General features: G+C 42.6%; 4 protein-coding genes and 2 long non-coding RNA genes across 7 annotated transcripts in view; 5 read left to right on the top strand and 1 right to left on the bottom strand.

Annotated features, from left to right (window-relative positions):
* The first annotated feature begins 37,675 nt into the window (after nucleotides 1-37,675).
* Nucleotides 37,676-166,502, top strand: nrxn3a (neurexin 3a). Its single transcript, XM_080293469.1, is given in 22 exon segments — nucleotides 37,676-38,051; nucleotides 40,995-41,156; nucleotides 64,979-65,272; nucleotides 71,490-71,637; nucleotides 71,870-72,253; nucleotides 83,662-83,865; nucleotides 85,599-85,625; nucleotides 88,944-89,063; nucleotides 89,346-89,466; nucleotides 89,552-89,812; nucleotides 90,069-90,259; nucleotides 92,187-92,360; nucleotides 98,233-98,352; nucleotides 137,063-137,244; nucleotides 138,064-138,235; nucleotides 145,224-145,313; nucleotides 146,034-146,341; nucleotides 152,853-152,931; nucleotides 164,197-164,304; nucleotides 164,307-164,449; nucleotides 164,451-164,666; nucleotides 164,668-166,502. Coding segments are annotated over 22 exon segments (4,317 nt in total). The 5' UTR covers nucleotides 37,676-37,694; the 3' UTR covers nucleotides 165,124-166,502.
* Nucleotides 166,503-172,195: 5,693 nt separating this feature from the next.
* On the bottom strand, nucleotides 172,196-179,985 carry dio2 (iodothyronine deiodinase 2). The gene is made up of 2 exons (XM_026152578.2): nucleotides 179,526-179,985; nucleotides 172,196-174,835 (listed from the first exon to the last, which is right to left on the bottom strand). Exons 1-2 carry the CDS (start codon nucleotides 179,745-179,747, stop codon nucleotides 174,275-174,277), a joined length of 783 nt encoding a protein of 260 aa, XP_026008363.1. The 5' UTR covers nucleotides 179,748-179,985; the 3' UTR covers nucleotides 172,196-174,274.
* Nucleotides 179,986-180,336: 351 nt separating this feature from the next.
* LOC145422296 (uncharacterized) lies at nucleotides 180,337-189,383 on the top strand. 2 transcript variants are annotated; one of them, XR_013903584.1, is made up of 3 exons: nucleotides 188,290-188,873; nucleotides 188,948-189,118; nucleotides 189,198-189,383. It is a non-coding gene; the product is annotated as an uncharacterized LOC145422296 (long non-coding RNA). The 2 variants fall into 2 exon arrangements; XR_013903583.1 differs by having other exon boundaries at nucleotides 180,337-188,873; nucleotides 188,948-189,383.
* Nucleotides 189,384-191,069: 1,686 nt separating this feature from the next.
* LOC145422283 (uncharacterized) lies at nucleotides 191,070-199,383 on the top strand. Its single transcript, XR_013903556.1, has 3 exons — nucleotides 191,070-191,200; nucleotides 198,530-198,654; nucleotides 198,800-199,383. It is a non-coding gene; the product is annotated as an uncharacterized LOC145422283 (long non-coding RNA).
* Nucleotides 199,384-205,615: 6,232 nt separating this feature from the next.
* setd3 (SET domain containing 3, actin histidine methyltransferase) lies at nucleotides 205,616-227,937 on the top strand. The gene is made up of 13 exons (XM_026151984.2): nucleotides 205,616-205,756; nucleotides 208,796-208,919; nucleotides 209,515-209,607; nucleotides 209,714-209,862; nucleotides 211,400-211,472; nucleotides 212,438-212,694; nucleotides 218,444-218,502; nucleotides 219,963-220,077; nucleotides 223,327-223,401; nucleotides 224,658-224,824; nucleotides 226,887-226,972; nucleotides 227,092-227,252; nucleotides 227,364-227,937. Exons 2-13 carry the CDS (start codon nucleotides 208,817-208,819, stop codon nucleotides 227,826-227,828), a joined length of 1,803 nt encoding a protein of 600 aa, XP_026007769.1. The 5' UTR covers nucleotides 205,616-205,756; nucleotides 208,796-208,816; the 3' UTR covers nucleotides 227,829-227,937.
* A 22,419-nt stretch (nucleotides 227,938-250,356) lies between these two features.
* LOC145422519 (uncharacterized) overlaps nucleotides 250,357-251,839 on the top strand; it is a 2,055-nt gene continuing 572 nt past the window's right edge. The window contains exon 1 of the mRNA XM_080293992.1: nucleotides 250,357-251,630. Within this exon, the coding sequence (XP_080150118.1) occupies nucleotides 250,404-251,363 (960 nt within the window). The 5' untranslated portion in view covers nucleotides 250,357-250,403 and the 3' untranslated portion in view covers nucleotides 251,364-251,630. The remainder of the gene's footprint in view (nucleotides 251,631-251,839) is intronic.

Below are 251,839 nucleotides of genomic sequence, written 5' to 3'. Positions count from 1 at the left end.
GGGTGACTGGAGTCCTTGATGATCCTCCCCGCTTTCCTCAGGCAGCGCTTCCTGTAGATGTCTTGGAGGGAGGGAAGCTCACCTCCAATTATCCGTTCAGAGCACCGCACTACTCGCTGGAGAGCTTTGCAGTTGTAGGCGGTGCTGTTGCCGTACCAGGTGGTGATGCATCCAGTGAGGATGCTCTCAATGGCACAGTGATAGAAGGTCCTGAGGATGCGGGGGCTCATGCCGAATCTTTTCAGTCTCCTGAGAAAGAAGAGGCGCTGCTGCGCCTTCTTCACTGTTTTGTTTGTGTGTACTGACCACGTAAGATCCTCAGCCAGATGTACACCAAGGAACCGGAAGCTGCTCACTCTCTCCACAGCAGCGCCGTTGATGGTGACGGGGGTGTGTACTTCTCTGCACCTCCGGAAGTCCACTATCAACTCCTTTGTCTTTGCGACGTTGAGGGTGAGATGGTTGTCTTGACACCAGTGGGTCAGGGCGCTGACCTCCTCCCTGTAAGCCGTCTCATCACCGTTGGTGATAAGACCCACCACTGTAGTGTCGTCCGCAAACTTCACAATGATGTTGGAGTTGTTAGTGGCTGTGCAGTCGTAGGTGTAGAGTGAGTACAGGAGAGGGCTCAGTACACACCCCTGTGGAGCACCAGTGTTCAGTGTGATGGGGGATGAGGTGATGCTGCCCAGTCTGACCACTTGGCGTCTGTCAGACAGGAAGCTAAGGATCCAGCTGCAGAGGGAGCTGCTCAGTCCTAGATCCTGCAGTTTCCTGTCCAGCTTCGAGGGAACGATGGTATTGAATGCTGAGCTGTAATCTACAAACAGCATTCTCACATACGTGTCTCTCTTCTCCAGGTGTGACAGGGCAGTGTGTAGTGTCAGGGCTATGGCATCATCAGTGGACCTGTTGTGGCGGTATGCAAACTGTAGAGGGTCCAGTGAGTCGGGTAGTGCAGAGCAGATGAAGTCCCTGACCAGCTTCTCGAAGCATTTGCTTACGATGGGGGTCAGGGCTACAGGTCGCCAGTCGTTCAATGAGAAGATGGTGGAGGATTTGGGTACAGGGACGATGGTGGCCATTTTGAAGCAGGCTGGGACTACAGACAGAGAGAGGGAAAGGTTGAAGATGTGTGTGAACACTCCAGCCAGCTGAGCCGCGCATGACTTGAGGACGCGGCCGGGAATCCCGTCCGGACCAGTAGCTTTGCGTGCGTTCACCTTCCTGAAGCACCTCCGCACATCCTCCTCAGACACAGTGTGCGCACTGACGTCATCCGCGGTGCGCACACTGTCCGGTCTCATGGTGTTCGCTGTGTCGAATCTAGCGTAGAATACGTTTAGATCCTCACACAGAGAGGCCGTGGTCTGCGGTGTGCTGAGATGAAAAAGCGCATCTCATCTTATTACCCTGTGATCTTATATGTTACCACATTTTGAAAAGTCACACGCACCATACAATGAATAATACGTTTTCTAGGAACTACACGACTTGCCATGTGATTCATACTGGCGAGCTACTCACAGCCAAGCTGTTCATGCAGGGCCATACTGTGCCATGTACCTTACTGGCACAGGTCACGTGTCAACAAACAGCAGTGGCAACAAAAATAGAGGCAAAACACACACTGAGAGAGAGAGAACACAAACACTGACAAAGCTTAATTCTCTTGGGTTCTCTGGTACCAGCCCACACAATTTACCTGCAAAACTAAGGCAAAATGCAGAAGCAGCGTATGAAAGTGCACCCCATCATTCAACAGTTTAACTTTAGTGCTCTCTTGTTGTGCAGTTTTGGTCATATAATTGTTACAGTGTTGCTTCAGTGTTCCATTGAGGTTTGTGGACATTTGTTTATGAGCAGTTCTTTCATTTCCTGTCAGAACGGCTGATATCTTCACTGTTATCACTGTGAAATTGCAACACTTGTTGTTCTTGTTTTGTTGTAAATTTGCTGATGTGCTTGGGATTATTGTCCTGTTGCATTTCCCTGTTTGGAGCACACTTTAGCGTTTAGACAGATAGCCTTACATATTAATCTAAAATACTTTGGCATGCAGAAGAGATCATGGATTCAATGACTGCAGCACGCCTGGGCCTGTGGCTGCAAAACAAAGCCAAACATTATCCTTCCACCACTGACAGTCGGTATGAGGTATTTATGCTGACATGCTGTCGTTGTGTGGCGCTGTGCATCGTTGCCAAACATCTCCACTTTGTTTGTTAAGTCATTTCAGATGCGATGAACTATGCATAACTTTGTATTAAGATGTGCTAAGTGTTGGGGTGTGTATTAAGATATTTATTGAGACCCTAACGGCCTGACCTTTTGGTGAATGTGATGGGACATGCGTTCCTGGGAATAATGGTAATTGTCTTAAATGTTTTCCACTTTGAATAATTATTCTCACTGTAGACTTCAGATTGTTTACAAATGACCTCGTAAACATTCACAGACTGAAGGGCAGCTTGCTGATGTCATCCTTTCTTGGCACTGATTAGCTGATCATCAGTTAATCAGGTGCATTTTGGCTTATTTTGGCTAAATAAACAATGACACAGTGCAATATGTCAAGGCTGACTAAAACCTTATTTTTACCGTGTCAAATGTGTGTGTGTGTGTGTGTGTGTGTGTGTGTGTGTGTGTGTGTGTGTGTGTGTGTGTGTGTGTGTGTGTGTGTGAGAGAGAGAGAGAGAGAGAGAAATATTTGAAACATTGGTTCACGAAGGCTTCATTTAATAAACATATTACCCTTCGTGGTTTTGTGCCTGCCGCCCTCTGGAAGGTGCTACTGAGCAATAAGCACCTAGAACAGCTTTTAACTAAACACCATTAAATCTGTCTCATAACTTTGTGCCCTGCTGGGACACTGCCTTGTAATCCCTGTGTGCTTATATAGTAACTAATACTCGTTCTCTCTTACTTTATCCAACTAAAAAATATATAAATGTAAGAATATAAAAATACAAAGGGTCTTTAGCCTTTAATAAAGCAGCTTGTAATGACTGTTGTGAATGGGAACTATACAGGTAAAGTTGAACTGAAGTTTTTTTTTCATTGGTGAAGAAAAGGTAAGATTATTTTTCAAATCAAAATCACTTTCAGTTGATGAAGGTGTTCTCTGAAAGCTCTTCAAGGCTCTGCACTGACTGCAAACTGCAAACACTTGAAGCTGGTGTCAACCATACAACATCAAGGTCTCTTTTGTTTTTGCATATGATGAATTTGAAATAATGCAAACAAATGCAGATGTTTTTTTAAATTGAATATTTCAACCTAATTGTTTCAGTGTATTTGAGACAAGACGCTGCCATATGAGTTCTAAAGCAGTCTATAACTTACAGCTTGCTATTGTTCTGATAACACTATTAAGAGTAGAGTATGAAAATCAGGAATTGTCTAACAGTTTTTTATTTAGCTGCAGAATGCATCTGCAAACAGTGAAGCAGAACACTGACACTGTCCCACAGACCACACAGTGGATTGCAACCCATTAAGATTTCAGTCCCAGTAGTCCATTTGCCGTAAAGCAAACATTTTTCTGCTGCAGAGCACAACCTAGACAACATTTCAAAGAGGAGGTTATGGGGGTGGGTGAATGAAACATGCTTCAGGGGAAGAAAAACATAGTGTCGATCTGGGAAACGATTAAATCCAGATTCCTACCAACAACATTTCTCACCCCCCAGAGGGGACTGACACGAGCAGCAGCTCAGGAAGAGAAATTGAGTGAGAGAAAGATGGAGGAGGAAAGAGAGAGATTATGAACGAGAATGTGCTAGTTATCGTAATTAAATGCAAGTGGATTTTATGCTCCTCCTATTGATTTCTGCCAGGGGCTTTGTGTGTATTTCAAAGGGAAAGTCTGCTCTGTAATGCTGGTTCAGAAGCATTTTCCTTTTTTTTGCTTTTTGCTCATGGCTGATGAGACTATTGCACTCAACAAACTAGCGAGACATTAATTAAAAAGTGCAACCAAGCTAAGCTCTAAGAAACAATGTGCAGATGTCAGACTCAATTTGGCTTATACTTTAGGTACAGAGTTTGATAGAACAAAAAAACATGTGATATGCATGGAAAGATAGAATAGTGCACATTTGGAAAGATATCTGTTTGCATGGATGCTTTTTATTGTGTGTGTGCACCCACCGCAGTTTGCCAGTAGAGATACCACCCCAGTTTCAGGAGTCAGGCCGCAGGTTGCAGATAAAAGCTGATATATTCTTCCCGGCTTCCCTTTCCTTCCATGTGTCATCCCTCCAGTTTTGATTTTGGAAGGTTAATGTTAACATATTTGTCAAGCTCACTGTGCCCCAGGCAGCACTGCTTAAGTACTTCTTTTGCAGTTTAAGTGACCTGCTTTCTGGCATCGCCTTTTTCCCATTACTGGGAATAGCATTTCATTTAGATGGCATCAATCATCTTTCTCACCCCCCCGGTCCCCCTTTCTTTGCCTTTTTTTTTTCATCTGTTTTAAAAAAATATATTTACTGCACTCTCTTTTTGCTTTCATAACCTGGCAATTATGGTTTATGCCTCTTATTTTAATATATAGGGGGGGAAATAACACTTGAATTCACTAGGCGCTATTAACATGAAGTTCTAGCCAGACGTTGGTAAAAACCCGTTCAATCCACACATGTGAAGAAATTAAACCCTAGATGTTAATAAACTAAGTTTTGTGTAATAATAATGTAGTAATAAATTACAGGGAAAACTTATTGAACACACTTACTGAAATTTATTTAATGCTTCATATAAAAGCCTTTGATGATTATGACGCCTCCTCCACAGAAACAGTTTCAGCTGGATTCAGGTCAGGTGATTGGTTGGGCCATTCTAGGAGTTTATTTTCTTGTTTCCTTGGCCGTGTGTTTAGGACGATTTACTTGTGACCTGTAGGGTGTCCTGGTGCCACGTGCACCTTTATGTTTGAAGTTGGTGTTTGTTAGGGATGGACTGTGGTTGACACTGAAGTCCAATCACACTGGGACACCACTGGGTTCAGATTGTGCAGGCTTTTCCTCTGAGTCACACATTTCTAGGTTTAATGAGCATTGACTGGGTCCTGCCCACCGAGCTTGGGTAGGGTGAAGTGGTTCCTCGTCTTTCCTTACTTCATAGGGTCACCTGACTCATTCTTCCTTATCCAGGATCAATTTTCCTTGAGGGACCAAACCAGCATACCTCCTTAGATCACTGGGAGACACAAATCCCTCCTTTGCAATAAGTTGGTGATATATATATATATATATATATATATATAAAACACCCAGCACGCCCCTGCGGGCGGTTTATCCTTCAAGCTCGGGTCCTCTACCAGAGGCCTGGGAGCTTGAGGGTCCTGTGCAGTATCTTAGCTGTTCCCAGGACTGCGCTCTTCTGGACAGAGATCTCCGATGTTGTTCCCGGGATCTGCTGGAGCCACTCGCCTAGCTTGGGAGTCACCGCACCTAGTGCTCCGATTACCACGGGGACCACCGTTACCTTCACCCTCCACATCCTCTCGAGCTCTTCTCTGAGCCCTTGGTATTTCTCCAGCTTCTCGTGTTCCTTCTTCCTGATATTGCTGTCATTCGGAACCGCTACATCGATCACTACGGCCGTCTTCTTCTGTTTGTCTACCACCACTATGTCCGGTTGGTTAGCCACCACCATTTTGTTATATATATATATATGTATATATATATATATATATATATATATATATATATATATATATATATATATATATATATATATATATATATATATATATATATATAGACCCAGTGTAGACCCTCTAAACTAAGTTTGGGGGATGTGATCTTTCAAGAAATGCAGACCAAACTGTTGTTGTTTGTTTACTTACACAGCATGTCTTGTAGAATTAACTGGAGTCACCAGCAACAGCATAGTGCAGTCATATCTCAAGTCTAATAACAGAAGACAGGAAATGATCAGTAAAGAAACAACTTCCCCAAACCAAAGCACAAATAAAACAATAAGTAAAACAGGCTGGTCTAAAGAATGATTAAAGTTCAGCCTGATTAATATAAATGTCACTGACAGTTGTTAATATATTGGAAAACCAAAATACTTACCACTGAGTTGATGTCTTTCTGTCCAACAGCAGGAGTGCTGGTCCCGAGCCTCCCGAGCAGAGGGAGAAAAAACAGAACATTTTTCAGAAACTGATTTGATCCTTAATGGCTGTGCAATCATTGTAACATAGAGTTTGCTTATGTTGTTAAATAAAGGCTAGATTTGACATTAATAGATGCCACAGATGTTCAAAAGCTGCCACAAAGCATGAAAAAAATGGACGTCTCCGAAAACGTCGGAGCATTTTTGCAAATATGTGATGTCTTGATAAATCGAGCAGATATTTGAACTTTACACAGCTACATTCTCGCCTGAAAATATCTTAAAAGTTTATTTTGTGACCCAGAAAAAGTAATACGTTTTTTAGCCGCGCTCCTCCGCCATTGCCGCGCTTACAAGTACGCACAGGCTCCGACAACCGGTGACAAATGCGATCCTCCTTTTCCCCAGACTACCCTTTCTGGGTCACAAAATAACCTTTTAAGATATTTTCAGGCGAGAATAGCTGTGTAATGCTCTAATATCTACTTAATTTATCAAAATATCACATATTTGCAAAAGTGCTTCCACGTTTTCGGAGAGCTCTGTTATCCACCAGCGCGATAGCTGACCGGGAGGTCAAGGCTTGATAGAGTCCAGGAGCACAGCTAACTCCTGGCTTATTGTATTCAACCCCCCTGCACTCTTTTGCTACTCAGGTCAAACACGATATATATAATTAGTTAGTTAGTTAGTTATGGCTATGGATTGAAAATACCCCCCACACCCCACCACACCCCTAATGGCTGCACCTCCCGAAGAATTTTGTCTGGGCTCTTATCTCACTTTTTTATTTCAAACAATCAACAGAAAATTTCACAGACATAGTTTTATGTAAGGTTTAAATCTAACTATGAAACAAATGACACTCCAAAAGACCCCGGGCTTCTGACAAAATGACCCGGGCTTAAGCCCAGTAAGCCACCCCCCCCCCCCCCCCCCCCGCTCTGCCGATGGTTGACTCCAAATCTCCCGAACACTATGTCGATCTGAGAAAGCAAGACCGAGACAGCGAGACCAAGACGAGACCGAGGGATCCGAGACCAAGACCAAGTATAAGTGGTCTCGAGACATCCAACTCTACTAAGTCCCCTACTGTACACTGTGTACACACATGACTGTGTTAGTACCCACCCAGACAACGTAGTCAGATAAGTCAAACTTTACTCTTTTAAGTAAAGTTTGACTTTACTTTGAGGTGGTTTGGGCATCAGATTAGAATAAGCTAATTATATGAGATGATGCTCATAATATGTTAACTGTTGTTGTATTTATATAGAGCTTCTAATACTTCTAATACTTTTTCAGTACAAGCCACATTCATATAGATTCTGTGCACTTTTATGCATTTATTTATGCATTGAGGTAATTTGGGGTTCAGTGATTTGCCAAGCAACCCTGTGACATGCAGACAACAGCAACTAAGCCAGCAAGCAGCAGTGTTCTGATTTTACAGCCCATTTTACATCTTTAGGTGCACCACTCGAAGAATCACTCTAATCTGCTCACGTGACATTAACAGCAAAAATCTTAAAAGTCATCACTCTTGTGGTCAGCCTCAGTAAGAGCTCTGGTCATGAGGTCATGAGTTTTTAAAATATACCAAGAAAAATAATATGAAAGTTTCAGATTTTAACAAGGCTCAGTAGTGAAAGTTGAACACTGAACTGGTGCAGCTCAGGAAGTAGTGCTGCTCAGCTACCACTGGAAGTCTGTCAGTCGGTACCTACTCTACTTTACACGTTGAACTATTCTTGGGCAAGAAATGGAACACCAAATTTATGTGTCCACACACTAAGTGCATATATGTGAGGTATACAGCTGTGTTTTAAACATAATGTAATGTTCTCTGTTTTCTGAAAAATTACCACTGAGTCACACTGGCCATTTGTTCTATTCTATTCTATTTTGGATCTTTTTATTTAATCCTACAATGGCCCAATGTTTAAATGCAACTTAAGAAAACACCAGTAAATAGAAAAAGACTGCAGAAAGAAACAAAACATAATGTAAGGTGAATAAAACACAAGGGGAGTAAAAATTTCTTAAAACAGCTGTAAAAGTGACAGAAACCAAAACAGTCAAAGTATTTCGAGGTGCAAAGTCACATGTGTTTTGATTGCATGATTCATGTAACGCTGCCGATGTTTGCTTTTAGCCATTTACCATTAGCTTGTCACTTCCACACTGTTCTGTCACATTATTGAAAATACTCTGTTTTTTGTGAGGTTTTTGTGAACGTTTGCTGTGTTTTTTTCTGTTTCCTGTTCAACTTCTGTCGTTGTTGGTTTTTGTTTGTTTGTCTAATACCCATTGTCTTTATTCAGCTTCCATTGTGTTTTGTGTGTTTTTGGAGCATTTTTCTATTTGCTGGTGTTTTCCTAAGTTGCAGTGCATTTGAACTCTCTGGGCCGCTGTGTGATCCAGACTACTACATGACATCCTATTTGGGAAAACCAAGCAGATGTAGTTTTACTATCTCAATTTCTTTACACTGACATTTCCACTGTTTTGTTGAGTGTCTGTGAAGGTTCTCAGTCATCCAGGTCATCGTAGTCAAAGGAGCTTGCAAATAAAAGCGTCTGGACTTCTTTAAGTTGCTTGAAGACGTTTCACCTCTCATCCGAGAAGCTTCTTCAGTTCTAAGGTCAAATGGTGGGGAGTCCCAGATGCCCATAGTGGACCTCATCACAGCCACAGAATCCGCCATACGGATTAATAAATGATCACAGACAGAAGCAGAGCAAATCAGGATGAAAGTCTCAGCCACCCTCTCCAGTGCCAAAGTCCCTCCGTCCAACCTCACAATACAAGAAAAGAAGGCCGTCGCTTCCCTGAGCAAAGACCACAACATCACTGTTTTACCAGCTGATAAGGGTAGATGCACCGTGGTCCTAAACACTACAGATAACCATACAAAGATCACTACTCTCCTCAGTGACAACAATACCTACGAAGCCCTAAAGCGAGACCCCACAAGCAGCTACAAAAAGAAAGTTATAGCTTGCCTTCAAGACTTTGAAAAGGACAAAATCACTGACCGCCTTACATATCACCGCCTTTACCCAGGGGATGCCATACCCTGCATCTATGGACTTCCTAAAATCCACAAGGAAGCTGTCCCACTCAGACCCATAGTCAGCAGCATAAACTCAGCTACTTATAACATTGCAAAACACCTTGCTACCATCCTTGCTCCTCTCGTGGGGAGCACCCCACACCACATCAAGAACTCCACCGACTTCACTGACAAGGTCCAGAAACTTCCCCTGGATCCAGATGAAACCATGGTGTCCTTTGATGTAGTCTCTCTCTTCACTTGCATACCCACCACGGAGGCCGTGGAGACGGTCAGAAAACGACTACAAGAAGACAGCTCCTTGGAGGACAGGACCAACTTCACACCCGATCAGATCTGCACACTGTTAGACCTCTGCCTCACCACTACATACTTCAAATACAACAAAGGCTTCTACAGACAAAAACATGGCTGTGCCATGGGCTCCCCCGTGTCACCTATTGTAGCCAACCTTTACATGGAGGAAGTGGAAAGGAAGGCTCTTGGCTCTTTCAAAGTAAGAGTACCCAGCCACTGGTACAGATATGTAGACGACACCTGGGTCAAAATCAAGACACAAGAAGTGGAATCCTTCACTGCGCACATTAACGCTGTGGATAAAAACATCAAGTTCACCAGGGAAGACACAAAGGACAACTGTTTGCCTTTCCTGGACTGCGCTGTGCACATCGAAGAGAACGGCAAACTCAACATCGAAGTTTATCGGAAGCCCACACACACGGACCAGTACCTCCTCTTTGACTCCCATCACCCTTTGGAACACAAACTTGGAGTAATTAGGACCCTACACCACCGGGCAGAACATGTTCCCTCTAAGCCTGAAGGGAAAAAGAAGGAACACACACATGTAAAGGAAGCACTCAAAACTAAATGGGCGTTCTTAAAGTCAGCAAAGAGGCACAGAAAAGAAGACCAGACACCAGCGAGGGAGGATAAGAAGGACAGACGCAACAACATTGTCATCCCCTATGTAGCCGGTGTATCAGAGAAACTCAGGAGCGTTTTCTCCAAGCAAGACATCCCAGTGTATTTCAGACCCACCAACACGCTCAGACAGAAACTGGTTCACCTGAAAGACAAAACGCCAAAACACAAACTTAACAATGTGGTGTATGCTGTACAGTGCAGCGAGGAATGCTCAGACCTCTACATTGGAGAGACCAAACAGCCACTTCACAAGCGCATGGCACAACACAGAAGAGCCACCTCCACAGGACAAGACTCAGCAGTCCATCTGCATCTTAAGGATAAAGGACACTCTTTCGAGGATGCCAATGTTCACATTTTGGACAGAGAGGACAGATGGTTTGAAAGAGGAGTGAAAGAAGCATCTATGTCCACTGTGAGCGACCATCTTTGAACAAAGGCGGGGGTTTACGACACCAACTCTCTGCCATCTATAATCCAGTTTTGAGATCCCTCCCCAGACGCCTTAACGCCCACTCACATCCTGGGCCATCTGACCTCAGGAAATCACATGATAAGGTGGGGCCAGGTTTCACAATGAACACACCCGAAACTCTGGCTGATTGGGACCCACACCCAGTTTCACACCTTGGCTCAGGCGATTAGAGGATCATCAGGGGTCCTTTTGTCCCTCTGTGGGGGGTCACTCCCACTAGGTTTATATCTGGGACTCTCCACCATTTGACCTTAGAACTGAAGAAGCTTCTCGGATGAGAGGTGAAACGTCTTCAAGCAACTTAAAGAAGTCCAGACGCTTTTCTTTGCAAGCTCCTTTGACTGTTTTATTGAGTGTACTACACTTGAAGTGTGTGTTTGTGTGTGTTTACTCTGACACACGTCATATTATGTATGCTGACGGTATGCCCTCAGGCTGCATGTAGCTGTCCAACCTGATTCTTTGATTCCAGTCAAATCTAAAAAAATGTTGGTCTGATAGTACAGTTTACCAAGAAATAAACATCCAGTAGTTTCTGAATGTGGACATTATTATTTATTTATCTTAAATGTAATTGTTTAAACTGAATGTTTATTTTTTTAAGTGTATTTATTGTGTGTTCTACAGAAATGTTAACCGTTGGGAGATTTGGACTTTGGTTTAACCATCAGATATAGGTCATGGATCTCAGAGACAAAAGCTGAGCATATTTTTGTCAGGACCGCATTAAAAAGACTTTAAATTTGGTGGTATTGTTTGTTTACACATAGATTTGCCATCCATTTTTGTTTAACCAATTCAGAATGAAAATATTGCTGTTAACTTTAAAGTTGTTGAGTCATTCAGTGCAATGTCACCCAAGCTAATCCAAGGGTTGGCAGCTGACAGTCATGGTAGATTTTGGACCTAATGCCAAGACTGCCCTGACAACCGAAGACGCAAGTATCCAGTATCTGTTTTACCTGCAATATTATTTCTCTTACTTCCCCCCCCAACAAAAGCCATGAAAAAGGTCTGGCCTGGTCTTCATGTTCCATTTAATACAAGATACTTTACAGGTTTTAGTGAAGTTGTGTTGCCTTTTTTAAGACAGAGAGATAAATAGGCAGATGGAGACCGAGAAAGATAAGATAAGATAAGATAAGATAAGATAACCTTTATTAGTCCCACACGTGGGAAATTTGTTTTGTCACAGCAGGAAGTGGACAGTGCAAAAGTTATGAGGCAAAAATTAGAATACAATAAGAATAAATACAGTACACAACTGTACAGAATAGAATAAAATAATATACTATATACAGTAGAATAAAATAGAATAAAAATATACAATAAGATAAAAATAGAATACGAATGCTATATACAACTGAGTAAAAATACAACGATGCCACAAAGGATTATTGCACTTAGTGTTATTGCACATGTGTGGATGTGTGTGTTTGTTCAGTTAAAGTCTTTATTATGGAGTCTGACAGCAGTGGGGAGGAAAGACCTGTGAAATCTCTCCGTCCCACACCGTGGGTGCCGCAGTCTCCCACTGAAGGAGCTGCTCAGTGCTGTCACAGTCTGCTGCATGGGGTGGGAGATGTTGTCCATCAGGGATGACAGCTTAGCCGCCGTTCTCCTGTCACTCACCACCTCCACTGGGTCCAGAGGGCATCCTAGAACAGAGCTGGCCCTTCGGATCAGCCTGTTCAGTCTCTTCCTGTCCCCAGCAGAGATGCTGCCGCCCCAGCAGACCACACCATAAAAGATAGCAGAAGCCACCACAGAGTCATAGAAGGTCTTCAGGAGTGGGCCCTCCACTCCAAACGACCTGAGTCTCCGCAGCAGGTACAGCCTGCTCTGCCCTTTCCTGTAGAGGGCGTCTGAGTTATGAGTCCAGTCCAGTCTATTGTTCAGATGAACACCAAGGTACCTGTAGCTGTCCACAGCCTCAATGTCCATACCCTGGATGTTCAGTGGTTGCAGTGGAGAATGCTTGTGCCTGCGGAAGTCTACCACCAGCTCCTTGGTTTTACTGGCGTTGATCTGGAGGTAGTTCAGCTGGCACCAGTCCACAAAGTCTTGGGTCAGACCTCTGTACTCCTTGTCGTCCCCATCAGTGATGAGGCCGACTATTGCAGAGTCATCAGAGAACTTCTGCAGGAAGCACTGGGTGGCATTGTGGGAGAAGTCTGCAGTGTAGAGGAAAGAGGAAACTTTACATATTACATATGAGTACATAAATCTAGGCAGGTTGATACACTGAATATTCGTTTTTTCATCATTGCCCCATCATTGATGCATTCAAGGTTCAAGGTTCAGATGTGAAGCTGTCTTTGTGCTACAGAGGAGGAAGAAATATTAAAGATAAACCGAGTTTAATCTTCTGGCTGTTAGTTTAAATACAACTTTTCAACACGCAAACACTTTCTGTAAAGTTTGGCAGTCAGTCTTTCTGCTACAGGTCCAATGACAGTCATTTACAGGAAAGTAAAAAGTGTGTAACAATTTTACTCTGGAGATAAAAAGTGTAAGAAAGAGAGGACAGAAGAGGAACATGAGAGCTTCTTTTCTAAAGTTGCATTACGTAATCTAGAAATTTAACGCTTACGTGTAAATCCTTACTCATTTTATATTTTTTATATGATGTTGGATTTGATGTGATAATTCATAATAATCCCGTAATACATTAATAATAATCCCATCATAATAATGTTATAAGTTTATACTGGACTGGGTGGGTTTAAACGGGAGTAAACTGGGTAGCTTACAATGATTCATTTAACAGTGATAAACTACCGTATATTCCACACTATAAGGCGCACTTAAAATTCTGAAGTTTTCTCAGAAATCGACAGTGCGCCTTATGTATGAATTCCGGTTGTGCTTACTGACCTGGAACCGATTTTACGTGCTACACGGCGCGCAGAAATCTGTCAAAAATGTTGTAGTACGACTTTGGTAAGCTATGAAGTCGCACCGCTTGATGGATTGTTGGAGCATTACGGCTACCGTAGTCAGGAGCCTCATGCTGTCCACACAGACAATATTAACTTGTAAATGATTCACTAACAATGTTGTCAACACAAAGTTCTTTATTTAGAGCACATTTCTAAGGAAAGATAAGTTACTGAAAAAGTGCTTGTGCTTAAAGTGCGTTGGCACTCTTTGGCAGTATTGTAGACAATGTTAAACTTAATCATCACATCGGCTCCTCTGACGACCTGCTTGCCGCTGAAAGGCAGTGTTAGAGGGGACACTTGGGCAGTTATCGCAGCATATAATGTGTTTCCTGGATACACTGTGCTTTTTCAGCATTCAGAGGTTGATGGCTCCGTGTCAGAGCTGGCTATGAATTTCAGACAGTTCAGGCCTTAACTTAACAAAAAATGTATCAATAGTTCTTTTCATCTTTTCTTATTACCCACAGCTACATCCCCTCTGTCAGGCCTAGGCTGCTCATGAGGGCTGGGCATCATCACTGATTTCTATATTCAATTCTGATTCACAAGGTCCTGATTCGATTCAGTTTTTCCTGAGACAGTCAGAAATATTATAATTCTGATCATTTATCAGAACTGATACATGTGGGACTTTGACAGAGGTGTGAGCATCACAGTAGAGGCCTTTGTGTCAAAGTAACTGAGGATAAAACAGAAAAACATGAAGGAGATTTTCCTGGCCTGGATTTTTATAGCAGAGAAACTTAAAAATATTCTGCAATATTGCATAATTTGAAAAAGTTTACATTTCTTCAGTATTGAACAGCAGAAATAAGTCTTTCTTGTCTGAGGTCATTTAAGTAAAGTTAAAAAAAAGACAGCGGTCGACAGCGCTGTAAACAACGGTAGACTGATGGGTAATGGTCAGAGGGCCCGGTGGCGCCTGTGTCCGGCAGCCTCGCCTCTGTCAGTGCGCCCCAGGGCAGCTGTGGCTACAATGTAGCTTGCCATCGCCAGTGTGTGAATGTGTGTGTGGATGGGTGAATGACTGAATGTAGTGTAAAGCGCTTTGGGGTCCTATGGACTAGAAAAGCGCTATACAAATGCAGGCCATTTAATAAGTGAATGAGTAATGCAGAAAACAGAGATTTGAGATGGGAAGCTGAGAGACAGCTGTGCATGAAGTGTGATTTTATTGTGGTGGAAGCAAAACAGCAAAAGTAAGAGTGAATTAATGACGACATTTAACAAATGTGAATCGTAGTTTGGATCTTCTTTTGCTGCTGGTTCAGGCAATTTTGGTTGGAGAGAGATAAAACCTGCAGCTCAGAATCTAGCATAAAAAAGACACAAACGCAAAGCGCGGACCCGCCGTCGCATCAGAATCAGTGAGCTGTCGGCTTTCAGCCCCAACGGTGTGTCCGTGTACGGGCCGTCGGGTGAGAAAGCAGAGACAGAGAAATTTGAGACCAAATTGGTCTCTCTCTAGAGCCCTGTACTAATAAGTATACACTAATATATAATATTTATTAGTGTTGTCAAACAATTCAAATGTTTAATCAGATTCACCACAGGGTTACTGTAGATTAATTTTGATTAATCACGATTAAATATTCATTTTTATTCTATATTAATCGCATTATATTGCATGAGTAAACAGACTTGAGAAAACAGTTAAAATATGTGTATTGAACATCTTGCACATTCATGTTAACAAAAAAACTCTGTAAACATTTATCCACTCTGTCTGTCACTCTGGGGAGGCACTTCAAGTCCTTGAAACGAGGAACCAAAGCTGTGTAAAGTGCATGTTTTCAACAATATTAACAGGTCTGCAGTTTGTTGCAATCCCTTTGGCAACTGTGTCAGTCAATATGTCCAAGCTAGACTTACTGTGTCCCCGATGCTCCGTGAGTGGTTTGTCCAAGCTGTGTGAGACGTTAGCCAAAGTGCTAGCAGCCTAACGTGTGCTTCACGTCAATGTGATATTTTTAGCTGGTTGTGCTTCAGTGAAAAGGAAATTCCTTGTTGCACAATGTGCATAATACTTTTATTTGTTTGTTTATTTGTTATTTTTTAATACTCAAATTTCCCATCGAGAGAGCCAAAGTGCGTTTATCATTTTCCATATTGAGTTGATTGATTCAGCCATTAGCACACGTGCGAAGGTAACTCTACTTGGACAAACTGCCCGAAATGTGTTGACAGAAACATTTCGGGGATTTTGAATCATTCTGCACTCCAGATGCGTTAATTGCATTAAAGATTTTAATCACGTGACCGTGATGGCGGATTCATTTGCGTTAACGTGTTAATTTTGACAGCACTAATGAAAACAGACCTTATGGTCCAAAAAATACAGTGTATTGCAGTAGTCCTATTAGGCTGTAGTATTTAGTGTTTTTTCTTAGTTTAGGTAATAGATAACAGTACAGACGATAAAAGAGAGAGGGTTCCCCCACCCGTCAATTCCTACTTTAACTAATTGTCAGCCTTGTGATAGAGGAGGATGCTGGGGAAACTGGAGACCAACTTTGGCAACTTTCTGTAAAAGGTTAATGATATGCTGGTGTATCTCTGAAGATACAATAAAGTAAAAGTGTATCAATTTGGCCAAAAAGCCAAGCAACAATATTACAAACCTGAATGTGGCCATTCTGCTCTGTGCAAGAACTATATGGTCTCACAGCGGATGTCCAAATTATGATGTTAAAACAAGTCATCTGAGAACCAGTTTTAGGTTGTGTAAAAAGATAAGAAAACACTGTCTGTGTGTGTTTCTTTCACACACTGTTTCTTTCTCTTCTTTCAATGTAATTGCTTTCTAATGTTTCCATGTGTCCCATTAAAGTCCAATTAGTATATTTTGTTCAACTTCATATTTATTGTAGACGCTACACAACTTACCAAGATGCAACGAAACTCGTCTCCTCATTACCATCGTCCCACTGTGCATGACGGTGTCAGCCATTGTCACTACCACACAACCCCACTTTATTGTCCTGTCATTATTCAGTCCTCAGTGAGCCTCTGTGGACTCTATCAGTGGCTTCATCTTGTGTTAAAGGCTGCAGTGAGGGAGCAGTGACAGGATCCAGTGTTCTATAGATATTATCTTCATGTCACGATGCTTGCAAGCATAACTTGACATTTGTGTGTTTGCGTGTGGCAAAAGTGTCAGGGGTTTGCTTCCTGTGTTGACTTTGTTGTTCCAAGTGTGTACATACACAAAAATATTATGAAACAGAGTGTTAACTGATTGGAGCAAGCTTTGACTAAGTTTGTACGTGTTGAGCTATTCCCACATGTACAGCAGTGTTAGTGTCATGTTTAAAAAAGTCCATTGATTCTAGTCTGAGTTCATTATTGTTGTATCTCACTGTAGTTAACCACAAAACAACAGCTGTCTGCTGTCAATACTGCTGCCTGTTATTTCCACTTCAGTAGCACACCATCCAACAGTGATTGAAGAGGTTGAGATCATTTACAGTTATGACTCTATACACTGAACTACTATTGATTCTCAAACCTATTAAAATCCTTATTCTATTTTTGAAAACACTATCATATGTATGACAGCATAGTAACACACATGATAGTAGAGTAATAATTTGATGCATACAAGGTCTTGAATAATCAGGCCCCATCTTATCTTAATGACCTTATAGTACCATATCACCCCACTGAATCATACCTGTTATTAACCTCTATCCCACAGCATGTCTTTATCCTGTCTTCCTTCTCTCACCCCAACCAATCACAGCAGATGGCCCCGCCCCTCCCTGAGCCCGGTTCTGCTGGAGGTTTCTTCCTGTTAAAAGGGAGTTTTTCCTTCCCACTGTCACCAAAGTGCTGCTCATAAGGGCTCATCTGATTGTTGGGTTTTTCTCTGTATGTAATATTGTAGGATCTACCTTACAATATAAAGCACCTATAAATGATAATAACAATAATAATAATATAAATAGGTAATAATCACATAGTAAATTAATATAACCAATGGTATAGATGAGTAATAATAGCAAGGAATTTATTTTGCACGGTTACAAGAAAAGTGACTGAATATAAATATTTTGAGAGCATTTTACAAATAAGTAAATGCAGTTAATAGAAAAAGCAGTGCTTGTATGCTCAGGTATAGTTGAATATATAATAAAGTACATAAGAACCAATCCATTTACCACATTATTACTCTGTTGCCTCACACTTCCTGGTCCCAACTCATTCTGTAGAAAATGATGTCTCATTGGTTTTTCCGTCATATTACCCAAAAGTTTATTTTGGTTGTTGGTCTTTCCTGCAGGCGTCGTCATTATGTGAAGAAGCGACAACAACAAAACAAACAAATACTGTTGGAAAGAATCATTGATGGTGATTTGTTGTGGTAATGGTGTACGTTTACTGAGTGTACAGGTTTTGATGAACACTTTACCGGACAACATTTAATCATGATAAAGTGTGTTTTCATGGATTCGCGTGCGATGTGTGCAGAGTAGATTACTGCAGTGGACCCTGCTATCTTTATCAACCAGATGCTCGCTGTGACACACTATTCACATGACAATTCAAAGAGAGAGAGCGCTGTTATCTCTTTCTGTCCAGATCCTACACTCTCACCTCCCCCACCCCGCTCCCTCCACTCCTGGTGCCCCTTCACATTTATTCCTTTCTGTCCCCACCCCCCACCCTCGTTAATGCATGATTGCTTTCCTATTCATCTTTAGGCTTGAAACCCTTTGCCTGTTAAAACTGCTCCTTTTATTTAATTTTAAACAAGTTAAAAAAAAGGCCACTGAGACAAGTGTAAAGTATTTATAACAAAGGTAACCGTTAGTCCAGCAAGTTTTAAAAATGGCAAAACTAATACTAGATTTCTTTCTTTGAAATATTATCTATTTTATCCTGTTAAAGCTAAACAAACCCCACTCTGAACTGTAAGCTTGCAGATAGCAGGACAATGATGGAAACGAGAGTAAAACAAAGTCAAAAAATGATCAAACAATGATGTGAAAGGACCACATGGAGCACAGGTAATGAAACTGTCAGATGAGTGACATTAAGCTCAGCAGTCAAAGAACTGAGGAAGCAGAAGAACAGATCGGCGAGGTGGAAAACGGTGTGCAAACAACTTGGTTCACATTTAAAAAATGCTTAATGGTCCAAATGCAGCACACGCTGACCAAAGAGGAAGGTCAAAGAGAGATTTTCTTCTTTTTTCTATTAGAATATACAACATGCTGTAAAACGAGGAGGGAGACTTAGTGAACACGCTGAGAGAGAGTATGTTTAATTCTGATTGGCTCACAGAGCAAATATCATACTGACCAAAGTTACGCACCAACACAGACAGGATGATAAGAGAAATGTCAAAAGCCGAGTTTTCTTTTGGGGAGCCTGTCTTCTGGAAAGATTTGTGGTTTGGATCAGGTGAGACATGAAGTGACTGACAGACAGGATCAGACAGACAGGAGGACCACTGAGGAGGAGGAGGCCTGTTCCAAGGCCAGCAGTCTGGGACTTTACCTGGTCTTAGAAAACAACAGATACGTCATGTCTTCTTTTTTATTTGTCCTTGTGATGAACAGAAAATAGAAAATTGTTTTACAAAATAGATATTGTATAATCCTATACATACAGCACAAACAAACAGTTAAAAATAGATCATGTGATCTTTTGTGTGCTCACTGGCCTGCTTATTCTACTCTGGGGATTTGGACATGATGTTTTCTTGGATATCTTGATAATGTTCATCCATTTCTTTGTTTATCCAGTTCAAGGTTGTGATCTGAGACTTTTCAGCTGTCACAGGGTGAGAGAGAGGGCACACTCAGGTTCCCAGTCTATCACAGGGACACATAGGAGCAGACAACAGTTCACACTTACATTCACACATTTGGCCAATTTAGAATCACCCATTAAACTATATTGCACGGACTATGGTAGTAAGAGAGAATATCTGGACTAAACCCATGCAGGCACAGGGAGAACATACTGCACAGTGCTGTGGTGGTTAGCACTGCTGCCTCACAGCAAGCAAGTTATGGGTTTGAACCAACTGGTTGGGTGTGGCCTTTCAGGCTTTATTTTCTTGCATTTTTAAAGATCCTGTGTTTCTGTGCTCATTACCCACAAGCTGAAAATTGCTTCCAAGCTACTTATGTGTGCTTTCTTTTTCATGGTTCTTTGGCCAATGAATCCCATAATCACTTCCCTTTGCAGTAAGAGCAGGTGTTGGCATACCCTGCAATAATGTCCTTTTGGACACAAAGTGAAATGCACTTACAGAAACTCAGCTGTTTGCCCAGCTTTTCTGCATTCAGATGATTTACCTCCTGCTGGCTATTAAAAAGAATGAAGGCTTAAGGCAGAAATGCCGCATCACTGTGGATGCTGCCCCAGTCCATCTGTCAGTCTCATGCAGAATCTCCCCTCACTTCTGTACGGGACACCGAGATAGTTAAACTCCTCCACTTGTGGCAATAACTACTCCAAGACTTGGAGTGAGCACTTCATCATTGTCTCAGACTCATACTGCTTCACACGTGGGTGTGATCTGGGCCAGACCAAGCTGAAGGTGAAGCCAACAGAACCAAATTATCTACAAAAAGGTAACCACCTGGCTATGCCTACAAGTTCTGTTCATAGAATTGGTGACGAAGGGCAGTCCTGGCAGAGTCCAGCACCCACCAGAAACAAGTCTAACTTAGCTAACATAGCCTAACTTCTACCCAGGGGCCAAATGACCCATAACATCGGTTAACCTTCCACAGGGTACCCTGAGGGTTGAATGCCTTTTTCAAGTCCACAAAATACATGTACACTGGTTTGGCTACCTCCTATGCACCCTCAAATATCCTGGTGAGGATAAAGGGCTGGTTTGGTGTTCTGCGGAGAGTCACATTGTTCCTCCAGTATCTGAGGGTTTTCTCTGTGTTCTCTGTATTGTTGTAGGCTCTTTACCTTACAATATAAAGCACCTTGAGGAAACTGTGATTTGACCCTATATAAATCAAATTGAATTAATTATCATTTAATTATAAATGTATGATAGTAACACACTGACATTTTTTTCAAACCAGTATTTAACAAAACTGCTTGGTTTTGTTCTGCATTTCAGTTTTGTGTTGAAATTTCCTTTTCGGTGGCGTGAAGCTCCGACGTGAGGCGAGCTGTTGTGTTCTAGGGGGAGGAGGAGGGGCAGATAGCGATGTGATTATTAGCCCTCCTTGGGGGCTTTTGTCTGGGCCCCACGAGAGAAAGAGGTTAATGCCACTTAGCCTCAGGAAGGCTTGCAGAGGCCCATTGTGGGTGTTTGTGTGAGTGCACATGAGTGTGTGTGTGTGTGTGTGTGTGTGTGTGTGTGTGTGTGTGTGTGTGTGTGTGTGTGTGTGTGTGTGTGTGTGTATGGCTCTGAGAGTGATAATGCGATATGCTTCTCTGTGGCGAGCCAAAATCACTTACTGTTTTTGTCAAGTCGCACACACACACACACACACACACACACACACACACACACACACACACACACACACACACACACACACACACAGGCCTGCATGTGTGTTTTAAATAACAGCGTAAAATAGAGAAGGTTTGTGTTTATCAAACATCCTTGAAAGAGTAGTTGTCAAACAGCTAACAGATCATCTGCAGAGGTTTATTTGAAGAGTTTCAGTCAGGTTTCAGAGCTCATCACAGCACAGAAACAGCTTTAGTGAAGGTTACAAATGATCTTCTTATGGCCTCTGACAGTGGACTTCAGTGCAGCGCAATATCTCATTATCTATATCATTCTTCTTCTTCTTCTTCTTATTATTATTATTTAATCATATGTAATGATGAGAGGGCCTAAGTCAACAGTGAGGTGCACTATATAGTATAGAAACAGCTATTTTATTTGTACATTTAAAGTTACCAAAATGTGTTTTTCTCAGTGTGGTCTTTTTGTTCTGGGTGTTGCCGTGTATGGAAGAGATTAGACATAAGCCTTTAGACAACTCGGGTTTGGGTTAATAGATACAGATAGTATAGCATATCTATTAAATCTGTTACTGAAACTCCATAATTCCCAGAAGTTCCACATGCCTGAGGATCTTTTTATTGAATTCAACACCGCAGTCCAGTCTGCAGTCTGCTCATCCAACTCTGCATGGTGTGAACCACCAAAGAAGAGCAGACTCGAAAGGACAGCGAGCTCTACAGAAAAACAAACATTGGTGCCCACTTGCCCATGATTCAGGATTTGTAAAAACTGAGCGTCAGGAATCGAGCAGGCAACATCGCTGCGGACCCATCACAGACGTCACGGCGATGAACACTTCAGATCTTCACATGCAGACATTCACAGAGTGTCTGTAGTGCTGTATCAGAGCATATATACATGAACTTATATTACTAAAAGGTGAACCAGCGTTTATTTATTATAAATCAATAAATTTGTCACACAATCTAAAACATTCAGTTAAAAATTGCAAGTATTGACATATTGCTGTAGTGAGATGATACAATATTTCTAATTATTTATTCTTTTAATTCAGAATAATCGTGACATTAGTTTACAAATTACTTTATTTAAAAGTCTGATTCATCCATCACGACCCAGACAGGCTGCCTGTTGCTGTTCACAGAGGCTGCAGTCCTCAGCTGAAGCTCGCAGGCATCTCATAATCCTGACTGGACTGTCTTTTCATTAGGTCAGAGTGAGCATGGAGTATTAGACCTGCCACATCTCATTGTTGCAGATTGCCTGGAGACAGTGTGTGGAATTGCCACCTTACAAGTGTCCTTCAGGAATGAGTTTAGGTTTTTGATTAATCTGGCCCTTGTGTCATCCGTCCCTCTCAAAATGCAATTATGTCTTTTAGTTAAAGGACAAACTGTCCATCAGCCGAGCATGATAACAAATATGAGAAAAATGATGAGTGGCAGTGGAAGAGGAGCGAGTGTATTGGGAAGATATGTTCGTTGTATTTAGGAGACAGAAAGGAATTCAGAAACAAGACTAAAGAAGAAGCGACCCAAAAAAGAAAACGAGGAGGCCGAATAAACTGTTTCAGTTTCAGTGTTCAGGGTTTTCAAATCTAAACCAGTGTTGCTACTGTAATGTTCACATCACCCAGCATCGAGAGAATTCCAGAACATGTGTGTTTTTAGAATATATACATCGGCTTCCTTCTGCCTTGCACCTCTGATCATTTGTCAATTTGAAATCTGACACAATTGGAAATAAAAGCTAGTGCTCAATGCTGTTTTAAGCACCTTGGACAGATCGGCTGACACAGGGTGACATCTCGAATCACCAGTTAACCTGACCGCACTAACTGCACTGGGGTCAGGAAAAGAAAGGGCTTTTCAGTAAATATGAAACATGTTCAACAATGACTTTTGTTCTTTCTGGTGTGGACGAAAATGGTTTGTTTGTGTTCCAGAACAATGACCGAAAACAACTAAATCAAATCTGATTCTGCATTGAACTAGCTCTTGTTCTCGTCCTTTATTCCTTACTCCCTGTAATAATCCCCCAACAAAACCACCCTCACCAGTGCCCCCTTTCCCCCCAACACTCCTGTTACCTTGGTGACCATCAGCTGAAAAATGGCAACCGTGGCCCTTCATTAGGTATCAACACAGGCTCCGACAGCCCAGATAATAGCCAATAAGAAGCTGTGCGTGATTGTGTGTTTGGGCGGGGGTGGGGGTGGGTAGGGATGCGGCATTATGCTGGGCAGTAAATGAAAAGCCTGCAGGGACGAAGTCAACCTTGTTGTCATGCTTCAGTAAATTGTGTGTGTGTGTCTGCGTGTGTGTGTTTGTAAGCGTGGCTGGAGTCATCCTTCACTTCACTTATGTGGGAAGATATGCACATGCAGTTTTACACACGTGTATGCCTCATCTACACACCGACACTGTGAGGAAGGACTCACAGAGACAAAGGCCCATGAAGACTAGTCACAAGTCAAAGCTTTGTTTGTCAAACATGCTCAACCTCGCTGTCAGCAGTTGTTAACATCACCAGTTACTACAATAATATATTAAAAAAAATACAGAAAGAAAGGTTAAAATTTGGCAAAATAAATATAAAAAGAGCAAAATCAAAATGTAGACTAATGATAAAAGAAATAAAATGAGAGAAGTTGAAAATATGAAAATCTGTTTTAGTGTCGTTTTAGTTATAATGAATATATAGCAATGCTATTATAAATTTACTGTGGAATTAATAGATCACTGCACTTTAATAAATAGTTACTTTAAACCATAATAAAGTCATCATTAATAATATTTAATCCCACATATTAATATTTTAGCCTACAGAAAGTAGATGGCGAATAAAGTCGAATGGCATAACCTGCCACTTCAGTGTTGTTTCTGCTGATCTCTGGAGTTCTGTAATCTTACACTGGTTCACTTTTTTAAACTTGGTACTGTTAAACTAAGGCACCAGCGCCTGCCCTTGGAACCTTCAACCATCATGCATGCACATTTTAGTTTATTTTATTTTATTTTACTCAATTGAATTCTCTTAAAATCTTAAAGAGCCCACTATAATCACTCTTTAGATCTTGAAATACATGATGGAAACTAAACAGTCATTAGCATTCCTTCTTTTTCTAATCACTTTATAATAACATTGAAATCTGCAGGAATGAAATACACAGCAGTGAGAGTACATTTCATTACAGTAGATGTCTTTTGTTATGTGCTGTAACTACATTTAAAGACATAATTCCTCCACTGTTGCTCTCTTCATTACCACGTACCAACACAGTGCAGAGCAGCTACCTAAACTCTTGTGAGTTGATCATCTCAGTAATAGTGTTACATCCTCACTGAAACAATCTTGGATACTGTGGCTCCTCCTCCTCTGAAGAAAGCCTCAAACTGAAGTACTTGAATCCTTGGTATAACTTTTAAACACTCACCTTAAAGCAGATCATCTGTAGGCTTGAAAGAAAATTGCATCTCACTAATTTATTTAGGAAAAAGAGTTTGCTTTATAAAAAACCTAAAAGGCTGTACAGACATGACTCAGTGTTCTGCTTAGATAAATAGGCTTTTTTTTAAAATTTTGTGCAAGGTTGATGAGCTATGTGCAAGTCATTTTCCACATTTTAATATTTTTAATAATAATGTTATGACGTTTGTTCCCTTTACATTAACCTGAAACTAAATACAAATAAAACAAATGTTAACTTTTGGAAATAAATTTAAACTTGCATTTTTTTTTACTGCTTAAACATTTTTATTTTTAATATTAATTATTGGCAGTGTTGGCAAATATAACTTAGACTTAGTCATTATTCAAACAAAGTGTAGCCGACTGAAATACGTCTCTATGCTGAGAGTACTGAAATCTGTCAGCACCTGCAACAGTCATAGGGACTGTGCAAAATGCATGCAGAGGAACATGTTTCTGTTTATGTGGGTTATACTGAGCGTGTATTATTATTACAAAATAAATAGTGTGTAGAAAAACAAATACATTTCCCAGGGAGCCTCTTGCACATTTTTTCGACATAAAAGACTCATCAGTGGCGCTGGTTCAGTGTCAGGAGTGTGGCTACAGGGAGATGGGAGTGAGACGGTAAGCTGGAGGTTTGGTCTGTTTGGATTGGCACCAGGTCGGCAGATACATACACTACCTGTCAAAGGTTTGGACTCAGCTTCTCATTTAATGGTTTTTCTTTATTTTTACTACTTTCAACACTGTAGATACTTATGACATCAAATATATGAAGCAAGATATATGGAACTATGTAGCAAAGAAAAAAATGATAAATAACTCTAAATACGTTTTATATTTTAGATTCCCTCCTTGCTTTGTGGACACTGCTGCAAACCCTTGGCCTTCTCTCAGTGTGCTTCATGATATGGTCACCTGACATGGTTCCCAGAGTATTTAAAAGTAGAATGGGAGGCAGAGCCTTCAGTTTTCAGGCCCCTCTTCTGTGGAACCAGCTTCCAGTTTGGATTCACTATCTCTACTTTCAAGATTAGGCTTCAAACTTTCCTTTTTGCTAAAGCATATAGTTAGGGCTGGACCAGGTGACCCTGAATCCTCCCTTAGTTATGCTGCAATAGTCTGCTACCTTATGGCACTGAGTATTTCTTCTTCACTATATGGTGTTTATATATAATCAGTTATTATCAATCCCTTTTATCCTGTGTTCCTTCCATCAGCCTCCAACCAGTCGCAGCAGATGGCCCCGCCCCTCCCTAAGCCTGGTTCTGCTGAAGGCTTCTTCCTTTTCAAAATGAATTTTCTTTCCCACTGTCACCAAGTGCTTGCTCGTAGGGACTCATTTGATTTGGTTTGAATTTAGTTTTCCTTCCCCCCCAAAAAATTGTTATAACTGTTATAATATTTGTCATTAAGGTTTGTTTGTTTTTATTATCACGTTTCCTTCTAGATAGAAAAACAAAATTAACAAAGCTTTGAGTCTGGTGGAAGCTCCCTTTTTCCCATTACATATCATTCCGTCCCCAAAAAGCATCCCTTTAAAGGTTGGAGTTTGTACTGTGGACTTCTTAGAATAAGTATGCCATAGTAATTTTGGATATAAGCAAAAACAATTGAGGATATTAAAAAGCAAAAAACTAGTTTTTTTTTTTTATTATTATTATTTTTATTTTAAAACAGCTTTTGGAGAAAGGTGATTTCTGAGACTTGGCTGATTTATATGTGAAAGGACCCAAAGGTGAATTGCTCCTTGGGACTAAAAAACAAGAAAAAAGTCCAAAACTTAAAGGAGCAGACTGACGCAGGAGGAACAGTCAGAGGGCAGGCTGAAGAGGGAAAGCAGAAGAAGAGAAGAAGACAAACCTTGACCCTGCAGAGGCTTCGCTGGAGGCTGGCGACCATGACAGGACATCTTGGGATGAACTTCATACATGGCATTTTGATGCCATGTATGAATTAAGTTTGCCCTTAATCTCACAGTATATAGAGAAACCATCCAACCAGTGTAAAGCCAACACAGATGTGCTTCTGGGTACGATGGCAATTTTGTAACAAGGGCACTTATCCGGTCTTTAAGTCTGACCGAGAGAAGCAGACAGTGATCACTGCCTGTTTTTAGGGGCTTGTTGAGATTAAATAGAACAAGATACAAAGCATTAAAACATGCTAAAAACACATCAGCCTTATTAAATGCAGAGTAGTTTGGGCCCGGAAGCAGGTTTCATCACGTCATCACTTAAAGACCGGATAGTAAATAAACTGATTCTTATATAGAGCATTCAAAGTGCTTTATACAATATATGTCATTGACATATTCACACCCACTCACACTTTTGTTTTCTACCTAACATTCACACATAACTTGGAGTTTCTTGCCTAAAAATATTAGGCATGCAGGCTGGAGGAGCCAGGGAACCAGGAAACGTCCGATTCCCTTCAGCCCATCTGAGCCAGCACCACCCCTCTGCGTTTATGAAGGAGTCCCAGGGGAGTGCCAGGAGCTTTGATGTACTACAATATGGTTATTATTAGGGCTGAATGAGTGGGAAATATGCTCCACAATTAGTGGTCTATTTCCAGTAGGCTGCTTGCCCTTCCGGGTCATTCTGCATATTATTTTATAGAATATTATCACCATTTCCTGTTGTCGCATAATGCAGGCCATATGTTTGCCACTCAGCTTCTTATTATAATATTAATCTCTTCGATTTTTGCCATACAGTCGCTCTAATTTTCTCTCTTTTTTAAGTGAACATCAGTTACAAAGTGATGTTTAATCTTTAGCCACATGTGTTTTCTGTGTGTGTAAATACTGAAGACCCTATTGTCTGAGCAGCTCAGCCTCCACTCTCTGGACACCACCAAAATGGCAGTACTGACTTCTTTTTGTTGTTGAGCTAATGCCTGACAGGCTCCATCCCCCCTTCCTGTCGCTTCGGTGTTTCAGTCCCACAATGCTGTTTGGTTCAGACATCCCAACGCACCACTGGTCAAGCTAACAAACAAATGGAAACCCACCAGCATGCTGAAATTACTGATGGTTATCTCCAAACCCTTCCCCCTTCATCGTCACAAACTCCCCTTCAGCCTATTCTGTTTTGCCTCCTTCAGCCATCCTGCACCAATCAGCCTCCCCTCAGATAAGCTTTTTCAGCTCAGAGGGATGAGGATTTTCTCGCCTATTTTTTTTTTATTTATTTATTCCCACCCCTATTGCTATTATTCTGTCATTCACATCCACTGTTGGTGATCCTGCTCCAGTTAGTGAAGAAGTCAGCAGTAAAAGTCATATAGCAGTTATTGTATAATATGTTGTGATATAATTAATGCCTATCTGGTGTGTTTTTAGCTTGTTTGTCAAAGAAAATGCACAAACAACTAAAAATCTAAAATTAGACTTATAACACTTTCCTTTCTGTCTAACCAAGTGTCTTCTATGCTCTTTGGCCTTACTGTTATTCTGCCATTCCACTTGGGTTACCAAATATGTGAAATTTTCTTTGTGTGAAAGTTGACAGCACAGATACACACAACATAAAACATACAGAGAGGATTTAGCCACCTACTGGCTTTGGACTCCATGTCAGACTGCATTATAAAGTCTCAACATCTGGGTCACCACAAGTCAGAGATCACAGTGCTGACTTTTCCAATTAGTAGGCAACCCTTTGGAGATACATTTGCTATGAAATGCGATACTATCCATACAATCCAAACACTTTTTTTAAACTATGCTTTAAACACATCTCCAATTGCAAAAAAAGCTGCAACACTGGGTAAAAACTAAATAAAAACAGAATGCAATGATTGGCAAATCTCTAAACTGTCATGTATGGTGCTATGTGGCAGGCAGGACGAGGACCCAAATGCAGGACTCATAAACAATAGAGGAAGCAGCCTTAATGTGCTAGAGCCAAACTCAAATACAGGATATAAGAACACAACACCTAAAAACTAGGAACCAAGAAACTATGAACTAATAAACTAGAAAACTAGAAGCTAGGAGTTGTGATGGACACGAGGTACAGTGAAAAATCAAACAGCAAATGGGACAACACAACAACAGACAGAGGGAAACACAGCTGGGACTAATCAGACACAATGAGTCAGGGAGCAAAACCAAAGCAAACAAGGAGAGAAAGGCTGACTAAATATAGAAGATAAACACTGAGGGAGGGAGAACCAAGATCACTATGAACCAAATCACAATAGTTATTCAAAAACAAGCAAACGCATTCAAAAACTGAGGTCTAGCAGGACAAGCACAGAGATGAGTCCACTGTCAGAGGCCATAAGAAGATCATGTGTAACCTTCACTAAAGCTGTTTCTGTGCTGTGCTGAGCTCTGAAACCTGACTGAAACTCCTCAAATAAGCCTCTGCAGATATTTATCCTTAGCCAGCAGCTTTAAATTTGCCTCAGTGTTACCTGCTCTTGCCGTTAGACGACAATTGACTATGGTTGCTGGTGTCTCTAGCTTCACATGTCTCAGAACAGAATTGCCAGTTACCAGAGTTTGATCCACAGTGGGTGTGTCACCGCGTGGGGCGAGACAGTTAGGCACTTGGTGGTGAACTGGAGGCATCTTTTTAGGCCTGCGCTTACTCCTCACTGTCAAGTATCATTACTGCTAAAGGAGGCAGAGGAATAACTAAACACCTGACACAAAGAGCAGGAAAATGCAGGGTGGACAGGTGAAGAGGCCATGCTGCTAGTTTTGATCACATTAGTCCGGAGAGAATGTCTGCCTCTTTATAAAACCAACTGGATGAATTTGTCTCTCTCTGGTCCCCATTGATCAATTCCATTACTTAGTGAGAGGAGTCAGCTGTAGTCTTGTTTCCCTATTTGCCTTACAGGTGGGTGGGGATGGTCTCTGGGACTACTGGTATATGGCGGCCCCCTGGGGGCTGGAGAGCTGTGGTTGCTGTTTTGGAGTGTCTGTATATCTGCCTTGGTTGGTCACCGTGGAGGATGTGGGGTCTGGGGTTTTTGTGGTGGCAGGTGGCCTCATCCTGGTGGAGGCAGGTGCTGGGCCTGGTCTCTGACTGAGTCCCTCCTTGTGCGAGGGTGGTCTGGACCCCCCTGACCACCTTGGCATGTCGGGTGGGTCGACCCATGTTAGGATGTCTGTGCCTCCAGGGCTTGTTGGGTGGGGTGGGGCATTCAGGTGAGCGAGCAACCATTTTTTGGTGCAGCTTGTCTGACACACAAAACAGTTTATATCATCCCTTTACTGTATGTGTCTGTTATAGCTGAGTGGTGTTGTGACGCAGTGTGCAGATCAGGCCCCTCTTCTGTGGAACCAGCTTCCAGTTTGGATTCGGGAGACAGACACTATCTCTACTTTCAAGATTAGGCTTCAAACTTTCCTTTTTGCTAAAGCATATAGTTAGGGCTGGACCAGGTGACCCTGAATCCTCCCTTAGTTATGCTGCAATAGACGTAGGCTGCCGGGGATTCCCATGATGCATTGGGTTTTTCCTTTCCAGTCGCCTTTCTCACTCACTATGTGTTAACAGACCTCTCTGCATTGAATCATATCTGTTATTAATCTCTGTCTCTCTTCCACAGCATGTCTTTATCCTGTCTTCCTTCTCTCACCCCAACCAATCACAGCAGATGGCCCCGCCCCTCCCTGAGCCTGGTTCTGCTGGAGGTTTCTTCCTGTTAAAAGGGAGTTTTTCCTTCCCACTGTCGCCAAAGTGCTTGCTCATAGGGGGTCATATGATTGTTGGGGTTTTCTCTGCATGATTTATTGTAGGGTCTACCTAAATTGAATTGAATTGCAGATGAGTCTTTGGACTCATTTGCACACTCCAGTATCCTCTATGTGGTGGGGGTGGTGGGTGCTGCTGCAGACTTGGTGGCATTCCAGGGCATTGCCATTGTAGGCCCTAGACTTCCTATCCTGGTTCAGGTTCAAGGTTCAAGGTTCTTTATTTGTCACATGCATAGTTATACAAGTATAACACACAGTGAAATGTAGCCTGACACGCTCCTCGACATGTGCAAAAATTGGGGGGGGGGGGGGGGGGTGTAGAGGAAGAACATTATATATATATATATATATATATATATATATATATATATATATATATATATATATATATACATATAGTATATACACTGGGTGAATGTGCAGTAGTAGCAGCAAGCAGGTGAATTCTGTACATTAATATGAATAGATACCTGACTATTTTACAGGATAGACAATATCAACATATTTAAAATTAAAGGAATTGAAATGTGCCTTGGTTTAGAGTGTCTGGAAGAGTCCTGTCTCAGTCAATTATAGATGATGTGAGAGGGCGGGTGTGTGTGTTTAGGGCACGGATGGCTTGGGGATAGAAGCTCCTCTTGAGTCTCTCTGTCCTTGCCCGGAAGATGCGGAACCTTCTACCAGATTGCAGAAGTTGGAACAGTTTGTTGCCAGGATGGGACGGGTCCTTCAGTATCTGCGCTGCTCTAGTCCGGCATCTCCTGGTGTAGGTGTCCTGAAGCGGGGGGAGAGCAATCCTGCAGCAGCGTTCTGCTGTACGGATCACTCTCTGGAGAGCTTTTTAGTCCTTCACACAGCTGTTCCCAAACCACGATGTCATGTTCTGTGTGAGGATGCTCTCCACAGCGCCTGTATAGAAAATCCTGAGGATCTTTGGAGAGACCCTGAACTTCCTCAGTTGTCGTAGGTGATACAGGCGCTGCCTAGCCTTTTTGGTCTGGACCTGAATGTGGGCAGCCCATGTCAGGTCTGAGGAGATGTGGACACCAAGATACTTGAAGGACTGCACCCTCTCCACTGGAGCTCCATTGATGATAATGGGCTTGTAGTCTCTGTGCTGACCCCTTCTGAAGTCCACCACCAGCTCCTTGGTCTTGCTGACGTTCAGCTGGAGGTGGTTGTCCTGGCACCACGATGCCAGATTCTTCACTTCATCCATGTAGGCCGCCTCATCGTTGTTGGAGATGGCACCCAACACCACTGTGTCGTCAGCAAACTTCACAATGGTGTTGGAGCCATGGGTGGCCACACAGTCTGAAGTGTAGAGGGAGTAGAGCAGTGGCGAGAGGACACATCCCTGAGGTGCTCCTGTGTTGATGGTGATGCTGTTGGAGAAGCACCTGCCCACCCTCACCACCTGAGTTCTGCCAGTGAGGAAGTCCAACACCCATGCACACAGACGGCTGTTAAGTCCCAGTTCCCTCAGCTTTGTGAACAGTCTGCAGGGCACTATTGTGTTAAACGCTGAACTGTAATCAACAAACAGCATTCGCACATAGTTACCCTGTTTCTTGTCCACATGGCTGAGAGTGGTGTGTAGGACGTGGGCGATGGCATCCTCTGTGGATCTGTTGGATCTGTAGGCAAACTGCAGCAGATCTGTGGTGTCTGGGATGGAGGAGGAGATGATGTTCTTCAGCAGCCTCTCAAACACCTTCATTACTACCGAGGTCAGTGCAACTGGCCGGTAATCGTTCAGGGATGAGGGTTTGCTGTTCTTGGGCACAGGAATGATGGTGGATCTTTTGAAGCATGTGGGGACCACAGACTTCGCCAGGGACTCGTTGAAGATGTAAGTGAACACACCTGCTAGCTGGTCAGCACAGCAGCGCAGCAGATGGCCGGTGATGCCATCTGGCCCCGCCGCTTTCCTTGTGTTCACTCTCCTCAGTGCCGCTCGGACGTCATGCTCCGCGATGCTGGTCACCGGTCTCTCGCTGATGACGTCACTGTCCTCGGTAGTCAGGCGGTAGATAGCATTAGCCGCCTGGCTAACCTCGAAACGGGCGTAGAACCGATTCAGCTCATTGGTGAATGCAGAGTCGGCGTTGATCGGCGCAGTGTCCCTGGCTTTGTAGTCCGTAATGGTGCGTAGTCCTGTGGCCTGGTGTAGGGAATGGGGGTGCCTACTGAGCCAGTTGTTTGCTAGCTCGCTCCTTCCGGAAGTAGACCTGTACGTCCCGGTCTTACACGTTATATTGTGTAAGGCCATTCGTGTGCCGGGTGGTTCTTGGGCCCCTGGGACCCTGTTCTTGACTTGTACCAGTTTTTAGATGTGTCCTTGATCCAACACAGCTGATTCAAATGGCTAAATTACCTAACAACATGTTTTATAGTTCTCCAGAGGCCTGGGAATGAACTAATCATGTGATTCAGGTGTGTAGACCCAGGGTGAGATCTAAAACCTGCAGGACACCGGCCCTCGAGGCCTGGAGTTGGAGACCCCTGATTTACAGCTTTGTGGTAACTGACTTCTTTAACTGATCTTAATGGAGAACTTTATTGTCATGTATGTGCTCAGTGTTTGAAGGGAGAGTCCATGAACAGTCTGAATGCCTTTTTAGTTATCGAGATTGTGCCTTTGGCTCACCATGTGAGGCAGTTTGCAGGCTAAGCTGGTAGCCAATTTGGCAGTAAAAAAATCTGAGTGATGAGGTCTATCTTCTAAATGTAAATGTTAGTGAAAGTCACCACTATGAGATCTCTCACCTCTGACAGAGCTTCAACAGCATTCAGAGGAAGACTGGGGACACTGGGTCTGAATGGACCATGTTCAGCTGCAACTAAAGATTATTTTTGTAGTAGAATAATCTTCTTGTTTTTAATTAGTCGATTAGTCAACAGTTACTTTAATAACTCTTATCTCCACCATCTGTGTGCAAACCTGCTGTTCTAGGGTCCAGTACCCAACCGGCTCTAAGTTCTAATAGTATTTAAACAAAAAAAACTACCTAAACTAAAAATGCCTTCTGTCCAGAAGTTTAAATAAAGCTTGAAACTAAAATAAAAGTTTTTATATTTCCAGTCAGTTTACATATGATTTAGTTCATGAATTTATGTAGTGGACATGCTCCGGAGTGAGAGGTTTACTGTTCAGAATAAACAGTAATATTAATGTGAGAAACAAAACTAGGAGACAGTGTAGCCCCTCCTGTTCACTGGTTTACTATGTATTTCACTCATTAGCTAACAAAGATGAAAGTGTTAGCTTAGCAAGCATCATCCATGAGAAGTTTCTGACAGCTAAGCTAACATAAACATTACCGTACAAACATTGACATAAACGAGGTACCAACACGACACACTAACTTAAATTAAAACCTACCCATTCAGCGTTGATATCACAGCATCCACACTAGTGGCAGGTGGGCAGCATTTACACATGAATGTGATAACTTGAGAATGAGGCAATGTGGGATTTTGAAATCAATACCATAGGGGGATCTACTAAAAGTCTTGTAAGAGTTGAAGGGCTCATTGGAGGTGGTCATCAGGGGTGGTCATCAGGAGTGTCTCGTTGCCCTCGCCCTCACCACCTAAGGGGTACCTTCCTCTGCCACTCCGCCTCCAGCCATGCCACCTGAGTGTCTTCACTGCCATCTTTGACCTCCTGTCAAAAGTGTCTTCCTCTCTATTAACGTTGACCCTCGCAGTTGCCACCTGAGTTGCACCATTGTCTCTGTCAACATTTGCCTTGGCTCCATGGTTGACCCCGAGAACTGTTTTTCCCCGTCAGTCCCCTTAATCGCTACGTGGCCTCAATTTTGCCCCTTGGCCAGGCCAAGCCTCTGGACTGGTTTTCTGTTCTATTTGGACTCTGTTTCTTTGGTTCTGTTGATGTTAATCTGAAAATGTTGGTTGAGCTTATACCTCTGTATGAAACTGGAGATCCTGTCACAGATCGCTGTGTGACAGGCAGAGGCAGGAGTTGGACTCAAATGGAGGACTCACACACAAGGGGAGTAAACTGAAAGAGGCAGCTTTATTGGCAGTTCAAAACTCAAGTACTAGATACAAAAAAACATAACCTAAAATGGGAAAACTACAAGCTAGAAGCTGGGAGTTATGAGGAAACTGAGGAGCACAGTGAAACTACATAGCAACGAGGGACGACGTGACAACAAGCAGAGGAAGACAGAGGACTAAACACACAGAGGATAACCAGAGAATGGGAAACGGAGGAAACACAGCTGGAACTAATCAGACTAACGGGACAGGAAAATAACTGAACATAATGCACACAGGATATGAGACTATCAAAATAAAACAGGAAACAAACAGAAACACACTAAGACATGGACTGAATGAATGCAGGGAACAGACAGAAGGAGAGATACGTGTGGGAAACAGATGAATAAACATAGAGACAGAACCTGGTAACTACATGGTAACTACACAGGGAGGCATGAATGACTAAAATGAACAATAACCTAAGAACTAGAAACTAAACTCAAGCTAAATGCCACATGAGAGCACAAGAAACAGAAACACTGGGTCATAGACTCAGTACCACAACAGTATCATCAATACTTTCCTTGTGCTGAATTAGTTATTAAAAGAAAAAACTTTAAAAAAACGTATCGGTTAAGACGATAAATCACAGAGTAAATTGCTTGTACTGTGTACTGCATGTTTACAATAAATGTAAGTGATATCAAAGCAGTGGAAGCAGAGCTATTGGCAACGTTTCTAGCACGCCGATCTCCTGTCAGTCTCCCATTGAAAACTAGAAGACTGTCCACAATGCACTTAAGCAAGCATTCTGAAAAAGCTGCTCTCCTCCGCGCCAAAGTTTGTTAATGGTTCATGGACACGCTCATGAAACTGACTGAGCACATCCTGGACATTGAGTGCATCAGCACTGAAGCCCCTCAGCACTGTGCACGTTCTCCTCTCCTCTGTATTCAAGCATTGTTTTCAATGAACTGCATGCTTAGAAAAATGCTTTGTCTCACTCCCATTTCTTCTTGTTGCATGTTGAAGCTCAACTTGGAACCTTAAGGTCCAACGATGCAAAATATGATGTTTTGCCATTTTTTCAAGTGTTCTTAAACTTTTGATCGGGACTGTATCACCAGTATTTTTTTGTTTTACACCAAGCCAATTTTGTGGTGACACAACACATTAGTAAATCTATCCCAAAATGCTTTTAAAAAAATTCCTTATTAACATGATTACAGGTGGCTCATACTTCCTTTGTCATGTTTGCATGTTTCACTGTCTAACCTATTATTATTATTGTTGTTGTTGTTATTTTGATGATGATGATGATGATGAAATCAGTGTGCATATGGTTTCTAAACAACACCCCCAATGAAATAGATGAAACCTGTACTCGTGCAGCTCCTTGCATTGGAGTCCTGTGGTTATATTGTTTGATCAAAGTGTCCAGCATTCTTGCTTTAGAGACAGAAAGTTAATTGCAGATAACACCTTACATGTGTTATCCCTCAGCTGTCCAGTTCCTTTTCTTCGGTTCCTCTCAGCACCTGGTTTTGCAGGTTTTGCTTTTTGCTCTGTCATGTCCGATATTTTTGAAGGGTCATATTTATACAGTTATCACATTGATATTCCTTTTATTCACCTAAGAGTATCTCTTGGTTTAACTGACCTATCTTAATTTATTCAACCTGTTTTTTTCTTTCTTTTCTTTTATATTCACCCAATTGCTCAGTAAGCAAAAAAGAAAGAAAGAAAAAAAATCCTGTAAATACAAATATGATATGATAAAGTGTAAAGATATTATTATATTATATCTTTATTATATAATACAGTGGGGCAAAAAAGTATTTAGTCAGCCACCGATTGTGCAAGTTCCCCCACTTAAAATGATGACAGAGGTCAGTAATTTGCACCAGAGGTACACTTCAACTGTGAGAGACAGAATGTGAAAAAAAAATCCATGAATCCACATGGTAGGATTTGTAAAGAATTTATTCGTAAATCAGGGTGGAAAATAAGTATTTGGTCAATAACAAAAATACAACTCAATACTTTGTAACATAACCTTTGTTGGCAATAACAGAGGTCAAACGTTTACTATAGGTCTTTACCAGGTTTGCACACACAGTAGCTGGTATTTTGGCCCATTCCTCCATGCAGATCTTCTCGAGAGCAGTGATGTTTTGGGGCTGTCGCCGAGCAACACGGACTTTCAACTCCCGCCACAGATTTTCTATGGGGTTGAGGTCTGGAGACTGGCTAGGCCACTCCAGGACTTTCAAATGCTTCTTACGGAGCCACTCCTTTGTTGCCCGGGCGGTGTGTTTTGGATCATTGTCATGTTGGAAGACCCAGCCTCGTTTCATCTTCAAAGTTCTCACTGATGGAAGGAGGTTTTGGCTCAAAATCTCACGATACATGGCCCCATTCATTCTGTCCTTAACACGGATCAGTCGTCCTGTCCCCTTGGCAGAAAAACAGCCCCATAGCATGATGTTTCCACCCCCATGCTTCACAGTAGGTATGGTGTTCTTGGGATGCAACTCAGTATTCTTCTTCCTCCAAACACGACGAGTTGAGTTTATACCAAAAAGTTCTACTTTGGTTTCATCTGACCACATGACATTCTCCCAATCCTCTGCTGTATCATCCATGTGCTCTCTGGCAAACTTCAGACGGGCCTGGACATGCACTGGCTTCAGCAGCGGAACACGTCTGGCACTGCGGGATTTGATTCCCTGCCGTTGTAGTGTGTTACTGATGGTGACCTTTGTTACTTTGGTCCCAGCTCTCTGCAGGTCATTCACCAGGTCCCCCCATGTGGTTCTGGGATCTTTGCTCACCGTTCTCATGATCATTTTGACCCCACGGGATGAGATCTTGCGTGGAGCCCCAGATCGAGGGAGATTATCAGTGGTCTTGTATGTCTTCCATTTTCTGATGATTGCTCCCACAGTTGATTTTCTCATACCAAGCTGCTTGCCTATTGTAGATTCACTCTTCCCAGTCTGGTGCAGGTCTACAATACTTTTCCTGGTGTCCTTCGAAAGCTCTTTGGTCTTGGCCATGGCGGAGTTTGGAGTCTGACTGTTTGAGGCTGTGGACAGGTGTCTTTGATACAGATGATGAGTTCAAACAGGTGCCATTCATACAGGTAACGAGTAGGGGACAGAAAAGCTTCTTACAGAAGACGTTACAGGTCTGTGAGAGCCACAGATTTTCCTTGTTTGAGGTGACCAAATACTTATTTTCCACCCTGATTTACCAATAAATTCTTTACAAATCCTACCATGTGGATTCATGGATTTTTTTTTTCACATTCTGTCTCTCACAGTTGAAGTGTACCTCTGGTGCAAATTACTGACCTCTGTCATCATTTTAGGTGGGGGAACTTGCACAATCGGTGGCTGACTAAATACTTTTTTGCCCCACTGTATATATATTCATTATATTATATGTTATATAATGTAAAAAAGATTAAGATGTTAACCTTTATTGAAACATATTCTTCACTACAATCTTTTTTTCTTACTATAGCAAGAGAAGAGAATGTGGCGACTTTCCGTGGCTCAGAGTACTTCTGCTACGATCTCTCCCAGAACCCAATCCAGAGCAGTAGCGATGAAATTACACTCTCCTTTAAGACGTGGCAGCGGAACGGCCTTATTCTTCACACCGGCAAGTCAGCTGACTATGTCAATCTGGCGCTAAAGGACGGAGCTGTCTCCCTCGTTATCAACTTGGGCTCTGGAGCCTTTGAAGCCATTGTGGAGCCGGTCAATGGGAAGTTTAATGACAACTCGTGGCACGATGTCAAAGTGACCCGCAACCTCCGGCAGGTAAGGCATACAGGTGTACTTTAAGATATGAACATGTCAGTGTTTTGGTCAGGATTATTCAACAGCAGCTGAATATACCTTGTAGAACATAAGGACGACAGCACACTGACAGCTGCAAACGGGCTGTTAGTTATCCTGCTGACTGCCACTAGGAAGCAACAAAGCTACTTATGAGTTTAAGTCATGAATGCATCTGTGGGTAGTTTTTACACTCATCCCTGATTCTGTCCTTTGCCACTTTTATCAACGGATATACTTTGTATGAACAAAGCCTCTGTTCAGTCATATAAACTTGTCTTACCCACCCCATCTTTCTGCAAAGCAAACAGGCATTGGATATGGTGTGATAAACAAACTCCATTGTATGGTAGATATCATTCTTATTATTGTCTTTTTGGTTTGCTGTGTACTTCGATCTTTCCTCTTTTCTGCCTTTTGTACCCTTAGATAGCACTCCTCTAAAAACAAGGGAGCAGGTTCATTTTGCTCTTCTGATCTAGGCTTTCTTTGGCTCCTTTGCTCACTTCTTCATTTTCCTTTTAGTCTCTTCTTCCTTTTGTTTTAAATTAACTTGTTTTTCATTTTTGAATTTCTTGTTAACCTCTTAACATCAACCTGATTAAGACTAGGCTGACATCGACCCGTTTATGTTGAATGTTCACCTATGTGGTATAATAACCAAATGGCAAATCTTGTAACAGAAAAACTGTAAGGAAAGATATAAGCTGAAACAGAGACTAATCCACATTACAACTCAGATAATAGTTTACTGTATACTGTTTATATCCCGTAAAATTATATGGAAAATATGAAATAGAGCAGGATGCAGGAGCATAATAGATAAGTACCCGTTGCAGTAAGAGTACTGGCTTTGAGGTAATTACACACTGATTGTACAGACTTGTAAATACGAGAAAAGGAGTCTTCAAAGAAAATGTATCTCTCTGGAAACAACACTACCTGAGCTGGACGTGAGCTTTAGCATGCTAAAGAAGCAGCTGGAGGCTTGCCTAATCTAATACTATTTTCTTCAACTTCGGCACAAATGTTCTCCTTTGATGGTCGAAGATCAACGTGACCTTTGAAAACACATTTTTGATCATATCTTAAGAATTCTTCTGCTAATTATGAAATAAGCTCAAAAAGAATCACAGATGATGATGATGATATTTTGGATTTACAAAGTCAAACTCCAGGTTCATTGGTTTTCCTTTCATATATTACATGCTTTGGCAGTTGAGTTATTGGCATGCAAGACATGCAGCTGGAAGATTTAAGTGTAGAGTTCTCTGGTAACATCTTTTTAAACCATAAATCTTACCAGTAGAACCAGAGGTCCTCACAGCAATATTACTTTATTCCTTATTATTACAATATTACTACATTTTCCCATGTCCTGCGATGTGGCCTGCACTCTTTGATTCTGTGCGCTCAGCATTTCTTTCCTGTTGGTTGGTTGGTTTCATCTGCTCTTGGTTGCCACAATATCCTCATTATTTTCTTTTCTATATTTATTATATATATTTACATGCAACAGAAAATCAAATCATCTGCTTGCTTGATTACTAGTTACATATGAATATTAATGCATGTTTTTGTTGCTTGAAGCTAAATCCAGTCAGTTAACATATTGTTTTACTATTTTACACAGACAGCAAACTTAGCACAAAAAGTGATTGATCAATTATTTCTTTGTTGTAACAGTGCTTCTTGGCAAACCTTAAACTGTTGATAAGCCTGTTTAAATGGTGCCACATTTGTAGGGAAATTTGATTTGTGGGTTGAGCAGCAGAGTTGAGTATCTGAGCTGCACCCGAGAAAATCTTCTCTGCCAATGCCAAGCAGCTTTGTGCTATTGACTCTTGGTTGGTGTCATCGGATGATTGAAGTCTGAAGAAACAAGACATGTTGGGAATTTAACAGTCGATCCATTTGACAAACAGGGCCGCAGTATCATGTGGAAGAACCATACATAGCCACTGGTTACAGATGTTATCTCGCTATCTCCCTGCATTGAAGTTGCCTCCCCTCCAATGATGACAAGCCTTTATTATCAGTGAGGGAGATGACGTCCGACACATCACACTGCCTCCGCTAAAAGCAGTTATCTATTATCAGTGCAACAATCACCATATGATCCAACTGCTGTAGACAGAATCTGGACTCATTGCTGCACATAATGTTCCTCCACATGTGCAGGTTCCATAGTACATCCATATGTACATAGTACACAGTAAAGGACAGTCATGGCTGCTCTAGAGTCTGGAGATTGACTGTTCAGTCTCTCACAAATTTTAATGGGTAGAGAGCCACCAGCCATATCATCCTGCAAACCTCGGCTCAAACCACTTTCTTCCTGTGTTATCATTTTGGCACACCTCTGACATCCTCTGCTATATGAATCTTGGCTTTCGATACACTAGCTTGATGATGCCCTGTGGCACTGGCCCTCAGTCAGATGTGAGCAGATATCAGCTGATCACTAGGTCCATGATCATAGGTGCTCCTAATCGAGTGCCCATCAGGCATTGGATTGTCAGCTCTGCACCTGGGGTAACAGAAGCTCAGCACAAGAGTCAGTCACAGAATAAGCTGTTTGGCCTTGGCAGAGAAGATTTGGCAAGTTTGTCTTGTGCTAATCCACATTCTCAACTCTGATGCTCAATCCACAAATGAATCCACAAATCTAGTGATATAAGAAACATCGTTTCAAAAAAGAAATATTCAATCAAACAGAAATTTACTAACTGAAAAAAAGAGAGAAATCAAATGGTCTGGCACAATTTTCTCATCATCTGTCTCATGTCATCAGTAACACAGATAAACCAGGTCTGGCATTTATAATTAAACACCTGAGTGTGCTCTCAAATAGCAGCAACCGCTCTATCTTACACTCAAAACAAAACAATTCTGCCTCACCTTGCTTTTACTCCTTTTTGCCAGGTGACAATATCAGTGGATGGGATTCTGACAACTACAGGCTACACCCAGGAAGATTACACCATGCTGGGCTCCGATGACTTCTTCTATGTGGGTGGGAGCCCCAGCACAGCTGACCTGCCTGGTTCTCCAGTTAGCAACAACTTCATGGGCTGTCTCAAGGAGGTAAATACCTCGCTTACAGTTCAGTTTGATTACTATGCAAATACATTATTTAAAGCTGGACATCAGAAGAATGCAATTTTTAAAGACCTTAAACCTCAGTTTTGGCTTTTTGGACTGTTTATTGGATTCCATGTTCACATAATAATTAATTTCTATTTTGTTTTTTAGACTAAAGATTAGATTTCAGGGATCATTGAGTTTCATGACAAAAGAGACCAACAACATGTAGTCGTAGTTCTTAAATCTGAATGCTGTTGGAAGAAGCAGACGTAGTTTTGAAGCTTTACTTTCATGTTATTTACATTTAGTTAAAGTCAGTTAGTTACAGATTGGATATATTTGACCTACAGAGAGCAGAGCACTGAAGTTCTGTCACTAAATGAAATAGCAGTAGCACTTTTAAGGAGCACACTTAATTGACTGCTATATTAGCCATAATTCTGATGACATCATTTCCTGCTTTTAATTAAGTCCAGTCTTCTTAAATGTGTTTGCATTGCAAGACCAGTGTGTACAAAATGCACTTTAACACATATTTCTTTTTAATTTTTTTTACATTTAGGAATTTTTGTATTAAGAGTCTTTTTAAAGGTTGTAATAAATCAAAATCTTGCTTCCAGTTTGCTTTCATTTCACCAGGGGGACGAACATCTACATCTACTCCTGTTTCCCTCTGTGTAAGCAACAAATCTTGTTTATAAACAGGATAACTGCTTTTATTTCAAATATAAAGTTCAAGACAGAGAGAGCATCACCGCTACTTTTAGAAGGTGTTTTCTTGCATTTGCACAACATCTCTAAGTGAGAAATATCCTGCCTGAGAGTGATGCTGAAAAACTAGTTTATGCAAGTGTTACTCCTTGGCTGGAGTATCGTCATTCATTATTATCAGCTTAACTAAAAGCTCCCCCCAACCCCCTTTTTCGTTTAACAGTTAGTTTCGCAGACCTTCAGCTGGTTCCTCGGCTTTTAAAAGTAGAATGGGAGGCAGAGCCTTCAGCTTTCAGGTCCTTCTTCTATCTCTACTTTTAAGATTAAATTTGAAACTTTCCTTTTTGGTAAAGCATAGTTAGGGCTGGATCAGTTCTGGTAAGCCGAGGCTGCCTGGAGTTCCCGTGATGCACTGAGTGTTTTTTTTTCTTCAGTCATCTCAATTCACATTCTCTCACTTCCACAGCGTGTCTTTTGTACTGTCTCCCTCCCTCACCCTGCAGCCCCTGCCTGAGTCTGACTGTGCTGTGGTAAAAAGGAGTTTTTCCTTCTCACTGTTGCCAAATTCTTGCACAAAGGCAGTTGTCTGATTGTTGCCGTGTTCTCTGTGTTACTGTGGGGTCTTCACCTTACAACAAGGTTTCTCGAGGGAAACGTTGTTGTGATTTGGTACTATATAAAAAATGATTAAATTGTAGATTACTGGTACATTTTGCAGAATAGACAGAAAAACTGACACACACACACACACACACACACACACACACACAGACACACACACACACACACACACACACACACACACACACACACACACACACACACACACACACGTATTTGTCACATACACTTGCAAATATTGTTTGCTTAAGGTGATGTCATACCACAGCACTAACTGGAGGAAGAGTAATATGGCAGTGGGGGCTTGGCTTTCTCTGTCAGTGTTCACCAACTACACACACACACACACACACACACACACACACACAGAATACACATATGTCTGCAAGGAGAAGGGGGTGGGGGATGGGGGGGCACAGTAGTTATTTAATCCCCTTCTGGCCTACTTCCTGCTCTGTGTCACGCTGGTCATGTTTGCAGTTCTCTGTACTAACCACTCTCGACAAGTACACACAGGGACAGACAGACACACAAATTCACAAATAAACCAAATCATCAAAACCTTTATTCTCCATCAGAAAACACAGGATCAAAGCATAAGGTAACAACAGCAGAACACAGCCCGCAGTATTACAGTGTAAAGGACGTCCTCAGGTCGTCACATCAAACTGCCTCAGACATCGGGTCACAGACACAAAGATGATGCTTCAGTGGCCATCACTGTAATGGTTTGGCTCACTGGCCACTAACATGGAACAGGATGCACTCGATATGTAGGTATGAAGCCTCATGTTACACTAATAATAATAATAAATACCTTGGAAAGTCATAATTCAGCTCTACCTCCTTGAGCAGTCTGTCTGTGCTGACTGTTGGTGTGATACCAACTGATTATACAGTAATGGAAATATAATTATGAATGATTAATTAATGATTATGAAATTAATTATGAATACTACAGTAAATTTCTGCTATTATGTCTACTTATATTTTGCATACTAGTTCTTTTAAATTATTTTGAAGCCTTATGTTGTCTGCTGTGATTGTGATTGCAGCCCAACTCTCTGTGAATGGTTCTCATGGCCACTGATCAGTGGTCTTACTAGCTTTACAAGGCTTTACTAGCAATATAGATCAGTGCTTTTTGTGTGTGTTTGAAGTCAGTGCTGAGACATGTACACAGATGTGTCAGTGCTTTTTTATTGAGTGGCAGGAGAGCTTAAACATTTAACCACTGTTTATGTTCACTGTTGCCATCTTGAATTGTTAACTCAGTGTGGCTGCATATAGCTTTATAAATCAAGTTTTACATGTAAACGATGTGGGATGCACAAGGACCAAATAGTTTTAACTACAGTACGTTTCTGTATTAGGGATGTAGGCAATTTCTGTTAACTCACTTAACTGCGAGTTAACAGAAATTGGATGCACACACAATATAAGGTATATATGTTGCAGCCATAAGTGCATTTTGTGTGTGTATTTTATAGGGTTAGTCAGAAAGAAAAATAACATTACATACCTTAGACAATAATATGGCTTTTCAGTGTAACCATACGTCGACCACAGTGTACAGACATCAGTATAAGAGTGGAGTGGATAAGCATCAGTTATGTCTTCAGTGCAAACTAAAGCAACCTCTTTATTAGGATATATGGTCGACTCTTAAGTCATAAAGTGCTCATGATACTAAGCACACAATACTCTGAACACAAAGCTGAAGCTGTTTTTAACATGATTTGAAGAATTTTATGAAACAGGCAGATCAGCAGTTTAACCAAAAGCAGTTAGCACTGTGTGGTTGATTTATCTTTGAGCATCTCTGCCTGAGGTTTGCTACTATTTCCCTTTTCTGTACATCCACAGGACGTGCAGGAACATTAACTACTTCCAGTTTTGATTTAGGGTGGGAAACACTGGTACGGTCCACAATCATTTGGTGGAGTTTCTTTGCTAATGTGAGCGTTGTATTGGTCAACAGCAAGTTTCTTTTGTAAGCTGTAGTCAGGGGCCATGTTTTGCAAAGGCTTTAGCTGAAGGACCAGATTTGCGCACCACTTGAACCGACTCTAAACATGAACACTATGGCTTTTGAGAAGAATAGCTGTTAAAGGTGATCAGAACAAATGGAATGGTCAACAAATAGTGTAACTCCTGCAGTAACGGATCAAGAGCTGTAACTGGCACAACTAAAATATACTCCAAGCTATGTTTTGCTCTATAACCTTTGCTGGTAGAATCATTTTACATTGTCTCTTCATATATTTCTTTACATTTCCGTGTGTACTCCCACATGGAAATGCAAGGTCCCACAGACCCATAGGTCCATTCACTACCTAGAGAGACAAGAAAACGTTGTTCCTGTGATATTATACATGAGAGTAACGGACAAATATCACAGTCTTAGTTTCCAAGAACATAAGAAGTGTCCAGTTGCAGACAGGGATATGTACCTGCATGTGCACAAAAGAAACATCTGAGCACATGCAACTACCTTTTTACCTCATCTTTCCCTTATATTTAAAATATTTAAATATTACTTGAAAGCAGCCACTCTGCACATTGTTCAGCTTTCCCACTGTACGAAGAACCGAAAACTTAGAAGTGGAGCCTGAGGAGTCGGTGCTGGCCGTTTAAGCTGATGGTGCCAAAAAGTGATCATCTGCCTAAAAATGATTTCTGGTTTTTGCCAAAAAGTTTTTGCCTTTATTTTATTAGTGATGTGTCGGTCGCGAAACGAAATGGCTTTTAGAGCCGACTCTTTGACTCTTTGAAGTGAACGACGTGAGCCGGATCCTTATTGGGAGCCGTGTTTTTTTTTTCTTCTTTCTCTCACCCTCTCTCACTTTTTTCCTACTTCACTCCACACGCAAGCCTTGTGCTTTGCGCTACACTCGCAGTAGTACAGGAACAGACCGGGGGGGAGAGAGAGAAAGAGAGCCAGGGATTAGAAAGGTATAGTAATCATCCACAAGTATTTTTAGTTGCAGATGATAAAGGATTCAGAAAGTTTATTCATGCAGGTCCATATGACAGAGAATGTGCATCTTCTGTTTGTTTTCATATTTTTTCATATTCATATTTAATTGTGTTGTGGTTTGCAGCGTTTTGTGTTGTTTCACTTTAAATTTGTGTAAAAGGAAAGAAACTGAAAATTTAAATAGTTAAAAGTTGAAATGTAAACAGTTGTTTTTTGTATTATATGATTTATTTATTACATTTTATGTGGAGTGAATAAATAAAAGTATATTTACGGTGGCCCCTAGAGACAAAGCACGTACAAGCTCCGAAGAAGTGCTCCAGGGTGCTAGGGGGCAGTGTTGAGCTTTTGTTACCTAGTGGCTACACAAGCCAGCAAGTACCAACGACCGGATTTGGTGTGTGGTAGTAACAGGTAAATGAACATTTTTTTTTTAATTATTTCAATATATGTGAGTGTTTGTGTATAAATACACGAACAATACACATATGCTTTCAATTGTGTAATTTAAGTGATCTAGGTAGCTCTGTTTTGAAAGTTCAATCAATCAATCAATCAATCAATCAAAGCTTTATTTGTCACATGCAGGTTGGGACCCCCCACCCGACCTTACACACATAACACAGACATCACATGGGATTACAAGTCGGAGATCGGTAGCGTTGCAGAAAAACACTGAAAGGTACATAACAACGGGAAGGTACAAGAGGAAAAAAAAAGAGACCTCCACTCATGCTGTGCTTCCATGGCAGGACAGCACGAGAACAGGAAACAAAAAAACTCCTCTGCACAAAAAAAGCACACACCATAGCACAATAAACACAGACAAGCAACAAGGGAAAGTGTTCCAGTGTGTACATCTGATCTGGGACCGCTGCAATCTTTTGACTGCGCATCCAACTGACCCGATGTCCACATCAGAGGGGAGGTAAGCGTTGGAGGTGGCGTTGGATCCAGGGTAGGGAGGGTGATGCGTCAGTGAGTGCTTATCAGTATATGTATATGTATGTGTGTGCGTGTCCATAGTTCAGCTGAGACAGTGTCCTTCGCCCTGCCAGGCTAAGTAAACAGTCTTCCAGCCAACCCAGGTGGCCTTGCATGGAATGGGAAGAACAAACTCAACACAGTCGTTATCAGTTCAGTTCATGCTAGAAATGTGTTTTGGAGTTTGTACGTGTTTTGTCTCTAGGGGCCATCGCATATATTTATATATAAACATATATAAATAAAAACACTTTTTTTTTACATTAGTAATTCATTTTGTGCATAATTTTATATTGTTGTTAGTAATAAATTAATTAAAGCAACAAAACAACCTTTAGAGCTGGTTGGGGGCCAAAAGAGCCGGCTCTCTAAAATGAGCTGGAAATCCCATCACTATATTTTATTTAAATGACTTGTTGTCTTACAACCTGTGAAACACTTGTCAAACATATCTTTCGTGAAAGCCTCTGTAGCATTTTAAGTTATTTTAAGCCAGAAACATCATTCCTGCTATAATGCAGAAGCTGTAAATACTTTGTTGGCGAAAAGGCTTTTATATAGCTTTTATTTATATGGGTAACAAAGTGTAATTAAAAATGTCTTTTCCAAGAGAGATCTGGCCAAGAGGGCAGCAGAAATTACAACAAACAACGCATTACATTTCTATAAAAATACTTTAAGTAGCTAAAAAGAACTGGATTGAGTGTAATGTAGGTAAAACAACAAAAACACTTTCAAAACAGGTCATTTCTTTATTATATATATATATAATCATTTCATACATCCTGTTGACTACAGTTTATCAGAATCAGAATGCTTAGTTAATCCCAGAAGAAATGATGTGGTCACAGTTGCTCCCAGACAGCAACAACAGACCCTAAACTAAATTGAATATTACAATATATAAAAATGTTACAAATGATAACAAAATAGCTCTAATAAATCCAAATGGCTCTAATTATAAATATCCCAGTATATTACACAAAATTAAATAGATAAGATTGACAATGAGGTGTCCTTTTTATCACATTAACTGTAATTTTCTCTGAAGAGGATGTGCAGATATTAATAGTGTAACTATTGTAGCGTGTACTTGTACTTTAACTGGATGAATTGTACAGAGAGAAGGTCACAGGCAGGAATCATTTCCTGTGTCGTTCAGTGGTACATTCCTCAATGAATGTGCCCTGTACCAACACAGAGCAGAGCAGCTATCTGAACGCTGCTCCAACAGAGGTCGATCATCTTGTTAATAATTTCTCCTCCTCACTACGTACGACTCTGGATACTGTAGCTCCTGTGAAAACTAAGGTCTCTAATCAGAAGTACCTGACTCCGTGGTATAATTCTCAAACACGTAGCCTAAAGCAGACGACTCGTAATCTGGAGAGGAAATGGTGTGTCACAAATTTAGAGGATCATCATTTAGCCTGGAGAAATAGTTTGCTGCTTTATAAGAAAGCCCTCCGCAAAGCCAGAACATCTTACTATTCATCACTGATTGAAGAAAATAAGAACAACCCCAGGTTTCTCTTCAGCTCTGTAGCCAGGCTGACAAAAAGTCAGAGCTCTTTTGAGCCAACCATCCCTTTAACGTTAACTAGTAATGACTTCATGAACTTCTTCACAAATAACATTTTTATCATTAGAGAAAAAATTACCAGTAATCATCCCACAGATGTAATATTATCTACAGCTACTCTTAGTACCATTGATGTTAAGTTAGACTCTTTTTCTCCAATTGATCTTTCTGAGTTAACTTCAATAATTACTTCCTCCAAACCATCAACCTGTCTTTTAGACCCCATTCCTACAAAACTGCTCAAAGAAGTCCTGCCATTAATTAATGCTTCGATCTTAAATATGATCAACCTATCTCTAATGATCGGCTATGTACCACAGGCCTTCAAGCTGGCTGTAGTTAAACCTTTACTCAAAAAGCATCTCTAGACCCAGCAGTCTTAGCTAATTATAGGCCAATCTCCAACCTTCCTTTATATCAAACATCCTTGAAAGAGTAGTTGTCACACAGCTAACAGATCATCTGCAGAGGTTTATTTGAAGAGTTTCAGTCAGGTTTCAGAGCTCATCACAGCACAGAAACAGCTTTAGTGAAGGTTACAAATGATCTTCTTATGGCCTCTGACAGTGGACTCATCTCTGTGCTTGTCCTGCTAGACCTCAGTGCAGCGTTCAATACTGTCGACCATAATATCCTATTAGAGCGATTAGAACATGCTGTAGGTATTACAGGTACTGTGCTGCAGTGGTTTGTATCATATCTATCTAATAGACTCCAGTTTGTGCATGTAAATGGAGAGTCCTCTTCACACACTGAGGTTAATTATGGAGTTCCACAGGGTTCAGTGCTAGGACCAATTCTGTTTACATTATACATGCTTCCCTTAGGCAGCATCATTAGAAGACATAGCATACATTTACACTGCTATGCAGATGACACCCAGCTCTATCTGTCCATGAAGCCAGATAACACACACCAATGAGTTAAACTGCAGGAATGTCTTACAGACATAAAGACCTGGATGGCCGCTAACTTTCTGCTTCTTAATTCAGATCAAACTGAGGTTATTGTACTCGGCCCTGAAAATCTTAGAAATATGGTATCTAACCAGATTCTTACTCTGGATGGCATTACCTTGGCCTCCAGTAACGCGGTGAGGAACCTTGGAGTCATGTTTGACCAGGACATGTCCTTCAACGCACATATTAAACAAATATGTAAGACTGCTTTCTTCCATTTGTGCAACATCTCTAAAGTTAGAAATATCCTGTCTCAGAGTGACGATGAAAAACTAGTTCATGCATTTATTACTTCCAGGCTGGACGACTGTAATTCATTATTATCAGGAAGTCCAAAAAACTCCCTGAAAAGCCTTCAGCTAATCCAAAATGCTGCAGCAAGAGTCCTGACAGGGACTAGAAAGAGAGAGCAGATTTCTCCTGTTTTGGCTTCCCTTCATTGGCTTCCTGTTAAATCCAGAATTGAATTCAAAATCCTGCTCCTCACATACAAGGTCTTAAATAATCAGGCCCCATCTTATCTTAATGACCTTGTAGTACCATATCACCCTATTAGAGCACTTCGCTCTCGCTCTGCAGGCCTACTTGTTGTTCCTAGAGTATTTAAAAGTAGAATGGGAGGCAGAGCCTTCAGTTTTCAGGCCCCTCTTCTGTGGAACCAGCTTCCAGTTTGGATTCAGGAGACAGACACTATCTCTACTTTCAAGATTAGGCTTCAAACTTTCCTTTTTGCTAAAGCATATAGTTAGGGCTGGACCAGGTGACCCTGAATCCTCCCTTAGTTATGCTGCAATAGACGTAGGCTGCGGGGGATTCCCATGATGCATTGAGTTTTTCCTTTCCAGTCACCTTTCTCACTCACTATGTATTAACAGACCTCTCTGCATTGAATCATAACTGTTATTAACCTCTGTCTCTCTTCCACAGCATGTCTTTATCCTGTCTTCCTTCTCTCACCCCAACCAATCACAGCAGATGGCCCCGCCCCTCCCTGAGCCTGGTTCTGCTGGAGGTTTCTTCCTGTTAAAAGGGAGTTTTTCCTTCTCACTGTCGCCAAAGTGCTGCTCATAGGGGGTCATATGATTGTTGGGTTTTTCTCTGTATCTATGAAGCGCCTTGAGGCGACTTTTGTTGTGATTTGGCGCTATATAAATAAAATTGAATTGAATTGAACTACAGGAAAGACATAAAGTCACATGCATTCTGTATTCTGCCCACCTCTTAATCACAGACCCACCCACATATCTGTAGTACCCACCAGCTCTCCCTCTGTCTGCTGTCCAGCACCTTCTTGTCCTCCACTCCTTGCCATTAATGCTAATTTGCCTGTTCCCGATGCTCTTGTCCTCGCCATCCACTGAGCAGCATTATGGATAAATGCTTTGTTACCATGGCACCAGGTACTGGTTGCCTGTGGTAGCTCCTGCAACTGGGGGGACTATTATTTTTATGCCTTTTATAAGCCAGCAATTACAAAGAAAGCCTACATCTCAAAACCTACAAAATACATAATGGCCTACAATAACACATAATTGCTATAATTGTCGTTGTCATTACACCTCCTCAACCACTCACACGGAGGCTTCTGGCTTTCCCGTGTACTGTAGCCAAGAAAGAAACACAAAGGATGAGCTCACAGACTGAGCACTGAATGGGATCAGCAATGACAGTATTTTCCAGTGGAAATATGTCTTTGTTACTCTAATTAATCACGTTATAACAGCTATATTACACATTGATATTATATTTATTATATTCTTTCTGAACTTAAGTTTTTTTCCCCAATTTTATGTAGTTTAAAAAAATAATTTTGTCTTTAATAATTGTAGACAATTCTCTACTGTGAGTGAGAGCAAGCCAGATAATGCAGTAAATTAATCTGGTGTTGTCATCGAGTGTGGATGGAGCGGACTTGAACGCAGATCTCCTTTGCAATGAGACAGTAAATTTATTTACAGTGCAAAAACAATGACAGTTCAGTGTGAAATCCTTAGGCCGTGGCTCCCCGTGGTCATTTCTCCCGACTCCCGATAGTGCTGTATGGCGATGTGAAAAAAGGCGACACTCTGCACTTGTGCATTAATTCCCCGCTCGTGGTTCAGCTCCTGTGTTTTCCTCTCCACCTCCAGGTGCAAAAGACAACAAAGGAGAGAGAAGGTAACCAAAAGGGCATCTGAAAGAGCACACGATCTTCTTACCTGTACTAACGAGCTTAGTCTAATGATCCAGCGCTGACTGAAGCCTGGTCACGGCGTTAAATACATAGATGTCAAAGGTTCCAAAGCTAACCAGAGATGGATAACACTGGTTGCAACTTTTTGAACAATTCGTGGGTCGTCTTTGGTCGAATTCATTGCAGATTATTTCAGGAGGAAATATTGGATATCAGAATCAAAAATACTTTATCAATCCTGAAGGAAATTGTGGGTTACAGCAGGCAGCATGCTGGTTGGTGCATGTGCAGTAACAAAGGAAAAGGATATCTTAATCATATGAACTGCAGTGGTAGAATTTATAAAAGGGAAGTTATTACAAACTTTTCAGGATGTACTACAGTTGGTGATGTGCATGATTCATGGATCCAAATCGCCCTTATTTACCTTCTTGGTGCAGCCCTTCAGTTCATCCTCTGCCTGGAGGATGCCACTTTGATTTGCTGCCCCTCACAAATGTTAGAATATCAGGGGTTTCGAGTTTCAAGGGAAGTTTAAATTCACCTCTCCCTGAATTCTTACAGAAAAAAGTCTAATCTTTTGGAGACGATACCCAAAAAGCAGCCCAATCGCCGATCTAGCACTTTTTTAGCAGCACTTGGAATACCATGAGGGATGTCCTGTGGTGTGTGCCATCTGTTGGCATCTTGGGTCATGTGGGTTGCAGAGCGAGGCCTCCATACACTGATATTGTTCCAGTGTACCCCACTGATGCTCTATTAAATTGAGTCCTGGGTGATTTGTACTATTTTTGATTTTTTCTCAGCTCTTCTGGCTTTTGTATCGGCATTGTAGTTCTTAGGGATATGGGAGGATGTTCTTGGTTTGGAACCAAGGTTAGTTATACACACCAAGAACATGTTTACTTAAATCCACCGTACTTTCTTATATTTACGTGCTGTGATGCAGTGGGACTCCTTCTCTCCCTCCTGTTTAGGATTTCTGTGACTGCAGTAAAAATGATCCCAGCTGAACTGGACTGAAATAAAACTTTTTTTTTCATTAATTCACCAAGTAGTGCATACAAAACAAAACAAAACAAAACAAAACAAAACAAAAGCAGTACAGACAGGCAGAGCTGCTGATTTACTAAATAACCAGCAAAAGCAAAAAACATATGGGTTACACATGTGGCTTATATGTTAGGTTACATTGTTTTCAACTCTTGGCAGTTATTTCCTGGTTTGTTTGTTTGTTTGTTTGTCTGTTTGTTTGGGGGGGGGGGGTTTAGGCCGGGGTGGGGTGGGGGGTCCCAATATTCCTTGTTTTAGTTAAACCCTGTTTCCCTAATGCTGTGGCATCAGCTCAGTTGTAGAGTTGTAGAATATATTTGAATGAAATGTTCAAATTGTTTTCTTATGTATTGATGATTGTTGTGTGAGGTCTAGCCATTGTGATGTGCTGATCTTTGTCCTGTTTTTCCAGTTGGGCAGTATTGTTCTTGGTGATAGTCAGGGACACAAGCAGGGCTGTTTTGATCTGCATTATGTTTAGTTCTTCCAGATTGCGAGGTAAACAGACAGAGGGGTATATCAGGTCTTTTTCCCATTTGTTGATTGGCGTGTGAGGTGCATTATCATTAGAGAATATTAGTTTATTTAGCTTCGAGAGTGTGTTTGTGTCTGCGCTGTTTTGTTGATGCTGTCCAGTAGTGGTAGTTGTCTTAGCTGAGTGTCATTGATACTCATTTTTGCTTTGATGGAGTGTTTTAGTAGGTTATACTGAAGAAACTGTTTCCTGTCAATGAGCTGTTGAAGTGTTAAGAAATGATTCTAATCACAAATGTGGCAGAGGTGTGTGATGCCTTTTTCTTTCCATTTAATGCCTGCCAGGGGTCATTTGCACTGAAGGGTTGTTCCATATGGGTGTTTGAGTTCTTTTTGATTTTGCTCGTCTTCCACCAGGCTGTCAGAGTTGTTGCTATTGGCGGGCTTTTAAAGCAGTTGTAATGTCTAATTGTATTGTTGATGAATGGTAGATTTTGGATTAATATGTCTTTACAATCAGATTGTTCGATGTCCAGCCATGGATGAAGGTGATGGGTTGAATGCATCCATTTGATGAGGTGTTGTAGTTGGTTGACTAAGTAGTGGTGGAGATTTGGTGCATCTAGGGCTCCTTAGAGTTTTGACTGGTGTAATGTTAGTTTTATTATTTATTATTTATTTATTTTAGTTTTTTTGTTTTTTGTTTTTTCTTTCTTTTTTTTTTTGCCTGTCCCGTTTGGCTCTTTTGCATCAGAATTATTGTCTAAAGGTGATGAAAGATGCCCAACGGATTTACTTTACCAAATGGACCATCCCAGCCTTGCCGTAATGGTCTATTTGATTCACCTTTTATTGTTTATTTTATTTTCACTTGCTAAATACGGGTAAAGACTTGACTGGGGAAAAGAAAGGGGAGAAAGAAAGAGGGAAAGAGAAACAGCGGGGAAGAGGGACGGGGATAAAGGGCAAAAAACAAAAAAACAAACAAAACAAACAGACAAAAAATACATCTATCAATCACCTGGATCACGTGTTGAGAAAGAAAAAGCAAGCCCCAGGCTCCAGGCCCCGATAAGCAGCCACCAAGGAGTGAGCCGGTGTGTACCTGGACGCCCATCCCCGGACACAAAGAACCACCAACGCACCGATGTCTGAGGGAGTCCGCCACTGGCAGGGGAAGTGGTGGTGGGGGGAGATAGGCCTCCAAACCTTGGAGGGCCTGAGATGTCCCCAGAGAGGTGGCGTCTGACACCCAACCTGACATATAGACACAGACATACAGGCACACACAGACACAAACATCCATTCCCACCCTCATGCTCTCATATGCACTTACTCCACACTCAACCAACGTGGAGACAGACATAAAGAGACGCTGTACACACGATCACACTCCCCAAGCGTACTCTACAAACCGGGTCTAGGTACCCTTGCCCCTGGAGGGGGGAACTGCACCCAGACCCAGGTGGTGTTACCCTTTTCCCTGCGGTGGGGACTCCGACTCCGCAGCAGCAGGGAGGCCCCACACTCCAGACCGCAGTCGGACGGCCAACTCCTCCTAGCCCCCCCGCTCCAGCAGGCCGCAGAGAATGGGGGTGTGTGAAGACTCCAAACCTCCCTCCACCCGCTCATTGTAGTGTTGATGCATGTGTGTTCTAAGGTGCATTTAAAACCCAGGAGGGCATGGAGCTACCTGCCAGAGAGCAGCAGGTAAGCGCATAGTCCCTCCTGCTAGCCCTCAATGTCTACGTGTATTTAAAATTGAGAGGTGGGCAACGACGCCAGGGGTGAGGTGTACACCCTGATGGTACTTTGGACTCCGTGTATCGTGCCCACCCCCAAGATCCTATATGTATGTGTAATGAGAGTGTGAGTAATGTGAATGTCTAAGTTGTGGGATAAAATTGAGGCAGAAGCAGCCAGAAGGGGACCGGGGGGGGGGGGGGGGGGGTAGCCTCCCCTGCACCCTGGTGAACCACCTTTACCCCAAGGCCCTGCATGTGTGGGTGGTTGTGGTGGAGCGGGAAGAGGGAGGCAGCTGGAGATGGGGAGGGAAGGAAGGGAGGGGCAAGTGACCGCTGACCCCCGCTGACCCCAGTAGGCACCCCCATACTCTGCAACCCGCCAGGGAAAGGGGGCCCAGGCCCATCCGGACCGGGGCCCAGTTCAGCAGAGAGCCCAGGACAGCCCACCCGACCCCACCACAGAGAACTGCACCCACCCCGTCATCCACTCATCTTCCAGACTACACAAGTCAATAGACGCCCAGGCTGAGAGCTTCCTCCACCTCTCCTGTATCTCCCCCTCCTGCAGAGTGAGTTCCTGGAGAGAGGAGAGCTCCTGCAAGGTGTAACAACCTCCCCCACCAGTTGAAGAGCCCCCATGGTGGCTCGATGCACTGGTGGCATCCTGCGCCAGGGCTGGGCCCCCATACACCCACCCGCCCACAACCCCGGCAACACACCAACCAGGACCCAAGCCCCAAGGCCCGGCCAGGGCCCCAGCCCAGAGACGGAGCGCCCCAGAACCTCACACCTCTCCCAGACCCACCCAGGGACAGCCAGGCTACCAGGTCAGTAACCCATGTCCGTCAGCACAGACCCTCCCCTAGCCCCGCTGCACGCAGCCACGAGGAAACCATCACCTAAGAGCCAACAGAGCCCTTAATAGGCCATGACCGCAACCCCGGGTCGAACCCTCCAAGGAAGATGCTCCTGGGGAGTTTTTTTGTTTTTTCAGTCGAATGATGTTATTACTGTGTCCAGAGTGGTGAAAAAAAGCTGTTGTGGGTTGAATAAGGATCATTGTGAACAAGTAATTGATCTTGTATATGATTTGGGAGTATGTTTTAATGATTTGGATTAGTTCTTCAACTGATTTGTTGGGAACAGGAGTGCATCATCTGCATATAAACTTAGTTCATGTGTTACATTATTGGTGTGAATGCCTGTGATGTTAACGTTCTGATGGATTGCTGCTGCTAATGGTTCAATGTTTAATTGTAGAGTGTTTTGATCCATTGGATAAATGAGTGTTTCCATAAGAAATGTGCCGTTTACTTTGTCAAATGCTTCTTCTGCATTCTGAGAAGATCGTTGTTTTATGGTTACTTTGGTGAGAGAGATGTACGAGGTTGAAAAGTCTACGTGTATTATTTAAAGAATGTCTGTTCGGTCTGGGTGAATGGGAGAGGAGATAACTGATTCAATGCGGGTTGTTAGAGCTTTGCTGATTATTGTGACGTCCGTGTTAATTAAGGAAATAGCTCTGTAACTGGAGCAGTGAATAGGGTCTGAAATTAGTGCTGTATTCACATGATATGGAATGAACTGGTTATTTTTAATTTCATCTGGCATTTTAACAAAAAGCGGAGACAGAAATTTCAGGGGGACATCCATCAGGAGCTTTATTGTTTGACAATTTTTGCTCTCTCATCTTCTGTGGATGTCAGTGGGGAGTCTCAGATGTCTGCCTCTTCCTTTGACAGTGACAGTAATGTGATGTTATTGATAAACTTGTCTGTTTATTTGAAATCATATATATCATCATATCTTTATATATTTCATAATGAAATTGTCTGAAGGTGTTATTTATGATGTAAGAGTCGTTGGTGATGTTTCCTGTCCAGTCTTTAATTGCTGTAATGAGAAATGAGAAACTTGTACTGTTTAAGACTCGTCATTGTGTTTAGATTGCAGTCTCTGTAAGATAAATTGTGTATTTTTTTTTTATTAATGATGCTGTCGAGTTGAAGTTCTGTAATTTCTTTCAGTGTTTGTTTTGTGGGATTTGTGGCATATAAATTGTGTAGTTTTTTCTTCTTCTGTGGCACAAATATAACGGTGTAGAGAAAGAGTTGAGCGCGCACGGGCAGAAATGTTGAGAGCGCGAGCAACACATTGCGAGCGAGCGCAAATGCAAAAACTGAGCAAGAGGGGCTGCTGTTGTGTGTGTGTGTGTGTGTGTGTGTGTGTGTGTGTGTGTGTGTGTGGATAATAGCAAACACTGAAATACATTTTTTGCACGCAGCAACGAGTTTTTAGTTTTTTTATTTCAAATTTAGCTTTTCTTCGCTCAAAATAAATTTCTCCTCAAAATGCAACACTTGCACCTGCAAATTGTTTTTACATGCGCTCAGAATAGTGGCACAAAAATAACGCCATAGGTATCTCACTTTTTCTTTGAGTACTGTCCTGTACTTCATCACTATTCCACAGAGTCTCCTTGTGGAAATGCCAAACATCTGTTTCATCCTAGATGCAATCTAGTGAGGCAGTTACCCTCACCAGATTATATCAAGTACAAATTAAGATGTCATGTCACACACAATTGTGAATTTATTGGATGTAACCCTAAAAAAAGTTTAGATGATTCAGTTTGTTTGAAGGTGTACTTACAGTCTATTTGACAGGAGTTTCATGTATTTAAAAAATAGTGTAAAACTTACTGTAAGATTACAGGGTTTTATTTACAGTGAGTCTGTCATTATTGCAGCGGTCACTTCCCAGGGTTAGCACAAAGCTTGTGCTCCTACCAAAAAGATTTAAGCAGCTGGGCCTTTCCAACCTTTCCAGTATACCTTTGCATCATTGCTGCTTTGTTGTAAGCTTCTGAAAGCATACATAATGTTTTACTGTGAATTGTTTTCTTTTTTCTTGGAGAAAATTGTGTTACTTCCAATCTTGTGGTATTTCTTAGTGAATAATACCAGAAAATTGTGGTAGCTATATTAGCGGGCAATCTAAAAGGTAAATTAAATATTGTGTTATGTTGTTTTTTCTCAGACACTGATAAGTGCGTGTGTGCATGCATGTGTAATGATGTGCACGGTGGAAGTCTGGTGGAGGGGATACTGCATTGATGGTTTCCTTTCATCTAACCATTGTCTAACATTTTTCATTATTTTCTCTCTGTCAAACTAAAACATACTCAAGCATTTTTATATATGCTTGTGTGTATATTATGTATTTATCACATGTCTGATATGATTAGGTATTCCTCGGTCTGCTATCAGTGTCTGCTTATGCTTCATTCTCGCGTTAACCTGCAGCCTGCATCTGCAGTGTGTTGATAAAGCTCTCTTTATATTTTCAAATGCCTTTTTGGTATTATTGTTCAGAGGTGGCAGGACCTGAAAGTAATTTGTCAAATCCTCAGCTACGCCTTCCATCCTTATCCCCTTCTCCCCGTTACACCCCGCTTCTCCTCTACCTACATGATCACATTTTTCACCAGCAAGGGTGCAACAGGAGAGGAAACATTAACCACATTAAGAACTTGTTCACATATATGTGTGTGCAAGATACCTTTTTGGATGCGCTGAGAGGCATCATCAGTGATGTAACCTGGGCTCAATGGGGTGTGTCGGGTCTTTCAACATAAGACAGTCTCGCCCAGACAACCCAGCTAAGGTTGATCAGACCCCAGCCTGCGTCCCAGCAGCAGCCACCCATGGACCAGCCCTCTTTATCCACAATCACCTTGTGGCTTTCTCTGCGCCTTCACATACAGACCAGATGGCCCTCTTCCTAGCCACTCCTGTTAGGTCCAGTTGGTTTAGGACTTTGCAGAGTGAGCATCATGCAAAGGCTCTGCAGCCCACCTGTATTCGCTCATATTACGCCTTCCAGCCCCTTCCCAGAACTTCTCTACCAGCTCCTGGTACTTGGCGCATTTCCTTTCATTTAACTCTTCCATATGCTCCTTCCAGGACATGGTGAGTTTGAGGACAATAAGCTGTTTTGTTGCCTCTGAGACAATAATTATGTCTGGCCAAAGTGATGTTTCAGTGATGTGCTGAGGGAACTTCAACTGCTTCCTTAGGTCAGCTTGCAGCTGGCAGTCTGAGGCTGTATAGAGCAGACCTGACCGTATTCTTTGCTGCTGACAGGTCTCCTCTCCAGCTTTAACAAATGCAATTCTTGTCTTTTGGCCAATATGGTGTTTGCCAGGAGTGATGGTGTTGCTTATGCTTTCTGAAACCGCCTTCAGCACCTGGTCACGGTGCCAGCGGTAGCGACTTTCTGCAGGGACTTTGTACTTTCAGCTACTCGTGTTGCAAGGATCCCGTTCCAGAGCATGGCTGACATGCTGGTGTTTCACTATTGACACAGACATGGAGGTTGACTGGGATTGGTAAGGCATCATATGCAGCCTGAACAAGGAAATGGACAGAGGTCTGCCTCAGTGATGTTTGTCCAGGTTACCTTTTGCTGTAAGATGTTCTCCCACTTTGCCTCAGCCCCACTGTCTTACTTAATCGGACCTCTTCCTGAATTAGCTGGTGTCTCTCCTTCCCTCGGGCCTTCCCCATTTGGGTCTTTGGGAAAATACCCAAGCCAGCTGTCCCGGTGGCCAGCGTCCCCACCAGCTCCTTCTGCCTGAGGTATGACTCTGCCACCTCCACTCCTCTCTCTCCTCTCCACTTCCTCTCTGTTCTCACCTCAATACCCGCTGCTGACACTTTCTGGTCCCTGGAGTCCCAATACTGAAGGACTTCTCTAGTGCATGCCACCTTAAATTCTTCTGTGAGACTACTAAATGGGAGCTGCAAGGTGTTACTGGTTCCATAAAGCGCTGCACTGCAGTGGGGGAAGCCCAACCATTTGTGCAGAAAGCTATTAATTCTCCTCCCGAGGGACTCCACAGTTGACACTGGAACTGAGTAAACAAGCAGAGGCCACAGGACATGCGGTAGGATAGAGTGCTGGTAAAGCCAGGCCTTGAATCTACTGGCAGGCCTGACTTGTCAACCTTAGTGAGCCAGCTATCCAGTTCTTTGGTGGACTTCTGGATGGTGGTGGAGTTGTTCAGAGATGTGTCGAAAAGCTTCCCCAAACTCTTCACTGGAAGACATGATTGTGAGGTGCAACCAGTTATTCTCCCTTTTTCCAGCCGATGGCAGTTGGATGTTACTTCCCCAGAAGTGACCCTCAGTCTGAAATTGTCACAATAATCCAGGACGAGGTCTTGATTTTACCAGGGACATGGTGGCGGTGTAGTGCAAGATCAACCAACCTGTGTGGAATTGATCCATATGCGTTGGCCAAATCCAGCCACAGTCATCCCTGTTCTCCCGGGTTTCTCTAATGAGCTGTGTGCTCTAAGCAGCCAGGTACTCCAGGAATGTCACCTGTCTGCACTGAGGGATCGATGTAATTGCTCTTGTGGAGAAACTCCGTGAGCCTCCGGGAAACGATGCTAAAAAAAACTCCAATATGTGCTCAAAACATGTGGCATATACTGGTTCTCTTACCAATACTGAACAAACACTTTTTTAAAGGTTTGTTCATCTTTAAACTCAGTGATCATGAATACAGACGTATATATTAATTCAATTCAATTCAATTTTATTTATACAGCACCAAATCACAACAACAGTCTCCTTAAGGTGCTTTACATTGTACAGTAGATCCTACAATAATAGATACAGAGAAAAACCCAACAATCATATGACCCCCTATGAGCAGCACTTTGGCGACAGTGGGAAGGAAAAACTCCCTTTTAACAGGAAGAAACCTCCAGCAGAACCAGGCTCAGGGAGGGGCGGGGCCATCTGCTGCGGCCATATTATACCTGCTAACTAGAGCTAAGTAATTAGTTTGTGAAATGCAATCAGTTTCACTCACCAAAACTGGTCTTAAATAGATAACTATCATATCTGATATCATATCTCACAGTACAATAATATTGAATGGGTTGCATTGTTGTATTTTGTCATGTTTCTCAGGTCTTTGTCTGAATTTCTACGAACATTATTGCTAAGGATTGTCTTATTGCATTGGAGTCACACTGGGTTAAATATGTACACTTGGGTTTTAAGGGGTATTTATTATTTTCTTCTTTTTTTGGGTTGTATGGAAGCCCCAAACGCAATTTCATTGTTCTTGACAATGACAATAAATAAATAAATACTAAAATACTAAATACTAAATACATAGATGTCCTGGATGGGCTGCAAAATATTTGTGAGAATATTTGTATTTATTTTGTTTAAAGGTGTCTATTTAGGTATTCAAGATGAACGAAAATGTAATGTCAAGGGAAGAAGGCCTAACTGTGAATTTAACCTTAGACAAGTAATCTGGTGGATGGAAAAACAGTCCTATAAATAACAGTAACTTTGCTGTCTTTCTTTTCATTAGAAAATGATGCACAGTTTTGATACATTTTCAGGTTTCATAAACAATGTAACACAATTTAAATGCTTTGTATTGGTTTAAAAAAAACAAACAGTCTCTTTTCTGTTAGTGGGCTACAATAATAAAGTGCTTCAAAGCTTTTTTCGTAATAATAAAAAGAGTAAAGATGAAACACCATCACAACAGTAAGGCACTGACGCAGCAATGCAGGTTTTGTTCGTATTTATGTGAAAATGCTGCAAGTTTTCTTAGTCTCAGGGGACAAATTTTCACTTGGCCTTTTCTTTCATGTTGTCAGTGAGCTTGAAGGGACTACTATTTTTATTGAAGCTTTTATTTTGGAGTGAATGATCGACCTGTTCAGCGGCTCTAGGTATTTATGCTCAGTCTGAGTGGGAGAAGAAATGGCTGCTTCTTGCTGAGAGATGGGGGGATGAGGTAGCTCGGGTGAGTAAGGGGAGGATAGATATAACAAAAAGAGGAGGAAAGGCAACAAATGAAAAGAGAGACAGACTGTTTTCTATCTAGTCTCTCTGCACCTTAAGGGACAACTTGATATACTCTAATGTCTGTTTATGGATTAATGATAATCTCAGCCAGTCCCCCCAATCCACCCACTCCAACTCCATTTCCACAATCCAACAGAAGCCGAACAACCAGCAAGAGCAGAAGCATTAATATAGGAGAATGAAATGGAGGAGAGGGTGTGTTTGTTTAGTGTATGTATGTGGCCAAAATATAGACAGACAGAGGGTGTTTTTTTCTGCCCAGAGAATTAGAAGGAGAAAAAAGGCCTTCAATTTTCCACTTGAGCAGATTTCAATTTACTCACACACACCCCTCCGTGACGCCGTCCTCCCATTGTTATTGACAGCATTTAGACTGGCCCATGGCAGAAACAGTGTATGTCGCACACACGCCTTATGGAGAAAGATGTACACTGTATATCTGTGGGTTGTTTTATTTTCTGTCTGTGGGACTGATAAAGTGAACTGCAGCTGTGGACCATACATCATTAAATGATGTGGGTCCAACACATCACTTCTTTTTTGTTTTTTAAACAAAATGCACAGAGAAATAGTACCATTACATGTTTAAACAACAGAATTTCAGTACTTTGACAACAAACTCAACAGATACTAAATATCCTGTACTGCTGTTAAACTTGTTAATACAAACTTCATTCACTGATTTAGTCTATCAGCAGAGGAAAATCATATATATCCTTCCATCACATATATCAAACATTCATGAGTTCCATCGTTTAAAATGTGATGATTTTGTGCATTTTTCTATTTCAGGACATTTTCAATTACGTGCAGCAAACTCTCAGTCTATTTTCTGATGCATTTCAAAGGTTAAAATCTCTGTTAGCATTTGTGTTTTTACCTTTTTGTTGATTTTTTGCTCTATTTGCACTGTTATGCAAACAAATAGAGATCGGAAGATGAGTAGCAAAAGCAAAGGTTGGATTTGTGCTTGTAAATGATCGATTGTGTCACGTCAGACATGTTACAGTGAACGATGTGATCTGCAGTCAGGATATTGAACTGCTGTTGTTCTTAGACTGCACTATGCACCAAGGGAATTTTCACACATCATCACCAGAGGCCAACAAGTCTTTCAGGGTTTGTTTTGAGTGCACAGACTGGACTGTGCTGGTTGTGACACCTTCACAACCTACATCAGCTTCTGTAGGGACACTTTGATTCTAGTAAGGACTGTTTGCTGTTTTCCCAAGAATAAGCCCTGGACATTAAAGAAATCCTTCACCAGAAACGCAGACATTCAAGTCAGCGATAAAGAAGGTATTTTCAACACCAACTGAAAGGGCGATAGATGCGGCCAAAGGTGGAGTATAAAAGAGAAGCAGAGAGTAAATCGGGAGCATCAAGGGTCACTCACAGAAGAGCAGCCATCAATGAGTGCAAATCCAGTCAATTCAACCTGTTTTATAGCTGGTTTGATGGGTTGCCACGCAGGAATGCCTGCTGTGCTTTAATATCTGTCCTCCCTCGGACTACTTCAACTGATGCTCCTGTTTCAATGACACCTCTATGCCTCCACCTCTTGAGAGGCTGCTCCAGCACCACTATCTTCTGTCTCCTGCACACAACAACCCCAACACCACTGCAACTGCAACATCCACTACATCTGACCATCTGCCCCCATCCTTCTCAGCTAACAAAGCAAGGGCACAGCTCAGAGACTGCGTCCAGGGAAAGGAGCAGGCCCAGATGGTGAGTGACAAGACTCCTGAAGGATTGTGCAGCCCATCCAGCTGAAACCATTCAATGGGTTTTCGGCTTGAATCGATGATAAGGCAACGTCCATGTGCAGTGTGCAGTGTACAGCTCAAAATCCTGTACATGCAAATATAGTTCTCCACCTCAACACTGCTAAAATAAAGGGGATTTCAGAAGATCTAGGCCATCCCACTTCTATGCTCATGATACAGTTATTTACAGCTGTGGTTCAACTCTTGTCCAAGCCACTGACTCCTTGCAGAAAGCCTCTTTTGCTGTCCAGCACTCATTACTTCAGCTTAAACTTGTTCTCAACGCAGACAAAACAAAGCTCATGTTGTTTTCTAAATCAAGGAGACGAGCCCAAACAATCCCATCAGTAACCACTCTTGAAGAGTTGGTTCACACCTATAAATATCTGGGAATCTTAATTGATGACTCGCTTACCTTCAAACCACATGTAGAGAATCTTGTGAAAAACCTGAAGTTAAAACTGAGATTTTATTTTCAAAACAAGTTGTGTTTCTCTTTTAATACAAAGAAGCGGCTTGTTGCTGCAACATTCTTGCCTGTGCTGGATTATGGTGATATTCTATATATGAATGCTTCTGCTCAATGTCTTCGAATGGTTGATTCTGTGTATCGTGCTTCTCTGAGGTTCATCACTAACTGTAAATTTCAGACTCACCACTGTGAGTTATACTCTCAGGTAGGACGGCCTGCTTTGGTAAGTCGGAGGAACTCTCATTTATACAGTTTTATATATAAGGCGATACTTGGGTTGCTGCCTGTTTGTAATGAAACGTGCTGGTCGGTATTCTCTTCGTCCGCATGGTTACTTGTTGCTTTCTGTTCCATTTGCCCGAACTGAACTTGGTAAAAGAGCTTTTGTCCATTTAGCACCCTCGGCCTGGAACAAACTGCAGAAGGAATGGAAAATGACTGAATTCATTTCATTAAGTGCTTTTAAATCTAAACTACGAATCCTTGAGGCCAAGTCCATAACATGCAACTGTTTCAATTAGATTGATTGTCATTTTAACTGACTTTTTTTTTTTTTTTGAATTTTATTTTTTATTTTATTTGTATTCTTTCACTTAGGATTTCTCTAGCCTGCCAATCAAACAGAGGTCTCTCCAAAATGTATGTTAAATGAAGGTGGGAAAAAGAAGGTTAAATATGTGAAAAACACAGTTCATCACCATAGCTCTGTTTTTGAGAGAATTCTCCTGGAAAAACACTTTTTTAATAACTTTGCAGTTCTAGTGTAAAATACCTGAATCTATGGTGTATCCTTACTGGTTGGATGTGGTAACAGAGATAAATAATCATTCCACAGATTTAGATTTTAGTGTTGTTTATTTTGAGAATTCATTAATTGAAATTAAAAGAAAAATACAACTTGTTGAATAAAGAATTGCCAGCAAACTATGAGTGGATAAAAATCGTTAAGGAAATCCGTTAAATGGAACAGTTGACCTGGTCTCTGAGACTTGAGAGTGTAAAGTATGAAACGCACTGGGAACATGGAGATGATCTCAGTCTGTGAAACGAAATATCTGACAAACTGAATGATCAGTATTTTTGGTTCCTGTATTTTATGTGAACTCAATAACATTTTCCTTTATACTTTGTTTTTAAATAACAACATGCCAAATAGGAATGTGTGTATGGTATATAGTAACTCTGTATTCTGCAATTTATCACACTAAGCTTTACTGAGATATGTAAAGCCAATAATGTCCTTCCTGACACAACATTGATGATTTTCTTATTTTACAGTCTTTATTTTACTGAATTAATTTTATTAATTTAGTAATTGTTGGAAGTTATTAAATGTGTATCTCATGTTAATCCTAAATAAAAGAGTCATTAATCCTGCTCTTGCCTTATTGCAGGTAGTGTATAAGAATAATGACATCCGTCTTGAGTTGTCCCGTCTGGCTCGAATTGTGGACCCCAAGATGAAAATCCAGGGTGAGGTATCCTACAAGTGTGAAAATGTGGCCACCCTTGACCCAATTTCTTTTGAAACCCCTGAGGCCTATATCAGTCTCCCTAAGTGGAACACCAAGCGGATGGGATCCATCTCTTTCGATTTCCGTACGACTGAGCCCAATGGACTCATCCTCTTTACCCATGGCAAACCCCAAGAGCGCAAAGATGCTGCACGGAGCCAAAAGAACACCAAGGTCAGTTCATAATCTCCTCAGTCACTTGATAATTTCTGTTTTAAAAAATGCTTGACTGAAAACAGTTTGAAAGGACTGATGTGTCTTGACATCAAGGTCACCACCTGGTGAGAATGGCAAACCAACAAATTCACCTGTGTTTGCGAGGCTGTTGTAGACAAGTCGTTCCCAAAGTGTGTTTGCTAGGGCCCTCTTTGTTTTACAAGAAAAATCCCCACTTCGGGAACCACTGTTGTAGACAATAAAATTTTCTAGCTTTGTGACCATTTGTTTAAGAGGAGTAGTTCATTTAAAATTAGATTTGCTGTTTATCTTAATAACACATTGCATATTAGATTATCACAGATCACTTTAACCATAGAAGGGTTCACTGGAGACAAAATGCCTCTTTTGTCAAAGGCTTCTCCTCCTTTGAAACATAGAAGTTGAAGTTCTCTTTCTCCAAATTCCAAATTAGACCTAGATTCCTCTGAAGAGGTAGTGATTGCATTCCTAAATATAGATCTTTCAAATCCTTTCAGTCCTACAAGTCTTTGGGTGGGAATGCTTGCATAACACTGTTGCTGTTCAGTGCAATCTCGTGTAGCTTAATGTTTGATTTAGCTAGCATTGCTTGGGAAGTGCGCAGGACACCAATGGCCTTCGCTTCATTAGGAAAAGATGCAAGTCCATCGTGCACATAAAAATTGCATGTGATGAACTTCCTTGCACTGGTAGTGGAGTCATCTGCTTCCTGAGCAGCTGGTCTGAGGCAGTAAATGGCAACTGCTGGTAAAGGACTGTTGCCAAATGCATGTACTGTCATTTGAAACTCTTTCACTGTTTTTGCAGATCATTGTTTTCATACCATAAGAACCTCAGAAAGTTTAGATGCTTGTTGCACACTTTGAGGCAGTAGAACATCTGCTGCTTATCTGCTGTAGCTGCTATTGGTTCCCCACAGAAGCAGATCAGAACTCCAGTGAGAGTGTTGTTCAAGACAGGTCCACTCAGGAGTAGGGATGGGTATCGTTTAGGTTTTATCCGATACCGGTGCCAAGTCGGTACTTTTGAAACGGTGCCGGTGCTCAAACGGTGCTCAAACCGGTGCTTAAAGAATGGAGAACACAAAATTGGTCCAAAAACCTCTCATGTTCAGCTGTTTTTTGTAAAAAGATATCAATGTTAGCCTTTTCTGCAGCTATGGGGCATATATGGTATCACTCTTGGCTGGAAGCAGTGCTTAAACAATGGAAAAAACACAAACTTTGTCCAAAAACCTCTCATGTTTAACTGTTTTCCACTTTTTCTTTGGTCATTTTAGCCTTTTTGGCCAGGGTGAAGGGAGTATCTGCCATCAAACAAGAAGACAGCCGCATGTAGCTATGATGATGTTTGCTAGTTCACCTTACATGCATTAATGTAATAATGTGGTTAGCCTGCTCAACGTAAATTACACACGAACAACATTAAGCTACTCACGCAGAGAAGAACGGCTGCTGCTGCATCATCATCCGTCATCACTTCTGCTACACTGGCAGGGCTAGGGGCCAGGACTCTCCTCTTCGTGTTTTTGGGGGATGTTGCATAACAGCCAACCCACCCGCAGTAGATGCGCTCGGTGTGAGGTCTCGCAGCAAGCTTTCAAATACGGCGCATTTCTGGGCTTTTAAAAAAAACCCACTATGTGTCGCCAGGTGTTTCATCGGATTTGAGGTGTTACCTCCTTTGACAGTATCACAGTATCAGCTTAAAGCACTTGTTGCTGCTGAGTTTGCATATTTTGCTGTGAAGTACAGCCAGACTTTTGACCGCTTCGCCTTGGACATTTTTAATCTGTAGCTCTGCTCTAAAAGAACGTACGTACCTGGACCCGCCTACTATTCTCGGAAACGTAAAATGATTGGCTAGAAGTGTATCACAGCTCAGGAAAAAAAAGCACCGAAATAAAGCACCGAAATGTGCGCTGCTTTTCGGTCTGGTTACTACCGTTTATGTCAGAACCGGTGCCATCATGGCACCGGACACCGGTACCCATCCCTACTCAGGAGTATATCATCTAGAGAAAATCCTTCATGTTTGGGACTTGAATTGAACACAAATATTTCCTTTCCTCACCTTCTTGTAGTCTGCAAATGAGCTCTTCAGTTAAAGGCTTCCAGGCAACAAAAATCCTCCAGAAGGTCACAGCACCAGCGGCTTAATGGATGGGTGAGGCAAACAAATTTTACCATCAACATGCTAAAATCTCAAGAGGAGCTGATCCAACAGAGACTTACGATTAGATGAGAGTACTCTTAAAAAGGTGTTTGACATCACTGAGAAGGCTCATCTAGCACAGCACAAAAAGTCTAAGACCAGGCAACAAAGGAAGTTTGACCTACTTGTTGTATGTCGGAAACCACAGCAAAATACGGAGAGTGTCCTCAGTGGCCAGAAAAGAGAAGGATGTGACACCGAGGATGTGGACAAGTGGACAAGAATTTGTCTGACAGACAGCTCACCCAAACAGAGAAAAACATCCTTGCTAAAGGGTTGAATTTTGCTGTCACGCCAAGACAAATCCCGCTAGTGGAGCTAATCACAGCCACAGAAACAGCAATTTGAAACAACAATATTGCAGACATGGAAGCAGAGCAACTACGGACGAAAGTTTTGGCCTGTCTCCAGCAATGCAAAGCCCCCAGCATCCAACATCACCATGGAGGAGAGGAAGGCACTCACATCACTTAGTGATGACAACAACATTATCATCCTTCCGGCAGACAAGGGTAGGTGCACAGTATTGCTAAACCAGAAAAACTGTCATGAGAAGATTTTGTCACTGCTCAGTGACAGAAATACTTATGAGCCCCTGAAACGAGACCCAGGAAGTGGTTACGGGAAGTGGGTGATAGACTGTCTGAAGTGGTTAGAACAAGACAAGGCTATTGACCGGACCTCATACCACAGGCTGTACCCAGGGGAGTTTACACCAAGTCTGTATGGTTTACTGAAGATACATAATCAGGGTGCACCTTTAAGACCAATTGTCTGTATGATCAACTTGGTCACCTATAACAGCGGTCCCCAACCTTTTTTGCGCCACGGACCGGTTTATGCCCAACAATATTTTCATAGTATCGGAGCAGTTGAGAAGCATTTTTTTCTAAACACCAGGTCTCTGTGGCTTTTAAACCCCAAAACACACTGCGCCAAAAACTGGTCCACCCCAAGGATCGGGTCCCCCGACACAAACAGAGTAACATAGTTGTTAAGTGCCAGGAGGATTGCCAGGATTCATACATCGGGGAAACCAAACAACCTCTGGCTAAGAGGATGGCACAACACAGAAGAGCCACCTCGTCAGGCCAGGACTCTGCAGTCTATTCACACCTACAGGCCAGTGGACACTCTTTCAATGATGAGGATGTAACATCCTGGACAGGGAGGAACACTGGTTTGAGGGCGGAGTCAAGGAGGCCATTTACGTGAAAAGGGAAAGACCATCTCTGAATCGAGGAGGGGGCCTAAGGGTACATCTGTCACCAACTTACAATGCTGTGATTGCAGCCATTCCCCAACTCTCTGTGATTGGGACTCATGGCCATTGATCTTTGATCAGTGGTTGTTGATCAATGGTCATGAGAATTTGTATAATCATGATGATGGAAGTGACCTCCCAGCCCATTGTTCCTTCAGTGGGCTGGTTTCAGTCATTATGCAAATGTACTGTTTATAAGATTTGGGGAAACCTGCAGTCAGCTGAGACTGAAGAAGTCACCTGGATGAGTGATGAAACGTTTCTCCCACTGAAAACGCTACGTCCAGATGAACATAAATCAACTTTTGGAGACCTGACTGCCAAGATCGCTTCTCTTACTTTCCAGGTGTTGTGCAGAGCTTTGAAGACTTAGGTTTGAGGTGTGAAAACCTTTGACTTGCATATTGTTTGGACATGCACTCAAGAGTGAAGCTCATCCATTTGGTAGAATGTTGGTTTTGCATACACTAGTGTTGGCTGCCTTGTGCACCTCTCCCAGACACACTTCTCCCACGATCACCCAACCAAGGTTGAGTCGCTGATGATGTGGCTCATTATGGACACAATTATGCTGTTCTCTGACTTTGTACGCATGCAGAATGTCTCTGCCAATGAGAAGGAGGAAATTGGCCTCTGAATCAATTTCTGGGATTTTGTCAGGTATCATGTCACACTCAGTAAGAGTAGGCAGGGGAAGCTGAGTGGTACCATCAAAGGACTATAAAATGAAATAGATGGGCTCGCCTCCCTGCTATCTCCACAGCACCTGAGGATGTTTTCAGTGAACACGGTTCAAGCTGTCCTTCAGTGTTGAAAATGTCAAAAAAGTATGGTTTTGCCAAGGAGCGGTTGCTTTGTTCATCTAGAACAGCAGACATCTCGACTCCTTTCTCTGGTTGTACAGCAGGATACAGCAGTCGGGTTAAGGACCATGAACTTGAACTGATCGAGTCTCCTCATATTTCTGTGCATTTTGGTGAAACATCAGCCACACTTGACTCTCTTTCCTCCCCGACATGCCCTTCACTAGCCCATGGCTCTCTGCTTTTTGAGGATGAGGATTGGGGTTTAGTGCTGTGGCATCTTTCACTACCACACTCTGGAAAGCAGATCTAGCTCTTCTTGTGACGTTACATCCAGTCTCTTGTTCTTAAATGATTGTGAAGCACTTTGGTTAACTCTGTTGTTTTTAAATGTGCTATACAAATACATTTTGAATTGAATTGAATGACTACCACTTACAGGTGTGGGTGTCCATACCTTGGACTGAGAATGGTGAAATTGATCATTATTTGCTGGCTGTCCTCCGTAACTCCAGTTGCAAGACTCTTTCTTTGGGCTCAAAGCACAGAAGACTGGCAAAGGTGTGGCAGCGCAGTTGGATGCTCAGCGCAGACGCTTCCCAAGCTTGAGCCTCAGCTACTGCTGCTGCAGCTGCTTTATGCTTTTGCTCATGCTCTGTCGACAGCAGTAGATGATGATGTAAGCTGGCTGGAGCATAAAGAACTGGACATTTCCAGTGTTTCGTCCATCTTTTCTTTTACAGAACTCACTACGATTCATGAGAATGAAGCGTTTTACTATTCTGCCCTTCCTGTACGTCGATGCCCAGTTTGACAGATAGATAAAGAGTTCTTCAAAAGGAGAGGCAAAAGTTTCCAGTTGTCATTGCAGGGTTTATTTGTCTCCCTAATGAAGGCGCTGTAAGACTACAAACATAACAAAAAAGTATATTATAACATATATTTCGAACATAATACATTTCTCATCTTACACAGTATAGACTGACGCTAGTAACTGAAATTACAGCTGGTATAACCAAGAGAAATAAGTGAAAAAAGATTTAGCGTTCATCCCGCTAGCATAATGCTAACATATAATGGAATTTCCCTTTGACCTGCTAACATAATTAGTACTGACAGAGCAATTACATACTAGTTTCAAATATGAGTGTCTACAGAAGCGTTTGGTATCACTTTTTTGACATAAACTCAGAATATACTCATACTTAGAGGCATAATATCTCATGCTCCAGTATAACCAACTTTGAGACTACAATGTGTGCGCTGATAGATGCTCCAAGTGGTTTAGATAAGTTGGGTTCAAACATTTGCACTAGGTATACCAAATACCCAACTAAATTTTCAGGATACTTTAGACAAGTCAAGAGGGATGCTTTGTTTCCAAAGGAAGATGTCAATATATCAGGACTCTTGCTGCATCATTTTGGCGTTTTTAAGGACAGGATGACAGGACACAGAATTGGCCTTAGCGTGGAACATTGTGTAACTCCATGATTAACCTTAGCTTCAATTTTCTGCTTGGAAGTTTTAAGTTAATTTCACCTGTCACTAAACATAACCTGGGTGTGGTAGAGTGTGGTTTAAAATGTACTGACCAAACTAAACAGTGATGCCACATTGTACTGACTGCAACAGGGTAAGAAAGAAAAACTACTGTAGGAAATCTGATTTACGTAACGTTGCTTCTTGGTATCACAAACTGAATTATGGTTTAATTATAGGTCAAACTTGGGAAGTTGCTTCATGTTTTATCCATGCTTACCTGAGTGTACCAAAACTGAGTGTTTTGTGTATTTGTCAGATTATTTGACACACAGATTTTAGATTTTAGGAAAATGAAAAAGAAGCACCCAAAGAAAAAAGTAACTGTCTTAATTTTTTCAGATAAGGAGCTTCTTTTTCTCTTGCTCAGGTGGATTTCTTTGCTGTGGAGCTGTTGGATGGCAGCCTGTACCTGCTGCTGGATATGGGCTCTGGGACTATCAAGGTTAAGGCCACCCAAACAAAGGTGAATGATGGGGTCTGGTATCATGTCGACATCCAGAGGGATGGACGCTCAGGTCAGTGAGGCTAGATGTATGGGGTATACAGTCTACTGGACTACAAATACAAAAAATCTTTTTTGAAGTAATGTAAAATTCAAATATCAGAATCGGAAAGAATTTGTTACTCCAGTAGTATGTCAGTGAGGGAACCTTTATAATGAAAGGCAAAATCAATAAAAATTGGTGGCACATCTCATAAGATCAAAGAGTAGGAGCACTATGATGAAATTTGCAAATTTCTCTTCAGGCACCATCTCTGTAAACAGCAGAAGGACTCCGTTCACAGCCAGTGGTGAGAGTGAGATTCTGGACCTGGAGGGTGACATGTATTTGGGGGGGCTTCCAACTGACCGCACCAACCTCATCCTGCCCACGGAGCTCTGGACAGCAATGCTCAACTATGGCTATGTGGGCTGTATTCGTGACCTTTTCATTGATGGTCGAAGCAAGGACATCCGTCAGATTGCTGAGGCACAAAATGGGGCTGGCATTAAACCATCATGCAATAAACAACCTGGCAAGCAGTGCGAGAGCTACCCATGCAAGAACCGAGGAGTCTGCAAAGAAGGCTGGAATCGATTCATCTGTGACTGCACTGGTACTGGCTACTGGTCACGCACCTGTGAGAGAGGTAAGTGTGGATGTGTAGATGTGCACACGGTCGGTCCTCTTCCAAAAGCCTTACATACTCATACTATCTGTAACACTGCGATCTGAACAGATGGAGCTAGCTGGAGCAGGACAATCGTTGTGACAGCTATAAAGGAAGTTCTGATTGCAAGATTTGCAAGCTGGTAGATTCACACCATTCCATTTGATAAATCAGTTACGTTAATAGATGTCTTACTAGGCTGGACCTGAACCAAGGCATAGCTTCACTTTCAACAACATAAGCAGGACTGAGTCCAGCTGAGTTTGACTTGAGTATTTCCATCTTTTGTCTCATCTGTACTGTATGACACATGTTTTAGTATCTTATATTAAATAGATGAGAAAATAAACTGACAGTCAGTGTAGAGTAGATCACATAAAACCAGAAAGAGCAAACAAGAGAGATTTATTTTAATATTTCCAGCAGAATTAGCCTTATTGATATACCATCAACAAAAATGTTGTTGATTTTACCCGTAAAGAGGACAACAGTCAGATGAACTTTGTTACATCTAAACTGAATATAGCCCAAAGATATTTGCAGCATTAGCAGGATTCCTGCATTTAGTAGCTTTGAGCCTAGCATAAAAGAACAACATGCTCACTGAATTCCAAGAGGAACCTTTAATATCCATAATTACTGTATGTTTAATTATTTAAACCGAATTAGTTACCATTTGATGCAGGGTGTTCAACTAACTTGGGGCTTTCCCCTTCTCCTTATCTCCTGTCTTGCTTCTTTTTGTGTGTGACAGACTGTCAAAATTCTTGTGACAGAAAAATCAATTAACAATATTCAACTTTTATTCAGACAATATTAAAACTATTGCCCTTCTGACCAGTTTCCATCATGGTGTTCAGACAGGTTAATAAAGACTAATTGGAGATGAAAACTAATTTCCACATCCCTAGCCAAACTGCTAGCTTGAACTGATTTTTAGCATATCAGTGAACAGTGTTCTGATTATATCTTTAGTTATAGAAGTGCTTGCAGGACATCAGTGTGGAGTGTATATGCACTGAGTTATGATTCAAATGCTGTGAAATTTTAGCTTCATATATTAAATACTTTTCTAGATATTTTCAAGGGCCACTCAAATATAACATACACAAAGTTTTTCAGCTCTTCAGCTCGTTTTATTTATATAACACCAAATCAAAAGATCATTTTATATGCTTCATCAAAAACTGAAGTATTAAGCCTAATGTTGAAAGTAAAGAGGGTGTCTGTCTCACAAATACAAACTAGAAGCTGGTTCTATAGAAGAGGGGCCTCAAAGCTTAAAGCTCTGCATCCCATTTTACTTTTAAATCTCACAGGAACCACCAGTTAGCCAGAAGTCTGAGAGCAACCTACTCTATTGGGGTGATATGGTACTGTGACATCTTTAACATAAGTTGGGCATGGCTCTCCCAAAGCTTGCCACCTTTGCCACAAAACTCAAAGTTGAACTCAGGTTCATCCTGATCACTGATCATCTGTCACATGTTTTTAAAACTCGATTGGAGTCCATCTGTGGAAAATTCAGTTGAATGGACATGGTTATGAAAATTTCACACCTGTCTATAAGGCCCCATAGCTGCATAGTTGCAACAAACCAAGCCATGAAGCCCAAGGAATTGTGTGTAAACATCTGAGAAGGGCAGAGATCTTGGAAAGTGTACAGAAAACTTTCTGCAGCATTGAAGTCTCAGTGAGTCCCCATCGTCTGTACATAAAAGACATTTAAAACCATTAGTGGTATTCCTAGTGTCATCGGGGTGCTGTGTGGCAGACAGGATAAGAACCCAAACACAGGAGTCAAAACACAACAGGATAAACTCAAAGAGGCAGCTTTATTGCTGTGAAAGAAACATACAACGGAAACAAAAGCCTAAAAGCCTAAAACAAACTTAAACAGGAAACATGAGACACACACTAAGTGACAGAGGGAGAGACACGACTGGGAGACAGAACTTAACATACATCATAGATATGTCAGACTAACAGGGACCCACAAAAGGAAACAAACCAAAACGAACAAGAACCTAAGAACTAGAAAGTAAAATGAAACTAAGGAGAAGGCCTACAGCAGCGAGCAGCGAGGACTGGGCCCCGTACAAGCAGGCCAGAAACAAACAGAGCAAGAAGATCAGGGTAGGAAAAAGGAGCTACAGCGAAGAGCTAAAAAACTGCTTTTCAACAAATGACCCTGAGTGATGACCTAAGCACTTTTTACTGCAGATTTGAAAGACAACCATTCACACCTCCCATCTGCTTGCCCTCACCTCACCAGTGGCATGTCTTGAAATTTTTTGTTGGGGGGCGGCAGATGTAATTGGCAGATAATGTTAAAAAAAAATCTACCAACCGTTAACCATAATTCAATAACCCCATAAACCGAATGTGCTTTTAACTCTTATTAGAATGAGATTTTAACCACTACGGTGCAAAGTTTTTAGATACTGCGTTGATAAAGTACAAGAGATACAATCAGTGCTTTGTCAGTGTTTACTCAGCATTCAAGGACAGCAATATTTGCATAGTATTTTTACTGACATGTAGTGCACCTACGTTTTGGGCAAAAACATTTTTGAATATTAAAATACGAACATCTTTAACGAACAATTGACAAATTAGCCAATGCAAAACTTTATCTGCCTAATAAAAAAAGAAGATAATCTTCTCACAAACTGGTGTTTGATTTTGAAACAGGAAAAAAGTGGAGAAACAACTGAAAAGACTAACATTTGAATGAAAGTGGGCGACAAACAAACAAGAGAGAAAAGCTGATCAGCTGATCATTGATCAGTTTCATGATAAGTAGCAACAGGAGAGGGATGGGGAGAGAATGAGAGAAGAAGAGGCAGCTGTGCAGCATAAAGACAGAATAACTCCAGCTTTGTCTTTTTCATTATAGCGAAAGTCCGGGACAAACTGCGTCTCTTCTCAGCTCAATATGAAACGTGTAATATTTTCTCTGAATGAGGGACCATTCCATTTTTTTAAGGAGCCGTTGGCAACTCTACTAACTAACCTTATGAATAAAATAAAGTTCACTATCAGTAACATCATAGCACCCACCCAGCTGTATATAAACTCCGTCAAGCTGGCTAGAACGCAGTACGAGTTATTGCAACTGACAGTAAAAAGTCAGCATAACGAAAATAAACTCCACCTAAACTTGGTTCATATCTGACCCAGATAGACTGCAGCTCATAACTTCTTACCTGAAGTTCAGTTCACCTGACACTCGGACTGGCGGCTGCCTCGGGTCTCTGCTCCTCCTGCCTCCCCTTTCCCTCATCCACCTGCTGGCCTCTGTGGAAGCTCCGCCATAGACACCACCAAACAACCGAGTTATTTTTACATTTTACACATCTGCCAGCATCTGGCCAATCCACCACCTCTCATTGTTCATGCCGTTACAAAAAAATAAATAAAAAAGTCATCAGCCCACCGGGCAAATGTCCGGTATGCCCGATGGCCAGTCCAGCTATGTTAACCTGCAACCAAATCTGCAGCTCCATACAGCAATGTTACGACTTGGATTATATCTTATAACTCATAACTCTTATGCTAGTTCCCCCCAGCAGCCTACTGTCGGAAATATTCGACGGTTGCAATAATTCTTTAAGTGTTATTTTTTCCTTGGTATTCTAATTTAAAGTTTACTAAACTCAACAAACTTAATATTACTTACCGGGACATTTATTCTCTCCTCATTTTCTTTCGCAGAAAAATTGTTTTCTGCCTCTTTCGTGCTTGGCTCTCCTACCTTTGCTAACGTGATGCTCATAGCGCAGAAGCCGATGCTGCATTCACTTACACTTGGATATCTGAGCTTCACCGTGAAAACAAAATCGTACATTTGATATTTGATTGAATTTTATTGTTTTAGCTTCGGGGTGGCACCTGGGGTGGCCAGTCTGGTCCAGGCCACCCCCGCTGGTCACGCCACTGCACCTCACTCTTAGGCAAAAATACCTGCAGCCTTCACCTCCTTCTCCTCTGACCCCATGCCTACACTAAAGATTTGTGAGGAAGATGTGTGCAAGCTCTTCCAAAGACAGAAGACCAGGAAAGCTCTGGGATCTGACAGTATGTCCCCTTCCTGTCTGAAAGGCTGGAGCTGTTTGAAGTGCCCTCCTGCTTCAAATGCACCATCATCCTGCTCCCAAAAAAGTCCGCCATCACAGGATTAAATGACTACAGACCTGTCACCCTGACGTCTGTGGTCATAAAGTGAAAGACTGGTGTTAAGCTACTTGTAGAACATCGCAGACCCCCGCAGAACCCCCTGCAATTTGCATTCTGGGCCTACAGACCATCCAAGGATGCAGCCAATATCGAATTGCACTACCTCCAGCATCAATTTATCAATCTGGGACATACACAAGGATACTCGTGGACTTCAGCTTGGCCTTCAACACCATAATCCCAGACATCCTCCACCAGAAGCTCACACAACGTACTGTGCCCGGCTCCACCTATCAGTGGATCACCAGGTTCCTGATGGACAGGAAGAAGCAGGCAAGGCTGAGGAGCATCACATCCCACACACGGACAATCTGCACTGGCATCCCTCTCTCCCCACTGCTGTATGTAATGATACGATTACAATTACATCAAAATGTCATTCTGACTAGAGAAGTGTACTCTGATATTAACAAAGAGAAGATAATCAGAACTGAGAGGACTGTGGTACATGGAGCCAATATTGCAGACACTGAGGACAGCTACAATTGCCTTGGAATCGCAAATTGCAAATGGAAATCATGAGGCCACTAGAAAGTTGCAACCACCAAATACTAGCAGAGAATAAGGCAGGTTCTTAGGAGTCAGCTGAATTGGAAGAACAACATCCAGGCAATCAACACCTACGCCCTGTCTGTCATCAGTTACCCTGGTGGGGTAATAAGCTAGCCAAAGGAGGAGAGAGAAGCCACTGACATAAAGACAAGAAAGTGCCTTACCCTGTATAGAGGGATTCAACCCAAATCCTGAAACTGTATGTCAAATGTAGGGAAGGAGGCAGAGGACGAGTGAGTGTCAGAACCACTATCCAAGATGAAACAGCAAAGATCCATGAGTAAATCATCAAGCTGGCAGCAACTGATAGTGTGCTTAGTGAATATCTCAGGCAGCAAAAACCTGAGAAAGAAGAGGAACCATTATAGAAGGACGGGTCCCTGCACAGGATGAACCAACGGCAGATAGAAGCGGCTAATATAGAGAAATCCTACCAGTTGCTGTACAATGCTGGACTAAAAGATAGCACAGAGCCACTTATCATGGCAGCACCGGAACAAGCTCTAAGCACAAGAGCCACAAAGGCTAAGGTCTACCACACCATCCAAGACCCAGGTGCAGGCTGTACAACAATGCGTCTGAGACAGTCCAGCATATAACAGCAAGATCCTAGCAAGCAGGGCATACACGGAAGGCCATCAACAAGCAGCAGGCAAAGTATACAGGAACATCCCAAAAAGTCTGTTTATCTGGACGTTTTCAGTGGGAGAAACGTTTCGTTACTCATCCAAGTGACTTCTTCAGTCTCAGCTGACTGCAGGTTTCCCCACTCTTATAAACACACCTTTGCACAATGACTGAACCAGCCCACTGAATGAACTGTGGCTGTGAGGTCAGATCCTTGATCATTAATCTTCAAATTGTCACGCAATGGCCATTGATGACTGGTCATGAGTACCATTCAAATGATCATAAGTCTGAATGATCAACTCGGTTACCTATAACATCTCACAGTGTCTGGCTTCAATCATCAGCCAGTAGGTAGGTTACTCTGAACACCACATCCCATTTTTTTCCACTTTATCCGGGGCCGGGTCGCAGGGGCAGCAGCCCAAGCAGAGAGGCCCAGACCTCCCTCTCCCCAGCCTTCTCCTCCAGCTTATCCAGGTGAACACCAAGGCGTTCCCAGGCCAGCCGAGAGATATAATCTCTCCAGTGTGTCCTGGGTCTGCCCCGGGGCCTCCTCCTGGTGGGACATGCCCGGAACACCACACCCAGGAGGCGCTCAGCGGAACCACCTCAACTGGCTCCTTTCGAAAGGAACATCCCAAAAACCTTCCACCTATTTCACATATAAGGGTCAGTACTACAGGCAGAAACATGGGTGTGCCATGGGCTCCCCAGTTTCATCCATTGTGGCCAATTTGTACATGGAAGAAGTGGAAAAGAGGGCTTTGCTACCCTATCCAGGTATCAGGATGACACCTGGGTGAAAATCAAATCTCAGGACGTACCAAATTTCACTGATCACATTAACTTGGTGGACCAAGACATCAAAGGGAGGATATGAAAAGTGGCAGGTTAGCCTTCTTAGACTGTGAGATTTCCATCAGTAATGGGGGACATCTAAAGCTGGCGTGTACCGTAAACCTACACATACAGATCAGTATTTAAGGTTTGACTCTCATCATCCACTGGAGCACAAACTGGGAGTCATCAGGACGCTACAACACAGAGCGAACACCATCCCCACAGACACAGCGGCCAGGGAGGCAGAAGAACATCAAGAAGGCCCTGAGTAAATGTGGTTATCTCAGCTGGACTTTTGTCAAAGCTGGGAAGGCTCCTAAAGAAAGCTCCAGCCGATCCAGGAGAGAAGGACAACCGCTGCCCAAGAGAAAACCTGTAGTGATCCCGTACGTGTCAGGAGTAACAGTTGAGACACATTTTCTATAAACACTGCATCTCTTTGGCTTTTAAACCCCAAAACACACTGCGCCAAAAATTGGTTGCCCCGACACAAACAGAGTTTTGTAGTGTATGCTGTTAAGTGCCAGGAGGATTGCCATGATTTATACATCGGGGAAACACAACGCAGAAGAGCTACTTGTAGGCCAGTGGACACTGTTTCATTACGTGAAAAGGGAAAGGATGCAAAACTGAACATAACTCATAAACACAGATGGAGAGTAAAACACACAAACATGGAGAAATAAAGAACTATATACAGGGGAGCTTGAAAGGACACTATATAAACAGTGCTAAGAACAAGAACAAGGCCAAAAAGGGAACCACCTAAGAAAAGAGTCTAAGAACTAGAAACATGAATTACTAAACTAGGAAATACTGGAAACTACACAAGGACCAAGAAAGAAATCATAATAAGAACTCAGATAATAAGAACTGGATAAAGAACACAGAAACTCAGAATATAGGACAAAACCTAGGAACAAAAAATATGATGCTGGAATTAATCCAGCATCATTGTCTGACCTTACAAATGTGCTTCTGAAAGAGGAACCTATAAACACACTCCTAAACCTCGTGGAAAGCCTTCCCAGAAGAGTTCAAGCTGTTATATCTGCATAGGGTTGGTTGACCTCATATGTAACCCTATGAATTAATAAGGATGTCACTCAAGTTCACGTGAAGGTTGACGAGCAAATACTTCCGGCAATAAAATGTATAAATGTGGGCTAGCATATCAGAAGAAAACTGGCTTCAGAGAAGGCACGAGTTAAAACAACTCATTTCACATAACTGATGAACTTGTGGGTGTGCTCGGCAAGACATTTTTAAAACTGTGAATAATGTAAAGCAACTCATCTAGAGTCCAGTGTCAAAAAGAAAAAGGAAAAGAGGATGATTTCAGTTCTTCTTCTGGGTCTGCACTAGTATGTCTATCACTCCTTTATTATGCATATTTTTTCTTCCCACTCACGCCACTGTGCTTGCTCATAGGGGGTCATGTGATTGTTGGGATTTTCTCTGTTTTCTTTGTATTATTGTAGGGCTTTACTGTACACTTTAAAGCGCCTTGAGGCAACTTTTGTTCTGATTTGGTGCCATAGAAATAAACTTAAATTGAACTTTATGTGGAACAACACAGGAAATGTTTTAGGCTTTAGAGACTCAACATTCTAACACAAACATAAAATAAGCATATGGGGGAATGTAGCTGTTATTTCACTTGGTTACCCTGACCTATCTGCAAAAAGTAAGGTGGTGCATGAGACTATTGGAGATGAGAAAGTAATTGATTTTATCAGATCTTAGTAAGTGATATGCAGATTTATTCAGACTCCATCAGTGTGGACGCACATGCCTTTTACCTACTCAAGCTTTACTTTTCCTCAGCTTAGCTTTATCCAATCATTATCCATATTTTAATTTACACATTTGTTTCTCAGTGAGCCACACCCACCCTAATTTACCTACAGGACTTTCCAACAGATAGATGGACTGTGTCTCCACCTTGTGGCCATGTGATAGAACTACAGCATCCCAGTCACGCAGATAAACTGAACAAAGGGCATTTAGAGGACATGAAATGCTTCAGCATATTATCAGATCATTTATCAAATTAAGCTACTGTGACAGGACAAATAATCACCGTAATCTGATTGATGCAATGAGAATGCAAGAAAATGGCAATCAGCCTTAGAGGGTTTAGGAAAGAGAGATTTGACTACAGAAAGCAAGAGTGTAAAGTGAGCTCAATGAAATTGATTTTTCTTTAGGTAGAGTAATAAAGAATGATATCACTGGTGGCCCATTTAGATTAGGTTTAGAGTTGTGTGAAACTAGGCAATTTAAATTCTTTTTTTTTAGCTTTACAGTTTTTCTATTTGGTTGTTTCAAACACTTTGACTCTGAAGTTAAATGTAATCTGACTGTGCAGTGACAAATTACTACAAATATTCAGTAATATTACTAATAAAGCAATCAAAGGGAATGCATGTACACAAAATGTTAGATATTTCAGTTGATTTTTGTAAAAAGGATATATCTGTTATCTATACGTAGAGGCAAACCATAAAGTACAACACTGGACTTTGATAAACAACTGTGGCCTACAGCTTGATATCATCCATGAAGAGGAGGTGGCCAACTATTGCTCCATTCCATAATTGGTATCCATATCCAGTCTTGTTAATGATCTCACTGAGGGAGTTCAGGCCTGTGCAAGACAACAGTGGGGACAGAGTATCTCCTTTTGCGTCCTGCAGTTGATGGTGACTTGTGTTATTGGTTTGGAGCTGGCTTGTCAACACATCCCCATCAAATTCCTCATTTCTTGTAAAGTTACTGGTATTCCTAGAACTTTTTTGTATCAATCCAGGTGGTGCACAGGTTGGTCAGTCTGGTCTCACAGTTTTGAGTCACCAGTATATCTGCCAGTAGCTGTGTTTTGCCCCTCTAGTGTCTTGAATGAATGAATGAATTGAACCATGTGCCTGTTCGTCTTAGCCTCGATGATGCCTGCTAGGAGCTTCCATATGGTACTGAGGCAGGTTACTGGCCAATAGGTCAATGGGACCATTCCCTTCTGGGGATGCATCGGTTAGCCTTCAGTTAGCCTTCGGTTAGCCTTTGGTTAGCCTTTGGTTAGCCATTTCAGGTGTGTCTCGTCCATTAGGAACTGGTTTATTTGTGCTGCTAGATGCTCATGGAGTGGAATTAGCTTCTTTAGCCAGTAGGTGTGAATCATGTCAGGGCCTGGTGCAGTCCAGCTCTGGACATGTCTACCAATGTGATAGTTGCTGGACCTTGTGTGCTCTTAGCTCCACAAGCATGGTTGTCATGGGTTGCATTTGTCCCATATGGTCTTCCAGTATTGTTCCGTCTCCAGCCTTGGTGGGATTGTTCTCATATTGGTCCCCTGCCACTGAGAATACGCCTTGGACGATTCGGTGGAGTACAGCTGGTGTATACTGGTGGTCTCTATCTGTCTGGTACAAATCTTCAAGCGGCTGGTCAACACTGAATCCCCCCCACTACATTAGGCAGCTCTCTCTCACTCATCAGTAATGTATATATAATTTTAATTACCTATGGCCTTCCTTCACTTTGCATGCCAACCATTTGATTCAGTCTTTTAGAAAGTATTTTTATTTTATTTCCAGTCTGTATGTGAATGTGTCAATAACCAGGATCTCCTCAACCTCAGTTACCTATTCTCTATAGCTCTGTGTTTCATAGTTTCATAGTTTCTTAATTAGTTTTCTTTGCCGCTACCAGGAGAATCTTAAACAGGTATTCGTCCTTTGGATGCACATTTCCTTTAAGATGACCCAAGTATAGGATCTGAAATGACCGTGGAAATTGTATATTCAAATATGTTAACAAGAGCTGAATGAATACCAATTTGGAGATGAGTTCATCCCATTTTTGTAATTTAATTTTTGGTGCTTCTATTGGCACTGATGAAAATAGGTTTAGTAATTGTGGCAGTATATTCATCTTTATCACCCTTATTCTATCATTTAATCTGAATTGGTAGGAAAACCATCTGTCAATGTCAAAGTTACCATCATTATAGTCATAGTTGGTTTGATATAGTTTTGTCTGGTTTTCGTTTATAGCTACACCCAAATATTTAAGTTATTTAGCTCCCCAATTTACTTTATATTAAAGTTCCTGATCTGGTAAGCGGTTGAACATGAAAATGTGGGTTTTCTGAATATTTATCTTACAGCCAGAGTACTCGCTAAATATATCTAATACTTGGACCAACCGAGTAAAGGAGTTTGTTGGGTTTGACAGATAAATCATAACATCATCTGAAAATAGGCTTATGGTATTTATCTGATTGGTCATTTCTTTTTCCTGTAATCAAGTCACTTTGCCTGATCATTTGGGCCAGTGGTTCAATATACAGAGTGAAAAGCATAGGAGTCAGGTGACATCCCTGTCTGGTTCCCCTGTGCAGCTCAAATTCCTGTTAAAGCCAGGAGAGGGACTAACCTGTGCTCCCAAAGTTGTGCACCACTCACTCCAAACACGAGTGGTGAATTGAGGCGCACAATCCAAAACAATGTCGAAGGGGATTCCATGAAGCCAGAGGATGTGGTCAGTAAGCAGCGAGGCAATTTCTAGAGCTAAAGGAAGCTTGGGGAGAGCAACAAAATGGACAGCTTTGGAGAAGCGATTGATGATGGTTAAGATGACAGTGTTACCAGATGGGCTCAGTGTGTTACCTGGGGATAAACCTTAAAGGGATGTGGAGACAGCTGGGTGGCCCATTTCTGGTGTCAGGCTTATCCAGCTGAGCATCCCAGAGCAGGGACTCAATCTCCCAACTCAGGGAACCAATGATGCAGTCCAGTGAAAGGGGACCAGACTTTCTGGGACAGCACATCAGGTTTGATGTTACAGGACCTTGGTCGATAGCTAATGTTGAGGTTAAATCTGGTAGAGGTGGATAATATCCACCTGGCCCGATGAGCATTGTAATACTTTGCAGTCCGGGGATATGCAAGGTTTTGGGATCTGTCTGTACTACAAAGGCATGCTCCTTCCAGCCAGTGCCTTTCTCTTGTAGGACCAGTTTGATGGCGAGGACTTATCATACTTCCTTTCTGTGGGAGAACAATAGTAAGAGAAAAAAAAACACATAAATGTATTTTACTTCTGTTCCTGACTTTCTCTTCCAGAGGCTTCAATCCTCTCCTATGATGGCAGCATGTATATGAAGGTTGTGATGCCGACCATCATGCATACTGAAGCTGAGGATGTGTCTTTGCGGTTTCGCTCCCAGCGGGCTTATGGTCTCCTCATGGCCACTACCTCCCGAGACTCAGCCGACACGCTACGGCTGGAGTTGGACGGGAGTCGCGTCAAACTCACGGTCAATCTAGGTATCGTATGCCCCACCCAGCCATCTGCCACTACACCTCCACCTTCACTGTGAGATGGTTTACCGTCGAGCGGTAACTTCTCCTTTTCTATTCTCTTTTTTTTCGTCTTTTCATTGGTTACTCATCACAGTGATCCCTCAAAGATTTCAACCATCTTTAGAACAGCAATCAGTTCTCTTTTGCATGGCTGTTAATGTGTGCATAAATCACCAGACAGCAATTACTGGAAACATTTAAAAATACATACATTTTACTTCACTATTAAATATGTTTGGAAACCTTTGAACCAGAAACGTGTACTCACTTTTGTTTATAGAACCTTTGAGACAGTAAAAGCAAAATAAGTAGAATACACATCATAAACAGGTTCTATATCTGGTTTCATTTTGTTGTTTTTATTTTATCTATTTTTTTAAAGAACAGACTGTGCTGAGATTTTCTCAGATGTAATCCGTAGTAAGAATAACCACTGATCCATCATTCAGCAGGATAGGATATAAAAGGAACAAGTTTTCTTTCTACGACCTTCATTTTTGTGTCTGACATCAGGTAATTTCTGTGTCACCCTGCTGTTGTTCTGGGTGTCTTTTTGTTTTTTGTTGCTCATGATAGTTTCTTTTTGTTATTAAATTTTGTGGTTTTTCAGCGTCTTCCTTTTGCTTGTTTTCCCATCAACTCCATTTCCCATCATGCTTTGTCAAAAGATGGTATTCACACCTTCAAAGGCCTTAAGCCTGCGGCCCGTCAGGCGAACAGCCCGAGAACAGAGCCCAGCAAAACCTACAGGTAGCTGCAACCCCAATGTTAAAAAGAAAAGACAAGAAGAAGAAATGGCAAAGAAACACGAGTCACAAACTGCATTTTGTCTGTTCTATATCGTACATACAGTTTGTCTTGTTTGATTAACGGTGGAAGTTGTATACCATTTAGATGAATTTTATGAGGCATACTCTTGTTTTTAATTTCAAAAATGAAGCACCAATTGGTCAGTACTTTATATGACTTTCTATCCCATATTAATCCATGTAGTTTTGTACTAAGTGTTAATGTTAGTAGCCTGACCCTTTGATGGAGCGTAGCGACATGCAGGAACAGTATAGCAGGAGTTTTGATGCTTGGGGTTCCTGTGCTTCTGCACGGTGCTGGTGCTGACTGGATCGTGGCTGTTTGCTCCCACTTTTCTGTTGCGGTTGACGACACATGAAACCACCAGCCACATGGTGACCAACCCTCGCTGTCGCAGTGTGCGGCAGTTATTCTGGCCTTAGTTCAGATAATGAACTTGCTTTTTCTCAGTTACAAACGTTTATTTAAAAAAAAATCTGTTTGAATATCAGATCCATTTATAATTATTGTTTGTTTTTATTAAGTAACTGAGGCAATTTCACTGGTGCGGAGGCTTTGATTTAAATGCAAAGTCAAATAGTGTTGGGTCGGAAAACCCATGTAGCTGGTATTACAAGTGGCCATTTTTATGTAAATATAGCACAATTATTAATTACAGCACTGTTGATTAACAAAAGAGCAGAAATTAATGTATTGAGTAATGACATGTTATATTTATTACATGATTGTTTGACTTAGAGATCATTCTAAAGATAGACCAATGGGATGAAATGGCTGCCTTACTGCATGTGTACGTCCCCGGAAGGGTGGATTTTTTGTTTTTGGATGTCTGCAGCAGTAACCTTGAAGGATGCAATTTCATCTGTCATTTATTCTTCCCCATCTAGACTGTATCAGGATAAACTGTAACTCCAGTAAGTTAACACTCAAGTTTCATTTTGTTTTGTTTGTTAATGATATCGATGTTTTTTGTTTTTTAAAGAAGAAAGAAATGTAATTTTTCAAAATCCAACATCTTCTTATTTGAAGGGTGAGTTTGAGCAACATAAAGCAGTAGAAACAGACTCAGTGAAATTAAATGGTGATGACATAATTCCTCATTTTATATATGCCAGAGGATCACAGATAAAATCAGTCTTCTGTTTCCTCTATACTCTACATAACCAATATTTAAAGAATCTTTTATGAGATTAAATTACTCTTACCTTCCTTAGGAGAAAAAACGTGAATATACAGTAAATACAGTATATTTCACTATATTTGCCACCTTCTTTGGTACAGAGTGGGAAATAATAATTGAGAGCCAATACTAGCAGAGTACTACTGACATTTGTCGTCCAGTTTGGCGCTATGGCACCATATTGCCTCAGTAATGGAGACACTGGTACGGTAGATGAACAACCTTTTGGTGTTACCTCACAAGATGGAAATTAAAATTAGATGAAGATAAATATGAAATTTGGTAAGAATGTATGAAAAGGATGAGTAACTGTTATGTTCTGTGGTAGCAAACCAATAGAAATTGCTGGTGTAGAGCTTGTGCTTTAGCTGTAAGTTAGTACATATTGTTCTCTAAAGAGTGCAGTAATAGCCTGAAGTTAACACTGATGTAGGTAAATGACACTGAACAAGGTAAGTTATTATTAAACGATTATTATTAATCTGTCATTATTGGTTAGCACCAAAATGATGAACTTGACTAAATCATACAAGCCTCTGTCTTCAGTGGAACACGACTGAAAGCACTCAGATTTAAACTAAAGGGACTAAAGTAATTAGGTGTGTAAGCGTTCATGCCCAGCACATGAGTGCTCATGAACTACCTTTGATTTTATGTGAGGAATTTATAAACACCAAATATTAAAGCCTTATTTCAGGGGAAAACTTGACAAGCTAAACGATGTAACCATAAAAATTGAATTTTTTGAATCTGAGTGTTTGTTAAAACATTGATAATATCCATAATAATGCTATGATAAAACCCATGTAGAACTAGGAGCTATCACTCCTTATTTTTCAAAGCACACTAATAGAGAAATATAAATCCAAGGAAAAATTCACATGTTGTTTCATCAGGTGGACATTTTCAGTCCATTACTTTTTCTGTACAACGAGACAGTTTTTTAAACTGAAATTTGTGTTTCCATAAGTAATATGCATGCTAATGACAACTAGCTGAGTACTGACTGACAACGGGTGTACTTTACACTCCTAACACAAACCCAGATTCAAAAGACTGAAAAATCAAACAGTCTTTTAATTAAATGTAATATTTGACTATTTATTGAAGAAAGCGTGTTTTTCAGAGGAAACTAGTTCGCAGGATAGTTTGTCATGTTAGGGAACTTTCTAAGCATTTTTCAGGCTAGCTGTGATGAATCATTAAGCTCTTTCTACTTATAGTGTGTCTGTTGCTGTTTTACAGTCATTTCCAAGATCACTACGATTGCTTTTACTCATAATGGGGTAATGGAGATTCGATCAGCTTAAAGATGTAATCAAAATGATTTAACCCAATTTAGATTTTAATTTAAATACTCAAAGAATGTACATATTAAAAACTAATATTAATATTGATAATATTACACGTTATTGAGAATATGCATTATCCTTTGAGCTTTTTGATATGAATAATTATAAATGAGAAAAACTTTTAAAATTGTTTCCCACGTTTCAGACAGCTTCTTGAAAATTGATGATGATCAATCTCATCAACTTCTCGCCAACTTGCCTACATAATCTGTCTTTATAGGTTCACAGTGTTGGCATCTGTATTACTTGTGTATTTACTTGGTATTGGATCGATACCAAAAGTTGTAGCACCATGCATTAAACACATTGATGGGATGTTAGCTATCCACTTCCAGTCACTCAAATAAACAATTAAATATATGAGGTCCACCAAATTCTTGGAGCTGCTTGAGCAAAGGATAGGTTGGTCAAAGCAACCATGGAAAAATATAATTACGTTTCTCGTCTACGGTTGTGAAAGATTAAGACTGAAGACTCAAACTAAGTTAAACTTTTCTTTAATTTTCTTTTTTACATTTCAGTGCACCGCCTCGACTGCCACAAAATACTGCAAATAGTTCTATAATTACAGACTTTGACATATGCTGGTGACATAAATGCCACCATGTCTCACATGCATACAAAATATTAATTTTAGTTTTGGATTGTTATGATGCAACACATCTTTTTATAAAATCTGCCTGTGATTGCTAAAATACAGGTGGTGCATCAATTGACCCTTACCCCACTTTCCTCTGCATTTCCATGTGTGGCATCGCTGATGTGAATGATGTAAATGTAAAGAAGAAAATGCTTAAATTAATTTAAAGATAAATGAATAAAACTGTATGACCAACCTGTTTTCCACATCAGTGCTAATTTCTTTTAAATCTCATGACTGTTTTCTAACCTGAAGTAGTTTCATACTTTTCTAAAAGGAAAGAATAGTTCTCCTCCTGCCCTGAGATCAGGTGTGGCTGAAGAAATGGTTTCCAATAATATAAAGCAGCCGTCCTCATCCTTTTTTGTGCCAGGGATCGGTTTATGCCCGACAATATTTTCACGGACCGGCCTTTAAGGTTTTGCGTATAAATACAACAAAATAAAACCAGTACTGTTACCAAAAAAAAAAAAATTGATTCACACGGGAAAAAACCCCGTTAACACTGAAAACGATAAAAAACGATAAAAACCCTGAAAAGCATGAATTTCGCACCTGAGCCTCGACTCTGGCAGCCCGGTACCAAACGACTCCGGTCCGTGGCCCGGGGCTTGGGCACCACTGATATAAAGCCCTAATGTTTGCTGAACACAAACATATAACACTGGTCATGTTAATAGCATTTTGTTATTGGAGCAGGAGATTAAGAAATGAAGATAAAAAAGCAGTGCAGAACATGGAAGGAATGACAGGAAGATTTCTTTAACTCTATGATGAGTAAAAGCAATTATTTCTACTGCTTAGCAGTCAGGTAAATGATATGAGCACAGATGTTTGACATCTGTGCTCATATCATTTACCCTGTGTAAATAAATGAATGACTATATCAAACCTTTGTTTCCCATCAGATCTAATTTCAATCCAATTTTTCCCTCATTTTTAAACCACTAACCACGTTGTGGAAGACCTGTAAATGTTCCTATTGTCACTGGTGGGAAGCAAAGGTTTGGTTTTAGGCTGTCAGGATGTCCTTAACTTTGTGACTGACCATTGTTCTCAGGCAAGGGACCGGAGACCCTGTATGCTGGGCAAAAGCTCAATGATAATGAATGGCATACAGTGCGTGTGGTGCGTCGTGGCAAAACCTACAAGCTAACGGTTGACGATGATGTAGCAGAAGGTACTTGCCTCCATCAACTGGAAATATTCTTAGTATGTCTTTGTCAGTGTTATTCCACCATGCTACAGCATCTCGCCATAAACACTAAAGTCAGTGTGTAATTCTGCTCCAAAAAAGCAAGTACACATGTACCCATTAGTGTCAGTTTGCATTCATCTAATACTGTGTAATGTAATTTTCTCCTTAAATCAGCCCTTTTGTGTTAGTGTCAGACGGTGTTCTCTTTTCTTTTCGTTTTTTGTCTTTCTTTCAACCCTTCCCCTCCACCCTCCCCGTCTCCAGGCCAAATGGTGGGTGACCACACTCGTCTGGAGTTCCATAACATCGAAACAGGCATAATGACAGAGCGCCGATTTGTTTCTAGCATCCCATCCAGCTTTATTGGTCACCTCCAGAGCCTAAGGTATTTCTACTTCTAAGATGAATATTCTGTAGATTTTTAAAAATGTTTCCTTATTTTTGCCCACATGTTCTTTTCTTTTTCTCAGATTTAACGGCATGCTATACATTGACTTATGCAAGAATGGTGACATTGATTACTGTGAGCTCAATGCCCGCTTTGGGATTCGCTCCATTATCGCTGACCCTGTCACCTTCAAATCCAAGAGCAGCTATCTCAGCCTGGCCACGTTACAGGCCTACACGTCCATGCACCTCTTCTTTCAGTTCAAGACCACTTCACCAGATGGCTTCATACTCTTCAACTCTGGAGACGGCAATGATTTCATTGCTGTGGAACTAGTTAAAGGGTAAACTTTCCTTTAGAGGATACCTGTTAAACTTTTGTTAATGGTTGGTTGATTTTATTGTGTTCCAATAAGAATAACGAACAAACACATTTTTGTCAAAAGTCTGATATCCTGATCATGGCCGAACCTTCATTATAGGATAAAATTCATCTTTCTGTTATATTTTTACTAATTTGCAAATAGCAGATGTTTGTATTGCTATTTCACACTTGTTTTTGTTGTTAAACCCATATAACTAGTGATTTTTCTCTTGTAGGTACATACACTATGTTTTTGACCTTGGAAATGGGCCCAACCTCATCAAGGGAAAAAGTGAAAGGGCACTAAATGACAATCAGTGGCACAATGTGGCTATTACCCGAGACAACAGCAACACCCATACGCTGAAAGTAGATGCTACAGCCACTAGTCAGAGTATCAATGGTGCCAAGAATCTGGACCTTAAAGGTACACTCAAGATATGACTCAGTTTTTCATTTAGATATAGTGGTTGTTTGCTGCACTGATAAGAAACGAGTGTTTCGCTCTGTGGTATAGTGGTTAAGACATTTTACCTGACATGCAAAAGCTTCCTGGTTTCATTTTGGCAGGAGACACACAAACCATACCTCAAGCCCTTTGAGGGTTTTAAAAGATGCCTATAAATAAATGTATTATTATTATCATTATTATGAATAAACTTTATTACGATCTACTCAAGCTGCTTCAATTTCAGGACTATAGATGCACAATCCTCTTAGCTGTGTGTGCAGCGCGCCTTCAAGCCCAGTTTTTGACACTTTGTGGAGCATGCTGTAACCTTGGGGATATAAATCCAATAATTTCACAATTCAGAACGATGACGATGATCACTGTTGACTTAGTTAAATTTGAAGTTAAAGTTTAGGACTGCCAAATATTAATGACTAATTGTGTGGAGGATGGGCTCATGGCGTACATCCTTTGATGCCAACTGGTCAGCCAGCTTACTACTTACTTCTAACTTACCTTTAATCTTTTCATGGATGCTAGGCGTGACGTTGTCAGCAGGAAGTGTGGGTCAATATACTGACACTGAAATACTTCAGGACTATTCCCCAGTCGTGCCTTGATGCCGGTTTGCATTTGTGAAATGAAGGAGTTGGTTTTTGAAGAGAACAACTACCACGGCTGGGTATCGATTTTGATTTCTATAACTGACTCGACGGTCCCGATTCGATTCGATTCAGTTTTGACTCAGACAGTCAGAAATATTAGAATTCTGATGATTTATCAGCACATGTCCATATTTTTATATCTATGTATAAAAACAAAGCTGAGACTTCATCAGAGGTGTGAGCATCACAGCAGAGGCCTTTGTGTCAAAGTAACTGAGGATAAAACAGAAAAACAAGCAGATTTTTCTGGCCTATAACCTTAAAAATATTCTGCAGTAGAACAAAACCTAAAGAAAAGTATGATACAACATGTGAACATTACCTGAGGCTATTTTTGAGGAAAAAAAAAACAGCGGCCGGCAGCACTGTACACACTAGCAGACTGGTGCGTAATAAGCAAGCGAATGATGGAGACAACAGAGACGTTTGATGGTAAACTGGTCTGTGAGTACACTGAAAGAAAGCTGAAGTGCAATTTTATCGTGGTGGAAGCAAAACAGCAAAAGTACGAGGAAATGCATGAAGCGTAGTTTTGATCATTTTGTTTTGCTGATGGTTCAGCGAGTTTTGGTCAGAGAGTGACGAAACCTGCAGCTTCAGAATCTGTGAGATGTCGGTGTACGTGGCGTCGGGTGAACGATCCACGCTTTGTGTTTTACGTCTTTGTGTGGAATCCGTTTACCTGCTCTCATTTACTGTTTAGCTGTTTGGTGGTTGTTGAAATAGTTTTGTGAGCTTTAACCTGAGATTCTGACAAAATACTTTTATATTGAAATATTGATTCAGGATTTAGTGAATCGATCTCACTTTATTTAAACTAAAATCGATTTGGATAGAGGAAATTTATTTTTTAAAACCTCCCCCAATAACTGCATCAGACTTAACAAGACAGTGCAGACGGATCTTTCTGGTGTTCCCAGTAATGCAACAATAAAATAGTTTGTGTGCTCAAGCAATAAGAAGGTGAATAATTAGCATACATTTGCAAACCAGCCAGCGTTGTATTCAGACAACAACAACAATAAAAATCCACGTACGTGTACAGCTGTCAAGAGGAAAAGCCTGTGTGATATGTGCGCTCTCTTTAGTTCGGTTTCGTGATTAATTAAAAGTTCTGTTTTGTTTGTCCTGATGTCGTTTAGATCTGAAAAGATTTCAACACAAATCTTTCTATAAATATCCATAATATTTTTAAAGATAATGTTCTCCTGCACTTTTACATTTTTTCTGTGCCCCAGGTGATCTGTTCATTGCTGGACTGGGTCCAGGCATGTATGGCAACCTGCCTAAACTGGTGGCTTCCAGAGACGGCTTCCAGGGCTGTTTGGCGTCAGTGGACCTCAATGGTCGTCTTCCGGATCTCCTCAACGATGCATTGTTTCGCAGCGGGCAGATTGAACGTGGATGTGAAGGTACACCGTCCCTCAAATCTCAGCCTGATTTAGACTACTACAACACAAACTTCAACTCCAACTCCAGCAGCCCTTTCTTCCTGCTCAATGCAAACAGTAGCTCTGCATCCATGAGACCGTATGGAAGGCGCTTCGTCTTATTAACTGTATTTGTTGCCTCACTTATTCACTGTTAGAATTCTGATCAAATCAGCTCCTCGTACAAAACCAAGTTATCGGCCACATCGGTCGCCTCCTTACAGAGCCTTCATCATCACTATTTATGCAGCCTTTGCTAATGCAAAGATTACCTCTCTTATTTTTTTTAATCTATGATGCTTTTGTAAAGTTTTTTTTCTGAATGATATGAATATTAAGTTTTATAACTGATTCAAAACAAAAACAGATTCTAATGGGTGCTGGCTCAGGTATGTCAGTAAAAGGACAAAAGACAGAGAGAGTCACTACATTTACATTTCCTTCAACATACTCACGTTATTCTTCACTTACACTAACTCTGAGAGTTGGCTACAATGCTTCTGACTACATATGCTGAACACTGTCCTGTGTCACGATGCCAATGATGTGTCAGTCCTGAGTGGATCATTGTTTACATCCATTTCAACCTTTAAAGCCCACAGAGTAATGGATTCAGATGAGACAATGCTACACAGTAAATAAAGTTCTCTCTGGTCTCAGAGCACTGTCATAAATGGTGACAAAATGACAACTATTTCTTTGTGTACATCATTGTTGAGGTCATTAACTATCATCATTTCTATTACTTTATTCATTTTTTGTACTCTCTATAGATGATTCATTACAGTAACCATAACTATCATTACTTTTGTGTTTGCCCTGGTTATTGTTACATCTGCAAAAATCTTTATCCTCACTGGGGCCACCAAACAAGATAGGACAACAGAAAGTAATGTATCCCATTACTGCACTGAAATGAGTATGTTACAAGGAAATGTTATATTTGGAATAGCATTAGGCGAAACATTGGACATGGACCCAAGTAGATTTTTTTATATGACAGTCGACATGCCTTTGAAACTTAAGCAACAAGAAAACATATTTTATGTCTGCACTGTGTATGTTCTGCCATGAACATGTAAATAGACCATATGAAGAAAAGTACAGGGGCGGCTACACATTACAAGTACAGGAGGTACTTGGTCATGGAAACCTATGCCATGAAGCGCCTTTGTTTCTGTGCCGATGTTGATGGGCAAGGCTGAAACTGTTAGTCAGTCAGCAGAGACTCTTACACACTTACGACGCAGCAATGCATGGCACCTTTACATGATCTGCCACTCTGTGGCTGACTTGTTAGGATTCCTAAATGATTCCACTTTGGAATAATACCATCACAACACCACAGTTCATTATGGAATATCCAGGAGGGAAGAAATTTCACAAACTGACTTCAAATGCTCGTATCCGATTGCATTTCCATGCTTGAACTCGGTGAGCTGTCAGAATGACCCATTCTTTCACTGCCGTTTGTAAATACAGATCTGATGGTTGGTGCTTGATTAGATACACCTGTGGCAACTGGACTGAAAATATCTTGGCTGTGGTTGCGTAGTAACAATGTCCTGATTTTGGTTAAAACATTCTCATTAAGTTGTTTTTTCATGACTCTCACACTTTACCAAGAGATCAAGCTGTTATATATCTATTATAAAAATCAAAGCTCAAAATTTATGTGACTCTTTTGAATAATATTTGGCACTTTCGATGGGAATCACTGTTTTTATTACATTTATTTTGTTAGACTACTGCTGTTTGAGGTAGCCGGGGTTTACAAATGGTCAGCTGCAGAAGTACAAAGCAAATAACAATGTAACTACTTCAAAAAATAGTTTATATCTTTATTTGTAGGATGTGCAGTTTTACATCTTGCCATTATTTCTGCATCAGGCTATATTTGGTATTCAGTTCACACAGACCTTTGTTCACAAAGACAAACTTGCCAAAGGTTTTAACATGTTCTGTGTAGCTACACCAAAATGGGCCGTTGAAACATTTTGCACAAGAAAACAAATGTCATTGTGGACAAAATGTTTCCATCTTCCTGTAAAAGTTGTGCATTTTTATTATTCACTTATTTATTTGTTGCTGTTTTATGGGCCATCTTCCACAATCTGTTTGCATGGACATCATTTTCTATACAGCAGTTTTTCTTATGCCTGCCATATCATTGAGTTGGAAATGTATGTATTGTACTTTTTGTTTTTCATGGAACATTTATTTAAAGAGCCCCATGTTAAACCAATAAATGTGCTAGCTGACATTTCATTTTAGTAGAAAAGAAACGGTATATGTCCTTGGTATAACAATCTGAATCAGAATGAAAACAATGTTATTTCATTGTACTGTATGCAGCGCAAGAAAGTATCGGTTGATTAATTTATTTTTCCAAATAAAATTTCATCAATCGCAGTTTGTTGGTCTTGTCCATGGCATTTTTGTGTGTTTGTATGATTTTTGTATGGTTTTCTTTTTCTTTTGCAATACACCACGATCAGCTCAACAGTCTTTTAAACTGTTTGAAATTTCATTGTTTGTAATTTCATTACAAGCTTTCATCACATTAAAAGTTTTTCTTGTTTGTTTGTTTGTAAGTTTGTTGCCTATATCGAAGCCCATCTGTAATTAGGGAGTTCAGACTGCAGCAATACATTTTGCCGTCACTAGAGGGCGATGCTGCACTGCTAACAAACAGCAAATAAGCATCAAAACTGAGCTTTAGGATTTTCTTATAAGCTAACGTTTAAAACAATCCCCCCTCGACGGTCAACATGACTTTGTCCCGAATACCTCCTTTAACTGAGCATCTTTGACGAGGTAAGTCTCCGGACCATCACATGATTTGAGGTCGAATAACAATAAGTTTTTGTTCAGTATCATTGCAAACCAACCATTCAAGTTATAAAAAATAAACAATAATTTCCCAAACAAATGAATGTGTGTGAGTAACCAAAGTATACAAACAACAGCACACAAAGCAGTTTAACAAAACGTCTCGTTGCTCTTTATTTGTCATTATCATCCTAACATTCACAGAGTTATCGATGACACATTGTTATAGTGGCACAGTCGCGTTCTGACAGCACAAAGGTCTGGCTGGGCCTCTCCTCCTGCTCTGTATACTCCACCTTCCTCTCAGTCCAAAGACATGCATGCCTGTTTAATTAATGATTCTAAATTGGCTGTCAGTGTGAATGTGAGCATGAATGATTGTTTGTCTCTCCACGTTAGTCCAGTAGACTAATGGCCTGTCCACACGCGTCTACCATGGCAGCTGGAATGGGCTTCAGCTCTCCTGTAAACATGAACTAGCTCAGCCGTTAAAACTGATGCATAGAGAACAGCCAAACAGAAAGTCTGAACAGAAATAACTGAAATGTACTATGCTTCATTTCAAATATAAAATAGTGTAGTTTATTTAAAGAATAACTACATTTTGCCACATTCCAATGAGAAAAAGATTTTTAGGGATAACTGTAGCAGTTGAATGATCTTTTACCAATTCAGTCCAATCAAAATTCAGTATTGAGTTTTATTCAATTTTATTTATATAATGCCAAATACAACAACAGTCACCACATGGACTTTAACAGCCATAAGACATTACATTATGATGACTGACAGGTAACGTGAATAACACTGATGATCACGTTATTCTGGCACCTATTATTGAGTGAGAGATATATAGATAATATTTTAAGGAGCAAGTGCAAGGACCAGATTGTGATGGTTAGATGATATGGTCAGAGCATCTCCTAAACTGCAGCTCTTGTAGTTTGTTCTCACTCTGCAGTGGTATCTATCAAAAGTTTTTCCAAGGAAGGAACAGCAGTGACAGACAGGTTGTTCATGGGCAGCCAAGACTTCAGTGATGCGCATTCAATTTCCATTCAATTTTATTTATACAGCACCAAATCACAACAACAGTCGCCTCAAGGCGCTTTACATTGTAAGGTAGACCCTAATACATACAGAGAAAACCCCAACAATCATATGACCCCCTATGAGCAGCACTTTGGCAACAGTGGGAAGGAAAAACTCCCTTTTAACAGGAAGAAACCTCCGACAGAACCAGGCTCAGGGAGGGGCGGGGCCATCTGCTGTGATTGGTTGGGGTGAGAGAAGGAAGACAGGATAAAGACATGCTGTGGAAGAGAGACAGAGGTTAATAACAGATATGATTCAGTGCAGAGGTCTGTTAACACATAGTGAGTGAAGAAGAAACACCCAGTGCATCATGGGAATCCCCCAGGAGCCTAATGCAGCATAACTAAGGGGTCATTCAGGGTCACCTGGTCCAGCCCTAACTATATGCTTTAGCAAAAAGGAAAGTTTGAAGCCTAATCTTGAAAGTAGAGATAGTGTCTGTCTCCTGAATCCAAACTGGAAGCTGGTTCCACAGAAGAGGGGCCTGAAAACTGAAGGCTCTGCCTCCCATTCTACTTTTAAATACTCTAGGAACAACAAGTAGGCCTGCAGAGCGAGAGCGAAGTGCTCTAATAGGGTGATATGGTACTACAAGGTCATTAAGATAAGATGGGGCCTGATTATTTAAGACCTTGTATGTGAGGAGCAGCATTTAGATCTGGGGCCAATGAATGGAAGCCAATACAGGATAAATTACATTAGTCCAGCCAAGAAGTAATAAATGCATGAACTAGTTTTTCAGCGTAACTCTGAGACAGGATATTTCTAAAGTGCATGAAAAATGAAGGGTGGCCTATGTTTTCCAGTCCAACCGATCAACTACTGTAGCTCAAATTGCTGAAAAATGACACTGATTATTATAGAAAGGTGTCAGAATACACAGTCCATTGCAGTTTGCTGTGTTTGGGGCTGCATAGTTGCAGACCCATGCCCATGCTGACCCCTGTCCACTAACAATGTTCACACGAGCATCAGAACTGTACCCCTAACTAATGGAAGAAGGTAGCCTGGTGTGATTAATCATGTTTCCTTTTACATTGCATGGATGGCCGGGTGCGTGTGTTGCTTACCTGGGGAACACCTGACAGCTGAAGAAGACAAGCCAGCAGTGGCAGTGTGATACTCTGGGCAATGTTTGGGGAGACCTTGGGTCCTGCTAAGCATTGTTGCAGACCATGCACACCATTTCATTGGACTGGGACCTAGACAATATTAGGCAGGTGATCATAATGGTATGCCTGATCACTGTATATTTTAAGATAAAGACCCAGCAATAATAGAGTGAAACCTAATGCCAAGTATGTATCTGTTTAAAAACCACATTTCTAAGATTTGTAGGGATTTTTAGGAAGGCTTATGAACTAGATAAGTATGGAGAGAGAACAGGGAGAGACCAGAGAGACATGGGGACACAAATCACTTCCACAGGAGACACCGGTGATGAGACAAAGACAAGAATGGGACAGACTGGGCACGGAAGAGAATCAAGAACTTAAAATATAAATGAAAAAACTATGGACTACTAAACTCAAAACTAACTGATACATAGCTTTAATGTAAGTATTTCTTAAATTACCCAGGACCAAAACACTGAGTAGCTCCGTAATTACCCTGAGTGTGTGAAGACTTCCCATTTACATGTACAAAATGTAAACTATTCAATAGATTTGCTTCAAATCTCTGTACTAAAGTATTGTGGTCAGTGGTAATGAATGCTGCATTGAGGCAGCACACGCACAGAGGTGAGTCCTCTGTCAGTGGCCATAAGAAGATGAGTCCTCTTCAGTACCACTGTTTCTGTACCCTGATCATAAACCGTTCCTCTCATTCTTTAGTATAGGAGAATCATATACATATTTTGAGCTGCAACACTGAACTGAAGCCAGTTTTGCCAGTTTTGTGTTTGCTTCTTTTGTCTGATCCCCAGGACCCAGCACTACCTGCCAAGAGGATTCCTGTGCCAACATGGGCATTTGCATTCAACAGTGGGAGAACTACACCTGCGACTGCTCCATGACTTCATACACCGGCACACAATGCAATGACCGTGAGTAATATCTAATGTCACATTCATACAATATCACTTTTTTGTGACCAGTGAGTGACAAATGTGAGATTCAAGAAAAAAATTAAAATGGAGAACATTCAATGTGTTGACTGCATATTAATACACATGTTGCAAGTCAGCTTTATATTCTTAGAAATATGTAGCCTATACACTAAATATTAATTTAGCTGAACCTTAGTGGTGGTGAGTGGCACTGATGTATGCTTAGTATTAAGTCTTCCTAGCTATGGATTCCAATTACAAAGAAAAATCATGGACAAAAATGAAGGATTTAACATTGTGTGGACATGTTTCTTTGTTTACCGGCTTGCGTGTGTGCTTGATGTGCAGCAAGATATTAAGCAAAATTATTTGGGAAGACATTTCCACAACAAGCTCTGTGAAATTGCTGAACAGTATCTGTGTGGATGTGAGACACAAAGAACAATTTCCAAGCTGCTGAGAAAAGCTGAGTAGAGCAAACTCCTAGTCTTGTAGTTGTGTTCACAAGTGGTGAATAGATGAAAGAGTCGGTTGTAAAAAAAAAACTCATTCAGTCTCTGAAGAGGATGTTCTTTCCCAATACATTCATCCGTGGTGCTAAACCAAAATAATGTAACTCCAGTGCTGCTAGGGTACAGAACAAAACTGTCAAACACACTAGTGCATCTGACCGTGCCAGCAAACACGCTAACATATCAGTATGAAACCAAATAGTCTGCTGCTAATTCTCTTATTAATCTTAAAACAGATTAGTGGGGGGGTCACGTGACGTCAATGGCGGAGTAGCTGTGTTTCTCGCCCGCTCCCGCAGCTTGGCATTTGTTTAGGCCTTTATATGTCTTATTTGGTTAAAGTCTCTGTTTATTTCGACTTTTAAACTTCGTACGATGCCAAGCACCCAGAAGAAGCTCAACCTTGGGTCGAAACCGGGCAAATCCGGAGGAAATCACCCTCCGCTCAGCGATCATGCTGTAGCGGTTATGGCGGAGGCCCAGTCGCTCCCACTTCTCGACCGAATGGACGTCGACAAATTGGTGGAGAGGATATCGGCGGAGGTGCTGAGGGCGGTGGAGGCCTCCTTTGAGAAGAAGATTGATCCAGTTCTGAAAAGACTGGAAACATGCGCAGCTAACATTTCTGCATTGGATGTTAAAATGAAGGAGGCAGAGGCACGTATATCAACGCAGGAAGATGTTACAGCGGGATATGGCGCCAAGATTTCTGAAGTGGAGCTTAAGCTGGAGGCCGCTTTGGATAAGATTGATGACTTGGAGAACAGGAGCCGACGGTGTAACATACGTGTTATTGGGCTACCCGAAGGCAGTGAAGGTACCAACCCTGTGTCTTTTTTCAAAACGTGGTTACCGGAGTTGGTGGCTGTGAGTTTCAAGGGCGGCGCTGTTAAAATCGATCGCTGCCACCGGGTGCTTGCACGCCTCCCTTCCAGTGCCCAGCGACCCCGCGCGGTCATCATAAAGCTCCACAACTTCCAGGATAAAGCACGGATCATGCAAGCGGCTAGGAGGAAGCAGTCCTTATTTCATAATGGCATTCCTATTATGATATTCGAGGATTTCTCCGCCGCTGTTCTGAAGAAACGCCAGGGATTCTACCACGTCAAACAACGCCTTAGGGAGATGGGTGTCCCCTTCGCTATGATGTACCCGGCTGTCCTTAGGATCAAGATCGATGGCCAGGAGAAATCTTTTAGATCTCCAGAAGCAGTCTCAGCTTACCTGGATAACGTACCTCAAGGGGCGGGGCCGCGCTCATCCTCGGTGGCTCCAGTGGACTGTTGATCTGTGCTCCTGTCCCATACGTGAGGCATTCGCCAATCCCTCGTCTCCTCCTCCTCCTTTTTTTTTTTTTCTTCCTTCCCTGTTTATTATTATTGTTATTTTTTCTGTTTGGTTTCTTTTTTTCTTTTCGGGTCTGTGCGGAGATAATAACCCCATACACATAGACTATTTTATTTAGCCATTTATAATCCGAATCCTTGTTTTAGCTGCGGGCGGGCAGCTGTTTCACGTTACTGATTAAGAAAAGACTCGTACTCTGGTCCAGCATCGTTCTATGTCCAAGTTGGAAAGTTTGCTTGCGCCCCCTGCTGGGCGTTGGAGACCTTTGTCTGACCTCCATACTCACTGGTTTCTTGACGGTTCTGTTTCTTGTAAATAGTTTTCTGTTAATTGTTAGCAGAGCAGGACGTTTGTTTTTCTATGTGTATTTTACTTGCCACTGGTGTTGTAGAGCAGTGTTTGGGAGCCCTACATATCAGCTATGCTTTGGTCACCTGAGCGTGGTTCCATGCTTATTTAAAATGTTGTATGATAAGTGATAATTCAGTGTTAAATGTTTGTTCCTGGAATGTAGGAGGTATACATAACCCTATTAAACGGGAAAAAAATATTGAGCTTTCTTAAGAGGGAGAATGTACATGTTGCCTTGTTGCAAGAAACTCACCTGTCTCCTCAGGTGTCACGGCCGGGCGGATCGCACACAGTAATTCGGCGTGCCCGTGTGGCGTGCTGGCTAGACCCAAGCGCGGCGAAGGCTAGCGGTGGGTTTGGAGCAGACACGCAGTTATTCTAGTAATGACCTGAGCACGAAGCGTGGCTTCGGAACGGTCGTTACAGACAGAGAGCGAGCGGAGCCGGGAAGAGAAAAAGGATTGAAAGGGATTGTAACTCACAGTTGCTGAATCAGGCGGAGACTGACGTCGGCAGAGTTTCGGAGCTCCTGACACGAAGATACTGATGTCTGAGCGGCGAACAGGTGGGTGGCGTCTCTCTTTTAACCCCGGCCCCGTGATCAGCTGATCACAGCCGATCACCGGCTGACAGGACCCCCCCCCCGAGGACCGGCACCCGACGGGCCAGGACGGCGGCGACGGAAATCCGAGATGAGGGAAGGATCCAAGATGAAGCGGGACGGCACCCAGGAGCGCTCATCAGGGCCGTAGCCAGCCCAGTCCACCAAATACTGGACCCCCCGGCCCCGGGGACGGGAGTCCAAGATCCGACAGACAGCGTAGACAGGACCCCCATCGACGATCCTGGGCGGGGGCGGGGCCCGGGAGGGGGGCGCCAGTGGGGAAGCGACGTGCCGCTTAAGCTGCGAGACGTGGAAAACCGGATGGACCTTCATGGCGGGCGGAAGCCGGAGACGGTAAGCCACGGGGTTGAGCCGGGCGGTGACTTCGTACGGACCGACGAACCGGGGAGCGAGCTTCTTGGACTCGCCGCGCAGCCGTAGGTGCTTAGTGGAGAGCCAGACGCGGTCCCCCGGCCGGAAGGGGTGACCCGGGCGGTGGCGGCGACGATGCTGCCGGGTGTACAGAGCGTTGGCCCGGGAAATGGCAGCCCGCGCCTTGATCCAGGCCTGGCGACAGCGGCGGACCATCCGTTCAGCAGCCGGCACGTCGACCTCCGCTTCCTGATGGCTGAAGATAGGAGGTTGAAATCCATGACAGACCTCAAAGGGCGAGAGACCGGTGGCGGAAGAGATGTGAAGGTTATGAGACAACTCAGCCCACACCAGGTAACGAGGCCATAGCGACGGTTGGGCGGAGACGAAGCACCGTAAGAAGCGCCCCAACTGTTGATTGGTCCGTTCAACCTGCCCATTGGTCTGAGGGTGATAGCCGGACGAGAGGCTGGGAGATGCTCCTATCAGGCGGCAGAAGGCCTTCCAGAACCTGGCGGTGAACTGTGGCCCCCGATCGGAGACTATGTCCTTGGGGAATCCGTGAAGCCGGACGACATGGTCCAGGAGGAGCTCGGCCGTCCGTTTGGCGGAGGGGAGGCCGGCCAGGGCGACCAGGTGCACCGCCTTAGAAAACCGGTCCACAAAGGTGAGGATGGTGTCAAGACCGTCCACAGATGGAAGGCCGGTAACAAAGTCAAGGCCGACATGGGACCAGGGACGTCTCGGCACCGGGAGAGGGTGAAGGTCGCCAGCGGGCGGCTGGGTGGAGGACTTGGCCCGAGCACAGGTGTCACAGGCGGAAACGAAGTCACGGACGTCCCGAGTCATGGAGGGCCACCAGAAGGCACGACGGAGGAGCTGGAGGGTTCTGTCGGGCCCTGGGTGACCAGAGAGCGGGGAGGAGTGAGCCCAGAGCAAGGCCTCCTGACGGCACCGGGATGGCACATAGAGCCGCCCAGCTGGGGTCTCCGGCGGAGGCGGTTCGGCGGTCAGGGCGTCCCGGATAGAGTCCTCCAAGGGCCACCGAAGGGGGGCAGCGAAACAACGAGACGGTAGGATAGGTCCAGGGTCTGACGTGACGACGTCCTGGGCGAACTGCCTGGAGAGGGCGTCTGCCTTGGTGTTCTTGGAGCCAGGGCGGTAGGCGAGGTGGAAGTTGTACGGTTCGAAGAATAAGGCCCAACGGGCCTGCCTTGGGTTGAGCTGCTTGGCAGAACGAATATGGATCAGGTTCTGGTGATCAGTCCAGATCAGAAATGGTTCTTTCGCTCCCAGGAGCCAATGCCGCCATTCTTCCAAGGCCCACTTGATGGCCAGGAGTTCCCGGTCGCCGACACCATACCGTCGCTGCGTGTCAGAGAACTTCCTTGAAAAATAGCAGCACGGGTGAAGTTTTCCATCCGGGCCATGTTGAGAGAGGACGGCGCCAGCGCCAACATCGGAGGCATCCACCTCCACCACAAAATCTCCGGCAGGATCAGGGTGGAGCAGGACGGGAGCTGTAGCAAACCGACGGATAAGGTCTCGGAAGGCCAGTTTCGCACCAGGGGGGAGGCAGAAGGGCCTGGGCAGGTTAGCTGGTTTAGTGAGGGATGTCAGTGGCGCGACAATGGTGCTGAAATTGCGGATAAAGCGCCGATAAAAATTGGCAAAGCCCAGGAAGCTCTGTAGCTGCTTAAGGCTGGAAGGCTGAGGCCACTGGGTCACGGCTTGGAGCTTTTGCGGGTCCATGGTCAGGCCATTGGAGGAGATGGTGAAGCCCAGGAAGGTAGTGGACCGTTGATGGAAGGCACACTTTTCCAGTTTGCAGAACAGCTGGTACTCGAGCAGCCTGCTTAGCACGGCCCGCACATGGCGAATATGGTCCACTTCGGTGCGGGAGTAGATCAGGATGTCATCCAGATAGGCAAACACCCATCGGCCCAGCATGTCCCGCAAGACATCGTTGATCAGGTGTTGGAAGACAGCAGGGCTGTTGCAGAGGCCGAAGGGCATCACCAGATACTCCCAGTGCCCGTTAGGGGTGATGAAGGCCGTCTTCCATTCGTCCCCTTCTCTAATCCGCACCAAATTGTAAGCGCTGCGTAGGTCTAGTTTGGTGAAGATGCAGGCCTGGGAGAGGGAATCGAGCGCGGTGGATAGCAGAGGAAGAGGATGGCGGTTCTTAACGGTGATTTTATTCAAGCCTCGGTAGTCTATACAGGGGCGAAGCCCGCCGTCTTTCTTCTTTACAAAGAAGAACCCCGCAGCTGCAGGGGAGGTAGAAGGGCGAATGAAGCCCTGTTGGAGAGCCTCAGTGACGTACTCCTCCATGGCTTTGTTCTCTGCGGTTGACAGCGAGAACAGGCGACCACGAGGAGGGACTGCTCCCGGGAGGAGCTCGATGGCCATGTCGTAGGAGCGATGAGGAGGGAGAGCGGAGGCTCGCCTCTTACTGAAGACCTCGGACAGGTCATGGTAAGCCGGAGGGATCCTATCCAGATCGACGGGCTCCGGGGGTGACGCCTCTTCTGGCTTTGAGTCCTGTCCAGTCCGGAGGAGAAGGCAGCGGCGTGAACACCGGGGACCCCAGTCCAGGATCTGGCAGGAAGACCAGGAGACGTGGGGGTCATGTCGACGGAACCAGGGGTATCCGAGGATGAGAGGAGAGGAAGAGGCCGAGACTACTAGAAACCGGATCTCCTCCTGATGATCCCCGACAGACATGCGGACTGGCTGGGTCTGGAACTGGACCGGGTAGGGTTGGAGTGGTCGCCCGTCTACTGAGGTCACCGGGAGAAATCGGTCGACGGAAGTCAATGGGATGCGGAGCCGAGAGGCTAGTTTTTGGTCGATGAAGTTCTCGGCGGCTCCGGTGTCCAGGAGGGCTTCGGATGAGAGCTGTTGGTGTTTCAGGTGAAATGTGACCGGTAACAGAAAACGAGAGGGATCGGAGGAGTGGGAAGGGCCAGGTGGGACACCCCCGCAGTCTACCTGGCGTCGTCGTTTCCCGGCCGTAGCGGGCACTGGGGACGACGGTGTCGAGCTGATCCACAGTAGGCGCAGAGGCCCTCACGCCAGCGTCTCTCTTTCTCCTCTTTGGGGAGTCCACCCAGCTGCATGGGCTCCTCGCTGGATGTGCTGCTTGGGCTAGCCGTGGCTCCATCAGAGGGGGGAGGAGGTCGCGACGACGTGGTCCGCTGAGGCTGGAAGGGTTTTAAGGCCCGAGGGGCATGGCGAGGCCGCGACATCACACGTTGGTCGATCTTCAGGGCAAGGTCCACGGCCTCATCCAAGGTCTTTGGGGCCTCACGGCCGGCCATCTCGTCTCTGATGTAATCAGCCAGCCCCTCTAGAAAGATGGAGCGCAGAGAAGCATCTCCCCATTGAAGCTTAGCAGCCAGGGTGCGGAATTGGGAGGCGAAGTAACAGACTGGTCGGCTGCCCTGGCGTAGATGAAGCAGCTGAGACTCCACTTCCACTTCACTGCTGGGGGGAACGAAAGTCTTTTTTAACTCCTCCACAAACAGAGCATAGTCATTACACGCTGCAGACTTATTGTTGTAGAGAGCCGCGGCCCATTCCTGAGCCTGGCCAGACAAGAGAGAGGTGAGCATCGCCACTTTTGCACGGGCAGTGGCGTATTTAGTGGGTTGACATTCAAACATCATGTCTAAGGTGGCGAGCAATCCATCAGGCCGGCCGTCTACTCCGTTCCACTTGTCGGGTAGTCCGATCCGGGGTTCAGCGCTCACCGGCGCTGGCTGACGTTGCAGCGAGGTGACGGAAGAGGAAAGCTGGAGGACAGTTTCGGTGAGAGACTCCATCTTTGTGCTCATCCGATCCACCACACCGCGAAGATATAACACTTCGGCTTTCAGCCGTTCGAATTCCGCTGGGTCTACATGTGGCTCAGACATCCTGTCACGGCCGGGCGGATCGCACACAGTAATTCGGCGTGCCCGTGTGGCGTGCTGGCTAGACCCAAGCGCGGCGAAGGCTAGCGGTGGGTTTGGAGCAGACACGCAGTTATTCTAGTAATGACCTGAGCACGAAGCGTGGCTTCGGAACGGTCGTTACAGACAGAGAGCGAGCGGAGCCGGGAAGAGAAAAAGGATTGAAAGGGATTGTAACTCACAGTTGCTGAATCAGGCGGAGACTGACGTCGGCAGAGTTTCGGAGCTCCTGACACGAAGATACTGATGTCTGAGCGGCGAACAGGTGGGTGGCGTCTCTCTTTTAACCCCGGCCCCGTGATCAGCTGATCACAGCCGATCACCGGCTGACATCAGGAGCATCTAAAACTGAAACGTGATTGGGTCGGTCAAGTTTTTAGTTCCTCCTTTACGAGTAAGAGCCAAAGCACTTTTAGATACTTGTAACGAACTTGATCTGGTTGATACCTGGCGGACTCTTCATCCTAACGATAAAGAATTTACTTTTTTTTCCGGTGTTCATAGAACAAGTAGTAGGATCGATCTCGTTTTCACCCCCAAACGATCACTGGGAAACATTTTGAGATGTACAATAGGCGATATTATTATATCAGATCATGCGCCGGTTTTTGTTCAGCTAAGCGATCTAAATCCTGTCCCTCGGTCTCATACCTGGAGATTTGACAATTTTTTGATTCACGACCCAAGGTTCGAAACATTTTTAAATGATCAGCTTGAACATTTTTTAAAGGTCAATGCAACCCCTGAAGTTTCTCCAGGCCTGCTTTGGGACACCCTGAAGGCTTACACTCGTGGACTGATTATATCATATTCAGCAGGCCTGAAGCGGAAAAATCAGATGGAACAACGGAAATTAGAACTGGAATTGCACGAACTGCAAGCTAAACATAATGAATCACCTTCAGAGCAATTATGGAATGAAATTCAGGTGGTTAAAACAGCTTTGGAGGCACTATTAACAAGAAAGGCTGAGAAATCTTTTTTCTTCATGAGGCAGAGGTTGTATGAGTTTGCTAATAAACCTAACCGCTATCTGGCCAATCTTCTTCATAATAAGGGTGCTGGTTGTAATATCCCATGTGTTAGAGACTCATCTGGTTTACCTAAATATGACAATTTAATTATTAATGATACTTTTAAAACTTTTTAGAAGCAGTTATATACCTCCCAGTTTAACCCTTTACAGCCGATCGGAGCGGGCACGCTCTGTTTTGCATAACTATTTTTAAATCCCGGTAGCTCTGCAACCACTTAAGCTAGCACAATAATTTTTTTTGCATATGAAACTGGAGGAGTTGTACTTACATCTTATGCCATCAGCTTGTCCTAGGTCACAGTTTCCTTCCACATATAGCTTTGCAAAAACTGCATAAAAAGCACTTGCAGGAACAAAAACATGATATTCCAGAAACACGCTTCGCCGATCCATCAGCTGTTTGTAACACTTCCTACGTCCATCAGCGCGAACTATCACATGATCGCATGACCTGCCCGAAACCGGAAGTGACGTCATTTTGCGGAAATGTAGTTTTTTACGATCGGGCCCTTATGAGCTTGTGTTTTACTTGTTATGTGTTTTAAAAAGTTATGTTTGAGTTTATGACTTTCTGTGTCGTTTCTGGGATGCTTAGGACTCATATTGCACTGCTGGAAATAGTTTATTTTGATGCATATGCTGTTATTTTGCAAATTTGCACTATAATATTTATTTTCGTTTTTCCTGCAGTATATAAAAATTGGTGTATTTCAAAAATAAAACTATGAAGACACTCAAAATAAATTTCCTGTGGTGGGAAACTAGTTTGTGTAACTTTTTTGTATTTACAGTTTTGAGGGATAAGCCTCTTAAATTTCTCTAACTAGAAATATATGTTAAAAAAACAAAAACGATTTTCAATTTTTTTGTAGTTTATTGCACTTTTTTGCAATTTATGTAATTACTATGCACCTAATGCAGACATATTATTAAAGTTTGGGCTATAATGGTTGTATTGATGTATAGCAACTTGAAATGCTCCCAAAAATGGCTCCACAGCATGTAAAAATATAATATAAGCTCTGGCGAACTTGGTTCTATGGTAGGTCTTAAAGGGTTAAATCAACATTGGAACAAGGTATGCATCACTTCTTCTTAGGACTAAATTTACCTAAAGTTACTGAAATCCAAAGGGATGATTTATGTAAACCTATAACGCAAAGTGAAATTTTGAAAGTTATTCAGATGCTTCCAAATAACAAAGCCCCGGGTCCAGACGGGTTCACGGGGGGATTCTTTAAGAAATTTAGTAAGATTCTGACTTCCCCACTGCATAAGATGCTTCTGTCCTCTTTTGAGGCAGGCACTCTCCCCCCCCTCCTTAATGGAGGCTAATATTTCGCTAATTCTGAAGAAGGGGAAACCTCCTGAAGAATGCGCCTCCTATAGGCCTATATCTGTTTTAAATCTTGATTTGAAGATACTTGCTAAAGTCCTGGCTGTACGTCTTGAGCCAATACTACCTTCGATCGTTGAGAATGATCAAACTGGTTTTATACGGGGGCGGTATTCCACACATAGCGTGAGGCGCCTACTTAACATTATTCAGCACTCATCTTTGTTTAACCCTGAGGCTCTAGTCATCTCACTTGATGCTGAAAAGGCCTTTGACCGTCTGGAATGGCCGTTTCTTCTTTTCACACTTCAAGAATTTGGTTTAGGTGACAACTTCGTTAAATGGATCCAGATCCTTTATACTTCCCCTCTTTCGGCAGTGATTACCAATGGTTATAGGTCGGACAATTTCAGTACTGAACGTGGCAGTCGACAGGGCTGTCCGCTGAGCCCTTTGTTATTCGCCCTGGCTATGGAGCCCCTTGCCACAGCCATTAGGAAGGATGCTGCTATTGAAGGACTCTGTTTGAACAATTCTCAACATAAGATTTCACTTTATGCAGATGACGTCTTAATTTTTCTAAATTCTCCTGCTCACTCAATTCCTAGATTAGTTGCGTTAATTTCCCAATACAGCTCCTTCTCAGGCTACAAGATCAATTTTTCTAAAAGTGAGGCTATGCCCCTCTCTGTTCTAAATGAGGTTGATCCAAACATTTCTCAGCCTTTTCGTTGGTCTCCCTCCGGTTTCACTTATTTAGGGGTAAAGATTTCACCGAATCTAAAAGAAATGTATAGTCTGAACTACACCCCTTTAATTCAGACCATCAATCGCGATTTGGGTAGGTGGTGCAGCCTCCCTCTGTCTCTCTTAGGTCGTATTCATCTGGTCAAGATGAATATCCTCCCTCGCCTCTTGTATTTATTCCAGATGTTACCGCTTGCTCTGTCCAAAAAGGTTTTGTCAAAATTAAATGGTTCAATTATTTCTTTTATATGGCGTAAGAAAAGACCTAGGCTGAGATACAGTTTTCTGTGTTTGCCTGTTCAGAAAGGCGGTCTTGCCGCTCCCTCCTTCCCACAATACCTCTTGGCTGCACAGTTTAAATTTCTTACAGAATGGTTTATGGACGATCCGGATTCCATTTACCTCAGCGCTGAGTCCACTTCTTTAAAGGGTATCCGTTGCGGAACCTGCTATATATTTCCTCAGGTAAAGCCACAGTTCTAACACAAGATAATATGGTGCTAAAGAATATGCTCGTTATTTGGCGCAAAGTCAGGCGCCTGGAAGGATATTTTAATTGTTTCTCCCTTCTTACTCCTATTCATGAAAACCCTGACTTCTTACCTGGTCTTCGGGCTGGTTTTGCGGACTGGTCTCAAAAAGGGATTAATACAGTGGGTGATCTTGTTCATGAGAACTCTCTTCTTACTTTTAATCAACTGAAAAGCAAGTTTGGTCTGACCAATAAGGATTTTTTGAAGTGCTTTCAGGTAAAGCACTATATTACTTCTAAATTGAAGGATTTTAATGGAGGGTTTGGTCTTTCTCCTATAGAATCACTCATGGTAAAAACTACCCAACTAAAATGTATCACTAAAAAGATTCTGATCTTAGAATGGATGACTCTAACAAAATCAAGGGCCAATGGGAATCAGACGTAGGCGCTATAGATGCTGAAGCTTGGGATGAGTTGTGTTGTCGTCCTTTTAAAGCCTTGGCATCTAATTCTATTTGGGAAAGGCAGTTTAAACTTATAAATAGGCTTTATATTACACCCGAGAAGAGACACATGATGTTTCCAGCTTTGCCTAATCTCTGTAACAAATGTCAGTCTGCTGTTGGTTCCTTTTTTCATTGTCTGTGGAGCTGCCCTGTTATTCTACAGTTTTGGAGATCACTCATAGACAAGCTATGTACTATATTTAATTGCCGACTGCATCTGGGTCCAAGGACTTGCCTGTTAGGACTGAACGATGAGCTACCTGCCGGCTTTCGCAGCAAAGATCTCCTTCACATACTGCTACACTACGCTCGAAAGTGCATTATGGTACTGTGGATTTCTGATAAGGCCCCATCTGTCAACCAGTGGCTACAGTCTGTGATATGTATCATGCCAATGGAAGCCTTCTCTACAGCACTTAAGGACAAACCTTTCCTTTTCTATCGCATATGGGACCCTTTTTTGGCCCACTTGAACACTCCTTCTGCTCAGAGGTTGAAATCGGGCTTACGGGATTTAGCCTGGCAACAAAGGGACGATTGTTAACCTTTTTCATTGTTTATGAATATTGCTGTTGGCTTTCTCTTTCTGCCTTCCACGTCCTGCTATACATGTAGATGCATCTTTGTCCTGTGTGTGTATATGCTGGTGACTGCTGTTTCCCTGCTTTGCAATTAAAAGTTCAAAAAAAAACAAACAAACAAAAAAACAGATTAGTGTGTTTACAATTGAAGTGTTCTCTCAAGTTTTATCATAAACATTTTGTATTTTTGTATGTCTCATATAAGCTTGTTCACAAAAATGCATTTTACAAGAAAAACCTCACTCAGGCCAGCAGGAGTCACTGTATGGAGCACTGAAATCCAAAGCATCTCTCCATGAGAGATCAAATTAGATGAACTGAGTTGCATTGAGTTAAAAAACAATAAAATTCAGAGTGGCAAAAGAACCATAGTTAGCTTCACGATAGTGTTTGGCTGTCACATACACTGTTTTGTCTTCTCAAAGAGGTTGTTTAGGTGCTCTCTTTATTTGTCCAATATAACCTTGAGCACAGGGGCATTTGAGCTTGTCGACTGTGATGTTGTGCTGCAGTTTATGAACTGTCTAACAGGAAACTTCTTACCACTGTGTGGAAAAGTAAAAAAACACATAGTAATAGTAGTAAATATACAGTTTTGTTATGTGCATGCATTTGTCACATCTGTAGTTTTGCTTCAGATGATTCAGCCATTAGAATCTGCCATTGTCTTTTAACTATATCCTTAAGTTGCTGATCATTATGGTTAAATTCAGTGATGAAGGTTATTCTTTTTGTTTTTTGAATTGAGTTTCTTTTTTCAGTACTTCAGCTCTTGATTATATTAAAGTGTAGTTGTAAGTTTTGTCAGTTGTGTAAGAGTGGCACTTTCCTTTTTAAATCTTGAATATCCTTAACCTGGTTTTAAATTCCTCTTCCAGAAGTTTGAGCAATTTCTCCTAAGGTGGAAGAACTTCCCCATCTTGGATGCTTGCTTGTCAGGAAAAGTATTGCATAGTTTTTTTATAGGTTTGTGCTAAGTTAAAGTAGTGCTGAGTCATTACTACTATTCTATGCCTTTTCAAGGTGGTAACATTGTATAAAATCCCACGATTTTATCATTTCATCTGAAACAGGGCTCGTTGAACTATTCAAAAATGTACTGGTTAAGGGAGGGCAATGAGTATACAATAACTTTGTTTTATAATTTTTTTACTACAACATTCTGATGTCAGCTTTTGCTTTTATTACAATATGTTCTCATAATCAGTTTTTAAAGATCATTTATGCTCTTCTCTGAGCCCTTGGTACTTCTCCAGCTTCTCGTGTTGCTTCTTCCTGATGTTGCTGTCATTCGGAACCGCTACATTGATCACTACGGCCGTCTTCTTCTGTTTGTCTACCACCACTATGTCCGGTTGGTTAGCCACCACCATTTTGTCCGTCTGTATCTGGAAGTCCCACAGGATCTTAGCTCGGTCATTCTCCACCACCCTTGGGGGCATCTCCCATTTTGACCTCGGGACTTCCAGGTTATACTCGGCACAGATGTTCCTGTACACTATGCCGGCCACTTGGTTATGGCGTTCCATGTATGCCTTGCCTGCTAGCATCTTGCACCCTGCTGTTATGTGCTGGATTGTCTCTGGGGCATCTTTACACAGCCTGCACCTGGGGTCTTGCCTGGTGTGATAGACCTCAGCCTCTATGGATCTTGTGCTCAGAGCTTGTTCTTGTGCTGCCATGATTAGTGCCTCTGTGCTGTCTTTCAGTCCAGCTTTGTCCAGCCACTGGTAGGATTTCTGGATATCAGCCACCTCCTCTATCTGCCAGTGGTACATACTGTGCAGGGGCCTGTCCTTCCATGATGGTTCCTTGCCTTCCTCCTCTTTCTTGGGTTTCTGCTGCCTGAGGTATTCACTGAGCACTCGGTCAGTTGGGGCCATCTTCCCAATGTATTCTTGGATGTTCGTTGTCTCATCCTGGACTGTGGTGCTGACACTCACCAGTCCCCGGCCCCCTTCCTTCCGCTTAGCGTACAGCCTCAGGGTGCTGGATTTGGGGTGAAACCCTCCATGCATGGTCAGGAGCTTTCTTGTCTTTATGTCAGTGGCTTCTATCTCCTCCTTTGGCCAGCCTATTACCCCAGCAGGGTACCTGATCACAGGCAGGGCGTACGTGTTGATGGCCCGGATCTTGTTCTTACCATTCAGCTGACTCCTCAGGACTTGCCTGACCCTCTGCAGGTACTTGGTGGCTGCAGCTTTTCTAGCGGCCTCTTCATGGTTCCCATTCGCCTGCGGGATCCCCAGGTACTTGTAACTGTCCTCTATGTCTGCAATGTTGCCTTCTGGTAGTTCAATCCCCTCAGTTCTGACTACCTTCCCTCTCTTTGATACCATCCGGCTACACTTCTCCAGTCCGAACAACATTTTGATGTCATTGTTGTATATCCTGGTGGTGTGGATCAGTGAATCGATGTCTTGTTCACTCTTGGCATACAGCTTGAGGTGGCTGACAATAATTTCATTCCTCAGTCAGTTTCCGTAGCCAGTCTTGTCAATGATCTCACTGAGAGGATTCAGGCCAGTGCAGGCCTATGCAGAACAGCAGTGGCGACCAGTGTTCCCTCTAATGTTTCATGTGTCTGAGCAAACACACAAACTCCCTGAGCGTCCCTTGGACCACTGTGAGCGACAGCAGACGTGTGCACTGTGGTCACGCCAGCATCAAATCCAATCCAAGTTACATGTTTATTAAAATAATCAAATTACAGCATTTACATTTCTGTTAGACTACTTTTAATTAACTGCTTTAGCCCACTTACAATGAAAATTAAAAACAATCTTGTTCATGACCTGTGCAGCATGTTAACACTATTGGAAGTAAAAATAACTTGAACTCCAATTTTGAAAACACAACTTTCTTTTTTCTTTTCATAAAGCTCTGACTTGTATTATGAGTCTGTGGTCTGGGAGAGAGTCTGTAACTCTGTCTGCAAAATACAGTAAATAATGACCAATGTTGGGCAGTTAATGATATAGTTACTTCTTCAAAAAAGTAACTGAGTTATGCAAACAAAGTGTTTTGCAGCTGTTTACCTAAAAATGCAGCCAAGGCGTTTTTTAAATAAACAAACTATTTACAGAACAATCAGCTGTTCTGCATCAAATCTGATGCCACACAAATTATTTGTTCACTCCAAAAAATAATTTCTGTCCACTATGAGATGAAGGAGAACAACAGCCTGATACCTGCAGGCCTGACAGCAGCAGATGTATCACTGCTGTAACACCTGTAACACTCAGCAGGCGCCTCAACAGTCGACACACACAACAAAACTGTTGACTAGACTACACACTAACTACACACTGACTACACACTAACTACACACTGACTACACACTAACTACACACTAACTACACACTAACTACACACTAACTACACACTAACTACACACTAACTACACACTGACTACACACTAACTACACACTAACTACACACTAACTACACACTGACTACACACTAACTACACACTGACTACACACTAACTACACACTAACTACACACTAACTACACACTAACTACACACTGACTACACACTAACTACACACTAACTACACACTAACTACACACTAACTACACACTAACTACACACTAACTACACAAGATTTGTGCGAAACGTCTGAAATCTCTCACAATATCTCAAAACACCGCCGTCACTCCTAAAACTTCCCCCTCCCTTAACAACTAAATGCCATGTTGCCATATCATGTTTTGATTGGTCGACATGGTACATTTTCCCACCAATAGGAAAGGCTGAGGGAGGGGGGCTGTTTTTGTTCACAGGCTTTCGAGCTATTTTCTTATAAAACGGCGTTTTTACCGTTTCTTCCTGCAGTAACTATAAACAACGACAGTATTCAGGAAGAAAAACAAACATTGCAGATATTTTATCATAACTCTGGTTTTACGTGGTCGATCAACACAATTTAAAAACTGGTATAAAGTCCACACTTTGTCCGTCAGTTGTTCCGTCTGTCCTGCTCACATCTCCAATGGTTGTACACGTTGTCATTAACGTGGCTTCACTCCACATCAGCACCGGTGTCGGCACATATTTACTTTAATTTCAATTCAGGTTAGAATTTTTTTGTGTGCAGATTTTCTCTGCGCAGAGACCGTGCCATCAGGGCGCAATTGTGCACGTGCGCAGCTTAGACGGAACATTGGTGGGGACAGAGCATCTCTTTGGTAGATCCCGCACTTGATGGTCACTTGTGCTATTGGCTTGAAGTTGGCCTCTAGTGTTGTCTAGTCACCCCCACCCGAGATTGGGTACCTATCCCCAAGTGCAATAGAAGAAGGATCATTGAATGCGGGAGGAACTGACCTGAAAGACAGAATCATGGCAAAGCTTGAAACCTGGATCCTCCGCTGCCTCCTTATCCTCCAGTTACCATGACTACGTGAAGTACCCTCAGAAGATCTACTAGATGATGTGAATGCAGCACTACGGACGCCGCCACCATTACCGAGATTAACAAGCTGATCTACACCACGGCAGCAGTGATCAGATCAAGGTCAGGGATCAGAGCTGCAGAAAGGTGCAACAAAGAAGGTGCCTAAGAACTACAGCAAACTGTCCATACCTGAGGCCTTGAGAACTGCCAAGCAAAGACTCACAGCCTTGGCCAGCTGCTTGAAGAGGTACACGAGAGCGATAAAAGGCAGGAGAATAAACTAGCTGTTCTCCACAGAACCGGCCAAAATGTACTCTCAGTGGCAGGGGAACAATGTGAGAACGGCACCGCCAAGGCTGGAGATGGTGCAATACTGGAAGACCATAACAGCAATTCTCAGTGGGGAAGGTAACAGTGGTCCCAGTGGTAATTGGAGCACTACGTGCAGAGACTCCCAAGCTAGGCGAGTGGCTCCAGCAGATCCCAGGAACAACGTCAGAGATCTCTGTCCAGAACAGCGCAGAACTAGGAACAGCTAAGATACTGTGCAGGACCCTCAAGCTCTATATGAACCGGACCATTTAAGCATAGAATCCCAGACCTCCCCTGCTATCTCCTCCAGCTTATCCGAGGCTTAGGGTCAGGGTTAACGACCCAGAGACCCTCTACTCACCCATCAGGTACTTTTTTTTTGCAATTTATATAATTACTATGCACTTAGTACTCTAAGTTGTTTTATTATGTATGTTGTATTCTTGTACAGCACTTTGGTCAACGCTCCTGTTGTAATTAAATGTGCTATATAAATAATTTAACTATTAAACTATTAAACTTAATGCAGACATATTATTAAAATCTGGGCTATAATGGTTGGATTGATGTATAGCAACTTGAAATGCTCCCAAAAACGGCACTACAGCATGTAAAAATATAAAGTAAGCTCTGGCGGACTTGGTTCTATGGTAGGTCTTAAAGGGTTAAGCCAAGAAATCTGAGGTGTCCTGTCATCTCCACCACCTCCAGAGGAGTCTGCTGATGTGTGCCTTCAGGAGAATCTTATCTCTAAGAGAGGAGAGGTCAGGAGAATTAACCAGCTGTTCTCCACTGAACTGTCCAAGGTGTACTCTCAGTGGCAGGGGAACAATATGAGAACAGCATCACCAAGGCTGGAGACGGTGCAATACTGGAAGAGCATATGGAAGAAGGATGCAACCCATAACAGCCATGCTCAGTGGCTAGTGGATCTAAGAGCAGACCAACTTCATTGGACAGGCTCCAGTAACCATCAAAGTGACAGACAGCCAAGAAAGAGTCTCAAGCATGAGAAATTGAACAGCACCAGGCCCTGACATGATTCATGTACTCTATGAGCAGCTCAAATGAACCAGCTGCTAATGGATGAGACACACCCAGAATGGATTATGGAAGGATCCAGAGGGGGGGGCCTGTCCCAACCAACTGCTGGCCAGCAACCTGCCTCATACCACAACATGGAAGCTGCTTTCAGGAATCATAGTGGCTAAGGTGAACAGAAAAAGGGCTCAGCACATGAGTGGGGGACATAAAGGAATGGGCAGGAACACCAGAGGGGCAAAATACAACCACTTCTTTGCATGCTTTGAGGTGAAGGGGCCAGAGGCAGCCGTGGCTAAGCTTCAAGGTGCAGGAATATGAGGTGAGGCGCACACTGAGGGGATGGAACCCCAGGAAGGCTGCCAGTCCAGATGGGGTGAAGGGAAGGGTCCTAAAAAATGTGCAGACCAGCTGGCTGGGGTCTTCACTAAGATGCTTCACTGTCCCAGTCCTGCATCCCGCCGTGCCTAAAGCCGGCCACAATCGTCCCACTGCCTAAGCAGACAAACATTAGCAGCCTCAACGACCAGCTGCTCTAAGACCCGTTATAATGAAGCGTTTCGAGAAACTGGTCCGGCGTCACATCATGTCCTGCCTGCCACCAACACTCGACCCGCTCAAGTTCGCATACAGAGCTAACAGATCCGCTGACGATGCCATTGTTACAACGCTCCACACCACCATCTCTCACCTGGAACAACAGGGGTGTTACGCCAAGCTGCTCTTTGCTGACTTTGCTGACTGCCTTCAATACGATGCTCCTGGACAGACTAATAGTAAAACCGCTGGATATCGGACTTCCTTCTACCACCTGCAGCTGGAGCAGAGACTTCCTGTCAGATCGTGTACAGAGAGTTAGAGTGGGCCCTCATCTTTCCTCAGTGTTTCCTTAACACTGGCTCTCCACAAGGCTGTGTAGTGAGTCCCCTACTGTACACTCTGTACACACATGACTGTGTCAGTACCCACTGGTGGGGCTCATCTCTGGGGGAGATGAGACGCCATACAGAGCTGAGGTTAAAAGGCTGACAGATTGGTGTGCAGTCAACAAGCTGGACCTCAATACCAACAAGACAAAAGAGCTGGTAGTCGACTTCAGAAGGAGGAAGTCTGAGCTGCAGCCCGTCAGCATTAACAGGGAGTGTGCGGAAAGGGTGTCCAGTTCCAGGTTCCTTGGTGTGCACATAGACACAGACCTCCAATGGAGCTCAAACACCTCGGCTGTTTTAAAGAAGGCCCAGCAGAGTCTCCATGTTGTATTCTCTCTCAAGGTATCCTACAAATTACTTTCTCTGGGACTGCTTGACACCGCTTTTAGTCTGTATTTTTTCTGCAATGCGTCGGAATGATTCAGAGTCTACAGTGGAAATCGGCAACATTTCCTTGGTGATATAGCCAGCAAAGAGCTTCCTCAGTTCAGCAACACTAAGACCTGTTGCTCTTTAGTCTGTTTTCACCTGTTTAGCATGTTTGTCCAGTATAAGTGGATGTGGTAGCCGCAGTGGTTATGTCAGTGGGTTTCTCTGTGAATTTCACATTCCCGTGGCAGTGTGCTCAGATTTGAAGTGGAATTTTTCACTGTAGAAAGAACTTTTCTTCCCACAAGGAGTGAACAGCGGACGCTAATGTTTTTGTCACTTTTTCCACAATGAAACACAAATTAATGTCAGCACTTCCCAGCTTTAAATGCTGCATGGCCGTACTCTCTACCACACTCCATATTATCAGTTGTTGATATTACACACGTGTCTGTTGCTACCACAGATGTCACATGCTGCTACGTCATTGTCATGAGACACTCTCACAAACAAAATCATGGTTTAATAATGCAGTAACAGCGTGCTTATGGGAAAGTAGTAATCTAATTACAGTAATCTAATTACTTTTTTGCAATAGTAATCCCTTGCTTTACTCGTTACTTGAAAAAAGTAATCAGATTACAGTAACATGTTACTTAACACGTTACTGCCCATCTCTGGTGCCAAGTATGGCCTGGAAGTCTTGAGGTCAAAATGGGAGACGCCCCTAGGGTGGTCGAGACTGACAGAGCTAAGACCCTGTGGGACTTTCAGATACAGACGGACAAATTCGTGACGGCTACCCAACCAGACTTAGTAGTGAATGTGGCACTACAGTAGAATAATTTATTACTTTGCATAGAGAAATGGAGCAGAATAAAGTCAAAATTTCAAGAATAAACTTGAAATACTATTTTGAGGAAAATTCAAGACTAAAGTTGAAATAATATTTTAAGAATAAAGTTGAACGGTGGAGATTAAAGCTGTTGTTTCACATTAAACAATAGTGTAGATAAGTTGTTGAAGACATGGTGCCTCTGCTCAGAAGTAAAAACCACGCAAACTTGGAAGAGTTGTGCAAAATGAAATAGTTATCAATGGATTCAAGGATATTGATGGTTACACGCTTAAAGAGGGTATATGCTGCATCACAAGACACAATAAGGCAGCTGATCAAGTTGTTTCACTAACTCATCAACACCAAGCATTCTGTAAAGTTGGTATGAGGCAGTTGGTTGACTTAAAACCAAAACTGTAATCTTGACATTTATTCTCAAAATTGTTTTTGTTTTTTTTTTACTTTTTTTCTCAGAATAGTATAGTTTAATCTTGAAGTTTCAACTTTATTCTCAACATGATCAAAACTTATTTTTCTTGATGTGACCCTATATTCCATCATAACTTTCAGATTAGCATCTACGGTATGAAAATATCTGAATGTAAAATGTTTAATCAGCTGTTTTGCCAAGTCTCTGCATTCATTTTTCATATTTTAATCCTGCCGTAGATATCGACAGCTAACCATGTAATACAGTTCAAACCTTTAATTCAACTGTTTTTTTTTAAATTTTATTTTAATATCATTTTTGAAAAATCATGTGTGTGGCTTGAACCGTAGATGTGTGGTTCTCTGCTGGTGCAAACATATGCTTTATTGAATGCTGGACAATGCAGGACATTAAACCGTATTCAATGCATTTAAAATGAGCTCAGTCTTAAACATATGCAGCAGTTATATTAATCCATTTGAAACTCATGGGGAACGTTTTTCTAATGAATACCTGTTTTTATTTTAATATGTTTTTTGCAGTACTTTTGCGATTTTCCAATAATGCAGTTTCATGTGTAGTGAGGTACATTCATTGTGTTTTGGTTTTGAGACATTCCTCCACCATTTGTCATTTTGGGCTAATAGTAAATAATTTTTGGTGACACCCTGGTTTGTAATATATAGCATATAGAAGTACAATGCCTCTGTAATTTTTTAACCTATGTTACTTTTTATGGTAGGTTGTAAGTATTTCTGACATTATTTGCAGAATTAATCAATACAATGTAACTTCCATTTCATAATCATTCTTTTCCTTATGGAACTTTTTTTTGTGTAGGGGAGCAGGGCGTCAGGAGATGTGTTGAGGATGAAAGTAAATAAGTCAATTAACTGTATTACAAGTACAACTGGAAAATCAAATACTAATGGGAAATCTTAGAATAGGGCCCTTTCAGGTGGGCTGTAACCTCGGCTAATTATCATGGATGTTTTGTAGTCTTTGCTTTTTAGTTATTTAGTATTAAGTCAGCAAATATAATCAGGTAGATATAAACAAACGTTAAAGAATGATGGCATGAATGATACTGATACTGAGTATCCACTCAGTATGCCATCAAACTGAAAATAGTGTTACTTCAAGTTTCAATGTGTACACAGTTGCTCTGCAATCCATCCATGCTTTTTTTGCCCCCCTCTGCTCTTTCTGGTCTTTAGCTTCCCGTATATGCACATGGAAGGGCGGGGAGGTCCCAAGACATAGTGCTATTGAACCAAATATGAATTATTGCAGATGGAATATATATATATTTTTTTTCTTAACTAACATGACTCAGAAATCCAGCTTTTGGAGAAATTCTGTCCACCCAAAGCTGTAATTTGGCAGGACAAAGATTTGGAATATATTGGTCAATGAATGAGAAACATAGCCTGTATATCTTTGGGGCAGATCCACTGGGGAAGGTTTCACAGGTGATCACTCTGCATGTATTTGCCAGCTGGTCACAACTGAGCAATCTGGCAGCAAATCAGAGAGGTTGAGAGAGACTCTATTTTTCCCTTCAGTGATCTTTATATCTATCTTGCTATGTGCTAGATCATTCCCATTGATCCCCTAATAATCAGGTCCATGTGCATGCCATAAAGTTGCCCAGTAGCCCCAGCCTACATCCTGGAACAGCTCTTCATCCATTCCTGCTGTTTCTGATAGGATGGGTTTCAGAGTGTCAGTAGTTTGAAAAACTGCAGAAAATAAGAGTTAATGTCATTATATTGGTGTCAGCTTTTTGCTTCCTCCCTTGCTGGTGCTGATAGGTGAGGCTGGCCTAGTTTGTTTCAGTATAATGCAGTAGGGGGAAAGCTGTGTTATTAGACCCTTGATAAGCGGAGGATGTGTTTGTTGACCTTCATCTTACTGGTCTTGTATGAGTGTTGTTTGTGTCATCTATGTCCTTCACTGCTCTCCCTTGCATGTGTTCTGTGCAAGAAGAGTGAGACAGAAATAAAGAATGTGGAGACGTGTGTGGTGGTGGAGCTGGCGTGGAAAAAAACAACCGTGCATCACAGTGGACAGGTCGTTTGAACAGTGCAATGCTGTGTCTGAGTGTTCCTGAAATTAGGGAGGCTTATAATTTCTCAGGACCATGCTTTATGTTAATGGGACAGGGTATGCTGTATAGTCCTGCTGAGGCATGATCTTTGTGGCTCTTCATTTTTCTTTAATGGAACTTTCCTGTTTGTATCAACAGCCACCTCTGATATTTTAACCACGCTGAATTAGAAGTACAGGACGTCCTTGGATTTTTTTTTGATCACAGACATAATCATGGACATCCCTATCACACAGACTTCCCCAAAAACAAACACTATAATTTCATGACATTGTTCCATTATCAGGTGTAATTAGCAACATGGACTTCTGATTCTTAGTTCATAATCTTTGTCACTCATTTTAGGTGTAATGGAATAAAAAAATGAAAAATGCAAGCAACATCTACAAATTATGCCAGGTGACAGTAATAGTGAAGAGACGAAGCACGTTTTATAAGGCGCACTATCGATTTTTGAGAAAATTAAAGGATTTTAAGTGCGCCTTATAGTGCGGAAAATACAGTATACCAAAGAAAAGACTATATCGCGATATATAACATTACCGCACATGCTTCAAATTATACAGCGATATGGATTTTAGGCCATTTCGCCCAGCCCTACCTCCAAGCTATACAAAATGCAGCAGCCAAGCAAGTTTACATTACTCCTATTTTATATTCTTTACATTGGCTCCCAATAGATTTTAGAATTAATTTTAAAATTCTTGTTTTAACATACAAAGTTTTACCATACTAAAACTTTATTTATCCAATTTTCTTTTTATTTATCTTAAACTTTTATTTACATTTAACCTTTTGTATTGTTTATATTGTCTGTTTATTTTAGCCTTCGTGTACGGCACTTTGTGACTGCCTGTCTATGAAAAGCGCTTAATAAATAAATGTTACTTACTTAACAACTTGTGACCGAAAAGTGAAATGCTGAACATAACATTGTTGGACTCTGATGCTTACTGAATAAACTCTTATATTTTGTGAGAATATGATCTACCAGCCACATAGCAGACAGGTCTGACCCAGATCTGGTGTCAAGCCGGCACTGCTGGCTGACTTCTGGCATGGTAAGTGGTATGTCTTCCAGATATGGGCCAGGCCTGGCATAGATGGCACTGTCTATGTGATGGCATGCCACATCTGGCCTGATTGTGGTTTGGTTTATGTGGCCCAGGCCCATAGAAAACAGGTCTGGCCCTGGTCTGGCATCAAGCTGGCACTTCTGACTGACTGGTGTCATTGCAGGGTGTATGCCAATGATGGCACTATTTGTGTTCCTATTGTATTCCTATTAGTTAGAAGACCCAAATGCCATGTTGCAATACTATACTGCTATGGTAGCCAACGTTTCAAATGCAGGTTTGACAGGGTTGTGAGTATATGCTTTATCCAAAATCTAGTGAAGTTTCCCACCCAGTTTTGCACTATTATGTTGCGGCACATGTTGTTACTACATGGCTTGATTAAGGTACACATTAGGCTGACATCTGGGGCCAGAACTTAAACTGTTCTGGGCCAGCAGCGTGTCTGCAACTGGCCCGTGGCTGCGCACAACTTACACATGGCCCACATACTGCAAAGAATGATGGCCCTTTGGTGGCCCAGATCAGGTTTGCCAGAGGTGGCCCACACATGGGCCAGCACATGGCCAGTTGCAGACACACTGGTGGTCCTATGCTGGCCCATGTGTTACACCCCGGCCTAGGCAACCGGAGTGCAACACGAAAAAAGTAAAAATAAAGAAAAAAAAAACACACAAAAAAACCCCCCACTAAAGCTCACCACCAAAATCCCAAAACGAAAGTATCGACAAATCTATTTACAGCTATTTACAACAAACTATTTATTTACAACAAAACACCAAACTATTTACAACACGGGGGAGATCGCGACCATGACCAACTGACACACAGGGCTTAAATACATAGAAGGAGCAATCAGGGAATGGACCACAGGAGGGAAACACAGCTGGGGCAAATTAGACCTGACGAGACAAGGAAACGTAAACTGAACACACTAAGATAACAACAGACCTTCAAAGTAAAACAGGAAACACATGACAGTCACGCAAAAACAAAACACTGACAACACCGAAACGTAACACATGTGTGATCCTCTCTGGAAAACCAGATCTGGGCCACCAAAGGGCTATCATTCTTTGCGGTATGTGGGCCATATGTACCGTATTTTCACGACCATAAGGCGCACTTAAAAGTCTTAGATTTTCTTCAAAAAGTGCGGCGCGCCCTATAGCGCAGTGCGCCCTATGTGTTGTAAGGAGGACGTAGTAGAGAACACCATGAGAACGTTAAAGGGTGAAGTGTGGGCGTTGATCGTATATACCGGGACAATCGCACATACCTGTATAAAAGAACAGGTATGTGCATTATGCAGGACATCGTTGTTTTAACAACCCTGAAAATGGCAAAGAGACACGCTTACGAAGCACAGTTTAAACTGAAGGCCATCAGCTACGCGGAGGAACATGGAAATCGAGCAGCGGCGAGAGAATTTAAGATAAACGAATCGATGGTTCGCAAATGGAGGAAGCTGGAAAACAAGCTCCGGCAGGTCAAGAAAACGCAGCTGAGTTTCCGCGGACATAAGGCGAGGTGGCCCGAGTTGGAGGAAAGACTCGAGCGGTGGATCATCGAGCAAAGAGCGAGCGGGAGAAGCGTTTCGACGGTCACCATTCGGCTAAAAGCGGTTTCACTAGCTGAAGAGATGAACATTGAACATTTCCAAGGAGGTCCGTCTTGGTGCTTTCGTTTTATGAAACGGTGCCATTTTTCCATCCGGACCAGGACTACGATAGCGCAGCAACTTCCAGCGGATTATAAGGAAAAGCTGGCCATCTTCCGCTCCTACTGCAGCAAACACATCGGCGACAAAAACATCCAGCCCAGCCACATCACAAACATGGACGAGGTCCCGCTCACTTTTGACATCCCGGTGAGTCACACTGTGGAGAAGAAGGGGACCAGCACGGTAGCGATACGCACAACGGGGTATGAAAAGTCTTCTTTTACTGTTGTGCTTGGCTGCCATGCTAATGGACAGAAACTGCCGCCTATGGTGATTTTTAAGAGAAAAACTTTGCCTAAAGAGAAGTTTCCAGCAGAAATCATCATTAAGGCAAATGAAAAGGGCTGGATGGATGAGGAAATGATGAAAGAGTGGCTGAGGGAGGTGTATGTAAGGAGACCAGGTGGTTTTTTCCACGCATCACCATCGCTGTTGATCTGTGACTCTATGCGTGCCCATCTCACAGCCGATGTGAAAAAACTTGTGAAGCAAATGAACTGTGAGCTTGCTGTCATTCCGGGAGGCCTGACAAAGGAACTCCAACCGCTGGACATCGGTGTGAACCGCCCGTTCAAAGTAAGGCTGCGAGCGGCCTGGGAGCGATGGATGACCGGTGGAGACCACAGTTTCACTAAGAGTGGAAGGCAGCGCCGGGCGAGTTACGCCACAATTTGCCAATGGATTGTAGATGCTTGGGCTAACATGTCTGCTGGCACTGTTGTTCGAGCTTTCGCAAAAGCCGGCATCGTTTCCGAGGAGCCGCACGGCACGGAAAGTGACTCTGACGGTGAAGACAGTGAACCTGGCATGTTTGATGGAGATTTAGCGCAGCTGTTCAATTCAGACACAGAGGATGAGGACTTCGATGGGTTTAATTGATGATAAAAATGTGAGTACCAAACTTTGTTTTGCTCCTGCTTTATTTTTAAATACGCACACTTGTATGCTTGTGTGTTGTTGATGATGACGATTATTGGTAATAAAAATGTGAGTACCAAACTCAGTTTTGCTCCTGCTTTATTTTTAAATATGCACACTTGTATGCTTGTGTGTTGTTGATGATGACGATTACCGGCAATAGAAATGTGAGTAAGGTACCGAATTCACGTTTGCTCCCGCTTTATTTTTAAATACGCATACGGTACTTGTATGCGCCCTATGGTCCAGTGCGCCTTATGTGTGTGTTAAATACAGTAAGGGCACACATAACTGAGACTGCGCCTTTTAGCACAGTGCGCCTTATGGTCGTGAAAATACGGTAAGCACATTAGGTGGGCCAGATCTGGGCCATACCAATTTTGCTATGTAGACACATAGAATGCTGGGCAAAAATGCCACTGATACAGTCAGGGATACACACCAAGGGCAGAGACACGCCTGGTGGTGGTCAGGTGCTTAGCTGGCTTAAGGTAAGTGAGGTTCTTATGATCGGTGACTATGGTGAATGGATGTTCAGCCCTGTCTTCGAGATGACACCTCTCCTCTTAGGCTAGTTTTATAGCTATCAGTCCTCTGTCTCCTACATCATAATTATTTTCCGCAGCAGACAGACGGCGTGAAAAGAGTGCACAGGGTTGTAGCGCAGCACGGGGTCCAGAGTATTGTGAAAGCACCGCTCCAACCCCAACATCAGGCACATCAGCCTCCACAATAAACGGTTTAGTGGTATCAGGATAAACCAAAACAGGAGCTGAGGTGAACATATTGAAAGCTGACTCAGGTTCAGGTGTCCAGTGAGAGTGTCTCTTGGTGGAGGTGAGTGTGGTGAGTGGAACAGCTACCTGGCTGTAGTTTCGTATGAAATGGTGATTAAAATTGGTGAAGCCAAGGAAGAGTTGGAGCTGTTTGCAGGATGAGGGTATTGGCCATTCCTTGACAGCTAGAACCTTACCTGGGTAGGTCTTCACCTGCCCACCTAAAGTTACAGAAGCAGAGTGGAACTCACATTTTTCAGCCTATACATAAAGCCGGTATTCCATGAGACATTTCAGGTTATATGTCAAGGTTGGCTGAAGGAGAACCCAAATGCTGGACTTTTAGAATGGAGAAAGTGTGTTTATTTACAGAGAAAACTGTGCCAACAGTCCACAGTTTGTGCTTTCCCAATTCCCCGTGCCGTGATTCCTTTCCATGATGCGTGCTAGTGTTTCGTCGTCCTCGGTGCCTGTGTTCAACAGTGTACTGCTCCCTCCACATGTTTCCGTAATCACCATGGAAACAAGGGATGCCTCAATGTGTACCGTCCCATCCACCGGCCGACAAAACACATTAACCATTCCAACAAGAGAGTAATTGAAAACACGACCATACGAGCTGAGCACTAACTCTATTTCTAGTTTAACAATCCCGCGCCAACTGCTGCTCCACTGCTCTCTTAAGTAGAGCTCCTTGATTAGACAGATCGGAAACAGGTGAGTGATTATCACAGGTGTGGCTGGCTCAAAGGCAGGGACTCTCCAGGCCTGGTGGGGCAGCAAAACTGACACAACAACACACACAGGGAAATGAGGAACCCGGAGGAGATCTGTTTTCCATTCACCCCTCTCCCTTATGTCGACCAGGTGATAGGCATTATGGAGGTCGAGCTTCGTCAAAACGGTGGTGCCATGGAGGGGTTTTAAAGCGGAGTTGATTAATTGAAGTGGGTACTTGTTTTTAACTGTTATTTAATTTAGTCCCCTGTAGTCCAGGGTTTTGTCTTTCTTAGCCACATAAAAAAAATCTAGCACCCACGGGGGAGAGGGACGGCCGGATGATTCCAGCGGCCAGTGATTCTGATATATTTTTCCATAGCCTCTGTTACAGGCTTAGAGATGTTGAACAGCAGACAAGAACAAAGGGGCACCAGGGAGGAAATCAATAGCACAGTCATAAGGAATATGGGGTGGAAGTGATAGTGCTATGTGCTTACTAAATACTTCTTGCAGGTTGTGATATTCTTGAGGAACAGTCGTGAGATCAGGAAGAACTGGTTCGGTGATCTTAGTTTCAATGGGTTCAGATGGAAGAGCTGAGTTGAAGTAGTTAGCTAGGCAAAATAGACTCCAACTGGCAACCAGAGAATCATTATGGGGGGTATGTTTCTTTAGCCAGGGGAAACCTAGAATTAGGGGTGAGTCTAGAGATGTGAGGGAGATGATTTCATGGTGGTTACCTGACGTGACGAGAGTTATGGGGCCAGTTTGGTAAGAAATAAGTGAAGACACTTGGTTATTTCATGTGGTGACAGGGATGGGAGGATTGAGTGGTTCTAAAATGGTCCGGAAAACGTCAGAGAATGGGCGAACATGAGTGAACATTTTAATATAAAGGTCCCCCACTGACCCTGCGCACCGGAATACGGTTCAGGATCCAGGAACGCAGCGTCATGAAACACCGACCCTACCGGAACAGACAGAACCTGGAACGACGGCAGGGAAACTGTCGCAGTTGTCGGGGTCACATATTTGGAGTATGAAGGGAGCGTACATGCGTGGGAGGTAAGCTAGCCTGAATAGCCTGAATGGACAAGAAGATGTCAGACTGGGTGTCACTGATGGCTTTGCACTGAACGCCTAAAGCCTGCAACTCCTATTCGTGACTCCCCAGGACTGCTACCTGCTTGGCGATTGCCGCCCGCACAGAATCCGCTGAGTCCATCTTGCACTTGGCCTGTACCAAAACATGGCTCAAGTGCTGGAAAAGGTGCGGAGACAGTTAACTTTACGCAATCTTTGTGCCAAAGCACAAAGTATCAACTTGGCACGGGAACGTGACACAATGTTTAGGATGACACAAAATACAATTTTGCTCAGCATGAGATTCATGCCTAGGGACTCTAGCATGGAGGTCTAAGGGCAAGCACAAAGCATGGCTGGATACAAGAGTGGTTGCGCTGAGGAGAGAGGACAAACAAGGGGTTGGCGTATTCCAGAACTCCTCCAGGTGTACATGGATTTAACAGAGGGGTATGGCTTATGTTGCAGGTGGAGTCAGAGGGTGCATTGAGAGGAGAAGGTGAAGGTCCGAGTGTAGATGAGTAGAGATATGACCTGAGTTCCAAGGCAGGGTGGCACCACTGTGTGCAGTGGTGGCAAGAGGGCAGGCAGGTGTATGGTTGGAATCCTTCCCAGGAGATGGAGCATGAACAGTAGTGAGTGTAGTCAGTAGTGAGTATAGCTCAGTGTCCGAGGGGCGAGCTGACCAGAGAACTGTAACACGAGAAAACGAGGTAAATACAAAGGTTTGGGATAATAACATGAAGCATGAAAGCCTGTTACTAACGTGGGTAAGTTGATGAACTGGTGGTGAAGAGACTGCAGCGGTGGTCTGAAATAAATATATATATATATATATTAGGGGTGCAACGATATTCGTATCGATATTGAACCGTTCGATACAGTGCTTTCGGTTCGGTACGCATATGTATCGAACAATACAAAATTTTTATTTTATCAACTTTCCTTCTGACGATGCTGTCTGTGTTGAGCGCTCAGTGGATCTGCGTTCGACTACTCCACCTAGGCTGCACTGTCGAGCGCAGATCCACTGAGCGCTCAACACAGACAGCATCGTCAGAAGGAAGAGTGCAGGGCAAGCTAGCGAGACGGAAGTTAAGCTCTCCTTGCAACATGGACCTCCCCCACCCTCATTCAGATCTGGCGTTTGGAATTATTTTGGTTTTCATGTGACGTATGACCCTGAAGGTAAGCGCGTCATGGACTAAAGTAAAACAGTATGTTGGATGTGCCACGCAATGCTCAATTACATGGGTGGGAACTAGTGTGTTAGCGCAGTTAGCTCGTTAACGTGTTGGCCGTCTAGCCCCATGCACGGGGCGATCAGGGGTAGCTCGTTAACGGAGATTTGCCGTGTTAAGGTCATTTCTAAACTTCCTACAATAGCCCGAAGGAAAAATATATGTCAATGCTTTTGCATTCTTTCAGAAATGTAGCTGGGTAATTATGTCATTGGCATCGGTGAGCCACTGTCATTATGTGACATATTGAAATCGCGTTTGAATTTGCGCTTTTTTGCTTTCACTTTGCAATCGCGCGAACTGTGTATAGAGAGCGACAGCACTGATTGGTGAGTGATGATAATTTGTGCACCAATTCCTCTGACATCGTCTTATCAATCGTTAGCTTACTACGCAAAACATAACAAGTGAAATCTCCGGCAGCAAGCTTAAACATGTGAGAGGTTGATCGCGCAGAGAATCGCTGATTCTCTGCTTACCACAGAGCTTACCACAAAACGGAAAAGTTATGACAAATCAGACAAAAAGAAAGTGCAGCTTTATGGTTTCATGGTAAATGGCCTGTATTTATATAGCGCTTTACTAGTCCCTAAGGACCCCAAAGCGCTTTACATATCCAGTCATCCACCCATTCACACACACATTCACACACTGGTGATGGCAGCTACATTGTAGCCACAGCCACCCTGTGGCGCACTGACAGAGGTGAGGCTGCCGGACACTGGCGCCACCGGGCCCTCTGACCACCACCAGTAGGCAACGGGTAAAGTGTCTTGCCCAAGGACACAACGACCGTGACTGTCCAAGCCGGGGCTCGAACCGGCAACCTTCCGATTACAAGGAGAACTCCCAACTCTTGAGCCACGATCGCCACGACATTATTTTGTTTCATGGACTGCAATATGACGAGCTAAATAACCAGGGCTGCACATAAGTGGTCCGCAGGTGCGCATTCGCTGTCAAAATAAAAAACACGCACAAGGGTTAGGGTTAAATTTAAAAACTGTACTTTTGAGTTAAAATATATATTTATAATTTTAATAAATGACAAATTAAAAAGGCATGAATATTTTTTTTGTATCGAAAAAATATCGAACCATGACACCAAAGTATCGAACCGAACCGTGAATTTTGTGTATCGTTGCACCCCTAATATCTATATGTCAGTACTTGCTAATGGTGGTAAAAGTGACTCATAAATTTAAAGGTGAATGGGTTTCTTAGAATCTCGACAGTCTCTCTTATTTTACCCTGTCTATGTTTCTTCTGCCACGTCTGTCTTTCTTGCCTTCCTGCCATTCTTTTATTTACATTCTGCCTCACTATAAACACTCCCTGCCTTTTGCTGTTGTGTTTTTACCATTCCAACTCAACCCTCTATCTCTTTTTACGGCCTTTGTCAATATTTACAACAGGCTGTTCACTTCTATATTTGCATTTGCTTCCACATGCTCTTGTCCTGACATCACTCTTTTACCTCTCTTTTAATTTTGCTATCTCTCTCAGCACCTCTAAAACACCCACCCCTCCAACACCTCCACCCCATTTCCTCTTTATCTCTTTCACTCACTCTCTCGCTCTCTCACTCTGGGATGCTCTGGCACCTAGATTACAGATCATTGCTGCCGCCTTCACTGAAAGGCAAATATCAATGAAGGGTCCACACTAAGATGGACAATGGTAAACAGCAGAAAGGATTTTCTTCTTTAAATTGTAATTTATTGGACACAAAATCTTTGAGGAAAGGAAACTGAAACAAAATCAAGAGGACCACACATGACCAAATCTCTCTGCAAACTGGAGAAGATCAAGAGGCAGGGAACAGTTCTCTTTCTCTCTGTGACTTTGAAATTCCTTTCCGAGAGAAAAAGCAGAGATGAAGGGATAGTCAGAGAGATGGGCAGTGACTAAAGTGTAGCACATGAGGAGCAGGTGCTGAGTTGGAAAAGGGCTGCACAAGCTAATCTGCAAGTTGCATTCAGAAGAGGCTGCAAAAGATATTCATTTGCATTTCGTCACTCACTTGGATGAGTAACGAAACATTTCTCCCACTGAAAACGCTACGTCCAGATCAGCAGAATCAACTTATCTGCATTCGTTTGAGTCCTTATTTGCTGCATTTGAGGATTAAAACTGTTTCTCTGTGACTGTTTTTCTCAGGTCAACCAATTGCATCTCTCAGATGTCTTTTGAAAGATCTGAGAGTGAGGTATCGTCTTTTAGTTTTTTAAATTTTCTCAGTCATGACAGTTTTGCTGTCTAGAGCCGTGTTTCAGTTTATGTCTACGTGAACTGTTTGGAATCATGTGCCCCACTGACCTGTTACCTTCGCGGGGTCCCATTAAAAGGTTTCCATCCCAAGCCTCTGGACTAATTGCTCTCTATAAGAGTGCCTGGATAGGATGGCTCATTCTGGGATGTATTGCTGGACCTTCCAAACACAGTTCATCCCCATCAGGGAGGTTAGAGAACTCCAGGAGCGCCACCAGACCTCGGGTGGAAAAAGGCTTGATTGCTTACCCCGAGGAGCTACACTTAGAGGTGGCAAGGCACCACTCCACTTCACCCGTCTCCATATATAGATCTCCACTATTGCTAAAGGGTGGTCACAGTGAGTATCAAAAAACAGCACAATAACATTCAAAGAACAGGGAATTCAATTTCAAATGTATTAGTAAAAATGTGAAACTCTAGTATGAACGGCTGCCATCAGTTAGCAGTATAGTGAATAGTTCTTGTTCTCCTTCCTGTTATCATGGACACTCAGGTTTCCAGCCTACATGAAAAAAACTTCCTCAAGCCTCACAATTAAAAATGTGTAAATACAATTCAAAGATCTATAACAAGCTGCACATTAGGTTGTTGCTTAGCTACTTTTTTGCACAAATGTTATAAATAAATCTCTATCCACAAATACATACCAAGGTCATGTACATCATACAGAATATACTGTTAGGTCCAAGACTTCAGCATCCCCTGTCACAGAAGTCAGACATCACAGAAAACACGGCCAAATGCAAAACGAAGAAAGAGATAGACAAAGGTGTTTCCACTTTATCGTCATCGCTATTTTTCTGAGCAATATGTGATTTAGGAATTTGTCTTCAATAAGTAAAAGTACTTGTTTTCTTCCTGTAGAATACCATGGTCAAATCACATTGTATAATTAACATCAGCATGAGCAGTGTGTTTTTGTGCAGAGGCATTTTTCTGTACTGTCATCAAACTGGTCTCCCAGTCAGGAGTCGAAAAGAGTTCTTTTTTCTCCTCTTGTCCCTGACGTGTCTCCCTGTTCTTTTTGGCGCACATGCAGCCTGACAGGAGCTTCCATGTGGTACTGAGGCAGGTTACTGACTGGTATTTGTTGGGACTGGTCCCTTCTGGGGGTCTTTGGGAATCAGAATTATCCAGCCTTCAGTTAGCCATTCTGGGTGTCTCTCATTGACTAGCAGCTGGTTCATGTGTACTGCCAGACAGTCATGGAGTGCAGTCAACTTCTTCAGCCAGTAGACGTGAACCATGTCAGGGCCTGGTGCTGTCCAATTCTTGGACAATTGGATGTCTGCCACTGAGCATTGCCTTCGCTACTCTGTTTAATGATCACAGCAAGTCTGAATCAGACCACACTGTCTTAGATTTAATCTGGTATGACTGAAGCACAACAGATGGACAAGCAAATACTGTACTTTCAAATAGACTATGAAATTCAAGCCAAGATGATGAAATTGTGGTTCACTAAGCCAAAGCGCAAGTTCAGTACACGCTACACAATTAAACTACCAGCCTGACATGACAGTGTTTTTATGTGCATTTGTGTCATGGCCCTGGGTCTTTTGATCCAGCGTTTTAAGTTTGAGTTTATTTTGTTCATTAGGTTATCTAAGTTCATTTGGTTATTAGACTCCTTGTGTTTTCTTCCCCTGTATTTAAGCTTCCCCTCACCCTTCGTGTTTCATGCTGCGTGTCTTATGTTATCAAGTTTGTATTATCATGCCTAAGTGTTTCTAGTTCTTATTATTTCCCCCTCCGTTTCCAACCATGTTAAATCTCCCCTGCTCTTCATGCATTTCATGTCTGTGTCTTACGTTGTAGAGTTCTGGTTGTCGTGTCTAAGTCTGCATGTTTCCTGTTTTATTTTGAAGAGGGGTCTTGTGTTCTGTGCTCATGCGGTTAGTTTTACTCTTGCCTGTGGATCATTATGTTTATCCTAGTCAGCTGTTTCCTCATGTGTCTCCACTTCCCCTAATCACCTCCTGTGTATTTAAGTCCTCTGTTTTCAGTGTGTGATTGTTCAGGTCGTCTGTTGTCCACGCCATGTTTCCTATGCCATGCTTCCAAGTTTCTTGTCTAGGTTTTTCTTATTGTTTGTTTAGATTCCCCAGTTTAGGTTTGTGTTAATTTTGCTTCAGTTTGCCTTGCCCTTTGTTTGTACCTTTTCTACCAGCCATATTAAACGGCTCGCCTTTTGTTAACATTTCAAGTTCTGTTCCCTGTTCCTTGGAGTCTGCGTTTTGGGTCCTTTTCTCAATTCATACAGTCTGCTCTCGCCAGACTGTGACAGAACGACCTGACAATCACACACTGAAAACAGAGGACTTAAATACACAGGAGGTGATTAGGGGAAGTGGAGACACATGAGGAAACTGCTGACTAGGATAAACATAATGATGCACAGGCAAGAGTAAAACTAACCGCATGAGCACAGAACACAAGACCCCTTTTCAAAATAAAACAGGAAACATGCAGACTTAGACACGACAACCAGAACTTGACAACGTAAGACACAGACATGAAACGCATGAAGAGCAGGGGAGATTTAACATGGTTGGAAACGGAGGGGGAAATAATAAGAACTAGAAACACTTAGGCATGATAATACAAACTTGATAACATAAGACACGCAGCATGAAACACGAAGGGTGAGGGGAAGCTTAAATACAGGGGAAGAAAACACAAGGAGTCTAATAACCAAATGAACTTAGATAACCTAATGAACAAAATAAACTCAAACTTAAAACGCTGGGTCAAAAGACCCAGGACCATGACACAAATGCACATAAAGCAAGCATATAGCAATGCAGCTCATCTTCACCACCTTCTATAACTTAATCAATGCTCTAAATGTTTTCTTCAGTCTGTTTGAACCCCAAAATATCATGTCAGTAAAACCACTCTCTGCTGGGATTAAGACAAAGGGCTCTGTGTCCAGTTAAACCAGGGAAAGATGCAGTTTCTGACACCATCCCAGATTGTGTATTTAGGATATCTGTAGACACATGGAGATGTCTGTGAAGGTTCTCAGTCATCCAGGTCATCGTAGTCAAAGGAGCTTGAAAGAAAAGCGTCTGGACTTCTTTAAGTTGCTTGAAGACATTTCACCTCTCATCCGAGAAGCTTCTTCTGTTCTAGGTGGAGAGTCCCAGATTTGAGTTTCCCCCCAAGAGGGTCAATGGACCCCCTGATGATCCTCTACCTAATCACACGAGCCAAGGTGTGAAAGTGGGTGTGGGTCACAATCAGCCAGGGTTTCAGGTGAGCTCATTGTGAAACCTGGCCCCACCCTATCATGTGATGTCCTGAGGTCAGATGGCCCAGGATGTGAGTGGGCGTTAAGGCGTCTGGGAAGGGATCTGAAAACTGGATTATAGATGGCAGAGAGTTGGTGTCGTAAACCCCGCCTCTGTTCAAAGATGGTCGCTCACAGTGGACATAGATGCTTCTTTCACTCCTCTTTCAAACCAGCCACATAGAGATCTATAACATTTCCCATGTTTACATAGCATTAGCATTTTAATATGTACAAAGGTTCACATATACTTCATACCAGAACCAAGAAAAGTCAACACAGAACTTGAACATGTTGCAGTTCAGCCATTTGATTCATGTTACAGCAGCTCATGAGTGAATGAACACGGTGTGGTAAAAGTACTTTTAGAAGTACATTTTCCCAAACACTTACATTTAGTTACATCTGTTTAAATTTACTTGAAGGGTTAGGGGTTGCCACCTCAGCATTCAGTCAACTTCCACAGAGTCTTGCTGATGACCTGCTTGTCTTCAGCATCTAGCTAGCTCCACAAAAGAGGAGCAAGCATAAAGTGAGTAACGTTTTTTAAGTGTCAGGTCATTTTAAATGCAGCATTTCTATCAGCTTAACAAACATCAGCAAACACACAAACTGAGTTTGTTGCACAGTGTGTTGCAGCTAAAGCTCAGATTGTGGTCATAAATATTTTGTACTTGTAAATCAAATGCGTATTTGTGTACTGAGTTTTGTAACCTTGTAAACCAAAATATATGAAAATTTATGTTTGTGCATTTACAGATGAATATTTGTGTTTGTAAAAAAATATTTACACAAGTTACAAATTTTTTTTAAGGTCTGCTTACAGGTACAAAGCAAAAAACTCCATGTAAAACTCAGGTTCCCTGGCTGCATGTGGATTTACACTTACACATACAAATTTTGACCTGATTTTTCTTCCTTTCAGCTGATTGGTCAATGTCATGTCTCAATGCAAGCTCTTTGCAAGCTCCTTTGACTCAATGTCATGTCAATCACAAATTTAACAATCCAATCAGAGAACAGATGGGTTTGGCTGTTGGAGGGGGGCGTTACTGAGAGCACAGTAGGTTAACTGTGTTATTTAAAGGTTGCATGAAAGTAACCTGCAGGTTAGTGCAGGATAAACCGGTTAGTTTGCTGTGCTGTACGATCTACTGTACAATATAAAGCGCCTTCAGGCGACTGCTGTTGTGATTTGGCACTATATAAACAAAATTGAATTGAATTGAATTGCTGTGATGGATTTAAAATAAAGTGCTGTGTTGGGCTGGTGCACAGTAGCTGTGGAGCTCATGGTCAGAGTTCAGTTACGTCAAGTATACCAGATCCTTCATTCCAACTCCATACTGTCTAGTATAAAGACAGCAGTCTCTACAAGCATACTGACAGTATCCTGTCAATGCAGAGTATGGAAACCTTCCAGGGCAGTTCATGAAACCTCAGAGCCCAGATCACAGCCTGTACATTAAAAAAATCTACTGGAGCTCTCGATAGAAATTATTGTGACTTGTGATCCTTTTCCACACGCTGAGCCACTGCAACCACTTTTAGGATTCCACCATGTGCTGAATCTTATTGTAATCCCATTCCCTACTGTGTTGGGAAGGTTACTTTTAAAATGTACAGATTACAGATTACAGATTACATGCCCCAAAATTTTGTAATGTATTCCGTTACGTTACTTAATAAGAGTAATGTATTCTGGATACTTTGGATTACTTAATATATTATCATGATTTTTACAACTACATGAATGTACTATTGCTGTGATTTATTACTATTACTGAAGGTTACTCTCCACACCAACACCAACTAGATGTTTAAATCTTAATATAAATGAGTAACAGTAGGTGGACATTAGGTAAGGCTGCACTTTTTGCAGCGATCTCGTATAGAAAACTATTCCACGCGTATATAAAACAGGTCCGCGGCTCCGAACCGTAGTAAAGGGACCTCTGACTAATACGTCGGGTTCGTGTCGGCTCGTAGCTGAAAAATAGCTTTACTTTGTTGTCTGGGTCGACTTTGCTAGCGAGAGACAGAGAGAGGCGTTGAAAGGCTGCTCCAACAGAACTTATTGTTTTCGGAGGAAAACAGGAACACGGTGTACAGTCGAGTCTTAATAGCTTACTTACAACTGGGCTCGTCAGGCACTCTTCTTGGCTGCAGTGGTTATTATTATATTTACATGCTTCCAGCTCCTGTTTCTGCTCGATGACAGCTCGTACTTTTCCTTTTCCTCCCTCGCTCACAGACACATAACGGGTACAGCAGTCCATCCTCCCTGCAGCACGGACTACACTGCCCATCAGGCTGCATGCTTTAGGGCGATGCCTGTAACACTCTGCTATTGCCTTCATATTAAATCAGTTTTGTGAATAATTTTTAAAAATATTTCTTCAAGTCATTATGCGAACCGCAAGTAGAGACATGGGCCGCGAGATTGAGACACAGACATCAGAGCCTCTTAATGCGTTTTCTATTTGGGTTTCCAGCGGCGTGGAATTACCAAAAACAGAGAGGGCATAGCTGAACATATGAAACAGGAAAAGACCACCGTGTAATCCATTTATTTATACCATTATACCACCTTTTTAACCGGTAACTGTAACGGAATACAGTTACTCATATTTTGTATTTTAAATACGTAACGGCGGTACATGTACTCCGTTACTGCCCAACACTGCTGATCATGTTGTACTTAACTGATCCAAGCTCAGTACATTTGTCAGAATTAAATTTTATGCTGAAAAAAATGTGGTTTTCCATCTCCTAATACTACAAGGTTTAGTTAACGTTTCACAAAAATAGCTGGTAGAAATGTCCTCCAAAGAGCTACTTACTTACGTTCAGTACATTTAAAATATTTCACTTTTACTTGAGTAAAGAAGTTGAATCAGTACTTAAACTTTTACTGGAGTATTTTTAACAGTAGTACTTGTACTTCTACTTGAGTACAGAATGTCTGTACCACCTCTGCTATTTTTCGCCAGTACGTGTGTCAAGTTCACGTATCTAAGTCTGGTCTCATGTGTACAACTTCCTCTTTTATTTTGATAGTCCTCTGTCTGTTGCTTGAGTCTTCCTGACCCCAATGGAATTAGCATAAACGATGATCCTTTAAAAAAACTGGTGGTAAAAGCAGCCCAAGCACAGAACCTGTGGGCACTCTTTGTACATTAGTAAGCACGTTGAAGCTGAGCTTCTATTTAGTGTAAACATGTCATTAAGTTACCTCAACTTCTTGTTCAAAGCTACCACGATACAATTTACAACACTTAGTGAAAAGATGCAGATCTACAGTTAGCAGGTCTTTATTTTCTAATTCATGATTTCTCCTTGTTTTGCTCAGCGGGGACAACATACATCTTTGGCAAAGGTGGGGGCCTCATTACATTCAATTGGCCAGCCAATGAGAGACCAAGCACCAGGACGGACAGGTTGACTGTCGGCTTCAGCACCTCCCTGAAAGATGGCATCTTAGTCAGAATTGACAGTGCACCTGGTCTAGGGGACTATCTCATGCTGCATATAGTAAGTTCAACTCAAAATATTGTCCTTGAATAATTTGTGATTTTTTTGTCCTTTTATTGAGTTTTTGGTTCCTTTTTTTACAGTAAAGTAGATTCATAGTTTTATCCCCCAGCATGTTCCACAGGCTTCAGCTGTCACAATATGTGGATTTTAGAGAGAAGGACACAGGACTATGTATACAAGAACTCATTACTTGTGAAAAAGAGAGGGACACAGAGGACAATGAAACACTAAATATTTAAACTGATAGAAATTAACATCACTGAGCCCTGCTCTCAAAAACTGACATAGATGTAAGACTGTCTGTGAAGCTGGACCGGGAATCCCATCAGCAGTATGTCAGCAGGGAAAATAGGTCAATGTGTGCAATGGCCCAAAAACACAAGCCAAAAAAAAGAGAAGGCTCAAAGGAAGAGATGCCGCACTTTCCTCCCTCACGTCATCTCACTGACTGGATTACTTCTCATTACAATTTAAGAAATCCGAAGCCCGACTGTAACAAGGAGACTTTTTCCCCTGCAGACATGTTGATGGAATGTTAGGATTTCCAGTCGTCTTTGGTAAGACGCAGCTTTGGTGTGATATGCATGTAGTAACCTGTTATGTAGTACTGTTTGGCTCAAACAGGCTCTCCTCCACACAGTCCTCATTCATAAAGTGCTTTACAAACCCAAACATTATGGCTAACAGGCGGATTTTACCGTTGGAGTGCAGCTAGCCAAACAGTCAGATTTTGAGAGCAGGGGTCCGTGATGTAAATTAGCCTTTATATGTGTAGTGTTTCACGTCCTGTTTAATAACTCTTTACTCTCATTTCAGCAACAAGGCAAAATTGGAGTGACCTTCAACATCGGCACAGTGGATATCAGCGTGCAGGAAAGCAGCACCCCAGTGAATGATGGGAAGTATCACGTTGTCCGTTTCACCAGAAATGGTGGCAATGCTACACTGCAGGTGGATAACTGGTCTATCAATGAACATTTCCCACCAGGTACAGTATTAATAAATCTGTCAGCTGTTAAAGAAAAACAACTGGTATTAACTGGTAATAATGATGCAGTGGGGTTGTGTCATTATGATACGAGATCACTGGGCAGCATGTGCTTCAGTAACATCAGATTTTAATTTCTAGCATAAAACGGTGTCTAACATAGTGGGCTTTATCTGTGAGGAGCGAAACACATTACGTACTACCATACTGCATTAGGGATGTAACTCTGTAGACTTTGGATGGACATGTTAGACGCGTTGTCCTAAAAGTAAAGACAAAAAGAATGATGTTCCAAGCCTCCATCAGGATTTCTGAGGATTGCTGTATTAGTGCTAAAGTTCAGGGCCCCTGCTGCTGTGATGGTTTACAAAAATCTCCTTTCATTTGTAACCCTTTTACATGAGTGAAGAGCAGAACTCTGTTAGCAGTAGTGTTTTTTATTCCTGTGTTTGCTCCAACTGTCTGAGATAATTTGATATCCCAGATCGCACTTTGAAAAAGCACAGATTGGCAAATGATGATTGCTGTGATTCGTGCAGCCTGTCGAAACCCAGTACACACCCACATACCATGGGGTGGTATAATGGAACTATGGTGACTTTATCATACTGACACAATGAGGATCAAGTGTTTGTGGAAATACTGAGAGGAAGGAGAAAGCTGTAAGAGTCAACATAAAGTCTTCTGACCAGTGACCTGTTATGGATAGATTGAGGATAGCATGTTCTAGTTTCTGAAACTGTGCTTGTTTAGGATGTGGCAGAAATGCAACCTAACATTAATTGTACACCTATGTGGCTCACTAGTGACCTGGTGGAAGTTAAGGGGTTAAGTCTGTCAGCTGAAGTATTTTCAGTGTCTCTTCTATCCTGTAGTCAAAGTAGTTTGAACAGTAAGGAAGGTATATTATCAGTTGTGTTTTGAAAATCTGATACATATTGAATCAATAAATAGTCTTTGCATGAACCACATCCACACCTCATATGCCAGAGATATGAGGTAAATTCCATCTATGTCCATACAGAATCTCACAGCTGAAAAGACTTGGGAGAAATTTAAATAATGACAAAAATAATTGCCCTCATCCCCTGGGTGTTGGTATTTGTTCCTCTAGCTTGGGTCCTCTGAGAGTTTGAGGGCTCTGCTGTATCTTAGCTGTTCCTCTGATGTGCCTGGAATCTGCTGGAGCCATTCTTCCAGTTACGGGGTCACAACTCCTACTGGTCCTATTACCACTTGGCCACTTTAGACTTTACCTTCCATATTTGCTCCAGTTATTCCTTCGGGCCCTGGTACTTGTGTATTTTTTGTACTCCTTCTTCCTGAAGTTACTATCCACTGGGATTTCCACATCACAGCTGTGGTATACCTTCTGTAGTTGAGGTCAGTCTGTAACTTCCTGTCAACTGTGGCAGACTTCAGCTGGAGTCTCAGTACCTGGCCTACCTTCTGGAGATATGTCCGGTATATCTGCCTGTCTGACACACATGATTAGGTTAGGGCTATCAGTGATGAGAACTTAGACATCACAGGGTTAACCTAAACGAAATGAAAGCACACAGCTAGAAAAGCCAGAAAGTTCTGGGTTTGAATCTTAGTGGTGCCTGGCTCATTGCTCTGGTTTCCTCCCATAGTCAGAAGGTTAGGTTAACCCTGGAGCACAGTTTCACGTGGGAACTAAATGAACACATGTAAAAGCATACAGTTATGTTTAGGGTCATCATTGACGATGACTTTGACTTCACAGGGTTAACTGGTGATAAGTGGTGGTAAGGTGGAAACAGATATAGATATAATACAGAGCTTTCATGTGGAGCTTTGAACATCACGTTTAAAACGTGTTATAGAAATGCCCATTAATTGTGTGTAACCATGTTTGGACCTTGTTCTGTGAGGTCTAAGTCACATAGGGCTAGGTTTGTCAGCTGGGGTTGTCACTGGATGATGACTGTTTTTGTGTGACATTATATTAACATACAAAATTGTCACTATTACCCCAGAAACTACAGACAAATTAAATCCAGACTCTAGAGAGCGTCTGGCTGCAGGGCCTTGTGCAGACTGCAGAACAATTTCCATCACGTTCATGTCCAAGACAAAATCCCTTAAGTCAAATAGAATCCACTCTGGCACCCTCCTCTACTAGCCTGCGCCATCATTTGCTTCAGTGCTTTCGATCATTGATTCAGTTTCCCATGGGTAACCAGCACCCTGGAGTCTTGGTAACAGTGTGTTTGAGGCAAGTGTAACGGACAAATTGTTCTGCTGTTCTGGCCAACAACATTTCTGCCTCCAGGAAGGGTCTTTGAGTATAATGTTTTGTGATTCAGTGTGGCACTCTTTGTTAGACAAGCTTTCAAGTACTGAACTATTTGGCAGCGCTTCCTGGCACTTGCCCTGGATGGATACATGATGTACACAAGCCTTCCACAGTCTTTTCACAAGGCTGCAGTAGTGGAGCAGTGAGGTGTTCAAAGAATGGTGCAGTGCTGAGGGATGGGCCTTCAGTTTGTCCTGTAAACCTGTGCCTGTTCCTATAAACTCATCTCTTCAAATTGTAATATTTTAAACTGTTACATTTTTTTATTCTATTAGATATAAGAATAAGATTTATGTAAGACAGTTTATATGAAGGGTAATATCTTATAATCTATAAACTCTGCTGGAGGGTAATCTATGTGTAACCAGTGGCTGCAGTGTTTCTCTGAGCTTATCAGGAGACCTATTCGGTCATTTGTCCTCACACACATATGAACTTGAGGAACATTCCATGCTTAATCCATAGGGCCCACTATTTGAAGCTATAACAGTTTCAGCTCTTCTGGAAAGGCTCTTCGCAAAATTTAGAAGTGTGTTAATGGGAATTCTTCACCCTAGAAACACATTTGTGGGATCAGATACTGATGTTGGAGGAGAAGCCCTGCTTTGCAGTCTCTGCTGTTTGTGATGATGCTCTTATCACAAGGGTGTTGTATTGAGTTGATGCCAAGACTCTGTGCAGGCAGATTCTTCCACACCAGACTTCAGACACCAGCTCTTCCATGTCTTTATGCTTTGAGCACTAGTGTCTGACAGTACAGTCTTTTCCCGTGTGTTTTGAATAAACCGCGACATCTTAAAGGCCGGTCCATAAAAATATTGTCTTGAATTGAATACTTCTGGCAATATAATGCATGTCAAAGGGAAAGCCAGGCATCCTCACCAGTAAACCTATTGTTGCTGGTTGTGTCTTCTTTCTCTTTCTTTCAGTCTCAAGACAGAGTCCATGGCCATAAGTGAAAGTAGACACAGAGCAATAGCTTTGCTTAACAGAAGCTGTACCCATCCATCTGTCCATGATCCACGTTGATCTTCCCCCGATCATGGATAAGACCCATGATTTGATGTCCTCATCCAGAATCTAATTCCCACCCCACAGTGGCCAATTCACCCTTCACTTTTGAGAATGATAGCTTGTTTGTAAATGAACAAGATAGATTTGACATACTGCAAATCTCTCGTTAAGAGTCCTCATTTTAAACCGTCATTTACATAATCCTGTGTAGTTTTAAAATATGATGTCCATAATTACACATGCTGCCCAGTCGTGGTGCAACGGATCAAAAATCTCACGGTTCGGATCAGCAAAAAAAGAAAAAAGACAAAAATGTAACATTTACTTATTTACTTATTTACTTATTGAAGTTTTTTTGCCTGTTAAAAACATTCAACTCAAGACTCATTCCATACAATTATTAAAAACATATAATAGGGCAGTACAGTCTTTGTATCTACCACTCAACTCAATTCAATTTTATTTATAAAGCGTCAAATCACAACAACAGTCGCCTCAAGGCGCTTTATATTGTAAGGTAGACCCTACAATAATACACACCGCTCATTACATCGCGGTGTATATAACGAGCGGTCACGGTCACGTAGCTTTCCGTTGCCCTGGAGCTCCGCCCGTTTGTAGCAGTTAGGGCAACAGAAGATGCCTGGGACAGTTCAGCCATAACTTAAATCTTTTCCTGCTCATACATGCTTGGAACGATCTTGCCACTGAAGTGGACGCGAACGGGATATCATAGCGTGGCTCAAGCACGTTCATCATAGTTTAAACCTCTTGTTTTGCACAACGTCTGCAGCTAAACACCCCAGTAGCTTCTGTAATAGCTTTAGCCCGGTCGGACTGGGCAGCAAAGGGCTGCTTAAATACCGAAAACTCCTCCGCTCCTCCACTTGGACCGCTAGCGCTGACCATAACTATCGCTTGACAGACTGACCGCGCGCACCGAACCGTGGAGTGGGATCGGATTACGGATCAACCGTGATCCGCTGCACCTCTACTGCCCAGTGAACTACACATTGTGTTTGGATCGGCCCTTTTTTGTGGTTTATGCTGTTTTACTTTGTTGTTTTACATTAATGACAGCCCAGAAGTCTTTTGAAAAATTTTCATTTTACTCGGGCTCATCCTCTTTGGTATTGGCTGAAATATATGTTACCTTATACGGTGAAGATATATCTAATCATTTTGATTGTCACTAAAATTTAATTTTAGCATGATTGAATGAAAGCACTGTTCATATCAGTTAAATAAGCTTGGTCTAGCCACAGAGAGTGTGCATTTGATGAATCATACAATTTAGGGGTTAAAATTGAGTCAAGTCAAACTGAGATGTTGAAGATTTGTAACAGACAGGTGAAGGTGAAAAAATAGAAGCAATATTATTAAAGATAATTTCCAAAAGTCTGTTAAGTTTATTTTTTCAGAAAGATCCAACTTCACAATTGTAATATGGCACCACCTTTTGTGCTTTGGGTGCTGGGTTACTTTTAGATAACAGGACTATTTATACCTGTACAAGAGGAAAACGTTTACAAATCCTAGTGAAAATGTATAGAAAGTGATGAAAAGATCGAAACATTTTATTTTAAAAAGTCTTCTGGTATCACAGCAACAAATACATGTGGAGAAAGTTGGAATAAACACAAACATGCACATCAGCTACTGAAGTGGGAAGGCAGTTTGAGGATTTCTCTGTGTAAACATCATATGTGCTGTATATTTAATGAAGATTTGGGGCAAGCTAATATTGTCAGAGAAGAGCGTGATCATTTTAAGAACTTTGAATGAGCTCTGCATAACCTAAGGGAACTCGTTTTCAATGATGACACACGGCTGCTGAGTGACGTAGTTTTTCAAAGCACAGAAATCAGTCCAACTCGTCTATGGTCATTCAATAAATGTAGCCTTTTTAACCTTGGATCGTACACTTGACTGAGTCAAAGCCTGAAAATGTCAGTCAAGATAAACACAATCTGTTAGCAATCTGCCAGGTATGCCATCAGGCTCACTGGCTTTCTGAACACTGACTCTTGATTGTTTAAGATGAGACACTGCTTGCTGTCACCTGCAAGAAGCAGTGGAAGAGAAAGGCCAGCAGCACTAAGTCTTGTTCACATTTCCACACAGCTTGTTGTAATCTTAAATGTGCCTGAGTTTGCATGGGCCTAAATAGTGTTGAGACTTTCATAAAATCCCACTTTACTGTATATCTGAGTATCAGTCATGACAACAGAGCAAACAGATACTGTACATGCTGTGTAACTAAATGGCTAGCTATTACATAACAGCTATCAGGTTCATCTCAACTTGCTTGCTTAACAACATTTTGACTTGCAAAATAAGCAGTTTTTCCCCATTTAGTCTTTCATGTCTACAGATGATCATTTGTTGAATTTTAGTGATTGATTATTATCAATTTCTAATGTAATGTTTGGTAGTGTTACTTACTGTTGATGTTGTAAGTGTAAAAGGAGTAAGGCAAGTTGCTCTGGAGCAAGCATCTATTACATCCTTTGTAGGAAATTTTTACCTGAGTTTTTCACGTCACAGGCTGTTAAAAGAAATCTAGCGAGTCTTGAAAGATCTTATTTTTTAAGGTATGTGAAGATACATCCAGTGACAAAAAGTGATAATGAATGAATTTCATTGCATGAAAAAGTTACCCCTAAGACATTACCTACCAGGTAGGCAAACCTGACTGGTAGGAGGGATTGTACAGTTTCATTAGAATATAACTTGGTATTCGGAACACATAGGATTAGGCAAGTTTTTAAAGTGTTTGTGATGATTTCCATAGTAAGAAAACTAATCTTGCATTAAATGTGACATCAGTGCATACGCTACACCAGGAGTCTCCAACTCCAGTCCTCAAGAGCTACTGTCCTGCAGCTTTTAGATGCATCCCTACTCCAACGCAGCTGGATCAAATGGTTGGATGACCTCTTTTTTTTTCTTTTTTTTTTTTTAAACATTATGTTTATTGACTTTCTAAATTAATTCCCTTCATAATGTCTCAGAAACTCAGTTAAAGGTAACCATATTTCTTCAAAATCTACTCCCTTTCCTCTGACAATATAAGTAAGTCGTTCCAATACAATACATGATGCCATCTCCTTCACCCACATATGACTTGAGAGTACATCCACTTTCTTCCAATACAAAGATATTAAGCGCCTAGCTTGCAGGAGGCCAAAGTCAATTAATTTTAGCTGTCTGGTCTAAAGTCACAGTTCTTTGGATATATACCAGACACACACATTTTTGCTTCAACAGGTATATTTAGATGACCTCTTTAGCATCCCATCAAGTTGGGCAAAGGCCTGATAACAAGCCAATCATTTGATTCAGGTGTGTTGGAACAAGGATGCATCTAAAAGCTGCAGGACAGCAGTTCTGAAGGACTGGAGTCGGAGACACTGCTCTACACAATGTGAAGAAGAAAAAAGTCAGGATTGTAAACAAAATGTTTGGTAACAGCCAAAGAGCCAAAGATGATGAGCCCTGTGCATCCTCTAACCAACAACCGTTTCAACCAAAATGAATGTTTCTGCTAAATTCAGATTTATTTTGTAAATGTAGCTAGAAATTGATATTTCCTTCATGATGTGACTCCGGTCATCGATCTGTGTTTAATACATGTGTTTTTAAACTTTAAAGGGAACAGCGACATTGAACGCTATCAGATGGCCAATAAGAAAATTCCTTTTAAATTTGCCAGACCAGTAGAAGAATGGCTACAAGAGAAAGGTAATTTCAAATCAACCTGATGTATCTGATTGTGCTAATGTAAAGTTAACTGTAACCTCTAGAATAGCATGAAAACCTCTGAACATGAATGTGAACCCACACACCGCTTAAAAATGAGAACTCACCAAAGAACTAGATAAGTGAATGAATTTGTACAAAAGCAATGTCACTGAAAGTTATAGAAACAGAGCAGCAATAACTGTGAAGGTTGTGTTTTTAATTTAGCGAGTGTGTACACAAACTTCGTCCACAGAGGAGATGTCATCTCCCTACAACCGCTGCACTTATGCAGCTCACATCTGCCTTTCAGCGTCTCCACTACGCAGTAGTGAGATCAAGCACATCTGATTCATTCCTTACTAATTTATTTTCACCAAATGATGTGCTGTTAATGGTTCTTTTTATGTTCTGTTGGTAAAATTCATCATGCAGTTTTATGCCACTGTGTGAGAAATCTATGTTTCAGTTTAGTACATATAATATCATTCAGTTTTAATAAAGGAATACATTATGTATTGTAAATGAATTACTTTTGTCATTGTAAGGTGGAATCAACAGCTAAATATGTGTAGTGTAATGTTTGAGGTTGGCTACTGTGCGCACTGTTGCAGTTTGCTTAGTATTGGGTTTTAGTGGCACTGCACCTGGGTGTTTGCATTTTTGTTTTATTCAAAGGTCCTTTCTTTGTTGACAATATCTTACTCTGGATGTCTTCTCTAGGGCGGCAGTTAACAATTTTCAACACACAAGCAACAGTGGCAATTGGTGGTAGTGATCGTGGCCGGCCCTTTCAAGGTCAGCTCTCGGGCCTTTATTACAATGGCCTAAAGGTGTTGAACATGGCAGCTGAAGGCAACCCAAACATCAAGATTAATGGCAGTGTAAGGCTGGTAGGCGATGTACCTAGTGTGCCAGGTTCAGCCAGGACCACAGCCATGTCTCCAGAGATGACAACATCCTTCATTGAGACTACTACCATGATGTCCACTACGACCACACGGAAACACAGATCTTCCTCAACTGTACAGGTATGTATGTTCTTATGACTATACATACAGGAAGCAAGAGTCATATTTGTTGTTCTTCAACCTTCATGATTTGATGCATTAACATTTGGTTGCACTTTCTATCACGGCTCGGTAATAAAGTGGTAATAGTAGGGTAACAAAGCGGAAACAAGAACGTAATAATGTGGTAATTTCTAAGTTTTTACCATGCAATTGCCAAAGTAATAACCACTTAGTATCCAAGTAATATTAGTCTGGTAGCAACAGTGTTCACACTGAGTAATATTACATGCAAATTTATGTAATTGGATGATAAGAGCCCAAAAGCTGAGGGTAATAATGTGGAAATACAGCTCGGTAATAAAGTGGTAATAGTAAGGTATCAGGGAAGAAACAAGAATGCAATTGTGTGGTTATTAACACTCAATTACCCATGGTCGTTTCTGTGTAATATGCACGAAACAGCTGCAAAATGCAAATTACCTGTTTCCAATTAATTACATATGAATAACCCATTAAGGCTAACTTAAAGAAGTGTGATTATTACCTGGAAATATTGCTATTAGTTTCTGTGTAATAAGCAGGAAACAGCGCTGCAAAATGCATAACTGCCTGTTTCCATTTAATAATATATTAATAACCATGTAATAACCTTTTAAAGCAAACTTAAAGAATAGTAATAACTACCAGGAAACACCTGTGGAAGCTTTTGTGTAACAAGCAGGAGTTTAATACCATGGTCATGATCGTAAATTAAAACAAGCATCAGGAAATAAGTAATGAACCGGAAACACTTGTGCAAAATGCAAATAATTCAGTTTAAAAGAATAACACATATGATTACATTAGACTCGTATTGGAGTTTAGATAACGCTCTTTCACATGGATGACAACACATAATACGGTCAATCTATTTCAGGAAAGAAGGAAAGAAAGTGGAGCACATTTTTAAAATGTCCTGTATACAAAAATAAGATGCCATCCATCTTCCCCTGCTTGTACAATTCAGGGTGGGGGGGGCGCAACACCATCGCCCTGCACTGCCATCCATAGATCTAGCTGGGGGTGGATAGCTATATTCTGAGTACACTAAACCTCCACCCTAAACTGTTGAAAACTGGAGTGCTTTATTTTTTGGTGACTATGTCTTATTTGAAAGTATAACTAACCACATCTAGTTGTCTGTCCATATTTACAATATTAATGATCAGCTTATTTGATGACAGCATCACTTTTATGCAACCTTAGTTTTTAGAACTACTCTAAGTATTATTAGCTAAGCTAACATTAGCTACTAACTTGCTGTTAGCTACTCTGTTAGTGGTGTAAGTTGACAGTATGTAACATAGATTAATAACTACAAGTCACATGGTGCTAAATATAACTTAAGGAATAAAAAAGGTTTTACATACCTTGCAGTCCTGCAGCAGTTGCTGTAATATGGGTTTGACTCCAAATGTATTGGTATAATCCGTTGGTTTATGCAAGCATGGCTCTATGAGGCCAAAAAGGATGCAAATGGTGGCTAAAGTTAGCAGTTAGAGTAGAATGTAGGCAGCAGTCTGCCACGTACCGCCAGCCAACTCTTTGCAAGCTGCTTCTATTTATGCTTATTAAAAAAAATCAAATGCTTATTGACGAGCGACTATAGCAGTGTAGTCGTGTCTAACTCCAATAATGACCATAATTTTTAAAAAGGTAGATTCAATATAACTATGAAACAGGCAGGTGAACACATGATCCACTGTGGCAACCACTAAAAGGTGCAGCTGGAAGAAGAAAACTTAACATAAGGAAAATATTAACTGAGGCCACAGAGCAAAAAAGTCAAAAGCCCACCTCCCATAGATATCATACAACTATTAATGTTTTTGAAACCAGAAGAGTCAGCGCCTACTGGTCATTAAAAAGAATGTAGGTTTATTGCATTTCCACCGGCTTTACTTTACAGACTCGAATCTATATTCATGCTTTATGTGCAGCTTATAGTCTGGATACAATTTCAAAGGTTTTACACGTTATCTGAACCTAATACAAAGTAGTAGCAGCTGAAAGTGAATGTCTCATTGCTGTGTTGTAGTATCAGATTATCTCGCTTGTGTATCTGCTGTTCCCGTTTTAGGGAGAGAAGGGAAAGACCGACTGGAGTATCTTGACAGATTTTAGAATATGAAATATTTTTAAATATTGAATATTTTTAAAGGATTTTTCTTCTGATGAAAAAGAATTAATGATTTAATATGATTCAGAGCAACTGCTGTGAAGATTACTTGTGATGATTTAGCACTATAGAAATAAAAGTAAAAACTGCATTAATGCAAAGAGCTCATCTGTCAGTTAACCTATGTTAAAAGTATCTGTTTACCGTTACACAATATTAAAGACGTGGGCATTCACAGCTTGGCATGGTTTGGTAGATTCCAGAGTCTTTTGTGCCAAATTTAGGTGTAAAAGATTAAAAAGAAACTGGGGCAAGGATAACAGCCGAACTACTCTTTGCTTGTTGCTCTTACTGCCCTGCTTGGGTTTATGTCAGCTGATGCAAATGGAATAGCTGCTCTTTGATATTAAATGTAAAACCATCTGAATGTATTTAATGTTAGGAACCCTTAGATAATATTGGTAGAACTACTATTTTTCAAATGTTTATATGAGTTTTGTTTATTAGTAAAAAAACAAACAAAAACAAACCAAAAAAAACTCAACTCAAGGTTCTATTGCAGAGCCTTTCAGTTGAACTCAGATCATCTGTACATTACAACATCTATTCAATTCAATTCAATTCAATTTTATTTATATAGCGCCAAATCACAACAAGAGTCGCCTCAAGGCGCTTCATAGATACAGAGAAAAACCCAACAATCATATGACCCCCTATGAGCAGCACTTTGGCGACAGTGGGAAGGAAAAACTCCCTTTTAACAGGAAGAAACCTCCAGCAGAACCAGGCTCAGGGAGGGGCGGGGCCATCTGCTGTGACCGGTTGGGGTGAGAGAAGGAAGACAGGATAAAGACATGCTGTGGAAGAGAGACAGAGGTTAATAACAGATATGATTCAATGCAGAGAGGTCTGTTAACACATAGTGAGTGAGAAAGGTGACTGGAAAGGAAAAACTCAATGCATCATGGGAATCCCCCGGCAGCCTACGTCTATTGCAGCATAACTAAGGGAGGATTCAGGGTCACCTGGTCCAGCCCTAACTATATGCTTTAGCAAAAAGGAAAGTTTGAAGCCTAATCTTGAAAGTAGAGATAGTGTCTGTCTCCTGAATCCAAACTGGAAGCTGGTTCCACAGAAGAGGGGCCTGAAAACTGAAGGCTCTGCCTCCCATTCTACTTTTAAATACTCTAGGAACAACAAGTAGGCCTGCAGAGCGAGAGCGAAGTGCTCTAATAGGGTGATATGGTACTACAAGGTCATTAAGATAAGATGGGGCCTGATTATTTAAGACCTTGTATGTGAGGAGCAGGATTTTGAATTCTGGATTTAACAGGAAGCCAATGAAGGGAAGCCAAAACAGGAGAAATATGCTCTCTCTTTCTAGTCCCTGTCAGGACTCTTGCTGCAGCATTTTGGATCAGCTGAAGGCTTTTCAGTGAGTTTTTAGGACTTCCTGATAATAATGAATTACAGTCGTCCAGCCTGGAAGTAATAAATGCATGAACTAGTTTTTCAGCGTCACTCTGAGACAGGATATTTCTAACTTTAGAGATGTTGCACAAATGGAAGAAAGCAGTCTTACATATGTGTTTAATATGTGCATTGAAGGACATGTCCTGGTCAAAAATGACTCCAAGGTTCCTCACAGCGTTACTGGAGGCCAAGGTAATGCCATCCAGAGTAAGAATCTGCTTAGATACCATCTTTCTAGGCTTTTCAGGGCCGAGTACAATAACCTCAGTTTTATCTGAATTAAGAAGCAGAAAGTTAGCGGCCATCCAGGTCTTTATGTCTTTAAGACATTCCTGCAGTTTAACTCATTGGTGTGTGTTATCTGGCTTCATGGACAGATAGAGCTGGGTGTCATCTGCATAGCAGTGTAAATGTATGCTATGTCTTCTAATGATGCTGCCTAAGGGAAGCATGTATAATGTAAACAGAATTGGTCCTAGCACTGAACCAGTTCCGAAGTTATATTACCCGGCAAGCAGGCAACAGAAGAAAGGTTCAAGTGTGGAACCACCAGCTGAGGTCATTCTGTGTATATGTCAGGTATATAACACCCAGAGCCTACAGAAAGTAAATAACATTTAGCAACTTTGCCTGACCTAATAGCAGAGGACTTTGCGCCCAGTGTAGACTTAGCATAACTCCAAAGCATTCAATAGACGGGGCAATTCAATTCAATTCAATTCAATTTTATTTATATAGCGCCAAATCACAACAAAAGTCGCCTCAAGGCGCTTCATAGATACAGAGAAAAACCCAACAATCATATGACCCCCTATGAGCAAGCACTTTGGCGACAGTGGGAAGGAAAAACTCCCTTTTAACAGGAAGAAACCTCCGGCAGAACCAGGCTCAGGGAGGAGCGGCCATCTGCTGCGACCGGTTGGGGAGAGAGAAGGAAGACAGGATAAAGACATGCTGTGGAAGAGAGACAGAGGTTAATAACAGATATGATTCAATGCAGAGAGGTCTATTAATACATAGTGAGTGAGAAAGGTGACTGGAAAGGAAAAACTCAATGCATCATGGGAATCCCCCGGCAGCCTACGTCTATTGCAGCGTAACTAAGGGAGGATTCAGGGTCACCTGGTCCAGCCCTAACTATATGCTTTAGCAAAAAGGAAAGTTTGAAGCCTAATCTTGAAAGTAGAGATAGTGTCTGTCTCCTGAATCCAAACTGGAAGCTGGTTCCACAGAAGAGGGGCCTGAAAACTGAAGGCTCTGCCTCCCATTCTACTTTTAAATACTCTAGGAACAACAAGTAGGCCTGCAGAGCGAGAGCGAAGTGCTCTAATAGGGTGATATGGTACTACAAGGTCATTAAGATAAGATGGGGCCTGATTATTTAAGACCTTGTATGTGAGGAGCAGGATTTTGAATTCAATTCTGGATTTAACAGGAAGCCAATGAAGGGAAGCCAAAACAGGAGAAATCTGCTCTCTCTTTCTAGTCCCTGTCAGGACTGTTGCTGCAGCATTTTGGATTAGCTGAAGGCTTTTCAGTGAGTTTTTTGGACATCCTGATAATAATGAATTACAGTCGTCCAGCCTGGAAGTAATAAATGCATGAACTAGTTTTTCAGCGTCACTCTGAGACAGGATATTTCTAATTTTAGAGATGTTGCGCAAATGGAAGAAAGCAGTCTTACATATTTGTTTAATATGTGCGTTGAAGGACATGTCCTGGTCAAAAATGACTCCAAGGTTCCTCACCGCGTTACTGGAGGCCAAGGTAATGCCATCCAGAGTAAGAATCTGGTTAGAGACCATATTTCTAAGATTTTCAGGGCCGAGTACAATAACCTCAGTTTTATCTGAATTAAGAAGCAGAAAGTTAGCGGCCATCCAGGTCTTTATGTCTTTAAGACATTCCTGCAGTTTAACTCATTGGTGTGTGTTATCTGGCTTCATGGACAGATAGAGCTGGGTGTCATCTGCATAGCAGTGAAAATGTATGCTATGTCTTCTAATGATGCTGCCTAAGGGAAGCATGTATAATGTAAACAGAATTGGTCCTAGCACTGAACCCTGTGGAACTCCATAATTAACCTCAGTGTGTGAAGAGGACTCTCCATTTACATGCACGAATTGGAGTCTATTAGATAGATATGATACAAACCACTGCAGCGCAGTACTTGTAATACCTACAGCATGTTCTAATCGCTCTAATAGGATATTATGATCAACAGTATCGAATGCTGCACTGAGGTCTAGCAGGACAAGCACAGAGATGAGTCCACTGTCAGAGGCCATAAGAAGATCATTTGTAACCTTCACTAAAGCTGTTTCTGTGCTGTGATGAGCTCTGAAACCTGACTGAAACTCTTCAAATAAACCATTCCTCTGCAGATGATCTGTTAGCTGTTTGACAACTACTCTTTCAAGGATTTTTGATATGAAAGGAAGGTTGGAGATTGGCCTACAATTAGCTAAGACTGCTGGGTCTAGAGATGGCTTTTTGAGTAAAGGTTTAACTACAGCCAGCTACAGGGCAGACCCTAAAGTCATCAAAAGTCCAAATAAATTTGGGAGACAGTAGATGTTTGGAGAAGTATGAAAGAGGGTATTTGCGTTCGACACCAAAGACCATCTTAATTAGAACGCCACCAACAAAATAGTGTAAATAACAGCTGAGCCATGGAAAAAACTATAACTAACTGAAAGCTCTGAAAAACGATGAACCTTGACTTAAGATCTTTTGCTCGTTGTTGTGCTCCTGTGATTGGCATTCACTTTCTAACTTGTCTTAAATATTCTTCTCCTCTCTTTATGCGCTACTTTGTGTCTTCTGGTGGCTCTTTGCTGTTTTGGTATATTTGCTATGGATATTGTGTCTCTGATGACCAACATTCTGGCCCTGAAGCACCAAGAGGACATTGGGTCATCTGCCGAGTGTTCGAGTGATGATGAAGATGAGGAGGAGTGTGAAACTAGCCGTACAGGTGGGCTAGGTTAGTTTGCATTTGCTTGCTTTCTATGTGCTGTCACTCATCTGCAATAGAGGATCAAGGTATCCTTAAAGCATCACGCCCCCATGGTCAGTCAAAGTGTATCTTAATAAATGGCCAAGGTGGTAACAGTAAGCTAAGCCCAATTCCTCAGCAATACTTAATGTAAGAAAACTGGGTATTCAAATGTATTTGTACATTCAGAATCTTAATTTAGCACAGTGCTAATGTATCAAGGTCATGAGCTACACTTGCACATGGGGTTATACAAAGTAGTCAACATGGTCACCAATGTACATTCAATTGTTGTCTGCTAAGGGGGAAAATGAGGGTTAGTCCATGTCATCACCAGTATGCCGAGTTTGTATGATGGTGAACCATGTTCTCTGTACTGATGCTGAACTTATAACATCATGTTTGAGTCCATTGCTTCTGCCATTCATTGCTCTGTTGATTTTAAGTTTCAAACAGTACATTTGAACAGTTTTTGGTTTTAGATTTTGTGTTCAGCTAAAGTGTTGTCTAGTTTACATCAATGTATTTTAATTTTGGTTTCTATTTGTGCTTTCCCAGATTTAGAGGCTTGCATTGGTACATGTGCTAGAGAACAGATATCATTGAATTTCTGTGTACAGGTTTTTCTTTTTTTGGGTTACACTTTTGCTTTTAGGTGTACTTGTTATTCTGTCTTTTTTGTACCTAAATATTTAAAATAAACGACTAAATAAATAAAATGTTGCGATAACTTAACACTCAAATTGAAAGAGTTTGGGAATTTCCATATTTCAGTTTTTGTAGTGGACAGTTAACAGATATATTTTTGCTATGGCACAAAAGCATAGACACGTATTTCTTAGGTAGATAAAAAGTTGAAAGTTGTTAGTTTTAATATGATCACAGGAACATCCACCAGGTCACTCAGGAGTTGGGGTAAGCTACATCTTAGCCACACACCAAAAAGTATTTTCAGAAATGGAAAAGACGTTGCTTTTCAAGTAAAGTGTTTCTGTGATAAGATTTATTGTAACACTAAACCTGACTCTACCTTTAACACCCAAACAGGTCATCTGGTGGATGTAAATAGGTGGAGGTTCTGTGTCTCATTTACAGCACAATCGTCGATGCGAAGGTTGATTTTCACCCAAATAGTAAACGTAATGCCACCAAAGTGGAGCTATGGGTGTGAACTGCATGTTAAAACATTCAAATTCCAAAACAGTCGAGATATCTATAAAATCACAAATGTTGGAGGTGATAGTGTGATAAAGAAACATTTACGCCGTTTCTTAAGTTCCCTTTAGGGAAATGGATATAGTGTGATTCCTAATCCGGAAAGATGATGTTCATCACAACATATGCCCTTACTGAAGGTCATTCCCAAATTTTTTCAGAGTATGTGAAATATTGTTGTTAAATGGGTTTAAAACGGTCAGGTCCAGGGTGAGATCCATGGGGATTTGTGAAGAAAGACAAAGACAGGGCCCCAGTCATCCAATCATATGTTTACACAGAAATTCACATCATTCTAACCCGGACATCACGTTGACGTTGACAGCTGCATGCTTTGATTTTACTTTTCTTTTGCTCCTTTTTCTAAGTCGATGCTTTTTTCTGGTTGTTTTGCATTTTTTAAAGTTTTGTTGCCAAGACTTCATTCCCGCCTTTTCGCCAGTTGTCTAAAAATGCATTTTTGTATTTTGGCCTCATCATGTGTGGCATGACGTTTTGGTGGGTGACAACTGTTTCCAGCTGTTAAAAAAAAAAGAAAAAAGAAAACACACACACATCACCTTATTATTTCAAAGCAGCTACAAAGGCAGAAAAAAGAAACTTTTCTTGCCATCAACGTTTTAATCCTGAATATACTGAGGTCCACACGAGACTGACGGCAGAACCAGTCTGCCGTCCTGCTTTGACTTCCTTTCTAAAGCTGCTTTACATTTGAACATGTTTTGGTGCTGATGGCAAAAAAGGACTTTTTGCCACAAATTCTGCTTTCTTCATTTTCTTTTCTTAAGCGATCATTGTTATCATGGTATGATAAACTCTAAAAATCATTGACTTCAGGAAGATCGTTTCTTGCATGTGTTTTGACTGATACCATGCGCCTGCAATTACACAAACTTGGTTGTTTTGTTTGCATTTCTGTTTACGTTGGAAGCCATTTTTTGTGGTTGCATCATCATCAATGGTCATCTTTCTCACTCAACGCAGTGTTTTTCTTCTTTTTCTTTCCTTTTCTTTTCTTCGTGTGGCTGTTGTCTGTCTGGTTTGTTTAGAGAATTTATCAAGTGATTCTGTTCTCTGTTGTAAATTTTCCGTTTTCCTTTTTTTCTTTCAGTTGATTTCATAAGATGGCAACTAAAAGGGCTTCTTAAATGGTTTTACTGCAAACTATTAAAAACCTTCAGTGTGCAAATAAGCAGGTTACATTTTTTCCATGAAAAAGGCCAACAACCAGTAACAAATATTGTGCTAATCCTTCATTTAAATCCTGTAAGATGCCAGCATCACTCACTGATGAGACTGCACTAGAGACATAAACTTCTGACTCAACATGTCTAACTAGATCAAATCTGAGAAGCATTTTCAGATAATTGTCCAGTTGTTCTTATGAAAAATGCCAAAAATGTTGCAACAATAATTGTTTTATCAAACAGGGTAGAGAAAAAATAACTTGGATCATATAATATTAGTTTGTGATTGCAGGGTTCGGCTAAAGATGCATTTACATTCTGTCATAGGGTTCCTTATTCTTCTCTAGTTTTTACTGAACTATACAGAATAAAATCTCTTTGACTCTTAAGTATTATTTAATAATATTAAATAAAATGTTAAATAGTGTTTTTGTACATACAACACATTTAGGAAAGTTTGGCTCAAAAATAGGTTGTACTTTAAGACCGTACATCCCAGCAAGTCTCGATGGGTTTTACCTTTGGAGACAGTATTTATCAATTTAAGCATTTCATTTTCTTCTGATGTTTTGATTATCTGGGGGATCTTGGCTGCATCAAACTTGCTTTTGGATATTTAGGCTCCTTCTTCTCTTTAATTTGATTATCACAAAGGTTTGTCAGTTATTACCAGGATGAAGTCGTCTTTGGCCTATGAACAGAAAAATATCTTTCCTTAGGGTAGTTGTTGCAGTATAATGTAGGATCTTTGGGAAATTCTCGTGGTCTTCAGATAACTGCTATTCTAGTGACTTTACTTTCTTATCCTGTGGCTCCACATAGGTTTTAGCAACCTATGCAATGGATTTCACCCATAATCAACCAGTGTGATAAAAATGAAAGTAACAGATAAAAGCAAAGCCATAAATTTAACAATAATAATGATAATTTCCTTTTTTTAAAGGGTTCATTTTAAAGTAAATTATTATATAAGGGAGGGGTTTAGAGACTATATGCTGGATGTGCACTCAAACACAAATCACACACAGAAAGGTGTTGACCATTTTCTGAAGCGTGACTCATGATAATATTTTTTTTTTTGACTTCCTACAACCTCTGACATTGTTTATTTAGTTCAGGCTAATCAGAGATTTGCCATCTTATGGAATTCATGTCGAATTCAATTTTGACCTACATGGAAAAACATGTAGTTATAATACTGACTCATATATCAGATGACACTACAGGTTTAAAGCTGATATCCTTATTTTTTGTATCATCAAATAATAATCATTTCTATTTATGAGAATTGTAGAATAAGTTACAATTATATATGTTTAAATGCTGCAATTATTCAATGACAATAGGATGTTTCTGAACGTAAAACGATATGTAGAAGTGAAAGACATAAATGTCATCAGATGACATATTACACTATATCATTGTTTATTTTGTGCAAATTGAGCTAAAATGCAGAAGCAGCGTGTGAAAATGAAGTATTCCTTCAACAGAAGATGGGAACAAAGGTCTCGAATCGGCCCAGCGTAACGCCACAACTCCTCACTGAAAGGCTGTGCCAAGAGATTTATAATAATAACAATAATAATGGATTGCTTTTACAAAGCGCTTTTCGGGGCCCTCAAAGCGCTTCACAATTGCAGTATTTATTCACTCTCACATTCACACACTATTTATGTATAAACTAATGTTTAAAAACTTCAATGGGCCAGAATTCCTCCATCACAATATGAGAGACTGATAAAGCTGCACAGGAAGTTGTTACTGAAGGTGTATTGAATCACTGGGTGTACTTTTTTCACACACTGCTTCTGCACTTTGCTTAGTTTTTGATAACTAATAGCACAGTATAATATGTCACGTTTTGTTGTGCATCTGACTTTAAATAATTTTAGAATCTACTGAGGACCGTATGATGATATATGGGGATAATTCAGAACAGACCTACGATATTAATGTCTTGATATATCAAACCTTAAAACGGAAACATATTGTACTTTCTGTTTCACTGTAGTTATATTGATACAGGACAACAAACATTCTGACACTACAAAAACTATATCCCAATTAAAACAAGTGGTTTCGTTCATTAAATAAATAAAGTTTTAAACCAAGATTGCAGTCATAAAACTGTAAATGTTACTATTCTCAATAGTAACATTTACAGTTTTATGCTTTATTAAGGTTTAAAGTAACAGTTTCTAGGATTTTTGTTTCAAGTCTCTAGAAGTAACACAACTGTAACTAAACCTTAAGCTCACTGATGAAACGATTGCTTTTATATTTGCGGCAGTACAATCTGTCTGTCAAAAGCAACACAACTAGAAAGAAGCAAATAAGTTACTGCTGACGCTAATGTAAACCAAAGAGTTCCTACTGCTGCGTCTTCATCTTGAAAACATTAAAGCAGGGAAACATGAGCTGACTTTTCATAGAAAAGAGAACACAGTTGACCTCCGCTAAGAACGAGCTCCTGGCCACAGGAAGGAGAATCTCCCTTTTAACAGGAAGAAACCTCCGGCAGAACCAGGCTCACAGAGGGGCGGGGCCATCTGCCCCAACTGATTTTGGGTGAGGGGAGGAAGACGGGAAAGAACACATCCTGTGGAAGAGAGACAGAGATTAATAATAACAAATGAATAAAGTCTTGTATAAACCCACAGTGAATAAGAAAGAGTGACTAACCCTAACAGTGAAGTGTCTGTCTCCTGGATCCAAACTGGAAGCTGGTTCCACAGAAGAGGGGCCTGAAAACTGAAGGCTCTGCCTCCCATTCTACTTTTAAATACTCTAGGAACAACAAGTCAACTTTCATTATGCTCTACAGTTTAAACTCACAGTGAGTGCAGCAAAAAGTCGTGATGGAAGAAGACAAGTTATGCATAGTGTTTTGTTCATATATTGATTTACCATCCTCATCAGGTCTGGGTCACAGAGGCACCAGTCTAATCAGAGATTCCCAGACCTTACATTCTTGGCCCAAGCCAGCTGTCAGACATAATCTCACCACCCTATCGTCTCAATAGAAAATGAATGAAACAGCTCAACAAGGAGTAGGAAGCATGCTAGTCAGATGCCTGGACCACGTCAACCGGCTCTTGCTTTAATGAAAAGGAGCTGTGTTTGCTTGAATGACCACACCTTTCAACATGCTTCTCGCGCTTCTATAAAAGGCCAGATTCCCTTTGGAAGAAATCCTTTTCTGCCACATGTGCCCACAGTTGCATTCTTTCAGTCACAGCTGGTGGACATAGGTGCGAGTGTAACATGAATCTGTTCTAAATCAAAAACCGTGCAAAAGCCTGGCTCTCTCTGCACAGCTGTCTGCTACAGTGTCCACATAAGCACAGATGCTCTTTCTTCCCCCCCTCATGAAGCTAACCAAGACATATTTGAAGTCCTCCACTCGAGGCAGAATTCCTAAACTAGACTGAGGAATTCACCTGTTTTCTCACGAGAACATTTGGAGTGCTGACCCAGCATGGACCAAAGTTGTCCAAGTTGCTACTTTAAGATCCTTGTTTGATCTAATAAGATAAGTTTTGGCTTGGCAGCAATTTATCCCAAACTCCCCCTCTGGAGAACACCTTTGCAACATGCACAGTCTAATGGATATCAGCTTTATACTTGTCTTTTAAATTCTAATGAAATGCATTCCACATTTAATAAAACATTATTAATGTATGTTTTATGTTACTTGTTTCTGTTTCTCACACACTGCTGTTAGTTCAACGTGAGCTGTGTCCCAATTGCATACTCTATACAACTATTTTCTTTGGTGATTGGAGGGGTGGGGCTATTGGGATTGTTTAAAGTGACAAACTCGTCATGTGAGTTTGCGTCCTGGATACATTGGACGTTGAATGAACAGACATCGGGGAACTGCTAATGGCTTTCCAAAGTTGCAGCTTGGCTGTGTGCAACCTTGCAGCACACGTTTCTTTTCAGTGTAAACTCCTGTTTAAACTTCACTGGTTATGAGATTGGGACACAGCGTCTGTCTCCTGTTCTTCTAACATCGGTCAGTCCTACCTGCGCCCAGTTTGCTGTGTCGTTTCTTTTCTACTTTCCCTAAATGCAACTTACTTTAAGCATGCATCAACATCCTGCAGTACAACTAAAACGAAACCAAAGGAGAGTTCTAATAACAACCCATTTTCAGCCAGTACCATCGCTCTCCGATGTACACCCAGACTGCACGGCCGGTTCATGTTTAAAAACTAACATTACAAATAGATTTGTCATCAAGAAACACACGAGAGAGGAGCCCGTCGTCCAGTCGAGCACCTTTCTCAGCAGTGTCTGTTTTCTATTGTGTGCATCTGGTTGTAGTGTGTGCAAAATTTTAAATGGCTTCGTTCTTCCATCTTAACATTTTTCATTTGATAGTTTTTAACTGGTCATATTTTTGGTAGTTTATCCAATTGGTTTTGAATATGTTTTTGGCTTTACAAGTCTGTTTTCTATTCTTTTATGGTTTTTCTTTTTGAAATCAGATAATACATAAATTACTATTTTGTGAACAATTTCCATATAATTTAACTTTTTGGGCTTTGGAACTCCTTCACAGCGACTAGCTTGTGTGTTTTACTTTCAGCACTAAGCTCTCCTAAGTCACAATGAAAGCAACATTCAAAAGATGGCAAAAAAGTCCGACTTGTTTGAACCTGTTCAGAAACTCACAAATTAGTAGGTGAAGCAGTTCCACATCCACTTGTCACATTTCTTCCATTTTTCAGATTTTTTACAATCTTTTTTCACAAAAAAGAGGGAAAAAAAAGAAAGAAAGAATATTTTGACTGTAATGAAACAAACAAACAAACAAACGAATGAATTGCATGGCTAAGAAGTTGCAGTTTAGGGTTTGTGAGACATGTCAGTGTTAGAGTTTTTCTGTTCTTTTCTGTAGATGGGCATGTATATTGCTCATTGTTTGTATATCCCCATCCCTTCCTTACAGCCCAAAGCTCTAATGCCGCCCGACCGCTTCGTACTGCCTTTACATGGACATGGCAACTGACTTACACTGTCACCCTCATCATCCTCATTTCCTATGTAATATGTTCGTAGGTCCCAATCCCTCTTCACCCTTTCCCTTGTCTTTAGAGATTTTACAATATAAAGTCATCCATCCATTCTAAAGAACATATGTCAAATTAAGCAAAAACTATAACATGAATAGATTTTAGGTGTCACTGAAGTCTCTTGCAATGAAAAAAAGATACACAGATTTTTTTGTACAAAACAACTTATTTACCAGGAAAAAACAAAAGATAAAAAACAGTATTATGGTGTTTATTTTTTATGTTATGTGGTGTGGTTGTATGTGTTGTTGCCTCCCTGTACCGTCACGTTTTAAGATAGAACACAATCTACAATGGATAAAAATGACCTTTAACAGTGGCTATCCAACAGTCTTACCCAACTTTTCCTTTGTAAATTCTTTTCCTCATGCCTAACTCACGTGGGCAATTTGTTGATGTAAGTTGACGATATCCAGTCTGTACGTTTTCTCCTTGCACTGATTTTCAAAGATGCAGTTTGTAAAATGTGAGGCTTTTCCCAATGTTTCATTTTAGGTGTGTCAGACTACTGGCAAGGTGACATTTTACATTAATATACTCGGAATTAGCTGCTTTCTTCCATCCGTATTAGTAGCTTACTGGCTCTTTCAAATTTCCCACGTGTGGCATTAATAAAGGTTATCCTATCTTAGTCATTTTAAAGAGTTTATTCGTTTCTTATTCTGCATTACAGTATCGATCAGCTGTTATGCCGGCACTTGCTCTCAGAAACCTTTCGATATATATCCTTTAGGGATATAAGTAAATTAAACTATGACAACAGCCTTTTATATGTAGCCATATTGGATTGTTATTTTGATGCCCCGTAAAAGCCACTTATACTTCTTAACATGCAACACACACACACACACACACACACACACTTAGTCTAACTGACATAACATGACGTGACATGAAAGACTGCCTTTCATTAACGGTTTAGGCTCACACCAGTTTGTTTGATGAAGTAAAACCCTTCAGATATCTTAAACAAAAAGTAACAAGCCTGTTTTGAAAATGTGGAAAGTGTTCAGAAATGTTTCAGAGGAATAAATACTCAAGTACAGTAACAAAATGGTATACTTTATTACTTCTCACGTCTGGATAGAGTCAAAGCATTAGGTTCACATTAGTGTAAATTTCCCTTTTTGGTTAATATCCTCGCGGTTGTAGAATACTTTCATGCAGAATAAGCGTTAATAAATTTAAAATGACTTTTAAAATGCAGGTATTGTACTACTACTCATCCAAAGAAATAACTGATTAGTGGTGAATATGTGTATGTAATATATATACAGTAGTAACACTTTTTAGAAGCTAATGATCTTAAGGACAGGTTTTGGTTTTAAAATCTTGCAAACTGCATCTCTTAACCCTGGATATGTTTTATAGAAATGATCATCTTAAATTTTGTGCTTGTGGATGTTGTGTTTGTGATTATTTGTGAGTTGCATACTTGCTGCTTTTAGTTGACATCTAATTTGGTATGTGCATCAACAACTGTATACTGCATGGAGACTTTTTATGTCAGTGTAACAGTCGCATTTTCGATGTTTACTCCGACTGTTGCCAGCTTTAGATTACAGACTATGATAAGTACATCAAACTCTTTTATACAAAGTGTAAAATATTATCAGTCCTATTTTTGTACAAATTCAATTCTGCAAATGTTGGGATGCTGTATGAAATGTAACTACAAACAGAATGCAATGATTTGCAACAACAACAATGAAAAACAAACAAACAAACAGTTTAAACTGGCATTTTCCTTCTTCTTTCTAATACTAACACCTCAGGTTAGTTTAAATACCTCAGGTCTTCTCACTGATCCTCACCCCACTTTGTAGCCGAGCTTCATCAGCTCGTTCTTGAAAATTGGTACACCATGTCAAAACGTGCAAGGTGTGTGGTCACTGACTTGTTGAAATAAGCAAGACTTCCTGTAATAAATATTGCCTGGTTGATGCCATACCTTGTAAACATGTTTACAGTGCGAGTAACCAATGCCAATGCCTGCACAATCACAAATGCTGGCTTTTAGCTGTGCTTGATAACAAGCTAGATGGCCTCTCTCTCCAAAAAGAACTGTTAAGCAGTCAGGCCAGAGCACAGTTTTCCACTTTGCATTTATTTCAAATGAGTGTGGGCCCAAGACAGTCATTTACATACACAGTCATATGTTACTTGATAACCTGATTAGGTGTTTTTGTTTCGTTTTTTGTTGTTGTTCAACAACTTTTCCAATCTTGAAGTGCATGAAATTCAAAGTGAATATTTTAATATACTATAAATAATTTGCAAATCATTGTACTGTGTTTTTATTTAGATTTTTCAGCCTTTCCCAATGTTTTCAGGAGGAAATATAGTGGCATCATCTGTTTTATCAAAATTATTTTTATTGCATGTGCGATAAAATGATTTTGGCTTGATATATCAGTTTACCTTACTTTCTTTAGGAAAAAACTGTATCTTATAAAACGACTCAACTAAATATGATTTAAGTAATTTGCATTTAGCACAATTTAGCATGACAAAATGTAATGGATTACATCTGAGGACCGGAGAGTTTGTTAAATGTGGTTAGTAAGTAGGGATGGGTATCGTTTAGGTTTTATCCGATACCGGTGCTTAAACAGTGCTCGAATCGGTGCTTAAACAATGGAAAAAACACAAACTTTGTCCAAAAACCTCTCATGTTCAGCTGTTTCCCTCTTTTTCTTTGGTCATTTTAGCCTTTTTGGCCAGGGTGAAGGGAGTATCTGCCATCAAACAAGAAGACAGCCGCATGTAGCTATGATGATGTTTGCTAGTTCACCTTACATGCATTAATGTAATAACGTGGTTAGCCTACTCAACGTAAATTACACACGAACAACATTAAGCTACTCACGCAGAGAAGAACGGCTGCTGCTGCATCATCATCCTCATCATTTCTGCTACACTGGCAGGGCTAGGGGCCAGGACTCTCCTCTTCGGGTTCTTGGGGGATGTTGCTAACTCCGGGTCCGATAACAGGCACCACACCCGCACTCAAGCTATCAAATACGGCGCATTTCTCGGCTTTTAACAAAACGCTATACATCGCTAGGTGTTTCATCAGATTTGAGGTGTTACCTCCTTTGCACAGTATCACCTTAAAGCACTTGTTGCTGCTGAGTCTGCATCGTTTGCTGTGAAGTACAGCCAGACTTTGACCGCTTCGCCTTGGGCATTTTTAATCTGTAGCTCTGCTCTAAAAGAACGTACGTACCTGGGCCCGCCTACTACGCTTGCAAAGGTAAAATGATTGGCTAGAATTTAAAGTGTGTGACGTCTCAGGGAAAAAAAAGCACCGAAATAAAGCACCGAAATGTGCGCTGCTTTTTGGTCTGGTTACTACCGTTTATGTCAGAACCGGTGCCATGATACCGGTACCCATCCCTATTAGTAAGTGGATCATTTCTCTCCATTGACAGAAATCACCTTTGAGGACACATTATTAACGGTATCTTCTATGTATATGCGTCAAACAGCACCTACCTGCTCTTGTTGCAGAAATAACTTGTTCTTCAGTTTGTTAAACAAAGATAGATAAGTCATGCATTTTTACTTCCTTTGGAACTTAGAGCAGGATTCAAAGATAAATGTGCATCACTTTTGACTGATTTATTAGAAACCGATATGCCAAGTCATGATCATTGATTTGAGATGAGGTGTTGTGAGTCCAGGTGTGTCAAATGCATTGCACTGTCTTAATAAAACGTTGCCCTCTAACGTGTCTACATGTGTGTCTCTAACCCCAGGAGATGAGTTAGTCGTCAAAATACTTGAGGATCCATTAGTGCACCCCTCTGTAGCTCCTTGTACACCCTTCATTCCCACTCCCTCAACCCACCACCCACTCCTCACCATTTTGAGACCACCAAAGAGTCCCTGTCCAAGGCCACTGAGGCGGGGCTACCTTGCTTGTCGGACCGAGGCAGCGATGATTGTGATGATGATGGCTTGGTGATATCGGGGTATGGCTCTGGGAAAGCGTTCAAGTCTAAGCTGCCACCCTACTGATGATGAAGATTTTTACTCAACCTTCTTCTTGGTAACAGATAAGACCTTGTCCACGTCAGGCTTTCAAGGTGACTACAAAGCAAATGCAACCAAGACTTTTATACGTAACAAACCTTCCATCTCCAGACGCAGTAGGACTACCACTATCGCCATAGCACGAACCGCCGACCAGAGCCGCACCACCACCACCTCTGCCTCCACCGCAACCCTCCAAACAGCCAGCTGGCAAAACGAATAACCGCGAGCTAAAACCCCGGCCCGACCTAGCGTTGCTTCCATTGCCCACATCCTTTGAGGTAGACAGCACCAAGCTGAGGGGCCCATTAATAACCTCCCCAATGTTCCGTAATATACCCACAGCACTTCCCACAGAGCCAGGCGTCAGGCGAGTTCCAGGGCCCTCGGAAGTGGTCCGCGAATCTAGCAGCACCACCGGGATGGTCATCGGAATAGTGGCGGCCGCTGCCCTGTGCATCCTCATCCTTCTATATGCCATGTATAAGTACAGGAACAGGGATGAAGGCTCCTACCAGGTGGACGAGAGCAGGAACTACATAACCAACTCGGCTGTGCAGAGCAATGGCGCTGTCATGAAGGACAAACAGCAAAGCTTGAAAGGCAGCAACAAGAGACAGAAAAACAAGGATAAGGAGTATTATGTGTGACTGTGAGACTTTCGTGTACACGAGAGAGCGAAGAAAGAGAGCACTAAGAGAACTTTTACTTATCAGTTTCCTCGTGAGGAGCTATGACAAATGATGGTATAATATGGAACTTGAAAATTCTTATACTGTGCTGAGTAGTTGAACTGATGATATGTACTGTAACATAAAGCACACTTACTATTAAGCAAAAGCTTAATGACAAGGTTAAATAGCAACTTTAGAGACCTTACTCTTCTATCTGGTCAGAGACATTATTGGTAGAGAAATACTTCACAGCATCATTCTCCTAAGTGACTTTTAGAGCTACGTGATCCTTGGCATTAAACAATTTTTTGTGAAATTGTTAATTACAAAAGGCTCATAAAATTACACCTTTTCAGCATGTAAACAACATAGTGCTTAACAAGAGGGGGTCAGGCACACAATGGTTGTAAAAATAAAGGACTCTTGTATCAAAATATTACCAATTTTTATGGTTTATAAATAAGTGCTGTGTCTTAACTATTTTTGCTCCAGGCTAATGAGAAACCAACAAAAGAACAGCAAGAAAAGAAAATGATTTCTGTGTATAAACTAATGGAGAGGGCATACCTCAGAACACAATTATTCTCATTGTCTGGCTGACACAGTGAAGCTTTGTGGAGAGAGCTTGCCAGTTCTCTCGGTAAGAAACACGTGATTGTAAAATGCATGCCATCCTGATTCATATGGTATAGCACAAGTCCAGTATGCAGTGTTCGACTTGGACCACGTTCTCTTTAATGCACAAGCCAAAACGTCATCATTAGATTGGGACTTGCCCTGAGCCCCTGAAAACTGCTGAAAAATCTGCAAAAGAAAAAGGTCTAATATCGACGCATAGCTAGTGGTGGTCTTCTCTCTTTGCAAAATTGTGTGTTGGTTCATTGCGTATCATTCTCTTTTTTATGGAGGTGTCAGGAAGAAGACAAATGCAGTACTACAACACTGTTAACAAATGTGTATACAGAAATAAATCTAATGTTGAAAGTGTGAATTCTATCTGCTATCGCAGTCAACTGTGTCAAAAAAGAAGAAATTTGTTTACATATTTTATTACATGCTATCTGTTGTACTTTGTAGGTAGTAAATTGTACATATACCATGACAGTTGTAATTTTTAGTACCACTATTGTACAGACTAAACACATGGTTTATCAACAGATTTCATGAGAAATTTATTAACTGTTATTAATTTACATGGAGAAAGACTCTAACGAGAATGTGAAGAATCATATTGCTATTCATAAAGAATAAAATGTATTGTTAGCCTAGAAATCTAAAAAGAGATGTTTCTAAAGTTGCATGAATATTTAATTACTGTCCGACAAATACAACGTGCCCTTTCTTCTGTACCATGACTTTCTTGTTCTGGGTGACAGTACTGATTTGTTTAGTTTCATTTTAAGTTTTTTGGAGAGAACAACATCAGATTTATGACAAAGAGACAACAAAAGAATGGGCCTTCAAAGTTTGGAAAGACAAATTCTGTGGGACCATAAATCATTGCTCAATTGTCCTTTTATGTTTCCATTACCTGTCATTGTCATTAAGTCACCAGGTGCAGTCTTTTTCTTAGAAATCACATTTTTGTCACAATTGTTACTTTTCATAACCTTTTTCCATCAGTTTGATAACAAATAAAACTTTTTTTCTTCAGACGTTATACTGTACTCGTTGGGTAAATATGGTTAGTCTTCACTGTCGTTAGTCTTCACTAAAATACTGTACCGTTTTGACATTTACCACAAATCTCATCACAGAATCAGGCATACTATTTCTTAGAGGAAAACAGTTTAAAAACTATAAAAACTTTTAGCTTTTCTCCTCAAATGAAAGCTGAAGGCTCTGCCTCTACTTTCAAATGTCTTACGAACCACAAGTAAACTGTTCTGTGGGGCTAATACAGCACTATTCCTCTTAGACAAGGCCTTGTATGGGTGATGTACACGCTCTCTTTCTAGTCCCTGTCAGGACTCTTGCTGCAGCATTTTGGATCAGCTGAAGGCTTTTCAGGGAGTTTTTAGGACTTCCTGATAATAATGAATTACAGTCGTCCAGCCTGGAAGTAATAAATGCATGAACTAGTTTTTCAGCGTCACTCTGAGACAGGATATTTCTAACTTTAGAGATGTTGCACAAATGGAAGAAAGCAGTCTTACATATTTGTTTAATATGTGCATTGAAGGACATGTCCTGGTCAAAAATGACTCCAAGGTTCCTCACAGCATTACTGGAGGCCAAGGTAATGCCATCCAGAGGAAGAATCTGGTTAGATACCATATTTCTAAGCTTTTCAGGGCCGAGTACAATAACCTCAGTTTGATCTGAATTAAGAAGCAGAAAGTTAGCAGCCATCCAGGTCTTTATGTCTTTAAGACATTCCTGCAGTTTAACTCATTGGTGTGTGTTATCTGGCTTCATGGACAGATAGAGCTGGGTGTCATCTGCATAGCAGTGTAAATGTATGCTATGTCTTCTAATGATGCTGCCTAAGGGAAGCATGTATAATGTAAACAGAATTGGTCCTAGCACTGAACCCTGTGGAACTCCATAATTAACCTCAGTGTGTGAAGAGGACTCTCCATTTACATGCACAAACTGGAGTCTATTAGATAGATATGATACAAACCACTGCAGCACAGTACCTGTAATACCTACAGCATGTTCTAATCGCTCTAATAGGATATTATGGTCGACAGTATCGAACGCTGCACTGAGGTCTAGCAGGACAAGCACAGAGATGAGTCCACTGTCAATAAGCATTTAACATTCTTCTGACGAATAGGAAATTAGAACTGAGACTGAGGTTGTGAAAGTGCCTGGCAAAATAAGGAGACAACGCATTTTGAGCATTCTATGTTGTATCATCATCTATGTTGTATCATCATCTATGTTGTATATTTGTTTTGGTTTTTTGTTTGTTTCATTTCTTTGACACTGAAATTGTCATGACAACAATGCTGAAAGAAGTTACTGGCATCGAAAAACTTTTTTATTCATGTCATTTTTGTCTGTAATTTTCTTTTTTTGACAAGGAATCTATCTTTAATTTTTCTATTAGCTAAAATTAACACCTTCTGGTTACCTCTAAAAAACCCACAGTTTAACTGATCATTAGTGATGACACTAAACCTTTAACTGTATGCTTACCAAATCATTTTTGCAGTTCTCCTCTGAAAAACTTATAATTATCAGTACAGGCCCCAGGAGACCGTGAGACAGGTACACAGTACAATATCCACATGTTGTAGACATATGAGCCTTTGGAAAATTACAACCCAGTAAGTCTCAAGGCGGGCCCGCTAAAGGTGATCAGCCCTCGATGTGCTGACAGATACTCAACTGTGGCTTTAGGTCGAATCATATTCAACTCACAGAAAACTCCATATTTATTATTTCATGGTGTCTTCAGTGTTGCAGGTTAATCACTGTTTTGAGGGTGAAACTTCTTGGAGATATCGTTGGAGAATAGGTCGCTTGTTTTTAACATTTTACCTGTTTAACCTTAACATTGGGTATGCAGTGCAGCATGGGGGCAAAACCCGTCACATTTATTAAGTCCTAACAACTTCTTTGTGAGATTAAGCAGAGTTTTGTGTTCACGCTGTGATCAGTTTTCTGTTACTCCCGTCTCACTGCTCTTTGTGGATTCAAGCAAGTGAATTGAACAAGATGTAACCACATGTTACATGAGTTTATGACTGATTTCCGAGAGCATAAAGGTACTACCAGAGGTAACATTTGGATCATCTTGGTCTTTACCTTAAGTATAAATTGATTTCTGTTATCCGTGATGTAACTTAATATTGACCATGAACGCCACAGCCTGCTCCTGCTCCAGTCCCATCACAGTACATCGCTGTGCATTTCACCACAGTAATGCAAACTAACCACTTTAGCTTGCAGTAAATGTCCTGTCCTGTCTTTCTTCATCTCTCACTGTTGCACTTTTTTTTCGAGCAGCATTAAACATTGGCTAACAGATACTTTTTGTGCCAAACTGGCTGCATTTGTTGAGATGTTTGAAAAGTTACATTTGAAATTACCTGACGCTCTAAAAAAATGTTACTCTGCTTATGTTTGCTCTTATTTTGTAGTACTAGCTAAATGCTGAAATACTCCGACTTCAAATTTATTTATATCTGCACCTCAGGGGGAAGAACAAAGGGTGCATTGGACGTGTAAGCTAGCTGTGGGATGTCATTACTTTCTTATTTACAGAGGATGTATCTCAGTGCTATCACTGGAAGGGCTGCTAAGCTGCAGCACATGAAAAATTAATTCAATAGTAGTATGCATTCACCTGCCTATCAGATTTAATTGCTCATTACCTGAATGTGTTGGAAGGCTGTTCCAGATTGTGCCGGTCCACTTTAACCTCTGCTTTTATGGAAATACAACATGCTAACAGTCATATTTTTAAGAAATGCATTCTTCATTATAAGAGAAAGCTAAGGTATTTCTAAATCATTGCTATACTTGAGGCCTTCATCAGCTTCCGTTACTATAAATGAAGAGTCTGAGGTTGAGGTCCAGGGAGGGTACTTGAGAGGGAGAGGACTGTCAGTGCTCACTCTCTACTGCTTATCCAAAGCGTAGTATCTACTGGAGTGAGGTGGATAGCTGCAAGAACAACAAGGACTGGGTCTAGCAGTGAACAGAACTGCCATGGGACAAGGCAGGTAAGTTCTATAGTCAACCAGAGACCAGATGAAAACCAAGCAGAACATATGAAGGCAAACATCAAACAAGAGGAGGCAATTTACCACCATGCTGGAGGAAACAATCCACGGAGAATCACTGCCAGAGCCAGTCCTTAAGACTTGATCGAGCTACAAAGAGTTGGTACAACAAACGTTATCTATCCTCTTTGGCTGAACCAGGACATCATTTTTCAACCAAAATCGCTTCTGATAAAAACTTGGTGGATTTGATGGATTGTACAAAACCACAGTAGGTCGAGATGCTTCTAACGTGCCTGTCAAAGATGGCTTTGTGTCGTGTTCAATAGAATACCAATAGAAATAGCTGCCACAACGACCCAATGAGGAGCAGGTGAGTTAATCAGCTGATTTTTGACAGGTGGGTAACTAATAAGGATGTGGGAACGTTTGTAAACAAACACGTGTGCAACAACACAGACATGAGGGAGAAAAAGCAAGAAAACAAGAGAAGAGAAAACAAGAATCTTAATCTAAAACTATGAGTCGTATACAACCACATTCTTTTAGCAGTGTGCCCATAAATGTGTCCAATATATAAACACAATATGTCCTGTATATAATCAGTATATATTCATTTGGACTTCTATGACATTATATGTAAGCTTCGTCAGAATATTTGGGTCACTATAGATACAATGAAATGAGAAAAGAAAATAAGGAGATGCTACTAAATAATACTGAATAAGTGAAGCTGAACAAACAGGATCATTAATATTTGATTCAACCAGGATGTGCTTTAATAGATGTGAGTGTACACACAGAAGCTCACTGTAAGCAGTTAGTCTTGACTGCAGCTTTTGTCACACGCTGTTCCAACAGCTGTTACAAACTGTTCCAACTTCTGCAATCTGGTAGAAGGTTCCGCATCTTCCGGGCAAGGACAGAGAGACTCAAGAGGAGCTTCTATCCCCAAGCCATCCGTTATTCATATTAATGTACAGAATTCACCTGCTTGCTGCTACTACTGCACATTCACCCAACGTATATACTATATGTATATATATATATATATATATATATATATATATATATATATATATATATATATATATATATATATATATATATATATATATATATATGTATAATGTTTTTCCTCTACACCCCCCCAATTTTTGCACATGTCGAGGAGCGTGTCAGGCTACATTTCACTGTGTGTTATACTTGTATAACTATGCATGTGACAAATAAAGAACCTTGAACCTTGACCTTGACGCCTAGAGCCCGGTCTTTGAAGTCTTTGACATTTATCCAAACATGCTAACAACATTCTTAAAAGGCCCAAACAATGTGTGCTTGTCAGGTTTGTATGTTCACCACACAAGCTTTAAGTGAATCAAGAGCAGAAACAACCAAACTCCTAATTCTTGACACCTGGCTGTGCTCATCTATAGGTGTAAAACATCCTTTATAAGAAATAAACTTCTGTCAGATGGTGAAATGACAAAGATTAAGAAAATGTTCTTATCAAACAAAAATAAAACAACCAGGTTTGTACATGACCCCACTTGACCTCATGGTGTCAGTGTTGTACCTGACCTACAAAACCAGAACTGCAGTATGTGGTGGAGCAGCTGTTATATGAAAGCATTTCTTATAATTATTACTTTAGGCTGCTGACGACAGCTGTACAAATGAAGCTGTACTTTTGATGTTGAGAGGGACTCATTATCATCAGAAGAGAATATTAGAGGTTGATTTGCACACAGTGTTTTGAAGAACGTGGATCAATGACTTCTCAAGATTGTGCTTTAGTAGATCAGGTGAGTGTCCGCAAGATTTCACCTCATTTTGCAAACCTGCTGCATGTTACCAACATATCACACATCTACTTTTTAGTTTTAGTTAATACGTTTGCTAAGATTCCTCAATAAATTAGGAAATAGAAGTTTGAAAAAAATCCCCTCTGTCTAACAACTTTCTTGGTGTGTGGACTTTTTAAATGGCTCCTGCAGTTATTTATCTGCATGGCCAGCTTCACAGTACGAGTTCATAATTCATATTTATTTTTGGAGAGTAAAAAAAAGTCCCACTGAAAGTAAATAAAACATTATAAAATGTCCTTTCTGGATTTCTGGAAAAGGAGAATTTCGATCCACCCCTGGGACAGGCTGGCAACCCGTCCAGGGTGTAGCCTGCCTGGGACATGCTCCCCACCCCCCGACCCTGACGAGGATAAGAGGAAAGTGATGGATGCATCTTCGATCCCTGGATGTAAACTACTCTATTTTTTGAAGTTTTGCAGTAAACACATTATACTGTTTATTTGAAATGCTGAAGCAAAGGACTTTTTTGTGCACTGGGTGCAGAGACAACATATAAAAGAATTCCACACAAACACATTCATGTTTATTTTCCACTTATTTTTCCTTCGACATATAAAAATATACATTACGCTTCAAATAATGGCAAAGTACAGTAAAGAGAATGGAAAATAGAGCTATTGATATCAGTCATTGAGACATTAGCAAAGTGACAATGAAAACAGATGCTTTGGATCTGCGTCACGTTGACCAGGTGCTGCTCTCTATCCAACCAGAGACTGAGCTGTGGACTCTTTCGTCAAAGGTTTTCATTTGCACACCTTTGTCACTGTGACCAGAACAAAGCATCTGTTCGAAGGAGCTTTCATTTGAAAAGAATCACCCGAACAGCTACTGAACTTCCACTGTTCATATTTTGAGAAATATGAATTTAAATCTGAAATTACATCTACATTTAGCTGTTAAATATGCATTTACAAATGAAATCTTCATGAAATGATTTCTTCACAAGACATGAGAGAGAGAGCTGTATGCAGGAGAGATCTGACTCTAAAACAAAACATTTGTGCTAATGTGAAGAAATTGTATTTTATCAATGAATATTTGAAAAGATATTAATTAAAAAACAAAAACAGAGCTCTTCTGTTAGTTAGGGGGTGTACTTTTGACCGAAGGTGCGGATCACTTGATAGTTCATGAACAAAGCTTAGGTGACTGATTTGTTTATAGGCACACACAGCTAAAGGCTCCCAGTGCATCTCCCCTGTTGTCAGAGTAATAGCTGGATAACAGTCATTTTATCCACGTTTGTAATGTGCTCAAAGTCTGATGCATTTCCATTAATACTGCCAGTTATTTATTTAACTTCAAATGAAATGCTCAACCAAAAGTTGATCACCCTTTTAAGCCTTTTCTCAGAGTGTTTAAAGGAAGTGACATAGATGCAACAGCAGGTCTATTAACATCCACAGAGCCACCAATGAGAAGTATGGGGCTAGGGTTAGGTTTACTAGTACCGCTTTATTGAACTGTTCATCTTTATTACATATCTAAATGGATATCTTATAACAAAGAGCCAAAAGCAAAGACTTGGTTTGAAAGGTAATGACTTCCAGTTACATGTGAAATTGTGAATGTTGAGCATGTAGCTAGATGCAACCTAACCTTAACCCACAGCAGTTTACTCGTGGCATAAGAGTTTAACCAAACCATCACTTTACAAGACTTGGCCAAACCATCGAACATTCAGTACACAACATTCGGAAAGATACACGCTTCACTTACTGACAATAAATTTTGCACTTGGTAATACCCATCATCCCCCTGAGCGTCTGCCTAGAGTTTTCCATGCAGTCCAGCCCACGGAACCTCCTGGAAAAAGATCTGGTCATAAAGTCAACAAAAGTGCTTCTTCCTTTGCAAACCATGCAAATCAACTTTAAATGTGATTTTTACAAGGCTCACTTCAGTCTGTGTCTACATGCAAAGTACATGTGCAGTCGTGATCCGATGCTTTGAACAATAATCTGTGTATGTACTTATTCACTGTGCCTACACGTCATATTTTGGATTGCGTTCAGTGCTCATTATCAAATTAGATTTACTAGATTTAATGTGGCTGTTATCTCAAGGTTTTCAAAGCAGTTGACTCACAGTCTTCTAGAGATTCAGTCTCAATAACACATTCATCAGGTGAGATGTAATAACATTTTTACCAAACTAAGAAATACTAAAACTCAGCATCTTTCCTCTCTGTGTGTAGCTGGAATAACGTCATCCCAGCTACTGCTGTTGTTGTTTCACTGCTCTTGTCAGCTGTCTGGGGACGGGAGGGTCGCATGTCTGATCTGCTGACAGTAAGTAATTCGGACAAAATCTGAAATAAATACGCACGTTTATGCACAATATTTGTATGGAAAAGACTTGACTTTAGTTCAGGAGGTAAGGCTTGAGGTGAGGAGGGTGAGGTTGACTTGATTAAGATGCTGGTTGAGTTGTCTCTTGCCTTTGCCCTTTCCCCCCCTTTTTTGGTAAAAGGGACCCTTTGTTACAGCTTTATGGTAAAGAATACCATCACAACACATTCTTACAAAACCAAATAATCTCTGTTTTCAAAATTTTAAAAAGGCACTTTTAATCCTCCTACCGTCTACCATAACTCTGTTCCAGCCACTGGCGCACATCCTTCAGATTGTAAAAAAATGGCCCTTTGCCCCCCAGGTAAGCAATCTTTTTTTGTTGCACTATACACACCCGTTCGTTGGACACACCGTAAGCCACATTAGCATTATTGTCCATGCAGTCAGCAACTAGTTGACACTGCGGCGGCAAAGAAAAGTGCTCAGTGAGTTGACGTGCTGCTCCCATCCTTTCCTCCAGGTTCTGGTGTTTCCGGAAACTGAAGGAGCAAGAACCCATGGGAGGGGCCACCCAGCCATCAGATGGATGAGCTTCATCAATGTACACTAACAGGAAATCAGCCACATCGCTGAAGTCTTCCACTAACTGCCGGAAAGCCGGCAGGTGGCTGATGAAGGGGGGTCAGGTGGCTGAGCCAAAGTTGACCACCAGGGGGCGATCTGATGACTCAAAATCCAGAAGTCTGCACTCACCCCCATTTTGGATTCTGATGGTGCTGCTCCACCGAGGGCCATCGGGTACCTTCACCACTTTGGAATTGGGTGCCTCACAGCCAAGTTTCACCTAAAGAGGTAAAATAGAGACAAACACTTAATGTAGACTGTGTGCACATGAAGAAGAAGGAGAACTGGGATTTGCATTTCTGCTGTTTTGGCATATTGGGCCTGGTGTAGTTTAACTGTTGCTATTGCAAAGCATCTGGCATTGTGCTGGAATTTCAGTATGTGGTTGATTTAGATTTGACAGTATGTTATAATTATGTCTACAACACACACACACCCACATACATATACATATATACATATATATATATATATATATATCTGCCTATGATTAGGCATTTCTGCATTGGTATTGAAAATAGGAGGCTGTGATTTAAAACAAGTCAAAGAGTCAACTTTGCACCCACTGGCCTGTAAGAAAGAAAATTACAGAAGTAATTTTGAGTAAATACAACTAAATAAGCTAATATACACAAATAAAGAAAAATGCGGAGTGCCCGGTACGAGTTCCCGGCCCAAGTGGAGGAGTTTAAGTATCTCGGGGTCTTGTTCGCGAGTGATGGGAGAAGGGAGCCGGAGATCGACAGACGGATTGGTGCAGCGGCTGCAGTGATGTGGACGCTGCACCTCTGCTGTGGTGAAGAGAGAGCTGAGTGTAAAAGTGAAGCTCTCAATTTACCGGTCGACCCTCACCTATGGCCACGAGCTGTGGGTAGTGACCGAAAGAACGAGATCGCAAATACAAGCGGCAGAAATGAGCTTCCTCCGAAGGGTGGCTGGCCTCTCCCTTAGAGAGAAGTTCGGCCATCCGGGAGGGGCTCAGAGTAGAGCCGCTGCTGCTCCACATAGAAAGGAGCCAGCTGAGGTGGTTCGGGCATCTGACAAGGATGCCTCCTGGGCGCCTCCTGGGTGAGGTGTTCCAGGCATGTCCCACTGGGAGGAGGCCCCGGGGCAGACCCAGGACACGCTGGAGAGATTATATCTCTCGGCTGGCCTGGGAACGCCTTGGTGTTCCCACGGATAAGCTGGAGGAGGTGGCTGGGGAGAGGGAGGTCTGGGCCTCTTTGCTTAGGCTGCTGCCCCCGTGACCCGGCCCCAGGTAAGCGGATGAAGATGGATGGATGGATAAAGAAAGATGAATAAATAAACACTTTAAAACTGCTGAGTAAGTGAACAAAGAAAATTAAAATAGGAATTTGGTGATTCCAATTCCATTATTGATATTGCTTATTGATTCTCATTGGCTTTGCTTTGAGAGTTCCTCCCATCTGTCAGTAGCAAATCAACATTCGTGCAGATTAATCGCCTGCTGTGAGCTCATTTCCCCACTTTGTTGTGACCAGTGTTGGGGTTGTAACTCAAAAAAAGTAATGTATTACACAGAACACTTTTCTCAAAATGAATCCAGTATGTCCAGTGTTAAAATTAGTAACTTAGTTACATTACTAGTTACTTCTATCAAAAGTAACTCAGTTACTTCAAGTTACTCGTTACTTTCAAAGTAACTAGTTACTAGGGAAAGGAAAAGATAATGTGCATATTTCCACGAGAGAAATCCCACGCCTGGACCGTCGTTGACCGCTGCCATGATTCTAGCCTACGTCACAGCGTCATGTGCGCCTTTTACATCCAACACAGTCGTGGTGCTTTGATCAATCTATCAATCGTTTGTTGTAAGATTCAGATAATTATTTATTAAAAGTGAGACATTTTAAATGAGAATAAGAAAGAAAAGTATTTCTTTGTGCCCCCCTCTCCCTGTTAATGCCCTACCTGGCCCCCTGGCAAAACTTTGCTAGACCCGCCCCTGCACAGTTACCAGCTGTCAGCTACTTAGAAAAGGATCCTGGTGTTATTTGTCTCTCAGAAACAGTTCATAACTTCAACTCATCCATGTCACCTAAAAGGTAAACCTGTTTCTCCATCACCTGTTCAGCTCTGATGATCCAGTAAGGACGCCTCAGGTCTCTCCTCCTTCTGCCTCCCCTTTCCCTCATCCACCTGCTGCCTCCACCACTTGCTAATGTTACTGAATCTGTGGAAGCTCCGTGATGCCACCACACGAAGTAACGAGTAACGAGCCTATCTAAATCCCAGTAACAGTTAACGCGTTCCTGATTTTGGCATAATAACTAGTTACTGTGCTCGTTACCACAATAATAACGTAGTTAAGGTAACGCGTTACTTAATAATTAAAGGTGACGATTGTACCGCATTTTGATCCGGGACGTACTCTGCATGAAAACAAGCGCTCACTCTTCCTGCTCAACAAATGACAAGGGCGGAGCCTTATACCACGTGATACAGAAGCCAGCTGGCTGCTAAAATTAGCAGGAAAAAAACAACGGAGAGCACGTGAGAGATGACGAGAAAGTGACAGGAGAAAATCAGTCCCCGTCAACCACCCAAACATCAATAACGGGAACCTTATACAGCGCTTCCCTATACCCGTCGACCTCCCGCAGGCACAAAGAAATCACGGAGGCTATCACTTATAACCTAACCAAAGATATGGCTCCATCAACACTGTGCAAAACGAGGGATTTAGGAAAATGATCAACACCCTAGACAAACGCTACACAGTGCTGTCCCGCAACTATTTTTCTATTGTTGCACCACCTGCTCTGTACACGCAGCGTCGAGCAACGGTGGAGACGGGATTGTTTTTATGTTCAGTCTCAACTGTTACGAAGTTGATGTGCAGTTAATAAACGCAATAAATATTTATACTGGAAAAGAAAATCGTGAGAGAATCGTGATCTCAATTCTAAGCCAAAAAATCGTGATTCTCATTTTATGCAAAATCGTGCAGCCCAGTTTGTTATACTGTCATCAAGCTAAAATACATATGTGGACTTTTTTAAGTTGCTTGAAGACGTTTCACCTCTCATCCGAGGAAGCTTCTCTGAAGAGCTCCTTGGACCACGTGCACTATGCCGACCCCGATCCCTGCGTGCTGCACACCACATTCTCTCCAAGTTTGGCCTGTCAGTTTTTACGTAATAACATTGAAAGAAACATGTAGGCAGACAGATAGACAGACTGTGATGTTTACGTACTGGGTTCTTGCTTTGGCACAGGAAAAGTACTTTTTTTGTCTTTACTGCAGGAACGAACCATGCGGCATATCTGCCAAGAACTGCTTGGAGGTAAAACAGGCTTCGAGGTCTTATAGTGGGCCTTTGGCAGTTACAAGATGGAAAATGTGGGTACGGAGACAGACCCAAAGTTAATCTCTTGTGACATATTTCCCAGAATGAATACTGCCAATAGGAACTCCTCAATCATGACGTTCAGGCTGGAGCTGTCGTGCTGTGCAGTATCCACATGTACGTTTTATTAATTCCTTATTCGTAAGATTTAAAGGAGATTCCTGAACATTTTACAGTTCACAGAAACGCTGACAGATGCCAGTCAGGCGTAGACTGCGTAATCGTAAACGAAGGCCTGAAAGGAAAACTGCACACAGCCGTGGTACCTGGATGTGCCACAGCTGTGCGGAGGCTTAACAGAACATGTTAATCCCCAGAGATTTGTCAGTGGCTTCTTTTTTAACTAATAGCACAGTGGACGCATGGAGGAACCTGGGTCCTCGCTAAGCCTCTGTCATACTTTACATTACAATAGCACAATAAGTTGTACACTTTGAAAAGTGCACAGTTCATTTCAGATACAACGTTTTTTTGATGTGTGCTAACATGAGAAGGGGCCCCTACATACCCACAGGCCCAGGCTGTTGTGCTAAAAGAGTGGGTCCAAGGCACAAAGCCAAGGGACACACACTATAGTCCGGCTATCACACACACACACACACTTGTGTATAGACATATAGACATATACGAATAGTTAATACAGTAACTAATGATTTTCCAGCAGAACTTTTTTGCTAAACCAGTTTTAGACAAGAGCTGTTGTTATAGTGTGAGCTTATTAATAACTGTAATATAAATTAATATGCAGAGAACTTCTTATATAATCAAAGACTCCCACTCTGCGGTTTCTCGTTCCACAGGAGGCACTGGTGAGACACTGGGCACTATGGAGTCCCCCCCAAAAAACAAACAAACAACAAAACAAAACAAAAACACAATTTGTGGGTAAAATATTTGTCTTCTGGTAATTTTGTCTGATCAGAGCAGCTGAACGACAGATGTTGTTTCATTTTGCAGGTTGTGATGTATCCACATATCTCTGTAGTATAAACGCCACAGTATCACCAGGACGTAACAAAATCAGCTTTTTGAAACATTAGCAGCGAATTTGTAGCAGCAGCCTCCTGACAGCAGAAAGTTACACAGCTGTGAGGACGGGGGCCATCTGCTGCACCTCCACATGAACTGCAACCAGTTTCTATCCAACGCGATTAACGTGATAACCTGTATTTGCTCTGATAATACTCGTGTTACACAGTATTGTAGTGATAAAACATTAACTATTTGGTCACGCGATTCTGTAACGCTTCTCGTTCTGGCCAGCCCTTTGTGTAAACTGTATTGTTCCGCGCGCACGCACACACACGCACAGCTCCAAACGCGAAAAACAAGTTCTGCTCCATCTGCGCGAAGACAATGAAAAACCAAGTTTTCCGAGGGCGTGCCGCAAACGTTCGTGCACACGGCCGTGTAGGCAGGTGAGCGAGCAGACGCTAAGAAACACTTCCTGTCTTTTACACCACTTTGGAGTGCACTTGAATGACGTCACTGCATCGAGGCACTCGAAGCACTTAGACCCTACCCAAATAAAAAGTTTACCTGCTTGTAGGCGTCCAGGAGGAAGCTGTTCCAGATGGAGCGCAGTCCCGCCGAGGTCAGCATGCGGCGCCACTCTCCGCAGCCGGCGGACCGAGAGCTGAGCAGCGAAACGACGCGCTTCAGCAGAACCACCGAGTCGTACAGGGCAAGGAAGAGGCAGTTGGAAAAGAAACCGGGTAGTATCTGGAGTGTCACGAGCAGATCCTCGCCCGCCGTTCCCATCTTCCGTTTGTGCGTTTACACGACCGCTGGCCAATTCCTCCACCACAGCTCTTATCTGCTCAGCTCATAGTTTGGGCTCTGTTTCGTGCACTGCGCCAGAGTCGGTGCGCAGAACGAGAAAAGTGTTTGGAATGCGTCTCGCAAAGCGTCTCTGTTCATCAGCTCGACAATCCCTTGGCGCGCTGTCGCTCTTTTTGAAAGAAGGAACATTGTAGTTAATATTAAGCCTCGCGGCTTATCTCTGCGGCAAGATTCTGACGTCAGAAATAGAGCAATCGCTGTCTCCTCCTCCTCCTTCCTCTCCCCCGCAGCTTCGTGCGTAGCGGCTGCACTAAACTGCAGATCGACGCTTTCACTGTTTTTACCATGTTACATCGACTAAATATGAAATGTTTATACTTTCCATACTCTTCCAGAGTATTCCAGTGATCCGGTTGTGACTATGCTTTAAAGAAGTGGGAACTTTTTTTACTCAATATGTGGGTACTCTGCATTTACTCATTACTTATTATTAATCTCTCTTCTTAATCTGCTGCTCTCTTTTTTGTCTCGTCTTCCTCCAGCCAGTCTGGTTCTGCCAGAGATTTCTTCCTGTCAAAAGGGAGTTTTCCTTCCCACTGTTGCCAAGGGCTTGCTGTCTGTCTGTATTATTGTGGGGTCTTTACCTTACAGCAGAAAGTGCCCTGTTGATATGATTTGGTGCTATATAAATACAATTTAAATAATGTTCTAATGTCTGTGTACCCATTCACAATCACACTGTTGCATTTCATAAGCTGGTTTCTGAAAACATAAAGACATTTTTGCATTAGCGATGCAGCCTCTAACCATGCAAGTTTGATGTGTGCCAGAAGCGTAACGGTCAGGATCACACTGTCATAGTTCATAAACTGTTTAAAAAAGAAACAAACAAACACATCTAAATATTTTCTGTCGTTCTATCTATGCTGCCACAAGCTACAGTCAAGATAACGCCCACATCTAAGCTCTGTAACACAGCAACACCCATATAACATGTAACCTTAACGGTTAAATCTGCTGTAATGGTGGCATACCAGTAAAACCGCTGCGGTCACACAACAGATTTTTCAAAATGTGATTGAAAGTGATGTTTTTGCTTCTTCCTCTAACTTTTATCCAAGACATGCATTGTTGGCTGCACAATCTCATCTCCTTGTTGCTGCTTCCAAGCTGGAAAGGACAAAAATCTCACCACATTCCCAAAGGGGCTTTTCTCCAGTTTTATGCATGACTGTTTCATTTTAGAACTGAGCAACTCACCATTGTTCATTTCAAACCGCAAAGTAACCTCTATGTCTGTTTCTTTATAAATGTGGGCTTGCATTGCAATCGTGACTCCACAATCCTGAGCTCTTATGGAAAAAACTTCCTCCCTCTTGTTTGAGACATTGTTTCAGTTTATTATGGTTTTTGAGCATTTCAGTCAGGCTGAGTCATTGCCTTTGACAGGGCATTGCAACACCTTAATTCTTTTGAATAACTCGCATGTCTGCTTTCAATCCTACTGTTTGATCCAGTTTCAGCCAAGTTTTATCAAACTTACCCTGTGAAAAAATTAGTTTGCAAAACCACAGTCAGATTTATGAAACGTGTGTACGGCCTATTTTGTTCACCACCACACGCAAGTTAGTAATAATGTTAGTAAATCGGAGTTATTCTGAGGCAACAGTCTTGTGCAAACAGTTTCCATATTATCTGCATACTGCCCGACCCCAGTTTCTCTGTATAAGGAGATACATTTACCTCCCGGTGGAGACAGAAAAAGACAGAAGCCTGCACCTCGACAGCAAAAGATAATGTTAAAGTCTGACTGTAGTCTGTGTCTGAGGCCCAAGGAGGAAGCCAGAAGAGGCACAGCTTTCCAAAAATGACAGTCTAAATAAATAAATACAAAGTGATGTGGACGTGAATATCATTTCAACACGTGTCAGTTTGGAATCAAAGTTGATAAAGTGAAAAATACTAACAGACTACAAGAAAAAGAAGAATACAGGTGGAGGACAAGGCACACGTGATCTGTCAACCTTGGATGAGAAACTCACTACAAAAAACATCCAGACTCTCCAGCATCCACAGGAAAGTGCCAAGACGTTACACTGTGAGTGATAACACAAGTATTTTGTAAACAACGATAACGTTTCAGATGTACCATGTTCACCTATTGTCACGAGCTTTGGTTGGTGATGGAAAGCAGGAGATCGCAGATACAAACAGCGGATTTGAGCTTCCTCTGTAGGGTGGCTGTGTTCTCCCTTAGCGGTACCATTTTGCTTTATTTGCATGAAAAGTGCAAAAAGAGAAAACTTGATTTACTGATTAGGCCGATTTACTCACCTTGCTCATGTGTAATCTATGAATTCTTTAGTCTGCTTAAGGCTGAAGGTTTTCCTCAGTTGCCACCAGGTCATTGCTTCACCTGTGGAAACATCTCAGGTTCAGTAGCTTTGCTGTCAATTTCATGTTTGGTCTTTCCTGGATTATTTCTTTGTGCTTCTGTGCAGGCTGCTTAGCGTAAAGGAGGCCTTCCAAGCTACTGTGTTTGTGTAGTGAGTCCCTGTGATCCAGCCTGCCTCAGCCCTGCTCGCTAGCCTCCATTCAATCTACTCATTTTTTTCTACCTTGATTCCAAACTTGTTTAATAAACTCTGTAAACTCTGATTGGTCTGCGTCCTGCCAGTGAGTCATCGCAAACTTGGTGTCATGACAGTTAACAGTCAAAAATCCTTGAATGTGGTCAAATTAACCAAAAAGACAAAACAATAAGAGTGGGTCAAATTTTCTCCACAGCCATGTAAAAAAACAAAAATCATTGCCAGTTATTACCAATGCTTCGTTGGCATTCTCGCCATTCGTTACCAAAGGGTGCGCAACAAATTACCATTTTTACAGGGCAATTACTTTCATACATTGGGCCAGGTAGGTTTGGATAGCCATTTTCCCTTAATAATGCAATCATGCTCGAAAACAGCTAATTTATTTATTTCTTGTCTAATATTAAAAATAATTTGATAATGTTAAAAGTATAGAAAATTTGCAAAAACATAGCAAAAATAAGGAAAAAATCTAAGTAGATAGATCCGAGCAAGGAGTATAGCCCTGCACACTTGAGAATTTCCCCTGCTAATTAAATATTGTTATGGTTTGGTTCTGGCAGGACCCAAAGAATAGATTTGGAGCAAAGTTCTACTGAAAAATTAAGAATTCTCAGCAAACAGGTAACTGGGAGTTACAATTTACCTCAGCTCAGAAGGAATCACAATGGCTCTGCCTGAGAAGAGAGTTTAATTTAGCAAACATCCAACAGGTAGGTATTGTAGTGTTTAGTTGTAGATTAACCTGATTTTGTCTTACTTAATGAGAGGTCAGCTGAGCATGGAGAAAGTACACAGTCAGCAAGAGAGTTCCAGACAGCTGACAGGTGGAGAGTGGGTAGGCAGGTTATGAACAGGCAAGTGAATGTTCTTGCTGCAGCAGGTAGCTGAGTTAAAGGAGGCATCCAAAGGCTACATGTAAGTGACGTTCCAAACAGACATGTTCCAAGTGAGGTTTTCAAGTGAAAAACTGCAAGAGCAATACAAGAATGCAAGAAGAAACACAAGGTGAGTATCAAGGGAGACCAGAAGCACAGCAAAAGGAGCCAGCATGTCACTACTTCACATGCAGGTTTGGATTTTTTTCCCCCTTTAATAATAAATACCTTCATTTAGAAACTGCATTTTGTGTTTACTCGTGTTATCTTTGTCTAATATTTAAATTGATTTTATCAAAAACATTTAGTGCGATAAACATACAAAAAAGGGGGAAATCAAAAAGGGGGCAAACACTTTTTCACACCACTATATTTAACATGGAAGCTTCTCACGTAGTGGTAGTAAGACAGACATTCTTAGGTGGTGGAGAACAGGGTTGCAATGACAGGAAGTGGCAAGACAGAATCAAATGAGAAATTAGTTTTTTTTCTGGAATGTAAAAACAAATTTGAATTGCTACCTTAACATGGTGGAGGGGTTTGTGTGTCCGGGGTCTTTTGGTCATGGGTGAGAGACCAGACAAAAAAATCCCTATGAGCAGAAGATCGAGGGAATAGTTCACCCTGCCTGAGGTTGAGAGATACCGGCTAAATATAGTCTCACCTCACCTCAACGCATGGGTTGGACACTGGAACCAGTCTCCTGGAGAGTTGGCCTTGGTGAGAGGCAGCGGACCGGGGTGGGTATCTTAGTATCTCCTCAGCTTGCTGTCTGTACGTTGGGGTTTCACCCGGTAGGCGAGAGGGTCTTTTCCCTGCTCGGGACGTGGAATGGGCTCTGACTGTCATCTGCGCTTATGCGCCGAATGACAGTTCACAGTATCCAGCCTTCTTGGAGTCCCTGGGTGGGGTGCTTGAGGTTGCTCAACCTGGGGACTCTGTTGTCCTGCTGGGAGATTTCAATGGTCATGTGGGTAATGACAGTGAGACTTGCAGGGGCGTGACTGGGAGGAATGGCCTGGTAGATCTAAACCTCTTCTCTTACTGGACTTCTATGCAAACCACAGTTTTTCCATAACAAACACCATGTTCGAACATAAGGGTATCCATAAGTTCGGGTGGCACCAGTGTGTGTAATTGTATCATCACATCTGCAGCCATATGTTCTGAACACTCGGGTGAAGAGGGGCGCTGAGCTGTCAACTGATTACCACCTCAGTTGACAGCACAGTCCATCACCATCCTGCCACCTGACGTGGTGGCGGGGGAGGATGTTGGACAGACGTAGCACAATGTGGTTGGTGCCTGGGGTTGGTGTCACCCCTGAACCAAATGGTGGACACCAGAGGTGAAGGAATCCTATTGAGCTTGGTTAGCCTATGGGACCTTGGAGGCAGCCAATAGGTACCAACCGGCCAAGCGGAGCACAGCTGAGGTTGAATCAAAAACTCAGGTGTGGCAGGAGTTCAGAGAGGCCATGGAAAAAGACTGCCTCAAAGAGATACACCCGACATTGTTGGCTGTGAAAGGAATAGTTTAAAGACCTTAATTGCACTGGTATGTCCTCCATGGAGCAAGCAGGGGATGGGGGGAGAACTCATCTATCTCCAGGGGTGAGGCCACTGAGGCAGTTCAACAACTCCTTGGTGGCAGGGGCCTAAGGCCCTAAGGTGGATGAAGTTCGCCCTGAGTTCCTGAAGGCTCTCTGTGTTATAGTTGCATGGAGATCAGGGGCGATACCTCTGGATTGGCAGACCGGGGTAGTGGTTCCTATCTTTAAGAAGGGGGACTGGAGTGTGTGTTCCAACTACAGGGGAATCACACTCCTCAGCCTCCCTGGGAAAGTCTATGCCAGGGTGCTGGAAAGGAGAGTCCGTCCGATAGTTGGACTTTGGATACAGGAGGAACAATGCAGTTTCCTGGTTTCGTTCTAGGCGTGGCCAAGCGGTGGAAGGCTTCCACTTGGGTAGTCTCAGAATCTTATCTATGCTTTTCACAGATGATGTGGTTGTGTTGGCTTCATCAGGCAATGGCCTCCAGCCTCACTGGAATGGCTTACAGTTGAGTGTGAAGCAGTGGGAATGAAAATCAGCACCTCCAAATCTGAGGCCATGGTTCTCAGCTGAAAAAGTGTGGAGTGCCCACTCTGAGTCAGGGACGAGTTCCTGGCCCAAGTGGAGGTGTTTAAGTACCTCTGGGTCATGTTCAAGTGAGAAGGGAGCGGGAGATCGACAGACGGATTGGTGCTGTGGCTGCAGTGATGTGGATGCTGTACCGGTCTATCGTGGTGAAGAGAGAGCTGAGTGTAAAGGCGAAGCTCTCTATTTACAGAGCGATCTATGTCCTTACCCTCACCTATGGTCACGAGCTGTGGGTAGTGACCAAAAGAACGAGATCGCAGATACAAGTGGCAGAAATTTCCATCCTAATTTCCACCCTTCGGAGGAAATTAGCTTCCTCCGAAGGGTGGCTGGCCTCTCCCTTAGAGATAGGATGCGAAGTTCAGGTACTCTGAGGGGCTCAGAGTAAAGCCGCTGCTCCTCTACATTGAAAGAGGCCAGTTTAGGTAGTTCGGGCATCTGATAAGGATGCCTCCTGGGCACCTCCTAGGCAAGGTGTTCCGGGCATGTCCCACCAGGAGGAGGCCGCGGGGCAGACCCAGTACACGCTGGAGGGATTATATCTCTCAACTGGCCCTTGAATTTTCCTCTTTTTCAGAACTTTATACCATCCTTAACATGAACCTTTTATACAAGCTACTCTATGTCAAGGTTGACACCTGGTGTTTCCTGGTTGGGTGGGCTGGCAATAAGGCATTCAAGAAATTTTGAAAGAGAATATATTCTCTCATCTGCAGGCACAACATGTGTCATAAGAGTCTCACTTGCTAGAGTGAGTCATATACCAATTGGAAGGTCAGTGGTTTGCTTCCTGGCTACTCCGTTCTGCATGTTAAAGTATACTTGGGCAAGATGTCTGTCATGGTCCCATGTCCCAGCATGTTCAGTTTTGTTTTGCTTTTGTAAGCTGATTTTCATCGCCAAAAGCCTCCCTACTTAACTGTGCGGCTAAGCTTCAGTCGACACTGGATCGTTGAGTTTATTCGTTAGTACAACCCTGGTTGAGTTTGTGTGTGTGAGAGTCGAGCGGGACAGAGCAGGATGAGAATTCAGCATCCTGGCAGCCTGGTGGATGAAGCTGTCTCTCAGTCTGCTGGTTCTAGCCTGGAGGCTCTTCAGTCTCCTTCCCGATGGCAGCAAACTGAAAAAGCTGTTGGATGGATGAGTGGAGTCACCTGTAATGCAGAGAGCTTTTTTGGGTGAGGCAGGTGCAGTAGATGTCCTGGAGTAAGGGGAAAAGAAACACCCACGATCCTCTCCGCTGCTCTCACTACTCGTAGCTTTTTCTGGCAGGACCCAGTGCAGGGTCCTGTGTGGTATGACTCTCACCACAGCTGGTGAGGATCCTCTCAACAGTGCCTCTGTAGAAGGTGCTCATAATGGGGATTGAGGCTCAGTTTACTGAGAAAGTAGAGTCGCTGTTGAAATTTCCTGACCAGTGAAGCTGTGTTCTTTGACCAGGAGAGATCTTCTGAGATGTGCACACCCAGGAACGTGGTGCTGCTTACCCTCTCCACAGCAGCACCATTGATGGTTAGTGGGGTGTGCAGGGTGCGAGTTCTATGATGTCTATGATGATCTCCTTAGTCTTCTCCATATTCAGGGAAAGGTTGTTGTTGCTGCACCACTAGGCCAGATGGTTAACTTCACTGTAGTAGGTCTCATTATTGTTGCTGATGTGACCAACCACAGTTGTGTCATCTGCAAACTTGATGAAAAGGTTGGAGCTGTGTGATGGTGTGCAGTCGTGGGTCAGCAGAGTGAAAAGAAGGGGCCTCAACACACATCCTTGGGGAGCCCCCGTATTCAGTTTTCTTGTGATGATGGTGTTGCTGCCGACCCGTACTGTCTGCTGTTTTCCTGACAGGAAATCCAGCAGCCAGTTACACAACGAGGTGCTGATTCCCAGCAGATCCAGTTTGTTAATGAGTTGCTGGGGAATGGTGACGTATGAGTCTGTAGTGTCCAGATGTGTGAGGGCTGACTGAAGGGCAGTTGAAATTGCATCATTGGTTAAGCAGTTGAACCAGTATGCAAACTGAAATGGATCCAGGTTGGAGGGAAGAGATGAAGGTGGAGTCTTCTGTGTGGGGGTGTAGTTCTGTGCCTAAAAGGTAGCTAAGAATTTGTTTAGCTCATCTGGTAGAGAGATGGGACTGATGGTGGTCTGCAGTGTGGGCTTGTAGTCTGTGATGGTTTGTATTCCTTACCACACCCTCCGAGTATCTCTGCTGTCGCTAAAGCTTTGCAAAATCCTCCTGGAGTATTGCCTTTTTGCCTCTCTGATGCCACGTGACAGCTTTGCCCATGCTGTTCTTAGGCTCACCTCATAATGTGTTTGTGCAGTTTGGGAAGCACAGTCATTGGGTCTGCATGATTGAAATCACCCGCTAGGATGAGAAAAGCATCTGGGTGGGCCGTCTGCTGCTCACTGACATGCTGATATAGTTCATTCAGTGCCTCACTCCCATTGTTGTTATTGGAGCAACAAGCAGTAATGCTGAAAATTCCCTCGGTAGGTAGAACGGTCTGCACTCGATTATAAGCTCCAGCAGAGGTGAACAGTGTTTGCAAGCCAGAACAGCATCATGACACCAGGCACCTGCAAGTCCTACACCCTTCAGTGAGAGCTCTGTCTGCTCGAATGACGCTGTCAGGAATGCTATTATTAAGCCATGTTTCTACAAACACGAAGACACAATACTCCCTCGCTGACTTCAAAGTGGACCAAAGTAACCATACATGATCCAGATTGTTGTCCAGGGAGCGCATGTTGGACAGTAGGTTGGTGGGAATAGCAGGTTTGTGTGGATTAGCCGCTAGCCTGCTCTGGATGCCTCCACATTTACCCCTCTTCTGTTTCCTCTTGCACCGCCTGAGACATTTCCACTGTGGTAAATGTCTCTGAAGCAGTTCGCAGTTCCTTAGTGTAATTTGTAGCTCGTCCACGTATGAAAAGTTGGTGGATTTGCTTTTGTTGATTTTGAGCAGGAGCTCACAACTGTATGAGTGTTTTTGTGAAAAAGAACAAGAAAAAGCGCATAACAAGGACGGGAACACTGTTTTGTCGGGACAGAGAGAAGCTGCTCCGTGTGTCCACCATGTATCCCAAGTATTAATGTGCGTGAATGTTAGAAAGCACACAGAGCGAAGAAAAAACTATTAAAAAAGTAATGGAGCAAGTTGTGTAAAGTGCTTTGGATGCTCAGAGGAGAAAGGTGCTATATAAGAACCAGTCTAGTTACCATTTAAAGGCACAATATAACATGGACCTCCAAGATACATTGTTGTATCTCTCAGGAACAAATGAACCTTACTAGTCAATGCACTGTTCTACTATCTGCTGGATTCTGTCATGGTCTGGTTGGGCACCTGCAGGTCTCAGACAGCGGCTCCTCCTCCTTTAGGCGGAGTCCGGTTGCCCCTCCCTGGCTGACCACCTGTGAGCAATCGTGCCAGCGGTATATCAGACCTGCGCTCTCAACCACTCATCGCCTGAGTATCTCCTATTCCCATGTTAGTTCAGTGGAGCATCCTAAAACCTTGTCTTAACGCCGTGTGATGACTGACCTGTCTTTTCTTGTCCCCAGCGATAGCACCCGGAGTGGAGATCTTGTTCCCCTCGCTCCCGTCCTCCTGGACCTGGGCCGCCAGCTGCTCACACAACGTGGCCTGCCGACCCACTGCTCACCTGCCTGCCTCCCCACGCCTCGACCGCTTCCGGGTTTTCCGCTCCACCTGTCCCCTCCATCTGAAACCAAGTAAGGCAATTCAATTCAACTGCGGAGGATTATTGGTTGTCTGCTGGATCCCTCTGATCGTGATCTCCTCTTGTTCCAGTGCCCCGGCCCCTACCTAGTCCTGTTTCTACCTCCCCGCTGTCCCCGCTGTTCAGCCGTCTCCTAGAGGTGTCTAGGTCGCCCTCATTTTCACAGACTAATCCTACGCGCCACTAGTGTGGTGGCGTCGCTTTGTGTTTCACATTTGTTTTCCTGTGGGCGGAAATAAATCATTTGTTTTCTGTCACCTCGCTTCCGGGTTGGTTTCTGCGCCTGTGTCCATCCCTGTTCCCTCGTGCCGTTGAGCCGTGACAGATTCAGACTCACAGGAGTTCTGGCGTCAGCTGACTGTGGTAAATGTCAGCTTAAATTTGTAGTCTGTAATGTGTAACTTAGCTGAGCAGCTGTGTGGTTAACATTTCTTCTATAAGCACATTAGTACACACACTTCAAATCCACTTAATACAACTCAAAGGCTCAGATGCTTCTCTGTCTCTTGCTCCTACACTCACTCTAGTTATCTTTGGTGTAATACTTATTGGCCTCTTTAATGTTTAATTTTGTGTATGGTCCCATTGTTTTTATTTTTTAAATAGTGAATAGAGCAATTCTTGCTCAGTTTGTAATAGCATATTAGAAATCCAGATGTGCTCAAAACTTCATTTTTAATTTGAACCTGGTGCTGCCTAAAACAAATGACTTCAGTCTTTTACTTCCAGTGAGGAACACAGCTTGGATCAGTACTTGGTATAAGCATGTTTTTCAACCACCAGATTTGAAAGGCACAGATTCCAATCATTATATCCCTTTTGACCATCAAGATGAAAATTATTGTTGTGTCAACTTCCCATTCCTTGTATGGCTCAGGTTCCCAGTATTCTGTGAATGCATTAACTAGAATGTTCTAGAGCACAAACCTCCATATCAAAGCCAGATGTTTACTCAGTAAACAGGTCATAGGCCACTATTAGGGTAAAAACAGACATTGACTGACTGTGCTGGTATATCAAGTACTCACCAAAATGTCGACCGTTGCATGCAAAATGTTGTTTTTTCAGAATACACCACCAGGTATGATAATAATGTGAAAAATACACTCATCCCCATATTAAGCACTGGGCCTTAGTGTTAGTCATAATACTGAGAAACATAAAGGCAATGCTGCATGAGTAGAATCCAAAAAAAACAAAGTTTACTCAGCTGTTATTAGTTAATGTTTGACTGTCTTCCAAAAATATATTTAAAGCCAGACAAGAGCAACCAACCACAACATCTCACTCTGTTTGTTTAACCCCTCAACATCATGTGTAGGATTAGGTTCACTTCTACCCCTTTAAATGGAATTTACAGACGGACAGAACTGGGTTAGCATTTTAATATACTCGGCTACAAGTCAGACAGATATACTGAATGTGTGTGAGTTGTGGCAAACAATGTCTCCCCCCAAAAAAGTCCTAATTGTTTAAAGGTAGTATTAATTATTAAATGAGGACCATGAAGTTTCACATGAAGACCAAAGTTATCGGATTAAAACTTCCAAAGAAGAAGGTCATTGCTATTCAGTGTCACTTCTACATTCCCGAGTCAGGTACAACTGACTGGTCTTTGCTATTGGGAGGAGAAATATGCAGGATTTGTTTAGACAGTGTGGTTATGCAATGTTGAATAAAGAGCAACATGTGTTATGTGAACCCAGTGGTATATTTACAGGCTTTATTGGTGGGCTCCACTAAAATTAAGGTAAGTTTCAACCAGTTCAACTGTTTTACGTTTAATCTCATGTGAAATAAGGCTAATTAAAAAGGTTAATTACAAACAGCATATACTAACAAACCAGTGTATATTTAAAAAAGAAAAATTGGTCAGGTCACTTTATTTCATACTGAATCAGTGTGTTATGTATGTTTCTCTTTTTTCCACTGCCCAGATGGAAACTATGAAGTCTTGCGCACACATAGAGAATGTGCGTGGAGGAGAAGAGATCAATAGATGTGGCACAGTGTGCTGAACTCTATTACCAGAAACAGGATTTCAAGCCTCAACTGGGCAAATATGTAACAATGTGTAAGTCTGGGCAAGTGGCGTAATCTTATATAATTTTACGAAAGACTGAGTTGGAGTTCATTCACATGTTTGCTTGTTTGGCTATTTTGTGACCTTGTCAATGATTCTTATCAATGTCATTTAACCCCTTTGCATCCACTCACTGGTGAAACACTTAGAGGTAGGGTTAGGGTTTTGTTGTCTTTTAGTCACATGCTAAATAGGCTTCATTTTAAAAAATATGAGTTACCTTTCAAATCTTTTCTTTTTTTGGTTGTCCTGTCTGGCACTGCAGCAATCATAACTATTATCTGAAGGCCAAGAAAAATGATCAACAGATTTATTTTTCCAAGTGGATCATTACAGCGTTTGTCCACTTGATTGTCATAGTTTATTCGATTTTTATTTAATTTTTAAAATTTTTAAGTTATAACAATCAGGATGGATTGTAAAAGGAAACAGAAGTTTGAAAGAGAGTGAACAGATGGAGAGAGAAAGAAAAATAGAGAAGAAGAGGGGCATTGAAAATCTGCTTCAACACCTGCTTCAACCAAGCAAAAAGAAACCTTTCAAATATTTTTGAAATGGTATTTGCTTTCGATTCAGCCTGCTGACTTTATTTCTGTCAGACAACGGTGAACATGTTATAAATACTGAGAGTTAGAATAGATTAGAATGCCTTATTTGTCATTGCACAGGTGTTCAATACAGTGTATTCTCCCCAGAGCTGAAAAAGGATGTTAAAAATAAACAATAATGAAAATAAAAAATGAAATATAATTTTAAAAAAGGCAAAAAGAATCCCCCAGTTTCCCGTTCTTAATGGCAAATGGACTGGTTCTTATTAAAGTGCTTTTCTACTTTATTAGAGCAAAAACTGCTTTATACAAAATGCCTTATTCACCAGTTCACACCAAACAATGTCATGATTCGGCTGTGTGCAGGCAGGAAGAGGACCCAAAATGCAGCTTTATTGCTGACACACAGAAATGATACAGGACTAAACTAAACTGAAAAATATAAACTAAACTTCACTAAGAGGCACACAAGGAAATACATAGCATGAGGGAGGATGCGACACTGACACAGAGAAACACAGGGCTTAAATACACTGGGGAGTACTGAGGGGAATGAGACAGAAGAAAAGCACAGCTGGGAGAAATCAGACAGGACGAGACCAAAGGGAAGCAAAACTCAATATATTCACCCAGGACACAGACCTTCAAAGTAAAACAGGAAATGTAACACTGAGATACGAACTTGACTAGGGGATACAGCTGACAGGGGAGACCGAGCAACTAAGAAACACAGAGACCAAACATAAGGGAGGCACAGAGAACACTAAACGCTGGGTTCATGACCTAGGACTGTGACAAATAATGCAAGCTCGTTTTCCTCCTTTTTGTCTAACATCACATGCATTCATTCACCAATGAAAACCCTGGAGGGCAACTTGGGATTCAGTATCTTTGGATATATTGAATATACTCATTTGACACTTAGTTGCTTGTTGTTTTTGCTGTCTTTGGTGGCTGAAGAAATTACTTATATGAGCTTTGGCTGAGATTCTGAGGTTTCTGTGGATACCACACACATTTTTACATAAAAAAAACTTGACTTCACTGAGGCCTAAACTGCAGTTTTGCCCCCTGGTACCTGTGGCAAAGACATATCGCAATATATATATTGTATCGTGATATAGCCAAAAAATATAGTGATATTAGATGTTCCTCATATTTCCCAGCCCTAGTATTAACTTGCTCTGTCCTTTCTTTTTTTCTAGTGAAAAGAAAAAAGTTGTGGGGGGATGGGAGTTACAGAGAGTGTTGTTGGTGTGTCTGGGGAAAAGGGGGCGTGAGCTGGCGAATAGAGAGAGTGGGGGTTTGTTTAGATTCTAGAGAGAGTGTTTCCCTGTTGTTTTGGCGTGGGCTTAAGCAAACAGCCAGAAGGGGTGAACCTGGGAGGATGAGACCACCGTGGGCAGCCAGGAAAGACTAAAGAAAACCCGAGCTCCGGCAGTTGAGAGGTGCTGCTAGAGGGAAAACCAGAGTCCATTAATCCTGTGGAAGGAGGCTGGCCGCGGCGGGGGACCTGGGCCGGTGCTACTTGATTGTCCACAAGAACATGGGCCGGTTTAAGTCTGTCCACATGCAGTCTCCCTACACCCGCTGAAGTCCAAAACAAAGTGTTTCTGGCCCGATCCAAGGACCCAAAATGGGCTGTCATACAGTGGACGCAGTGGTGTCCTATGTGCATCGTGCCAGACAAAAACAAACTTAAAAGTCTCTAAAGTCTTCAGGACAAAGGTGTCAGGCAGGCACTGGTGCACCGGACCCAGAACACAAAATGAGTCCACTTGAGGGTGAGGAGACAACACCAGTGAACGGGAGCACGGTGAGGGGCTCCTGGGCAAGAATTCCACAGAGACACGGAAAGGCTGACCGAGGACCACTTCGGCTGGAGAGGCACCAAGTTCCCCCTTAGCCCCAGCAAAACCCATGGGAGGCAGTCAACCCAGCCGTCATCAGTTAAAGAAGTGTAGAGCGCAGCCTTAAGCGACCTGTGAAACTCTTGCACATCCCGTTAGCCTGCGGGTGGTATGCAGTGGTGCAGTGGATCTTGACTCCCAGGCTCTCAGTCATGGCAGACCAAGGCTCCGAAACAAACTGTTGCCCCTGTCGGACATAATGTCAGCAGGGGGGCCAAAATGTGAAACCTAGTCGACAAAAATGCCTTGGTCACCACCACCGCGGTCATGGATGCCAGGGGGACCACCTCTGGCCACTGGGTGGTGTGATCAACCGCAGTCAAAAGGTGTGTGAAACCTTGTGACTGTGGTAGGGGGCCAACCAGATCAACGTGCACGTGATCAAACGTTTGCCATTGATGAGAAACGGCTGAAGAGGTGCCTTGGTGTGCTCATGGACCTTTGCATGGTGTCACGGAACCATGGTGTCATGGTGCCACCGCCCATTTTCTAACAGATTTGCAAAGGCCCGGCCAAACAAGTTTGGAGTTGAGCAGTTTAACAGAGGCCCAGACCCTTGGATGTGATCATGTGTGCACAGAGTCAAAAACGCAACGATGCCATGAAACAGGAACCACGGGGGTGGGCAGTCAGTGGAAACGTCATAGACCAGGGGAGGACCGCCATCCTACACCAGTCTGTCCTCCAGCATGAGGCCCATCAGTGCAGACTTAAGTGAAGGATGTCCGATTCACCACGCTGGTCAGCAGCCATAGCAGAATGGTCTGTGCTGACATAAACAGGTGAAACCAGTGCGCGGGACAAATAGTCAGCCATGGTTGGATGTCCGTCGTGAAGTCAGAAATAGCTGCCAAATGGCGTTGCTGGCGTGCACTCCAAGGGTCAGAAACTTTGGACAGGGCAAACGTCAAAGGTTTGTGGTCAACATATGTAGTAAATTGCCGACCTTCAAGAAAGAAATGAAAATGCCGTGTTGCCTGGTGGAGAGCCAGTAACTCCCTGTCAAAAACACTGTATTTATGCTTGTTGTCCCGCAATGTATGGCTGAAAAAGGCCAGCGGTTGGCAGACACCAGAGCATGTCCCCATGTCCCAGCATGGCGCCCACCAAGGCATCAGTGGTCAGCGAGGCATCAGTGGTCAACGCGATCTGTGCTGACAGGGATGGGTGGGCCAGCAGGGCAGCGTTAGCCATTAGGGAGCCTATTTCTTTCTCCAGATCTCTCATAAATTTGGCTAAGACCAATGAGACAAAGACAGTGTACTGCTGACAAAACTCTTTGATTTTACTTTTGCCACAATCCCACCACTGCCTTAAAGACATGAAATCATCTTTCCTAGATTTATACACGCTCCAGAAAAACCGAAATCTGTCTTAAAATGTGTATATAATAACAAAGCAGTGTTAAAATGCCAGTAAGTAGAAGCAAGAGCACGAGGATGTATGTTACACTCTTTAAAAATTCCAAAATTATGTCTGAAACAATATATTCTAGCTGCAGACAAAACATCATCTCTGCTCCTGGCCCATTTATATTGTCCTTCGTGATTGTGCTTTTTGTGAGGACACATGACGTTCTAAAGGATTCCTGTCTAACTCATTATTTCCTGTACAGCTAAAATCTCCAGCCAAAAAAAGAAACACTTCTGGGTTGCACTTGCTTAACACATCTTCAAGCTTGTGTATTCGGAGCATACACAATCACCAAAACACTCATATGTTGCCTTCACCACCATTAATTGACCCTTCATCACCTCCTGAAATTCGCAGGAAAGCCTTTTGAAAAAAGGAGCGCCAGTCCACCACAAGCTCTGTTTAAATACTCAAAATCACATCTCCCACCCATTCTCTCCTCCAGTCTCATTTAAACAGTCACTGTGTGTTTCTTGCACCATTAACACATGTATGCTTTTCCACACATCTATGGCTCAGTTCAGATTTAAAGTAGATACTCTGAAGTTGCCCAGAGATGCAAGGATAAAAACAACAGGAAACACAAAACATTAGAAACCTTCATACTTTTCATCACTATTAAATTCCTGCTTAAGTTTTGCAACTATTTTTCTCAGTCTGCAGACTTCTTTGTCAGTATAAGCTCCCTTTCCTTTATTGCTCAGCTGAGGTCTCACACACAACAGAAACAGTTTCTTATGTGGAAAATAATCCTCTACTTTCACATTTTTATTTTTAAACATCTTCTTTGTGACCTTCAGAAGATGTTTAACAGAAGATTTACAGGTTGAACTGGTCCGACTAGCTTCAGTCCTTCATCCTCTTCTTCCACATCACTATCAGATTCTGTCCTTTTCTTTCCTGAACTTTCCATCTGTTTTATCTGTGGCTTCATTTTCAATTCGAGAGCCAACTACACTCTCTGTTTTTTTTCTCCTTTTTTAAATGACTGCTTTAGTATGTGAACAAAGACAGCCTTGATGATGGAGAGGAGATGTAAAATCCAGATGAATAAAACGGGTCAGCTAGCATTTTCAGATTAGCATCTCAGAAAAAGCATCTGGTTGACCAAATGTGGAAAGTTCAACCTCCTGGTGGTCATGGAGGCTTGTTTTTCTTAAATGTTGTTATTAATAGCATTACAGTTTATGCTTTTATAGAATATAATGTTGATCAAACACCACGAAATGTTTGAGCTGAGCCCCAAACATCTTCCACAGTAATACTAATCATATAACACTGGTGGTGGACGTTCTTCTGCAGAATAATCATTTTCAGTTTTCTATGTAATGTGTCGTGAATAGAGCTGGGCGATAGAACGATAACGATATGTATCGCGATATAACTTTTACTCGATAGAGAAATTAAGCTATCGCGATAGACCTCGCCGCTCTTGTCCTCTTAAAAAAAAAAAAAAAAAGGTCAGCCAATCCAAATTAAGTAGCGCAGAGCCGAACCAATCACAGCCGCAGCGTCACGTCGCGTGACTTGTTACGTACAGCACAAGTGCCAAGCCGCACGTGTGTTTGTTTGGGAAGCAGCCAGCGGGTAATGGAGGAAATGAGTGTGCCGACTAGAAAAATCAACCGAGCGTGACCGAAGAGAAAACAGATGATGGTTCCAACGCCGGAGAGATTGTCAAACGGAAGAGCCATAGAAGTTCCGTAGTGTGAAGGTATTTCGGCTATTTCAAGTCTGACAAAAAACAGAGTAGCTGCACTGTAAATTGTGCCGAAAGCAAGTCTGGAAATACAATAAACTGGTGCATGCGTCACACTGTGCGCCACGTTATTGTTTCGGTGAAATGAATTTCTACAATACTGTTAATTCTACTCTCTGCAGTGTTTAAATGCTTACATATACACACAGTTACTGTCCCTCCACACATACGACTCGGTTCTGCTTCTATGCCCCAGCTTTGTTTACTTTTTCCCACCGAGGCTTCTAGACTTCTGATTGGCCAACATTTCTGCACGGTTAGGAATCTAGCGCCACCTGCTGCTTTGGCATGTTCATAGCAGCGTTTTCCTTCATTTCTGCCTTTATGTGTGGACGGGATTATTTTTTAAAACGAAAACGGAAAATCTCCGTTTTCAAAAATACCCGTGTACGTGTGGACGTAGCCTCAGTCTCTGACTGGAAGCGCTAATTCGTCATTCAGCTTTTGTCAGACTAAAGTAACTGTTACAACTGTTTAAAAAGCTCAGCTATACAACAAGGAGAGATTGAGAATTTCCTTTTAGTTCTCAGTTTATTTGATATTGACAAAAGTTAGTCAGTTTTGTCTGTTCTTCTGTAAAACAAACTAAGATTTATTTTTAGAATTAATATTTTGTTTCTAAGTGGAATTGACAGTTTAGTCTGTTTTGTTTGTTCTATTTTGAAACTTAAACGCTTTAGCGGCTGCCTTTTGTGTAGTTTGCAATATTTGCCTTTATTTATCTGAAAAAGTCTCATGTTCCTTAAGTACATCTACCCTGTTGAACTTATTATGGGAAATAAATATTTAAATAAAAACAAGCTGCTGATTATTTCACATTTTACTTGTGAGCAACGGCACATTTAAATCTTACAAATATAGTTATTTGGCTTATATCGTGATAGATATCGTTATCGCCTGAAATGAAAAAAACATCGTGATATGAAAAAATCTCATATCGCCCAGCTCTAGTCGTGAACCCTGGAGTTTGGGCCCAACAATAAAGGCTGATTTTATGTCTTGATGCCTGCTCAATCATCCAGGTCAGTCAGTCCCAAAGGATTTGATTCTGATCATGTGGATGCTCTCAGTGGGAGAAACGTTTCGTCACTCATCCGAGTGACTGAAGGAGTCTTCAAAGAGTGAAACTTGATCAGTAACATAACAGCGAAGTAGATAAGAGTGTTTGTCATGTCAGACGTTTGTCAAAATGTGATTGTACAATGCATACCAGCACAGACTTTTTCTCTCTAGTTTGATGCTATGATTTTACTGCAAGCTTATAAAAGGATTGCAGAAATCAACCTTAATGTGGTAGATGCACTGGTACCTCCCTACAACTCATTGGAAACTCACTGTTCATTACCCATCAAAGCTGGCATTTTACTTCAAAGAAAGAAATCTGGCCCATAGTAAAAGGAACTGACACATATCATGTGTTCCTTTGTTTGGCTAAGTGACTGGCAGGCAGTATGAAAGAAGTATTGATCTGTCTGAAAGGACAGACAGACAGCAAACATCCAAATAAACAGAGGCAACTGAAAAACAAACGGAAAATCAGTAGGACTGATCTGGTTATTTATTCTATGTGAATGAGATTTATTTGATCGTACGTCTGGTCAGCATGCCCCTCCAAGGTTGTCTTTTGCAATGGTTTGCTGTGGACTGGCAGAACTCATCTCAAATAACTTGAGGAATTTGATTTTTCTAGTTTCTCAACTCCAGACTCAAACAGAGTCCAACCCCTGGTTCCAGAGCCTGAGCCATGTGTTGGCTAAGACTAGTCAGTATCTCTCAACGTCCAGCACCAACTCAGGCTCCCACTCCACCTGAGAGGTAAATGGACTGATTCTTATATAGCACTTTTCTACTCAAAGCACTCTATACAACATGCCACATTCGCTGTACTTCGTGCTTCTTAACTACATTCACACATAATGTTTGCATTGGAGAGCAACTTTGGCTTATTATGTTCCCCAAGAATACTTGGCATGCAGATTGGTTGAGCCAGGGATCGAACCACCAACCTTCCAATCAGTAGGTGACCTGCGCTACCTCCTGGCTACAGCCACCCCACAGCCCACACCCCAATTGTCAGGAGCCAGGAGCTTTCCTTCTCCTCTGTCACAGGTAGGGGAAGCTGTTCCCCGGGTTTATAGCTTCTCATGGGACGACAGTTCAGATTGACTGATGGAGACTTCTTGGAGACTCCATCTGCTGGCGAGGAACAACTCTGTTATTTAACTGGGAGTTAGAATTACTGGGAATAAAACTAATTAAATGATTAGGAATTCAATTAAATTCAGTTTTATTTATATAGCCCATAATCACAACAACAAAGCCCCAGCATTCATCTTAACCGAATATGTGGACTATGCTTAAAAGTGACGTTCATACCAGGAAATCAACCAATTACAAACCAAAAATAAAGATTGAGCCATAACTATACCCAAAGCTGGTTGATGCTACGTGAAGCAAATATTAGTGGAAGTGTATGTATATGTTTGACCCTGCAAGTCCAATTCTGACTCTGTGTGGATTAAATAAAATCCAAAACATATTTAATCTTATGCTCCCAGTTCTTGTGTTTTAAAGTCATTAAAGGTGTATGTTGTAAAACCATATCACCCTGGATTAAAAAAATTATTAAATTAATAATTAAAAGCCTCCAAATGACCATGAGTGGACAGGTCTAGGTCCTTTAAAGCAAAATAACATGAAATGAGTGTCTCAAGTCTTGCACAGGACTGTATCGCAGCTGCAGTTCAATAACGGCAATATTTATTTGTACAAAAGGTTATTTATCTAGAGCAAAACTGTTATTATTATTGACATCATTTGGTTTTTGGTTTTTTGTCCGTGCCGAAAGACTCACGTTTCCATAAATATGTTCCTGAAGGGTTATTTTCTTCCTGCTGCCACTTCCTGCACACGATGTGGGTAAATCACGGCGTAGATACAAATGTTTTGTGCTTAAGATAATTAATTATTTCTTTTCTTCTGAATAAATGGTGTTTGTACTTAAAAGATAAGATGAGAAAGCTTCATCTGCAGTGACTGGTTTTTCCTTCCCACTGTCACCAAGTACCTGCTCCGAGTTCTCTCTGTACTATTGTGGAGCTTTTACCTTACAGTACACAGCGCCTTCAGGGAACCGTTGTTGTGATATATAAACGAAACTGAATTGAAAGAGGACGATAACGGAGTATTCTTTAGATTTCTGTTACATGACTGGTGCATGCCCTTCTGTTAAATACAAACTGATCTATAGGCAATATGGATGCAAGTGTCTTTGCTTTGGTTTAACCCTACAGTAAATATGGGACAGGCACCGATTTTAAGTGGAAGTGGTGGCTTTTATCTAGAAAACTCAAACTGAATTCTTTGAAAAGCAATATAATTTGCTCTTATTTGGATCTGGATCAATCCATCCATGCTTTCAGGCAGAGTAGTGAAGGGTGACACCCCCAGTAGATTATTACGTTAATACTGCATCAAAAGGAGCAAATGTTTATACTTTTGAGTATCAGGTTCTTGTTAAATCTGTGGCCAAAGGAAGTGGCCAAAAACCGGACCCAATCGCAGGACTTCCTGAACGGTAACAGTGAGTTTAGTGTAGAAACAGGGTGCAAACAATTCCAACAAAACAGCATTCCTTTAGTGATCACCCGAGGTCCCAGTGCAGGGATCCGTCTCCCAAACAGTTTCCTCAGAATTCTTTAGAAAAGGTCCTTCCAAAGCTCTCCGTGGTTCCTGGGCAGAAAAGGAACAGAGACGAGACATGATAAGTTCCCCTGGTCACGCTGACTATTGCCATTCAGTGATCCAGCATCGACTCAAGCTCAGCCGCTCTGTTAAATAGTGCCCTGTGATGGGATCATCAGGTGAGTGTGACTATCAGCAGGTGTGAGTGGGAACCACCCCAAGGCCCGATGCTGCACAAAGACAAAAACACAGGCATGCACACACAGAAGAGGGGAGAGACAGAGAGCTCGGGGTGATGGGAAAACAACCGGAAACGGCAGATGAAGCCAGCGAGGACACAGACCACGACGGTTCAGAGTGCTCCCAAATAAAGACAGCAGCTCAGTACCTGTGCTACAAATATGACTGCACAATAATGTATCTGAATAAAACTACGCCTTCATGGTGTCCAATCATAAAACAACCCAAGCTTTTCTTTTTCTTTTACCAAGTCAGACCTGGATTTTTTAACAAAATGCAATAATGTTGAAATATCGGAGGCAGATCGGGGACTCAAACTCAGGAGGGGTGTGAGGGAACACCGCACCACCATGCTGCAACTACTTCTATTTATTTGTTATGAGTCAGATGATGACCATGTATAAATAGTCAAAGTGTTTCTGAATGAAGCAGAGTAAACTGCTGCATCACAGCTGTTTAAAACATTCTCAGATATCAGTCATTAATCAGACAAGTGGAGAGTTCATGGTGCTTCAACATTATCATGTGTGAAATTCTAATACACATTCAGAAGCACTGAGCACGTTGTTATTACACTGGTTATATTACACTGGTTATATTACACTGGTTATATTACACTGGTTATATTACACTGGTTATTTCATTTAATTGTATTTTATTATGATAGCACCAAATTACAACAGCAGTTGCCTCAGGGCGCTGTATAATATAGGTTAAAGACTACAATAACAATATTCAAATGCACTGATGCTGTGTCGTCTGTCCGTCTGTGTTAGACCCGTCAGGCCCGCCTCTCTCCATGACAGCTGGAACAAGCTCCAGCCCCACTGTGACCCTAAAATTGGACGAGTGGAAGAGAATAAATGAATGGATGTTTAATAACTGAAAGAGTAATGCTGCCATCTAGAGACCGAACGATGGACCTTCGAACAAAATGGAGTTGTAATGGTTTCAATTCATGAATGGTTCCCTCGACAAGTATTAAACCAGCTTTCTCAGTCATGGTTTGAAACGGCCCCACACTTGGCCTACAACTGGATTATATGAACTCATTTCCCAGAGAAAGATTAGGGCTATTCCAGGACTAAATGCAAGGTAGGATTAAACCTTCCAGGACCTGGTTTAGCTGCAGTTTGTTACACCTCACGCAGGAGGCATCCGAATCAGATACCTGAACCACCTCAACTGGCTCCTTTCGACATAGAGAAGTAGTGGCTCTACTCTGAAATCCTCTCGGATGACTGAACTCCTCATCCTATCTCTAAGCGAGAGGTCAATAAATAAACTGAGTAGCAGTCAGTTGAATACTCAGGAGTAGCTGGCGGTGCTTGAAAAACCAAGAGAGAATAATTGTCAAGCAGGTTTTTGACAGGCAGCTGGGAAATAGACAAACAAAGTTAGAGAACAAAGTGCACAAGAGCCAGCAGCTTCAAAGAGGCTGTATTACCAACAATCTGTCAGAAAGAGCAGAGCCATGTAGTCCTTAAATATCATGAGCCTGATGTGCCTCATTATTTAACCTGGAGTGACAGAAAGAAAGGACAAAAGTCCCCCTAAGACAATAACAGACATCACAGGACTTTCTCATTTGAAGTGGACACGTTTCTATTCCACATATAATTAATCCAACACCCATAAATTACACAAAAACATATTTCACATCAGATGACACAAGAACAGAAAAATTAGAAAGCAGAAAAAAATACAACAACTTTCCATATATTCAGTACAAGCATGTGTGATTTCCATGCTCATGGTCCATGGGCACAAATGTTTGGTGCGCCCTAGCCAGCTTGTTTTTATTTCAGTCATTTCACACAGGAATGTGAACATGCATGTACGTATCTTACTCATGCTAATCAAATACAGCTTCACTAAATGGTCTAAGATTAACAGGAAATATAAGATGTCAGAGACTTTTTTACAATAATATTACATTTAATGTAAGTTTTTGTAAATAAATCATTTCGACGCAGTTTCAGGTGTTTTGTACAAACATCAGTTTCTCCACAGCTGCATGAAGAAGTCTTTTGAGTTGTACTCGCCAAACTGAGGTCATACACAGATCAGTCAAAGCATATGTATATATATATGTATTAGGGGTGCAACGATACACAAAATTCACGGTTCGGTTCGGTTCGATACTTTGGTGTCACGGTTCGATATTTTTTCGATACAAAAAAAATGTTCATGCCTTTTTAATTTGTCATTTATTAAAATTATAAATATATATTTTAACTCAAAAGTACAGTTTTTAACTAACCCTTGTGCGTGTTTTTTATTTTGACAGCGAATGCGCACCTGCGGACCACTTATGTGCAGCCCTGGTTATTTAGCTCGTCATATTGCAGCCACAGAAATTCTTTTGTCCATGAAACCATAAAGCTGCACTTTCTTTTTGCTTTATAGTCTGATTTGTCATAACTTCTCCGTTTTGTGGTAAGCTTTTCTTTGGCTGTCACTTCTTCACCCTGACCTGTCTTATTTGGCTCAGCAGAACTGAAATGCTTTTACACACTCACTCACATAAGCTCAGCGATTCTCTGCGCGATCAACCTCTCACATGTTTAAGCTGCGGGAGATTTCACTTGTCATGTTTGCATAGTAAGCTAACAATTAATAAGACCATGTCAGAGGAATTGGTGCACAAATTATCATCACTCACAGATCAGTGCTGTCGCTCTCTATACACAGTTCGCACGATTGCAAAGTGAAAGCAAAAAATAAGCGCAAATTCAAACGCGACTTCAATATGTCACATATTGACAGTGGCTCACCGATGCCAATGACATAATTACCCAGCTACATTTCTGAAAGAATGCAAAAGCATTGACATATATTTTTCCTTCCTACAATAGCCCGACGGGCAGGGAAGAGATAGATTTTGGTAGCCCGTCTGAAAAAAATCGCTAGCTCCGGGACGTCGGGCTAGCGATTTTGCGAGCCCTGTATCTGATTGAGGAATCACTCATCTTTGGAAAAGAGAGTTTATTACAGAGAAATGTCTCTTTCCAAAATAAAAGCTATACTATCCGCTTCTTCTGGGCTATATTCTCAGCAGCATAAGGAGAATCATGTGCTAACAGCTGTCTAAATGACTCGGCTAAAGTTAGTAGCATGCTTATTGTTTTTGTCTTTGCACTAGGATGATGTCGGCGTAAATGTGCAGTCATATTCGTTGTGTTCCCACTAGTGCTTTCAGGTTAATCTCGTTGAAATGACCTTAACGCCACAACACGGCAAATCTCCGTTAACGAGCTACCGCCGATCGCCCCGTGCATGGGGCTAGACGGCCAACACGTTAACGAGCTAACTGCGCTAACACACTAGTTCCCACCAATGTAATTGAGCATTGCATGGCACATCCAACATACTGTTTTACTTTAGTCCATGACTCGCTTACCTTCAGGGTCATACGTCACATGAAAACCAAAATAATTTCAAACGCCAGATCTGAATGAGGGTGGGGGAGGTCCATGTTGCTGAGAGCTTAACTTCTGTCTCGCTAGCTTGCCCTGCGCTCTTCCTTCTGACTATGCTGTCTGTGTTGAGCGCTCAGTGGATCTGCGCTCGACAGTGCAGCCTAGGCGGAGTAGTCGAACGCAGATTCACTGAGCGCTCAACACAGACAGCATCGTCAGAAGGAAAGTTGATAAAATAAATTACAAATGTTGTATTGTTCGATACATATGCGTACCGAACCGAAGGCACTGTATCGAACGGTTCAATATCGATACGAATATCGTTGCACCCCTAATATGTATATATATATATATATATATATATATATATATATATATATGTATATGTATATATATATATATATATTATAACTACCTACAGTTACACAGATGTCTCTTTAAGAATTCAATTAGGCACATGAATATAATTAAAGAGCTGGATGATGCTCACCATTGTACAGAACAGTACAGAAGCTGACTTTGAAGACTTTGGTGTATATAAGCCACCATGACTCTGCTCTGCACACCTACAACGTTTTATTAGAATTCATTCAAAGATATCATGTTTACAGAAAACATGCCACATATGCACACAAACACTGCCAAGAACCAAACCTCTTTGGGAAGCTAATAACCTATGTTTTTTTCTTGCTTTAAAAAATAAATCTTTAAGTGTGCCTAGTGATCTGATAATGTCCTCCATGAAACTAGTGAACTAAAACTTACCTAGAACTGCTTCTATTTTAAAAAGAAAATAGGCTGTATCATTTAGTTACCAAAGACAGCTTGTTCCTCGTTAGTTCTGTATGGTAAATATGCAGCACTTTTCTATGTGAGAATTCAAAGCATGTGTCATTCACCCATTCATACAAGCAGTTTATTTCCCTATGCCTAAGTACTTTCTACATAACAGTCACACTCTGATGAACACATCAACTCAAGGTTGAGTGCATCGCCCAAGGATTTGGCACGGAGACTAAAGCAGCCAGGATCAAAACAGCAAATAGTAAATGACAAGGGTGGAAATGTTGCATGATTGAACCAGGGCCATTCACATCCTTAGCTTTAGCCTTAGCTTATTTTCATTGATTTGATTGCATGGTTTTAGTGTGACGTTGCTGTATGTAATGTATATAATCTGCTCCATGATGCCTCACTGTAGATGGACTTCATCATTTACCCCTAACAAATCCACTCTAATATCAAAACGTTGGCACAATTAGACAGGCACAACTTTCAGCCAATCATTAGAGTTTCAACATTACCATTTATGGTCGATTTAATCTTTCTAAAAGTAGGCGTCCAATTGCAGTGCGAGACAGGAGAGGTTCTTCTTAAATTTACTTTATAAAGCGTTCAACTTCCTGGATCATGGTCTCCATCAACCAATTAGAACGGCAGAAACACGCATTGTGATTGTGGGCGTGGACCGGGCGTGAGGCGTACTTCGCGACTGCTCAAACGCATGCGCCACAAAGTCAGGGTTGGTTTCAGTGCAGGGTCAGAGGGAACAGCTGCTGTCACTTCAGAAGGTATGAGTGCCTGAGACAAAGTGCGAATGTAGTTTGGTTTGATTCAGTGGATCTTTTCTATAAACGCGCGCGTGTGGCGCGGAAGTCGTTGTGTTTATAACAGCCAAGGCTAAAATTAGCCAGCACTGCAAGTTAGCCCACGCTATAACTCCAACATGACCCTTCATTAGTTGCCAGCTAAGCAGCTCACAACTTGCTCGCTAGCCTTCAGAGAGAGCAGCTAGTCGGGAATGAATGAGCTATTTTGCTGCCCCGCTCCAGTTACCTCTCTGTTCGTCTTGGCGTGCTTAATTTATGGCCATAAGCTAGCTGCTGGCCTGGTGACACAGGCGAAACAACCCGAGACCCAGCTAGTCGTGTGAGCCAGTTATTTGGTGGGAGGGTTAACGCTTAGCTAGTACTCTACTTGTGTCTCGTTTTAAACGAAGCCCCTAAACTTATTTTCTATTTCTAGCAGGGAAAGTGTGTGATATGTCGCTGTACGGCATACTATTCACGGCGAGCCTCAACCGCTGTCACAGCCGTTAGCTTACAGAAGCTTCACCTTTTTTCACAGCTGAAAACCAAATAATTCGTGGGTGTTTCCTGCAGCACCCTCAGAAAGTGTCCTCAGCGAGGAAGCGCAGTTTTGATTTAGCGACAGATAATTCATTTGAAACAACTGCGTTCACTAACCGTTTTTACAGGTCTGTTTAGTTCCGGTGTTGTGCCAAAAAGTGATTTCCGGTGCTTCTTTGTGTTTATGTCTAAAGTCTTTGGTTCTGATACATATTCTGCAGGCAACAGGACTTCAGATGTCGGTTATATTAAAAATAAAGAAATCCTCTGTATCTTTAAGTGTTCTACATTACAGTCAATCCAGTACTGTTTTGGCACTTAAAATATCTTTATGGTATATTTGTTACAATTTCTGTGTTGAAAATGGCATTTTTAATTTCAGTGAGATTTTTAAATTCATAAATAATGGATATATAAAAGTTGCTTTGCCAAAACAGATTGCTGTCAAGAGGTAGAAGCTACAATGTTCTGTCTATCTTCAAATGGTTTGATATTATTCATTAAAACATGCAAATACTGTCAATCACTTTTTGTCACATCACTGGTTTTCTTTCAAAGACTTCAGTATTTCTATTACACCAGCAGCGTTTAAGTACAGATGTCTATAAAGTGCACATAAAGTTATCTGCTGGACAGAGACTTTCACTGTCTGACGTGATGATTATTGATTATATGACTTACAGTTGGAAAAGTACAATTTGGCTGAGAGGCCATTGTTTAAGAGTATAGACTGTATATTAAAGATGGCTATGAAAGACCTCGTTTCTTGACAACTTTATTTATAGCTTCATATTTATCACAACAAGTTTAATTTATAAATATTTTTTATCCTCATTAGAGTCAAAATGTAGAATAAATAGAATCATTAGCGTTGTCACAATACTATCGTTACAATACAAACATTTTCAATACCACTGGGAAGATTTTGACTGCTCCATGCTGCAACAATGGAAGTAATGGCGAAGCAGTCAGAGTTAATTTTCCCACTTATAAGTAAAATTTAACAAATAAGAATTTAAGATCAAGTTTGGAGATTTGATTCATTTTACAAATTTAGATAATTTCATTTCAGATGTGGCCGGTGACAGGGAGGTCTGGGCTTCCCTGCTTAGGCTGCTGTCTGCGCGACCTGACTTCAGATGAGTGGAAGGAAACGCGTGGATGATTTATCGTTTTAATTATGATTGAGTGGTTGTCAGAAATGTTGGTCCAGCGTGATTCATTCTTGAAGAATGTGACTGATGGTGCCTCTGTTTAGAGTTTTTCACATGAAGCAAATCTCAAAGTTAACTTGATATCTGAGTGTTTCTTAGTGCCAGACTAGTCAGCAGGAACGTCGCTGGTTGAAATGCACTTGAGGTTTTTATAATCCCATTTCTTCATGGTGACAGCAGCACGCCCTTTATCAGCAGCTTTGGTAACAGATTTGTTGTACTCGCGTTCACTGCTTTTTTTGTCAACTCGTCTTTCTGATAAATTCCTGTTCTCCGACTCTAACTGGTGCTCTATTGGTGGATAAATACACTGATCGAGACAATATTTTACTGATTGATTTTTTTGCTTCAATGCTTCATTTAATGCACAGCTCTGTAGTGCTCTGTTGTGAACCCATTGTGAGTGTGAGTATTGCACTGCGACTACAAATAGAGCTGCAATAGAAAGGTATCTAGGAGCAGCGTGTGAATAAAAAGCATCACATTAAGCCCGCTCAGCCCCCAGGGTTTAAACAAAAAGCAACATGACATAATAACAGCGAGATAGAGCCATTTTGGGACACATACAGACTATTTAAATAAAGAGTATTTAAAAATAAAAAAAAACAGTCTGGATGAAAGACATCCCCTGAATGATGGTGGTGGAAAACCCACTCTAACACACTGGTCTGAAATATTTCTCTTGGTTTAGCATCTGTTGACTGCATAATGTGGGACTGACATCCTTTTAATCCCTGCCACACCAGTCAGTGCCCTAAGGACGGAGAAAAGAAATGTCCCATCACAGAATGAAACTGAGTACTTATAACAATTCTGGACTGATTAGCAGTGACTCAGTGGGAAAAGTAGACCTGAACCGTGGAAGCTAAATCCCCCCACAGCACTATAGAGTCCTCGCCCTGCAGGTTTAGGCTTTTGCTTGTCATTTGTCACCTGACTTTAGATTTGAAAAACCTAGACTAACCTACCAAGTTGATAACCACCATCACTTGCATATCGCGGTTGTTGGCAGCACGTAGCTCCAAGCTGTCCCGTGTATGTTGCATTGGCCGTTGCAGGATGGCTCCTTCTGGTCATGAAGGTCTTTGGACTGTGAAGGTATCAGACTGATAAAAGCTCTCTTCTATTGGAATCCATTTGTATTGTGAAAAGTAATGGTTCACTGAGGTTCAAGCTTAGCTTAAAAAACTGATTTGTAATGTGTTGATGTCTCGATACTGTGGAGCAGAGTAACAGTGGTTAATGGTGTGCTCTCTCTGTGTCTCAGCCTGGTTGTCCATCCAGCATCATGGGAAAGAAGAGTCGGGTGAAGACTCAGAAGTCAGGCTCAGGAGCCATGGCTGTGGTTTCCCCCAAGGAGATGATGAGCCTGATTGCTGAACTGTTGCAGAGTATGTTTCCATTCAAAGTGCTCAAATAAAACCATTGTGTGCACGTACACTGCTCCATTATTTTGTGAGTACAACAAATATACCAATAAATCAGGCTAAAATAAGGTAAATTATAATATTTTTGATTTACACACCAGTAAAAGTAGAGAAGAGGTCAGTGAGACTGACCCTAGTTGATGTTATGCATTAAGTGTTAAATTTTAACAGGCTCATTTTGCCCTGGTGGGAAAGGATAAAGTAAAAATGGAGATACAGTCGTAAGCACCATCGGATCATTCTACACTGCAATGTTGGGACTTTTGAGGTGCCGTCAAAAGTAAATACATTAGCATACAGACAAGCTGTTTAGCTAATACTAGCTTAGTTGTGTGTTTTGATCAGCTGCTCTAAGTCCTGATAGCTCAATGCATAATGGTAGATGCAGAAAGTAGCCCTGATCCTGCATCAACAGCAGGCATTAGACCAGTGACTTTCTGCAGATGTTCAGCAGCCTTCACGTGCTGATTTCTGCTCTGTGCTTGAGTATTTATTGCTCCTTCTGGTTTCTTGGATAAGGTGGCTGTATCGTTGAAGTGTTGCCAATGTGTTTTCCCAGAATGCAGCAGTGCAGCAGCCTCTGCTGGTAAAGAGTGGGAGGAGTACCTCCAGATAAGAGGCTTGGTGGAAAGAATCCGCAAAAAGCAAAAGGGTAAGTACATGTATAGTATTATGTTAACACATGATTGAGACTTACCCATCCCATTGGACTAAATGATAATAATGTTTGTTTTGTGTGTGTGTGTGTGTGTGTTCAGGCATGTCCATTGTGTTTGAGGGCAGCAGGGAGGAGCACTTCCCTGACCTGATGTCTTGGGCTAAGGAAAACGGGGCCTCCTGCGAGTGCTTCACTGTGGCCAACTTTGGGAAGGAAGGCTATGGCCTGAGGGCCACCAGAGACATCAAGGTTTCTACTTTGATTTTTTTAGAATTTTGAAGTTACCTCCTGCTTCACCATCACATGAGCAAACATGGGATATTTGATAGAGGAATAGCTTTTTATCCTAGAACTGCCAAAGAGCTCATTTTGAGTCCCAGAACTCAAAAGTAAAACTTCAGTGTCTTTTTTGAACACTTTTGCTCAAATGTATCATATAATTTTGGGTTGTGTGCAATTACAATGTAAAATATTATAACAGAAAATAATAACTGTTGCAAACCTGTAGGTTTTGCAAAAACTTTAGAGAACAAGGGTTCTCTAAAGGAACCAGTTCTTCTAGAGAACTGGTTCCCAGTAGTTCAGTTCCTTGGAATTGTTATTCCGCCCATCAATCCTGGTTATCTGTTCGACTTGCACAAAGGACAGAGCGCAGTGGTAAAGTGCAACTTGAGCTCTTTGAAAGCCCTGCACAGACGGCATGCTAACGCTAAGCTGGTGAAGAAGCCAGAGCGATGTTAGTGCCGACTCCAGCCCAGGGCTCAGACCGTTAACTTCAACAGGTGACAAACTGATGAGCAGTCAGGCTGCAGCCTCATGTTTCTAAAGTAGAATCGATTTACTGTTTGTGCTGGTTTTCGTCTTTGTGTTCATACCTAAATACTGAGAGAAAGACGGTTTATGTCCTCATTGGCATAGAGGTTTGTGTTGGTGTGTGAGGCTGTAGGTTTATATTAAGTGTTAATTATGAGACGATGCGCATGAGCAGCCAGAGATCGAACCATGACACCATCAAACAGTTCTGATTAGTACTCATCACTCTACCTTTAGAGCTATACCCACCCGAATCAGCATCGCTCAATTCATATCATTTCCCATCCCTATACTGGTTACCCAGTAACATGTCATATTTACTCACAGCAGCTTTCATATCACATGTGTCATGTGACAGGGGTCAGGATGGCTAAAGTTAGCACATGGAGATTGATGGATGAACATATAGGAGACTGTAGTTATTACATGGCTGATATTGAACCACATCACAGGGGGTTGACAAATGAGTGGAGAGCTGGCTGCTGGTTCGTGGCTGTGCAGAGCAATGGGAGCGTGTTGGCTGTCCAGAGTGTGGAGAAGGAACCTGAGCAAGTAACAGCAGTAGAGTCGGTTATGACAGTTTGCTGGTAATGACTGTATTTGTTTTAGCATGCCTTTACTGTTTCCTTTATCTGGGGCAAGTGTTGGTTATGCATCCATCATTTTTATGCAAAAGGTGTTTATGGCATCATGGCTTCACATCTTTATGCCACACTTGGTTTGTTTAGCAAACTTGTATTGCCAAATCGGAGCAGTCAGTGCCAGGGAGATGGTGCTACTTGGATAACTGTGCAGCAGACACAGATATCCCTGAAAGTAGCAGGTTAGGCCGACCTGTCTGCACCCCACAGGCTTTCAGTACATCAGTGTCAAATCCATTTTAAAATCAGAAGTTGATAAATACTCTGACCTCTTGGAAGAGGCTGACCATGTGATCTGTTGTGCTCACTACTATTTACTGTGTGGTTTACAGGCAGAGGAACTATTCCTGTGGATTCCCAGGAAGATGCTGATGACAGTGGAATCGGCACAGAACTCTATACTGGGTAAGAAATGAAGTTATTTACAACTCGTAGCTCATTCCATACAGTTGTACACATTAAGAGGGCATCGCAGCACGCCAGATCTCTTCCTCTGAAAAGTAATCTGCAGTCAGCCTGTGGGGCTGCTGCAGGACTCGTGCTGGGTCAGTACAACAGGAGAAAACAAAGACGTTGTTGGACAGGCCCAGCAGTGGAGAGGAGACATGTCGCAGACACGATGCATGTTTGATTTGCTGCAGTAAATACTTTTCTACAATCTGTAATCAGACGACAGAACAACACAAAGGTTTTTATTAGTCAGGTTTCATTTTTGCCACGTTCATAGATCTTTTTGATGTTTTATTTGACTTATTCTAACATCAGTGCACATATGTAGAAATCATTGTAATAACACTGTGATATGAAGGGTGTATCCTTTTTTAACTAAAGGCCATCAAAGCTCGCGGTGCATTTAAAACACAGGTTATACGCTGTGCCCCTCCAGACACGTGGCACATGTCCGTGTGACAGGCTCGTCCCGTGCTGTGGAGTCACTGCAGCCATCGCTGCTGTCAGCAGAGTGAGACGTCACATTCCCCCTCTCTCTCTTTGTTTTGGTCCTTACTGGTAAACGGCTGTGGAACTGAAGCACTCTGAAACTGGCTCATTGTTTGAATACACCTTAAAGCACCATGAACAAGAAGTTTTTGCTCCTTGTATTCACTGGCATCAAACCCACCAAAGCACATTGCTGGGTGCTGCTCACTGGAGTTGTTGCCACCAGTTCAGCCACAGTTTCCGTCAAGATGCAGCAATGTTTAAATCGTTGTTACGGAAGAGAAAAAAATCACAGTGTAACGTGTTAATCTCACGGTAGTTTACTTATATTATTATAAGCCTTTAAAAATGTTGGAATTTAAAAAACTGAATAAATAAATGCATAAAAATATGATTGCTGGTCATATGACCCTGTGACCTCTTTATGGCAGGTCCTTTGTATAGCCAGGATCGGATCCTGCAGGCCATGGGGAATGTGACGCTGGCCCTCCACCTGCTATGCGAGCGAGCCAACCCTGCTTCCTTCTGGCTACCATACATCCGCAGTCTTCCTCAAGAATATGACATACCTCTGTACTACCAGCAAGAGGACGTGCAGCTCCTACTGGGCACACAGGCGGTGCAGGATGTCCTCAGCCAGTATAAAAACACTGCACGCCAGTATGCTTACTTCTACAAACTGGTACAGGTGGGCAGATACACCAAACAAGACACAGGTTGTCAGCAAGTATCAGTGGGCACTCTGAACATAATTGAATCTTAACCTGATATTGAAGCCTGACGTCTGGTAAATGGTACAGTTTGCTATTTTTTAAAGGAAGGTTGGAGGTTGATTACTGGGTCAACTGGTGGCTTTATTACTGCCAGTTTGAAGGCCCATCAGTAGACAAAGACTGAAGATGAATTAATAGTAGGACAACTTTGACCAATCATATAGGAGTGTGGTCCAATGGAGACGGAGAAGGAATTCTCAATCAGCTGGAGTGAGACTAGATGCCAGTAGTGTTACAAGTAGCTGTACGTAATGTGTCTATGATTATGACTATTTTCGTTTTGTCTAATGGTTAAAATGTTATTGTGAAAATGAAGTAATTACTGATTAAGGTTAAGGTGATGCTTGGCTCAGTAGCGCTTCGACTCTTTGCCGGCCTGGCTCCAGTGATGGGAGGAAGGTTGTTCAGCCAGTACGATGTTGCTGAGAGCTTACTTAACAAATGATTTCTCAGGTTAAATGAAGATAGTGAGATGGGCTGCATGTTTTCAGAGGAGCCACAGGATCCAGGGTCACAGGGAGGATGGAACATTATTATGAGTTACTCTGTGGGAGCAGAGTTTGGGTAGCTGCTCGTATTGTGATGACACATGGAGTCAAAGATTTGCATCCTTGAACTTGAGCACAGCACTTTCAAAGAGACATCTACTGTAATAACACAAACTTTACAGAAGCTTGAGCTGCAAATCGTAGGACTGCAGCTCTGCTTCCTCTCAACTCAAAATGTTCTCAGAGGGTTGAATGAATTTGGCTGGGAATGAGAGCCGCTCCACCCAAAGTGGGATGGGCGGCGTCTCCTCTAGCAAGAGCCAAAAAGAAATGTTCACCTGCTCAGTTTGGGGAGGGGGCCCAGTTGGACCAAGGTGTCCCAGCAAAGTGCCAGTTGAGTGTAGCAGGCTTGTCATGTTGCTGTCCCCACCGCGACCAGGAGAGGGAGGCATTGTGTCAGGATTGACATGGAGAACAAACCCAAACATCTAAAATTAGCAAAGGAGTTCCAGATGGGGCCGAACCACAGATGGGCTCCTGTCGTCACAGACGAACTACGGATTATGATCTGATATTTTCCCTTCTTTGGAATTCAATTGGCTTATGAGCTTCTAATCAGACTGTGATGGGTGGAGGAGGATTTTTTTATTTTATAAATCAAAACCAGCACAATCTTTTTTTACAGTAAGGAGAAAGATTCGGTTTGTGAACGTGTGAAGATCACACACTGGCTTTTTCTGTCCAGTTTAATGTGCCAACAAATTGAGTGAGATGTAGAGAGTGATTATATGATGAAATGTTGCTTAACAGCCTCAGACAACAGATAGTGGGATGCTAATCTGAAAATATGCTAATGTTCCATTATTAATCTCAATCATGGTGAAATGCCAGCTCAGCTTTGATCAGGACTTTCCACGGTTCTCTCTGAAGTCGGCCTCTTCTTCTTAAGGCAACAAAAGACCGCTTTTTCAAACGTTTCTTTGAGGTGTGTGTTAAATTGGATGACATACAGGAAATACAGTTCATTTTGCATAACGACAGCAGGTATGAATGAGAGCTATATGTGGCTGAATCATTTGTTTCAGATGCACATATAATGGCGTGTCCCTGTTAGAATGACTGTATATCTTTATTGTTGAGCACAGTGATGGAGAGATGAAAACTCCTCCACACTGACGAGAGGGACTGATTCAAGTCATTAAGAAACTTCAGAGGAACTAAAGGTTATCGTTTAAGTTGTTGAGTTTAGGGTGAACTTGGTTTGTCACACACTGCTTCTGTCTTTTACTTTGGTTTCTGTTAAATAATGGCATGAAACTATGAGGTCCAATGTCATGTGTGGTTGATCTGAGGTTGTATCTACCTAACTGTAGACTCTGGTAAGGACCTGCTGATCTTTTTACTTGCCAGGAAAAGATCAGCAGGTCCTTTACACGGGACCAGGTAGGCTTGGACAGCCTTTTTCCATTTAATAAATGAAATCATCATTTGAAAACAGCATTTCATATTTACTTAATTGTTTCTTTATTTGACTAAAACGTGTGACAAACATGCAACAAACTGAGAAATCATGAAAGGGGCAGGATGTCCCCCCTCGTTCTCCTCTCCTCATACCCAACAGTCACAGGAAGATGGCTGCCCCTCTCTGATCCTGGTTTCTTCCTGTGCAAAGGGAGGCTTTCCTGTCACCAGGTGCTCGGTCACAGGGGCTGGTCTAATTGTTGGGGTTCTTCCTCTTATGTTTTAGGGTTTTTAGTTGTGTTGATTTGGTGCTAAATGAAAGAAAATGTATTGTATGGTTTTCTGTGCACTGTAAGGTCAGAGCAACAGTGTACAACTGCAGGGTCTGTATTAAAAAAGAAAAGGGGGGAAATGCTGGAGCTACTCTGAACTTGACTTTATCAGGAGGAGAGGTTGTGCACGCACGCCTGCCTCAGGGTAAAATGGTGTGTGTGGTCACACCGTTTTACCCTGCATGCAGTGACACTGATTCATCCCTACAGATGAATTCACAGAGCCGTACTTGTCAAGTTAAAGAAAGTTCTTCCCAGCCGCTCCTCATAAATCAGCCAGCTTGATGAATTGACCAGTGTTATCCATTTGCATATACATCAGTCTGAGCGTAGAGCTCATAAATGCTGTTAGTATCACAGTTTGTCTGTAGAGTTCACCTGAAACAGCCAGTGTCCCTCTACAAACAAGTCTTTAGCCGCCATTGTGAAGTGCTGCCCAGCTGTTGGTGGTTGTGTTGAAGCATCACCACCTTTATTTTTAGTGGTCACAGCAAGGAAGTACTACATATGTAGAATCACAGTTGTAAGTAAGTGTTGAGTTAAATTAAGATTGCAAACAAAATCATCTTTTTAAATGGGAAATTTATGTCTATCACCATCTTTGCTGTTGGTCCTCACACACATGCACACTCTACATTAGTGTGCCTGCGTGTATACATGCTTGGATATGTGTCTGTATGTATAATAGTAAACACACACTTTCCAAGTTTTAGGATCATTCCAGCGCATCTCTAATGAAAACTGCTTTTCATATCAGCCGTGGAGTGTTGTCATTACCCTGCAGTGCTCACCTGGGTTCGTGATAACTCGACAACAAAGTGGCATAGAAGCTTTAAATTGATACTACAGGTGTATCTACTGAAAATGTCAGACGAGTTTGAATCTCAGTGACCTCGAGGTCAAGGTCAGAGGTCAAGTTTTCTGAAAATCTCATGAATGCAATAACTGCAGAACAACATAGGATTTTGAAATTGATACCAGATGTAAATGGCAGCTACATTGTAGCCACAGCCACCCTGGGGCGCACTGACAGAGGCGAGGCTGCCGGACACTGGCGCCACCGGGCCCTCTGACCACCACCAGTAGGCAACGGGTGAAGTGTCTTGCCCAAGGACACAACGACCGAGACTGTCCAAGCCGGGGCTCGAACCGGCAACCTTCCAACTCTTGAGCCACGATCGCCTGTGTAGGTGTATCTACTAAGAGGGTGACACCAGTATCTGATATTTCCCATGTTTCCCATGTCCTAGGCCTGCTCAGGGATACCCTCGACAAGGCCCAATGCTGTATTTGGTGATATGTTAGCAGAGCGTCTCTGACATTAGTACATATGCGCATGCATATATCCAACACGCGGGGCAGAGGGACGGTGGGGGTGAATGTGGGCGGTGTATGTGTTGTGGGGGATGGGGGTTTGGGATTGAGGAAGGTACATTTAGGTCAGTTCAAATCCGATGTGACAAGCTAATTTTCCAGCCCGGTCATCTGAGGAGGAGGAGGGAGTGTGTGTGTGGTGCATGGTGTGCTAGGATGGATCAGATGAGAGGACGCACCTCCATGAGCCATCCTGGCTCAATCGTCAAGCCAAAAGGAACCAGAGCTGTTGCTCTTTTAGTTATGCTGCAGAGACGCTAATCTGTTTGCACCGCTACATCGCAGGGACTTTGTTTCCAAAGAAATTTAAGGCCCTAATTATTAAAACTGGCCTTGGATTAAACTATAGTTAGGCTGAGGTTTAAAGAACTGGGCCTAGTATTGAGGGTAGCTGTCAGAAAAAGAGTGAAACGATGTAATGTTGTCTGCAGTGATGGACTCATGACGGTTGATGTTGAGTTCACGTGAATGTTGATCATCGTGGAAAATGGGAATGTGGTTCAAAACGGAAATGGAACAAATATTTATGTGACCAGGAATGAAAACGAACAAAGATACACAGCAGCTTCATTATTGTCCAGGATTTAAACTGTTTTAATAAGTAAAAATATTTTCAAGAAACAACGTTAAGGCTTCTTCTGTATCAGTGCAGGTAGCCAACGACAGCAAAACTACTAGAGTGGACAGTATACTGTGTTTTGGGGTTTGTTCTTCTTGTAAGTCATTGCTGCAGGCCGGGACGTTCCAAAGTGATCCCTGTTAGACGGATCTTCAGGTCCTAATTTTCCACCAAGTCATCGGTTCTGTTACTGGTCAGAGAACTGTGGTGTGGTACCGTCTGTACTGCAGTACACATCCTGTAAAAACTTCCTTTATTTGACTTCAGACAGCATGAAGTCTGACAGTTTTAAAGCCATGCTCTACAATGGCCTTAATGCCTGTAGTGTTTCATGTCCACTTTAACAAGATCCAAATGCACCAACTCGTTATGAAAAGGTCATCATCAAAGAGGACGTGAACATGCTTTTTAATGCTACTTTGGACCTTTTTAACATGTGAGTCTGTAGCAACTGGCTCTGTTTTTGGAGCCAGCCTCACTTTTAGTTTGATGTTATGTTGTTTAATATTACAAAAAAGTATACTGTATGTTGGTGTCACTTAGCTTCCTGGTGGAGCAGGTGACTGTATGTCACAAGGCCTCAATGCCGTGGCCTGGGTTCAGTTTGACCCAGAGACCTTTGCTGTCTCCCCTCACTGTCTCACTGTCTCACTGTCCCACCACACTTTCCTGTTTTAAAATAATAAATAAAAAATGGTGTTAAAAATGCCCCGAAAGTGTCGACGTAGTGTTTTCAGTATTCAAATGGATATTTTATTGATCACGTTGGACAACAGACCGCAGGGTGCTGAGTCGTGTGCTTGGTCCGTTCTTCAGCAGCACTGTAAACTGGTAGTGATGAGAATGTGTTACTTTGTAACCTCAAGCTGTGTTTCTTTGGACTGTAAGCCACACTGTTGGTAAAACATCAGAGCTGTTACACCGGCAGAGCCACCCCTCACTGAGCAGCTGTTTGGTCTTCGAGTTGTTCTTACTCTTTGGCCTTTCGTTCGTATTCCTTCATTTTCGTCACGAACTCCACTGAATTGAACGGTTTGCAGCTGTGCAGGTGGTGCAGGTGGTGCCTGTGGCTTTGGTGGAGGAATCTGTGGCATCCATGGACACAGACACTTAGACAGGCACTGATTCAAATTACCCAAATTGATGAGACAGACTTACGACGGCTGCTGGCCACACCAAATTAGGCCGACAGAGATATATGTGTGGGGTCAAGTGTCCACTAAGAGACCACACACTGACACACACCCCTGTTGTAGCCATGTATTGTTTGACAGGCCTCTCAGGCGAAACCACACACACACACACACACACACACACACACACACACACACACACACACACAGTTTTGTGATTATTTTGTTCTTATTCCCATCGTGTCCACCTTCCCCAGACTCATCCCACTGCCAGCAAGCTGCCCTTGAAGGACTGCTTCACATTTGATGACTACAGGTCAGTGCGTAGCAGCGGTTTACATGTTTGTTTACCTTCTCCAGACTCTAGCCTGTGAATAGCAAGCTTTATTACAGCTCTGTTGTGACTTTTATGTACTAACCTTCATTTTGGTGGTAGAGAATCACTATGAGATCCACAGGCAGGGTTGTAACATAACTACACTCACAGTCAAGGTGGACATGTTTATAGTAATGGGCTGTATATAGTGCTTTTATAATCTTACTGACCATTTGAATTGCTTGACCTAGCTCACATTAAATTTATTATTACAATCATTAACCTCGTATGCATTTCTTTGGGCCATGGGAGGGAGGCAGAGCACCCAGAGAGCATAGGTGCTCTCTGGGATGGAAACGTCACACAGAGAGGACCCAGCCAACTGTATTTTGAACCAGTGATCTCCTTGCTGTGAAGCCACAGTCCTAACCACTTGTAACCCTAAACACTACTTCTGGACAATTGTAATGAATTATTATGAGGTTGATTCAAAATGCTGCAGTGAGAGTACTGACAGGGAGAAAGAGAGAGCTTGTTGTTGGCTTCTGTGTTCATTGGCTCCCTGTTAAATCCAAATTTAAAGTCCTGCTCCTCACATACAGGTTCTTGAATAGTCAGGCCCCCGTCGTAAAGAGCTCATAGTACCATATCAGCCCAGTAGAGCACTGAATGCTGACTTACGTCTGGAGCCTAGGATATTTAAAAGGCAGAGCCTTCAGTTTTCAGGCCCCTCTTCTGTGGAACCAGCTTCCAGTTTGGATTCGGGAGACAGACACTATCTCTACTTTCAGGATTAGGCTTCAAACTTTCCTCTTTGCTAAAGCATATAGTTAGGGCTGGACCAGGTGACCCTGAATCCTCCCTTAGTTATGCTGCAATAGACGTAGGCTGCCGGGGATTCCCATGATGCATTGGGTGTTTCTTCTTCTGTCAAAGGTTTCTTCCTGTTAAAAGGGAGTTTTTCCTTCCCACTCTAACCATAGTCTTTGGTTTTCTGTATTGTTGTAGGGTCTTTACCTTACAATACAAAGCGCCTTGAGGTGACTGTTGTTGAGACTTGGCTTCATATAAATAAACTAAAAATCAAAATCAAATCCATCCTGGGCTTAATTTAATGTCATATAACTTGTTTTAAGATTCTCTTCTGCCAATGATCAAAGTACTTTGTGGCAAATAGGACGTCTGTCACTAAGGATGTAGATCAGGCCAGTTACTAATTGGAAGGTTGGTGGTTAGATCCCAGGTTACTCCTGCATGCTCAAGTTTCCTTGGGAAAGACCCTGAATTGGAGTGTGGATGTATGTGAATGTTAGATTAGGTGTAGAAAACCGTGTTTGTATAAATGGGGGATGAGGCGTGTTGTATGTAAATCTCTTGAATTGTTCTAGTGGAGTACTGTGTAACTGACAGTCTGACTGATCTCCGTATTAGAACGAGAAACATGTTTGTTTGATTAACAGGTGGGCCGTATCCTCTGTGATGACCCGTCAGAATCAAATCCCTACTGAGGATGGCAGCCGGGTCACCCTGGCCCTCATTCCTCTCTGGGACATGTGCAACCACACAAATGGACTGGTGAGCGCGTGCACACACACACACACACACACACACACACACACACACACACACGTATACTTTCCAGGAAATTGATTCTGTCCATTGGATGTTACCATTCATGTGAAAAGGGAGATGCCATCTCTGAATTGCAGAGTGTCTGTCACCATCGTACGATGCTTTAGGTGCAGCTATTCCCCAATTCTGTGTGAATGGTGCTCATAGCCATTGATCAGTGGCTACGAGTACCACTCTGCATTTAAGTTTTATCTGGTCGTTAAGTGATGGCATGACGAATCCTACTTGCGGGTCTAAAGTAGTCTGCGTTTAATATGGCTTTTGTGTTGTTAACATGTTTAATGTTTTGTATTTTCTTCTATTTAATCTCAAAAAGCTCCTTAAACAGTCAGTGATCACTGTTGACCTCCCTCGGCTTTTATTACCGCTAATCATTTATTTAAGCTCAGTTTTTAAAACCTTAGGATGTAACTACAGCCCAGCCCATGCAGCAGTATATGAATGACTAACCTCGTATTGTGGATGGATTATCTCAGTTGTTCTCCTGGCTGAAGTTTGGTCCTTTTACAGCATCCTGCCATGCGATTACATTTGTTCCTGACCACCGAGAACACTCACCTTAACTTTTATCGAGTGGAAAAAAAGTTAGCTTGTTTATATTATGCTAACATAGCTGTGTCGCTAGCGGTCACGTAGCACATCTTTATATACCAGCTAGCCCAACTTCAGTAACCCTACAAACGTCACTGCTGTTTAGTTTTCTGTCTTCATTTATGTTGGAAGTGATAACAGAGCTGTACGTTTTAATTTGTTTCCAAAACCCCGCAGTCAGGACATGCTATATTGTATTTAGATAGAAGCTAGCGAGCTAACTCCCTGCTAACTTCTAACTCCGTTAAATGTCATAAATTCCGTTTTCATGGATGCCTGGATGTTAAACTCAATTGTTACACCTGGTAGAGCAGAACGCTGATCATTTTATTAAAGATGAAAGACTTTAGACAGTTTTCAACTCTCAGTAATGCCATAGTGATCGTTTGATATATGGACCTGCAGCGGAGTTTAGACCCAGACACGGCTAGTGACGTCAGACTGAATGACCGGATTGAAGGGTCTTTACCTTAAAATATGTAGCATCTCTCGGCAATTTGATTTTATATACATGGAATCAAATTGAATAATCTGCATATTAATGATTATGAAGTTGACCTCAGTCAGTGGTGCTATTTTTGTCATCATGCAAATGTACCGTGGATAAGGTTGGGGACAGCTGCAGTCAGCTGAGACTGAAGAGTTACTGAAAACACATCCAGATAAACAGAATCAACTTTCTGGGATTTCTTACCTGGATGATTGAGGATACATCAACACACTTGTGTTGTAACCTGATTGTTTAGCACAGGGTAAATATTCTGACACGAAACACTCTGTGCTCCTCCCTCATGTGATAAAAATTATAAGCAGTATGTGGTTTCATTTTCAGCAAGTTGGAAAACATTCTGCTGAAATGAAAAACTAGAGATGCAGTGTTTTAAGCATTTCTTTTTTTTTCTTTTTTTTCTTTTTTTTTTTACATTTAAGGTCATCAAACAAATATTGGAAATATTTGTTTGATGAGTAATATTGCAAAAGATAACCCAAATAAATAGTTTACAGTGAAAACTGGAGATTTAAATAATTTTATTGAAGGAAATGTTATCTAGACCTACCTGGCTTTATATGAAAAAGTAATTGCACCTTAAACATAGTAATTGCTGGTGCCGCCCTTGGCTGCAAAAACTGTAAACAAGTATTTGCGAAAACGAGCAACGGGTCTCTCGCATCGCTGGGAAGTAATTTTGACCCACTTTTCTTTGCAGAATCGTTCAAATTCAGACAAACTGTGGAAGGGTTTTGAGGATGAATAACCTTTTTCGGATCATGCCAAAGCATCTCAATGTGATTTGAAACAAGCCTTTTACTCCACCACTCCAAAACCTTAAATTTGTTCAGTCTTTGTCTGACTGGACATCAGCAGGGCACAAACCGATGGCCAGCCGTTCTCCTTCAGCATCATCTGGTATTGAGCAGAATTCATGGTTCCATCAATTACAGCAAGTCGTCCAGGTCCGCAAGTAGACCGCCAAAGTAAAGACGATGCACCACCTGGCCCCGCCTATATATTCTGTCCATTAAAAACTATGAACAGAACGTCCACCACCCTCCGCAAATGAGTCTGACTTACTGCCGACAATATGAAGCTTTGTTCGTACAGGACCTGAATAAGTACGCACTCTGGCATAGACTTGCCCTGGTTGGCTGAGAAGTGTGAAAGCGTTTTTCTTTTCTTTTTCCCCCCCCTACAGTTGGAGCACACACCCTTCTTAAGTAGGGTAACCACCACCCCCGTCTGCCAGTCCTAAAGGACAAACACATGTAGTGTTGCAGAGCAGTGCCAGCCAGGGTAGGCCTGCAACATCCAAAGGCTTCAGGGGTGAATCTCAAACAGTTGCACAGTGGCAGGGCCCCCGGGGTGGCTCAGTACGTTAGTGATTTCAGCTCTGTGACAGGCAAGTCCACTCCTCAGACTTCGAGGAGATCCTCAAAGTGTTCCTTCCACGGCCCGACTATATCATCAGTGGAGCGTCCCACTGCTACTGTAAACAGTGTGTAAAATACCGCCTCCCCCTCTCGACTTGTCTGAAGAATCACTTTGAGGCCAGCTGAAGTCTTGTTCCGTAGTTCCACTGAACTCCTCCCACACCCGAGTGTTGTGGAAAATACTTTCTCATTTCACTGCATATTCAGTCTTGGATGGCAGTTTATTGGGGTATTGTCTCTTAATTTTTATTTCTAAGTGAGCTTTTCCTTGAAGGACCTCTGGTTACATCCATCTAGCTCATGGGAAGCAACCCAATAGCATGATGTTATCATATTTTACTGAAGTTTTTTTACATCAAACTGAAGGTTTTTCTTTATATTTACCTTTAAATGCAAATTGGCAAACTTCAGTTTTAGTCCCCTTTCCTGCATTTGTCTATGACCTATAGATTAGCATTACAGTGTGTGGTGGCAATGTAACATTACTGCTTGGGAAGAGTGTGGACTGTGGGCCCTCACATGTCAGACTTTCTCTCTAAACTGAGATTATTAAGTCAAATATGTTGCAGCTTGCTGACATTTGGAGCCACAGCAAAAGCTCTGACTGGATACGTCCTGCTGCAAATCCATTTGGTGAGGGCTGCGTTGATGACATTACTTTTAAACTTGCAGATCACCACCGGATACAACCTAGAGGACGATCGCTGTGAATGTGTGGCACTGCAGGACTGTAAGGAGAACGAACAGGTGACGAGATCATCACTTTGGTCTTTGTGTCTCATGTCTATGTACACAAGAAATCCTCAGATATAGAAGTTCAGTTAGACTCAGTACAAACTCTATGTACCTTTTTTATATCGCTGTGCTGCCATTTTATCTTCCATCAGCAGAAATTTGTATAATATTTTAGTTGTTGTTGTGTAGTGACAGCACCTGAAGTCTGGAAATGAACGCTAACAACATGTGACTGAGAGTTGTCGCCAAGAAGGCGTCTGATGATGATTGTCAGTGATGCAGCCACAATCCTGTGTGCACATTGTTTCAGTATTCTGAAAATAGTATGTTAACAGTATATTTTATGTTATTAAATTCAGTTCAGCACCAAATGACAACAACACTTGCTTCGTTCTAATGTAAGTTAATGACCAGAGAACACTCCAACAAATGGATGAGCCCATAGGAGCACGCGCTCTGCTCTGCACATGAGCAGTTAGCAGTTTTACAGCTACTCTTTCATGAATCCTTAAAAGGAAAGTTGGAAATGAACCTGTAATTAGCTAAGACAGGTCAAGTGATGGCTTAATTACCACCAGCCCGAATAACTGAGCTGTCACTCAATAACAGAGATTGATCATATTTAAGATCGGATCAAGTGCCATGCTTCAGTCTTAGTCTTCAGCCAATGCCTGTCTGTGTGTTAGCCCTGCGACACACCCGTGTGCTCGGCCTTTCGCCCTGTGGTAGCTGGAATGGGCTCCAGCCCCGGCGACCCTGGTGAGGATAAGAAGATGGATGGTTTTTGCCATTTTTATGGCTGAGGGGCGAGCAAAGAGGCGGGCAGGCAGCGTGGACACCCAATAGTGTGAATGCAAAAACGAGGTGACATAGTCATCTGACATTCATGCCGTCTACCAAAAGTCTCGGGCGAGTTTGAATCTCGGTGGCCTTGAACTCAAAATGGCAGTTTTCTGAATACACGGAGGATTTTGACATAACACAGGTGCATCAGTGTTTGTTTTTTCATTGTAGCATTCATATGAAGCATCTTGACGCGGCTGCTGTTGTGATTTGGGGCAATACAAGTGAAACTGACTTAAATTTTAAGAATTACAAGCAAACAAGTAGCTTAGAAATAAGCTGACTAAAGCAAACATATTTCTAACTGTTGAACTCCTTAAGATATATGCCAAGTTGGATATACTGCGTTCATACTGCTAGCATGTATAGATCCTGCTCACTACGGGCAGGACTTTGTAGAATCTGACCACATGCTCTTTCCACAGATCTACATCTTTTATGGCACGAGATCCAATGCCGAGTTTGTGATCCACAATGGCTTCTTCTTCCAAGACAACGCCCACGACCGGGTGAAGATCAAGCTTGGTGTTAGTAAAAGTGAACGCCTTTACGCCATGAAGGCTGAAGTTCTGGCGAGAGCCGGCATCCCAGCGTAGGTTCAACCGCTCGATCAGCAGATCTCTGCACGCTTTAATATGGGTCAAGAAGAGCTCCGGGCTCACTATAAACTCATGTAGATGCACTTCTGTCTTCCAGCAGTAGATATTTCCACCAATTAGGCTCCTCTTTGCTATAATTAAAGCACATAATGTAAATGTTGCAGCCCCCCCCCACCAAGTTTCAATTTACTATCCACCCCAACACTTTCATCACCAAGAAGCTTAATCAGTTTATCATTAGCTTCTTAATTTTATGCAGCATTCTCAGTGCAGCATTTTTAATCAGACGCCTTTAATCTCTTATTGATGGCAGCCTAAATCTCAAAAGTGGAAATTAAGTGAAACAATCCACGTTGTTGCTGGGGTGATATGCTCGTAGATGGTTTTCAAAGGGACGAGTCACAGACTTTGTGTCGGACCTCGGTGACATGTGGAGTCGCTGCTGTCATCACTCTTTTCCTACAACATGAAGATCAGTCTGAGCAGGTATTTTAAGTGGCAATAACAACCTTTAAACACGCTGCAGGGCGCAGACTGAGGCTTCCTTAGCTGGCTGCACTCCTGCTTCTGCAACGTTGGACAAAGGGATAATTTAATAGGAAGAGTAGGGAGGCAGCTGTAATGCATTTGTTGGTTGTAATAATGCTGACCCTGTGCTGCTCTGATCGCCACATCGATCACTTTGCTGAGGCAGGGAAATATTGTCACTTAAGGTCTAATATAGCCGTGTTTTCTGGCCTCCTGCTGACTTTCACAATCCACAGGAATACTGGAAATTGCAGTTATTAACATTATTGTTCAGAGGCCAATGGAAAAATCAGATCTGCGAGTACGAGGTGAACTGCAGGCAGATGTCAGGCTTGCAGGGATTTTGTGAAGGCTCACATGTGGACATCCATTAGTTTTTAAAGGAGCCTGTTCTACTTTTCCCTTTCTGTCAAACTAACAGTGGTCTGTGTTAAACATGGCTGCAGATTCAAAGAGTGAGGTCAGTGTGAAGCCACCAAGAGTTCAGGTTCAGAGTGCTATAAATACTCAGTTTATCCCTGATGTGGTCCCCTCAGGTGCTCAACAACAGGTAGCCCAGCCCACCTGTTGGTGGAAACCTTTGGTTTACATTTCTCTCAAAGGGAGGGGAGCTAACAGACAGTGGATGAATTACAGGCTGCATCAGTGCTGGGGATGAGATTCTAGTCTTTAGCTGTGCACTCCGGAGCCTGAACGAGCCACTGCTGGTCATTTTTACGTAAGCTGCCTCACCAGCTGTGTCTGCAGAGCACTCACTTTCAACAAGGCGTTCGTGGACAGGCATGCAGAACATATTTCTCACATTATACAGGCTGGCTCTGTGGTTTGCACTATTATTAGGACAGCTTCAGATGTTCAGATGGATATTTGTCTGAAGTGTCAAATACAAAGCATCAGGAAATGGTTAGCCAAGGTTAATTCTGATCATATGTGAACATGAAACGCACGACTTATGGTTTTCAAATTGATACCATAAGTGTGTCTAAGTTTCCTGAATGTCTTGTGAGTGAGAGGGATGTTAAAAGCAGCGGTGAACCTGCTGGAAGGCTCAGGGGTAGCTCTGTCGTCCCACGGTGTTGTTGGGTGAACAGCTTTTGGCACTTCTGTGTTGGTTTTATGTTTTTCAGCCCAACACGATGCTGCTTCATTCACTGTCTTGTTAATGACATTGATTTGGATGAGATCGATATAGTTATCTTTACTAGTTACTCATTGCAGTGAAGTTACAGGATGTATAGCTCAGTACCTCTCTCACTACACCATCCAGGTCATGTGCTCTCTTCTTGTAGTTGAGGTTTTTAACATTGAATTAAAAACACTCTTAATTAATTTTCCGGTTAAATTGTGGAAAATAAGAATCAGGATTCTTGTTTTTTCATCACCTGCCACTGCATGAAATGGTATTTTGTACTGTGGAAGCTGTCCCGTATTCTGGGAAGCAAATGGTACAACTGTTGCTTTAAGAACTTGTGTGCAGAGCTGTGGTGTTGCTATGGTTTAATAACTCTTTATTCTGCTGTCTTTCAGCTCCTATGTTTTTGCCCTTCACTGCAATGAACCCCCAATTTCAGCCCAGCTCCTCGCCTTCCTAAGAGTCTTCTGCATGACGGAGGGTAAGGCGCCGACACATTCCCAAAGTGAGATGAACCCAGACATCCTTTGACCTTTGGAGCCTGCCTCTTACTACTTGTCTTCTGTGGCCCTGCATATACTAACATGTGCGTAATTTCAGATGAACTGAAGTACTACCTGCTCGGAGAGCGTGCCATCAATAAGATCTTCACCCTGGGCAACAGCGAGTTCCCTGTGAGCTGGGAGAACGAGATCAAGTTGTGGACATTCCTCGAGACTCGGGCTGCTCTTCTACTCAAGACATACAAGACCACGTCAGAGGTCAGTGTGGCGGAGGTTTAGGCTAAAGCTTCTCCGTATTTCAAAGGCAAAAATATTTCCTGTGTAGCCTTCTGAATAGCAGACGTGTTTTTATTCTCTCCTGTTTTTCAGGAGGACCGCTCCATGCTGGAGAAGCCTGATCTGTCTCTTCATTCCCGCATGGCTATCCAACTCCGCCTGGCTGAGAAGCAGATCCTAGAGAAGGCGCTGGCTTGTGGCCGAGCCAAACGTCTGTATTTCCAGAAAAATCTGGAGGAGGGGGCGTCGCTGCCTTGTTATGAGGAAAGCGATATCGCTTTGCTGGAGAATACTGAAGCGGATGCAAAACTTCCAGTTATCCTGCGTAAGGTGGAGGAAGGCCAGGAGATCCAGGTGGATGAGGACAGCCCTCTCCTGAATGGGATGAAGGTGGTGTACGGGACTAATGCAGAGGCTAATGGAGAACGAGATCAGGACGATAACGTCAGCACAGATGTTAACTCTGCTTTGGCCTCGATGGGAGGTTCGAGCCAAAGGGAGGAAGCTAACCCAAGTGCCAGTCGAACGGAAGATGAACCCAAAGAGAACACTGTTTAAATAATTCCAGTAACTGCCACACTCCATGCTGTTTATTTATTTTTGTGTCTCTCCAAGGACTCAGAAAAATAGCTGAAAAAAGAAATTGAATTAAAAGTCATGGAACTTCTGTGTGTGTTCATCTAGTTTGGCTTTTGTTAGTGCTTGGTTGCCTTCCAGGCTTCTATGCAGAAGATATTTTTATTACACTGGAGTTTTAGTTCCCTTTGAAACACAGGTGTAAACTGAAAGTGCATGTGGGAAGAAACCAAAGGGACAACAGCACCTCGAGGCGACTGTTGATTTGGCACCGTTTAAAATTGAACAGGTTCTAGAAAAAGGAGGAAAAGGTTTTAGCTGAACATCTCTACAAAGCCAAACTCTGCCTGTGATGTGAATGTGTTGGTGTGTGTGCACCACTCTGTCTGGTTAATGGCAGAATGCTCTGTAGCTGAGTCAGGTGTTCAAAATGACACGCTGATCTGGAAGTTTTGCATTGGAATATTATTTAGCATTTTAAGGAGTAACTAAGTAACCTGTAGTGTAAGCTGCACTGATTAGGAGTAGTTGTGGCTGCAGTGAGAACTACATGATGAAGGCGTACAGCAGCAGCGACTCGGTGAGACGCAGGGAACGCCTTTGGAAGCTTTTTCTTCACCCGCCTTAAAAATGTGCTCGTCCAATCACTGACATGTGACAGGTGGAAACGAAGAAGAGTGTGTCGTTCTCTAGGTCGCCATTGATTGAAGGAGTGGCCTCAGTAACTGTGTCTGCGCTGGTCACGACTGAAAGTCTGACAGGCCTGCAGTGTAGCACTGTGGACGTCGGGGCTTACCCCACTGGTGATTTCAAGCTGACTGAATGTGGCAGCTCTGTAGATCTTACAGGGATGCAGACCGAGGCCTCAGAACCTGTTTGGATGAATCCGTTCTGGATAAACGCTGCACAAAGATGTTGGACGTTACCTAGCAACTTCTTTGCATCAAGCTCTGGCAGTTGTATCTTATTTTCAACATGTCTTCCTCGGTACATTTCTTGGTTCCTATTAAAAATGAAAGCACATACAGTTTTTCTCAGTCATTTCTTTGGAAGTGGAAACAGATAAAATGCTGTTAGAGTTAACAGCGCTATTATAGTTGCAGACTAAACATAGCTTGTCAGTGTTTACCACAGAATTGGATTGAAGTTATACCTGTGATGGAGACACCAACAGGACACGCCCACTTTGTTAAAGAAATACATGCTACTGCAAAGAGTTTTGGAACAATATTGGCTCCTCCCTGATCCAGATCAGCCTCAGGTTCTGCTGTTACAGTCAGCAGAGCTAAAGAGAGGATCAGCCTGACACTGGAGAAACAGACCGATGAGCTGGTTAGTGGCAAATTTCAAAAAGCAAAAGCACCATTCTTTCTGAAAGCTAAAGTAACCCTGCAAAATATACATTCATATGCTCGGGGATCCCACCCAAGTTTATATTTAGCAAGCAAACACAGTTAAGGGAGCAGATGATGTGTGCCGCCGTCATCCTGGGAGGCTTTGTGCCATTAAAGCCTAAATAAATTCAAACCTCAAAATCATTAAAGATGTTCTTTATATACCAGCTCAAAGATAACCGTGACACTCACGCCCATGATGGATATATGTAACCTGCTGACCACAGCCTCTCCATACATACCACTGTGTACATGCACTACAGTTGGTATGTTGTGAGCCTGCGAAAAAATGAGCACCAGACCCCTTTGAAATGTGTTGATTGGGCATTTCCAGCTTTTTTTTTTGAGTCACTAATCATGTCAGCTCAACAGAAGTCTGGATTTAAAGGACGGGTGTAGCCGTCATGATGTTGCCCACTGGTTGGGGAACTCTGCCTTTGGAGTTCTTTAGCTTTACATTTGTAGGGTGGGGTGCTGAGTTATCGTTTTTAGTTTGTTTAGTCTCCTGCAGTCACTAATTGTACAGGTGCAAGACACAAATGTCTGCTAATCAGTGCCAAACAGATCAAAATCTAGAATTTAACAGAAACTGAAATAAACCTTTTGGATTAAAAAAAAACTGCTCCATCAGCAGAAACACTGTGGAGAGGGTTCAGTGACTGATATCAGTCGAGGTGAAGCAATTGGTAAATGGACACAACTTGCCTCACGCTCCAATGGATGCATCATAGAGCAGCTTAGGGTTGGGATTTCGCCCAAGGATATTTGGCATGCAGACTGGAGCAGCCAGGGATCGAACCACCAACCTTCCAATTAGTAGGTGACCTGCCAGCCTGATTCTATCAGTCAAACTGACCATGCTCCTAACTTGTTGAATACTAACCTTTGGAGCAGCTGCAAGTGTCCAGAAGTTGATCTAATGAACTGTAACAGTTATGAAGAGTGAAATTAGCTATAAAACAGCTGTTTCAGGCTATAAACACATCATTTTCTTCGCTGTAGCTAAATATTTGATGCAAGCACCAACCTTCAACATTGAGCTTCCTAATCCTGTCTAAATGGCCAACTTTGCAATAAAATAAAAATCATATTCATGGTACAAAAACTGATTTTGGCCTCCGTGGAGAGTTTGCCTCTTCAAAGCAACTGTGTGGTTGGTGAATACATTGATTTTTATGAATAACAGGATAAATACACTGGAATGAAAAATGAAGCCAACGTGTTCATGCCAAAAACTCCGCTCACGTTACTGGACCTGTGTGTCAGCTGTTGTGTTGAGCTACATTTAATGGAACTGACCAATAATATCAACTGCTGTGAGGTGCAGAGTGTCCAAGACACTTTTGCAATTGGTGCAGTTTGTATTTTATTGGTGTGCTTTTTAGCACTGATTGCATTTATGTGTGTATATGCATTGCACTTGTACAGCGTATGAATTTGGTTTGCTACAGAAAGCACAGCTTATAAAATGCTAACAATGAGTCCAGAGACCAGTGGTTGTCACATGTCTTCAGTAACGGTGGGTGGTTTTAACACTGGAGTCTATAAGGATACAAGCTTGTGGAGTCAGCAGAGGACCAGAGGTTTTTGAGCTTGACTGAATTTGTTAGCTAATATATAAAATGAACAGAACGGGAGGGATTTTATTTTTAAGCAGATTTATTTGTCATATTTACAGCTATTAATATGTACTGTCTGCCATTGTAATGATCTGTTGTGGCTGATTGAAGGTGGGAGAGCACAGTCCCGGCTTTAACCATAGGCTCAACTATTCGTCTCCTGCCTGGGTATGTTGTTTTCAATCCACAGACACACGGTCAGCAACTCCTCAGTTTGCTTGTGTTGTCTCTCTTTCCTTGCCCCTGGATATATCAGGAATTCACAAAAGTAGCATTATCTTCAATCATTAAATTTAAGGCAACTACATTCTGATGTGCTTCCTTCATAATTCATGTCTGTCTAAGATAAAAACTCTTTAATGCAGCGGTCCCCAACCCCCGGGTCTCGGACCGGTACCGGGCCGTGAGAGTTGAGGCTCAGGTGTGAAATGTATGGCTTTCAGGGTTTTATCGGTTTTCAGCGTTATTTTGTTATCGTTTTTATCGTTTACTCGGTTTTCCTGGGTCTTTTCACGTGTGTTATGAATAAATCTTCTTTTTTTGGTACCGGTACTAGTTCTATTTTGTTGTATTTATCCGCGACACCTTAAAGGCCGGTCCGTGAAAATATTGTCGGGCATAAACCGGTCCGTGGCGCAAAAAAGGTTGGAGACTGCTGCTTTAATCACTGGATTTAGTATTATTATGGGCACTGGTTTGGTTGGTACTGTGTAAATGCTGGGAGCTGACCTGGGAACAGCACTCCCAACTAATCTGGACCTGTAAACTATGTAATACCGTGCCTATTAATTCTCAGTGCAAGTGTTTACGAGTTCTTTGACTGCTTCACTTCCTTTATCCTTCAGACAGAGCCTGTCCACGTCCTGTGATCACAAAGTACAGAAACTGTAAAGTTATTAGAAGTGGTTTGCTGTGGATTTGTGGTGGTTGGATTAACTGCTGTCAGGGAGCTGCTGCTTAAACTGCTTTCTGATTATTTCACTACTAATGAGGGAAAAAAGCAAACATATTGGAAATAAACCCCTCAAAATGACCAGAAATCCATAGGCTGTGGGTTTTTGATTGTAAGTTCACTTTAATACAAGTCAGAAGTGCAATTTGAACATGCAAAGGCACCCCTCTGATATAAACAGCATTTTAATTTTCTCAGCCTCGTGGGCTATTTAACTCGCTGAGCCACTGACCAAGGCTCTGTCTTTTCAACCCTCAGGAAGACAGTTGTGGTAACAAGTGAGTCAAATATATTCGTACATCGAGCTTATCTCAACCTCCTGGAAAGACCAGGGCATCGAGTGTGCTCCTAAATGTAGCCACGCTACTGTACACACTACAATGTGCTCACATTTTGTGGTTGTACGCTGAGCCTCTTTGAAACAGCTGTCCGCAAATAGAAAATGTGAGCATGAACTTCATATTTACTCTGTGGTTGAGACCTTAGTTGATGGCCAGTGCTGAATATAACTATTCTAAATGAGTTTTTCCTCACCGTGTCTGAGAGTTTTGGTCATATTAAGCCTTTCGGTTGGCAGGGCCTTTTCTTAGAGGTCCAAATTTACTCGTCTAATGTTTTCACGAACTTTGTGAAATCTCAATCACAAGAGTTTAAATGGTTGTCTGTATATAGGCTGTCTGTTTGTCTCCATATGATGAGGCGAGTGGATGAGAGGGGAAGTTTGTGTCCTGCTTGAAAAGTAAAAGCACATGAGGTGAGCTTTCTGAACAAACTCCTCATGTGGGTGCTGGTTACATTCGAATGGCACTCGCTGAAGAGGAAAAAGGAACTTAGCCTGAAATGATTAACTGCAAGGACAGGTAGTTTAAAATGACTGCGAGCAAGGCTTTGTTTAAACTAGCACAGGATTTGGATGAGGTGGTCTGGAGAGAATATATAGACAAGAAAAAGAGGCTGTTTTCTTTCTTTTTCTTGTCTTTTTAAACCAAACGACTGAACCCTACACCTTTAGAGGGACATTTCCATATACATCATGTCTTTGTCAGTGTGTCTCTTTGGACCATTCATAGAAACATAACATAGTTTTTTATGGCAGCCTGGGAAAGGGAAGAATAGCAACTGGTACAATGATCATGATTACAATCAGTTACAGTGTAACACTGGCTGTGAACTGTCTGCTGTTGAAGGAAGTGGATTCACTGTGTTTGTGGCCCTTCTTCAGTCTGACCACACTACACTATAAAAAAGACAACATGTACACAACATGCAGTAACATATAGACTTACATCATATTTAATTTTGATAAAAACATACTCACACTTGCAGCCCTCTGTTGACCTAATGAAATTTGAATGCACCAGCTTATGAAAGAACCGCCTGCACAGTGTAAGCACTGCAGTGCAGTCTTACTAGACCTGAGCTACCAGATGACGACTGGACGTGTCTCTCCTGCAGCTCGGGTAGTTTGGATCGTGTTCAGTATAGGCCAGTACACAGGCCAGATCGAAGGCACTCTAAAGCAGAGGTCCCCAACCATTTTTCCACTACGGTCCGACAATATTTTAACGGAACGGCCTTTAAGGTGTCGTGGATAAATACAACAAAATAAAACCAGTACTGGTACCCAAAAAAAGAAGATTTACTCATAACACACAGGAAAAGACCCAGGGAAACCGAGTAAACGATCCAAACGATAAAAAAAATACCAATAAAAACTGATAAAAACCCTGAAAACCAGGAGGAGTACTGGTTTTAGAAGTACTCCTAAATAAATACTGCCATTCAGGAACCGTGATCACATCTTAAAGCAGGATAGTAAGAGAGACTAAATGATGCAGAGACAAAGCAGGGATGTGTGAACAGACGTGAGGCTGGAAACAAAAGAAGACTGAAGGAGGGTAAAAGGGTAGAGATGGAATTCTTTTAATAATAATAATAATAATAATGGATTGGATTTATATATACTCCTCCTTGAATCGCTACCTTATCGTGGTGGAGGGGTTTGTGTGTCCCAGGGATCCCAGGGGCTATGTTGTCTGGGGGCTTTTGCCCCCTGGTAGGGTCTCCCATGGCAAACTGGTCCTGGGTGAGGGACCAGACAAAGAGCGATTCAGAAGACCCCCATGAAAAGAATATCGAGGGAACAGTTCACCCTGCCCGGGATAGGGTTACCGGGGCCCCGCCCTGGAGCCAGGCCCGGGGAGGGTGCCCGAGGGCGAGCGTCTGGTGGCCGGGCCTTAGTCCATGGGGCCCGGCCGGGCACAGCCCGAAGAGGAGACATGGGCCCATCCTCCCGCAGGCCCACCACCCGCAGGAGGCGCCATAGGGGTCGGGTGCATTGTGAGCCGGGTGGCGGCCAGGAGCGGAGGCCCTGGCGGACCGACCCCCGGCTGCCAAGACTGGCAATAGGGACATGGAATGTCACCTCTCTGGTGGGGAAGGAGCCTGAGTTGGTGCGTGAGGTTGAGAGGTACCGGCTAGATATAGTTGGGCTCACCTCTACGCATTGTCTGGGCTCTGGAACCAGTCTCCTGGAGAGGGGCTGGACTCTGTCTCAGTCTGGAGTTGCCCCTGGTGAGAGGCGGCGGGCTGGGGTGGGTATTCTTATATCCCCTCGGCTTGCTGCCGGTACGTTGGGGTTTTTCCCGGTGGACGAGAGGGTTTGTTCCCTGCGCCTTAGGGTCGGGGAACGGGTCCTGACTGTCATCTGCGCTTATGCGCCGAGTGGCAGTTCGGAGTACCCAGCCTTCTTAGAGTCCCTGGGGGGGGTGCTGGAAGGTGCTCCACCTGGAGACTCTGTTGTCCTGCTGGGAGACTTCAATGCTCACGTGGGTAACGACAGCGAGACCTGGAGGGGCGTGATTGGGAGGAACGGCCTCCCTGATCTGAACCCGAGCGGTGCTTTGTTATTGGACTTCTGTGCTAATCACAGTTTGGCCATAACGAACACCCTGTTCGAACATAAGAGTGTCCATAAGTGCACGTGGCACCAGGATGCTCTAGGCCGTAGGTCGATGATCGATTTTGTAATCGTATCACCAGACCTGCGACCATATGTTCTGGACACTCGGGTAAAGAGAGGGGCTGAGCTGTCAACTGATCACCACCTGGTGGTGAGTTGGATCAGGTGGCGGGGGAGGACGCTGGACAGACCTGGTGCACCTAAACGCGTAGTGAGGGTGTGCTGGGAACGTCTAGCAGAGGCCCCAGTCCGCGAGATCTTCAACGCACACCTCCGGCAGAGCTTCAACAGCATTCCGAGGGAGACTGGGGACATTGAGTCCGAATGGACCATGTTCAGCGTCTCCATTGCCGAAGCTGCTGCATTGAGCTGCGGCCGCAAGGTGGTTGGTGCCTGCCGTGGTGGTAATCCCCGAACCAAATGGTGGACACCAGAGGTGAAGGGAGCCACCAGGCTGAAGAAGGAGGCCTATCGGGCTTGGTTAGCCTGTGGGACTCCGGAGGCAGCCGACAGGTATCGACAGGCCAAGCGGAATGCGGCTCGGGCAGTGGCTGAAGCAAAAACTCGGGTGTGGGAGGAGTTCGGAGAGGCCATGGAAAAAGACTTTCGGACTGCCTCGAAGAGATTCTGGCAAACCGTCAGGCGTCTCAGGAGGGGAAAGCGGTGCTCTACCTGCACTGTGTATAGTGCTGGCGGAGCGCTGTTGACGTCGACTGAGAAAATTGTCGGGCGGTGGAAGGAATACTTCGAGGACCTCCTTAATCCCACTGACACGTCTTCCGGGGAGGAAGCAGAGTCTGGGGATGAGGGGTGTGACCCACCGATTTCCGGGGGCGAGGTCACAGAGGCAGTTAAACAACTCCTTGGTGGCAGAGCCCCTGGTGTCGATGAGGTCCGCCCCGAGTTCCTGAAGGCTCTGGACGTTGTAGGGCTGTCTTGGTTGACACGTCTCTGCAATGTTGCGTGGAGATCAGGGGCAGTACCTGTGGACTGGCAGACCGGGGTGGTGGTCCCCATCTTCAAGAAGGGGGACCGGAGGGTGTGTTCCAACTACAGGGGGATCACACTCCTCAGCCTCCCCGGGAAAGTCTATGCCAGGGTGCTGGAGAGGAGGGTTCGTCCGCTAGTCGAACCTCGGATACAGGAGGAACAATGCGGTTTTCGTCCTGGTCGCGGAACACTGGACCAGCTCTTTGTCCTCTCGAGGATACTTGAGGGTGCATGGGAGTTTGCCCAACCAGTCTACATGTGTTTTGTGGACCTGGAGAAGGCATTCGACCGTGTCCCTCGGGGCGTCCTGTGGGAGGTGTTGCGCGAGTATGGGGTGTCTGGCCCATTGCTACGGGCCATTCAATCCCTATACAACCGTTGCAAGAGCTTGGTTCGCATTGCCGGCAATAAGTCGGACTCGTTCCCGGTGGGTGATGGGCTCCGCCAAGGCTGCCCTTTGTCTCCGGTTCTGTTCATAATTTTTATGGACAGGATTTCTAGGCGCAGCCAAGTGGCGGAGGGCTTTCGCTTTGGTGGCCTCAGAATCTCATCTCTGATTTTTGCGGATGATGTGGTTCTGTTGGCTTCATCGGGTGAGGGCCTCCAGCTCGCACTGGAGCGGTTCGCAGCCGAGTGTAACGCAGCGGGAATGAGGATCAGCACCTCCAAATCTGAGGCCATGGTTCTCAGCCGGAAAAGGGTGGAGTGCCCACTCCGGGTCGGGGATGAGTTCCTGCCCCAAGTGGAGGAGTTCAAGTATCTCGGGGTCTTGTTCGCGAGTGATGGGAGAAGGGAGCTGGAGATCGACAGACGGATTGGGGCTGCGGCTGCAGTAATGCGGACGCTGCACCGGTCAGTCGTGGTGAAGAGGGAGCTGAGTGTAAAAGCGAAGCTCTCAATTTACCGGTCGATCTACGTCCCTACCCTCACCTATGGCCACGAGCTGTGGGTAGTGACCGAAAGAACGAGATCGCGGATACAAGCGGCGGAAATGAGCTTCCTCCGAAGGGTGGCTGGCCTCTCCCTTAGAGATAGGGTGAGAAGTTCGGCCATCCGGGAGGGGCTTAGAGTAGAGCAGCTGCTGCTCCACATCGAAAGGAGCCAGCTGAGGTGGTTCGGGCATCTGGCAAGGATGCCCCCTGGGCGCCTCCTGGGCGAGGTGTTCCAGGCATGTCCCACCGGGAGGAGGCCCCGGGGCAGACCCAGGACACGCTGGAGAGATTATATCTCTCGGCTGGCCTGGGAACGCCTTGGTATTCCCCCGGACAAGCTGGAGGAGGTGGCTGGGGAGAGGGAGGTCTGGACCTCTTTGCTTAGGCTGCTACCCCCGCGACCCGACCTCGGATAAGCGGATGAAGATGGATGGATGGATGGATGGATTTATATAGCGCTTTCCAATTCCACTATTCATTCACTTTCACATTCACACACTGGTGGAGGCAGCTACAGTTGTAGCTACAGCTGCACTGGGGCAGACTGACAGAAGCGAGGCTGCCATTTCGCGCCATCGGCCCCTCTGGCCAACACCAGTAGTAAAGGCTCATGATTCGTGTTTGTGGTCGTTTTAAGTAAGCAGGCCTTTAAAATACATTTACTGCAGTGGATAGGCATTTACAGCCTGGACTGCTTATCTTTCCTATTCTTCTCTCCTTGCCTCCTTTTCCTTTCTGCTTTTGTCCTCCTCTCATGTGACCTAGAAACAGAAAATATTACTGCACAAACCAAGATTAGCTTTCGTTTTTCTTGCTTTATCCATTTCTCCTCTCATGAAGAGGGGAACATCATTCTCTATTCTTCAGGTCAGAGAGGGAACAATTAAGTGTGGAGGGCACTGGGAGTCAGTGACAGGTGATGAATGGCTGAGCTGGCTGCAACTGACAATATGCAGACAAGCTAGATAATTTGCAAATGGATGCGGGCAGATGGAGGATGGATGGGGTAGGAGTGTTTGGTGGTGGATGGAAGTGAATAAAGTCAGGGGCAAGAGAAGGAGAGGTGATGGTGCTGAGGGGGGTTAACCCTTCCAGGATCATTTCTCACCAGTGGAAGGAGGGAGGCGAGCCACCTGCCCAGCAGAGAGGCTCATTTGTTAGGGGCGATGGAGGCTTCCAGACAGCGTGCTGCCCTGGGGAACACAGTGCAGGCTAGTTAGCGTGGTAGCATCATCACATCACTGTGCTGACCAACAGCCTCGTGCAGCAGTGAGGTCAGCACCAGGGCTCAACTCAGTCAATCATAAATGATGACAGATGTGTTTTAACATCAACACTGCTGTTCATTTTGAAATGTAGAATTTTAAGCAATAAACAAGAAGACTTTGGATTATTCCCCCTTTTAGATTGCTTCTGCTTTCATAGCAAATGATGTTGACTATGAATTATGTTGATTATGTTGAAAGGGTTAAAGTTAGGATGAACCCATTGCAGGCCTCATATACACCAAAAATAATAGGAAGAAGAACTTCCCTGTTACTTAAATATGTTCAATATCACGAAGATTACAAAAATGAAAGACTTGATTTTTGTTTTTTTAATAGCCTGGAGAAATAGTTTGCTGCTTTATAAGAAAGCCCTCCGCAAAGCCAGAACATCTTACTATTCGTCACTGATTGAAGAAAATAAGAACAACCCCAGGTTTCTCTTCAGCTCTGTAGCCAGGCTGACAAACAGTCAGAGCTCTGTTGAGCACAGAAACAGCTTTAGTGAAGGTTACAAATGATCTTCTTATGGCCTCTGACAGTGGACTCATCTCTGTGCTTGTCCTGCTAGACCTCAGTGCAGCGTTCGATACTGTCGACCATAATATCCTATTAGAGCGATTAGAACATGCTGTAGGTATTACAGGTACTGTGCTGCAGTGGTTTGTATCATATCTATCTAATAGACTCCAATTTGTGCATGTAAATGGAGAGTCCTCTTCACACACTGAGGTTAATTATGGAGTTCCACAGGGTTCAGTGCTAGGACCAATTCTGTTTACATTATACATGCTTCCCTTAGGCAGCATCATTAGAAGACATAGCATACATTTACACTGCTATGCAGATGACACCCAGCTCTATCTGTCCATGAAGCCAGATGTAATGGGGAAGTCTTTAGGACCCAGGGGACCCAATGGAGGGTATAAAAGAGGAAGTAGCAGCAGGTGCTCTTCATTTCCACTGACGAGCGGCTGTGAACAATGGTTGTGTGAGTAGGTGAAGAGCCTGAGAAGTTTTAATTGTCTGCTACACAAACAGTTGTTTTAAACCTCTACAGCAGAGGTTCGAGGTACAGGCGGTTTTTCTTTTAGTGTTTTTTTAAATTTGTTGAAATGTATTTGATGTTTATTGTATTTTATGTTTTAGTAGTGATTTTTACAAGATAAGCCAAGATAAGCCAGGTGTGCAGCAAACACAGTTGTCTGCTGGAGGTATGTTAACTTAATATATTTGACATTAAAAAAAAGTATATTGATGCACTATAATCTAATTTATATTGTATTGCCTCCTGCAGGGCAGGCTGCACATGTGAATTTGTCACTGTTTTTTTTCCTCCTTCTCCTTGTTGTTGTGTTTTTGGTTTTGGTAGGGTCACCTTTTAAAACTGTTTTTTTTTATGCCGGGTTTGTTTTTATTTCTACTGGGCTGGTGCAATATTAGTCGGGCAATGTGCAATCCCTGAGTGGGACTCTTACCTTAGGGGAATTAGGATCTTTAGAGGTGCTCTGTGTGGAGTTGCAGTGAATAAGTTTTTATTAAGAGTGATTTTTAGTGCCACCGATTATTGCCTGAACTAGCACTTAGTGCATGCGATAAGTGTTCTGTTGGGCTCGTATTTATTTGGGGTGGATTTGTTTCTTTTAAAGCAACGAGCATCTGGGACCGCCAAGGGAGAGCAAGCCCTCAGGTGATAGTTGCATTGCTGGCAGGTTGCACCAATAACACTATCTTGTGGTCGTTAGTGACCTTTTTACCATTTTGATGTTTTAGGCCTTTTACAAACCCTTTGTGTTCTTTTAAAATAATAAATTTTAACATATCTGACTGATATTGACCCTCTTGTCCTGTTTATTCTGGGCTCGTTCCTGTGAGAGCTTTGGGCCTGAAAGTTTGCACAAGTAGTATAGAGGCCCTTAGCGGTTACTCGGTGGCTTTCGCTCGCTACACAGATAACACACACCAATGAGTTAAACTGCAGGAATGTCTTAAAAGTGTACAGGGTGGGCCATTTATATGGATACACCGTAATAACATGGGAATGGTTGGTGATATTAAAGTCCTGTTTGTGGCATGTGAGGGGGCAAACTCCTCAAGATGGGTGGTGACCAGTGTTGGTCAAGTTACTTGAAAAAACTAATCAGTAACTAATTACTGATTATTTCCCCAAAAAAGTAATCCCGTTACTTTGTTGATTACTTATTTTCAAAAGTAATTAATTACTTAGTTACTTAGTTACTTTTTAAAAACACGATTTACAACCTGAACAGGTGATAAAGCGATAGATCTTTCAGCCCAATTCTACTTTTTCTACATAATCCATCATACAAAATGTAATCAAATGGAAAAGTCTCTTTTTAAAACTTGTTTTATTAGTTTTAATCTTTTAACTTTATGCATCAAGCAAAAATTTAATTATCTGCAACATTCTCTGAGTTGAATAAATTAGTTTAACATTTAAACCTATTTTCTGCACATTCCAGCACATAAAATAAAATATTTTTTTTATTTACACTCAATCTTTCAAATAGATGCAAGTAAAACACAGCAGAACATAAATAAAGTCAAAGACTCAGCGGTCCTGTTGCCCTATTTTCACCTGTAAAGCAGGACTGCGGTAGGCGGAGGTTTACCCTGGTGCAGGTGTGCAGCGGTCAGTGGAAGGATATGGCAGTGTCTCTGTGAGTTTCCCATTACGTCGTTGCACACTTGGTGTTTGCTTGGGAGTTTAGGGGTTTTTTGCTGTAAAAAGAAGTTTTCTTCCCACGCACGATGGACGCTAATGTTTTTGTCACTTTTTATAGAATCAAACTCAAAGTAAGGTCAGTACTTCCACGCTGCACGCTCATACTCTCTCCCACAATCGATATGTGATCCATTGTTGATCTGCACACAGCTGTTGTCACTAACGTCGCACTCGCTTACGTCACTGTCGTGAGACATTCTCGCAAAAAATCACGGTTTTAGTAACGCAGTAACGCAGCGTTCCTACGGGAAAGTAACGGTAATCTAATTACCGTTTTTGCAATAGTAATCCTTTACTTTACTCGTTACTCGAAAAAAGTAATCAGATTACAGTAGCGCGTTACAAGTAACGCGTTACTGCCCATCTCTGGTGGTGACCATGGTGGCCATTTAGAAGTCGGCCATCTTGGATTCAACTTTTGTTTTTTCAATAGGAAGAGGGCCATGTGACACATCAAATTTAGTGGTAATGTCACAAGAAAAACAATGGTGTGCTTGGTTTCAACGTAACTTTATTCTTTCGTGAGTTATTTACAAGTTTCTCCTTGTTCACAGCCATGTCGAAGAGGTTAACATCCCTTCGGCGGATATTAGCTACTCACAAATGGAACCCTTACAAACTCCAGCTACTGCAGCATCTCAACGAGGATGACCCAGATCGGCGCACAGAATTTGCAGAATGGGCAAAACAAAACTTGGAACAGGACCCTCAGTTCACGCAGCAGATTTTGTTCAGTGATGAGGCAAACTTTTATGTGAACGGTGAAGTTAACAAACAAAACCACCACTATTGGTCTGACACTAACCCACATTGGATGGATCCCTCCAAGACTGTTGGCACAACAAAAGTGATGGTTTGGTGTGGTATATGGGGTACAACGATAGTGGGTCCATTCTTCATCAATGGAAACCTCAAGGCCACTGCATATTTGAAATTGCTACATGATGATGTGTTTCCTTCTTTGTGCACTGAAGCTGGCACGTTCCCTGAGTTTTTCCAGTAAGATGGTGCACCACCACATTATGGGTGCAGGTCCGAGCATTCCTAGATGAACAGTTTCCTGGAAAGTGGATTGGTCGTCGTGGGCCAGTTGAATGGCCCCCAAGGTCTCCCGATCTGACCCCCTTAGACTTTTATCTTTGGGGTCATCTGATGGCAACTGTCTATGGTGTGAAGATACGAGATGTGCAGCACCTGAAACTACGGATACTGGATGCCTGTGCTGGCATTTCTCCTGCAGTGTTGCTATCAGTGTGTGAAGAGTGGGAGAAGAGGGTTGCATTGACAGTCCAACACAATGGGCAGCACATTGAACACATTTTATAAGTGGTCAGAAACTTGTAAATAACTCATGAAAGAATAAAGTTACGTTGAAACCAAGCACACCATTGTTTTTCTTGTGACATTACCAATAAGTTTGATGTGCCACATGGCCCTCTTCCTATTGAAAAAACCAAAGTTGTATCCAAGATGGCCGACTTCTAAATGGCCACCATGGTCACCACCCATCTTGAGGAGTTTGCCCCCTCACATATACTAATGTGCCACAAACAGGATTTTACTGCTGTGTATCCATATGAATGGCCCACCCTGTATATTCAGGAGTGGAGTCACCGTCACTGTGTATGTGTGTGTGTGTGTGTGTGTGTGTGTATAAAATTTACATTTCTGTCAGTTACCATCAGCTCTTCCACTTGTCTGTCTGTGGGCTACGGCCTGCCTGCTGTTGTCGTTCTTCTCTTGTTATATCTTATTCAGCTCTGCCATTGTCCGCTTCCCCAACACACACATGGATAAAGATGTCTTAACTGACCTAAGGTGTGGATAGATGCTCTACTTAGTCACCTGATGTGTAGATTGGTCACTTACTTGACCCCCCAATAGCTTTAACAAGGTAAGTTTGTAGTGGAGGACATCCAGACATTGTTTTGTCTGTGTAGTTAATGCTTACATTGAGAGATCGAAAGATCTGCTGTCCTGCTGATGATCACAGCCAGGAGCACTCCACTCTGCTTCATGTACTCTGTTTGCATGTATGTGTACATAAACATACATGCTGACTGTATGTATGCAATAGGAAGCATACATGCATGTGACATCCATAGACTACAATCAATTGTTTTTATTCTCTATTTGATTCAGTAATACACAAAAAATATTTAAATAATGGAAACTGCCAGCATTTACTCGAGCATTCAGTAGAATACCATTAATGAAAAATTGTAAATATTTTTGTCACTGTGTCTGGAAATGGTTCCCAAGGTTCTCATTTTTGTAATGTTTGTATTTTAGGTTATTTATTGGCTTTTTAATCTTTCGTTCTGATTACTTTTGTAATCTGGGTTCTGTTTCTACCCCAAGTCTATTGTGTCAGTTTAATATAGCGTCTGCAGTGCCTTTTTGTCTTTTGCTTTTTATACACTGTTGTCTGTTGCGCCTTGTATTTGTTTTCCATCCGTTGTCTCACTATTCTTGATTGGTTTCAGCTGTTCTTGTTTCCTAGGTGCTTTCACTTCTCATAACTGCCCTCTTGTATGCATACAGTCTTCCACTCAGTGTTTGTCTCAGCATCGACCTTAAACTCTGGATTCTGTTTTTCCTCTTGCTTTGTGGAGTTTTGCATTTCATGGTGTTTCGGTAAACCTAGCAAAAGGTGCATCTTGTGTTAACACCAGCGTGTTTCAGAGTCCTCCATTGGGTAATAATTCCATGCTTCATGAGGCTACACTAAGGACCAGTAACCAAGCCTTGTCATGGCTGCCTGGTCCACAAACTTACAACCAAGCAGTCAAATCTCATCGTGATTATCTGGTTTGCAAACCAGCAACTCAGCATCCAAGTACCCAAGCTATGTCAACCTCCAGCACCTAACTTAACAGCTGATGCTGAGCCTGGAGGATTTCTCATCTCAGCTTCTCCTCCTCTTCTGGGTCAACCCCTGAACTGTCCCTGTGCTCTGCCCACACTAACTGGCTCCTGTAAGTGTCTGTCTGCCATCTATAATCCAGTTTTGAGATCCTTCCCAGACGCCTTAATGCCCACTCACATCCTGGGCCATCTGACCTCGGGAAATCACATGATAGGGTGGGGCCAGGATTTCACAATGAGCTCACCCGAAACCCTGGCTGATTGTGACCTACACCCGTTTCCACACCTTGGCTCATGTGATTAGGTGGAGGATCATCAGGGGGTCCATCCATCCATCCATTCGCTTCCGCTTATCCTTTTCAGGGTCGCGGGGGCCGCTGGAGCCCATCCCAGCTGTCATAGGGCAAGAGGCAGGGTACACCCTGGACAGGTCGCCAGTCTGTCGCAGGGCCAACACACAGGGACAGACAACCATTCGCACTCACATTCATTCGCACATTCACACCTAGTGACAATTTGGATTATCCAATTAACCTATCCCCACAAGCTGCATGTCTTTGGACGGTGGGAAGAAGCCAGAGTACCCGGAGGGAACCCACGCAAGGGGGTCTTTGGGGGGAAACTCCCACTGGGTTTGAATCTGGGACTTTCCACCATTTGACCCTAGAACTGAAGAAGCTTCTCGGATGAGAGGTGAAACGTCTCCAAGCAACCTAAAGAAATCCAGACGCTTTTCTTTCCAAGCTCCTTAGACTCTCTCCGCTTTGCTCTACCTCTGGGTCGAGTAGAAATCGTTTTCTTCTACTATTATTAGTTTCCCCAAAATAGCAAAACATTTCACAGCACCACACACCCACCTCCATGCTATATCACCCCTTAGAGGTAGGGTGAGCATTAGGTTACATTTTGACCACAAGCATCTTCAGTCTTCCCATCAGAGCCAAGTGCTTCCTCAGAGGGATCATCTGATTGGTTCCTCTTTCTACTATTGTCAGATCTTAATCATAGACAGTATAAAGAAACCATCTGTGATAAGAGAAACTGCACATTCATTGGCTAATAATCCCAATTTATTCCACGTAGAATTACTATAATTTTTAGAATAAATTCTATATCACCTGAATGTAACAACAGAACCTATAAGCTTATCAATAAAGTGTTTGCAGAAGTGACAGCGAAAAGAAGCTAAGGGAAGTTTTTCATACACTTTGATACAACCGAAAGTCATTTTGCGGCTGCCAGGTTTGCCTGGTCATGGCTGTTACAAAGAATCCAAGTTTAAGGCACCCTTAAGACCCATAGGTTACAGCCATCTTTTATGCTCTCTGTGTTGTTTACCTTATAATACATAAAGCACATTGAGACAACTGTTACTGTGAATTGTTGATTTAAAAAACCCTGAACAGATCATTTTCAAATCAAAACTCTTAAAATTGTGGTCTCACAGTACCTCTGTCACAGTTTTGTTCCCTTCAGGACAAGCAAGGCAAGCAGCGCTTGCCCAGTAAAATCTAAAAATAGACAATTAAAACAACAAAGTCAAAGTGATCTCTCTCCGTTTAAGGCACCGTGTCATTAAGCTTCTTGCTTGTTTTCAACCATCATAAATCCAATGCTGCCATCTTGTAGCACAATTGGCCATTGTCACTGAAAGCATGCTTGCCTTGGTGTACAAAAGGCCCCGTAGTTATGGTTTTATTCTGTTCAGTTGTTAGTTCACCTGTAGTTTTTAGAGTGGCCAGTAGAGGTCACCCCACCGCTTTGTATGAGAGACTATGTCCAGGGAGAAACGTGGGCAAAGCACCTGAGCTTTTCTGCTCCAGATTACCGGCAGAGAATTGGTTATTCCTTGAGAAGTGTGCGTTGATGAGCAACAGACCACACACACACACACACACACACACACACACACACACACACACACACACACATGCCCACGCACCAAAACCTGTATGCAATACCTGCTCCTCTGACAATCCCTGTTACCTTCAACTGTGTGAAGTCAATACAAGAGTCTGCACTATCCTCGGTGTCTTCATTGTCTCCCTTCTGAACATTCATCCGGGCCTTGAGCAGTGTTCTGGCCGACACTCCAGGGAGTGGTAGCTGCAAACCTGAACAAGCACCTTACAGTCCTTCCAGTACAAGCTATCTCCCCAACATTAATGGTCCTTCGAGCCAGATGTAAGCTGCTTCTACCCTAACAAGATGGATGATATTCAGAACTTCTCAGCTCTTGGTGCGCACCCACGGCTTAATGTACGTCGTCCCCTCCGCAATGAAGCTTATGAGACTGACTTCCCCGGGCTTGGTGCAGGTTACCCGGAGGAAAGTGAGACAGGAGGCGACAACCGTTCTTTCCACCATCCTCCATCTGATCCCTCTGATGACAGCTCACATGGCCATGTCACACCATTGAGAGCAGAGTTAGAAGATATACAGCGTGAAAGGTTCCTGTTCCAGCAGTCGCATGACGAGATGAGAGCCGGGCTGGCTAATTTCCAGGCCCTTCATGCTAGTTTGCTGCAGCTGCTGGACCGTGCAGAGAGTCTGCAGCTCAGTCCACCGCCCAGAGCCCCTGCTGTTCATCTCCAGCCACCCCCTGCTGAAGAGGAAGAGGACTGGCCTCCACCACCTCCTCCTGTTCAAGGAGGAGTCTGTCTCCAGCCAGGGTCCAGTGGCGGACCGCATCGATACGATGATGAAAGAGCTCCAGGATCTGAAGAGGGAGTCTATTGTTGCACAGGAGAGTCAGATCATCCCCCCACATGAATCTAGGCCAGGGTTCACTTCTCCTCAGCCAAGGATCACCTACCCTCCAGCGCCGCCTCCGAGAGCACACCCCCCTCCATTGCAACCACTGCCAGCTCCACCCCCGTCCTCATCTACTCCTTTCTTGACCTACAGGGGGCCTCGTCCAAGCATTCCCAAGCTCTCACGCTGTGATCCTGGGGAATTTGCTCGTCTAAAGATGGCGCTAGAGAACTTATTGCCCCCGGAGAGTTCAGAGCTCTTCAGGTACCAAGTCTTGTTAGATCACCTACACCTGGAGGAAGCAAAGTTGATAGCGGACGCTTACCTCCATTCTGCCACGCCCTTCAGTGACACTATGAACGCTCTTAACGACAGGCTTGGGCAGCCCCACCAGCTTGCCCTGAGAAGAATTGCTGCTGTCATGGACTCACCTGACATCCGCCGAGGAGATGCAGCCGCATTTGAGCGATTCTCTCTCCACATCCAGTCGCTCGTGGGCATGCTGAAGACTTTAGGCCCTGATGGGGAGGTCGAACTCCAGTGTGGCTCCCATGTGGCTCGACTCCTTCCTTCAGAGCAAAGAGCTGATTTCCGTCGGTGCATGTACAACCATTCTGGTCAGGCTTACACCCTGGATGACCTGGCTACCTGGTTAAAGTACGAATCCTGGTGTCAGGACTATGACGGCTTGCCCACTCCAGCGATCACCAGAGAGAAGCCTGATGTCAGACCAAGCAGACGCTCTGTTGCGGTTCTTCACAGTGCAGAGAGCTCACCCAGGTCACTAGGTACCACTCCAAACAAAGCTAGGCAGCAACCCTACTGCGCCTTTTGCGATAACCGTGCCCATCACCTGAATCAGTGTCAGGAGGTCATCAAGCTGAGTCGCGAACAGCTCACAGACTGGATAAAGACTAACAAGAGGTGCTGGCGTTGCGCACGCTCCCATCAGGCAGCACAGTGTACCCTCAAGAAACCCTGCAGCCTGTGTCAGGGTCGTCATCTACAGGTCCTTCACGACGTGAATTCGAAGTCCTTGAAGCCACATGGCCCAGTGTCTGCTCCCCCACGAGAAGGTGAGAATCCTACGGGCATCCTGTACCTCGATCGTCCTACAGAGAGCGGCCAAGTCCTGTTAAAGGTTGTCCCAGTCATCCTTCACCATAATGGCAAGACTTTGAGCACTCACGCAGTTTTGGATGATGGGTCAGAGAGGACTATGCTGCTACCCACCGCTGCCCAGAAGCTTGACCTTCAAGGCATCCCAGAGACACTTCCATTGCGCACTATCAGGCAAGATGTGCAAACTCTGCATGGATCATGTGTCTCATTTGAGATCTCCCCTGGTGGCAAACCTAAGCTGAAGTACAAAGTCCGCAACGCCTTCACCGCCACCCGTATTGACCTAGCCGAGCACAGCTACCCAGTGGAGTCCTTGCAGCGGAAGTACAGACACCTCCGAGGCCTGCCTCTCCAGTCCTTCAAGAAGGTCAAACCTCTCCTTCTTATTGGCAGTGACCACCCACAGCTCATCACTCCAACTGAAGCTGTCCGTCTTGGTCCACCGGGTGGTCCTGCTGCTATGCGCACCAGGTTAGGGTGGACACTACAGGGTCCCTCCAGCCTTATAGGTTCCTCTTCGTTGCCACACAAGTGCCTCTTCACGACCGCCCTTCCTCCCCAGGTGAGTGAGCTACTCAAACATGTAGAGAAGTTATGGCAGGTAGATGTTGTCCCGGTGCCAGAAGGCAAGGTGGTTACCCGTTCAAGAGAAGATAACTATGCAGTTAGCCTGCTAGAGCAGAAGACAGTTCGTGTAGATGTCGAGGGCATCCAACGCTATGCCACCCCCCTCCTTCGCCGCGAGAACATGCCACACCTTAAAGCTAGCCCTAACGCTGTCGTTCCCAGTTTGAGAAGTGTGGAGAGAAGGCTCCAGAAAGATCCAGAACGAGCTAAGATCTACCGGGCGGAGATAGAGAAGTTGGTCCAGGCCGGTTCGGTGGTTAAGGTGTCCCCCTCTGAGGTTGCTCAAGCAGATGAGTCATGGTACATCCCTCACCACCTTGTTAGCCACAATGGCAAAGATCGCCTTGTGTTTAACTGTTCGTTCCAGTTCCAAAGCCAAGCCCTCAACGAACATCTTCTACCTGGGCCTACCCTGAGCTCATCGCTCCTTGGTGTCCTCCTTCGCTTTCGAGAGCATGCCGTAGCCATTAGTGGTGACATTAAAGGTATGTTCCACCAGATTTGCCTTCTTCCCGAGGATCGTTCCCTCCTGCGGTTTGTGTGGCGGGATCTGCACCCCGAGGAACCGGTGGCCATTTATGAATGGCAGGTCCTCCCCTTCGGTACAACCTGCAGCCCATGCTGTGCAACCTTTGCTCTGCAGCGCCACGCCAGGGACCACACAGAAGGAGATGATCCGCTACGTCACTCTGTGGGACAGTGCTTCTATGTTGATAACCTTCTCCAGAGCGTGCCGACCCCTGAAGAAGCCCGGGACCTAGTGGACAGGCTAAGAGCCCTCCTGTCTTCTGCTGGATTTGTCCTTCGCCAGTGGGCCAGTAATGAACCCAGCACCATTGGCCACCTACCTGAAGACCTCAGATCCACAAGTGCAGAACTTTGGCTCACTCAAGACAAATCAGACACCTCTGAGCCAACTCTGGGCCTTAGCTGGCACTTCCCCACGGACACCTTGGGTTACAGACACCGCAAAATCAGTTATGGCGCCCCCACTATGCGGAATATTTATAAGGTTCTCGCAAGCCAATACGACCCACTTGGCTTTATCCTACCGTACACCACCCGAGCCAAGATGCTGGTGAGGCGCCTTTGGGATCAACAGAGGGGATGGGATGACCCGCAGCTTCCGCCAGAACTACTCCAGCAGTGGAAAACCTGGGAAGAGGAATTGCCGTTCCTTGCACAAGTCCTGCTTCCTCGCCCGTATCTCCCAAAGCACATCACGGAGTCAGTTAGTGAGAGAGAGATTCACATATTCTGTGATGCGTCAGAGCAGGCTTATGGCGCAGTGGCCTACATGAGAACAGTGACAGGTGATGGCAGCTCACATCTAGCCTTCCTGATGGCTCGCTCCCGTGTTGCCCCTAAACGCATTCTCTCCATGCCTAGACTTGAGCTGTGTGGTGCCCTCTCCGGAGCTCATCTTTCCCGTCTCCTTAGAAATGAGCTCACTCTGGACATAAAGAGGATAGTGCTGTGGTCTGACTCCACAACTGTACTCACCTGGTTGAGGTCCCAGTCATGCCACTTCAAGGTCTTCGTCGGCACCCGCGTGGCTGAGATCCAGGAATTAACTCACTCGCACACCTGGCGCTATGTGGATTCAGCCCAGAACCCCGCAGATGATATAACCCGTGGGAAGTCCCTTCCTGAGCTGACCAGACCCAATAGATGGAGTCAAGGGCCTCCTTTCCTGCTCCTAGGTCCAGAACAGTGGCCTCCAGAGCCAAGTGGCACCCTGGCTGAGCCTCCAGGCCCATCTGAGCTCCGTAAAGAGACCTTTTGTGGATTTTCTACCACCTTCGACCCCGCCACCTCGAACTTCAGCAAATATGACACCTGGACACAGCTGCTGGAAGCTGCTATTACGCAGTTGCATGGGGCGGCCAAAGGCGGTGGAACTTCATCGGCTTATGACTATGTTCGAGCAGAGATGAACGTCCTGAGAGAAGCTCAACAGGAGAGCTTCCCTGAGGAGTATCGACTTCTTAAGCAGGGGAAATCCATCAGTCGCAGCAGTCGTCTCCTCGCACTATCCCCTGAGTTCGACCACGAGAATGAGGTCATCCGTGTAGGTGGACGTCTTCGCTGCTCTGAAGATCTCGCATTTACCAGCTCCCATCCTTTAGTTTTGGATCCGACACATCCAGTCACCCGCCTGTTCATCCAGGACGTCGACAGTCGCCTGCGCCATCCAGGGCCAGAGAGGGTCTTCGCGGAGATTCGGCGCACTCATTGGATCCTGAGAGGCCGGGAAGCAGTTAGGCGTTTTCAAAGGACCTGTTTTGAGTTCCGCAGATGGAGAGCCCGACCAACTGTTCCCAAGATGGCGGACCTGCCAGTTGCGCGCCTCCGCCTTTACAAACCTGCCTTTTATTCGACAGGCGTGGACTGTTTTGGACCCTTTGTGGTCAAAATCGGGCGCCGTGTGGAGAAGAGGTGGGGCATCATCTTTAAGTGCCTAACTATCAGAGCGGTCCACCTTGATGTCCTAACCTCCATCGATACAGATGCCTTCCTAATGGCACTTCGACGTTTCATTGCCAGGAGAGGAACTCCAGCTGAGCTGTACTCAGACCAAGGGACCAACTTCCGTGGGGGAGAAAGGGAACTCCAAGCAGCTTTTGCAGCCATGACCTCTGACCTGCAGAAGCTCCTGGCTCCCCATAAGATCGTCTTCCACTTCAATCCACCAGCGGCTCCTCATTTCGGGGGAGTGTGGGAGCAGGAGATTAGGTCTGTCAAGACGGCACTCTACACTACAGTAGGATCCCAACCCCTTCAAGAAGAGGTCCTCCACACGGTCCTTGTGGAGGTGGAGGGCATCTTGAACTCCAAACCACTAGGTTATGTCCTGTCTGACATCAGTGATCCTGATCCAGTGACCCCCAACTGCTTTCTGATGGGGCGGCCTGACGGAGCACTTCCTCAAGTGGCTTATCCCAGAGAAGAGCTCCTGAGTCGCCGGAGGTGGAAGCACTCCCAGGTGCTGGCTGACCACTTCTGGTCTCGATTCGTCCGGCTGTACCTTCCAAGCCTGCAGCTTCAGCAGAAATGGCGGTCATCCCCCGCAGATGTCACAGAAGGTTTGGTGGTGATGACCGTAGATCCTCAGCTGCCTCGTGCTTCCTGGCTCGTGGGCTGCATCTCCAAAGTCCACCCCAGTCCCGACGGGCACATCAGGTCTGCTGACATCAAGGTGAAGGACCGGACCTTCACCCGACCTGTGGCGAGGCTGGTGGTGCTGCCTGCCCTCCCGGACGAAGACAAAGGACAATCACCGTGACTTTGTTTGTAAAATTGCCTTTTGTTGTGAGCAAATGTACTTCATACATTTGGGGGCGGCTGTACAAAAGGCCCCGTAGTTATGGTTTTATTCTGTTCAGTTGTTAGTTCACCTGTAGTTTTTAGAGTGGCCAGTAGAGGTCACCCCACCGCTTTGTATGAGAGACTATGTCCAGGGAGAAACGTGGGCAAAGCACCTGAGCTTTTCTGCTCCAGATTACCGGCAGAGAATTGGTTATTCCTTGAGAAGTGTGCGTTAATGAGCAACGTAAGTTGGTGATGTGTGAGGATGTGATAATAAGATGTGTTTGGGACTGTAACCAAGGTTAGGGGGGAAATGACTATGTTTCTGTCTGTGCCGCTAGCGGGTGCTAAGCTAAGCTAAGCTAAGCTAACTTTCCTGCCGTGTGGTTGGGTATGGCTGTGTACCTGGTTAGCTCTCTCAGTGGGTCTATGCGTGAGTCGTGGGTAATATAT

The sequence above is a fragment of the Astatotilapia calliptera genome, chromosome 19 (genome assembly GCF_964374335.1).
Source record: "Astatotilapia calliptera chromosome 19, fAstCal68.1, whole genome shotgun sequence".
NCBI classification, from domain to species: domain Eukaryota; kingdom Metazoa; phylum Chordata; class Actinopteri; order Cichliformes; family Cichlidae; genus Astatotilapia; species Astatotilapia calliptera.
Note: the sequence above shows the minus strand (reverse complement) of the source record. Positions and strands in the feature narration are given on the sequence as shown.

Coding starts and splice junctions, on each gene's coding strand:
- setd3 (XM_026151984.2), top strand. CDS start 208,817: ATGGGAAAGAAGAGTCGGGTGAAGACTCAGAAGTCAGGCTCAGGAGCC. Junction 208,920..209,514: donor GATTGCTGAACTGTTGCAGA/GTATGTTTCCAT, acceptor GTGTTTTCCCAG/AATGCAGCAGTGCAGCAGCC. Junction 220,078..223,326: donor GCAACCACACAAATGGACTG/GTGAGCGCGTGC, acceptor TTAAACTTGCAG/ATCACCACCGGATACAACCT.